The following is a 288,358-nucleotide window of genomic DNA, read 5'->3' on the forward strand; positions in this document are numbered from 1 at the left end:
ATATATTATAATTATTTCCACATTGAATAACAAATCAACTGTTGCTTTAATCGTAATACAAAAATTGAAGTGGAACACATGATGACATCACCAGACACATGACATCATAGACACCCCAGAGCACTACATGACCTCACAAGAGTCATTACATCACAATTAGTCACCTATAGTTACCGGATGTGTAAAGTTCTAAAACTGAAGCAGGTCGTTTCACTTGACAGCTTGAGCAGGACACGTCCAGGTATGTACTCGCTCCCCATTCATGGGCCTCATTCACACATAGTGTAGACACTGCACCATTCAATGGGTTGTCTCATCACAGACGGCCCCTTTAATAAGGAAGCTCCTGCCGCAATCATCTGGTCAGCACAGGTCCGGCTCCCGAGACCCCCAGAAACAGCTGATTTTGCTGGGTGAAGCCAGACATTTCCCCTGCAGCAGCCGAGCACTTTATGCATAGACGTCCCAAATCTGCCAGATCCTGATCCCCAGTTTGTTAGCGGCTCATCACTGATAGAAGGGGTCCCGAAACTGCAGGACTATAGGACAGGAGTTGTACTGATAGGACTACTACACCTATTATGAGATTAGGAAAAGCAGCAGAGTCTGATCTGACATGATTGTAATGTGGCTCAGCTGCAGCACCAGACACAGTCTCGCCACAAGACTGCTGATGTTTTTAAAGTAAAAAGTAGACCCCTTTCTCTAATATCACAGAACCCCTTCATTGCACCAAATTTTTTTTTTTTTTTTGCAGTGCTTGTCAGGGCATTTTTTGTACCTAGGTGTATTTCTATGGGAAAATGTGCAGTAACGTATGTAAACTGCTAAAAATGCCATGTGTGAACCCAGCCTTTTAGGGTATGTTCACACACAGTGACCAAAAACTTCTGAAAATACGGAGCTGTTTTCAGGCCAAAACTGCTCCTGATTTTCAGAAGTTTTTGTAGCAATTCGCGTTTTTCGTGACGTATTTTACGGCCGTTATTGGAGCTGTTTTTCAATGGAGTGGGTATGTTCACACACACTGTTTTCAGACGTGATTCGGGCGTTTTACGCCTCGAATTATGCCTGAAAAAACGTCTCCATTACGCCTACAAACATCTGCCTATTGCTTTCAATGGGTTTTACGGTGTTCTGTTCCCACGAGGTGTTATTTTACGCGTCGCTGTCAAAATACGGTGCGTAAAAAGACGCCCGTGAAAAACAAGTGTATGTCACTTCTTGGGACGTTTTCGGAGCCGTTTTTCATGGACTCCATTTAAAAACAGCTCCAATAACGTCCGTAAAATACGAATTGCTACAAAAACCTCTGAAAATTAGGAGCTGTTTTCGCGGGATAGGTCATCAGTATATCATCCATGGTGGTCCAAAACTCCGGACCCTGCATAGGTTAGCTGTTACGGCTGCCACCGGCGCTGGAAGTTATGCAGTGGTCTGTAACGGAAGCATATGACGGCTCCAGTCACAGTATAGCGGCCGTTCTGCAGTACTGCAACTCTGTTACTAGTCAAGTGTATAGGAGCAGTGCTGCAGTAACCCAGCATGGCCACTATACAGTGACGGAAGCCGCCATATGCTTCCGGCACCGACCACTGCATAACTTCCAGCGCCCGGAGCCAGACGGAACAGCTGATCGGTACGGGCTCCAGGTGTCAGACCCCCACCGATCATATACTGATGACCTATCCTGTGGAAAGGTCATCAGTATGAAAAACCACCCCCTGACCAGACAACCCCTTTGATGACACACGGAGCTGTTAAGTGCCTTATGCACACGCAAAACGCCGCGTTTTTTGCGTGCGCAAAAACGCACACGCTCGTGTAAATCCGCCCTAATAGACATAGGTCCTGAGCAAAGAACTTCCTTCTAAATGTGCATTCAAATGTGGCGTGAAAATACGCCACAAAATCCACAACAGTAAATCCGCAGCAAATTCAGCAGCGGAATTACTGATTTTGTGCTGTATTTTTGAGCAGAATTTCATATAGAATTGAAGTCTATGCTGAAATTCCCCATCCAAAATCCGCAACATATGCAGAAAATGATGCAGAAAATATTTCCGCAACAGAAATATTCTGCACAGAAAGTTAAAATGTATGTATGTGTTACATAGGAATACATGGTGTCAATTCCCACAGCTGATATTTCCGCAACAAAAATGATGCCACGTGTGACTGCACCGTTATAGGGCAAAAGGATAAGGAATTATCCTGATGGTACAACCTTTATAACATGAGGCTCTATTAGGGCAGCTTTGCCTATATTGTGGAATCAAGATATTCTGTAACATAAATTATTTGTAAAATTCCCTCATTTTTTGTTGTCAGATGTTTTTGGTCCTTTTTCGATATAAAAAAAATAGCTCTTAAAATTAGTATCATGACTTATCGCAATATATTGTCTAGTATATCACAATAAATGTCTTAATGTCTCTTATTGTGTTGATTTCCATCCCTAGGACTGATTTCAGAAATTTTGCAGATGCAGGTTGTTTGAAGAAGCTGTCACAGCAAGAGTCCATCTGGTCTAGGCTATGTTCACACCACAGTTTTTGTTTCTATTTAACATATACACCGGAAAAAGCTCCCGACGTATCCATTTAACGGGTGCCTGTGACGTATGCCATACAGTGGCATCCGTCACCAGTAGGCTAACATGTTAAAATAGCGTATACGTTTAATGTGTACATTTTGTACTGCAGTCACTGGCCAGACGCTGAGCAATAGGACTCTCTTTTGGCCTCTGTCTGACAATATAGTCCTATAAACATGTTTAGCCTATATGTCGGGAATTTTCCTGACTAAGCTTAAATAAAAACGTGATGTGAACAGGGGGACAAGGCCCTGTTCACATCACATTTTTTGGCCTAGGTTTAGTGTATATACCAGGATAAGCTCCCAATGTCCACGTTAGTCGTAGCCTGTGACGGATGCACCCATAGACTATTATGGCATTTGTTTAATATTTACGTCATGAAAAGTTCATGACGTATATGTTTAACTGATGTCTGTGACGTATGCCATACAGTGGCGTACATCACCCACAGAATACCATGTTAAAAACCGTATACTGTGGGAATATTAACACTCTTTTGACCTCTGTTGGGCTAATGGAGCCCTACAGACACATTTTATGTCGAGAGCTTTCCTGGCATACATGCTAAACAAATGGAATAAACGTGATGTCAATGGGGCCTAACACCATTAGATTGTGAGCTCTTAGGAGCAGAGTATTTTTTATTATATGAGATTGTAAGATCTAGAGAGCAGAATATTTATTACATTAGAGTGTAAGCTCTTAGGAGCAGGTTGTATGTGTCGCTTCTCTTGATAGTTGGCTCTCCTAATCTTAAGGGGTCCTCCAGGAGAAAAATCCCCAGCCAGAGCATTGCCGACATGACTGGCCTAAGTAGAGTCATGTGTTTTTAAACCTTTTAACTTTTATTCCCCCCTTTTCCTGGCCCCCAATAACGACACTTGACAACCGAGGTTGGATATGAAATGGCCACAGCAGCCCTTTATTTATTTACGTTATTTTAAATGCAATTTAATCCGAAACATTCGGATAACTCCTTTAGGAATTCGACCGGAGAATTCCTCCTCTAATTCACATGACCCAACATGGGTCAAAATCAGAAATAATAATCAACATTTTAATACTTTAACAGAGCAGGGGAAGTCCTTGAAGCCATTTTAAACCGGATTTCCTTTAAATTAGCCATCTGCAAACCACCACCAACTCTTCACCTCCAGCCGTAAACCAGCTCGGAGGCACCGCTCACCTCTGCAGATGGCTCCAACCACCAGAAGACCACTTCAAAGGGATAACACCCTATGAAGTCTTCAAATGATATAACTATTTGGGGGACGCATACCCCCGATGCGACCCACCCACCATTTTGTACTGACCAACCTCAAGGACTCCCCCCGCCACAGCGAAATAGGCCTTGACTACCTTAAGCCTGTGAGTTCCTCCATACCACAACCGCCCTCTCAATTCCTTCTGCTAAGGCCAAGCTCCACAGATCAATTCCAACCTCGGTCAAATGTTCCCCATCACCACGCCAATAATTTCCAACCCCAGACTCCAGATCCTTGTGTCGAACACAAATGCCCCCGTTCTTGACAACGAATCGTGACACCGCCCGGTTCACCTTAATGCGGGCCTTATTGACCCTTTCCACCGACCTTGCCAAGCGCCAAAACTTCCCCGGAACTATGTCCGACCAAACAATCACCAAGGACGTATAAGACGCCCAGGGACACAACAAATCGTGCTTTATATCCCGTACTAGCTCACGAAAGGGGCGTACTCCTAGATCGTTCCGCCCAAAATGCAACACCAAAACCTCCGGGACTCTATCCAGACGAGCATATGTTTGAAACTCGACCAGTACCCGGCTCCATAACATACCTCGAAATCCCAACCAATGTAAAACCGAATCTCGCCGCGGAATGCGAAGCTGGCGGCCATCCGGGCGCACTTCTGCCCGCAGTGCCCCCCAGTGTTCAAAAGAATGTCCTAACAGCCAGACTAAACATAGGCGATGATCTGAAATGAAAGGACAACAAACTCAAAGAAAGGCCATCAGAAACAACGTACAACTCATAACAAATGAGAGCGAACGGAAGTCCTAAACCTATTGGACTCCCAGCGGCCAATGCGACGCACACCCTCGTCATCCAACCCCCAACGCCCAGCTTCTGTAGCCGCACCAATCCTGAACGAGTGAGACGAGTAACACCCGTCCCCCCACACCAACTACAGCCAAGCATTTTCTGAATACTGCATCAAATTGATACCTAGACAGAAACGCGCCATTCTCATGGCGGAGCAATGGCGCCTCAGGCACCTCGCCACGTGGCTTGAACGCAACCATGCAAGCGACCGGACACATTGTCGACCCAGGGAGAGCAAGCAACACTAACCGCTTACCACGGCCCAACTGATCAGTCTTGGACCAACAACTCGAGTCAATCCCCGTAAAGACCCACGTCCGCCTGTCGCAAACCCACAGCCCTCACCTTACTAGGAGAGACCAACTCCCCAATTCGGAGTGCTCCAAAAAACGCGAGGGAAAACGCCAACCGAAACAAATCTACCTCATAAGGTGAATTACAAACAGCCCCCAGCGATGCATCCAGCGAACCAAGGAGGGCAAAAGACACGGGTCGCCTCTGATCTGCTTCAGCCCTGCCTCTACGCAAACCTTTCAACGCTTGCCTTACTAGAAAATGCTTGGATACATCCTGGAAACCCCTGTAATTTGAAACCGAACGCCAAACCAGCAACGAAACAATTCACCTTAGCCAGAGAAAACCCCGCCTCCCACGCATCACCCAACCAGTACAACAATGCTACCAACCTGTCTTGTTCCGTGCAGACATTGCCCAATACGCTTACCCAATCCTCCCATTGCTGCCAACAAGCCGAATAAGCGTTCCAAGTCGCCCTAGCCAGCGACCGTTCAATTAACCTGTCCACGGGACCGAAACCAGCTCCCAGAGATGCTCCGGGCAAGCCAAGCCGAACGCATCCGTTCCCGGTGCCAATTGACGAAAGCGATCCCACTGCGAGCGAGAAAAAGCATCAGCAATACAGTTGGACACCCCTGGCACATGCATCGCCACTACCCACGCTTTTAACGACAAGCACACCAACACTAGGTGACGCAACAACTGAACCACAGGTGGAGACGATGCTGATAAGTTGTTAATCGCTAACACCACCCCCATGTTATCGCAGTGGAAACTAACCTTTTTATCCCTGAGCCTGTCCCCCCAAATGGTCGCCGCAACCACGATGGGAAACAGCTCGAGCAGGGCCAGATTCTGCGTAAGCCCACTTACCACCCAGCTGTTCGCCCAGTTCCCCGCACACCATTGACCCCCCCCGCATACGCGCCAAAACCACAAGACCCCGCCGCGTCAGTAAACAACTCCAACTCACTCATTTCTTGCACCGGGGACATCCACAACGATTTACCATTATATTTCCCGAGGAACTCATCCCATACCTGCAGATCTGCCCTGTGTTCCAGCCCAAGCCTCACAAAATGATGGGATGCCCGGATACCCGCCGTCGCTGCCGCCAATCGCCTACTAAAAATTCTACCCATTGGCATAATCCTACAGGCAAAATTCAACTTCCCCAGCAGCGACTGGAGCTCGCGCAAAGTGATCTTCTTCAATCGGCAGGCCCGCCTCACCTCATGCCGCAAGGGTAGTAATTTATCCTCAGGCAGCCTGCACTCCATAGCAACCGAATCAATTACGATCCCTAAAAAACAGATGGTAGAGACTGGGCCCTCAGTTTTACCTGGCGCCAAAGGAATTCCAAAATCCGACGCAACCTTCTGCAAGCAATACAATAGGTTACCACAAACAGGGGAACCGCTAAGGCAGACACACAAAAAGTCATCCAGATAATGTATCAATGAGTCCACCCCCACTACACCCTTCGTCACCCATTCCATGAAGCTACTAAAAGCCTCAAAGTATGCGCACGAAAGAGAACACCCCATTGGAAGACACCTATCGACATAAAACCCACCGTTCCAGAAGCAGCCCAACAGCCGTTGGCTCTCTGGATGTACCGGCAGCAAACGAAAAGCCGCCTCAATGTCTGTCTTCGCCAAAAACAACGCCCCGGGTCCCGCCCCACGCACCAACACCACCGCTTTATCAAATGACGTGTAAACCACCGAGCATAAATCGTGATCTATCCCATCATTTACCGACGATCCCCTGGGAAAGGACAAATGGTGAATCAAACGGAATTTATGGGGCTCCCGCTTCGGCACAATTCCCAAGGGGGATACAACTAAATTTACAATAGGCGGCTCGACAAAAGGACCGGCCATGCGCCCCAGCGAAACTTCTTTCAAAAGTTTTTCCGAAACAACCGCCGAGTGCAAATAAGCCGACTTAAGGTTACGCCGTGTAACCGGAACCTCATACGGAGGAGGGGGAATAACAAAACCAAACGAAAACCCCTCAAAAATTAACTTGGCTGCAACCCTATCCGGATATTCAATTAGATACGGTGCCATTCTTTCCATCCTCACCGGCGACCGCCCCTTGGCCAACGGAGGAGGACTGAGGACCTGACCGCTTCCCTTTCCGCATACATTTTGCAGCCCCATGAGAGGAGCCGTTACACTCCGAACAGACATGTTTAAATTTGCATGAGGCCCCGAACTTACACTGGCCATCATTGAACTGCCAGCAGAACCCAAGTTTTGAACCGGAACCCTGTCTGGACTGACCCGACTGACCTCCTTGGCCAACGCTCCCGGGAAAGGACTGCTTAACCGGGGCCGTAACCCGCAACCACAGCGCAATATCTTTTTGATCCCACCGAATCGCCGGCCGTACCGCTTTTCGCTGGCGAAATTGCTCATCATACCGCAACCACGCCTGCCCCCCGTATGCCCTATAGGCCTCCCCGATGGCATCGAAATAACAGAACGTCGAGCAATTTTCCGGCGCCTTTTCTCCGATCACTCTCGCCAAAATAGCAAAAGCTTGCGACCAGTTAACGAACGTCTGCGGAATAAGCCTATACCGCCGGCATTCTTCTTCTTCTTTTTTACTCTCATCCCGCTTGCCTTTATCCAAGTTGAACTTTGCAAGCGGCAGAAGAGAAAAAATTTCCATGTATTCATCCTTTCAAATCCGGTCCCTAACCTCCTGCTTCAGGTGAGCCCCTAACGGACTCTCAAAACAGACATAAACCTCGCCCCGAGCACGATCATCCAGCCTAACTCTATCCCAATTCTTCTGCGCCTCAGTTTGAACCGACACTGCTACCGCTTCTTTTGACACCCCCGAAACATTACTACCCACAGACCGCGGCAATACATCACGATGACCTTCCCATACCACCGCCGGGGACACTGCTGGAACTACAGGAGCCGCTGCCCTATCTAAGCGCCCGACTAACTCGCGCAAGCAACCCACCAAATCCGATAAGCCATCGCGCCCGACAACGCCACTATCGACAGCCGCAACCTCCACGCTCGCTGCCCCACCCTCAAAACCCGACATGAAAATTGCTGGATACGGTAACGTAGGAGTTACACACTCACCGGGCTGCCCATGTGCTGTATTCCCGCCAGCCGGAAAATCCTGACCGCGCTGCGTCTCATCCAGCTCTCCATCTTCTAGATCCTCTCTCGCTGCCGACTGGTCCTCACACCGACATCTCCGACATGGGGACCCCAATATGCTGACCGAGGGGCCGGCCACCTGCCGCCCGACCGTAGGGACCCAAACCTCCGACCGGACTTGTTGCCTCGACGTTGTCGTTGATCTTGGCGTCCTCCCCGATGATCTCAAGGAAGCCTGCCCCCTGGCCGGCACATCACCATGCGGGGCGGCCGTGGACTGCACCCAGCATACTGCGGCTGAAGGCGGGGGTGTGATAGGGAGCCCGGCCTGCGATTCCCTGTTAACCGCCGAGCCCCGTCGCGGCTGGGGATTCCTGCCAAGACGCAGGTCCTGGGAGGAGGCGTCCGTCCCAGCAACCTGGCCTGCAGCGTCCTTAGAAGGGCTCCCCCTGCGACGCCAGGCCCGCGGGGCCATGTCTGGGCTCAGACGCTCTGGTGGACGGGACCGCCGGGAGCGGCGGGGTGACAGGGCCTGAGCCACCGCTCCCGACGACGCCCTCTGCTTTATCGGAGCAGGGGCTGCAGGGATTATCTGTCCCCCCACTGCAATATCGCTAATGCCTGTGAGGAGGGAGGGGGAAGGGAGCGCCTCTGTGCCGGCTGCAGACACAGAGCGCGACGGGCCTGCCTGAGGTATCCGGGCTAGCGCTGCAACTGTCTCTTCCAGCCAGCCCGGATCGTGGAACACAGCTGCAGCCTGCAGCTGCTCGAGCAACGCGGCCGGGGAAGACATCTTACTACGGGCAGAAAGAGGTAAGTGCGCAGCTAAGTTCTCTACCTGTTATTCCCCCTGCTGCTTCCGGCTCAATGCCGAAAACAGCGGTAGGAACAGATACCTCCCCCATGTCCCCTCTCCGTCTCCTCCTTTCCCTCCACTAACATCTCCTTTCCTATTGGCTCCCTCTTCCTCCTATGGCAGTCATGGAGGCTTTCCCTTAAGCCCTCCGCGCTGCCGTCCAGCCTTGTCTCATATATATGGAAAGTGACATCAGGAGCTCCTCCAGAAGCGGGAGCGGAATCCCCGGCCAGACCGTTGCCGAAGCTCTGCATGGGGATTTTGGCATCTCAAAGTTCCTAACGTCACTGTCCATATATTTGGACGGTGACGTCAGAGGCTCCTCCAGGAGCGGAATTCCCGTCTAAAGCGTTGCCAACGCTCTAGCCAGAATTCCGACATGGGAAAAAGTGGTTTTATTATATTTTGACTTTAATCTTTTTCTTAGATTTTTTTTTCATAAGCTTTAACTGCTTTACATATTTATTTTTTTGTCCCACTTGGGGGCTTCACTTTGCGATCTTTTGATTAAAGATATAATGCTTTGGTATACTTAGTGTACAAAAGCATTATTGCCTGCCTGTAAAACTGACAGGCAATCTATTAGGACATGGCTCTGGCATGGCCTATTAGGCAGTTGCTGAAGGCAGACCTTAAGGCCTTTCACAGGCCCCGGCTGCCATGGAAACCCATTGGCGCCCAGCGGTCGCGTTGCGAGGGTGCCGATGGGGTGATAGCTCCCTCCTGAAAGGGGTGTCACTCCTGAAAGATCTCCCTTTGTCAAACACATTAGATGCCGCGGTCACATTAGATGCCGCAATCGGAGTGATCTACTTTTCCGGCAGATGCGGCAGAAGTCTGGCTACTGCCTCTGATCAGTGGTTGTACCCATGAGATCAGAGTGATGGATATATCCGTCACGATGCGGGAACTAGCACCTGCTTGTAAAGGAAATATACGGCTCTCGTGGTTAAGGGGTTAAACTGTCCAGAACGTGACGTCAGAGGCTCCTACAGGAGCGGGAATCCCCAGCGAAGCGTTACCAACGCTCTGGCTGGGGATTCTGATATCTCAAAGCTCCGAACGTTGGGGTAAGTTCACGCGGTTAAGAAAATACGGCTGAAAATACGGAGCTGTCTTAAGGGAAAACAGCTCCTGACTTTCAGTTGTTTTTTAATCAAACTAGCGTCTTTCGTGGCATTATATATGGCCGTTTTTAGAGCTGTTTTTCTATTGAGTCAATGAAAATCGAAAAAACTGCTCAAGAAGTGACATGCACATCTTTTTATGAGGCTTTTTTTTGCGCGGCTGTTTTTAAAAACGGCTGCGTAAAAAACGCCCCGTGGGAACAGAATGCCGTTTTTCCCATTGAAATCAATGGATAGATGTTTGGAGGCGTTCAGCCCCCTGCATTTTTTAACCGTTTTTCGGGGTGTTTACGGCCCGAAAAAACGATCGAAAATAGGTCGTGTGAACATACCCTTACTGGCCATGTATGAACAGTCGCGTCAGGGGCTTCTCCAGGAGGCCAAAAGAAGATACCCTTTTGTCCTCAGCTGGGCTAATAGTGCCCTATGGACACGTTTAGCGCATACGTCGAGAGTTCTCCTGGAGTACATGCTAAATGTAGGGCAAAAACGTGACGTCAATTGGGCCGAAAATGATTTGATTGTAAGCTCTTAGGAGCATAGTGTCTGTTATATTAGACTGTAAGCTCTGAGGAGCAGGGTATTGATTGTTACATTAGATTGTAAGCTCTTAAGAGCAGAGTATTGTTAGATTAGATTGTAAGCTCTTAGGAGCAGAGTGTTATATTAGATTGTAAGCTCTTATGGCTAGTTCACACAGAGTATTTTGGCGCTGCTTTTGACGTGGGAATTGCGTCGGAAAAAGCGCCAAGAATCGCCCGAAATCGCCTTCTATTGATTTCAATGGAAGGCGGAGGCGTTTTTTTTCCGCGAGCAGTAAAAAACGCTCGCAAGAAGAAGAGGTGACATGCCCTTTCTTTAGGCGTTTCCGTCTCTGACCTCCCATCAACATCAATGGGAGGCAAAGATCGCGTATAATGTGGCAGATTTTTCCTAAGGCACTCAGCGGGCGAAAAACGCAGCGAAAAAGACGGCAAATATTCTACCAGCAGGTCAAAATCTTCCTCAAAATTCCTGAAGGGGTTTTGAGGCAGATTTTTCTGCCTGTAAAAAACTCTGTGTGAACAGGGCCTTAGCAGCAGAGTGTTGTTATATTAGATTGTAAGCTCTTAGGAGCAGAATGTTATATTAGATTGTAAGCTCTTAGGAGCAGAGTGTTATATTAGATTGTAAGCTCTTAGGAGCAGAGTGTTATATTAGATTGTAAGCTCTTAGGAGCAGAGTGTTATATTAGAGTGTAAGCCCTTAGGAGCAGTGTGTTATATTAGATTGTAAGCTCTTAGGAGCAGAGTGTTATATTAGATTGTAAGCTTTTAGGAGCAGAATGTTATATTCGATTGTAAGCTCTTAGGAGCAGAGTGTTAGGCCCTGTTCACACAGATTTTTTTGACGAGTTTTTTGACGCCGAAACCGCGCCGCAAAACTCCTTAAAAACCGCCCAAATTGCCTCCCAATGATTTCAATGGGAGTTGGATGAGTTTTTTTACCGCGTGTAAAAAAACGCGTCGTGGTAAAAGAAGCGTCATGACCCATCTTGAGGTGGTTTCCGCCTCCAAAACCCCATTTCAATGAGTCAGAAAGAGGAGAAAAACGCCTCGACGAGTGTTTTGACGAGTTTTTGTCAAGCCACTTTGCAAAAACCGTCTGGAGCAGTTTTTGCAGGAGGAATTTTTTTCCTGCAAAAAACTCAGTGTGAACACAGCCTTATATTAGATTGTAAGCTCTTAGGAGCAGAGGGTTATATTAGACTGTAAGCTCTTAGGAGCAGAGTGTTATATTAGATTGTAAACTCTTAGGAGCAGAGTGTTATATTAGATTGTAAGCTCTTAGGAACAGAGTGTTATAATAGAGTGCAAGCTCTTAGGAGCAGAGTGTTATTTTAGATTGTAAGTTCTTAGGAGCAGAGTGTTATATTAGATTGTAAGCTCTTAGGAGCAGAGTGTTATATTAGATTGTAAGTTCTTAGGGCATGTTCAGACGTGGCAGAATTCTGCAGACACTGTCCGCATCAATGCCGCACATAATCTGCGTTGCAGATTCCGTTGCGCCTTTGCCTAAAAAGTGAAGTAAATTGCTGCGTATTCGTCCTTGCGTATTCAGGTGAAGAGTACATCCTGCTCTCTTTTAAAACATTCCATCCCAGTCTGGCTATAGACCTCGAAACACATAGGTCCAGCCAGAATGATGAAACATCGTTCGTGAAAGCAATCCGCAACGCAACACACATAACATCTGCGGATTTCATTGCATAATTTTGCAACTCCATTGAAGTCAATGGAGAAATTCCGCCACAAGTACGCATCAAGTCCGCAACAGCCAGTGTATGCTGCGGACACCAAATTCCGCACAGCAGCCTATGGTCCGCAGCGTCTGCACGAAGATAACTAAAAAGATGTGGAAACCTATGGACATACTGTCCGCAGCGGAATTCCATAGCAATTCCGCCACGTGTGAACATGCCCTTAGGAGCAGAGTATTGTTATATTAGAGTGTAAGCTCTTGGGAACAGAGTATTGTTATATTAGAGTGCAAGCGCTTAGGAGCAGAGCATTGTTATATTAGAGTGTAAGCTCTTAGGAGATTAATATTGTTATATTAGAGTGTAAGCTCTTAGCAGCAGAGTATTGTTATATTAGAGTGTAAACTCTTAGGAGATGAATATTGTTATATTAGAGTGTAAGCTCTTAGGAGCAGAGTGTTATATTAGACTGTAAGCTCTTAGGAGCAGAGTATTGTTATATTAGAGTGTAAGCTCTTAGGAGATGAATATTGTTATATTAGAGTGTAAGCTCTTAGCAGCAGAGTATTGTTATATTAGAGTGTAAGCTCTTAGGAGATGAATATTGTTATATTAGAGTGTAAGCTCTTAGGAGCATGTTGCGTCGCTTTCTCTCGGTTGTCGGCTCTCCTGAGCTTATAATTCTATTACGATTTTCAGCAATATTCAGCAGCATAGATTTGATCCAGGGTGATATCCGATCGCCACTTGTGGGGTCAGGAAGGAATTTTTCTCCCCCCTGAGGTATAACTCTCCGGGGGGTTTCTTCGCCTTCCTCTGGATCTCCGGGTCCAGTGGCTCTCAGCTCAGTACAATGGTGGACTAGTGATAATAACCGCAGCAAGTTCTGTGGTCCCCACCGTGCTGACCTGAGAGTCACTGTGATCCATTATGTAATGGTATAAAGTGTCAGCAATATTTACATGACACTGCTGCTAATTTTAATTAAAATAAAATAAAAATTTAAAAAAATGTTGGAGTTTGTTTTTTGTCTGGAACACAGTATTTTCTCTGCACACAGTAACCATGATGAGTATGATCACCGCCACTCCGTACTCAATGTAAAACCATAACATTACTTCACCGGTAGTTCACACCACGCTCATTTGCCTATGTTTGACATATACGCCGGAAGAAGCTCCCAACATATTCGTTAAAATTAGGCTGTGACGGACGCGCTAACCGCGGCATCCAACCCTAAAGACTATAATGGTACATCCTAAACTGAGACATTATGACCTGGAGTCATCAGAGTTCATAACATATCCGTTAAACTAATACCATTATGGTCTATGGGTGACGGATGTAACTATCAGGCACTATCAGATACTGCCACCCATAGACTAATATGGAATCCGTTTTACGTATACATCATGAAAATGTATTTAGAAGCCTGTGTTGTATACGTTAAACGTATGTTTGTGACGTGTGCCATACAGTGGCATAGGCCACCCCTAGGCTCTCTTGTAAAAAAAAAAACATATACTGCATACTATAAGATTTTTTGGGATACCTGGGATGGAATAGAGAAGTCTTCCATGCTATATAATACCAAAAGAAAAAATATATAACGTATACCAGCCTGATGGAGGCCAAAATGTACGTCTTTACAGTGTACGTCTTTGTCCATCCTGCGGAATACACGGCCCAGGTAAAGTTCTGTAGGAGCAACGTTTGAGCCTCAGAGCTTTAGAATATGTTAAAGTCAAAGTCTCAGGATCCAGAGAGAGTATACAATAGATGATCTGTCTGTTAAAGAACACATATGGGCCGGGGGGTTATTAATACAGAAATTTCATATGCCAGTCTTAATACACAGTTCACTGGAGTACGATGCGACACATTTATCAAGAGACGAACGCTTCTTAGGAAAAAGTGTTGCACCATTCATGTGGCGGTCTACCGCAATCACCGTCGCACTGCCCCACATTTTCCCCCCCGTTTGGATATAAATGAAAAAAAATGACTCACCTCAAGGCTTCGCTCCTCCCCCCAGATCTCCTCAGGCTTCCTCATACAGGCCGCAGCGCATACAAGGATTTGAAGCCAGGCAGTGTCAGAACGAGGCTATGACTCTACCGGGGGTCAGAACCATGTACGCAGCGCGGCCTAATGTAAGAGCCTGAGGAGATCAGGGGGTGGGGTCAGATTAATCAGATGAATTTATTTGATCTGATTATAGGGGGCAGTACAGGACCTTCCTCTACCCTGTTATGCTCTTGGCCATGAAATTAAATCTGCGCCAGTTACGAGCTGGTGTAGATTTCTACTATAATTTACGTCAGAAAACTGGTGTCGAAAAGTTGATCAATTCACTCCATTTGCTATAAAAGTCCAGATCCAACAGGTATAAATACATAAAAAGTTTTATCGGCCCCTGAACAAATGGATGCAGCTGCTTCAGGACCAGTAATTCTAAGGGACTCCATATGCCGACTTCTAATAAAACATCACTCCACCCATTTATATGTCATAATGTTAACTCCCGTTCTAAATATCACTTCTACACATACTACCTCAAAGAAGACGGGTGAATAAGAACAACGGAATACAGTAGACTTCAGGTCCACAGGTATTATGGGGGTGTTCCCGGTATGTAGTGTTTAGTACCTACCAAAAGTGGTCAGGCGAAGGACAACCGCTAAGCCGGCAACGGGGTCACGGGCACCCAAGTCTCATTGAGGCACGTGAGATGTGAAGGCTAGCCCGTCTGTTGTGATAACACAGAAGAACTACAGTAGCACAAATTCCTGAAATAGTTACTACTGGCTATGATAGAAAGGTGTCAGTACACACGGAACATCACAGCTTGCTGTATATAGGGCTGCGTAGTTTCAGACTGGTCAGTGCCCATGATGACCCCTGTCCATTACCGAGGGCGTCTACAACAGACACCAGAACTGGACCTGGGTCTGATGAATCACGTTTTCTTCTAAATCATGTGGATGGCCATATGAGTAAGAGATGGCACCAGGATGCATTATGGGAAGAAAACAAGCCGGCGGTGGCAGTGTGATACTCTAGGCAATCCTTGAGTCCTGCCATTCATATGATTGTTACTTTGACATGTACCACCTACCTAAATATTGCTGCAGACCAAGTACACCCCTTCATTCAGTGGCTTAACTATAGGGGTCGCAGCGGTCGCAATTGCGACCGGGCCCTGAAGCCGGGGCGGCCTATGGCCCCCCACCACATCTATAAAAAGTTACTATAGTAATTGGGGCCTATATAATAAATAATTAAATTAATAATCTTTATTTATATAGCGCCAACATATTACCCAGCACTTTACAATTTAGAGGGAACATGAAACAAACAATATCAGACATCACATAGTGACAAAGTTAATTTACAATTCAAACCAGAGGAGTGAGGACCCTGCTCGCAAGAGCTTACAATCTATGAGGAAATAAGGAAGACACAAAGTGTAACAGTGTTTGTTCTGTACAATGGTTCAGCCATTTTTATACACATGGGGTGGTACACATAAAGCTGCATGAGCCGGTCACCAGCCAGTATCTGTGTATGACGGACATGAAGAGAAGGAGTGTGAGGGAATCTAATTTTATTGACTAATCTAAAAGGGGGGCCATGGAAAGGAGTCAGATTAGGGGATGTTATAGGCCTGTCTACAAAGATGTGTTTTGAGGGCACGTTTTAAAATATGGATATAGGGAATTAATCTGATTGTCCGGGGTAGCACATTCCAGAGGACGGGTGCAGCACGAGATGAATCTTGGAGATGGGAGTGGGAGGTTCGGATTATGGAGGATGTTAATCTGAGGTTGTTGGCAGAACGTAGAGCGTGAGTAGGGTGGTAGACAGAGATGAGGGAGGAGATGTAAGGAGGTGCAGCACTGGGGAGAGCTTTGTGGGTGAGAGTAATAAGTTTGTATTTTATTCTGAAGGGAATGGGCAACCAGTGCAGTGACTGGCAGAGGGTAGAGGCGTTGGTGTAGCGGTTGGTCAGATAGATAAGCCTGGCTGCTGCATTGAGGATAGATTGGAGAGGGGAGAGATTAGTGAGGGGAAGACCGACTAGTAATGAGTTACCGTAATCAAGACGAGAGTGAATCAGAGCAACAATGAGAGTTTTGGCTGTTTCCTCAGTAAGAAAAGGGCGGATACTGGAGATGTTTTTAAGGTGAAAATGACAGGAGCGTGAAAGTGATTGAATGTGAGGAGTAAAGGTAAGATCTGCGTCAAAAATAACCCCAAGACAGCGGGCGTGCTGCCCAGGAGTTATGGTAGTGCCACACACTGAGATGGAGACATCAGGTTTAGGGAGGTTAGTAGATGGTGGGAACTCAAGGTGCTCAGTTTTAGAAAGATTCAGTTTCAGATAGAGAGAGGACATGATGTTAGAGACAGCGGACAGACAATCACTGGTGTTTTGTATTAGAGCAGGGGCGATGTCATGGGAAGAGGCATATAATTGGGTGTCATCAGCGTAGAGATGGTATTGGAAGCCAAATCTGCTGATCGTTTGTCCAATAGGGGCTGTGTAGAGAGAAAAGAGGAGCGGACCTAGGACTGATCCCTGAGGAACCCCGATAGCAAGGGAAAGAGGAGAAGAAGTGGAACCAGCAAATTACACACTGAACGAGCGGTCAGAGAGATAGGAGGAAAACCAAGAGAGAGCAGCGTCCTTGAGGCCAATAGAGTGGTGTATGTTAAGTAGGAGTTGGTGGTCTACAGTGTCAAAGGCTGCAGAGAGATCCAGAAGAATCAGGAGAGAGTATTTACCGTCCGATTTAGCCGCCAAGTGATCGTGTGAGACTTCAGTAAGGGCAGTTTCTGTGGATTGCAGAGTGCGGAAACCAGATTGGATCACTAGGGCAGGTAGTAGGACGAGAAGAAGACAGGAGTCTGGAGACGTCTTCTTTTATTGGGTCAAATGTTGAAAGTGAAGAAGAGGGAGTGCGGGAGGGAAGGGGATCGATGTTACTAGGGGACTGGGAGATAATATCATGGCGGATGTTGTCAATTTTAACTTTAAAATAAGTGGCCAGGTCTTCAGCACTGAGATCTGTGATTGGTGTTTGCACTTTAGGACTAAGGAGGGAGTGAAAAGTATGAAAGAGACGTTTTGGATTATTAGATAGCGTGGAGATGAGAGAGGTGAAATAGACTTGTTTGGGCGCGGTGAAGGGCAGAGTTGTAAGTTTTGAGCATAAATTTGAAATGGAGGAAATCTGCATCCAAATGCGATTTTCTCCACAGTCGTTCAGCACATCTCAAGCACCGCTGAAGAATGCGGGATTGAGGCGTGTTCCAGGGTTGTCGTCGTCTTTGTCGGGTGGTTCGGAGTTTAGGGGGGGCTGCTTCTTCCAATGCATTTTTGAGAGTGTTATTGTAATGTTTGGGAGCCAGATTGGGACAGGAGAGGAAAGAGATAGGGGACAATGAGGACTGTAGACTGTCTATGAGTTTCTGAGTGTTAATGGCATGTAGATTTCTGTATGTCTGATATGTAGGCATGACCTGAGGAGGCAGAGAATATTTGATAGTAAAGGAGAGAAGGTTGTGGTCAGAGAGCGGGAGAGGAGCATTAATAAAGTCGGAAACTGAGCAGAGACGGAAGAAAACCAGGTCAAGTGAATGGCCGTCTTCATGTGTAGGAGAGTTAGTAAGTTGTGACAGACCTAGGGAGGAGGTTAAGGATAGAAACTGAGAGGCAGATGAGGAGATTGGGTTATCAATGGGGATGTTGAAGTCACCCATGATGAGAGTTGGTGTTTCAGAGGATAGAAATTGTGGAAGCCAGGCAGCAAAATGATCCAGAAATTGGCGAGGTGAGCCCAGGGGGCAGTAGACAACTACCACTCTGAGGGAAAAGGGGTGAAAGAGTCTGAAGGTGTGGACTTCAAAGGAGGGAAATGTGAGCGAGGGTACCAGGGGCATGACCTGAAAAGTGCAGTGTGGGGAAAGAAGTATACCTACTCCTCCACCCTGCCTGTTCTCAGGTCTGGGGGCATGACAGGGAGCTTTGAACAGAAAGACCTCATTTTTAGTCAGAGTTACACTTTAGGAAATGGTGAATTATAGCAACCAATAAAATACTTGCTTTAAATCGGTTGTCTAGTTTGGACAGACCCTTTTTCATACTGTAGGTCCCCAGGTGACGATTCTGCTGTTTGGACCATTATGGCCGCACATGTGCCAGTCATAACCTAAAATACATGCTGCACACACGCCACTCAAAGCTAGGACTTTGTCTTACAACAGGCTTCATCGGGTGAGGGCATGGTATACATCGTTTTGCATGTAGCACTATTTTTCAGACAGATGCTTCGATGCCAAAAACAATGGGCCTTCCCACCCTGGTAATGCTAGCCTGCATTGTTTTTTCAATTTATAAAAAAAAAATACCAGGGCTATACAGAGCGCAAATACCAGGGCCGTACAGAGAGCAAATAACAGGGTCATGCATAGCACAAATAACAGGGTCATGCAGAGAGCAAATAACAGAGCAATGCAGAGAGCAAATAACAGCGTCATACATAGTACAAATAACAGGGTCATACATAGGACAAATAACAGGGTCATACAGAGAGCAAATACCAGGGCCGTACAGAGAGCAAGTTACAGGTTCATACAGAAACCAAATACTAGGGCCGTATAGAGAGCAAATAACAGGGTCATGCATAGCACAAATAACAGGGTCATGCAGAGAGCAAATAACAGGGTCATACAGAGAGCAAATAACAGGGTCATATAGAGAACAAATAACATGGTCATACATAGGACAAATAACAGGGTCATACAGAGAGCAAATAACACGGTCATACATAGCACAAATAACAGAGTTAGGGTATGTTCACACGCACTAATTACGGACGTAATTCGGGCGTTTTTGCCCCGAATTACGTCCGAAAATAGCGCCTCAATAGCGTTGACAAACATCTGCCCATTGAAAGCAATGGGCAGACGTTTGTCTGTTCACACGAGGCGTAATTTACGCGCCGCTGTCAAATGACGGCGCGTAAATAGACGCCCGCATCAAAGAAGTGACCTGTCACTTCTTTGGCCGTAATTGGAGCCGTTATTCATTGACTCCAATGAATAGCAGCGCCAATTACGTCCGTAATGGACGCGGCGTTCAAGCGCCTGCACATGCCGTTACGGCTGAAATTACGGGGATGTTTTTAGGCTGAAACATCCCCGTCATTTCAGCCGTTACGGACGCCCTCGTGTGAACATACCCTCATACAGAGAGCAAATAACAGGGTCATACATAGCACAAATAACAGGGTCATACAGAGAGCAAATACCAGGGTCATACATAGCGGAAATAACAGAGTCATACAGAGAGCAAATAACAGGGTCATACATAGCAGAAATAACACGGTCATACAGAGAGCAAATAACAGAGTCATACAGAGGGCAAATACCAGGGTCATGCAGAGAGCAAATAACAGGGTCATACAGAGCGCAAATAACATGGTCATGCAGAGAGCAAATAACAGGGTCATACAGAGAGCACATAACAGGGTCATACAGAGCGCAAATAACATGGTCATGCAGAGAGCAAATAACAGGGTCATACAGAGAGCAAATAACAGGGTCATATAGAGAACAAATAACATGGTCATACATAGGACAAATAACAGGGTCATACAGAGAGCAAATAACACGGTCATACATAGCACAAATAACAGAGTCATACAGAGAGCAAATAACAGGGTCATACATAGCACAAATAACAGGGTCATACAGGGAAGCATGGTAAAATGACATACCAAGAGAATGAGAGGGTAATTAGAGAATACAGGTACTTAGGGCAAGTAGGTAATTAGCAAGGGCATTAAGAATGGGGTATAAGCAGAGGTATGCAGGCAGCAAGACATCCACATACTGAAACAGGTGCCAAGGTCATACATTGATACAGAGAGCAAATTACAGGGTCATACAGAGAGCAAATAACAGAGTCATTCATAGCGGAAATACCAGGGTCGAACACAGCGGAAATAACAGAGTCATACAGAGGGCAAATACCAGGGTCATACAGAGAGCAGATAACAGGGTCATACAGAGAGCACATAACAGGGTCATACAGAGCGCAAATAACAGGATCACACATAGCACAAATACCAGGATCATACAGAGAGCAAATAACAGGGTCATACAGAGAGCAAATACCAGGGTCATACATAGCGGAAATAACAGAGTCATACAGAGAGCAAATAACAGGGTCATACATAGCAGAAATAACAGGGTCATAAAGAGAGCAAATAACAGGGTCATACAGAGCGTAATTAACAGGGTCATACATAGCGCAAATAACAGAGTCCTACAGAGAGCAAATAACAGGGTCATACAGAGCGCAAATAACAGGGTTATACAGAGCAAATAACAGGGTCATACAGGGAAGCATGGGAAAATAACATAACAAGCGAATGAGGGTGTAATTAGAGAATACAGGTACTTAGGGCAAGTAGGTAACTGGCAAGGGCATTAAGAATGGGGCATACGCAGAGGTATGCAGACAGCAAGACATCCACATACTGAAACAGGTCCAAGGTCATACATTGATACAGAGAGCAAATAACAAGGTCATACAGAGAGCGATAACAGAGTCTTACAGAGAGCGAATACCAGGATCATACATAGCGGAAATACCAGGGTCATACATAGCGGAAATAACAGGGTCATAAAGAGAGCAAATAACAGGGTCATACATAGCAGAAATAACAGGGTCATAAAGAGAGCAAATAACAGGGTCATACAGAGAGCAAATAACAGGGTCATACAGAGCGCAAATAACAGGACCATACAGAGAGAAAAACACAGGGTCATACAGAGAGCAAATAACAGGACCATACAGAGAGCAAAACACAGGGTCATACAGAGAGCAAATAACAGGGTCCTACAGATTGCAAATTCTGGGGCCATACAGACATACAAAGATCGAGCGGAAGAAAAGGTTGGACCATATACATGTTTGACCGAAGCATGGGAAAATAACATAACAAGAGAATGAGAGGGTAATTAGAGAATACAGGTACTTAGGGCAAGTAGGTAACTGGCAAGGGCATTAAGAATAGGGCATAAGAAGAGGTATGCAGGCATCAAGACATCCACATACTGAAACAGGTGCCAAGGTCATACATTGATACAAAAAGCAAATAACAGGATCATACAGAGAGCAAATAACAGAGTCATACAGAGAGCAAATGTCAGGATCATACATAGCGGAAATACCAGGGTCATGCATAGCGGAAATAACAGGATCATACACAGAGCAAATAACAGGGTCATACATAGCGGAAATAACAGGGTCATACAGAGAGCAAATAACAGGGTCATGCAGAGTGCAGATAACAGGGTCATACAAAGCGCAAATAACAGGGTCATACAGAGAGCAAATAACAGGATCATACAAAGAGCAAATAACAGGGTCATAGAGAGGGCAAATACCAGGGTCATACAGAGAGAAAATAACAGGGTCATACAGAGAGCAAATAACAGGGTCATACAGAGTGCAAATAACAGGGTCATACGGAGCGCAAATAACAGGGTCATACAGAGAGCAAATACCAGGGTCATACATAGAGCAAATAACAGGACCATAAAGAGAGCAAATAACAGGACCATAAAGAGAGCAAATAACAGGGTCATATAGAGTGCAAATAACAGGGTCATACAGAGAGCAAATAACAGGGTCATACCAAGAGCAAATAACAGGGTCATACCAAGAGCAAATAACAGGGTCATACAGAGAGCAAATAACAGGGTCATACAGAGAGCAAATAACAGGGTCATACAGAGAGCAAATAACAGGGTCATACAGAGCGCAAATAACAGGGTCATACAGAGAGCAAATAACAGGGTCATACAGAGAGAAAATACCAGGGTCATACAGCACCCAAATAACAGGGTCATACAGAGAGCAAAAAAAAGGGTCATACAGAGAGCAAATAACAGGGTCATACAGAGAGCAAATAACAGGGTCATACAAAGAGCAAATAACGGTCATACAGAGAGCAAATAACAGGGTCATACAGAAAGCAAATAACAGGACCATACAGAGAGCAAAACACAGGGTCATACAGAGAGCAAATAACAGGACCATACAGAGAGCAAAACACAGGGTCATACAGAGAGCAAATAACAGGACCATACAGAGAGCAAAACACAGGGTCATGCAGAGAGCAAATAACAGGTTCATACAGATTGCAAATTCTGGGGCCATACAGACATACAAAGCTCAAGCAGAAGAGAAAGTTGGACCACGTAGATATTTGACCGAAGCATGGGAAAATAACAAAACAAGAGAATGAGAGGGTAATTAGAGAATACAGGTACTTAGGGCAAGTAGGTAACTGACAAAGGCATTAAGAATTGGGCATAAGCAGAAGTATGCAGGCAACAAGACGTCCACATACTGAAACAGGTGCCAAGGTCGTAGATTAAAAGTCCCATAGCTAAACTCAGAATGAGCCTCTTTCCCACTAAGAGCTCCAACAAATGTACAAATGTTCTTATGAAAGCTCTGATTTTCTCTCTAGGGGGATCTGACCACATATGGATCTATACTGTTAGTATTAAACACAATGGGAGCTGTATACATATGTATGCAGTCAGCTCCCCCTAGTGGTGCTGCACAATTATATTATGTTACTTAATGGCTGTGTTAAAAAGGCTCTGTCACCAGATTATAAATGCCCTATCTCCTACATAATCTGGTTGGCGCTGTAATGTTGATAACAACAGTGTTTTTTATTTTGAAAAATGATACATTTTGAGCAAGTTATGCACAATTTTAGATTTATTCTAATTAGTTTCTTAATAGACAACTGGGTGTATATTTGCTATTTTACCAACTGGGCGTTGTAAAGAGAAGTGTATGACGCTGACCAATCAGCGTCATACACTTCTCTCTATTCATTCTTAGCAGTACTCGCAAAACTTACTGGGAGTTAATGCAAAAATTGTGTGGGATTTGGTGCATCCACTTTTAGACCAGGAATACCACCTCTACCTGGATAATTTTTATACCAGCGTCCCACTCTTCGGGTGCCTCGCTTCCAGAAGTCCTGCAGCATGCGGCACTGCTAGAAGAAATCTGAGAGTCCTCCCTAAGACTCTGCTTGGGCAAACACTCAGAAGGGGTGAGAGCAGGCAATATATTGTGTGTCAAATATAAGGACAAGAGAGATGTCCTTGTATTGACAACAATACATGGCCACACCAGTACCAATGTACCTGTACGAGGTACCAGTACAGATGTGAAGGATCATTAGCATGCATAATGCTTGAAAAAACATTATTACCTTGCATAAGCTACATATCAGTATATTTCACAAAGAACCTGAATCTATGCAACAAGATGGAGCTTGCATCAGGGACAACGCCCATAGAAGACACCACCCTGGAATGCAAGAGGAGTGTGTAGATGAACGTCACAACTGAATAGAACCAATGGGGCTTAAGCACGTCCCACATTTCTACGGAGAAGATTTGTAACTTTGTGTAATAAAGTTCAGTTGCATTTCCTACTTCACTGTACCAACACTACTCTGTCTGGTGTATTTCTTCTACGCATGCACTCAGTTTAAAATTTACAGAGGTGGTTATTCGGTGTGGAATAACAGGGAAAGGAACTGTAATGTCAGGATAGGGAGACAGACAGGTGTGCCCTAATCTACCCGCCACTCAGTCCCTGCCTACATGCACAGCCCGTCCTAGGCGACGGCGTACAACTGGGCGACGGTCCCTACGCTCAATATGTGCATGACAGACAAACAAGACAAGGGAACACAAAAGTAAGGAATGTGGGGCAGTTGTCCACGGCAACACCGTGAGCAACAGAGTAGTGGACGAGCCGAGTCAAACCAGGACAGTACGTGGTAACAAATGCACAGCAGGAGAATAGTCAGTCAAGCCAGGGTCAATATGAAGCAGAGGTCAATGGTAAAAGCAGGAACAGCAGAGCCAGGAAACAAAAGAATCACAGGCAAAGGACAAGCAGCAAATGAAGGTATAAGTGGACCATGGGCGGGAGCTAGAACCGTCTGGCCAGGCTGCGATAGGCTCTCCCACTCCTCAGCCTACCAGCCTGAGTGGTAGCAGATCGAGTCACTCTAGCAGACCTAGGAGCAGATGTAGGCTGATTAACCATGGGCGTCGACACAGAAGCTGTGTCAGGCAAATCCTTCACAGTACCCCCCCTTTTATGAGGGGCCACTGGACCCTTCCTAGGTGGACCTGGCTTGTTGGGGAACTGAAGATGGAACTTCCTGAGCAATAACCCGGCGTGAACATCCCGGGCGTGTACCCAAGTTCGCTCCCCAGGCCCGTATCCTCTCCAATGGACCAGGTACTGGAGGGAGCCTTGGACAATCCTGCTGTCCACAATCTTGGCCACCTCGAATTCTACCCCTTCAGGGGTAAGAACATGGACCGGAGGTTTCCTTGAGATAGCCAAGGACAGGGAGCAGCGTTTCAGGAGGGAGGCATGGAACACGTTGTGTATGTGAAAAGACGGGGGTAACTCCAGCCGGAAGGAGACAGGGTTAATGACCTCAATGACCTTGTATGGCCCTATATTCCGGGGAGCAAATATCCTAGTCGACGTCGTACAACTGGGTGACGGTCAATATGTGCACGACAGACAAACAAGACAAGGGAGCACAAAAGCAAGGAATGTGGAGCAGTTGCCCACGGCAACACCGTGAGCAACAGAGTAGTGCACGAGCCGAGTCAAACCAGGAGTGTACGTGGTAACAAATGCAGAGCAGGAGAATATTCAGTCAAACCAGGGTCAATATGAAGCAGAGGTCAATGGTAAAAGCAGGAACAGCAGAGCCAGGAAACAAAAGAATCACAGGCAAAGGACAAGCAGCAAATGAAGGTATAAGTGGACCAAGGACGGGAGCTAGAACCGTCTGGCCAGGCTGCGATAGGCTCTCCCCCTCCTCAGCCTACCAGCCTGAGTGGTAGCAGATCGAGTCACTCTAGCAGACCTAGGAGCAGATGCAGGCTGATTAACCACGGGCGTCGACACAGAAGCTGTGTCAGGCAAATCCTTCACAGGATCCCTGACAGTTGGCGCCCAACGTGGGGCTACACTCGAGGGGATCTCGGAATCTGGACAACCGACGACCACAGGGTGATGTAGACAACCCGGGGCTGCCCACTAAAGGAGACTGATCACCTCCGCAATAACATGGTAAGTCAGTTGATTTTATAGATCTTCGTCTTATCTGTGTTAGTGGACGGTCTTGTGGGAGTCTGTAGAACCCTGGTCGACTGGCTGGATTAACTCAGGTGACATGAGAGACATCCCCGCTGTGTGGTCACGAACCCGTAAGAAATTAGTCGCGCCCGACTAACCATCCTCTGGGTAATTAGGGACTAGATAGAAAATATAACAGGGGCACGTGGGCACACGGGGTGTGTAGAACCATGTGCTTTTCTGTTTATAAACATACAAACGGAGTGTCATAATGATGGCGGCTGCGCGAAAATCACGCAGCCGCGCACCATATGATCATGACACACGGAGCTGTTAAGTGCCTTTTGCGCACGCAAAACACCGCGTTCGTTTTTTGCGTGCGCAAAACGCAAACGCTCGTGTGAATCCGGCCTAAATGTCATTTTTGAAAATGTATGAGGCTTTAAAAATAAATGGTTGCAAGGTATCTAAAAGAACATGCTGTTTTGCCAGGAGAAAGTCACTTTTGTTTTAGGCTATTGTGTATTAAAAGGGGTCAAACTAGTGCCCTCAGACAGAGTGTCCGACCTTATTAAGTTGAGATATGTCGTTTTGAACCCTGCTACATTACTTTAGCAGAGTCCAAAAAGGAGGGAGTAGTGAGGGGACTGATCAGGTACAATTTTATTTTGTTTGGAATTAATGAATTTGGTTTGAGGAGATCTACAAAATGTGTATGAGAGTAACCTAAATGTTGAGGTTTTTCTGTGCAGATATTTCCAGAACAGTAAATATGGCACTGGGTATGCTGTGCTGTAGTCTCCACCCAATATGAGATATTGTGTAAGAGACCATGAGTCTTTACAGATTTAGTTGGGAAGGAGGTGAAAATTATCTGAACATTGAACATTGTTAATTTTATGCCAGATTTTTATGAAAAATAATTTTTTGTTGTGGTACTAATTTGTGGTATTAATCAAGTATTTATAAGACCTGATTGGGGTGGAATTCTCAAGTGTTTTGGATTATCAGATGAGTGTGGAGAAGTGTATAACATTTGTTTTTATTTTTGAGAATGAAGATGCCACCCCTTTGAAATGTTCTATCTATGTGGGACATGGGTTTTTAATGTAAATTTGTAATGTAGAAATACTTCATCATATACAGTATGTACAAGACAGGATACGAGGCACCAGGTAAATTATCCAGAAACCACTCTCACCTTCTTGTTTATCTCAAGGAGCAGAGCTGGAGGTGCTCGCTGAGGGTTGTAACCTGGCAAAAGGTAAGAGGGCCGACATTTACACTGACTCTAGGTACGCCTTTGGCATCGCCCACGAATATGGGCCCATTGGTAGTAGGAACTTTATTGGATCATCGGGTAAGCCAATTGAGAGCGTAAGAGATGACAGACCTGGCAAATAGAGTATGTGCAGCCAGGTATCAGTAAATTGGCTTGTCCCTGGATTCAATAATGCCACCACTAGGTTTGTAGCAGCCGGCATGGTATGCGCACGGCATGACATAAGTAAAACAGAAAAGGTAGCTATGAAAAGTGCAGCCCGGCTAGATTACCCGTCCCAGCGACTGCAGAACATACAGCTACCCGAGGTAGAAGTGTATGACAATGTGCTCGTGTGTGTAGACCTGTTCTCAGGGTGGCCTGAAGCCCGGCCTGTATCTTCCCCACTGCAGACGTTGTGTGTAGTGACAGGGGAACAGTGCTTATCCCAAGTATTGAACTGGTGTTTGTACAATGATAAGATGTCAGCAGTTCTCCAGATGTTATTCCAAAGTTAGTTTGTTTAATAATGGTATTCAAGAAGTGTGGTGGGAATATTAAATACTGAGGTTACGTTTTATGTAAAGTTCTGGATCAGCCTTAGCATTGGACTATTGGAGGCATGTGTCAGTATTATGTTTGTGTAAATTATAACTTCTCAGTGCAAGTAGATTCCCATTTGAAAATATTTTTGTTGTGAAAGGAAAATTTTAGAGCAGAGAATTCTGGGCAGTATATATATATATATATATATAAAGAAGAAGAATCAGTTTGTATGTATCAGTTCTACTTACTGCCCAGTGTGAACGTTTAACATAAATATGTCATTGTTAATGTTTTTCTTCAATTAAATTATCTGATTAAGATCAACTGCTGATTATGCGATGAAAAGATTGTTCTCCACAGGAAGAGTCCAACTGGGAGCGAAAGGCGTGGAAGCCAGATTCTAACAGAATGTGGACGGATAAAGGAAGGTAAACCGGTATCATCCAAGACACTCTTGATGGCACTTGTATTGATGGTGTATGACCTCACATATGCCCCAAGATTGCAAGGATCGATGTGGTAAGATCTAATTGGTATGTCCCAGGCTTCACAGCTAATGCTGGTAAATTCTGTTAGAGCTGTTTGATTTGCCTACAGAACAGTCCTGGCAGACCGATGCCAACCTTATCATACCCGCCTCCCACAAAGAGAAGAATACTCGAGAGGCCTTCCCAGGTAAAACAAACCAGAGTAGGAAAAAATTGGTTCGCGACATTTGTTAGATAAACATGTGGAATCTGTGTATATTTCTGTGAGTAGGCGCTGTTCCAGGCAATCAGCTGAGATCAAGGTACAAATCCTGCTGAAAAGTGTAACACCAAGTGCAAATACAATGTACCCAGTAACTACACATTTTCTAGGTGCCCTGTCCAGTGGAACAGAGAAGTTTTTCTTATATAAAGGTGTGTGTTTGATTTAGTTTAAGGGCCTGACATTGTTATTGTATGTACTTAGAACAACTTTTATATTACGTAGATGATATCACCAGATTAGCATTTATTTTAATAATTGATAAGGGTTGGGGGTCCACAGCAAGTGCCAGTAAACATAAACTAAAAGACTTTAACATGATGAACTCCATCACTGAGATGCGGCAGGCGCAGCCTGAGCCAGTACAACGCGTTTGTCATGAACTGACGGCAGTGTCACAATTCTAAGCAGCCGTGCAGACAAGTAACTTGCCAGAGGAAGAGGACAGATGCGGAGGGTTTGTGGTAGTCACAATAAAACTCCACTACTCCGTCTACGTGGGATCTCATCCCAGGCTCACAGCATGAGGTTCTATGTACAGCCCGGTGACGTATACTAAAAGAGACGGTGTCTGACAGATCAGAAGGACATCAGCAAAGATGACATCAGCAAAGATCAAAGTAAAGACCAAAGACCTGAGTGAATCCGTCAGCAGTATTCAAGTGTTTTAATAAGTAAGTGACCAGGAGGAGGGTAATAATAAATCCCCCACTGGACACCACCGTACAGTCTGACTCCACAATTGTGTGGGTTACCCTGAGGGCGACAGTCAGTGAAGAGCAGAAGACAGAGGAAGAAGAGGACGATGATGTACAGGACTTGCAATGAACTGATGGGACCCAAAACCTGAGGGTGATAGCATGAGATTGGTGATAGCATTATATTATTAATTGAGGCCCTATTATTTATATTGTCTGAGGTTTATAATTATAATGTGTGTAAATATGCCACGGTACTGCAAATTACAATCTGAGGAGTTTTATGTGGAGGTGTGAGGTGAAGGTCACTGGTTGTTGTCACTCATATGTAAGAAGTACATGGCAGCAATGAGAGCCCTTAGGTTATGTTACCTGGGTGTCTTTAGGTTTGAGGAAGATGCTGCCCATTACCTGTTATATCTGCAGGGGTAAAAGTCCCATTAGGACAGTAAGTGACAGTGCAACAATTATGACCAATACAAGTGCCGTGGAGGAGAAGTTTGGATTATTGCCAATATTAGTAGGTTTAACAGTAAAGAATGCGAGGGGCCTTAGAAGCCAGATTCGAGGGTCCATACCACTTCCTCCTGATCTCGCCCACTGCAGTAAAGCCGGAAGGAAGGCCAACATGGATCCACGCCTCGCACTGCAAGAGGGTCTCTTCCAAAGAATGACTATCACCATATACATCCTTATCCTTTTTTGTGTTATTGCACAGAGTACTGAGGGGGGACATGTAGCAATCACCCAGGCTGATGGGGTGACTACCTTTTGGTATAATTCTTCTAATACACATGTAGCTACATACCAGTTTGAATTTGAGTCTCTTATCTCAATTATTACCGTTAATAAAAATGTAGACTGGATTAATTATATATATTACAACCAGCAGCAGTTTGTAAATTATACCCAAGATGCTTTACAAGGGTTAGCCGACCAACTAGGGCCCACCTCAACTATGACATTCCAGAATAGAGTGGCTCTTGATATGGTATTGGCTGAAAAAGGTGGGGTATGCAGAATGATAGGGACAACCTGTTGTACGTATATCCCGACAACACCGGGCCCAAAGGAAAAGTAACGATGGCCATACATAAGTTGGAGAGTTTATCTCAAGAGTTGAAAAGGAACTCAGGTATTACCGACCCATTGGACCTGTATTTTTCATGGATGACTGGATGGCAGAAAATATTAGCACAAATAGGAGTAGTGATAGTGGTCTTTTTAATACTATTCTCTGTCCTTGTGTGCTGTCTTCTCCCTTGTATCAGGAAAATTATGACGAAAGCTGTAGAACAGACTGTGCCCACTATGTTTGCACAAATAGATGAGGTGACACCGGAAGTCCTTTTAAAGACAACCATTCTGTATCCTGAGCAGAATAGGGAAAGTTAGGACCACTCAGAAACCTTGGAAGTCCAGGTACAAAGGGGGGTTACTCATAAGGAGTAGCTCGACTCAAGCTGGTGAAGAAATCCAGAACCCCTACCCGCCTGTTTCGAGTGGTCATTAGTAGGTTGCTAGGCAAGAACATTAGCATGTATATTGCTTGTAAAAACATTATTACCTTACATAAGCTACTTATCAGTATATTTCACAAAGAACCTGAATCTATGCAACAAGATGGTTCCTGCATCAGGGACAACGCCCATAGAAGACACCGCCCTGGAATGCAAGAGGAGTGTGCAGATGAATGTCACAACTGAATAGAACCAATGGGGCTTAAGCACGTCCCACATTTCTACGGAGAAGATTTGTAACTTTGTGTAATAAAGTTCAGTTGCATTTCCTACTTCACTGAGAGAGGATCTATACCAACACTACTCTGTCTGGTGTATTTCTTCTACGCGTGCACTCAGTTTCAAATTTACAGAGGTGGTTAATCGGTGTGCAATAACAGGGAAAGGAACCCTGACACAGAGACCCCCAAACCAGACTGCATCCTCGACTATAATATGTACATGGGAGGGGTGGACTTGTCAGATCAAGTCCTGAAGACCTACAGCGCCATGCGGTGTGGTATAAGAAGCTGGCCGGGCACCTCATACAGATGGCATTGTACAATGCGTACGTGCTACATCGATGTACAGACCAGACGGGAACTTTCCCGGAATTTCAAGAGGTGGTTATCAAGAACCTAATCTTTAGGGACCAAGAAGGGGGACACCCAGTACTTCTGGAAGCGAGGCCACACACATCGTACCAGGGCAACACTTTCCAGGAGAAGTTCCCCAAACTGGCAAGAAGAAGTCTGCTATAAGAGGGGGATAAGGAAGGACACAATATACCAATGTGACACGTGTCCCAAAAAACCAGGGCTCTGTATGATAGAGTGTTTTAAAATTTATCATACATCCCTTAGATTTTTAATCTACCCTGACGCACTCCGCACAGCTTATCCCCCTCATCTTTCCCTTCAGAGCCCTGCTGTGTGCCCAGGCAGCTGATAACAGCCACATGTAGGGTATTGCCGTACCCAGGAGAACCCACATTACAGTTTATGGGGTGTATATCTCCGGTGGCACATGCTGGGCACAATATATTGGACACTGAAATGGCATATATGTATAGAAAATTGCAAATCTCACTCTGCACCATCTGCAGCGCATTACCTTTTACACAATACTTGTGGGATCAAAATGCTCACTACACCTCTAGATGAATGCCTTAAGGGGTGTAGATTTTAAAATGGGGTCACTTCTTGGGGGTTTCAACTGTACTGGTACCTCAGGGGCTTCTGCATACATGCACCAGAAAAGCTCCAGTAGGCCAAATGGTGGTCCTTCCCTTTTAAGTCCTGCCGTGTGCCCAGGCAGCAGATAACAGCCACATGTAGGGTAGTGCCATAGTGCCGTACCCAGGAGAACCCACATTACAATTTATAGGGTGTATATCTCCGGTGGTGCATGCTGGGCACAATATATTGGACGCTGAAATGGCATACATATATAGAAAATTGCAAATCTCACACTGCACCATCTGCTGCGCATTACCTTTTAGACAATACCTGTGGGATCAAAATGCTCACTACACCTCTAGATGAATGCCTTAAGGGGTGTTTGTGGGGTCACTTCTGGTGGGTTTCCATTGCTTTGATACCTCTGGGGCTCTGCAAATGCGACATGGCACCCGAAAACCAATCCAGCAAAATCTGGACTCCGCCATGAAGGACTCTCCGGTGGGGAAGGCACCGGGCCCGGATGGTCTCCCCATTCAGTACTACAAGGTCTGCTCTGACATCCTCGCGCCTCATTTCCTACAGGCCTATAACTCCCTCACAGACGGATGATCTCTCCCTCAGGATGCCCTACGGGCATACATTACGGTAAGGAAGGAAAGGACCCCACCAGCTGCCCAAACTACCGCCCCATTTCACTGCTTAAAGTGGATCTCAAGCTGTTCGCAAAGATCTTGGCTCATAGGCTTACCCCTCTTCTCCACAGTGTGATCCACTATGACCAGGTGGGCTTCATGCCCCTTAGGGAAGCTAGGGATAACACCGCTAGGGCAATTAATCTGATTCATCACGCGACTGCCTCGTCTCTGCCCACGCTGCTGCTGTCCACGGACGCGGAGAAGGCCTTTGACAGGGTGGATTGGGACTTCATGTCGGCCACTTTGCGGCACATCGGGCTGGGTTCCCACATGATGCAATGGATCTCGAGCCACTACTCATCTCCTTCTGCCAGGGTTAAGGTTAACGGTACCTTATCTTCCCCGCTCTATATCTCTAACGGCACGCGGCAGGGATGCCCCCTGTCTCCCTTGATTTTTATTTTATGCCTGGAGCCCTTCCTCTGTCGGGTTCGTTCTAACCCAGACATAGCGGGTGTATCAGTGGGTGGAAGATCCCATAAAGTGGCTGCGTATGCGGACGACCTTCTGTTCTTCCTCACTGTGCCCAGGATCTCCTTGCCCAACCTCATGGCGGAGATGAGTAGATACTCAAAACTGTCAAATTTAAAAATTAACTACCAGAAGTCTAAGGCTCTCATCATATCGCTGCCGCAGTCCCTAGAGGATGACCTGTCGGGGTCGTTCTCCTTTAAGTGGGCCAGAAACTCGCTTCAATACTTGGGGGTCCAACTCTCCAGGGATCTCTCTCGCCTTTATGCAATTAACTATCCTCCCCTCCTTCAACGTATAAAGAGCGATTTGGATTCCAGGACGAAGGGTACCTTCACGTGGTACGGCAGATGTGCAATCTTCAAAATGAACATTCTCCCACGGATACTGTACTTCTTCCAAGCCCTACCGATCCACATTCCCCGCACTTTCTTCCGAGCCTTGTTGTCCTTACTCCACCACTTCATTTGGGTGGGGAAACAGGCCCGTGTAGCCTGCTCGACGATTTTTCGCTCAAAGAGTGAAGGGGGCGTGGGGTTCCCTGGTTTCAACGCCTACCACCAGGCCTCGCATCTGGCGCGTATCCTGGATTGGTTGCGCCACACGGAGGTCAAACAATGGGTGTCGATGGAACAGTCCTCTATGGCGGTCCCCCTGCAGGCCCTGCCTTGGCTGGGCAGGGATACCCCTCTGCCAGCAAGGACACATCCGACGATAGGGCCCTCACTGGCAGTTGCGTCGAAGGTCTTTCCTCGGACAGAGATCTCCCCTTCCCCGTCCCCCTTGTTTCCAGTCTTGGGTAACCCAGCACTCCCTCCAGGGTGGGAGGGGGGTCCATTTAGGAGCTGGTTGCAGGCAGGCAGGGGCTCCCGCCTCCCACTACCTGCACGGGGAGTCATGGATGACTGGCCCGCAACTGATGTCTTTGACCGACCCCCTCACTCCCTGGCAGGTCACTCAGCTGAGACACTTCCTGGTGTCATTGCCTAACCCTGCGGAACATGCGCGGGTCAAAACTCAGTTTGAACTCCTCTGCATGGGCACGGGCTCGATGCGTCACACACTATCCAGACTATACTCCCTACTGGTCTACCCTCTCCACACCCACATATTTGCTACGATGGGAAAGGGACTTGGGAATCACACTCTCGGCGGAAGAACTAGATAGGGTATACACGATGGCACATAAATCGTCCATGGCCAGCAGGTATCAGGAAGCGGGATTTAAAATTTTAACGCGCTGGTATAGAGTGCCTTCCAGATTACATGCCATGATCCTGGCGGTCTCCCCGCTGTGTTGTAGATGTGGTGACCAGGTGGGAACGATACTTACATGTCTTCTGGGAGTGCCCGAGGCTGACTGCCTTTTGGTCAGAAGTGTGACATATTCACGGAATTTCCACTCCCATGCCCACCGGCCTTCTTCTTGCTCCATCTGTGCGAGGTCCCGTTGTTCTCATATTGTTGCTCGGTGGTCCACCATCTGGTAAATGCTGCCAGGGCCTGCATACCTGCACTGTGGAGACAATCTTGTGCGCCATCGCTCAGCATGTGGTTCGATAAGATACAGGAGATCATGAGGATGGAGGATCTCACGGCATCCATGAGAGGTGCTCACGCCAATTTCATCAAGACTTGGTATCATTGGGTCAGGTTTCAATCATCTCTAGTATTCAGGAACATCGTGGCATCTTGATTTGTACTTTATGTATGACATATAACATCAGAACTCGTTCCTTCCTATCCCTTTTCTGTCGTTCCTCTTTTCTCCTTTCCTTTTTCACACTTCCCTCTAAGAGATGCTTCACAGTAGGCCTCTGTGCATGTCTGCAGGTTCAGGATGCAAGGGGTTAACCCCAATTATTGTATGACAATACTCAGTTTGTACGTCTACCATGCAGGATGACCGCACATACCGGCCTGCGTGCCGAAGTTTTATATGGTCGCATATTCTTTTGGCATTAACATGTTATATTTGTTTGTAAAATTGATAAATAAAAGAATTTATTTAAAAAAAATCTGGACTCCAAAGAACACACAGCGCTCCTTTCCTTCTGAGCCCTCCCATGGGCCCAAACGGCAGTTTATCACCACAAATGGGGTATTGCTGCACTCAGGAAAAATTGGGCAACAAAACGGGGTATTTTATTTCTTGTGAAAATAAGACATTTTGAACCAAACCTACATATTTTTGGAAAATATTACATTTTTTTAAATTCACAGCCCAATTCAAATAAGTGAAAAAACTGTGGCGTCTAAATGGTCACAACACCTATAAATGAATTCCTTGAGGGGTGTAGTTTCCAAAATGGGGTCACTTCTGGTTGGTTTCCATTGCTTTGATAACTCTGGGGCTCTGCAAATGCGACATGGCACCTGAAAACCAATCCAGCAAAATTTGGACTCCAAAGAACACATAGCGCTCCTTTCCTTCTGAGCCCTCCCATGGGCCTAAACTGCAGTTTATCACCACAAATGGGGTATTGCCGTACTCAGAACAAATTGGGCAACAAAATGGGGTATTTAATTTCTTGTGAAAATAAGACATTTTCATCAAAAATGACCTTATTGGAAAAAATTTCATTTTTTAAATTTCACAGACCAATTCAAATACGTGCTGTGAAAAAACTGAGTGGTCAAAATGGTAACAACAACCATACATGAATTCCTTGAGGGGTGTAGTTTTGGGGTTTTTCTACTATTTTGGCACCTCAACACCTCTTCAAACCTGGCATGCTGCCTAAAATATATTCTAATATAAAAGAGGCCCCAAAATGCACTAGGTGCTTCTTTGTTTCTGGGGCTTGTGTTTTAGTCCACGAGCGCACTAGAGCCACATGTGGGACGTTTCTAAAAACTGCAGAATTTGGACAAGACATATTTAGTAGTGTTTCTCTGGTATAACCTTCTGTGTTACAGAAAAAGAATGGAATATAATTGAAATTCAGCAAGAAAAATTACATTTGCATATTTCACCTTCGCTTTGCTTTAATTCCTGTGAAATGCCTAAAGGGTTAAAAAAAAACTTTCTAAATGCTGTTTTGAATCGTTTGAGGGGTCTAGTTTTTAAAATGGGGTGTTTTATGGGCCCCTCAAAGCCACTTCAGAACTGAACAGGTACCTTAAAAAAAAGGCTTTTGAAATTTTCTTATATATATAATATTTCTCATATTAAATATGAGAAATTGCTGTTTATGTTCTAAGCCGTGTAACGTCCAAGAAAAATAAAAGAATGTTCAAAAAATGATGCCAATCTAAAGTAGACATATGGGAAATGTGAACTAGTAACTATTTTGGGTGGTATAACCATCTGTTTTACAAGCAGATGCATTTAAATTCAGAAAAATGCTATTTTTATCAAAATTTCCCCTAAATTTTGCAGTTTTTCACAAATTAACACTGAATATATCGAACAAATTTTACCACTAACATAAAGCCCAATGTCTCACGAGAAAACAATCTCAGAATCGCTTGGATAAGTTTAAGCATTCCGACGTTATTACCACATAAAGTGAAATATGTCAGATTTCAAATATGGGCTCTGAGCCTTAAGGCCAAAACAAGGCTGCGTCCTTAAGGGGTTACAGGAAAGGTGCCATGAATTATTATTTTTTATTCATTTATGTGTTTTTATTTAATCAAATATTATATTTACTTTATTGTTTCACATTAAAAAAAAAATTTCATTAACACTTTTTTACACTACTGGGGGCTGCCATGTTTTATTTAATCTGTGTATGTGTCTCTTCACAACACATACACAGATTAAATATGGCAGGTACAGGGCTTAGGACATAACGAACGGGAGCGGTTCGTTACATCCTGTGCTTCTGCCGTCTCGCCCTGTACTGCGCATGCGCAGTTCAGAGCGACCCAGCATAGAAGCTGGATGATAAGGGGAAAGCCGGCGCCATTTTCATGAAGACCAGCCGCACTAAGTGGTAAGGTGTGTATGTGTGTGCGCGCATGCATGCGGGCAGGGTTTGTGTGTGTGTGTGTGTGTGTGTGTGTGTAGGGGGGGTTTGTGTGTGTGGGGGGGGGTCTGCGTGTGGCGCTGTTGCATGTTTGGGGGGTTTGTGTTTGTGGGGGGGGAGCGCTCGACTGAGCAGCGGTGCTCGCTGCTACTCCTTCAAAACAACTGATAGCCGGCTATGAAGGATCAGCGGCCCACGAGTACCGCTGATGCTTCATAGCCACTTATCAGCTGTTTTGAAGGATCAGCGGCGAGTGCCGCTGCTCCATCGTTTCTTGCTCCTACTGTGAATCGCCCTCTAGTGGTGGTTTACAGTATTACATCCTTGTCCTACACTTAGGGTATGTGCACACGTAGTGACCAAAAACGTCTGAAAATCCATAGCTGTTTTCAAGGGAAAACAGACCCTGCTTTTCAGACGTTTTTTGACCAACTCGCATTTTTCGCGGCGTTTTTTGCGCCGTTTTCGCGGCGTTTTTTACGTCCGTTTTTGGAGCTGTTTTCATTGGAGTCTATGAGAAAACAGCTCCAAAAACGTCCAAAGAAGTGTCCTGCACTTCTTTTGACGAGGCTGTATTTTTACGCGTCGTCGTTTGACAGCTGTCAAACGACGACGCGTAAATAACAGGTCGTCTGCACAGTACGTCGGCAAACCCATTCAAATGAATGGGCAGATGTTTGCCGACGTATTGCAGCCCTATTTTCAGACGTAAAACGAGGCATAATACGCCTCGTTTACGTCTGAAAATAGGTCGTGTGAACCCAGCCTTAGGCCCCATGCACACGACAGCAAAAAACCTCCGTTTAGTTGCGGTCCGCAAAAACGGAGCCATTCACTTTCATTGAACACTGACACCTTTCCGTAGCACTACGGAAGGGTGTCAGTGCCGTGGAAATGTTCCGGGAATTATGGAACATGTCCGTTCTTTCGCATTTTGCGGGCTGTGCTCCCATACTTTGTATGGGAGCACGGCCCGAAAATGCGGCTGTCAGTCAGCGGCCGGCCGTGCCGGCAATCGCGGGCCGTGATTGCGGGCACAGTCGTGTGCATGGGGCCTTAAATAGTAGAGGCATTCATAGTAGGAGCAAGGAACGACAGAGCAGCAGTGCTCGCCGCTGTTCATTCAAAACAGCTGTTTGGCGGCTATAAAGGATCAGCGGCACACACGCGCCACTTATCCTTCATAGCCTCTTATCAGCTGTTTTGAAAGATCAGCGGCGAGCACCGCTGCTCCGTCGTTCCTTGCTCCTATTATGAATGCCTCTACTATTTAAGTGATTGAATAAGAGAGGCATTCTGAGAGGCATCTGCAGCATATCCTGTGTGTGGGAACATACCCTAAGGCTATGTTCCGACAGAATACGCTGCAGATTTTCTGCAATAGAAAATCTGCAGCAGAATCTCTAGAAAAATGCTGGTAAATCTGTCTAAGAAATCCGCACCAAATAGTGTGCTTTTCCAGCTCATATTGCTGCGGAGCGCTGCGTTTTTTACGCATAATTTTTACTTGCGGATTTAGTGTTAAAGGGCCAGTTCACACGTTGCGTAAATACTGCGGATTTTCCGCAACGGAATAGCTTGCGGAAAATCTGCAGCAAATACAGTAGCAGCAAAGCGGATGAGATAAAACAAATCTCACCCACATGCTGCGTAAATACTGAGTGGAAAAACATCTCAGAAATTCACCTGCGGTGCAGAGTTTTATTGCGCAGCATGTCAATTGTATTTACATAAACGCTGCTTATTTGTTGCAGGATTTCCCCATTGAATTCAATGGGGATGTAAATCCTGCATCAAATAGCAGTTGTTCCGTTTTTTGTAGCGGGTTCGCAGCGATCCCACCGCAAAAAAACGCATCTCAGAAAACAAAAAAATATATTAAACTTACCTAGGAGTCTGTTTCATCCTCCTGGGATGACGCTTCATCCTATGTGACCGCCGCTGCAGCCAATCACAGGCTGGGATGAGACTTCCGGCCTGCTAAGTGCTGCAGTTTTTTGCAGTGGACATTCCGGGTGAAAAACTCCACAGCAGTTTTTTTCACCCGGAATTCCCTGCGGCGTACAGGGAGGTTACGCTACATGCTATTATCCGTCTGAACTCAGCCAAACATTGGTTATAGCAAAGTCTATGCGCACCTGCGGATTTCCAGCGGTTTTTACTGTGTTTCCGCTGCGTAAATGCTGTAAAATCCGCAACAACATAAATCTGTTGCAGAATTTCTGCACCCCATCGAAGTCTAGGGGCCAAACACGCAGCATTTCCGCACAGAACGCGCAGCATAAATTGACATGCTGCGGAATTTAAAAACTCACCGCAGAACACTTTCCGCACGACTTTTGTGCGTTTTTTTTCCGCAGCGTGGGCAGGAGATTTTCTAGATCTCATTCACTTTGCTGCTACAGTAAATGCTGCACAGAATTCTGTTGCGGAAATTCCGCAGCATTTATGCTACGTGGGAACCCGGCCTAATAATGTTTTTTTTATTCAAATAAAAACTCCCCCGCACAACCCTTGTTAACAATTCAAACGGTCGAGCAGAAGCTGCAAAATAAAAAAATAAAGTTAGTAATACAAAAAATAAAAATCTTCTCACCTACAGCGACTTCTGTCTTCTCCCTGCACCGCAATAGAAACTAGACGGCAATGAAAAATAATTCCCTTGGGGCATGTTCACACGCTGCTCAAAAAAACAACAACTTGTAAAATACACCAGCGTTTCTTCTGAAGGGCCTTTGCAGGCTTTTTTACGTGTTTTTTGCAAGCTTTTTGGCACATAATTAGGACTCCCACTGACTATGGGAACATTTGGAGCATTTTGCGCACCAAAGAATCGACCCGACGCCTTTTTTATGCAACGCTCGTGTAAAAAAGCGCGTTGTCTGTATTAATAGCGCGCTTTACCATTGATGTAAATGGGAAGCTTAATCCAGCGTTTTTTGGTGCATAAAATGCGCCAAATACCGCATAGAATACACACCGTGTGAACCGGTCAACTGATAAGTCATTCACCACAGGGGCTTCCCTCTTGACTGCCATCATTCTCAGCCTTTAAGGCTATATTCACACGACAGTGAAAAAAAATGTCCATTAAAAACTGATCAAGTTTTTCATGGCCATTTTGTATCAGTGCGTCTCTAAATTTTCACCCATTTCTAGTCCGTCTGTCCGTTTTTAATGGCCGTGTGACATCCGTTTTGCATCAGTTTTTCATGTGCGTTAAAAAAACTGATGAATTTCATTGGCCAGGCTTTTTTGTCCCAACCCCCTGAAAACACCCAAATAGGGTCACATGTTCACCTAGACACTATTTACAGCCTCCCGGTAGATGATGCCACATACCTTCCTGCATATGATGCCACACACCTTCCTGTATAGGATGCCACACACCTCCCTGTAGATGATGCCACACCCCCCCCCCCCTGTATATGATGCCACACACCTCACTGTAGATGATGCCACACACCTCCCTGTAGATGATGCCATACACCTCACTGTAGATGATGCCATACACCCCCCTGTATATGATGCCACACACCTCACTGTAGATGATGCCACACCCCCCCCCCCTGTATATGATGCCACACACCTTCCTGTATAGGATGCCACACACCTCCCTGTATAGGATGCCACACACCCCCCTGTAGATGATGCCACACACCTCCCTGTATAGGATGCCACACACCCCCTGTAGATGATGCCACACACCTCCCTGTAGATGATGCCACACACCCCCCTGTATATGATGCCACACACCTTCCTGTATAGGATGCCACACACCTCCCTGTAGATGATGCCACACACCTCCCTGTATAGGATGCCACACACCCCCCTGTAGATGATGCCACACACCTCCCTGTATAGGATGCCACACACCCCCTGTAGATGATGCCACACACCTCCCTGTAGATGATGCCACACACCCCCCTGTATATGATGCCACACACCTTCCTGTATAGGATGCCACACACCTCACTGTAGATGATGCCACACACCTCCCTGTATAGGATGCCACACACCCCCCTGTAGATGATGCCACACACCTCCCTGTATAGGATGCCACACACCTCCCTGTAGATGATGCCACACACCCCCCTGTATATGATGCCACACACTTCCCTGTATAGGATGCCACACACCCCCTGTAGATGATGCCACACACCTCCCTGTATATGATGCCACACACATTCATGTATAGGATGCCACACACCTCCCTGTAGATGATGCCACACACGTCCCTGAAGATGATGCCACACACCTCCCTGTAGATGATGCCACACACCTCCCTGTAGATGATGCCACCCACCTCCCTGTAGATGATGCCACACCAGCCTCCCTGTAGATGATGCAACACACCTTCCTGTAGATGATGCCACACGCCTCCCTGTAGATGATGCCACACCTGCCTCCCTGTAGATGATGCCACACCAGCCTCCCTGTAGATGATGCCACACAACTCCCTGTATATGATGCCACACCTGCCTCCCTGTAGATGATGCCACATGCCTCCCTGTATATGATGCCACACCTGCCTCCCTGTAGATGATGCCACATGCCTCCCTGTTGATGATGCCACACCAGCCTCCCTGTAGATCATGCCACACCAGACTCCCTGTAGATGATGCCACACCAGCCTCCCTGTAGATCATGCCACACCAGCCTCCCTGTAGATGATGCCACACCAGCCTCCTTTCTTACTGTTTCTTGGAGTTCCGTGCTCCAGTCACTAGGGGACATTGTGTCATGTTGTGGGGCTGCGTCCAGGGCCTGTGCGCCGCATACAGCCTAGCCATGTCCTTGCAGGCAGCCTAGCCATCATAATGAAGCACACCAGACTGGGTAAAAGGGCAGAATATTGATAAGTTATTTTATTGGGGGTAGTAAGTGGCCCACTACCCTTATTGCCCAGTGGCCCAGGCGATTCTTAGTCCATCCTTGGGCTTACTCTCTTATGTGCGAACCTTGGATCACTCTAAAACAGTGATCCCCAACCTGTTGCTCTACAGGTGTTGCAGAACTACAACTCCCAACATACCCTGGCAGCCTGCGGCCATTATGGCTTTCTGGTAGTTGTAGTTTCGCAACACCTGGAAAGCCACAGGTTGGAGTTCACTGCTCTAAAAGGAGCTTATGTAAAACTTGCACATATCACAACCATCCCTCTCTCTCTCGCATACATTAAATATCTGAATGAACATTTTCTGGATTATTATATTATAAAGTTTTTTTTAGTAATTTCTGACTACTCAACCATTACTGTAGCTCTGCTGCCCCCTGCAGTCAAACCGAAGGTAGTACACATGCCTGCTCCTGACGATGGCTTCGTCAGCATAGCAGTACGCATGCGTGCCAAGGAAACCCGCACATGCGCACTAAAACCTTTATGTAGTGTGACTACAATCCCCAGCATGCAGTTCACGGAACCGGAAACCGTATCGATTTGAAAACTGGACAGTTGACACCAAATGTCGCCGGGAAGGTCTTAACGTCTGGACTGGATCGTGGCCGGGAGCGGCACCCGCGGGCAGACAGTGTGGTGAGAACTGAGGGGGTGCCAGACATGTGATCTTGCATGGAGGGACACACTGATATCGCTGGGCCACAGTTGGTTATATAATAAGAGGTAGGCCTCGTTGCTCCTACACCCGGCACCCAGCATGGTGGCTCTAGTATACGATATATGCATACATACAGGGCGTTGTTTATACCGCTGTATTGAGGCCTCTGTTTTCTAGAATCTGGGTGACATCCCAACTACGGCTCTTGAAAGGGTTGTCACTCAGCTTTCCGAGGTTTCTGAACGGTGGTTGTGTCACGATACATCCCCCTGCTGCCCCTGTATCTCCGTCTCTAGGCCTATTTGCAAATCAGGAGTCTGAGAAAGCTGAGTGACAGCCCCTGTAAGAGCGGCCATAGCTTATATACCGGCTGTCACCCAGCTTTTCCAAATCTAACAGTGACAGGAGGTAGTGGGGGCTTCAGATGGAACTTAGTTTTGTCATCAACCCTCCAAAATAGGGGGCGGGGGGGCCTGGGTGTTTTCAAATCTAATTGCATCGGTTTACATAACGGTCACTCTCCATAGAAGACTATGGAAATTGGGTAACATCGGTCCGTTCAAAACGGCAGCTTGACTGACGGAAGAGGGTCCTGCCATTCGTGTATTACCGTGCGACTCCATCGTCGTATTCCTATATAAGTGGATGTGGGCGGTCACGTCTCGCTGCACGGTACAGGGGGAAATCGCACGGGACGGAAATGCTGCAGATTTTTCTTCTGGACTTGAAAAGACGCGGCACAATATACAGTATCAGGCGGGCGGAGGAGACTGTAACAAATCCACAGCACCCGAGGTTTTGTTGCAGATTTTGCAGATCGTACCCCACCGAAACAACAATATAGAAACGGAGGGGGATAAAAAGAAACGTGGAGTGCTTCTTTAACCCCTTCCCTCCTTGGCTACTTTTGACCATCCTGACCGCCTCATTTTTCAAATCTGACATGTTTCAATTTATGTGGTAATCACTTCGGAATGCTGAGGGTATGTTCACACGCACTAATTACGGACGTAATTCGGGTGTTTTTGCCCCGAATTACGTCCGAAAATAGCGCCTCAATAGCGTTGACAAACCTCTGCCCATTGAAAGCAATGGGCTGACGTTTGTCTGTTCACACGAGGCGTATATTTACGCGCCGCTGTCAAATGACGGCGCGTAAATAGACGCCCGCGTCAAAGAAGTGACCTGTCACTTCTTTGGCCGTAATTGGAGCCGTTATTCATTGACTCCAATGAATAGCAGCGCCAATTACGTCCGTAATTGACGCGGCGTTCAAGCGCCTGCACATGCCGTTACGGCTGAAATTACGGGGATGTTTTCAGGCGGAAACATCCCCGTAATTTCAGCCGTTACGGACGCCCTCGTGTGAACATACCCTTAAACCTACCCAAGCGATTCTGAGACTGTTTTCTTGTGACACATTGTACTTTATGTTACTGGCAAAATTTGCTCGATACATTCAGTATTTGTGAAAAACACAAATTTAGTGAAATTGCAATATTAGTATCTTTCTAAATGTAAGTGTATCTGCTTGTAAGACAGGCCGTTATACCACACAAAATAGTTGCTACCGTATTTTTCGGACTAGAAGACGCGTCCAGGTTTTGGACAACAGAAAATAGGAAAAAATGTCATAATTTACTTCTTTTACAAAGAAAAAACTATTGGTTAAAAAAAAATTGTTCAGTTTCACCACATTCTGAGAGCCATAACTTATATTTTTCCATCGTTTGACCGGTGTGAGGGCTTAGTTTTTGCGGGACGAGCTGTAGTTTTTATTCACACCAAGGGGCTGTCACAGTGTATATTGCTTGAGTCCTGAGCAGAGCATCAGCTATTGCTTTGCCTCGGGACACCAGCACTGCTCCCGATGTCACTGTCCATATATGGTCAGTGACTCTTCCTATCGCTGGCGTTCCCAAGCAGAGCTTCAGTGATGGGGAAACCCCTGGATTGACCAAATATGGACGTCGGGAGCAGGGCTGGAGTCCCGAGCAAAGCGCTAGCTGATGCTCTGCTCAGGACTCAAGCAATAGGCAATGTGACAGCCCCTTGAGGTCATGTTGACGAACAGCAAATAAAGCAAGAGCTCAGTCACGTGGAGCCGTGTCGGAGCGTCATCATTATTAGAAAAGCGCCAGCACTTCCATGAACAATTCACCGGGTTTGAACTGCACCATTTAGTACAGAATTTTAAATTTAAAGAGTCTCTGTCACCAGATTATAAGTGCCATATCTCCTACATAATCTGATCGGCGCTGGAATGTAGATAACAGTGGTTTTTATTTTGAAAAACGATCATTTTTGAGCAAGTTATGAACCATTTTAGATTTATGCTAATTATTTTCTTAACCCCTTCCCGCCGCAGCCCTTTTTCAGATTTTTGTTTTCGCCTCTCCACATTCCAGAAGCCATAGCGTCTTTATTTTTCCGTCGATATAGTACTATGAGGGCTTGATTTTTGCGGGACGCGTTGTAGTTTTTCGTAGCACCATTTATTTTGCCGTATAATGTACTAGGAAACGGGAAAACAATTATTTGTGGGGTAGGAAATGAAAAAAACAGCGATTCCTCCATGGTTTTTCACCCACGGTTTTTACGGAGTTCACTGTTCAATTAAAACAACATGTTAACTTTATTCTGCGGGTCAATACGATTACGGCGATACCAAATATATATCGTTTTTTCTATATTTTACTACTTTTACAGGTAAAAACCTAAGTGTAAAAAAGAAAATTTATTTTGTGTCGCCAAATTCCGAGACCCATAACTTTTTTTATTTTTCCGTCGATTAAGTAATATGAGGGCTTATGTTTTGCGGGATAAGCTGTAGTTTTTAATAATACCATTTTTGTGTAAATGCGATGGTTTGATCGCTTTTTATTTCATTTTTTGTGGGAGATTAGGTGACCAAAAAATAGACATTCTGGCGTTTACAACTTTATTTTTTTTTACGGCGTTCACCGTGCGGGTTAAATAATGATATATTGTAATAGTTCAGACTTTTATGGACGCGGCGATACCAATTATGTTTATTTATTTATTTAATATGCTCTAGGGGGAAAAGGGGGGTTTTTTGAACTTTTAATTTTTTTTTTACACAAAAAAATACTTTATTTAACTCATTTTTACTTTTTTTATTAGTCCCTAATAACCAGCGATTGTTAGATACTAATGTATTGCAGTATATCGTGATTCTGACAGTCATATATTAAGCCCAGAGGCAGGGCTTAATAGGTGTACAAAGATGGCGGACCTGGGCGCGTTCATTAAGCCCCCAGGCAGCCATAGCAACCATCGCCCTCCCCCCCCCCCCCCCCGCGATTGCGTTGCGGGGGGCGCGATGAGCTGTTATAGGGGGTCGCCCTCTTTCTGAGGATTTAAATGCTGCGGACGGTATTGACCGCGCCATTTAACTAGTTAAACTAGCGGGATCGAGCGCGATGCCGCTAGTTACTCTGAAGTGTCGGCTGTAACATACAGCCGACACCGGCATCGTATGGAACGAGCTCACTGCGTGAGCCCGCTCCATACTTCCCCTACCCGACTTTGGCGTATGGATACGTCAAATGTCGGGAAGGGGTTAATGCCCAACTGGGCGTTTTTTAACTTTTGACCAAGTGGGAGTTGTGGAGAGAAGTGTATGACGCTGATCAATCGGAGACCAATCAGCGTCATACACTTCTCTCCATTCATGTCCATCTGTACTTGCAGCACAGCATGATCTTGCAAGATCATGATATGCTGTCACGTACTCCCACAGTAACTTTACTGAAGTGTCTTAAGAGTGAATAGACATCACCTCCAGCCAGGACGCCATGTCTATTCACACTCCCGACACTTAGGGCTTATTCAGACTAATGTGATATACGTCCGTGCAACGTGCGTGATTCTCACGCGCCTCGCACGGACCTATGTTAGTCTATGGGGCCGTTCAGACAGTCCGTGATTTTCACGCATCGTGAGTCCGCTGCGTAAAGCTCACGACCGGTCCTATATTTGTGCGATGTTCGTGCATCACGCACCCATTAAAGTCAATGGGTGCGTGAAAATCACGCGCAGCACAAAGAAGCACTTCCGTGTGCCGCGCGTGATTCACGCAACAGCAGTAAAAAGTATGAATGAAAACAGAAAAGCAACACGTTTTTTTCTGTTTACAAACATACAGAGTGTCATAATGATGGCGGCTGCGCGAAAATCACGCAGCTGCGCATCATACGTGGCTGACACACGGAGCTGTTAAGTACCTTTTGCGCGTGCAAAACGCACACGCTTGTGTAAATCCGGCCTCAGGTAAAGTTTCTGTGGGACTTACTCACAGCACAGCGTGATCTCGCGATGTGTTGTGTAAGTACAGATGGAGAGAAGTGTATGACACTGATTGGTCAGCGTCATACACTCCTCTGTACAACGCCCACTTGGTCTAAAGTAAAAACACGCCCAGTTGGGCATTAAGCAACTCATTAGCATAAATCGAAAATTGTTCATAACTTGGTAAAAAAATGACAGTTTTTCAAAATAAAATCCACTGTTATCTACATTACAGCGCCGATCACATTATGTAGGAGAGAGGGCACTTATAATCTGGTGACAGAGCCTCTTAAAAGTATATTAGTAAGTTCGTTTCACATAAATATATTATTGCAATGGAGTTTTTAGTCCCCAGATAACCCCTTTTAAGTCCTACCAGAGGAGCCTGTAAAAATCACAATATATTGCAATAAATTAGTATTGCAGTGTATCGTGCAAGCGATCCATTGATCGCTGGTTCAAGTCCCATATGGGGGAATAATAAAAATAAGTTGAACACTTATTAAAAAAACAAAAACTTTTTTATTTACATGTATAAAACTAAAAGTTCAAAAAACCTGCTTTTCTCACTCTTCTCCCCACCGCCCCCCCCCCAAAAAGCATCACTCCAGCAGGTGGAAGGGGGCACTGCGCTTGCTCCCTTCCCCTGCTTGTTGCAGAAGCGCCCGAGCCCGGCGACTCAGCAGTCGCCTCTCCACCCGGGCGCTTCTTCACTCAGTTCCGTCGCAACCGCTGTAGCAGCCATAGCGGCTGCTAGCGGGGCATGAGGGCGGTGGCGCCGCTAGCTGCGGCTGCTACAGCGGTAGCGACGCCACTATAGCAGAGCAGGGAGTATCTCCCTCTCTGCTATCAACTAGCGCCACTGTAGCTCCCTGTATGAGCGGAATCCCCGTGTGGCCGGCGGATTCCGCTCTTGGAGCGCTCCGCTTGATGTCTCTGTCCATATATCAGGTTTCCGTGTCTAAATCAGTGCCAAAAAACCCTGTGTGAACTGGGCCTATTGCTTTATTAGTATTATTATTGTGAGGCTCGGGATCCAGACATTGTTCAACAAGACCTTTTTAAACCTGTAAAAATAAAAAAACGTTATTATTAAATCCCCCCCCCCCCCCATGGTCCAGAGTATTGACTAGGCTGCAGTTTCTCAGGTCATCGTTCAATGGCGGCTGCTGCAGCGGGTGATAGAGAGACCACCACAGAGTCCTGGGCAGCATTACTGTGTATTTAAGCAGTTATGGGTTTTTTTTCAATACTGTTTTTCGCCATCAACGTTTTTATTTTGTATAATTGTAAATAATATAAAAATAAAATATATATCACCACGTTTGTAAAAACCCAAACAAAAAAGTTAAAACCGCATGGGGACCGTTGTTTTTTTTTTTTTTTCTTTTACAAGAAGCCCACGTACGGTTAGGCCTCATTCACACGGCAGGGTTTCCCGGCCGGGTGCCGGCCGTTCATAAATCGTCCGGCACCCGGCTGCATTAGGAATAATAGACCCCTAATGGGGCTATTCACATGACCGATTTTTTGACGGCCGGGAAATCCGGCCGTCAAAAAATAGGACATGCTCTATCTTCGCCCGGCTCCCATAGAAGTCTATGGGGCCGGGTATTACACGGCCATCACCGGAATGTGTTCCGAGTGATGGCCGGGTTTCCCGGCGCTTGCACTCTATCTCCTCCTCCTCACAGCGCAGAGTGCATGTGAGGAGGAGGAGTTGATGCCATTCTGACGAATGGCATCGCTGTACACTGTGTGGCAGGGCCGGGGTGTACAGCAGGTGGAGGGAGCGCTGCGCTGGCTCCCGTCCCCTGCTTGTTTTCCTGGCCCGGCGACCATATACTGCGCAATTCCATACTAAAAAAAAAAAAATGTATACCTGCCCAACAGAGGCTAAAAGTACACCCTTTCAGCCTCCGCTAATGGAGTTCTATAGTCAAGTTTAGCATGTACACAGGGAAAAAACGTGATGTGAATGGGGCCTAAGATGTAATGTGGCTGTGACGACGTCCACTGAAAACCTGCTCCATTGCACCATGGTATTTGTAGGTTGGACAGGTGAGCACATGGTGCCAGCAGCGACGGTGCTGCTGGTGGAGTTATATCATGTTCCTCTGCCCCTCTGTTGGGTCCTTCCTGTCACCCACACACTGGCACACACATGAGCAAACAATGCAGCACATCTACAATGAGTGTCTTATCTGTGCCACCTGCCAGGGACCGCAGCCTGCATGCTGAGTATGTGTTTCCCATAGCAACCGACCACCAGCTGTCCGTTTTCCTGTGCAGGTTACTAAAGTAGAATCTGGTTACTATTGGCGACTGCTCCCCTTTTTGTGATAGGTTTATAATCTAATATATACATGTTCTCGGGAAGCCGGCTACGGGGTTATATTCTCATGATTTCTCTGGATGGTCTCCTGGCTACTAGAGTCTATGGTCAGATAGCGGCAAATGACATAAAGTGCGGTGGGAAGCCAGGAGAACGGGGCCCCCGAGGGAGATCATCATACAGTGGTTTCCCTAGTTGGGAATTGAATGTCGGCCGGCGGAGTAGTGAGTAGTAGTATTAACCCCTGTTGTACCGTGACCTCCTCAGGGCTTTGTTGTACTGCTGAGTGTAGGGTGTAGCAGGGACCTGGCGCTTGCATTGTGCGTTATACATGACTGGGCTAGAGCTCTACAGAGAGAGTTGACATGATGCATCAGTAAGGGAGTAACACCGTGGGAATGATTCTGCAGCCTACCAGTGCATGCTGGGAGTTGTAGTTTTCAAACAACTGGGGGCCACCACCCTAAACAGAAGCTGATTCGATGCTATATGCATAGAAAAGTACTTATCGTTTTCATGCGTGTCTTGGTAACTGGTTGGATCCCATCATCCTCACAGGTGAGAGAACTCCCCAGCGGTGCAGCGCTCAGTCGACCTCTAGATTTCTATGATAGAAGTTGGTTTGGACGTAGTGAGTAATACATAGTGATACAATTAAAGGAGTTGTCTGGTTGGATAACGCCTTTTCGTATGAAAGGTCCCCACCAAATGTGATGACCGGGAGTGCGGCTGCGCAGAGCTCCCGTGTCCAGTCAGTGGGCCATCTATGTAATGCATTGCTGAGATGTGTCCTCACGCCGTCCTATTTTAAGGTTTATCTATATACAATTCCTGTGTAGAGTCGGAACAGCAAAGTATCACGCAGCATGCCCTAGTCATTGCCGTTTGATCTACGTGTGGTTAGTAGAATGGTGGGTGTTGCACCCATACTATGGCTGTGTGAAAGGGGGGTCATTTTTTTTAAAATCTGGCATCCTTTTTAAAATCCCTTTAATTTGATAGTCCAGCACCTGACTCTGGCACAGAACCACAAGATTATCTGTAATCTTGCAAGACCAGAGGCAGAAGTCTGGAGAGTCCTGATTTTAAAACCGGATAAGAGCAGGTTGTATGCTAGCGTTTTATTCTGAGCTTTTTTTTCCTAGAGGTTTAACAGGCATTCCCAGAATGGACGATTATCACCTATCCATGGGATGTGATAAGTGTCTGATCACTGGGGGCCCCACCGATCACTAGAACATGGGGCCGGAGGCGCTTTCCTCCTCACCGCACCATCGGAGGACTTTGAATGGAGCGGCTATCTCCGTCACCCCATAGATTTTGGAGCGGCATGCAGTGAGCTGGAACTGTAGATCGGTGATGAATGTTTCTTAGTGGGAAAAACCCTTTTTAAGTTTTACATGATTTTAATGACCGTCTGATATTACATAGTCCAGCCCCTGTCTAATCCTGTTAATGGCAAATTAAAATAATTTTACTGTGATTTCATTCTTCAGGGGATGACTACAGTGTCACAGCCTTGCGTATTCAATGCAATACATTTTGTTTTCTTTTATAATGGGAGCATATTGGCGATGTACGCCTGTACAGTGGCAAGCGTCACAGCCTTGCGTTGTATTAGAGGAACCGATACCTCAGACACTAGGCAAAAAGTGTGAAGATTGCCTTCTGTCGGAGGTATATGTTCCCTCAATACAACGCAAGGCTGTGACGTTTGCCACTGTACAGGCGTACATCGCCAATATGCTCCCATTGTTAAAAGGGAAAAAAACGTACAGTGCACGGAATAAAGATCCATGTTCATAAAGTTAGACCAGGAGATAAGTGAAGGTAAAGGGGCAGGGGTACAAGTTATAACTTTTTCCCTCTAGTGATCTAAATTAAGGCAGCGATAAACCTATAAGGCACAAGCAAATCTGCCCTAAAAGGGAAACCTTTCCATCCTGATCCCAAGTGGCGATCACACTGGATCGACATTCATATAAGGATTCTATACACTTACCTAGGCATTGACGTTATCTAAGCCTTTTTTGCAGCCTTCTACTGTCCCTGCTGTGACGGCTCCTGCGGTCGGCTATTCCATAGATTCACAGTAAAGAAGGCTTGTCGCCCCCTGCCAATTGAACCTTTTTTTTTTTTCTCCTGACGGTGGGAGTGCCCACTTGTCTTTTGAGGGGTTTTACATGGAACAGGTTTTCACCATAATTTTTTTTTGTACGGACCATTCATATATTTATATAAGTTAATCATGTCCCCCCATTAGTCGTCTCTTTTCAAGGCTAAATAGGTTTAATTATTTTAATCTTTCCTCATAACGTAGATTCTCCTCCTTTCTATGAACTGGAGCCCAGAACTGAACTGCATATTCTAGATGAGGCCTCACTAATGCTTTGTAAAGTGGTAATATTACATCCCTGTCCCGCGAGTTCATGCCTCTTTTAATACACGACAATATCCTGCTGGCCGTTGAAGCAGCTGATTGACATTGCAATCTGTTATTTAGTTTATGATCTACAAGTACACCCAGATCCTTCTCAACAAGTGACTCCCCCAGTGTAGCTCCCCCTAGGACATATGATGCATGCAGGTTGTTGGTACCCAGATGCATAACTTTACATTTATCTACATTAAACCTCATTTGCCAAGTGGACGCCCAAACACCCAGTTTGTTTAAATCCGCTTGCAATTCACGAACATCTTCCATAGACTGAACAATGCTACATAGCTTGGTGTCATCTGCAAAACTAGAAATAGTGCTATTAATCCCATCCTCTATATCATTAATAAATAAGTTGAATAATAGTGGTCCCAGCGCTGAACCCTGGGGTACACCACTTATTACCGGGGACCATTCAGAGTAGGAATCATTGACCCCAACTCTCTGGATACGGTCCTTGAGCCAATTCTCAATCCAATTACAAACGATACTTTCTAAACCTATAGTCCTTAATTTACCCATTAGGCGTCTATGGGGGACAGTGTCAAATGCCTTTGCAAAGTCCAAAAACACTAAATCCACAGCGGCCCCTCTGTCTAGGCTTCTGCTCACCTCTCATATAAACACTATCCACAGCGGCCCCTCTGTCTAGACTTCTGCTCACCTCTTCATAAAAACAGATCAGGTTGGTTTGACAACTTCTGTCCTTAGTATTATAAGTGACAGCCAGCACGGATTTACTTTTTTCTGTCTTAAGAGCACCTCAAACAGTCTTCCTCCGATAGATATTAGGCTTACTTGTCTAGATTTACCCGGGAAAGAACGAGAGCCCTTGTTGAGAATAGGCACCACATTTGCCCCGCGCCAGTCCGTTGGCTCTATACCAGTCACTAGAGAATTTCTAAATCTTATCGATGGTATTCGCCAGGAACGTAATTATAAAGCGAAGTGTGAACAGCGCCTTATAGTGCTTGTGGTGACCGGTACACTTTTATTGGGATGGATAGAGGTGTATGAGGTCTCCTGCTGTATGCTATAGCTATATGGCACATATTCCTCAGAGGTTTGTAGTGTGTATGATGCGGAGGTGATAGATGTAGACTGATCCTTCATACCGACGAGGTGACTGAATAATTCCATGTTTCTGGCTTATTTTAGCAGGTCCGTGTGAGTACGTCTGATTTTCTGGTCTCTTGAAAAGGTTAGTTCTCGGATTTATAGCCTGTGCTTCGTTTTCTCATGTCCCAGCCAAAGCGACAATCTGCTTGAGTTTTATTGAAAGTTCATGTCTGATATACAGCATAGTTCTCGGTGTCTAAGTATTCTCCAATGTGTAACGTCAAGACAGTACAGAACGACTACTTTCTTCCCATGAAACGACGGACTCTACAATGGAACCAATTATAAGTCGATGGGGGCTGGCGGTATCCGTTATATGACGGATCTAAATTTGCATTGTGGCTTCTGTTATTAACGGCTGATACAGCATAGTTGTAAACAGGGGCTTGTTAGGGCACCTATAGACTTTGATTGGCCCTACTGTACCCTCCTTATGCCTCTGATTTCTTACGGAGGGATTTGGAGTGTTTTTTATGTTGCATTTCAGGTTTCATATTATGGAGATACTATTGTGCTTCTAGTGGAATACAGACCCTCGCCATAAGGCGGCGCACACAGTGGCGTATTACGGACATGTAATGACTTTGTCACTACGCACATGATAGCCGATAGTTGCGAAAAAAACCATTTACCATTTTAGTGGATGATGGAAATATAACACATAAGGGCGGGGGATGGAGATCAAGAGGGAATTGGTTTCAGAAGTTTGTAGCAATCCACCAGAGTGGTTCTGGATGTGCAAAGAATAATGAAGCACCTGATGTCAATCTGTTCTATACTGGAATACAGCAGGAAGGACGTTTTGCATCCCTTAAGGTGTATTTACATTTTAAAATTAAAAAAAATCCCCTATTTACATAAAATTGCAAAAATTGTGGCAAAAAAATCTCAACGGAAACGACTCCTGTAAATAGACCCTTAGGCCAGTTTCAAGCGGCCATAATGCAGCCTTATTTTAGCGTCCGTATTACGGCTGCCATGTCAAACTCCCACGGTTCTACTGAACCTAACTTAGGCCCCATTTACATTAAGTTTATGCCCTACGTTTAGCGTCTACGTAGGGAAAGCTCCGGACGTACATGTTAAACGTGTCTAAACGGAGACCGAAAGGACACTCTTCAGGCTGGTACGTCAGTATACTTAATGCTTAGCCTGGGGATTCCGGCCCTGGGGAAGCTCCTGACGTCACTGTCCATATATATATATATAGACCATGACGTCAGGTGTTTCCCCAGGGCTAGAATCCCCTGGCCAAGCGCTTCCTGATGCTCTGCCCAGGGACTACAGCCCTGTGAGAGCTCCCAGAGGTATACGTTTAACGCATACCTGTGATGGATGCCATAGAGTGGCATCCGTCACACAAGCTACCATGTTAAATAATACATATACTGCACGGTATAGGTTTTTTTTTGGGGGGGGGGGGGGTTTCACTAGGATCTGCCACCAATGTCTGTGAAGGGCCAACGATTTTAAGGAGTCCACTGACTTTGCCTATCTTTTGACCACCCCCCTCCTTGTTTTGTTTTCCCTTACCTCATTTCTTAATCTTTCATAGGAGGCCCTAGCCCCACACTCTTCTCATGTACCATGGCTAGGATCCCACTCTGAAGTACCCCATACAACATATTGCATCATTTCATAGTGCTTCCTCCAACCTTTTTATGAGCTTTATATTTTCTCTAACGATTTTGGTTGAATGTCATTGATCTATTCCCATCATTCTCACCGATGCCAAGACTCCCAAAACACACGTGCCAGCCCTCCCACCCAGATGTTGACCATTTCGGCCGACCATCGTTTTGAAATTTGACCTAATGACCCGTTCCAGATTGGCGATCTGAAAATCCGAAATGAAAATGTGATCTGTCATGTTGGACAAAATAAATGTGTGTGGCATGATCCGTCTATTATGGGCGATCATTAACCACTTTGCGCAAGCGCATTTCAATAATACTTCTCTTTTCGTTATGTGCTTAAACTGCCCGTTTCGTCAGGCATGTTGCTGGTGACATCGTCCGTAAGAACCATCTGACTGACTATTTATCATCCGCATTTCGGCCGATCATCTTGCCTGTATGGCAAACACGCCGCACGGTCTACCTTGTTAAAAAAATATCTGGTAGTTTAGATGTGTCTGGGAGCCGGTTATTTTGCGTTTAGATGGGTGATGGCTGCATTTTGTGTTTTTTAAAGTAACCCCCGTCCTTTGTTTCTTTTTAGGTGTTGAAGATCGACCTTTTGTAAGAACTTGGATTTTTAACTATACTTGTCACTCAGACTCTCTGAGAAGCCCTGCACTCTAAGGAGCTGTCCTATTCTTTCTGCACTCTCTATGGTGTCTCTATCACTTTTTTGTGTGTAACTTGCTATCCACGGCACACCATGAACTCTGTAAGTATTAGAAGTTGGTGTCAGAATATTATGTGGGGGAAAAAAACAAATATAATAAAAAAAAAAAAACACTGAGTGGTAACGACGAAGCCCTTGTCTCCCTTACTAAAAACTGCTTCCCTCTTCAGATGGAGGCACTGTTCTATTGCCGCAGCATTATGGAGATACCCCCAGTCCTTCTAGTTGGTGCTGCTTTCCCTGGGACCTTGTGTGAACAATGTACCCTTAAATATCAGGACTGTTAAAGTGGTCGACTCATGGGGGGGGGAAATGTAGTATTGCATGCGGACCATGTAATAAATCGAAGAGTCTGAACAAGAGGCGTTCTTAGGGGCTTTACACTCGGGACCTCCCTCTACGACACCCATATACCTTGGACATATGGATAGGGGTTGTCGTGGAGGTCAGGTGAACCAGTTCAAACCAAAAAAAAAAATATGTTTTCCCTACCCACTACAATGGTCTTGATGATTGGGGTAAATGGGAACATGAGTTGACTGGGCCCTGTGATCGTGTGGACTATCTAGTGGAAATGTCTTGCTGCTTTCATTTTTCTTTTTTTTCTTTTTTTTTTCTCGTTTTAGGGTCAGAGAAAACGTAAGGGAACAGAGGCGGGAAAGTCCCGGTCATCTCAGAGAAGGAGGAGAGGTGCAAGTACGACCAGCGCAATGGCGGCAGTGATTGAACCTATTGAAGTTGAAGAAAGCGGTACGTGCATCTTGCATTTCTTACATTGGCGCTTGAAGGACATCATTGGGGGATGCGGCATGTCATTCGTTGTCACCATAATATTAATATAATTGTGTAAAGGTCTTTTTTAACAAACCCCCAGTAAAGCTGTTAAACCTGCTGGAAAGTGTAACTTCTATATTGTGGCCCCAGATTTAAAGAGGTTCTCCAAATGTAGTATTCGTAAAACTTCAGCCTTCCACTTTTGACCTGAGTGATTGGAGACAGACTGGTTGCTAGGTGAGGCGCTTGCTGACAATGCTCCATGTAAAAGGCTGCTGTTACTATGCAGTGTACCCGTCCCTAACAACCAGTCTTTGTCAAATGACCTGAGAAATCCTAATAATTTAATGTTTTAAAGACTATGCCACAACCCGGGATCTTTACACAAGGTCATATTTATATTTTTGGACAGGAGAGGAAGTTGTTGATCTGACGTGTGAATCGCTAGAGCCAGTGGTTGTCGACTTAACGCACAATGACTCGGTGGTTGTAAGTGCTCCCTTACTCACAAATATTCTATAAGGCTTGGGCTATCTGGCGATTAACGCATTGTTCGGTTTGCAGTAGATCGCTCTACGTTATTACAGGTTATCAATGCCGGGGTTAACCTATGGGGGCGCATGGAAGAGCTTGTACACGTATGTTTTCATGCGCCATCATAGGGTAGCAATAGCGGCGTCGCTGGCCACTCTCGCAGTGCAATCTATTGCGATCAAGCAGTGTAATATCGCTGTGGAGTTCAGGCCTTACAGTTCCAAACACCTTTTTCTAATATGATAAGGAAAACTTCCTCCAAAAACTGAATAGATAACACCTCAAGTTGTACCTCCCGAGGGCTCCCAACTACAACGGTCAGCAGTGGTGTCTTCTCTGGCAGCTATACTCGTCTGTTGGTAGTGGCGGTCAAATATCAGTTTTTTTGTGTGGAGATTTCTTTTAATTGTGGTGAAAATAACGGTTTAATAAGATCATATAAAAAGTAGTCTTTTTTTATTTATTTTTTTTTATTTTTTTTGTATTTTTTTCAATATAACCATTTTCTTTTCCTTCTTTTTTTTTTTTTTTTTTTTTTTTCCCTCCAATTTATTTCGTGAACATCTTACCAGATTGTTGAAGGTGAGTTGGTTTCTTGTTTCTCTTAACATAATAGATTAATATCATAAAAGGGGACCCCTATTCTGGAGGTAGCTGCTGGGATTCGCATCGATCACACATTTATGGCATATTCTGTGGAGTTGAGAATAACCCTCAAAAGGGGTTGTATAGGATTAGAATGAACATGGCTGATTTCCTCCAGAAACAGCACCACACCTGTCCATGGGGTGTCTGGTATTGCAGCTCAACTCAATAGAAGCGAATAGGGCTGAGCTGCAGTACCGTAAACAACCTGTGGGCAGATGTGGCACTGGTCTTTCAAGAAAGCAGCCATGTTTTTCCCAACTTGTACAATTCCATTAATGCAGATTGCATGTTATAAGATGTGACCTTAAAGGGAGATAGTGGAATACATTGGTATGTTTCTTTACGGCGAGCAGTGGATATATCTGTCACGAGTGGGTGCTAGTTCCGATCCCAAGGGTTAATGCGTTATTCCCAACTTAGATCTTTTTTGTCATATCCACACGATATGCCATATGTCTGACAGGTGCGGGTCTCAGATCTAGGATCCGCACCTATATCGAGAACATGGATCATGTGACCCCCTGTCCCGCCTCTTCTACCGATTCTAGGAGGGGAATAAGTGGATAGGCCACCATACATGCGCACAACTTTTTTTGTTTTATGAGATTAAGTCTGGATTCACACGAGCATGTTACGTCCGTAATGGACGGAACGTATTTCGGCCGCAAGTCCCGGACCGAACACAGTACAGGGAGCCGGGCTCCTAGCATCATAGTTATGTACGACGCTAGGAGTCCCTGCCTCTCCGTGGAACTACTGTCCCGTACTGAAAACATGATTACAGTACGGGACAGTTGTCCTGCAGCGAGGCAGGGACTCCTAGCGTCGTACATAACTATGATACTAGGAGCCCGGCTCCCTGCACTGTGTTCGGTCCGGGACTTGCGGCCGAAATACATTCCGTAACCTAACAGAAACAGCCGAGCAGCAAACCATAAATGTCTGACATGGCAATCCTTTTTAACCCATTAGATGCAACAGTCAATAGCGACTGTGGATTCAAATTTGTCTGACAGAGGGAGGGGGCTGATGGGTTACCATGTCAGCCAGGGGCCTAACAAAGTAACCCAGATCTGCCTACTAGGTCCTGCTAGAGGCTTGGCCTAATTGCCCGTCCGTAATGCACTGACCGGCAATAATGCTTTCGAATACTCCCTCAAAACAAAACTCCTTTCATCTTTAAAAAATGTTCTCGCTCATTTCTTTGGGGGACACGGACCATGGATATATGCTGTTGCCACTGAGGTGTGACACTAATAATAAGTGTTGGCCCACTCGACTGTAAATACTCTTCGTACAGGGACTGAGCTAATTCAGACCTAACTTCGCGTCTGTAGGGGGCAGACACCACCTCTTTTACAGCAGGCTGTCTTTGCTCTTTTTTTTTTTTTTTTTTTGTTTTTTTTTTTTGTTAGTTGAGATTTTTGTATTTTTCCTTTTTAGCTGGGAAACCGGTGCCACTCTATCCCTTCTGCTACTCCTTCTAATGGCAAATGCACAGTGTCGACATCACTGCGCCGTTGTACCCCTGCCAATTAAGACAAAGCGCAAGCTCCTCTGTCACCCACCAGCTTGAGGTTTATCTCTCCTTACCGCTCCCCACCAGTAGCCCAGCTTGTCAGGGGGTGGCACACGGAGAGGGTGTGTTTGCTCGTTCCCTACGTTTAGGAGCGGTGCGTCGTTCCTTGGTATGACATGGCCTCTTTTTGCCCACGGTAGTCTCCTCCCTCCACATTAACGAGGATCGCGTTTTGTCGTCCTGCCTGCCCCGGTGCATCCCAAGGAATGCCTTCTTCACAACTTGGATGTTGTCCGTGCCGTGCGGGTCTACTTATCCCTCACTTCCTCCTTCCGCAGATCTGACTCCCTGTTAGTTGTTTTGGAAGCCTTCGGCCGACTCTAATTCTACTATCGTTTGCTAGGTTTGGTTGACTATTCGCAAGGCCTACCGAATCAAGAGGGAACCCCCATTTCCAATTTACAACCATATCGCTAGGGTGGTTGGTGCTTTCTAGGCTGTGGCCCATCAGGCATCTGCTCTCCAAGTGTGCAAAACCGCTACCAGGCCTTCTCTGTTCACATTTACCACGTTTTACAGGATGCATATTGTCGCTTCAGTGGATGCTTCACTTGATTGCAGGGTTTTGCCGGCGTCTGGAGTAGATGACTACATCCTAATTTTACTTTTGCGTTGTTTTTTTTTTTTCTTCTGTCCCTGCCCCTGTGGACTGCTTTAAGACGTCCCTCTGTTTGTCCCACAAAATGAAGTGAACGTGAAAAGAGGATTTTTTTTTTTAATACTCCCCATCAAATCCTTTTCTAGACCAATGGGGGAAACTGCTCCCACCCATTTGTTCCTTACATTTGATAGGTGGAATTCGTTGAATGGGTTTCTTCTCCCTGATTCTGATTTATTAGCTCATTACCTTGTGTTCTGCTTCTCCTGCTGCTTATGTACAGACTAAGTTAGCGCAGTGTCTGTGGGCAGGGTATATCTTGTAGGAGGGTCAACCTATTTGAATTCTTAATGTCAAGCCTCCTAGTGGCAACGGGATATACCCACGGTCTGTGTCCTCCAATGGACTGGACAAGAAAAGGATTTTATGGTCCGTATTCAAAAAATCCCCTTATTAGGTACCTCTGTAACAACCCGTGGAAAAAATTATTTCTACTGCACAGCGCAAAAACAAAAGTGGAAGATTTGCTGTGTTCCATTTTCCCCCCAAAAAAACTTTCAAAAATGTCAATAAATGATATGTACCCAAAAACTGTACCAATAAAAATGACAACACATCCCGCAAAAAGCAGTGCGATATGACAGCTTATCTATGGAAAAATAAGTTTTGCCTTTCCGAATGTAGCGACATAAAAACATGTTTTATTGTCCAAAAGTACCAAGACATTAAATTAAATATACGTAGTTGGTATCGCTTAGTACCTGAAGAATTAAGTTAAACCGTGGGGAAAAAACTTGCAATCTACAATGTCCAATTGGGCTGGTGCTTGGCTGTCTAATGACAGTCGGGCGTCTGCTCTAACGATAGCGATCAAAGTTTACTTAGATTGCAACCGTTTAAACCCCTTAGATGCCGCAGTCAATAGCGACCGCAGAATCCAAGTGGTTTACAGAGGGACGGGTTTCCCTCTGGTACCCATCGGCAGCCCAATAAAAATGCGGTTGCGGGCCTCTGAAGGGTTGCCACAACGGCCGGGGGCCTAACAAAGGCCCCCCAGACCTGCCATGGCTATGTACCTATTAGGCCATGTCCGTTTTTCACTGACTGGCAATAATAATTTGGTATACTTAGAATACCAAATCATTTATATCAGTGATTAGATGATCACAAAGTGAAGTCCCCCAGTGGGACAAAAAGAATTCATAAATGTGAAATAAAAATGTATTCAAAAGAGGTGATTTAGTTTAAAAAGCAAAACAAAAAACATATTTTCTATAAAAAGCGTCTTTGTTTTATAAAGGTGTAAAATAAAAATATACAAATTTGGTATCACCGCGATCAGCAAGGTAAACTTGACCATTGAAATCAATGGTAATGCGAACTTAAAGTGTAGCTAAATGTTCGACACACTTCTGACATGTCAGAAGCTTGTATTGGTGGGGGTCTGAGCACGGAGACCCCCCCACCAATCGCTTGAACGAAGCGGCTGAAGTGCTCGTGTGAGGTGATTAGCTGCTTTGTTTCTGTTCGGCTTTTTCCGGAAAGCCGATGTATCGGAGTACGGGCTCAATAGAAAGTCTATGAGCCCGTACTCCGATACATCGGCTGTCCAGAAAAAGCCGAACAGACACGAAGCAGCTGAGCGTTCACACGAGCACTTCAGCTGCTTCGTTCTAGCGATTGGTGGGGGGTCCCAGTGCTTGGACCCCCACTAATCCAAACTTCTGACATGTCACTATGACATGTCAGAAGTTTGTCGAACATTGAGCTACACTTTAAAGCTTTGGTTTTCGTTGATGGGTTCCTTTGACGGAACCCTGACGCTGATGTGTCCTAAGTCACTGCAGAAATTAAAAGTTCTACAACTTTCTAATATACTTTATATCAATTTCTCATTTTCAAGATATTGGTTTGCTGCCTGTGAATGTGAACTGTTTTTGGTTACATTGACAGGCTACAAACCTGTACATGCCTAATTCTGTATCCAGTCTAGACCATGCTCTGCCCGCTACACATCCTGGACTACTGACTGCAACATTGTAGCAAATTACCAGAGAGACTTGTGCAGCTGTTGCTGATGTATTGAGCTCACAGAGCATTGCCCCCACTGGATACAATTTCACTTCTCCGCTGACAGCAGGACCAGCTATGTAGAGTTGCAGCTTTTGAATGTAAACTGTGTCCTCATTCACTGACCGCAAACCAATATCTTGAAAATAAGGAATTGAGAGGCAAAGTATATTAGAAAGTTTAGCTTTTTTCATTTAAACGGATTTAATTCTCATAAAACAGAAAAAAAAAGCCCTTTAAAGAGAACCTTTCACCTGCCCATACACTGCCCGTAGCTGATTGGACAGTGTCAGAGCGAAGAGCTCACACCCCCTTGGCATTTAGTTAGATAGGAACGGCCCATTGGCAGTTCAGGGGCTTATTTACATATCGGGTACCAAATATAACGGCACCGATATGTAAATAATGGAGGAAGATAGGAAAAAAAAATTAAAGTGAGACGGTGTTTGTGCAGCTTTGCCTATTACATGCTGCCCTCAGCTGCACATGTATGGGCAGGCGAAAGGTTCTCTTTAATTAGTTTTCCATTCTAAATTAATGTAGCCACTGTGCTCCACCGACTATACGGGCTCCCCCCCCCAGGAAAAAAACGATACCATTAATGAACATGAGATTTTTATTTTCTAGAACACCAAACTCGTAGGAGGAGGAACGCCACCCGCACAACTACCCAGACAGCCAGTTGTATATTAAGCAGTGATGATGAGGATGCAAGAGACAATGACCTATCTGCAAACAGAAGATCCAGGGACCCACCTCCTCCAGAGCATAACAACTCAAGGTAGAATCTGCTGGTGTAGCTTCCTAGATGCCATACATTATGACACAATGCTCCACTGCACAAGTATAGCCTGAATCTCCGCTGCCTCAATGCAAAATCACCCCCCCCCCCCCCATCTAATATGTGCTACTGTTCACAATGATGTCACACTGTAGGATCTACATACATCGTATCAGTCAGGCGCTTATTTGTATAGTAAGTTATCTCTGTCTATAGTTACTACATTATCGTTCAATCCTTCTCTCATGACACCCCTCAATTGCCCAATGACGGTACATCTGTCCTCTTAGGTAGTAGTGGGGACTGTGGTCTCAGGGTGCGATTATTACTATATTGCCTGAACGTTTTGTCGCTGAAAGAAATTCTGAATTTTGTCTAAAAAAAGCGTTGAGCCCCATTTTACATCTGAGTTGAGTAACTTAGTAAATATACTACATAACTTCTCTTGTACTGATTTTGTGTTCCAGCCCATATTGCAGTCCAGAGCTGTATTCACAATTCTGGTCGTCGTTGGAAACAGTCAGCAAGCTAGTCCCCAGACACAGCACTAACAAAATATCTGAGCTTCTATAATGCAGGGAGACCATTTTTCCTTTTCCAAATGACTACGCTGTCTGGTGCAAATGCAAATCATGCAAGCAAGACATTGAATCGGCAAGGAATGCTTGGAGATTTCAGCTCTGAAGCCTGCATACGCCGGCTCTGGACTACAATACAGGCTGTAATTCAGGGTATTTCGAGTTGCTCAACGTGTGTAGATTTATTCTTCATGTGAACTGTAACCCTGTACTAAGGTGGATTTACTCTAAAAGCAATTTTATACAATAACCCAAACCTCATAAAGCTGCTCTCCGTTCTGAATCGGAGGGGGGGTTCTGAGCAGGTGACCCCCCCCCCCCCACTATGACAGCCTATTAGGGTATATGAATATGTTGGCAAGGTTATTGGCCTGAGCCCCATATTGTGTCCTGGCACACTAGAACAGGGAATGCATCATTGTATGCTTTTTCCTGGCCAATGATGGGCACTTCAGATCATCATGACCAACATGTACGGCTAGATCTTGTAAGGCGGTAGCGGAGACCTCCTATAGGACAACAAAAGAGGGGAATGAGTATGGTCCACTAGCAAAGTGACGTGCGTCTTTAGCGCTCTCCTAGAGCTGGTGGATCGTTTCATGAAACTAATGAAAGTTTTACAAAGCGGAGCAGCAAAGGAGAAGTCTTGGATACAGGAGTGGGATGCGGTGACCATGGATGAAGACAGCCGTCTTTACTTAGCGGTGCGGAGTGCACGGTTAGTTGGAGGAATGTTCTATTTTACATCTACCGCCATCTTAAGGTGCCCACACACATTAGATGAACATCGATCGATGCTTGTTGGATTTCAACATGACCAAATCCTTTGTTCTCACAAAGATGTCTAGCAGCGGCTTATTCCCCTCTCCCCATGGAGTACACATGCACGTTCAGGTGAGCCTGGCGTTGATGTGTATGGGGGGGCTCAGTAGGCATAGCTGTCGGCCGACCACTATCTATGGTGCATGACCACCTTTATACTATGTGAAATACATAATTACATCCATTGAGTGAATCCTTTGTCACTTGTCTCTACAGAACGTCTGGCAGTGTCAGTTGTCCAATTTGCATGGACGGCTACTCAGAGGTGAGTGTTAATATTCACATAATGCCCGTAAAATCCGAACATTCAGGCGCGCCTGCAGTTATTGCTAATGTTCTCCTTCCTGTGACACACAAGTTCAGGAAGATGATGGGACATTCAGGGTTTTGTGTGGTGTTTTTTTGCCTGGGTCCTCACATTGGGAGAGCTGGTGGTGAAAGAAAATCATAGGTGACGCCGCTGACTATAGGTAGATCTAAAAAATCTCATGAGCGGGTGGACTGATTTCTACACCTGGGCCTTCATGTTTTCAAGCCTCCGTCCCTGTGAGGTAGATTTGTTGGCACAGTCTTGGCTTTTAGAGCTAGAACTATCTTTAAAGCGCCATTTTCACCACCTTTTTCAAATTTCAAAAAAAAAAAAAAAATTATTATTATTTTTTTTTTTTAATTGCTGCAATGCATTTGTAAGTGGTGTCGATTAAAAAATCTCCTACAGTTTGTATCTACAGCTCCAATGCCGCTGTTTCTTCATGATAAGACTACAAACAAATCCTGTGTCGTCTGATCTTTCAGTCATTATTGTTTTTTGTTCCATCTGTTTCCGATGTCTTGCTTACGTACATAGTAGGTTATCAAGAAGCAGGGGCCATGACTGCAGAATCGGACTAGACAGAGTTTGTTTGTAGTCTGTAACCATGGAGACACATAGATCTACACAGGTACTGTAGGCTTAAATATTTTGTCTTTTAAATTGTATTTTTTTTATTATTATTTTTTAATTGTATTAGAGCAGTAATAAATAATAGTTGTGAAGGTGGATATGGCCTTCAAATTAGGGTGTCTGTAAGTTGGCCAATATGCAAAATAGTTCTATTCCCGAAGGAAGAAAACGGTGGCTACCCTGTAAATGTCCCGACGCATTTAAAGAGTAAAACCGAGCCAAACCAGAGACTCCTCTGTAGACCGCGTTATTTTGGAGTTGTTCTTCCTCATCCGTGTAGATTAGAGTTCTGGTTGGCTGTGGGAGATCTCGTCTGTCCTGCCTCTCAGAAGGTTCTGGATCTCTGCAAGAACAATCTGTACCTTCTGGGAGGACGTATAATATGCCCATAAAGGGTTAAACCAGCAGGCATTACGAGAGCCCACTGTACCCTAGAAAGTGACACTGTGCTGTCAGTCGGCGGCTCCCCTCTCAGCATTGTTGGGTGAAGGGGCTCTGTACTTCCGCTGGTTATACACTTTGTAGGCATCTAATTTGAAGTCTCCATTATCTAATGAACGCGGCACTTTGAAAATGATTTATACGTCAAGTATTTATTTCTTTTCTGACAAACTATTCTCCATATTCTCTTTTCACCAGAATAGGCCCTTGTAAACTACGCACTTTGTAGATGTACAGGGGTTGCGCTGCTTATGAGTCACTGCACAATTAAAATTTGGCTGATTCCAGTGCAAGGTTTTATAGCAGGTGACATTTGTATCCACTTAAAGGGTTTTGGGGTTTTTTTCCCCCGAAAAAAGCTCCAAGCTTGTACATGGGTTGTCTGGTATTGCAGCTCCGCTCCATTCAAATTAATGCTGCGATAACGGACACAGCCTAAGGCCTTATTCAGACTAATGTAAATTCTGTCAGTGTGCTATCCGTTGAAATATCTGATGTGCATCATCAGTGGGGCTATTCACACACGTGTGATTTTTCGTGCAGCGCGTGTCCATTGTGTGAAACTCCCTGCATATCCTATATTAGTCGTTTTTTTGCAGACCACATCGACCATTGAACTCGATGGGTGCGTGAAAAACACGGACCGTACACGGACGACATCTGTGTGCTGTCTGTTTCACGCACATGTTGCTAAAGAAATGAGAAAAAAACCGGGAACGCTGACATATATGGTAAGCACACTGATGACACACAGAACTGAAAAACCTGAAACACGCTCCGTTGGACGCAAAATAGACACTCGTCCGAGTAAGGTCTAAGGAGGAGAGTGCGCTTTTTCTAGGGAAAAAAACGAATAGGACACATGAAAACTTCTATTGATTCTACTGCACTGAATCCTTTTGGTTTGTTAATGTTCTCCACTTAACATCTGCTCGTTCCCTTTCTCATAGATCACACAGAGCGGACGTCTCATTGTTTCTACCAAATGCGGTCACATATTTTGCAGCCAGTGCCTCCGAGATGCCCTTAAAAATGTCACGTCGTGTCCAACCTGCAGGAAAAAACTGACTCCAAAGCAGTATCACCCAATCTACATCTGATCGGGGGTCAGGGCTTTTCTTCCTTCATGCACTACCTTCTCCGGCTTTCTTTCGGACATTCTGAGGTCCTCTCAGTAAAGCTGGTGAATATGACAGAGTACTTTGAACTTGTGCGCTATTTTTTAGGAGTGTTGGATTAATCACCATTGTGGGTACAGTGACTCTGCTTTCACGCCAGAGAGTAAATGTGGGTGTTGTATGAAGTAACTATGCAGTGTCCTCCTATTAACTGAGGGTATTTTTAGTCCATGCTCCGACAAACAAAATGAATGGGCAAGAATTTTTGGTTTTATTTACAAAGATTGTGAGGATTTGTGGAATGCACCCGTTCACACAGGACTGCTGCGCTGCTTGTGGAGTCTCTATAGTCTTGGTAAACCTTGGACGGACCAGTCTGCTCTGTGTATGAGGGGTAGCTGCTTGACTATGTGCAATAAAATTTTCATACACTTTCAGCCATAGCAAAGAAGTCTTTGCTAGCAGAGACCTATTCCTTCCCGGATACTTGCTGCCTTGAGAGAGTGACTTTCACATGAAGCGTCACAAAGTAATAGCCATAATCTGCTTTTTGCAAAAAATCAAAAAAGAAACTAAAAGGGGCGAAAAAATTGCCTGTTTTTTAGATAGCTCTGAGAGCGTCGTCTTCTTTACATGGTGATCATCGGTAAGTTCTGTTGTGATTTTTTCACAATGGTAATTCATGTAAAAGTTCTACGTTATACTTTTTTATGACATTTTGTTAATTTACATAGTTATAAAAGGGAGTCCTCAAAACAGCTGAAAGCGCTCTATAGAGAAGGGGGGGGTTGTGTCGGTCATACAAGTGGCATGACGGAGAAATCAACATTTAATGGCGCCGTGGTTACAAGTGCCACGGAAGCGACCAGTTCATGTATAAGTGCTCCAGACTTTCCTCGCTGCTCTAGCGTCCAATCAGGAGACGTCTGGAGTCCTCCCTCAGAGCGGAGGGGCTGGTGAGCATTCAGTCAAGAGAACTTGGAGTACTTGAACATCAAGGGGCCAAGTTGTGACAGGTGTCAGTGGCTGGTATTGATACACTGCTCTGCCCCTTATATATAGCGCCATTAGCAGTTTTGAGGGCTAAAAACTGCAGATTCCCTTTAAGTATTTATCTTGTTTCGTGCCAACTTTTAGGTTTGTGGAAACATTTGGCAAATAAAGATTAAATTGGAGAACAAAAGTGTCCCTTCTGAGTGTTTCATTAAAGTAAATGTGTCCTCAGTAATGACATTATTTAAATATTTTTCTTTTATTATAAACTTTTTTTTTTTCTGTTACTATCCATATAAAAAAAATCCTCAGTGTTCCAGTTCTCACACTGGCCACTGGAGTAAATATAAATGCCATTTCTCATTTTCTGCAGCTCTCTTGTCAGATGGCTCTGCCCCAGTCTACACAGCAAAGTGTAGACTAGGTTAGTCTCATAACATTTTCGTTATAGGTAATGACAGCTCGATTGTACTGCTGAAGGCTTAGATAAGGCTATGTATGCAGCTCCCGTACCACTCTTTGGGGAAGGGCCTGTACTCCATCTCCTCCTTGAGACTTTATTAAGCCGTCCATACACATGCGACAACTGTCGGACAATAGCTAGTTCTCCCGACTCCACCCTAATTATTGACCCCGACGCGTGCATCTTTTTATTTCAGTGGGGCTTAAGGAATAAGCTGCTGCCTAACACCTCTGGCAGCTGCTTCTCTTTCAGGAGCGAAGGGTCAGGCACATTGAACTTAAACTCAAAGCCCAGGCGGCGCCGCCAGGGAGGTGTCCACTGTATTTGAGCTGCCACTAGCTCTGCCTATTCCTGTTAGCTCCGCCCACTCCACAGATTGGCAGATGTTTCCCTATTCCTGTGCATAGGGAGGTAACTGTCAATCAGTGGAGAATGGGCAGAGCTAGTGGCAGCTCATGAATACGTTGGATTCCTCTCTGGCGGCTCTGAATGTAAGTTCTTATAAAAGGGGTTCACGTTCACACAAGTGACAGACTGCTGAAACTAGCGTGTTTGTCACGAGATTATGCTGCCCTCAGTCAGTGCAGCGTAATGTGGATTCCAGGTTCCCTTTAAATTTGAGATATTACCTTTTTTAGGCCTTAAAAGTGTTTTTTTTTAATAACCTGAAATAAATACTTAAAAAAAAATGTATGACAAATCATTGGTGGGGGTTCGAGCAATTTGTTTACGTGCCCAATAAAAAGTCTGAGCCTGTATACCAACTGCTCGGCTTTCTGAGAAAAGCCTATCAGAAACGAAGCGGCTCATCCGAGCGCTTTTGCCGCTTCATTTTGGGGTGAGGTTCTCGGTGCTCAGACCCCCACCAATCAAAACTTCTGAGACACCGCTATATGTCAGAAGTTTTTTTGAAAGTTTAGTTACACTTTAAACGGCTAAATATTTAGCTGTTTAGAGAATATATAGGGTAATAACTTAACTAACAATTCCCGGATATAATTTTATCTGTCATTGCTGCTTTTCTTTCCCATATTGCCCTCAGATGCTAGAATTAAAATAGGGCCTTTTTTTTTTTTTTTTTTTTTTTTTTTGGGTATTAGAGAAAAATAATAAGACATATATAAATATTTAGAATTCCAGTAAAAAACATTTAGAAGTGTACTAGCCTCCCAAACTATTTTTTTTTAAACACATTTCGTGCTATTAAGGGCCAATCAGATAAGTATACACCGATCAGCCATAACATTAAAAACCACCTGCTAATATTGTGTAAATCCCCCTGTCCCGCTAAAACATTTATTTTATTTTTATTTTTTTTAATCACATTTTTATTATTACAGATTGTTTAACAATGAGAACTTCCCATCCCTGATCGAATCCCCCGCTCACAAACAAAAGTCCTACAATGGATGGTAGCAATCCGCCACTCGTAGATTTCCTCTTGTGGAGTCGTCCAAAGAAGAATCAATAGCAAGAAAATAAATGTGTCGTCGTTCCCCCCCTCCCCCCCCATACAAGCGATAAACAGAATTAGCAAACGCCCCGGATGTACATCTGGATAAGTATCAAAGAGCCAACAACTAACGAGTCTCCACCCTCCTCACATCGGGAAAGTGTTAATCTGTGGGGACCTATCAACTAGCAGAATCGCTGGTGCCAGATATGGGGCATCCAACCAAGGGGACCATAGGTCTTCAAATTTGGCAGGGGTACCCCTATTTCCATATAAATATTTTTCCAGTCTTGGCATGGTGTTAACTCTTGTTTTAAATTCAGAACGTGTGGGCGGTTCTGTATCTTTCCAATGGGATGCGATCAGTTTTCCAGCCTGATACAGAAGGCGCATTACCGCTAGTCGCTGGCTCTGTCATAGGTAATTTTACAGTATAGCCCAAAATACAGATCCAAATCCATAACACATTTATAAATTTGATTAATGAAGTTCACCATATCCCTCCAAAACCTATTCAACCTAGTGCAACTCCTCATCACATGTATCAGGTCTGCATTCAGCTCACTACATCTATGACCTGTCTGGCCTATAACCCATGTTATAAAGCAACAATGGGGTTCTGTCTACCCTATGCAAGAAGTATAATTGTGAAAGTCTGTAAATTGCACTCAAGGATGTCTTAGGAACCTGTTCCATGACCCCTCGCCATACCTCCTCCTCTATAGGACCCACATCTCTGTTTTAAGGGAAGCGGATGACCTTTATGTGCGACCTCAAGGAGACTATTTGTAGAATAATGAAATAACACCCTTAGTACTCCCAGGCTGAGCCACCAGATCAACAAGTGAGGGTTGCGGAGCTTGAGTCAAAGTAGACAGCCTATTCTGTAAGTCCCATGCATGTCGCAGGTGAAGATACTGATAGAAAGCAGATTGGGGTAAGACAAATTCTAATTGTAGGTCTTCAAATGTCCTGAATATATTAGCGTTCGCTAGCTGCGTACGAGTAATGACCCCTCTGTCCCTCCACCCATCAAAACCTTCTAGTTTGTCAAACACCTTAAAATGCAAATTATGCCAGATAGGAGAATATTTAAACCCTATCAGCTTAGCCCAGATTTTATGTATAAGTAGCAGAGTGGGTATGGATCGTCCCTGCTCTCCATGGCGACCAGCTTCAAGGGCCTGCAGAAGAAATTGTTCCCCCATAATATAGCTAGTTAATCTGCCAGTTGTGTCGTTGGTGCTATCCGTCCCCCATCCCCTAATTGACCTGTGCTGATAGGAAGTACATCCGTGGATTCGGCACTGCCAATCCCCATCCTCTTTGGGTTGCTGTAACGTCTCCAATCGTATCCTTGGTTCTCCCTTCTACCGCAAAGGAATTGCATATCAACCCTTTAGCCTTAAAGAGATTGTCACCACATTATAAGTGCCCTGTCTCCTACATAAGGAGATCGGCGCTGTAATGTAGGTGACAGTAATGCTATTTTTACTACGTTATTAGCGATTTTAGATTTATGCTAATTAGTTTCTTAATGCCCAACTGGGCGTGTTTATTCTTTTGACCAAGTGGGCGTTGTACAGAGGAGTGTATGACGCTGACCAATCAGCATCATGCACTTCCCTCCATTCATTTAGTCAGCGCATAGGGACACTGCGTTGTTTGCTATGTGCTGTCTTATACTGACACATTAACGTTACTGAAGTGTTTAGACAGTGAATAGACATTCCTTCCAGCAAGGACGGCATGTCTATGCACAATCCCGACACTTCGCTAACCTTTCTGTGGTACTTAGAGCAGAGTAAGCGTAATCTCGCGAGATCACGCTGTAAATGACCGGTTACAGGGAGATTATGCTTTGCTCTGCTGTACGTACCACAGAAATGTTAGCGAAGTGTCGGGATTGTGAATAGACATCCCGTCCTGGCTGGAAACATTTCAGTAACGTTAATATGTCAGTATAAGACATCACATAGTGAATAAGGCAGGGTCACTATGCGCTGATTACATGAATGGAGAGAAGTGCATGAAGCTGATTGGTCACTGATTGGTCAGCGTCATACACTCCTCTGTACAACGCCCACTTGGTCTAAAGTAAAAACACGCCCAGTTGGGCATTAAGAAACTAGCATAAAGCTAATAACGTTGTAGAATTGTGTTTCTAAATAAAAAAAAGCACTGCTGTCACTTACATTATAGCGCCCATCTCCTTATGTAGGAGACGGGGCCTCTTTAAGTTTAGCCTTGGGAGAATCATACAGAAGCTGAACCCATTTAATAAAAGTGTCTCCAAAGCCAAGACCTTTCAGGATGGCCCAGAGATACTTCCATTCACTTCAGGTCCTAGCCGCGTCAAGCGACGCCACTGCCTTAGCACCGGCAACCGATTGTGTCATCTGAAGACTTAAAAACAGTCTCCTGTGGTTAACCGCTGTGGACATGTTGGGCATAAAGCCCGCCTAGTCCTGATGTACCACTTTAGTAACTATCTGAGGTCGCCAAAACATTTTATGATCCTTTGAGGCATGGACTCCACAAGTTCTCTGAAGGTTGCTGTGGTATCTGGCTCCAAGACCTTACCAGCAGATCCATTAGGTTCTGTATGTTGTGAGGATCCGACTTTCCTGCTCATCCCACAGATACTCGATCGGCTTTCAAATTTTCCGTATATCAATCCAAGTAAAGACATTGAACGCTTTGTCATGTTCTTCAAACCATTCCTGAACGTTTTTGCAGTGTGGCAAGGCGCTTTATCCTACTGAAAGAGGCCACTGCCATCAGGCCTCATTCACACAACTGTGTTTGGCATATGTCGGCTGAGTTTCCCAGACTGAACACTGTTCATGGAACCAGAGTTCCTAGCAGCATAGGAAGTCTGCCTCCCCGCGGTAATCCTCTCCTGTACTGTAATCATGTTTTCAGTACGGGAAGGTAGAGTCCCGCAGGGATTGCCAGCATCATAGATAACTATGATGCCAGGAACTCTGGCTCCCTGAAGTGTTGTCGGTCCGGGTAATGTGACCAAAATAAGGTCTGTGTATGACGGGCCAAACACGATCGTGTGCATGAAGCTTAAAGGGGTATTCCGGAACTAAAAAATTACATTTATTTAAATAAAACAATGAAAAAGATATAACTTTCCAATGTACTTACGTTTCATCAGATGGCTGTAGCGTCGTATATCCTCCTCCGTCGCCGTCCCCTTAGCAATGCAAAATCTGCACTTCCTGTGCAGACCCGTCCATTTGGTCTTCTGCCTTGCTTCCGGTTTCCGGCTTTCACACTGTACGGTTACGTCAAAAATGACGTAACCGTACCACGTGCTTCTTTATTGAATTAGAGCATGCGTGGTGAACACACTCCACCGCGCATGCTCTGTGAAATTATGTGGCTGCGTCTTCAGCGGCCGTGTATATTACACTGCGCATGCGCAAGGTTGAAGGTGTGTAGCGGTGTGTATACGAAGTTGCAGGAATAACGGCCGTTTCGGCCGTCTTCCCGACAGGTGCAGGAGCTGTGACAGCTGCTGTCTCGTACAGCAGCTGCCGCAGCTCCTACAGCGGGGACCGATCGCTGTGTCCCCGCTGTCTAACCCCTTAAAAGCCGCGTTCTATAGAGATCGCGGGTTTTTAGGGGTTAAGTTACCATCGCCGGCCTGCTACACGATAGCGGCCGGCGATGGTTACTATGGCAACCGGACACCAAACAAAGGCGTCCGGCTATGCCATCGACGGAAGCCTAGTGGGTCCTGACAAAGTCAGGACCCACTATGCTTGCTGTCAGTGAATAGCTGACAGTTCTAATACACTGCACTACGGATGTAGTGCAGTGTATTAGAATAGCGATCAGGGCCTCCTGCCCTCAAGTCCCCTAGTGGGACAAAGTAATAAAGTTAAAAAAAAAAGTTAAAAAAGATGTGTAAAAATAAGAAATTAAAAGTTAAAAAAATCCCCCTTTTTTTCCCTTATCAGTCCTTTTTTATTAATAAAAATATATAAATAAACGATACATAATTGGTATCGCCGCGTCCGTAACGGCCTGAACTACAAAATTATTTCGTTATTTATCCCGCGCGGTGAACGCCGTAAAAGAAAATAATAATATACCGTACCAAAATCACAATTGTTTGGTCACTTCACCTCCCAAAAAATGTATTAAAAATAGATCAAAAAGTTGCATTTACCGAAAAATGGTCCTGATCGAAACTACAGTTCGTTACGCAAAAAATAAGTCCTCGCACGGCTTTATTGATGGAAAAATTATAAAGTTCTGGCTCTTAGAATAAGGTAACAAAAAGTGAATGATTTTTTACAAAACGTATTTTATTGTGCAAACGCCATAAGACATAAAAAAACTATAAACATCTGGTGTCACCGTAAGGCCGAGTTTACACGAGCGTGTGCGTTTTGTGCAAGCAAAAAGCGCGGCGTTTTGCGTGCGCAAAAAGCACTTAACAGCTCCGTGTGTCAGCCCTTTATGATGCGCGGCTGCCTGGTTTTCGCGCTGCCGCCATCATTATGACACTCCGTTTGGATGTTTGTAAACAGAAAAGAACGTGGTGCTTTTCTGTTTTCATTCATCCTTTACAGTGCTGTTGCGTGAATCACGCGCGTCCCACGGAATTGCTTCCGTGCGACATGCGTGGTTTTCACACACCCATTGACTTCAATGGGTGCGTGATGCGCGAACAGCGCACAAATATATGACGTCGTGCGTTTCACGCAGCGGACATACGCTGCGTGAAAATCACGTACCTGTCTGCACGGCCCCATAGAGTAACATAGGTCCCTGCGACGCGCGTTACAAAAACGTATAATACGCTCGTGTAAATGAGCCCTAATCGTATCGCCCCATAGAATAAAGTGAATATGTCATTTATAGCGCACGGTGAACGCTGTAACAAAAATAGAATTAAAAAACAATAGAATTGCTGTTTTTTAGTCACCACGCCACTTAAAAATAGAATAAAAACTGATCAAAAAGCTGCATGCACCCCAAGAAAACTACAATGTATTCCTCAAGTGGTCTAGTTTCCAAAATGGGATCACCTTTTGGGGGTTTCCACTATTTTGGTACCACAAGACCTATTCAAACCGGACATGGTGCCTAATAAAAAGGCGGCCTCAAAATCCACTAGGTGCTCCTTTGCTTCTGAGGCCTTTGCTTCTGAGGCCGGTGCTTCAGTCCATTACCGCCCGAGGGCCACATGTGGGATATTTCTACTGCAGAATCTGGACAATAAGTATTGAGTTGCGTTTCTCTGGTAAAACATTTTGTGCATAAACTTTCTAAATGCTGTTGTGAATACTTTGAGGGGTCTAGTTTCTAAAATGTCGTGTTTCATAGGGGTGTCTAATATATAGGCCCCTCAAAGCCACTTCAGAACTGAACTGGAAGCCCAAAAAAAATAATTAGGCAATACTTCGCTTCTATACGAACTAGTTAGCGATTCACAGTGTGATGAAGTAAGGGGAAGCAGCGCTTATACGAGCGGTGCACCCCCTTCAAACAGCCGATGACTTTTCAGTTCACAGGTAGCAGAGTTACATGATGGGGAATTTGTTTTCCTGTTGTTTAACTCTGCTACCTGTCAATGGAAAAATCAGCTGCCAGAGTGAAAAATGTTTCCACACAGAGGAGTACCGCAAAGAAACACCTGGGAATCAGACATGATGGACTAACATTTTTCCCTGTGGTGGATGACTTTTCAGTTGACAGGTAGCAGAGTTACATGAAGGGGAATTATTTTTCATCGATGGCTAGTTAGGAGCGCTGCTTCCCTTTAGTTTTTTCTTGCTCACTGTGAATCTCCGACACAGGATGCAGCGGCGATCCACAGGTATTGCTCCTTTTATCCCAATTCACATGTTAGAATTCAATTTTTTTTATTTTATATATATATATATATATATATATATTACAGTATTTAAAACTAAGACTGTATAAACAGTTAATATACATTTAGAAAACTTCTAATTATAAAGACCAAACTTTACGTATCATCATATAGAGTCAGTGTTGTTTAAAAACGCAGATATCCAGTGATTTCAGCTTGTGCTAGCAGTAATAGAATGAGAGCACCAAAATGAAGACTGAGATTGCAGAAGTTAGTAGAGCTGGGTGTAGTAGGCGGAGCAAGTGCACTGCTGCATGCACATTGCATGCTGGGACTAGAGCAGTGCATGCAGGGAGGAGAAACACAGGAAGAGAAGAGGAATGAACTTACTGAGCAAAACAAACCTCTCAAGGTAAACAATAGGGAGTAATGTTACTAAAACCATTTATTATCAAGAAAAAGCTAGACAGAGTGCACTAATATATTAATAGAGGAACATTGCATTGATTTAAAAAAAAAAATAAAGTATTGGAAAACCCCTTTAATGGAATACAGTTCCCATGTAGGGTTGTATTTGGTCTGCAGCAATGTTTAGGTAGGTGGTCAGTGTCATCCTAACATCCAGATGAATGCCAAGACCCAAAGTTTCCCAGCAGAACGTTGCCCAGAGCGTCATAGTGCCGCCGCCGGGTTGTCTTCTCCCCATAGTGCATCCTGCTCCCATCCTTCCCAAGGTAAGCAACGCACATGCACCGGCCGTCCACATGATGTAAAAGAAAACGTGTTTCATCAGACCAGGCCACCTTCTTCCATTGCTCCATGGTCCAGTTCTGATGCTCTCGTGCCCATTGTAGGCACTTTCAGTGGTGGACAGGGGTCAGCATGGATACTGACCTGTCTGTGGCTACGCAGCCCCAACTGCAGCAAGTTGCAATGCTCTGCATGTTTTGACACCTTTCTATGACAGCCAGCAGTAATTCTTTCATCAATTTGTTCTATAGTAACTCATTTGTGGGATCGGACCAGATGGTTAGCCTTCACTCCCCACGGGTATCGGTAAGGGTTGGGCGCCCATGATCACTGGTTTACCGTTTGTCCTTCCTTGGACCGCTTTTTGGTAGGTACTAACAACTGCATGCCAGGAACACCCCACAAGATCACACAGTTTGGCCCTGGTCACAGTGGCTCAGATCTTTAAACTTTCCCATTTGTCCTTCTTCCAACTCATCAACTTCTAGAACTGACTGTTCACTTGCTGCCTAATATATCCTACCCCTTGTCATATTCATTGTTATTCACTTCACCTGTCAGTGGTTTTAATGTTATGGCTGAATAGTGTATATTCCTCTTAAGTGAACTTCCGTTTATAGCCACGGCAGAAGCCGGCGTTCTCACTGTACGGTTTATGCAATATTGGCGACCAAGGTCTTGGAGGACCGAGACGTCCAATGTGGGAAGAAATATTGCCATTGCCTTCTAAATTTTATTTGTATTACTTTTATGAGGGCCATGGTTTTGTATATTTTCTAAGGGATTGAAATATCCTTCCCACAAGCAGCACTACACGATGCTTGGAGTGCTGATCCTACTGACTTTTTATATCTCCCTCGATTCATAAGGATAGAAGATGATTGCTTTCAATTAATAATTGCAAGTGGAAATGAGCAACGCCGGAGATGATGGAAGGGGCAAATACTTTTTTCATTTGTCCTCCTTTATGATGGTTCTGCTTATGTGAATCCACATGATGTCATCTACTGAAGTATTATCGGCTTTTATGTTGTCTATTTTGTTTGCCTTTTATTGTAGCATATAATATATGGGCACTCTATTGTAAAAGCTACATCCACCATTGCAACCAAATATTGTCCCAATGTAGATAAAATCAGGCAACTTTTCAATAGGTCTTGATTAAACATTTCTTACCATTTTGTGTCTACAACTGCTACGCAAACCTATGTGTATCCAGGGCGACAGACTACAAACAAATTCTGTGTAGTCTGATCTTGCAGTCATACTCAATCTGTTTCCTACTTTTTGTTTCTGGGGGGGGGAGGGGCATGGGCAAGGAAATGGAAATTATAAATTGGCAGAGCAGGAACTGTTCCTGATCACACCCTTTTTTTTTTTTTTTTTTTTTTTTTTTAGTTTAACATGTACGTCGAAAAACTTCCCGACGTACGTGTTAACTGCATCCATTGTCAGAGAGAGGCCAAAAGAGTGTCCTTTCACCCTGTCTGGCCGGTATACATCTATATACTGCAGAAAAAATGGTTTTTTTTGGAATCACAAAATATTTAGCAATGCTATTTCTTCCCCCAGAGTCAAGTGAAAAAAAGTCTAATTTAAATTTTTTTTTTTTTTTTTAACATGGTAGCCTTTGGTTTACAGATGCTACTGTATGGAATCCGTTAAAAGGATACATTATGAGCTTTTCATAAAGTATGCTTTAAAAAATGCCATTATAGCCTATGGCTGACCGATGTGTTAAATGGATGCCTAAGGACTCTTGTACATGACCGGGTGTCCCACCCGTGATCCGTGGAAAGATTGGGCATGTTCTATCTTTCCACGGATCAGAGATTCACCCACTGAAGTGAAAGGGTTCGAGAAAACAACCAGGTGTCACTCGGATGCTGTGAAAAAAAGTCCCAAGTGACACTTGTCGTGTGCAAGAGCCCTAGGAGCGGCATTCGTCACCCATAAGCTATAATGGTATCCGTTAAATGTATCTATAATAGCCTGTGGGTGACGGATTCTGCTGTTATGTATCTGTTACAGCTTATGTTTAATGTACATGTCGGGCGCTTTTCCCACCGGACACGTCACACTTAGGCCAAAAATGTGATGTGTACAAAACCTTAGGGGAAAGTGTGAGCTAACCAATTTCTAATGTCCATGTTTGATCAACAACTGGGTCAAAAATGGAGACATTTGATCTGTCGGTGTCATCTGCCAATACACTTTTCATTAATAATAAATTATTTACCTCATTGACCCACTCAGTCATGGAATCACCATGGACTTCAATGCAGGGAGATTACTGTCCTAGTCGCCAAGAAGAAAGATCTAAGAATTCTACTCGTAGCAGAAGAGCGAGACCCACGTATGACCGAAAGGAAAGCCATTACTGATATCTCCGACCGTTACCGGACCTGTTTTAAAAAGTCTCCCTGAACAAGTGTAAGACGTGAGGCTTGGGCTTTACCTCAGATCTGCATCATCTGCACGGTTCAGTCAAAAATGAGTTTTGGAGCAGTGCAGAACTTCTGTACCGTCTGGTGTGGACCTCGTCATTGTGATGGTTTCTAACTAACCATGAATGGCAGTGTTACTTATAACTTATGTCTGACAATGCCAGGCTGCCCGTATGTATGCCAATGCAGGAGTAGTAGATCCCTCAGTGGACCCAGGCTCTGACAGGAAAACTGGTCACAAAAAGTCCAGCAGAAGACCAACTCCTCTGAAGCCACCCATGGACCACATCACTTGCTGCTGTGGTTATATTTCGGGATCGTTAACAACTAACATATCAGTTGATAAGGTCTGCAGATACAATGAAGCCGTCTACATAGATATGCACCACTTCTGTATTACTGGATGATGACCCCCCCCCCCCCCCAAATACTTTCCTTTAGTCAACCCAAGATACCTGGTCCCACACTAAATCAATGTCATATCATTTATTTTTGTTCAATAGTGATGGCGGAATTTCACACCAGATGCAGTTATAAGTCCAGTGTATTCATGAGGCGAGCGCTCCCCCCCGCCATCCTCATAATGATTGATGGCTGGCTGCTGTGTAGCTGCATGAACGGCAGCCTGTCAATCACTGCAGGGAGGGCCAGGGAGAGAGCTCTTACCATGAATACACCAGACTAATACCTAGGAGTCCAGTGTATTCTTTAATCTCCCCTATTAGCCAAAAGGCACAATATTTTTAATCTAAATATGTTAAAAAAAAACAAAAAACATTTGGCTGATTTCTTAATTTATCTCTGGTGGTAAGAGCTTTGTTTTTGTTTTTTGTCTGATACAGAGCTCCAAATCCTTTGAATAGACATGCATTTTAAAAAAAAAAAAATCCTGACTGCCTGCATCTACCACTACAGGGAGCTTACTGGATACTGGTATACATTTAACTCAATTAAATGACCGTATACAGTAAGCTCCCTCTAGTGGTGACTACAGATAAGATGCTGTTTATCTTTTAAATTAATGTCTATGATGGAGATTTGGAGCTCTGTTTCAGGAAAAACATAGCTTAGCCTGATATAAAGATGTATTAACCCCTTAGTGACCAGCCCATTTTAGGCCTTAATGACCAAGCTATTTTATTCGTTTTTCTATAGTCGCATTCAAAGAGCTATAACGTTTTTATTTTTTCGTCTACATAGCTGTATGAGGACTTGTTTTTTGCGGGATTAGTTGAGCTTTTTAATAGCACCATTTTTGGGTACATATAATTTTTATATTAACTTTTATTAACCCTTTTGGGGGGGATTATAAAAAAAAAACTGAAATTCTGCCATTGTTCTATGCGTTTTTAAATTGACGCCGTTCACTGTGCGACGTAAATAACATGTTACCTTTATTCTATGGGTCGGTACGATTACGGCGATACCACATATGTGGAGGTTTTTTTTATGTTTTACGACTTTTGCACAATAAAAACACTTTTGAACTAAAATTATTTGCTTTTGCATCGTCGCTTTCCAAGAGCCGTAATTTTTTTATTTTTCCATCAATGTAGTGATTATTGGGCTTGTTTTCTGCGGGACAAGACGTAGTTTTGATTGGTACTGTTTTGGGGTGCATGGGACTTATTGATTCATTTTTATTATGACTTTTTTGGGGGGCAATGGAAAAAAAATGCAATTTCGCCATGGTTTTTTGCGTTTTTTTTTTACGGTGTTCACTTTGCGGTTTAAATTACATATTAACTTTATTAATGGAGTCATTACGGTCGCGGCGATACCACATATGTGTACTTTTTTTTTTTTTACACTTTTACTAAATAAAACCACTTTTTATGGAAAAAAATGGTTTTATTTATTTTTTTACTGTACTTTACTGTAAACTTCGATCGCCGGCGTTGGAGCAGGAGCTCAGCTGTCATCAGACAGCAGATCCCCGGCTCCAGCCTGCACGGGAGACCCGTGCAGGACTTAGACTAGGCTGACGTGAAAAGGCGTCAGCCTAGCCTAAAGCCCATTAGTGACCGACGTGAAAAGGCGTATTAGTGGTCACTAAGGGGTTAAGAAATTAATGAGCACAGAATTGTTTACCTAAACACAATGTGATGATAAAAGGGGGAGATTCAATTTAAGGCTATGTTCACACTGAGTTTTTTTGCTGCGTTTTCGCCCGCGGCCATTGAGCGCCGCGGGCAAAAAACGCGGCGGAATACGCTTTCTCTGCCTCCCATTGATGTCGATGGGAGGTCACAGACGTAAACGCCCGAAGATAGGGCATGTCGCTTCTTTTTCCCGCGAGACGGTTTTTCCGCTTGCGAGAAAAAAACGCCTCCGCCTTCCATTGAAATCAATGGGAGGCATTTTCGTCCGTTTTTTGGCATGGTTTCCGCGTTTAAAAAAAAAACCTCAGGTTTCTAAACGCACCAAAGTCCAGATGATTTTGACCTATCACTGGTCTATCCAGTTGATTTAGACTGTATTTTGCCATCTAGTGGTAACATGTAGAATGGCAGGTCCAACTGAACTAACCAAATGTAATGGTGTGGACAAAATCACAAAGCCCTCTTTTCTACGTAAAACCAAAAATTTGGCGTCAACATCCGGTGTAATCATAACTGTACGCAGTCCATAGCAGCATAAAGCTTCTGCTAGATTTTTCTTATGTTAGTCCATTGAATTCCATAAAAGCAAAGATGTCTTTCTTTGCATGTCTTCTATGTACTATAATTCTCTGCATTATGAAAAAAGAACCCAAAGGATTGTCCTTAACTTTTCTTTCTATCTATCTCCTTGATGTACATGAATGTTGAAAGGATCTGAACCTGTTCAGAATTGAGGGCATAGGAGTACAGTAAGATATTGATATGACAAGAGCAAATGGAACCCCATGCGGTCAGACTTACAGGTTATTCGCTAGGTACTTAGATATGATGATATATGTAGATTCATTGATATCCCATAATACCTTGCACAGGTTAATGTTATCCTAACCATGCTTATACAGAGGATTTGAAGCTCTATATCAGAAAAACAGTCCACTGCACTCAATAAAGATATATTAAGAAATGAATCGGCACAGATATTTTAACCTATTTAGAAGAAAGAAAAAATGCTGTACAAGAGTGGGAAATCTCTTTAAGGCACGGGGGCACTCTACTCTACTCTATAAAGTGTCACAATTCCTTTTTTCTAGCAACTGGAGGATGGGTGTCACACCTCATTGAACCCGACAAATCCTATATTCTGATATTTCTCCATGTCAGCAGATAGATAAAGGGGAACACATACTTTGATTATAGGTGTTCATTTAATTGGAGACAATATTTCTCTGTGTAAACTCGGCATAACATAAGTGGATGAGGGGAGGAAATTAAATCGAATCCGCTGTTTGTTATGGATGGACATGAAGGCTCGGTGACAATGGACTGATTCACGGAGGGTGATGTAATAATGGCCAGCTTGTAAATAAATAAACAGTCTCATACTGCGCACATGTCCAGACTCTGCTGACTCATATGTATTATGAAAACTTGGGTCACTTGGGAATTGTGTATTACAGGGAAAGTAGCAATGAATGCACTTACTGGTGTGCAGAAGTCAATTACATAAAACTCACTGCATTTTCCTTGTAACAACAACTCAGGGAAGGTCCTCATCTCAGATTCTTACCTACAGAGCATCAGCAATATTCCCTGACCTTCCTCTTGTCATGAATGCCCTTTGTTACTGTCACGATCTGTGGGTATGTGGACCCACTGGGCCGTACCGCCATAGCGGGATAGCAGTTGGCCACACAGTGTACCAAATAAAGTTTATAGTCCGAGTAAGGGTACCTGTGGTAGTTCAGACAGTAGCGATGGTGAGGCTCGGATGGGACCTTGGCAGCAGACACCAGGCGTGGTATAACACAGCAGACGTGATCGTTGGCACAACACGACTCCGCCTCTCTAAGTTACAGGAACAAGGTAGCACGGGATACAGGATATAGGTAGCAGGAACGGGAACACTGGGAACTGGAAAACACTAAGGGACCATTTGCAAGACTAACACAGGTAAAGACAACAACGCTCAGGCAATGAGTGAAGGGGCAGGGCCCTTCTTATAGTCCAGGTTGATTAGACAATTCTAAACATGTGTTCGCGCTGGCCCTTTAAGGCTGGGACTGAGCTTGCACACGCACCCTAGTGGTCACTGCAGGCCAGGACCGCCGTATGTGCTGGCATCTTTGAGAGGGAAGGCGTCGGCAGGATGAGAGGAGTCTGCGGCCCTGGATGTTACAGTAGCCCCCCTCTTACGCCCCCTCTTCTTGGGGCCAGAGTGGGAGAGAAACTTCTTCACGAGGGTAGGAGCATTGAGGTTCTCCTCTGGCTCCCAGGACCTCTCTTGTGGACCAAACCCCTTCCAATCCACCAAATAAAAAGTTTTCCTCCCACTTTTTTGGTGTCCAAGATCTCCTTAACCTCGAATGAATCTAATAAAATGCTGGGGGCAACTGCAAGATAAGGTATCTTGGTGTAGCGGTTCTGGACCACAGGCTTCAGGAGGGAGACATGAAAGGAGTTGGGGATCTTGAGGGTGGGAGGCAGCCGAAACTTGTAGGAGACAGGGTTGATCTGCTGTAGGATCTCGAGTCCGAGGAACCTGGGCGCAAACTTGTATGATGACACCCTCCGTCGGATATTCCTAGAGGACAGCCAGACATTGGTAGCCGGAAGAAACTGAGGAGGCTCTCTTCTCCTTGTGTCTGCATTTATTTTTATGAGGTCGACCGCCAGCAGAATAGAGGATTAGGTTTGCTGCCAGATCTGCAGGAAGTCCTTGAATGCAGAGTCAGCTGCAGTCACCTGGGACGCAGCTGACACCGGGAGAGGAATTTGTGGGTGTTGGCCATAAACAATGAAGAACGGTGTGGCAGCAGTGGACTCGCTTGTGTGGTTGTTAAGGGAGAACTCGGCCCAAGGAATAAGCTGCCCCCAGTCCTCATGCTTCCTGGAGATGAAGTGTCGTAGATAGTTCTCCATGATTTGATTGAACCTCTGGACTTGATCATTGGACTGGGGATGGTAGGCTGAGGAAAAGTCCAACCTCACATCAAGGAGTTTACAGAGGGCTCTCCAGAACTTTGAGGTAAACTGAACCCCCCAATCAGACACGATATATGCAGAGGTAAACCATGCAGGCGGAAGATGTGTTGGATGAAGAGGTTGGCCAGTCGAGAAGCAGAAGTTAGGCCAGTCGGCAGAACAAAGTGAGTGATTATTTTTAATTGGTCCACCACCACCCAGACCGTACTGCATTCAGCAGAGGGAGGCAGATCTGTGACAAAGTCCATTGCTATATGCTGCCAGGGAGCATTGGGCCCCGGCATCGGTTGGAACAGGCCTGCAGGATTGGAGTGCGCAACCTCGTTAACCGTGCACACCGTGCAGGACTAGGCAAAGTCCATGGTGTCTTTGGGCAGCAAGGGCCATCAACATTGACGGGCAATCAAGTTTTGGCTTTTACGGGCACCCGCGTGACCTGCCTGTTTGGAACGGTGTCCCCAGCGAAGAATTATTCTTCTGTCCGCCAGGCGTAAAAAAAAGTCTGCCCTGGAGGGATGTCTCTAACTTGCAGGGGGTTGACAGAGACAATGCAGGACAGATTAATGATGCTTTGTGGAGACTCCATGGCGTCCCCAGTCTCGAACGACCTGGACAAGGCATCGGCACTCACATTTTTGTCGGCAGGACAATAGTGGAGCTCAAACTGGAACCAGGCAAAGAACAGAAACCACCTGGCTTGACGGGGATTCAGCCATTGGGCCGACTGGAGATAGGTGAGGTTCTTGTGGTCGGCAAATATCAGAATAGAGTGTGCTGCACCCTCCAGTAGATGTCTCCACTCCTCCAGAGCCAACTTGATGGCCAGTAGCTCCAGATCCCCAATCGAGTAGTTGCTCTCTGCGGAAGAGAAAAGTTTAGAATAATAGCCACATACCACTGCCTTGCCTTTGGGACCTCTCTGGAACAGAAGTGCACCTGCACAACGGAGGAGGCGTCCACCTCCAATGAAAACTTTCGCGACACATTAGGATGATGGAGGGTTGAGGCTGACGTGAAGGCACTCTTCAGTCTATTAAACGCAGATTCTACCTCTGGAGTCCACACGTTGGCGTTCATGCCCTTTTTGGTGAGGGTAGAGATGGGTGCAGTCAGTGAAGAGAAGTTTGGGTTGAACTTCCGGTAGAAGTTGGCGAATCCCAGAAAGAGCTGTATGGACCTTAAGCCTTGAGGGTGTGGCCATTCCAGGACGGACTTTACCTTCTCAGGATCCATCTTGAGGCCTTGATCCAAGATGATGTAGCCCAGGAAGGGTAGAGAATTTCTCTAAAACACGCACTTCTCCAGCTTGGCATATAAGCGATTCTCCCTTAATCGCAGCAGAACTTGACGGACGTGTCTCTGATGAGTCGTCGGGTCAGGAGAAAAGATCAAGATGTCATCGACGTAGACCATGACACAGACATAGAGGAGCTCTCAGAAGATGTCATTGACCAACACTTGGAAGACCGCAGGAGTGTTACACAGGCCGAAGGGCATTACCAGGTATTCATAGTGCCCATCTCGGGTGTTGAATGCTGTTTTCCATTCGTCACACTGGTGAATCTGGATTAAGTTGTAAGCCCCCCGTAGGTCTAGCTTGGAAAAAATCTTGGCTTCTCGTATGCAGTCAAACAGTTCAGAGATTAGTGGCAATGGATATCTGTTCTTGACCGTGATCTGATTGAGACCCTGATATTCGATGCAAGGTCGAAGAGATCCCTCTTTCTTTTTGACAAAGAAGAACCCGGCCCCGACCGGGGAGGACTTTTGTATAAAACCCTCTCCAAATTCTCTTGGATATAAGCGGACATAGACTGGGTCTCCGGCAAGGAGAGAGGGTATACCCGTCCACGAGGAGGGGACGCAACAGGAACCAGTGGGCCAAGTCAGACGCCGGAAGTGGGGGCAGCGTCTAAGCCTCCTTCTTGCTGAAGACATCTGCAAACTGTGAATAGTGAGGGGGTAATCCTGCCAACGACCAAGGCAGAGGAGGTTGGGCCAGGTGGATCTGTCCCAGACAGTGGTTAAGACACTTGGGACCCCACTGGAGAACCTCCCCAGAATTCCAGTCCAGGACTGGGGCATGTAGTCGAAGCCAAGGCAGACCCAGCAGCACAGCGTTGACGGCCCTGGGCAAGACGAGGAAAGAAATTTGTTCTGAGTGACCAGCTCCAACTTGGAACCTCAGCGGTTTGGTCTTAGATACGACTAGATCGGGCAGAGGCAGACGGTTCACTGAGGCAACAGCCAAAGACGTCTCCAGGGGAACTGTGGGCAACTGGAGGAGATCCACTAGGTCCCTCTGGATAAAATTGGCTGCGGATCCAGAGTCCAGATAGGCAGAGACCCGGTGGGTCTTCCTGCCGGACTCTATGGTCACGGGGATAGACAGTTTTGAGGAGAGTTTTTTATCCAGCGCTGCATCGCCTAGGGTTGTCTCCCCAACCAATCCTAGGCATTCGAGTTTCTTTGGCTTTTGAGGGCACAGACACACAGCATGGCCACCGAGGCCGCAATACAGACAAAGTCCCGAAGTGCATCTGGGTTGTTTCTCCTGGACGGATAACTTAAGCTGGTCCACCTGCATAGGCTCCTCAGGTGGGCCAACTGGCCAGGGCAACAGGGATTGCTGGAAAGTGGGGGCCAGCCTAGGGAGTCCTCTCTCCCGACGAACCTCTTGAGATCGTTCACAGAGCCTCATGTCAACCCGGGTGGCAAGCAAGATGACGTCATCCAGGGTAGATGGCAGATCACGAGCGGCAAGTTCATCCTTTAGCTCGGACGACAGTCCCTGTCAGAATATAGCCACCAAGGCCTCATTGTTGCATAACAGCTCTCCCACCAGGGTGCGGAAGTGAATGGCGTACTCGCCCACGGAAGTGTCTCCCTGGCGAAGGTTCAGCAGGGAGGCAGCTGCTGACTAAAACCATCCAGGCTCCTCAAATACTTTGCGAAATGTCCGTAGGAACCCCTGGAAGTCACGGGTCTCTGGTCCCTGAGGCTCCCAGATGGGATTTGCCCATGCTAGGGCTTTGCCAGTAAGGAGAGAGATTATGAAAGCGACCCCTGCGCCGTCAGTAGAAAACGTTTTGGCCTACAGGCTGAAGTGGATCTGGCACTGGTTCAGAAATCCCCTGCAGGTCCTCGCATCTCCATCATAGTGATGAGATAGTGACAGAGAAAATTGGGGGTCAGCACTGCCAGGAGGTGTAATAGGAGGAACAGCAGAGGCAATAGGAGCAGGTGCCGGGGGAACTGCAGCTTGCGTATCCAGCCAATGTGCAATAATGTTCAACGCCTGTAGGAGTTGGTCCTGTCGAGACCGGAGGTCTAGCATATATCCGCCCGCATCACTTGTGACGTCGTCAGCGGGGTCCATGGCCTGAGCGTACTGTCACAATCTGTGGGTATGTGGACTCACCGGGCCGTACTGCTGTAGCGGGATAGCAGCTGGCCACACAGTGTACCAAGTAAAGTCTATAGTCCGAGTAAGGGTACCTGTGGTAGTTCAGACAGTAGCGATGGTTAGGCTCGGATGGGACCTTGGCAGCAAACACCAGGCGTGGTGTAACACAGCAGACGTTATCGGCGGCACAACACGACTCCAACTCTCTAAGGTACAGGAACAAGGCAGCACAGGATACAGGTAGCAGGAACGGGAACACTGGGAAATGGAAAACAATAAGGGACCATTTGCAAGACTAACACGGGTAAACAACAACGCTCAGGCAATGCGTGAAGGGGCAGGGCCCTTCTTATAGTCCAGGGTGATTAGACAATGCTAAACATGTGTGCGTGCTGGCCCACACAGAGCCCTGACCTCAACAAAGAAGAGAGACGATGAAAGTGACCCCTGCGCCGTCAGTAGAAAACGCTCTGGCCTACAGGCTGAAGTGGATCTGGCACTGGTTCAGAAATCCCCTGCAGGTCCTCGCATCTCCATCATAGCGATGAGATAATGGCAGAGAAAATTGGGGGTCAGCACTGCCAGGAGGTGTAGTGAGGAACAGCAGAGGCAATAGGAGCAGGTACCGGGGGAACTGCAGCTTGCGTATCCAGCCGATGTGCAATAATGTTCAACGCCTGTAAGAGTTGGTCCTGTCGAGACCGGAGGTCTAGCATATCCGCCCACATCACTTGTGACGTCGTCAGCGGGGTCCATGGCCTGAGCGTACTGTCATGATCTGTGGGTATGTGGACTCACCGGGCCGTACCGCCGTAGCGGTATAGCAGCTGGCCACACAGTGTACCAAGTAAAGTCTATAGTCCGAGTAAGGGTACCTGTGGTAGTTCAGACAGTAGCGATGGTTAGGCTCGGATGGGACCTTGGCAGCAGACACCAGCAGATGTGATCGGTGGCACAACATGACTCCAACTCTCTAAGGTACAGGAACAAGGCAGCACAGGATACAGTATACAGGTAGCAGGAACGGGAACACTCCTCACCATCCATTCTCTCATCCATCATCAGTGTCTGATCTCACAAATGCTTTTCTGGATGAATGAGAAAAAATTCCCATAGACACACTCTAAAATCTTGTAGAAAACCTTCCCAGAAGTTTTTGAAATGTAATTTTTCTTTTTTTTTTTATAGTCATGTTGTGCCATCGGTCACGCCTCCTGTGTTACACCACGCCTGGCGTCTGCTGCCAAGGTCCCATCTGAGCCTAGCCGTTACTAATGTCTGAGCTGCCACAGGTACCCTTGTGCTTGGACTATATAGACATTGACTTGGTACAGTTTGGCCTGCTTGTATCCCGCTACGGCGGTACGGCCCATTGGGTCCACATACCGATGGATTGTGATAGTTGTCATGTACATAAATCATGAATATGCATTGATTTTTTTAACTGTTTTGTAAACTAAAGTATGTGAAGAAACAGCCGGACACATCAAGAAGTGATTGGGGGAGGCAGACATGACCAGGGTTGCAGGGGAGAAGGAATGAGGTGAAAAGTTCAAATGGAGGAGGGGGAGGAAGGTGGAGGAGAAGGGGGCGAGGTTAACAGAGGGCATATAGGAAGGGTGAGGGACAGGTTCGCGCCATTCACGCCCCAGGAAAACAGTTTAGACCTTGTACTGACCTGAGGCGTGATGCAGGCCCTGATGGAGCAAGTGCGGCAGGCTGTGGCGAAACGGGGCATGGCCTGGCTTGAGGAGGAGCTCGGGAGGACGGGTCCGGCGGCATCGGTGCCGGAGTTGTCGGCAGGGCTGGAGGAGGCAGCGGGTACAAGTGCGGCCGGGACGCAGGCAGCGCCAGAGGTGATGACATCCCCCCTCCGGCGGTCGCGGCGGGTGCGGCCGCCAGAGCGCCTTAGCCCGGACGATTTGCCTAGGGCTCGACGCAGGCTTGGGAGCCCCTCGAGGGACGCTCCGGGCCGGGTTTCCGCTTCCACCGCTAGGGGGCGGAGGTCCCGGTCCGGGAGGAATCCCGGTCGCCGGTCGGGCCCTCCGGAGAGTGGAGGGCAGGGTCCCAGGTCAGAGGGACAGCCTCCCGTCTCCAGGTCAGCACCACGTGGATTTGCGGCGGGCCGATCTGGCGATGCACCAGTCGGGCGGCCCGCCTGTCAGCAGGATGATGTCCCCGGACGGTCACGCAGGCCACAATCGGTGGTGCTGCAGAGACGGAGGGAGGGGGCAGCGGTGGAGGGAGAGCGGAGGCCGGAACTGCCCCTGACGTCATGCGATACTTATGAGGTCCAGGACGGTGCATACGGCTGCATAGCCTGCGGCGCAGCTTCAGGCCCCAGATGTCCGGAGGCGGGTGAAAATGGAGGTGTGCCGATGGAGGAAGGTCGTCGTGGAGGTCCCGTCGCCCCGGCTGATGGGAAATCAGCGCCCATGCAGTCTGGTGAGTCAATATCACCATTACATACATTTCCAGCGATATTTAGATCCCCAGGGATTGGGGAGGGTTCCCAAGGGGAGGCAGTTAGGAATGTTGAAAAAACTGGGTTGTTGTCTACTGTTAGAGGGGGGGAGATGTTCAGGAATTGCTTGTCTGTGTAAAGGCGTTGCTAGCGCGTTGTGAGGGGGGTAGGTTGCCTGCTGCATCCCCGGTTGCGGCGTGGGTCCCGACAGCGGGGGGGGGGCGGCGAATCGGTGCAACCCCCGAGGACTGTAAGGATAAGGATGTGGATAGGGTGAGGTTAGCTGATAAAGCTAAAGGCGAAGTGTACATTTGTTTTGAGGGGTTGTTGGGGTCACATTTGAAGACCGAAGTGAAAGAAAAAATTTGGAGGGATGAGTACGTAGAAATCTTCTCGCTTCTGCCTCTGGAAAAATTTAATTTAGACAAGGGTAAAAGGTTGGAAAGTAAAAAGGAGGAGGAGGAGAAGCGTCGATATCGTTTAATCCCGCAGACGTTTGTGAATTGGTTACAGGCGTTTGCCATTCTGGCCAGTGTTATAGGGGAAAAGGCGCCGGAAAATTGTTCCGCCCTTTTCGGGTACATGGATGCGATAGGTGAGGCGCATCGGTCGTATGGGGGTCAGACTTGGCTGCGGTATGACGAACAGTTTCGTCAGAGAAAAGCGGTTCGTCCCAACATTAGATGGGATAATAAAGACATTGGGCTTTGGTTAAACGTAATGGCCCCGGCTAAGTTCGGGCAGTCCTTTCAAGGGGGGGGGGGGCTGGGGTTGCCGGCCCCTCAGGACAATCGGGGGGAGGGACAGGAGGAAGGGCGGGCTTGTGCTGGCAGTTTAACGACGGTCAATGCAAGTTTGGGGCGGGATGTAAGTTTAAGCACTCTTGCTCCTCTTGCGCTGGGACTTCGCACGGGTCCGCCAAGTGTTTCAAAAAAGGAAAAGGAAAAGGGGGAAGTGGTGGGGGTCATGGGGCTGACTCCGGTGAGGTGGGAAGAGATGGAGCCGTACCTAAATAGGTTCCCGGATAGGGAGAAAGGCGAGTTATTGTTGCGTGGTTTTCAGTTTGGTTTTGTGATCCCTTCCCCGGTTCATGCGGTCCCCCTTTCCCTACGGAATTTAAAGTCGGCAATGGAGTATCCGGAGGTAGTGTCAGACAAGTTGCGTAAAGAGGTGGGGTTAGGGCGCATGGCGGGGCCGTTCCCGTTTCAGCCCGTTCAGGACATGGTTGTGTCACCGTTAGGGGTTGTTCCAAAAAAGGAGCCAAATAAATTCCGGCTTATCCATCATTTGTCGCATCCGCGGGGGTTGTCTGTAAATGATGGCATTGCTCCTGAGCTATGCTCGGTGGTATATACGTCGTTTGACGCAGCAGTTGAGTGGGTGCGACGGTACGGGGCGGGGGCCCTTATGGCAAAGACCGATGTGGAATCGGCTTTCCGGCTTCTCCCGGTTCATACGGACAGCCAGCGGCTGTTAGGGTGTTACTGGGAGGGGGCTTATTATATGGATCGGTGTCTCCCGATGGGTTGTTCGGTGTCTTGCGTGTACTTCGAGGCGTTCAGTTCATTCCTAGAGTGGGTAATCCGTGAAGTGGCAGGGTTAGAGTCGGTCATACATTATCTAGATGACTTCCTGTGTGTGGGCCCAGCGGGTTCGGAGGTGTGCGCTAATTTGCTGGGGGCAATACAGTGGGTGGCTCAGCGGTTTGGGGTTCCGTTATCCCCGGAGAAGATTGTTGGTCCCAGTACTTGTATAGTTTTTCTTGGCATGACCCTGGATTCGGTGGCGATGGAGTGTCGACTTCCTAGGGACAAGCTGGATGCGCTGCGATTGGAAGTGAGCAGGACGGGTCGGCTTCATAAGATTCAGCTGCGGGATTTGCAGTCGTTGTTAGGAAAACTTAATTTTGCTTGTCGGATAATGCCCATGGGCAGAGTTTTTTGCAGGAGGCTGGCGTCAGCAACGGCGGGGGTTAGAGCCCCACACCATTTTGTGCGGTTGACACGGGAGCATCGGGATGACTTGGCAGTATGGAGTGAGTTTTTGAATTTGTATAATGGGAAATCGTTACTGATATTGCCGGTGGTGGATAATGTGCAATGGGAATTGTTTACGGATGCTGCAGTGTGGGTTTCGGTATTTATTGTAAAGGGCAGTGGTGCGTGGGGCAGTGGCCGGAGGAATGGGTGTCTTTGGGACTGGTTCGTAATCTTGTACTTCTGGAACTCTTCCGGATTGTGGTGGCGGTGGAGATTTGGGCGGAGCGTTTTCGTAATAGCAAGGTGCGGTTCCACTGTGATAATATGGGGGTGGTGTTGGCAATCAATAATGTAACGGCTTCTTACCCCCAGGTGGTGAGGTTGTTACGGCGTCTGGTGTTGCGTTGTTTGTCACTCAATGCGTGGATTGTTGCGGTTCACGTTCCGGGGGTACAGAATGACATCGCAGATTCTCTCTCTCGCCTACAGTGGGAGCGGTTTCGTCTGTTGGCACCGGAGGCGGATCTGGAAGGGGTCGCGTTCCCGGGATGGCTTTGGGACGTGGTTTGCGAGCAGCAGGAGGTTTGATCAAGTCCTCTCTAGTGCCTGGTACATGGTTGGCGTACGACGCGGCGTGGAGGGACTGGGTGTCGTGGTTAACAGGTTCGCCCGAAGTCGGGTCGGTGGAGGAAGAGGTGGTAGCTTTGCTGGGGTTTTTGGGATGGGTATCAGTGGAAGGCTGGTCGGTGTCTAAAGTGAATCGTTTCGTGTCAGCTTTGGCCTTTGGTTTTAAACTAAGGGGGTTGGGGGACGTGACTAAGGATTTCTTGATTGTCCAGGCGTTGAAGGGGTTTTGAAAAAAGGGGGTGGGGCGGCCGGACGGCCGTCGCCCGGTTTCTTTCGCGCTTTTAGAGCAGTTAGGTGAAGTATTGGGGAGGGTGTGTTTCTCGGGCTATGAGGTAGCATTGTTTCAGTTGGCCTTTTCATGGGCGTTTTTTGGAGCTTTAAAAGTGGGTGAGTTAATTTCCCCTAGCAAGAAGAGAGCGGCTGGTTTGCAAGCGGAAGATGTAACAGGAGGGGGGGAGAGAGTGGAATTCTGGGTAAGGCGGTCAAAATCGGATCAAAGTGGAAAAGGTAAACGGGTGGTTCTGGGGGCTGTGGCGAGGGCGGGGATGTGCCCGGTAAGATGCTACGAGCAATACGCCGCGCTACGAGGGTGTAGTGGGGGGCCGCTGTTATGTCATAAGGATGGTGCCTTCTTGTCAAGATGCCAGTTTACAGCTGTCTTCCGTAGATGTTTGGAGGTGTTGGGTTTGGATAAGGGTATTTATTCACCACACTCCTTTCGTATTGGGGCAGCCACGGAGGCTGCGTCATGGGGTTTGGGGCCTGATGTGGTGAAGCGCATAGGTCGTTGGGATTCTGGGAGGTATAAGTCCTACGTGCGTCTCCACTTTATGTGATTTGTTTTTCTCGTCTCAGCATGCGGTTTTCGGTTGGTGTCATCGTTGTTATTCTTCTATTTCAGATGGTTCACCTGCACTGGTGTGGATTCTTGGGCACTCATATGTGCACTGGGGGGCGTTAAGGGCTGATGTGCGGCCAGATGGGCGGCAACTGGGGTTCCAAAGGTCGTCGGTGGCTGGGCACGCGCGGCATGGTGTGGAGTCGAGTCTTGCCGTATTTCCATCGGTATGCGCAGTTGGATCGGGTTCCTGATTTGTTGGTCCTTCATGTGGGGGGGAACGACTTAGGTACTCGTCCGTTTAGAGAACTAATTCGGGATGTTAAGTATGACCTTCTCCGGCTTTGGTCCTGTTTTCCGAAGGTGAAGGTGATTTGGTCGGAAATTGTGCCGAGGAGTGTATGGCGAAATGCGCGTTCGGTAGAGCGCGTAAACAAGGCCCGGGTGAAAGTTAATCGGGCGGTTTCCAGCTTTGTGGTGAAAAACGGTGGTTTTTTTGTGCGGCACTACGATTTCGAGGATGGCCAAGGGAAGTATTGGCTAGGTGATGGAGTGCATCTGAATGCGGTGGGCATTGACCTTTGGGCTTTGCGGATTCAGGAAGGAATCGAGCGCGCAATGATGGATGGTGGGGGCTTGCATACTTAAAGGTGGTCTAAGTATGCTCGTGTGGCGGATTGGGGGGTCCTTGGAGTTGGTGGTAATTTGGAGTGGGGGATTCATCAGAGGTATAGTCCCTAACAATTACATAATTGCTCATGGAGATGGGCGTATTTTGGACTCCTGCTGGGTGGTGTCCCGGGGAGTGGTTTTACATACTTGGCAAGCCAACTGGGGAGCAGAAAGGTGCCTCTGAGCCTGTAGGGAGACGGCTGGGGGTAAGTAGCTATACAGAGGGCAGTTAGGCGCCAAAGTTTTGAGGGGGAGGAAGGTGGAGGAGAAGGGGGCGAGGTTAACCGAGGGCATATAGGAAGGGTGAGGGACAGGTTCGCGCCATTCACGCCCCAGGAAAACAGTTTAGACCTTGTCCCGCCCGCACTCCCTTAAGGACATGTGTTATGTTTTGTTTAGCGATGTGGTGTTTTTTCTTTTACAGGAGTCGGCTGGTGGTGACTGGTAGGAGCGGAGTCACGGTGGCTTTGTTGGCGGATTGGGGGGTCCTTGGAGTTGGTGGTAATTTGGAGTGGGGGATTCATCAGAGGTATGGTCCGTAACAAATACATAATTGCTCATGGAGATGGGCGTATTTTGGACCCCTGCTGGGTGGTGTCCCGGGGAGTGGTTTTACATACTTGGCAAGCCAACTGCGGAGCAGAAAGGTGCCTCTGAGCCTGTAGGGAGACGGCTGGGGGTAAGTAGCTATACAGGGGGCAGTTAGGCGCCAAAGTTTTGGAGCTCCAAGGACTTCCCCTTTCCTAGTAATGTTATTTATAAAGTTATGTTTTATGTTCATGTAAATTTGTTAATAAAATTGCTGCTGTGGCCGAAATTTTCCAACCCACTGTCTCGTATGTCTCACTGGGGATGGGAGAGTGACATGGGAGGAGGGAAAAAGGCCTGGAAGCAAGAAAGGGGGTGGACAGTATGAAGGGAAGGTTAAGCAAAAGGGTTCGAAATGGGGCGAGCTCTGTAATCCCATCGTCATGTCACTGAACACTGATTATAAAACTTCTGAAAATCAGGAGCTGTTTTCCCTTGAAAACAGCTCCATATTTTGAGACGTTTTGACTCATGTGAACATAACCTTATACTAGATTACATTACTATAACAACACTACATTACTATAATACAAAATTACATTACTATAACAATACTACATTACTATAATACTAAATTACATTACTATAACAATACTATATTACTATAATAATACCATTCCGTTTATACTTACCGGAAATTTGCGAGATACTCCACGTGTATTTTAACAATCCAGTTTAGGTGTCGCTAAATGCAGTCCGGCGGCTCAGTTGGCAGCGTTAGGCAGGCACAAGAATGTCAAGATTGGGCAGTCCCTTAGATAGTGCTACAGTGCCCTCTGTAGATAGTGCCACAGTGCCCTCTGTAGATAGTGCCACAGTGTCCTCTGTAGATTTTGGAGCGCAGATTTTTCTGGATTGGTTTTCAGTGCCATGTAGCATTTTCAATGCCCTGGAGGGACCAAAACAGTGGAAACCCCCCAAAAGTGACCCCATTTTGGAAAATACACCCCTCAAGGATATTTTTCTAGGGGTAAAGTTAGCATTTTGATCCCACAGGTTTTTTTGCTGAATTTAGTGGAATTAGACTGTGAAAACTGCTGTTTGGACCCACGGCAGAGCTCAGATAGGAAGGAGCACTGTTTGGCTTTTGGAGCTCAAATTTAGCTGGAATAGTTTTCGGGTGTTATGTCGCATTCATGAAGCACCTGAGGTACCAAAACAGTGGAAAAACCCCAAAACTGACCCCATTTGGGAAACTACACCACTTAAGGAGAATTTATTAGAATTAGGCCGTGAAAATGAATATCAACATTTTTGCACCCCAACATTTGTACTGCGATTTCGAGTACGGCAATACCCCACGTGGTCATAAATATTTTTTCAGTAGAAATTAATTAACCCTTTCAGCACTGATCGATTTTTTGCTTTTTCATGTTAGTTTTTCCCTCCCTGCTTACCAAGAGCCATAGTGTGTTTTTTCTTTTTCAGGCAGTAGAGTGGTGTGAGAGCTTATTATTTGCGGGAGGAGTTGTACTCTCTATCGACTCCATTTAAGGTACCATTTATTGTACTGGGAAACTGAAAATAAAATTCTTTGCAAGCTGAAATTGGAAAAAGCTGCCTCCGGCTGGTCCTCTTAGGCTTCCGTGCATGGCGGACCTGGAAGCCGTTGTATGGCCTCCGGTTTTGCCATAACAACCAATGGCAGCACCGGTCCCCAGGAAAGTTTGTTGTAGCAACAAACTTTCAAGTTTGTTGCTACAACAAACTTTCCCTGCGATCACATGATCGGGACCTGTACTAATCAGGTCCCGATCATGTCTCCGGGACCAAAGGCCGGTGTTAACAGCGCAATCCGGGTGTCAGCGCTAATCTGAGACACTCGATCGCGCTGTTAACACCCACCGCAAATTCATGCCGGCGTTGCACAGAGCCCAGAAAGCGCCGACGTGAGTTTACAGTGGGTGGTCGGGAAGCGGTTAAAACCGGGTGAGGAACAGCCAAACTCTGCTACAAACGTTGAGGTTGTGGAAGACAGTTTCATGTCACAGGGAAAGAAGCACAGGGAAAGGGACAATGTTGAGGACGCAGTCGTCGTCCAAGGAAACTTAGTGCAGCAGATGAAAGACACATCATGCTTACTTCCCTTTCAAATCGGAAGATGTCCAGCAGTGCCATCAGCTCAGAACTGGCATTAACCAGTGCGACCCAGGTACACACATACTACACTACTGTTCGGAGGAGTTTGACCAGAAGTGGACTTCATGGAAGAATTGTGTCCAAAAAAGCCATACCTTCAACGTGGAAACAAGGCCGAGCAACTCAACTATGCACGAAAGCATAGGAACGGGTGCAGAAAAGGCAGGTAGGGATTTTAGGAGCACAAAAATGGCAGACCTGGGAGTCTTCAGTAGGCTCCCAGGCTGCCATGACAACCATTAGCAAATCGCTATCGCGTTGTGGGGGTGGTGATGGGCTTACAGAGAGGGCCGTCCCCTTTTTTCTAACTTAGATGCCACGGTCGCATTGTGTTTCCTATTCCATATTTGTAATTTTGTTTTATATATATATATATATATATATATATATATATATATATATATATATATATATATATATATATATATATGGAAAATGCAACAAAGCATCAATAATATAAGAAAATAATTCAGAAACTGGAAATGTTGGAAATATTTGATTTTAACACAATATCCTTTACCTAAGTGGAACTCACAGAGGTCTCAAAAAGCTGAGATCTATATTGCTGTTTGAAGGGCTGTTTTAGTGATCTATTTGCATGCAGGGCTTACATGCCATCACTGGGGTCCTAGCTCATGGATTCCCCCTGACATTATGTGCCAGAAGGTAACTATAGTTGCATTTCCCCTTTAAAAATGTACCTTCTACAGAAAGTAAATAGTAAATGCAGTACTAAATATCTGATAATTTCTTCCAAAGGTCAACTGTGATTCTCAAGGGGGAAAATTAGTACAATCATAACTCATTCTCTCTGCAACATTTACTCAACTAGGTGGAGGCAGGGTAAGTTGACCACCTACGGCATTATATAACAAAACTCATGGGGGACTCGCAATGACATCCCCCGTCTTGGCTCAATAATGAGTAGAATGAGCTGCACTTTACTTCCACTTTAGTCATGGCTGGTGCTATTACGTGGAGGTGTTATCTGTGAACTGTATGGCACTATTACTTAGGCAGTTTATGGAGTGATTATATGACAGCTGTATGGCACCCTTTTTTGGGCAGTATCAGGTAGGAGTATTTGGAGAACTGATTGGCAATACTATTAGGGCACAAAAAAGTAGAATTAGCCTTACCGGTAAAATGGTTTCTACGAATCCTCCATGACAGCACCACAGGAGTTGCCTGTTGGTCCTAATAGGGATAGGAAAACATGACAGATGTTAAAAGACCCTCCCCACCCCGCCTTCACCAGTGTTTTAGAAGTAAATGCTCGATCACCTATATGATGTTCAAGAAGATGAATTTACCAGTGAATAGGGGGAAACACAGTGCTGTCATGGAGGATTCTTGGAAATCGTATTACCGGTAAGACTAATTTTACTTGTTTGTGCCCTAATAGTATTGCCATGCATTTCCCCAAATACTACCTGATACTGCCCAAAAACTGTGCCATACAGCTGTCATATAATCATTCCATAAACTGCCTAAGTAATAGTGCCATACATATTAATCAGTAGAGTAAGTTCTTAAAGAGGCTCTGTCACCACATTATAAGTGGCCTATCTTGTACATGATGTGATCGGCGCTGTAATGTAGATTACAGCAGTTTTTATTTAGAAAAACAATCATTTTTGACGGAGTTATGACCTATTTTAGCTTTATGCTAATGAGTTTCTTAATGGACAACTGGGCGTGTTTTACTTTTTGACCAAGTGGGCTTTGGAGACAAGTGTATGACACTGACCAATCAGCGTCATACACTTCTCCCCATGCATTTACACAGCACATAGCGATATAGCTATATCGCTATGTGCAGCCACATAAACGCACTATAACGTTACTCAAGTGTCCTAACAGTGAAAATACATTACCTCCAGCCAGGACGTTATGTCTATTCAGAATCCTGACACTTCCGTAGCGTTTGTTTGAGATTTACAGCAAGGCAAGCATAATCTCGCAAGATTACGATGTAACCTGTCATTTAAAACGAGATTACGTTTGCCTTGCTATAAATCTCACACAGATGCTACAGAAGTGTCAGGATTCTGAATAGACATCACGTCCTGGCTGGAGGTAATGTATATTCACTGTCAGGAGACTTCAGTAACGTTAATATGTGTGTTTATGTGGCTGCACATAGTGATCTAGTAAGAACGCTATCTGCTAAATAAAATGAATGGGGAGAAGTGTATGACGCTGATTAGTCACTGATTGGTCAGCGTCATACACTTCTCTTTACAACGCCCACTTGGTTAAAAAGTAAAACACGCCCAGTTGTCCATTAAGAAACTCATTAGCATAAAGCTAAAATAGGTCATAACTCTGAAAAATTATCGTTTTTCCTAAATAAAAAACACTGCTGTAATCTACATTACAGCGCCGATCACATCATGTACAATATAGGCCACTTATAATGTGGTGACAGAGACTCTTTAAGTGTGGTGGTACTGCCTTTCCCTGGATCTTATAGGTCTCACAAATGGCGTTTTTAATCCATCTTGAAATGGTATTTCTAGATACTTTTTTGCCTTTACTCCTTGAAATTGAACAAATAGATTTTTCTCCTTTCGCCACGGTTCCGTGACTTTTATGTATTCTTTTCATGTCTAGTATATGGAATCTCTCTCCTTGTCTGGACTTTGGATTCTGACAAAAGGAAGGTAGTATAATATCCTGGGACCTATGGAAGATGTATACGACCTTTGGCAAAAAAAGATGGATCTAATTTGAAGACTGCTCTATCATCTAGAACTCTTAAATATGGTTCTCGTTTTTGTATAGATAAGGCCTGGAGCTCACTTACTCGTCTTGCTGAAGTAATTGATATTAGGAACATGGTTTTCCAGTATAGCATTTTGATGTTTGATTCTAGTAATGGCTCAAATAGAGAATTAGTAAAACCTTCCAGAACTGTATTTAAATCCCATGGTGGAAGCAAGTTAGAAATCTTAGGTTGTAATCTAGATGCTGCTTTCATGAATCTTTTTATCCAGTTGTTCAGCCAAATTTTTTATCAGAAATTGTACTTAAAGCTGACACCTGAACTTTCAAAGTACTTGGCCTCAGTCCCTTTACGAGGCCTGCCTGAAGAAAATCTAAAATATTACGTTTCATTGGGTCTGGAATCTGTTCTCCACTCCGGGAGACGAAGGTCTTAATTACTTCCTCTGATAAGCCTTTGTTTAGTAGGATGGACTTTTCAGGATCCAGGCTGCTAGTTGAAGGTTTAACACATCCTGATGGAAGATTGGACCCTAATACAGGAGGTCCTGTGATCTGGGAAGGATCACTGGTTCCTCTATGGAAAGATCTTTTAAAAGGCCAAACCAACTTATTTTTGGCCAGAGAGGTGCTATCAAAATTATCCTCGTCTTCCCGGATAAAGCTTTCTGCAATACCCTCGGGAGAAGAGGGATTGGAGGAAAGGCATAAGCTAGTCTAAAAAAAATCCAGACCTGAGACAACACATCTACTGCAAGAGCATTGTCCGGTGGATTTAGTGAGAAGAAGTTTTTTACTTCTTGTTCTGACGTATCTCAAACAAGTCCATGTCTGGTATTCCCCACTGGAAGATTATCGACTGAAAGACACCTTTGTATAGACACAACTCTCCCGGATTCAAATCCTTCCTGCTCAGAAAATCTGCCTGACTGTTTTCTGAACCTTTCAGATTTGTTGCCGACAGGGACCAGAACGAACCTTCCATCCACTAAAAGATCTGTGTATACAGAAGTTGAAGTGAAGCATGTGTTGAGTTCCACTGATTTTTCAGATGAGCTACTGTCATCATGTTGTCTGACAGTACTAGGACATGTTTTCCATGTAGTAAATGTCCTGCTTGTTGTAGGGTCTCCCATATTGCTCTTAGTTCTCAGAGATTTGACGAGCAGGTTTTTATATTTTGCGGCCATCTTCCCTGAAAGGTATATCTCAGCACCTGGGTGTCTCAGCCCCTTGCACTGGCATCTTTAGTGACAACTATCTTGGGTGATTGGTGCCATTCTACCCTTTTTTTTAATATTCCTTAGGTTTTGCCACCAGTACAGGGAACTCTTGGTCTAAATTGACAGACATCCTTGATTCCATATCCTTTTGTCCCAGCGTGGAAGAATTAGTCTCTGCAGTTCTAAGTGAGCCTGTGTAACCACTTGCAGGTATGATTACCCACTGGGCCAATCTGCCATAACGGAGCAGCTGCTGATCAACAGAGTCTGTGAAATGTCAGTAAAGATAAAGTACCTGGAACGTCAGAAGTGGGTATATGTCAAACAGTAAGGGGGAAGCAGGCCTGTGCAGAATAATGAAGTTCAGCTACAACACCAGACTGGAGTACTGCAATCGTCTCGGACACTGTACTTGGCTAAGACACCGGACTCAGATGGTGAAGTCATCTCGGACACTGGATTGGCATGGGCAGCGGACACAGATGGTGAAGTCGTTTTGGACACTGGACTTAGGCACTAGAACTTGACACAGATACTGGATATGGGAAATGGGATACAGCTATGGAACCATTTGCAAAACAAATGTAGGGAAGACACAACAATGTTTAGGCAAGGAAGGGATGCACACACCCTACGGGCATCAGCCGAAGAGGAGTGCAGTGTGTGCCAACGTCTCGGAGGGAGGAGACGCCGGCAAATCTTCAGGGGTCTGCAGTCATGGCTACCTAAGTGGAAGATGCTAGCGGTCAGCGACCGCAGCCATAACAACCTGGCTCCATGGAACTGCTGGAATACACGCTGCCATGGATCTTAGTAAAGACATCAACTGTCTTATTGCACAGGTGCTATTTCTCCTCTGGAAGTGCCTACATCTCTGTATAATGTCTTGTCTTTTTTGTGGTGGTGGAAAAGACAATTGTTTCTGAGAATTCATAAGGATTCCTAGGAAGATTTTTTATTGTGAAGGAGTAAGGTCTGATTTTTCCCATTTTACGATCCATCCTAGACTTTGTAGTATTTGACATGTTATATTGAGGTACTCTAATAGAGTAACTGTAGAAACTGCTATGATTAGAAAATCGTCTAGATATGGTACGATGTCTATTCCACTTTGGTGTAGGAATGCTACAGTTAGGAAAGGTCCGTCTCTTTAGGATTGTCATGACTACTAGCTTAGCTTCGGGGTGGCTCTGGTTTGAGTTGCAGAGCCAATCTAATTTCTCTATCTTCTTCCTATCAGATTCGAGGGTAGAGTATTTAAGTCTGGTTAGTTCTTTCATTGTTGCTTGTGAATTTCTTTGTGTATACAAGTATCTGATCAAGCTCTCGGCTGGTTTTGACCACTGCAACTCCTGGTATTCTTCTGCTTTCTTATTTAGACTTACAATCTCTCCTGGTAATGTACTCTGTTTGCTGTTTACCCTCTGTCTGTGTGGTTATCTGTTCTGGTATTGCCTGCATTGCACCTCCTGTTCAACACTGTATTCTGTTAATGCAACCTGGGTTCTATACAGCCAAGTCCAACCTGCCTTGCAGTGGGCCCTGGTGAAAACCATAGAGTAGCCTTAGACTCTGCTGATCAGAGTAGTGACAGACTTGTGGTAGCAGATTGCCGGCACGCTTTATCCAGACAGTCTCTAGCTGCCTTTGGGGAATCGCGTACAGAGCAATTCCATAACTTGCACTCGGGGGAATTGCTTAACTAGCGATTCTGTTATAGCTACTACCTCTGCCATAAGTTTTGAAAAGTTTTGCGTTTTGAAATCCCAAATGGAAGTACTCTGAATGGGAAGTGTAGGAGATTCTGATTTATATTGATAGCGAATCTCAGAAATTTCTGGAAATCTGTATGGATCGAAACACGATAATATGTGTCCTTTAGGTAAATTGTGTCCATGACTGAGTTTTTTGGAATAAGGGGAGTAGTCGAACTAATAGATCCATTTTGAACTGTCTGTAACTTATAAACTTGTTCAGAGGTTTTAAGTTTATGATGGTCCGATATGTTGCGTCCGGTTTTGTGACAAGAAAAAGACTTGAATAATGTCCCCTCATTTCTTCTTGTTTGGAAACTGGAGTAATTACGTTCATGTGAAGAAGTTTTAAGACTCCTTCCACTAGTTTCTTCTGAAGATTTGTTGATGATTGTTTTGGAATGACGAATTTTGTAGGAGGGTAAGAAGAAATTATATTCTGTATCCCGTCTGGATTGTGTTCAACACCCAAGATTGGTATTTATTTTTCGTCAATCCTGGAGAAATTCAGAGATTCTGCCTCCTACAGTATTGGCGTCATTGCTTATCCTGAAAACCTCTCCCCAGATTAAAGATGTCTGTCATGAACAAATATACAGTAAACAGTGAGGTCCCTGTTCTTCCCAAACCGCTGTCCCTACCTACTTGTACGACCCAACCTAAACAATGGCGCACAACTGGGTGGCGTTCCCTATTCTGGTACAAGTGAAACTGACAAACGGATAAGACAGAGACAGTACGAAATAACAAAGGGTCACCTGGGAAGTACAAGGAGGGAGAGGCAGGGCAATTGCGCCGCGGACAAGTCCGGGCGCAAAAGGCGGAGTCAGGCAGGCAGGGTCAAACCGGGAGAGTGCGGAAAAAGCAAAAATCAGAAGGCAAAGAAAAGTCAGGAGTCCAGCCGAGATCAGGTCACAAGAAGTCAAAATGCAAGTCGCTCAGGAGAGTCTGATTGGCCTGACGCTCCTGAGCTCCTATTGGCTGCAGACTGCCTCAGTCTGCCAGGCCGGGCGACGCCCGAGCGAGTAACTCTCGATGTCCTGGAGACAGAGGGAGCCGCAGGCAGAGAGTACGTGACAATGTCCTTGCCTTTTCCTCCTTTCGTGTAGCTCCATCTCCCGGTCTTTCCTTTACCTCTGAAATTCTCCTGGTTTATAGGGGGACGAAAGGTTTCCCTTTCTTTAAAGAGTCTGCCCTCAGGGAGATAATTTTTCTTGTCTGAGGTTTTTTTCAAGTATTTTTTCTAAGGCTGGTCCAAATACATAATTCCTTCAAATGGAATGCCGCATCATTTTGATTTGGAGACATTATCTCTCCATTATCTATCTATCCATTATCTATGCATAAGGCTCATCTAGCAGAATTGGTGAGGGCTCACGATTTTGCTGCCACCCTAACCAACTCAGCTGAAGGATCCGCCATGAAGGCCGTCGCCATTTTCAGTAGAGGAATAGAAGCTAAGATCTGATCCCTTGGTGTTCTTTAATTTAAATGGTCTTCCAGCTGGTCAAGCCATATACACATGGATCTAGCGACACAGATGGTGGAAATATTTGTTTTCAGTAGGGCTGGCGATGTTTCCCATGAACGTTTGAGCAGGCTTTTAGCCTTCCTATCCATGGGGTCTTTTAGTTGTGATGAATCTTCAAAAGGTAGAATGGTTTCTTTGTGACCTTAGCTAACTGTGCATCATTTTTAGGGACCTCTTCCCAATCCTGAACGTCTTCAGCACTAAAGGGAAAACGTTTTCTAATTTCATCTGGGATAGGCAATTTCTTCTCTGGTTCCTCGAATTAATATTTTATATGATTGAACATTCTCATGTATTGGGAATACCACCTTCTTTTTTGTTCTGAGATTGGCAAACATTTGATCCTGTATGGATCTCTGTTCTCTGACGTCCTCAATATTCATGGAATTCCTAATGGCTCTTAAAAGAGTCTCCGTGTGTTCAGAGGAAAAATAATATTTCCTTTCATCTTCGGATGGAGTAGTGAAAGTGGCAACTTCGCTACGATCCTCTGAGTCTGAATTCTGGTAGTGATCAGATTCGTTATCTGAGGATACCATATATTTTAATTTCTTCGTTTTTTTCGCTATGGGTGCCGGGGATAGATCAGATATAGAAGTCTGGATCTCCTCCCCTACCATCTGTCTTAATTCCTGAACTAAGGATGGTCTTTTATCCTCCAGTATTTTGGAAGTACATGTCTGGCATAAATGTTTTTGTATGTAGCAGATCATTTTTTAGAACAAATGGCGCATTTGAGTCCCTGTCGTTTCTGTGAGGGGTCCTTGTCTGCCTAATAAAATAAGGCAGAGGAAGGTATATAAATATATGTGCACAGAATATTATCCCCAGACATAATACTCGCTGGGCTGGGAGTAGCACTGGGCTCTGATAACTCAGAGCGTGAGGTCATGTCAGTCTCAGGCATACTGAATACCAAGAACAGCAAACAGGAAAAGAACCAAAATTATTCATTACCTTTATATTACCTCAGATACGGGGCGACCATTTGAATTCGCCGCCGAGAAGCGCTACTTCCGGTTTCAGTGCCGGATGAGCATGAGTCCCGGTGTCCTACGTAACATCTACTGGAAGTGGGGCACACATGGACCTGGGTAGGGAGAACTCCTGGAAGAGACCGAGCCCGCGCTCTATAGAGGACTGCCGGCTTCACTCCTTCAGGCGCAGGAGGAGGGTCAGCTGAGGACTTGCCTGGGGAATGGGTCCTCCGGCAGATATGCTAGGAGGAAGGATACTGTCGATCGACCTTCTGCCCTAATAGTGGTAAGAAGGCCTCAGCCCCCTCACCTCTCTCATGATAGTCCCCATGTAGGAACAGGAAAACACCGGTGAAGGCAGGGTGGGGAGGGGCTTTTAACCTCTCTCGTGTTTTCCTGTCCCTATTAGGAACAATAGTCAACTCCTGTGGTGCTGTCATGGAGGTGAAGGGAGAAAAATACGTGTATCAGCAGGGCTCTGTGGTTGCATCTTCATGCTCACAATTAATAGGTTAGGGTATGTGCACACGACCTATTTTCATACGTAAGTCAGGCATTTTATGGCTCCAATACGTCTGCAAACATCTGCCCATTGCTTGCAATGGGTCTTACAATGTTCTGTTCAGACGAGGTGTAATTTTACGCGTCGCTGTCAAAAGACGGCGCGTAAAATTACACCCGCGTCAAAGAAGTGCAGGACACTTCTTGGAACGTTTTTGGAGCCGTTTTTCATTGACTCCAATGAAGAACAGCTCCAATTACGTCCGTAAAAGACGCTGCGAAAAACGCGAGTCCATGCAAAAACTTCTGAAATTCAGGAGCTGTTTTCGCCTGAAAACAGCTCCATAATTTCAGAAGTATACTTTATGCGCTTGTTTTAACAGGGAAATATTGCTGTTTGTGTAGCCAACATAAGTGCTGGTTGCATATTGATCCAAGCCACACTTATGTGCCCATGACATCTAACCATCCCCCAGATACTTAAGTTTGTGATTTCCAACTTATGCACTGAAGTTGTTGCAAAACGACAACACCCAGCATGTTCTGATAGCCTACAGCTGTAAGAGCATACTAGGAGTAGTAGTTTGTCAAAAGCTAGTGAGTCACAGATTGGAAACCGCTGCTCTTAAAAATAAGAAACATAAATATAAATCAATTAGAACTTTACACACACACACACACACACACATTTTATATATATATATATATATATATATATATATATATATAAACACATTGCAGTAAGTGCCAAATATTTATCAATGTTGAGCTACAGGAATTTGCTGAATATTTAAATATGGTAAATATTCCACCAATGTCGTACAGAACCTTATATATTGCTTCCAAATTATTATTGAAAAACTATGGAGCAGATGGCGGGGAACCTCCACGCATCTCGTATTTATCTATTACTTTTCATTAAGTGTTAGTACTGCCGGGAAGTTGTTGGATCAATAGCTTCGACTCTCTCCAGCTCAGCTAGAACACACAGCTTATGGAAATAGTTTATTTCTATCAAAAAGTGATTAGATGAAGTGCAAAATTCAGAAAATAGAGACAAAAAGATCATTATTAAAGAAACAAAGGGATAAATTGTGAAGGGCAAAAAATAAAGGTCATGAACCCTTAATAAAAAATGTGTAAAAAATAATATATATATATAAGATTATGTATATATACATGCAACAGTACAAATAAGTAGATCCTGGAGGAATCAAAACATACCGATACAACGAATAGGGGAAAGATATGCTGGGAGAGGAGTAGTAATCGGGGAAAAAAGGGACCCCACAGTTATTGCCATTCGCATGTCGGCTCCTGTTCGCCTTATCGGGACAAACCCCTCAAATCCAGCAGATCTTTTCCTCAGCATGCATATGGAGTTTTCTAAAGTTCTATACACTGGCATTGTACTGTACTTGTGCTGCAGACTTTAGTGGCGGTTCTATGAACCAAAAACTCACAGCAAATCTGCCACATGTGAAAATCGCATAAGGCCTCATGCACTTTATCACACACCTCCTAAATATGGTGGCCATAGTCTGCCGTTTCGATTGCTTGCCACTAATTTTACCCGGAAACACTCAGAGGATTTTTTCTCACAGAATCCAAGCAAATCTGCTAGGGACTGTGTTTGCCGCCGTGCAGTCTGTGCTCACAGCATTGCCCCACCTCATGCTTCTGGCTGCCTGGGAAAAATGCTCGATGCCACACATGCAGGAAGCATCCCTGGCCTGGTGAGAGAAGGGCACAGAGCTGTGCGAATGAAGGCGGGTGTCACGTAGGGTTCGTGGACCCACTGGGCCGTACCGCCTTGGCGATATGGCAGGTGGCCAACAGGGCGCATGTAAAGGATCTGCCAGGCACTACGTCTGTGGATACTCCCAGGATTAATCAGTCGACATCTGAGGCCAGACCTCTTAGACTGACACTGGCTCCCACCAATCAGGGTGGCAGGCTCAGGAGTGGGAGAGCCTATCGCGGCCTGGTCAGTCGGAGTTAGCTCCGCCCCCTGTCCATTTATACCTGCCGTTTTCTCTTCCTCATTGCTTGTTATTCTTCTTGGATTCCTGGGCCCACTGCTGCCTTGCTCCAGCCTGCTTCTGCCGTGCTTCTGCCTTGCTTCAGTTCCCGCTTATCCTGCTTCGCTCTGCCCCTGGCTTGCTTCCTGCTCCGTGCTCTGCGTTTGTATACTCCACTACATCCTGATCCTGACTGGCTCGTTCACCACTCCGTTTCCTCACGGTGTTCCGTGGGCTACCGCCCCTTCCCTTGCTTGTTCCCTGTTTGTATCCCCTTGCACTTAGTCAGCGTAGGGACCGCCGCCAAGTTGTACCCCGTCGCCTAGGGCAGGTCGTTGCAAGTAGGCAGGGACAGGGCGGTGGGTAGATTAGGGCTCACTTGTTCCCTTCACCTCCTTCCTGCCATAACAGTGCAGGTCAGAGTCTATAGTTCATATAGGGTACCTGTGGCAGCTCGGACAGTAGCAAGGCAGGCTCGGCTGGGACTAGGCAGGTAGACGTCAGGCGTGGAGAAGCAGGACAGGCTTGGTATACAGCACAGCATGGCACTAGATCAGGATACAGGTTACAGGATACAGGAACGGTGAACACTGGGAGCAGAAAACACTAGGGGACCATTTGCAAGACAAACTTGGAATATGACAACAACGCTCAGGCGTGGGAGGATGTGGCTGGGACCTTCTTATAGCCCGGGGTGCTCTGGGATCAATTATCTCAATCTCCAACATGCGTGCACTCTGGCTTCTTAAAGGACGAGTGTTGCGAAAAAAAAATTTTTTATATCAATTTGCTTTTAGTGTTTTATTTAAAAAAAATATATTTATTTGTGTCTTTGTGTTTTCTTTTTTTTTCTTTTTTCACTTTTTCTTGTCCATGGGGGCTGCCATTTTTTTTTCCATCTCTGTATGTGTCGATTAACGACACATACAGACATGGGATACGGCACATACAGTCCCATAGTGAATGCGAACGGGGCCCGTTCCATCCACTATGCTGTACGCCGTCTGTGCGGGAACGGCGCATGCGCCGCTCCCACACAGTCCAAATTGAAGGTCTTCGGCCGAGCGACGTCCGGCGCCATTTTCTTGTGGACCGGAAGCCGCGGCCGGACAGTAAGATTACTACTTCCGGTCGCGGCTTCCGGACTTGTGCACTTAGAGCGGAGGTAGCAGACGGAGCGGACGGACCGGAGGGAGCGGCGGCGGCAGGAGCAGGTAAGTTAGGTCTGTGTATGTACGTGTTTTACTGTGTGTTTACTACTGTATGTTAACCTACTACACTGTGTGTTAGCTCAAAAAATGGCGACACACAGTGTAGGAGGTTTGACCGTTCAATCCCCTCCTTTCTCCTGGCACTAGCCAGGATAAAGGAGGGGGGATTCTGTGAGTTCACTAGAGCGAGTGAGTATTCTCAAATTTTGCAGCATAAAGCAATGTGGTTGCTTTACCACATGCCAATGCTGCAATTTTGGGAATTGCTCCATCTAATCTCATTTATAATATTTCCTGACTCGTGAAAAAATTAGAACAATGTTTAATCACTTATGCACTAACTGTTTAACTGTTTAGCGACACATTCCCTTTAAGTCTGGACCACGGACGTTACAGCGGGCAAGTGTCCTGGGGTGGGTCCCCATTCGAAAGTTTGGTATGGGGCCCTGCACATTCTAGTTATGCCCCTGCTTTAAGGCACAAATGTTTTGTCGCCGTATAATAATCTGCATGGCACCATACTACAGTGTTATTCTCACTTAGAAGCAAAGCTTTCCAGAAGTTAATAGCTCGGTAATATGGTGCCTGATGGAGCCTGGCACAATTTTTTTCTGTCAGATTACATAAGAAATTGGAGGCATATGGGGGTACAGTATGGGCTCCATATAATTCTATATAATTCTATGTTTGGCCTTACTACTGCTCCGTACAACTTTGAGGTTGTACTAAGCCATAATACTGTCATGATCTAGGGGTACGTAGACCCACTAGGCCAGTCCGCCATAGCGGAGTGGCAGCTGGCCAAACAACAGTCTATGCAAAAGTCCTTTAGCACGAGAGTACCTGGATGAGTCCTGACAGTAGCAGAGGCTTAGGGGTAGAACTTGACTTGGCAGATGACAGCAGACGTGGTTGATGACAGCAGACGTGCCTGATGACAGCAGATGTGGCAGATGATACACGCGACTCCAACTAAAGGCTTAGGTAAAGGAGACAATACAGCAACAGGATATAAGATACGGGAACACTGGGAACAGGTTACAACTAAGGGACCATTTGTAGTACGAACATGGGTAGACTATAACGCTCAGGCAAGGAATGAAAGGGCAGAGCCCTTTTTATAGTCCAGGGTGATCTGGGGATTGGTTAGGGCATTTTTAGTGAGTGCTTGCTGGCTCTTTAAGGCCGGGGACACGCGCAAACCCTAAAAGACAGTCCAGGGCAGGACGGCTGCCTGAGTTGGCGTCTCCTAGGAGGGAGACGCTGGCAAGCGGCCAGGAGTCTGCGGTCACGTGCCTGCGACTGAGGTGAGCAGCGGCTGTCTGCGACTGAAACTGTAACAGTACCCCCCTTATGCCCCCTCTTCTTGGGTCCAGAGCGTAAGAGGAATTTTTTAATGAGGGTAGGAGCATTTCGATTCTCTTCTGGCTCCCAGGATCTCTCTTCAGGACCAAAACCTTTCCAGTAACTAAATAGAAAGTCCTTCCTCCTACTCTCTTGTAGTCCAGGATCCCTCACCTCGAAAACATCAGAAGAACCGCTGGGAGCAACTGCAGGAACTAAGAACTTTACTATAGCGGTTGAGAACCACAGGTTTAAGGAGGGACACGTGGAATGAGTTTGGAATCCTTAGAGTAGGAGGCAACCGAAGTTTATAGGATACAGGGTTACCCCCTCAAAAAACAAGGGGGCACTCCCTCCGTCTGGAGAAAAAAAGGTTCAACCTGCAGAGGCGACAAGCCTTCTTTACTGTGAGAACTGTGAATCTATGGAATAGTCTACCGCAGGAGCTGGTCACAGCAGGGACAGTAGATGGCTTTAAAAAAGGCTTAGATAATTTCCTAGAACAAAAAAATGTTAGCTCCTATGTGTAGAAATTTTTACCTTCCATTTTCCCATCCCTTGGTTGAACTTGATGGACATGTGTCTTTTTTTCCGCTGTACCAACTATGTCATCTGTTGCAGAAATTCGAAAGGACCGAGAAACCTGGGAGAGAATTTGTAAGAGGGCATCTTGAGACAAATGTTTCTCGAGGATAGCCAGACTTTAACTCCAGGAGAGAAGTGAGGAGGAACTGTTCTTTTCTTATCGGCATGCTTTTTCATGCGGTCCACTGCCTGGAGGATCGCAGACTTAGTTTGCTGCCAGATGTGAATAAAAGTCAGAAAATGAAGTTTTTCGTGCTGGTACTTGAGTCATGGCTGGCACAGGAAGAGGAACTCGAGGATGCTGGCTGTTTACAATGTAGAAAGGAGACGAGGCAGTAGACTCACTTGTGTGATTGTTGTAAGAGAATTCCGCCCAAGGCAGAAGTTGTAGCCAATTGTCATGTTGGGCGGAAATTAAACAATGAAGGTAATTCTGATTGGTCCTCTCCACTTGACCATTGGACTGTGGGTGATAGGCAGAAGAGAAGTCCAGCTTTACGTCTAGCAGGTTGCACAGGGCTCTGCAGAACTTGGATGTAAACTGTACACTCCGATCCAGGACAATATGCAAAGGAAGTCCATGCAGACAGAAGATGTGTAGAATAACCAGATTTGTGATGCAAGGAGAAGATGGGAGGCCAGTCAACGGAATAAAATGTGCCATTTTAGAGAAACGATCCACTACTACCCAGATTGTAGTACATCCAGCTGAGGGAGAAAGGTCTGTAATAAAGTCCAAAGCGATATGTTGCCAAGGGGCATCAGGGACAGGCAGCGGTAGTAGCAGACCAGCAGGTTTGAAGCGGGTAGACTTGTTCGAGGCACAGTTAGTACATGAGGAGACATAGTCCGCAACATCTCTAGGCAGAGTGGGCCACCAATAGTAACTAGCTATCAAGTCATGTGTCTTACAGACACTAGAATACCCAGCCAATTTAGAGTTGTGTCTCCAGCGGAGAATTCTCTTCCTGTTTGCATGACGAACAAAAGTTTTTCCAGGAGGAATGTCCCTAATTTGCAGAGGGTTTGCTGCAATAATCCTAGAAAGATCTATGATATATTGAGGAGTTTCCTCAGAGTCATTGGTTTCAAATGAGCGGGACAGAGCATCAGCCTTCACATTCTTGTCTGCAGGATGGAAGTGACGCAAGAATTTAAATCGGGCGAAGAACAGCGACCATCTGTCGTGAGATTCTTGTGATCAGTATAGATAATAGGATGGATAGCACCCTCGAGCAAGTGTCTCCACTCCTCTAAGGCCAACTTAACGGCCAGCAACTCCCGATCCCCGATGGAATAGTTGCGTTCTGCCGGAGAGAATAATTTTGAAAAGAAGCCACAAGCCAGCATCTTGCCTTTAGAGTTCTTTTGTCATAGTAGTGCTCCAGCACCAACGGAAGACGCGTCCACCTCCAGAAAGAACTGCTGAGAAGCATCAGGGTGATGGAGAACGGAGGCTGAGGTAAGAGCGCTCTTGAGGTTAATAAACGCTGATTCTGCCTCCAGAGGCCAAACTTTGGCGTTCACCCCCTTCTTGGTGAGGGCCAAGATTGGGGCAGTCAGAGACGAGAAGTTCGGGATAAATTGCCGGTAGAAGTTTGCGAATCCCAGAAATTGTTGTATGGATCGAAGACCCTGTGGACGTGGCCACTCTATGATGGATTTCACCTTCTCTGGGTCCATCTTGAGTCCACGGTCAGATACGATGTAGCCCAGGAAGGGCAGAGAGTCCCTCCTGAACACACACTTATCGAGTTTAGCATATAGGCGATAACCTTTACCGTGACATAAGTTGGCGAACATCCTTCCGATGCGTCATCAAGTCAGGTGAGTAGATCAGGATGTCGTCCAGATAGACCACCACACAGACATACAGCAGGTCCCGGAAGATGTCAATTACAAACTCCTGGAAAACAGCTGGAGCATTACATAGTCCAAAGGACATCCCGAGATATTCGTAGTGGCCGTCCCGGGTGTTAAATGCCGTTTTTCACTCGTCACCTTTGTGCACACGGATCAAGTTATAAGCTCCGTGTAGATCCAGCTTTGTGAACACCTTGGCCCCAAGAATTCTATCGAAAAGTTCTGAGATCAGCGACAGGGGGTACTTATTCTTGACCGTGATTTGGTTCAGACCCCGGTAGTCGATACATGGATGAAGAGATCCATCCTTCTTCTTCACGAAGAAGAATCCGGCTCCGGCCGGGGAGCAAGACTTACATATGTACCCTCTCAAGGTTCTCCTTCATGTAGGCAGTCATGGCTAGGGTCTCTGGCAGGGAGAGAGGATAAACTTGCCCATGAGGTGGTGAGGCATCAGGAAGTAACTCAACAGGGCAATCGTAGATGCGATGAAGAGGAAGAGTCTCTGCCTCCTTCTTGCTGAAGACGTCTGCAAAACTAGCATAATGCAGAGGCGTAGCTAGGTTCTCCCCCACCCTGGGCAAAGATTCAGTTTGAACCCCCCCCGCCCACTTTCCCGAAATCACCTTCCCCCTCGCCAGGTTTGCTTTCTCAACCAATCAATAACATGTAATTTTTTTGTCATCTTTTTTTATGTAACTCGAGCATAAAACCATTTGTACATTTTATAAGCGATATAGTTATAGAAAAAAGTTAACATAGCAATAAATTAAAAGAAAATAAATAAAGATGTCAGTGCCGGACTAAACAGATTGTATAACAGGCTAATGAGAATATATATGGTGAAATAATGAACTGTCTCCTCTTGTAGATAGTGCCATACACTGCCCTTATAGATAGTGCCACACCTCCCCTTGTAGATAGTGCCACACCTCCCCTTGTAGATAGTGCCACACCTCTCCGTGTAATAATGCCATACTCCCCCCTTGTAGATAGTGCCACACACACCCCTTGTAGATAGTGCTATACACCCCCTTTGTAGATAGTGCCACATACAGCCCCTTATAAATAGCACCATACACACCCCTGTAGATAGTGCCACGAAGCCCCACCTGTAGATAATGCCACACTCACCTCCTTGTAGATAGTGCCACACCCACCCTCCTCTAAATAGCGCTACACCCCCTTCCCTGTACATAGCGCCATTGGGGCTTCAGATAGATAGATAGATAGATACAGACATACACAGATAGATAGACAGAATACACACATATATACACTTACCTTTTGTAGGTAGCTGGACTTTTCACATACAGTCTGGTCCAGTAGTTGGAGCCTCTTCATAGGTCAGAAGTGATGGTAGCCCGGAGTTCATTAGTCAGGAGGAGGAGGAGGGGAAGAGAGCCTGCAGATACAGTGCTGCCCCGAGAGGAGGTCAGGAAAAGTGCACACCAGGCTCTGTTAGCTTCTAGCTTAGCTCCGATATGACAGGAGGGGAGCCTGATGTAAACTTCCCTGACCTGCTTTCAGCCTGTACTGTAGCGTCTCTGCAGACTTCCTCCCCCTCCCCCCTGCTTGTCCCCGACTGCTGACAGCAGCTGGAGCAGAGAAGGGACATGCAGGGTGAAGTGCGTGATGAACGCTGATCTAATAATTACAGCGTCTGTGTGGTGGCCTCTCGTTTGCTGCTCAACCTGCCACATGGTATGTGCGGCCCTGTGCGCCCGACCCGGCACCCTCCTACCTTCTCTGTTAGTTGCGCCCGGGGCACATGCCCCGCCTGCCCCCCCTAGCTACGCCCCTGCACAATGTGAGGGTAGATCAGAGAGTGACTGAGGCAGTGGAGGCAAAACAGGACGAACCTGTAGCAGGCAGTGGTGAAGGCATTTGGACCCCCATTGGAGGACTTCTCCGGAACTTCAGTTGAGAACCGGAGCGTGTAGACAAAGCCAAGGCAGGCCCAGCAGAATAGCTTTAGGCAGGATGAGGAAGGTGAACTGTTCTGAGTGAACAACTCCGATTTGTAGTGTCAGTGGTTTAGTGACGGAAACCATAGGATCGGGCAATGGTAGTCGATTCACAGAGGCAACAGCCAGAAGTTTCTCTAGGGGAACTGTGGGTAGATGTGGGTGATCCACTAGCTCCTGCTGAATAAAATTTGCAGCTGCTCCGGAATCCAGATAGGCAGCGGAGGAGTGTAACATCTCTCCAGAGATGATGGTCACAGGAATAGATAACATGGGAGAGGCTTTGGCGTTTGGCGTTGTCCCACCTAGGGTTATCTCTCCAACCTAATTTAGGTGCTGGAGTTTCCAGGCTTTTGTGGAAATTGGCGCACAAAATGGCCTTTGAGGCCACAATACAGACACAGACCTAAAAAGCATCTACGCTGTTTCTCCTGCTCAGACAACTTGATTCTGTCTACCTGCATACAGGGGAGAGCAATAGGGGTCTCTGGAACAAATTGTGCCATCCTGTGGAAACGTCTTTCCCGCCGAACCTCCTTAGCACGTTCCTGGATCCTCATGTCGACCCTGGTAGCCAACAGGATAAGAGCATCCAGGGTGGAAGCGGGCTGCTAGCTAGTCTTTGATGTGCGTGGACAGTCCCTGCCAAAAGATCGCCACCAAAGCCTCATTGTTCCATGCCAACTCTGCTGCCAGTGTACGGAAGGAGATAGCATACTCTCCTACCAAGGACCCTCCTTGCTTGAGAGTTAGAACGGCTGCTGCAGAGGATGTTCGACCGGGCTCCTCGAACACAGTACGAAAAGTCTCTAAGAATAATGCTAGGTCCGAGAATTCCAGTTCCTCTCGTTCCAAGATGGGGTTCGTCCATGCCAGGGCCTTGCCAGCAAGAAGGGAAATAATGAATTCTACCTTGTCCTCATCAGAGGGGAAGAGATGAACACGCAGTCTACATTGGTTAATGAAACATCTACAGGCTCTAGGATCACCGTCATAGCGAGGTTGTAGTGGTAGCGAAACTGTGCATCCGGAACAGACAGGAGAAGTAACGGGCAGTGGAACGGCAACAGCAGCATCCAGAGGAGGAGCAGGAGGCTGATCCAGACGGATGATGATAGAATTTACTGCCACTAGGAGTTGATCCTGGTGTGCACGCAGGTCACGCATATCCGTTTGCATCACCTGAAACGCCGTCTTAGCTTGGCCAGCGGGTTCCATGGCCTGAGTGTACTGTCACGATCTAGGGGCATGTGGACCCACTAGGCCGCTCCGCCTTAGAGGAGTGGCAACTGGCCAAACAACAGACCATACAGTCTATGCAAAAGTCCTTCAGCACGAGATTACCTGTATGAGTCCAGACAGTAGCAGAGGCTTAGGCACGGGTAGAACTTGATGTGGCAGATGACAGCAGACGTGGCCGCTGGCAGCAGACATTGCAGATGATACACACGACTCCAACTAAAGGCTTAGGTACAGGAGACAATACAGCAACAGGTTACAGGATACGGGAACACTAGGAGCAGGATTCAACTAATGGACCATTTGCAATACAAACATGGGTAGACAACAACAATATTCAGACAAGGAATGAAAGGGCGGAGCCCTTTTTATAGTCCAAGGTGATCTGGGGAATGGATAGGGAATTTTTAGTAAGAGCGCGTGCTGGCCCTTTAAGGCCAGGGAAGAGTGCGCGCACCCTAACAGACAGTCCGGCAGGACGGCCGCACGAGCTGGGGTCTCCTAGGAGGGAGACGCTGGAAAGGATTCTGCGGTTGCGGACCTCTGACGGAAGTGAGTGGCAGCGTTCCGCGACCCCAGCTATAATAAATACACTTATGTGCATGAGACAAACATGTAGACATAAAGACCCTGTGGACGTGGCCACTCTATGATGGATTTCACATTCTCTGGGTCCATCTTGAGTCCACGGTCAGATACGATGTAGCCCAGGAAGGGCAGAGTCCCTCCTGAACACACACTTCTCGAGTTTAGCATATAGGCGATGCCCCCTTTACCGTGACAGAACTTGGCGAATATCCTTCCGATGCGTCATCAAATCAGGTGAGTAGATCAGGATGTCGTGCAGATAGACCACCACACAGACATATAGCAGGTCCCGGAAGATGTCAATTACAAACTCCTGGAAAACAGCTGGAGCATTACATACTCCATGGAGAAACATGGAGACATAAAGTTCCAGTAAAGAATAATGGAAAGCTTTGCAGTAGGATCAAGAGTAGGGATCTCTGGGAGGGTAAGTAAGGATTTTTTCCCCTATTAAGGCAAACTGGACCACACATTAAAATAATTTTTTATCTTATTCTGGATCAACAAGGATTTGATTTTCCTCTTTTTCTGGGTGAACTTGACGGACGTGTGTATTTTTTTTTGCATACTATAAAGAAAATCATTCTTAGTAATAAACAATACTCGCTAGTCAGTAAGGAGATAGCAGTGATCTGCGGAGGTGTCTACACAGAGGGGCCAGCGTGAGATAATGGTTCCCAATAGAGCAATTTACCTAAATCTTCTCATTACGGGATTTAGAAGCAGTGACTTGCAGATATCACTGGCGCTCGCAGAGTTAATGGGATAATTACTGCACCTGCAGCTAAACCGTTATAATACGCCCTAAAGGAATTGTCCGGACCTCCACTGGGATTTGCTGCAGATGTTTAGAATCAGAAAATACATGAAGGCTCAGCACATCCTGCTGGTGGGATAGAAGGCCGACTTCATGACTATTGTTCATGTCCCCCCCAAAAAAATTACTTGTGTCTTCCTTTAGTTGTTACGCAAAGGCCATATTCTCTTGTATGGAGTTGTAGTAGAGCTCCCATAGAAGTGCATGGGGTCATTGCTGTTCCTCTGTATGTCTCTGATGTCAAACAGAGTTTTTTTTAACTCAAATTCAAAATCACCAGCATTCCCTTAATCACAGCCGTGAGAATATACCGCATGGATTTGTGGGAATATGATGTCGGCAGCGCTGGGCACAATGGGAGCTGTCAGGCAGGATGCACGCGTGACTTCGGAGGTAAGAGTCCCCTATTTGCATAAAATAATAACAATAATTTTTTTTAATTATAGTAGGACAATGTGGGGCTAACACTTTATCAATTACAAACAGGGGGCTCTCCTGGTCAAAGAGGTCCCATTTATTTATTTTTAGTGTTTTTCTTTTTTTTTACGATACACATAAAAAAAAAACACCTAAATATTCCAGTTTTCACCCTGGCCACTGGAGGAGACACAATAGAATGACACTTTCTGTTATCTGCAGCTCACTTGTCAGCTTTGCTGTATAGATGGGGACAGAATAAGCAGAGTTATCTCATTATCATTAGAGAGCAGCTGTATTGTAATGCTGGAGGCCTAGATAAGGCAGGAAAGCGACACTATACACATAGATACGACTCTGTATGCAGCTCCGCTGTCACCTCCTGGTTTCTGGGGGAGGGCTGTACTCCATTATTTCCTGGAGGTTGTATGACATTTCTCTGTCAATTAGCTCTCATTATTTTCAGCTGCCATAAAGCGCACACACCGTGCTGCACTATGTATACAGACAATACAGGAAGGTAGGGTGTGTCTCCAATATGTCCACCCCCAGGAAACGCATTAATTCTCTTTTTTACAGACTTGGGCCCTTTTTGAACTGTAGTGTAAGTTTAACATATGTGCCCGGAAAGCTCCAGGCGCATACTTTAAATGGAACCATAGTCCCCATTCACCCAAGGGCCGGTTTCCGCCACATTTTTCTGTTGTATGGAATAGCGCAGCAGACTGCGCCATTCCATAAAGAGGCCACAGAGGCGTTTTTCTGGGAGTTACGTCAAACCGTGACCACCACATCTAATTAATGAATCTAAAATCAAATACATAAGACATTCCCTTTAAGGCCAGCACTTCAGTGACAAATCGTCTATGATTATTGCACTAAGGGTATGTTCACACGGCCTATTTTCGGCCGTTTTTCGGGCCGTAAACGGGCAAAAAACGGCCGCGTAAAGAGACGGCCACGAAAAAGAAGTGCATGTCACTTCTTCATCCGTTTTTGGAGCCGTTTTTCCATAGACTCTATAGAAAAACAGCTTAAAAAACTCTGTGGAAAACGCGAGTGGCTTAAAGGGGCTCTGTCACCAGATTTTGCAACCCCTATCTGCTTTTGCAGCAGATAGGCGCTGCAATGTAGATTACAGTAACGTTTTTATTTTTAAAAAACGAGCATTTTTGGCCAAGTTATGACCATTTTTGTAGTTATGCAAATGAGGCTTGCAAAAGTCCAAGTGGGTGTGTTTAAAAGTAAAAGTCCAACTGGGCGTGTATTATGTGCGTACATCGGGGCGTTTTTAATACTTTTACTAGCTGGGCGTTCTGATGAGAAGTATGATCCACTTCTCTTCAGAACGCCCAGCTTCTGCCAGATCACGCTGTGACGTCACTCACAGGTCCTGCATCGTGTCAGACGAGCGAGGACACATCGGCACCAGAGGCTTCAGATGATTCTGCAGCAGCATCGGCGTTAGCAGGTAAGTCGATGTAGCTACTTACCTGCAAACGCTGATGCAGAATCAACTGTAGCCTCTGGTGCCGATGTGTCCTCGCTCGTCTGACACGATGCAGGACCTGTGAGTGATGTCACAGCGTGATCTCTCGAGAACACGCTGTGTGTCTGCACTGCCAGAAGCTGGGCGTTCTGAAGAGAAGTGGATGATACTTCTCATCAGAACGCCCAGCTAGTAAAAGTAGTAAACACGCCCCGATGTACGCACATAATACACGCCCACTTGTACTTTTACTTTAAACACGCCCAGTTGGACTTTTGCAAGCCTCATTTGCATAAATACAAAAATGGTCATAACTTGGCCAAAAATGCTCGTTTTTTTAAAATAAAAACGTTACTGTAATCTACATTGCAGCGCCGATCTGCTGCAATAGCAGATAGGGGCTGCAAAATCTGGTGACAGAGCCTCTTTAAAAAACTTCCGAAAATCAGGAGCTGTTTTCCATTGAAAACAGCTCCGTATTTTCAGACGTTTTTGAGTTTGCGTGTGAACATACCCTAATGGGACGGCGTTAATTGCAGTTAGGCATAGAACCTAATGTATCCCTATGAGGTCGCATAAAATCATGCGTGCATGTGCAATCAAATTATGTTATGTTTTTTATGATAATGGAAGTTCCTGTGCAATGATACTTTAAAAACATTTTTTTATAAGTCTTACAAAATATAAAATTGCAACATAAAAGAACGTAAAAGAAAAGGAGATTTTTCTATTGAAATGTGATTTTCCCTTATCTACACTGTATGAAAATAAGAAGGGATAATTCCCTGCCTGGTGCCATTTATTTATGAAAAACATTAAAATTAAAAAATCACTCTTTTATTATTACTCCTTGTCCTTTTTTATTTAGATAACTGACACATCCCCACAGCTTGTGAACTACAACTCCCGGCATGCCTCATTAACTTCCCCCTCACCATTTCTCGCAGTCTCCTCCAGCTGTAGTCCAGGCGCACTGCATTTCGGGATCGGTAGTTCAGCCAGGCGAATACTGCGGCTTTTCTACCTTACAGAGTTCAAGCCAATCATACCCTGAAGGTGGCAGCAGTGAGTCCTCAGACCAGCAGCACGTTGACGTAGGATTACGTGATGACGTCTGTGCGTAAGACGGGAATAGCTTTCCTCCTTGTAGTCCGCCATATTGGAGTCTAGCTTGGCTCCGCTGTGGTCGGTTATTTTCTTTCTCTGCTGCCCTGTGTTCTATCGTTGCGGATAAATCCGCGCCCGGGCCCCGTTCCTGTCGGTATAGCTCCGGTGTGCGGCTCTCGGTAGAGTCAGACGGTATAATAGCTCAGACATGAGCCCGGCCGACGCCAAGAGAGGGGCGAAGCGGAGGAAGAACAAGCGGGGCGGAGGCAGCAGCAGTAGCGGCAGCAGTAGCAGCAGTGCGGCCGGGGACGTGAAGGCGGCGGCACTGCGGGGACAGCACAGTGCGGCAGCCGGAGGGAGCAGCGGAGGAGCGGGCAGCGCAGCAGGAGCAGGCCTCATCTCCAGCTCCTCCACCCCGCCCGGGACAGAGGTGAGCTGCCAGCCTGCAGTGCCGGGCTCCTGGATACCCTGCTGCTCTGGATGGCACAGGGGTTTCATGTCACGTGGGGGGCTGCTGCCAGGAAGAGTTGCAGTAGTCCCACCACAATGATGACAAGTGTTCTGTGGGCAGCCTCCTCTCTGCACTGACATGTGTGCCATGCAGCCAGTGTTTACCCTGCTGTCACAACCTGGGGCAAAGCTCTATGGCTCTACAGCTAATGTGCCACCTTCTGCCCGGTGTCAGGTTATATGTTTATTGTTTTATGACTTGCATGGTTTACATAGGGCCAGGACCTGTCCTCAGTGGTATGTGCCATTGTGTGATGTGACTGGCATTGACTGGTACAATGTATCTGCCTAGACGAGCGCAACTTTTAAGTTTACAACGATAATGCGTTGTTTTATTTTTCTGGGTGACACCGTTGTCATGGTAACTGCTGCTGTTTATGCCATGTAGTAGTTATGAGATGGCACCATTGGCATCTTTTATGATTTTTGTTTTGTGGTAATGGTCTAGACCAGTGGTGTTCAATCTGGAACTCTTCAGCTTTTGTAATACTACAACTTCCAGCATGCCCTGACGGTGTGCATCAATCAGGGAATGCTGGGACTTGTAGTTTTGCAACATCTGGAGACCACTGTGCTAGATTGGAATCTGGCTTTGGTTATGGAACGACAAGTCCCAGCTATAATACGACACATGTATGTGTTTATAACTCGTATGTACCCTGCGATTAGAAACAGCGCCACCTTTGTTCCTGGGTCGTGTCTGGTATTGCCGCTCCCTCTTTAAATCAATGCTGCAAAATCAGCCAAAGCCCATGGACAAGAGTGGCGCTGTTTTTTTTTGTTTTTTTTTATATTGGAGTTACGGAAACGGCACAGCTGGGACCTGCATTTATCAGACGTTTATGGCATATCCTGTGGATATGCCATAAATGTCTAAGGTGGGAATATCCCTTGAAGGTTACACCGCAATGCTGGGGGCTGGGACGTTTCCTGACCCAAAATACTGCATGATTGAGGTGACGCACGGTCATCTGCTTGGAAGATGACTGTAATATAGTAAAGCAAGATGGCACCTATCGTAAATACAGTATCACTGGTCCGATTAGGTCTGTGCAGGTTTCCATTCACTAACACTAAACGGAGATCTTGAAAATAGTGAGACGCGAAAGCACAAAGTATAGAAAAAGTTCATTCTACAATAATTAACCTTTATTTATGTCATTGGACAAGCCCTTTAAGGCTACAGCAACATGGCTGCCGTATCCTTGCGTGAGTAGTGCTGTCGGGTGCAGCGCTGTCATGGAGATCTTGTAAAGATCCAAATCCTCAAATACGTTGTCTTTTTCCTGGTTTGATTACTTGTGGTTTGACATGTAGGGACGCCAATTGATTTGGATGTACGCTGCACCGAGCAGTATTCAGAAGAGGACCTGTCAGTAGGATCTCTCAGTAGTGCAGCCCCAGGCCTTAGGCCTGAAACTTCACGCTTTTTTATTTTTTTCTATTAATCCAGTACATCTAAAATAAAAAATAAGCAATTTATGCACTAGACAGCTTCTACGCAGACTTGTCTCCATGGTTACAGACTACAAACAAACCCAGTGTGGTCTGGAACTGCAGGCATGCTTCTCCCTCCCTCCGACCCCTGTACTTGCTAACCTAGAGTGAGATTTTATGTGCATTTTGGTGCGGATTCCTTGCTGAAATTAACTTAAAATCCGTTAACAATCTGCATCCCATGCTTATAAATATGGTTTCCACAGCCCCGTTCACACGCTACAGAAAGCTTCCGCGCGGATAAAAAGAATTCTGCGGGAATAAATAGCATGCTACTTATTCCCGTGTATTCCACGCAGGCTGCTTTCAGACAAGCGTAATACGGGTGCTTTTTTGCCACTGTATTACAGACGCGCCACGTGAGCCTCCCGTCGTTTATGAGAAACGGAGTCAGCGCATCATAGAAGCGTATGGTGCCTTAAAGGCTATGTAAACCTTTGATGGGCATTGTTTGTTTTTTTATATATAAACAGGTCAGTCAGTGTGTTTGGTGTAATTTGTTAGTTTTTTATTAAAAAGTTGTTTTGCTTTTCTAGATACAGCCGCTATGTATTCTGTATACAGAATACATAGCGGCTGTATCTAGCGCTAAATCCTGTTCCTGTCAGGTCAGCGGGACTGACGGGTCCAGTGACAGCGGGTCCTGCCTGTCTCTGACACGCTGGATACACCTGTAATTTATCACATCTAAGTTCATAACTTAGATGTGACGGGTAACAACTCGATCCTGTGATAGAGACCTGAAGGACCCGCTGTCACCGAAACAGTTGGGTCTGCGGGACTGACCGGCTCGGGTCAAAACGAAAGATACAGCTGCTCTGTATAGAGAAAACTGAGCAGCTGTATCAAAAAAAAGTTACTTTAATTTTTAATAAAGACTAATTAAAAAGTTACACCAAACACACAGACCTGTTAATGGAAAAAAAAAGAGAAAATGCCCCTAAAAGCTTTACGTAGCCTTTTACTCCCAGTTCTCATGAACCACAAAAGGTCTGTGTGCTGCATCTGTAATACAGGCGCTAGAAAAGCACTTCTATTGTGCTGGTCTTAGTGACTATGTACACCTTTTTGAAAACAATGTAAATATTTTTTTTTATAAAAATGTGTATCTGGTGCAATTTTGTAATTACATCTTATTAAAAAATATTTTTACTTTTTGAGATACAGCTGATTAGTATCCTGTATATAGATCAGCTGTATCGTGCGCTGAGGCCTGAATCCGTCAGGTCCGCGGCACTGACATGTTGTGACAGCGGGTCCTATGTGTCTGACACGCGGGATCCACTTGTTAATCGATCACATCTAAGTTTTGGGCTTAGGTGTGATCGATGGACCCGCTGTCACTGTACCCGTTCGTGCCGCTGATCTGACGGATTTAGGTTTCAGCACAAGATACAGCTGCTCTATAGACAGGATACAAAGCAGCTGTATCGCAATAAGTAAAAAGTTTTGTTTTCAAAGGTGCACATAGCCTTTAATACGGCCAAAAGCTGGCGGGTTACACATTGAATGGGGCTAACACTTGTGCAGATCTGCGGCACATCAAACTGCTCATCCGTTGTAGAAATCTGAGTTGGGACTCATGCACACGACCGTAGCCATGTGCACGGCCGTAATTTTCGGGTCAGACAGCCGCGGACTGTCACCCGCGGGCCGCCCGGAAATCGCGGCCCGTTCACATGGCCACGTGCATTAATCTCTATGAACCTGGACCGCAGAACACGGCCGTAATAAGACATGCCCGTTCTTTCTGCGGTCCAGGCTCCTGGGCCATGCACGAACCGTGTAAGCCATGGTCGTGTGCATGGGCCCATAGGAATGAATGGGGCCGCAATTCTCCCGTGGATTTTCGGCGGAAATGTGGCAGCAATAACACGTTCGTGTGCATGGGGCCTAAGCTGTATTCCTGTATTAAATATGTCAGATTTGGCATAGCAAATACAAAGGTTTGCTTGTGATCTGTAACCATGGAGACACACAGTTCTGCATAGGAGATGTAGACCCAAAACTGAAGGAAACCTTCCTTCAAGAGTATTTACAAACTTGATATTCGTTGTTGCGTTGGAGCATTAAAAAAAAAAATCATTGTTCTGGTATGTTCACACTGCTTATTTTTGTCCATTTTCCTGGCCGAAAAATCGGAAGCAGTACGCCTCCAAACATCTGCCCATGGATTTCAATGGTAAATACGGCGTTCTGTTCCGACGGGGCATTTTTTTACGTGGCCATTTTGAAAAACAATGCGTAAAAAAACGCCCTAAAAAAGAAGTTCAGGTCACTTGAGCCGTTTTTGGAGCAGTTTTTCATTCTCTATAGAAAAACAGCTCCAAATACGGCCGTAAAAAAACGCTGCAAAAATCGCAAGTGGCTTAAAAAAGTCTGAAAATCAGGAGCTGTTTTCCCTTGAAAACAGCTCCCTATTTTTAGACGTTGTTGAGTTTGTGTGCGCACATACCCTAAGGCTATGTTCACACGGAGTATTTTGGGGGAGGAATATCTGCCTCAAAATTCAGTTTGGAACTTTGAGGCAGATATTCCTCTCCCTGCACGCCGATTTTCGCGGCAATTATCGCGCCGTTTTTCGCCCGCGGCCATTGAGCGCCGCGGGCATAAAACAGCGAGATATACGCTTTCTCCTGCCTCCCATTGAAGTCAATGGGAGGTCGGAGGCGGAAGCGCCCGAAGATAGGGCATGTCGCTTCTTTTTCCCGCGAGGCAGTTTTACTGCTCGCGGGAAAAAGACGCCGACGCCTCCCATTGAAATCAATGGGAGGCGTTCTCGGGCCGTTTCTGCCGAGTTTTGCGACGCGGTTTCCGCGTCAAAAAACTCGGCAAAATACCCCGTGTGAACATAGCCTTACTGTTGTGGTCGCTGCTGCCAATGCAGGTTATTCTTGCAGGTCATGTGCTGATTTTTAGCCAATTACAGTGCTTATTTATATTATGATGGGCTAAGTGCTCCACATGACAATACGTATGCTGTGAGCGGAACTTGCATTGATGGCGGTTACGATTTTGTGGCCCGGAGCTCAATACATTGGTGTATGAAATAAAGAGGAGCTGCTGCTGGCATTATCCGTCCCCTATGACTGATACTCTCTGAGGGGTCACGTGTTTTCTGATCAGTCTTTTGGGTAGCTTGTTACCCTGTACTATGTATTTGTGTCAGCGCTGTGCATTCATAGGGCTGGGTGCTCTGGGTACAGGTATTTCAGGTCCTCCTGTCACTCATTTACCTCTTTCTGTTCATGCTGTCACTAGATGGTTACGCACTGGTGTAGGGGAGATGATCTGTGTCACTTGTATGTAGTAATCTGTGTGGTCCACTGCTGCCACGTGTCTTGACTGGATACTATTGGTCCCTCGGTAACGGTGTTAATCGTAACGTTGGCCTACGTTTATTTATTTGATGGCGCATCGTATCCATATACCAGCAGTGTCTGTTAGTGAAAATACAATTTAGCACTTGTTATCAGATCTACTAGGGAATCACTTAAGGATATATCAGATGGAACAGTTAGGCTGGGTTCCCACGTAGCGTAAACACTACGGAATTCCTTCAACCGAATTCTTGTGCGGATGTTCCGCAGCATTTACAGTAGCAGCAAAGTGGAGGGGATTTAGAAACTCTCATGCCGACGCTGCAGCGGAAAAAAATGCAGCGGAAACGTTCATAAATTCACCTGCCGTTCGGAACGTAAAGAGGCTCTGTTACCACATAAGTGCCCTGTCTCCTACATAAGGAGATGGGCGATATAATGTAGGTGACAGCAGTGCTTTTTATTTCGAAAAATGATCTATTTTTACCACTTTATGAGCGATTTTTAGCTTTATGCTAATGTATTTCTTAATGCCCAAGTGGGCGTATTTTACTTTAGACCAAGTGGGCGTTGTACAGAAGAGTGTATGACGCTGACCAATCAGTGTCATACACTCTTCTCTATTAATTTACACAGCACATAGCGATATAGTTATATCGCTATGTGCAGCTACATATACACACTATAACGTTACTGTAGTGTCCTGATAATGAATATACATCACTACCAGCCTGGACGTGATATGTATTCAGAATCCTGACACTTCTGAATCTTTTCTGAGATTCCAGCAAGGCAAGCGTAATCTCGTTTGAAATGACAGGTTACATCGTAATCTCACGAGATTACGTTTGCCTTGCTGTAAATCTCACAAAGACGCTACAGACATGTCAGGATTTTGAATACACATGACGTCCAGGCTGGTAGTGATGTATATTCATTGTCAGGACACTGCAGTAATGTTAGTGTTTGTGTATGTGGCTGCACATAACAATATAACTATATCGCTAGTGCTGTGTAAATGAATGGAGAGGAGTGTATGACACTGATTGGTCACTGATTGGTCAGCGTCATACACTCCTCTGTACAACGCCCACTTGGTCTAAAGTAAAATACGCCCACTTGGGCATTAAACTCATTAGCATAAATCTAAAAATCGCTCATAAAGTGGTTTAAAATAGATAGTTTTTCTAAATAAAAAGCATTACTGTCACCTACATTATAGCGCCGATCTCGTTAAATAGGAGATAGGGCACTTATAATGTGGTGACAGCCTCCTTAAATCCACAGCATGTCAATTCATGCTGCGTTTTCGTTGATTTTTCTGTTGTGGGTTTTCCCCTATTGCATTCAATGGGAATGCAAAACCCGCAACAGAAAGCCAAGAGTTGTGACTTCGGCTGAATCGCAGTGATTCCGCCGCAAAAATTGCAACTCAGGAAAAAAATAAAACCCTTACCCAGAGCGCCCTCCTTCCTGCAGTCCATCCCATGTGACTGCTGCATCGTCATCTTGGGAGACCGAACTACGCGCAGAAAGGAGGGAGGGGTTAAATATGGTCATTCTTTTTTTATTTTTTTAACTCACTGCTGCTTTCCGCAGTCTAAATTCAGTTTGAAAAACAGTACCACAATGTGGTGCGGTTTATCGGGCGGAAGTTGCTGCCGGTTCCAGGTCGGATACACTGCACAGTTTTTACGCAGCGTATCTGACCCGTGGGAACCCGGCCTTTATGACCTCAAAACAGCAGAAAAACATTTTTCCCTGCGATTTCATGGTAATCGCAGTGATAAACCACTATTTGACCGCACGGTCTGAATCAACCATTCGTAGCAGTCTGCTAATGCAGAGATATTGGAATCCCCCACCGGCTAAAGCAACTTGGAAAATCACTTTGATTTTAAGATCTTCTACCGTTTTGTGTATACAGCTCCTTTACACATCTATGTATCTCCACAATTACCTCTGTGTTGTCCCATCCTGCAGTCATACGTAACTCAAACCAAACATAACACACCAGTAAATCTGAGCCATGTTTCCCAATATTTTCAATAATATCTTTGTTATATCTGTTTCTCAAAAAATCTGGGTGACAACCAATATGGCCACTATTACAACTCCTATGGGTGCTGTCACCCAGCCTTCCCAGGCACCTGAATGATACACCTGCTCCATTACAGTAACGCTGCTCTACTAGGTATATTTGGCATCCAGGTCTTTAGGAGAGCTGGGTGATAGACCCTCTAAGAACTAATAGTTGGCACCCAGCTGTTATCACTAAAATTGTTAACATTGATAGATGAGATTTTCGGAATGTAATGAGACACAAATTGCTTGCATTTGCCACCAACATGAGATCAGTGGTGGCCTGACCACTGCTGATCACTAGAACAAAGTAACAGAAGTGCTAGGAAGGTGCAGTGTTTGCTCTGCTTTTTCCGGGTACTGCCACTTTGCTCCAGCGATCGGTAGGGTTAGAGTAGTCATACCGCCACCGATCGCCATATCCTAGCAATATGCCACCAATGTTTATGCTGAGACAACCCCTTTAAAGGCTATCCTTTGAAAGGGTTTTTTTTAATGTCAATTCGTGTGTGTTTTCTACGTAATTTTTAATAAAAACTAATTATCTTTACTTTTTGAGATACATTTGTGTCATGCATGCATGGGATATATTGCTGTGTCATGGGGCCCCATCTCCAAGCAACCCATTGCACTTTGTTTACTGCCGCCGGCCCCTGATGGGGTCTGCGCTGACAGGTTGCTCATTTCCCGTGCTCGGCTAAGATTTCAGCAATTACTGTTTGCTCATTACTGTGAAGTGTTGCCTGTATGGAAAATGATGTGGGTAACATATGCGTATAGGAGAGGTGTTGGCTCTGTTCAAAACACAGAACGTTTGGCGTATGCGCTGGGAGAAAACTCTCGGCATATACACCAAATGTATCCATTCATCCCACAGAGGCCAAAGGAGTGTCCTTTTGACTTCCGTCGGGCTGGTATATGTCGGTTTACTTTATTTTTTTATAGAAGAGCATAGTCTATTCTGCTTTCTATTTTTATGCAGCGGCATCCCGCAGGAAAACTTGTACCGTAGGGGCGACGTATGCCACTGTATTCCTATAAAGTGGCATATGTTGGAGGTATACTTCGGATGGAAGGTGCACATGTGAATCTAGCCTGTATTATGTGTGTATGGATAAATGTGTCCTCCGTGCACTCGGCTGCTGGCTATGTCATATCCAGGTAAATAAAGCCGGTGTTTTTATGTGGTGATGTGATTGCTCAGCTGTTCGGCAGCTGTCAGATCTGACCAATCGGACCGGCATATCAGAAGACGCTTAGTTTTTATTTAAGGACTGGAAGAATGAGTTACGGATTAAGTGTAGCATTACGGGAGGACTTTCCATCTGTGGCAGGTCGTTGTCCGCTGCTTATTTTTGTATTTTTTTTTTTTGTGGGTTTTGTTTTACGTAGAATTTGTTGTCCTTGTCACTCATCTTGTTAGTCAGCAGGGAATCGGAGGCTGCAGTTACGTTCAATCTTTTGTTTTTAAGCAAATTCGCTTTTCAAAACTTTTTACATATTGTCTCATTTGCGTAAACAATTGTCGTTCTTTGCGCACCTGTCAGCGTGTTATGGGTGAGCGCTGGACGGATGCTGTGTAATTTTTTGCAACTATTTTTATTGCTCCAATGAATCTTAAAGAAACCATGAAACATTTCTGCAAACAGTCTTGATTAAAATATCCTATCGCTTTTGTGTATGCAGCTCCCATGCAGACCTATTTGTTCACATGGTTACAGACTACAAACATACCCTGTGTGAAGTCTGATCCTGTAGTCATGTGTTAATCCCTCTGCCCCATTCTTGATAATCTACATTTGAAAGATTAGAAAAGTAGGGATCAGGAGGTATGACGGCAGGATCTCACTATACAGGGTTTGATTGTTTGTTTCCATGGAGACTGTAGGCATAAACGGTAGGATATTTATAACTATCCCACCCAATGAAGTAATAGTACTGATTCGTTGTCATGTGACATCTCCAAATAAAAAACTGAAATGAAAAAATATACCAATTAAAACATACAAACACATCAATCTATTTCAAACACACATCAAGGTACCATATAAACCACCCAATCCAAGAAAAAACAGCCCTTTAACAAGATCAATACTCACTCGCAAGTCCTTACAATCATAACACAGGACCGGACTACTACTTCCGGCTTGCGTTCCAACATACCACAACGATGATACGCACAGAACAATCAGCTGACCACACTGACTCAGTACATAACCTGACAGCGCACGCTATTCAAAATCATTACAGCCAAGTTTAAGGACGCGGCAGTCGTCCGAAACGCGTAGGCCCCGAGGACATTACCTACACTTCTTACCTACCCAGGACTATCCACAACTGGACTTCCTTTTAACAATATGCCATTAAACTTGGAACAGAAAATCCATTTTAAACATTGACTCAGCGCTGGATCCTACTCCTTCCCTTGTTTTTGCTAATCTACCGTGTGCCGACACGAGAATCCGAGCGCTATCCACAACACACCGGAGTGTGTCAGGTGAGCCGGAGGTTTCCTCCCCTGGTTCTAAGTAATAGTACGTCTCGGGGAGCCGACCTCCCGCTGTAAAGGTTGGGGTCACCGATTACTCTGATCCCAGCAGTTGAACCCCCATATACCACGGTTAGTAGAGACCACACCGTCTAAGGCCCCATACACATGACCGAAAAAAATCTCTAATTACGGACCATAATACGGTCCGCCATTATGGACCCGTCCGGTTCTATTGGCCACGGACACATTGACCGTATCGCTACGGATAGGTGTCCATGCCGTAGAACCGTTCCGGTATTTATGGAGCATGTCCTACTTCGTTTTTTACGGACCGTGCTCCCATGGGAGCACGGCCCACAAATGCGGCCGTCCGTACCCGCAATCGCGGGCCGTGATTATGGGCACGGCCGTGTGCATGAGGCCTAAGTGGTTAGACACCGAGAGGGAGCTCCTTTTGTTACGCCATCAGCGCCTCCCGCTATGTGACTGAAAACGAATGTTTTTTTTAAATGTAACCCGTTAGTGACCGGCCCATCGGGTTTCTACGTCTGTCACTAACGGGCCTTATCTCGATGCCATAGACTTTTTACGTCGCGGCATCGGAATAAGTAAAGGCAGCTGAGGGCTCGGAGCGTCCCTGCTCTGCCGGGTGAGATCGATATTCGTATCGATCTCGCCCGTTTAACCCATCAGATGCGGTGCTCAATAGCGAGCACCGCATCTGAGTGGTTTTGGAGAGAGGGAGGGAGCTCCCTCTCTCTCCCACCGACACCCGGCGATACGATCGCCGAGTGTCTGTGTCTCCAATGGCAGCCGGGGGTCTAATAAAGGCCCCCAGGTCCGCCTGGAGTGAATGCCTGCTAGATCATGCCGCAGGCATGACCTAGCAGATGCCTGTCCGTGTTAAACGGACAGGCAGTAATACACTGCAATACAAAAGTATTGCAGTGTATTATAAATGCGATCGCAGAATCGCATAGTGAAGTCCCCTAGTGGGACTAGTAAAAAAGTGAAAAAAAAGTTTAATAAAGTTAATTTAAAAAAAAATTTGAAGAAAAAGGAAAAACCCAGCTTTTCCCCTTACAAAATGCTTTACTAATAAAAAAACAAAATAAAGTTAAAAAGTTACACATATTTGGTATCGCCGCGTCCGTAACGACCCCGACTATAAATCTATTACATTATTTAACCCGCACGGTGAACGCCGTAAAAAACTATGGAAAAATTGCTGTTTTCTGTGAATCCTGACTTTAAAAAAATGTGATAAAAAGTGATCAAAAAGTCGCATCTACTCCAAAATGGTACCAATAAAAACTACAAGTCTTCCCGCAAAAAAAAAATCCCTCATACAACCGCATCGGCGAAAAAATAAAACCGTTACGGCTCTTCAAATATGGAGACACAAAACAAATAATTTTGAAAAAAAAGTGTTTTTACTGTGTAAAAGTAGTAAAACATACAAAAACTATAGAAATTTGGTATCGTTGCAATCGTAACAACCCGCTGAATAAAGTTATTGTGTTATTTATATCACACGGTAAACGGCGTAGATTTAAGATGTGAAAAAGAGTGGCGAAATTTCAGGTTTTTTTCTATTTCCCCCCCCCCCCCCCAAATAAAAGTTAGGCGGGATTCACACGACCGGGTCGTTCCCGAGCCCGAGTGTCGGCCGGTAAAATCGGCCATTTTGCCCGGCCGGTTTGCATAAAGTTATGCATCCGTGCCGGGCCGGGCAGATCCGGACAGTGACATCAGCGGCAGCTCCTGAAGGGGAATCCCCATGTGTTCGGGGATTCCGCTTCAGGAGTTTCCCCTGATGTCACTGCCCAGATATGGACAGAGACATCAAGCGCTCTGTCCAGGAGCGGAATCCCCGAAAACACGGGGATTCCGCTCCTTCAAGGAGCTAAAGTGCGGCTAGCACATAGCAGAGCGGGGAGATACCTCCCTGCTCTGCTATAGTGGCGTCGCTACAGTAGTAGCAGCCGCAGCAGCAGCAGCTGCTGCTACTACTACTAGCGGCGCCATCGAAGGTGTCGCCGAGCCAGGGTGCTTTTAACAAGCAAGGGAAGGGAGCCAGCGCAGCGCTCCCTTCCACCTGCTGTACACCCCGGCCCTGCAACACAGTGTACAGCGATGCCATTCGTCAGAATGGCATCAACTCCTCCTCCTCACATGCACTCTGCGCTGTGAGGAGGAGGAGATAGAGCGCAAGCGCCGGGAAACCCGGCCATCACTCGGAACACATTCCGGTGATGGCTGTGTAATACCCGGCCCCATAGACTTGTATGGGAGCCGGGCGGCCGGGTGCCCGGGCAAAGATAGAGCATGTCCTATTTTTTGACGGCCGGATTTTCCGGCCGTCAAAAAATCGGTCGTGTGAATAGCCCCATTAGGGGTCTATCATTCCTAATGCAGCCGGGTGCCGGCCGATTTATGAACGGCCGGCACCCGGCCGGGAAACCCTGCCGTGTGAATGAGGCCTTAATCAATAAATAATATGTACCTCAAAATGGTGCTATTAAAAAATACAACTTGTCCCACAAAAAACAAGACCTTATACAGCTATGTCGGCGCAAAAATAAAAAGGTTATAGCTCTTGGAATGCGACGATGGAAAAACGTAAAAAATGGCTTGGTCATTAAGGTTTAAAATAGGCTGGTCATTAAGGGGTTAATCAATGAGTTATGTGTTTGACAAAATGGTGCTATTGAAAATATAATAATAATTTTGCAAAAAAAACCAATACGATTTATGTCGATGGTACAATAAAAAGGTTATGGCTCTCGAATGTGTCAATACAAAACATTTTTTTTTCTATGAAAAATGCTTTGTGTTCAAAAATAGTAAAATATATATATGGAAAAAAAAAGGAAGCTCCTGATGTCACTATCCATATATGAACGGTGACTTTAGATGCTTCCCTAGCTCCTGAGTCCCCGGGCAGGGTGCTTCCTAATGCTTGAGTAACTAGCTCTCTGTCGCTGGAGCTTCCCAGCATATACGTTTAACGCATAATAGTCACTGATGCCATACAATGGAATCCATCACCCCTAGACTCCCATTTAAAAAAAAACACCTTTTTGCAGGATCCCGCAGGATGGAGTAGTGTAGGCTGATATATACCAGCCTGATAGACCAAAAGGACACACTTTTAGCGTCCTGTCGGGCTCATGGAACCCCATGGACACCTTTATTGTGCACATAGGGAGCTTTCCCAACATACTCTTTAAACGTAGGGCATAAATGTTGGATTCCTAGAAGGCAAAGTCAGCACGAAGTGTGTGTGTAAATTTAGCGGTTGCATCAGGAGATTTTTCCCGGTATGTACACTGAACGTGGTCTGAACAAAGCCATATAAGGGTGCAGTCACGTGTGGCGTAAAAATCCACCACAAAATCCACAACAGTAGTTCTGTGGAAAATGCTGCAGCACAACTACTATTTGGGCGATTTTGTGGTGTAATTACTGAATATTTAAGTTGCAGATTTCGATGCAGAATTTCACACGGCATTGAAGTCTATCATTAAAGGGTAACAAAGTTCAACAAACTTCTGGTCTGTCATAGTGACGTGTCAGAAGTTTTGATCGGTGGAGGTTGGAGCACTGACACTCCCACCCATTGCTAAAACGAAGCGGCAGAAGCGCTCAGGTGAGCACTGGGTCACTTCGTTTCTGTTTTGGCTTTTTCCAGAAATCAATGTAGCGGTGTACGGGCTCAGTAGAAAGTCTATGGGCCCGTACACTGCTATATATCAGCTTTCCGGAAAAAAAACAAACGTCATCACTCCCACTTCTGCCGCTCCGTTTTAGCGATTGGTGCGGGTCTCAGTGCTCGGACCCCCACTGATCAAAACTTCTGACATGTCACTATGACATGTCAGAAGTTTGTACGCTTAGTTTCCCTTTAAATTCTGCAACACCTAATGAAAGCGATGCGAAAAGCACAGATTTTTGAACCATGCATTTGTTGCGGATTTTGTTTCCATCTATAGGAATACACAATGCAAATTTCTGCTGAGGATTTGCAACCAATTTTTTATTCCAATGCATAAAATATATATTTGGTAAGTTAGTAAGAAATAGGGGACAGGTGCGTGGCAGTTTGACGGCAAAATCAGACTATACAGAGTTTTTGTCTATAGCTATGGAGATACATAGGTTTGCATGGGAGCTGTAGATATACAATACTTGTTGTTGTAGAATACTTTAGTTCAGTTGAGGGCTCTGAGATATCTCAGCTACTCCCCTAATAAAGGGGTTCTCATACAGGACGGGTATGGCTGAATGATAGTTTATACTATAAGGCCGGGTACCCACGTAGCGTAAACGCTGCGGAATTTCCACAACTGAATTCTGTGCGGAACTTCCGCAGCATTTACAGCAGCAGCAAAGTGGATGAGATTTAGAAAATCTCATGCCGACGCTGCGGAAAAAACCTGCAGCGTAAACATTAATAACTTGACCTGCGGTGCGGAATTTAATTCCGCAGCATGTCAATTTATGCTGCGTTTATGTTCATTTTTTCCGTTGCAGGTTTTCTCCATTGAATTCAATGGGGATGCAATACTGGCAACAAAGCCAAGCGTTGCGGCTTTTGCGGCGTAATCACAGAGTTTACGCTGCAAAAATCGCAACACCGGAAGTAAATAAAAGTAATACTTACCCAGAACGCCCTCCTTCCTGCAATCCAGCCTCCTGGGACGACGTTGCGTCCCATGTGACTGCTGCAGTCGTTTACAGGCTGCAGCGTCACATGGCCTGAAACATCACCCAGGGACACTGGAGCGGACGTCAGTGGAGCGAGGGGATAAGTATGAACGGTGCGATTTTTCGGACAGAACGCGTGTTTTTTACGCAGCGTATCCGTCCCGTAGGAACCCAGCCTAAATGTCTGATGCCAGAAACTGGGAGCTCCACAACTGGAAATCCAAGGTGCCATTCCCTCCGCCATTCCCAGCAAGAAAAGTTGTCCCACATGCACGGTCACTCTCTATTCAGCCTTATTCGAACAAGCGGGTGGCAATTTTTCACGTCCGATTCGCACCCGTTTTCACGCATCCCTCATAGACTTTAGGGCGTCTTATTTTTTTTTCACGGGTCCTTCACTTGGTCCGTTAAAACAGCCCCATAGAAATATATGCGGCCAAGTGACAGCCGTTAAAAAAAACAAAACAAACAAACAAAAAAACGACCGTCACACAAACTATTTATACGTTCGTCTGAATTAGTCAAGTCTCTGGGAGATACTGAAACGGGCGAGTAATCCGGACCCCTTATTGCTGGAGCGGAAATCCACCTCCATAAATAAATGAGAGAATCTGTCTTTCACCTTACAGTCTTATGATATTGGCCCTAAGGCTTCAGGATTTCTCAATGCCTCATACAGCGTCCAGAAGTTTACAGGGGTAGCTTCAGGTTTTCTCATGAAAGTGTCACGTAAACAAGACTACATTCAGCAGAGCCTCGGGATGCGAGAACTACTCCGCTTTACAGGTCCTGCTCCTACACTGGCGTTAGTGGGAATTCACCTTTCCTAAACAATCCTTTATCTTTTCCTTGTCTTTTAAGCCGCGGCCTGAATATAGTAACTGATGCCTCGGGACATTAGCGACCCGGCCGATACTGGTCCGGCAGTGTCACTCGCAATTCTAGTGAATGTTGGGTGGCGCTTATTGAGGTCACCAGCACATACGACTGCAATGGATCTGCAGAGAATGCGCTGCAAAATCTGTTGGCATAAGTTACATGCAGGGCAATGGGTGGCATCTGCTGAATTTGCCTATAGGCATTGCTGCAGATTATTATATCCGCGGCGTGCCCTACCATCTGCTACATGTGAATGGGGGTTTCTAAACCTCCATTCACGGTCATTGAACTGTTTAATTGTCCGAGAGGTTCATATGAAGTAGATTTTGTCCTAGATGCAAATTTAGCAAAAACTCAGGCATATGCTGCAGAAAAAAAATGCAGAAAATTTGTGCGGATAGTTTTTACTGCGTTTCCACTGAATAAACAAAGTCCGGTAAATCCTAAAGGGATTTATATACTTTGCTATAAACAATGTTTAACACGAAGTCCGCAGGTAAAACCGCTGCAGAAAATATGCAGCACATCCTGTGTGTGGGAACATCACCTTAGAAGGGGTTCCCACTGGACGGATACGCTGTGTAAAAACACACCGCGTATTTGACCTGGAAGCGACCGTTTTTTTGGCTGGGATTTCTGCTGCGGTAAGCAGCATGGAAATAATAATAAGCTTCCATACTTACCTGGGCTGTTGTCATGGTGATGCGTCCCTCCATGGCTGTCCGGACCAGCCTCCCTGAATGACGATAGAGCCCATGTGACCGCTGCAGCCTGTCATTGGCTGTAGCGATCACATGGCATGTAACGTCATCCCAGAGGGCCGGACTGGAGGAAGAAGCAGAGATCTCTGGGTATGAATTAATTTCTTTTTTCTGAGTTGCGATTTTTTGCGGCAGAATTGCTGCAGTTCTGCAGCAAAAGTCGCAACACTTGACTTTCTGTTGCAGGTTTTGCATCCTCATTGAATTCAATGAGGCAAACCTGTAACAGAAAAGCAACGAAAACACCGTAAATTGACATGCTGCGGATTTAAATTCCGCACCGCAGGTCAATTAACATTTTTGGTGCGTTTTTTTTATTTTCCCTTTTTTTTTTCTTTTTTTTTTGCAGACGCGGCAGATTTTGGCCTGCACTTGCTTGCCGCAGTCTAAGCAGCGTTCTTCGCTGTGTTTTTTGTCCGTGTCCATTAAGTGCCGTGGGCAAAAAACACTGCGAAAAACATTTTCCCTGCCCCCCTCATTGAATTGGAGGTCAGATGCGGAACCACGGCAAGAAAGAAATTGGCGTTTCACTTTCCCTCAAGAGGCTAAAAGCTGCCGCGGAAAAAAGATCTACTTTGCCTGGGAGGCGGTTTTGGCTGTTTTTTTTTGTTTGTTTTTTTACAAGGATTCCGAAGTTGCTTTTGCATCAAAATTAGTGCCAAAAAACTGTTAACTGGCCCTTAGGCCTTGTTTACACTGTGCAGATTCTAAACAGAAGAAATATATAAAGGAAGGTATTATAGGTCTGCTCATGTGGATCCAATTCTGGTTTTGGCCTAAAAAAGCAGGCAAAATCTGCAGCCTTAATGTGACATTTTCCGGCCTTCTGCACAGGTAGCGGAAATATTGCGTACGTACCGCAGCGTATTATAGTAGCCGCACAGTGGATGAGACTTGATCAAATCTCATCCACACGCTGCAGAAAAAAATCCACAGAAAACACACGCGGAAATTGACTGCAGTGCAGATTCCCAATCTGCAGCATGTTAATAAGGGCCTAAAGGAAGCACTCCAGACAATACCCTGTTGTATCTAGTGCGGGGCTCTCTGGTTTACCATGTGTCGTGCGCCGCCTCCTCAGGCCTTGCATTAGTAATTAGGCTTTGTTCACATCTGCGTTTTGCTCCGACAAAGGAGCTGAACAAGGAAATAACGGAACCGCCGGTTGCCAATGGAGACCATTGACTTTAATGGGTTCGGTCGACTTTCCGTGCGACTGAGGCCCCCTTAACTTTTCGCTTTTTGATTGTTTTTCTAACAGCTGGGGGATGGCCACTAAATGGCTTTTAGGCAGTGTTTTAATTGCGTCTCAGATTTCTTGTATTAAACAAGCTGAGAATGTGATACTCTGTATTCTTTTTCAATGTTGGTCACTGATTGGTCAGCGTCATACACTTCTCTTTACAACACTCACATGGTAAAAAGTAAAAACACGCCCAGTTGTCCATTGAGAAACACATTTTCATAAATCTAAAATTGCTCACTTGCTCAAAAATGATCATTTTTCAAAATAAAATCCACTGTTCTCTACATTACAGCGCCAATCAGATTATGTAGGAGAGAGGGCACTAATAATGTGGTGACAGAGACTCTTTAACAGGGATGCATCGGTGTCTGCAGGAGCTGTAGACACACAAATTGGAAATTTATCTTCGAGACGATTTGCAAACTTGTTTCATGCATTGGAGCCATGCAAAAAAGTTATGAAGGTGACCCTAAACTTAAAGATTTACCCAAAATGTGATGAGTGTTTGAGTATTTCCCTTTATGAATAACTTCTCATATTCCCAAAAAGGTATTCATATATATGTGTCCTGGGAAACTTACTGTTTTTCCTGTTTCTTATGTTTACTATTGTGCCATTTACCAGGAAATATAGAGTTTATTGTATTTCCATCACAATGTGGCACAAAGCTAAGCTGACGTGCGCGTTTTTGCAAATAAACAGCCGTTTTACCTGCAAAACCCGCAAGGACATTACAATCATTTGAAAATTGTGCTGATTTGCAATGTATGTCCGTACACTTAGTACCATACACAATGATTACCGCTAATGCTTCTCAATATTAAAGCGGTTTACACCGTCTGGACAGCCCCTTCTTCTAAACGCAAACCCACTGGAACTAGTTCATTACTGGATCCAGCAGCGGAAATTTCCGAGGTCGCCTGCTGCCGGAAAAAGCTATTACACGATCATTCTACAGTGGTGGACGCGCTCTCTGCGCTAGCGGAATAGTGGCTGCCCTCGCTATAACTTCCATATGCCCTATTTGGACGTTGGCATCTATAAAGAAAAATAAATCAATAAAAAAAAGTAAGCTACGTTTCTGGTTTGATTGAAAATCTCTTTCCGGTATCTGCATGCTGCATACATAAAACGGAAGGAGAATTAGAAAAATGTCATGCTGATGCATTTATTAGGTAGCAAGAAGTGGAGGAAAGATGGGACTGTGACTGCAGGATGTTACTATATCGGGTTGTATTTAGTGACCATGGAGAAACAGTTCTGCCTAGTAGCTGTAGACACAAACTACCTAGATAAGGCTTTGTTCACATCTGCATCAGGGTTTCCGTTCTGACGTTCCGTCTGAGCTTGCCGTCCGAACGGGACCCTGACTGAATGAAACGGAAACCATATGCATCACCATTGATTTCAATGGGGACGGATCCGGTGCAAATGGTTTCCGTTTGTCTCAGTTGTGCAAGGGTTCCGTCGTTTTGACGGAATAAATACCGTAGTCTACTGCGCTATTCATTCCATCAAAACGACGGAACCCTTACACAGCGGTGAAAAACGGAAGCCACGTGCACCGGATCCATCCCCATTAAAATCAATGGGGATGCAAACAGAAACCTGTGGCTTCCGTTTGTTTGTCAGGGTCCCGCTCTGACGGGAATATCCGAACGGAACCCTGATGCAGATATGAACGAACACTTTTTTTGCTAAGTTGCTTCACGCTTTTTTAATTATAAATGTATTGTTTCTTTTGATGCTTCTTATAGTGCCACCATATTCTGCCGTGCTGTACAAAGTTTGTCAGCATTGTAGCAAAAAAAACATAAAACTGTTGCTAAGGTGTACATAGCCCTTAAATTTGCTTTATGGCAAAATCTATATTAATTTAAAATGCAGCTGTTCATTTGTAGCGGCTTTTTTTATTGTTTTCTAGCTTTCTTTTTTTTTTTTTTAAGAATCTTTTGTTGCGTTTCTGACTTGTATTTAATGTCACTCTGCGCATCTACCCCAAACTCCTGATATGACCCGTGTTGCAGAAAGTGCAGTGTGAGTTTTATAATAGGATGGGCGATATAATTCGATACATTTCATCTTTTGGATGTATAAAAATGCATCCAGTACCTTAGGATTATTATTTCGCCCCCCCCCCCCCAATGTATGTAGCAGTGCCGTAAGCCCCCTCTTCTCTACTTCACCACAGTTTTAAGTTCTTACGGCTACAACTCGGATATTCGGATGTCAAGACTTAGGCTTGACTCAGCAGAATGACATTTCATGCCATTATGAACAATACAATGTAGGTAACACTGAGAACGAGGGAACAAGTCAGTTTAAGCAGCCAGGCAAGCAATAAGAACGAAGACGCCATTCGAAGACCACCCAAAAAGTTGTGTTAGCACCGGAGTTCAGTCCAGGGAAGATGTATTACTAGTCCAGTTTTGTTGTTTTTTAGCCAAACACAGAATTGGTGACACAAGGAGGGAGATGCATCAGTCATTTCTTTAGCGTGCACTCATAAGTGGCATGTCTGTCTATGGGAAATATATTCCGCAACTCACAGATTTCTATAGTTCTTGCCCTGCGGAAAAGTTTTCCCACAGCCGTAGGTGTATGTTTACGATGTGGAAATACAAAGCAGGTACACCACGTGTGACTGTACCCTTATACCTTTTTATTTCTTTTGTATTCACTTCTGGCTTTTGCTCAAGAAGTAGCGGCATGAAAACTGTGTGATCTGCCTCTCTCTAGGCTTTTAGGCTGGGGCGACATCCAGACTCGCTTCAAAAATATCACTCTTCGTAGGATTGTATGAAGTTGATTGAAAACCTCTTTAAAATCATCCCAAGCGATTTGATTGCGTGTTTTTTTTTTTGTTTTTTTTTCTCTCAAAACTGGTAAAAGTCAAAATCTTGTCCATAAATCACGGCATACGGGTGTTTCGGCCGCGTGCAGATGCTGCTCCGTGTTCTCAAACTTGCACCTTATTCACACACTGCAGGTTTGCTCAGTATTTTGCATCAGTATTTAGAAGCCGAAACTAGGTGTGGAACCTACGCAGAGAAAAGTATTAGATTTAGGCTATGTTAACACTGAGTTTTTTGATGCGAAAACCGCGCCGCAAAACGTCAAAAATGGCCCTAAAATGCCTCCCATTGATTTCAATGGGAGGCGGGGGCGGTTTTCTCTCGCGAGCAGTAAAACCGCCTCACGGGAGAAAGAAGCGACATGCCCTATCTTTGGGCGTTTACGCCTCTGACCTCCCATTGACTTCAATGGGAGGCAGAGAAAGCGTATTTTGCAGCGTTTTATGTGCGCGGCGCTCAATGGCCGCGGGCGAAAAACGACGTGCAGGGAGAGGAAACTCTGCCTCAAACTTCCAAAAGGAGTTTTGAGGCAGATATTCCGCCTGCAAAAAACTCTGTGTGAACATAGCCTTATACGTCTCTTTGTATCTTCTCCTGATTTTGTCTTCAATAAAGTGATGCAAAATATTGATTAAAAGGGTTATACCATAAAGAACATTTATCACCTATCCACAGGATCGGTGATGAAGGTCTGATCGCTGGTGGCCCCACGGCTAGGATCTTTAGAACGGGGGTCCCGAGCCCCTCGTTCCTTCTCGCTGTACAGCTGCAGTGAGGAAGAGTTTGAATGGAGTGTTGGTCCCGCGTGTTCCCTACTGGTGTTTTCTGTTTATAATGTGGGGGCATGTGTAAGCTGGGCAGAGTACATGAGGGGCATAGTCAGGTGGTATAATAATGGGGTAAAATAATCCATAGATATTTTGCTGTGAAGCAATCCTTTCTGCACAGGCCGGTGTCGCACTGATAAATGTCCTTTCTTATTCCCCTTTTGGTCCACCCTCCGCACCTTTGCAGTTTAGGGAATTTCGCTGGGAAAGTGTTGTCCTGGTATAACACGGGCACCCTTGCTGCCAGCAGATATGTTTGGGCCCTACCGTTCCTTGTTCCCTAATTTTAGGGCCTCGATAAAGTGCCTCTTGAAACAGAAGGAATGTTCCCCTTGGGCCGACACAGCTGCATATTTTTCCTTTCCTGGCTTATTGGAGCCTTCACTAATATATATATTTTTTTGATAGACCTAGTGGTATGAGGGCTGTTATTTTTGCGGGACGAGCTGTAGTAATTATTTGGTACCATTTTGGGGTACATGGGACTTTTTGATCACTTCTTAACCATCTGGGTACCAACAACCTGCATGCATCATATGTCCTAGGGGGAGCTACACTGGGGGAGTCACTTGTTGAGAAGGATCTGGGTGTACTTGTAAATCATAAACTCAATAACAGCATGCAGTGTCAATCAGCTGCTTCAAAGGCCAGCAGGATATTGTCGTGTATTAAAAGAGGCATGGACTCGCGGGACAGGGATGTAATATTACCACTTTACAAAGCATTAGTGCGGCCTCATCTAGAATATGCAGTCCAGTTCTGGGCTCCAGTTCATAGAAAGGATGCCCTGGAGTTGGAATAAATACAAAGAGCAACGAAGCTAATAAGGGGCATGGAGAATTTAAGTTATGAGGAAAGATTAAAAGAATTAAACCTATTTAGTCTTGAAAAGAGACGACTAAGGGGGGACATGATTAACTTATATAAATATATTAATGGCGCATACAAAAAATATGGTAAAATCCTGTTCCATGGAAAACCCCCTCAAAAAACAAGGGGGCGCTCCCTCCGTCAGGAGAAAAAAAGGTTCAACCTGCAGAGGCGACAAGCCTTCTTTACTGTGAGAACTGTGAATCTATGGAATAGTCACCGCAGGAGCCGTCACAGCAGGGACAGGAGATGGCTTTATCAAAGGGTTAGATAATTTCCTAGAACAAAAAAATATTAGCTCCTATGTCAATGTAAGTCATGACCCCTATAACCTCAGTTTTATTGCCCCGGCTTATCTTAATGATATATCACTTCATGTACTAATTGTCTTTGTGTAACATCTAAATGTTGTGCTTTTTTTCTAAGTCATTCATTTGTAAACTGCCTGAAGAAGGAGCCTCTGCGCTCTGAAAGCCGCATATAGAACTTTTATGGTTAGCCAATAAAGGTATCATACCTATTATACTTTTGTCTTTTTTGACACAAAAGTATTTAACATTTCATATGTCAATGTATAGAAAATTTTTCCTTCCCTTTTCCCATCCCTTCGTTGAACTTGATGGACATGTGTCTTTTTTCAGCCGTACTAACTATGTAACTATGTGTAACTATGTAACCTACTTTTTGGGAGGCAAGGTGACCAAAAAACTGCATTACTGGCATAGTTTTTTAGTTTTTTATTTTTTTCTATACAGCGGTCCCCACACGTTATAAATTACATGTTACCTTTATTCTGTGGGTCAGTCAGATTCCGGTGATACCAAATTTATAGCACTTTTTTTTATGTTTTACAACTTTTTGCACACTAAAATTACTATTGTAAAAAGAATGTATTTTTTTCTGTTGCCAGGTTGTGAGAACCATAGTTTTCATTTTTTTCGTCGACACAGCTGTATGAGGGTTTGTTTTTTGCAAGACGACCTACAGTTTTTATAGGTACCATTTTTGGATACGTGCGACTTTTTGATCACTTTTTATTCCAATATTTGTAGGGCAAAGTGACCAAAAAACAGAAACTCTGGTATAGTTTTTTAACTTTTTTTTTTTTTTTTTTTACGCCGTTCACCGCGTGTAATAACAGAATATTTTTATAGTTCAGGCCGTTATGGTCGCGGCGATACCAAATATGCATGGTTTATTTATTTCTAAAGATAAAGGACTTGATAAGGGAAAAGGGTGATTGTATTTTATTACTTGAAACTTTTATTATGTTTTTAAAACTTTTTTTTTCTACACTGTTATACTTTTTTATTTTTATTTTTTTTTAAGTCCCACTAGGGGCTTGAAGGTTCAACTGTCTGTTTTTTTTTCTAATACATTTCACTACCTGTGCAGTGCAATGGATTAAACCTGTCAGTCATTCACTGACAGCAAGCCGATTAGGCTTTGCCTCTCGGCGGGGCCTAATCGTCTTCCGTAATGGCAGAACGGGAGGCCATTGTTAGGCCTCTTTTTGCCATGGCGGCAGTCGGCAGCCCTGATTGCATGGCAGGGCTGCTGATCTACTAGCAACCTCTAAGATGCCGCGATCGCTGCATCTAAGGGGTTAATGGCAGGGATCAGAGCTGACATCCACCGCTGATGACACCGGCTCCTGAGCATCCGGCGATGATGGTACCGACTCGGCTTCTGAGCCGGTGCAATGCATTTGTCGTATGGCTACAGCAAAAGGCAGGAAACACTGGCTTTCCATGACATACCCATACAACATTTGTTGGGAAGGGGTTAAAGGTGTCCTTTTGTAAACGATGGACATAGGGGGTAATCTATTGACTTCTAGAAAAATAAGCATAAGGCCTATTTTTAGCGTCCCTAATATGAACCCAAGGCCCAGACCCCCCCCCAGTGGTTAAAGTAAAATCAACTCCAATCACCATATGGTCTTCCAGCCAGAATATGGACGCTAAAATGCGGCCTTGTTACGTCCATCACAATGAGACGTCTGTAATACGGCTGCAAGACATGGACCCCCTCCCTTATTAACCGAACTTGGAGCTACGTAGGAGAGCTGCGGCTGCTTTAATCTGACTTAAATATTAGCGCCACGTTTTTTGGTGATCGTATTTTCGGTTCTTTGCTTGCGTGTCTGGACCACCATGGTCACCATAACTGTCTGATCTTCACATACTTGTTGCTAATGCTTCTGATACTGGAGTTGGTAGAGGTCATTGTCATACAAGTTAAATATTACATAGCCGTGAATAAGAACAGCTACAATGTAGAAAATGTGTAATAGTAGAAAACCAAGAGTACGGGAACATGTATTACATTATATAAATGGATGTACTTTATTCTCGACTGCTGGGCTAATTTTTTGGTACTTTTTCTGGCCCGTAGAGTGACTAGTCCACGGTGTATGTAGAGTGACTAGTCCACGGTGTATGTAGAGGGACTAGTCCACGGTGTATGTAGAGGGACTAGTCCACGGTGTATGTAGAGGGACTAGTCCACGGTGTATGTAGAGGGACTAGTCCACGGTGTATGTAGAGGGACTAGTCCACGGTGTATGTAGAGGGACTAGTCCACGGTGTATGTAGAGGGACTAGTCCACGGTGTATGTAGAGGGACTAGTCCACGGTGTATGTAGAGGGACTAGTCCACGGTGTATGTAGAGGGACTAGTCCACGGTGTATGTAGAGGGACTAGTCCACGGTGTATGTAGAGGGACTAGTCCACGGTGTATGTAGAGGGACTAGTCCACGGTGTATGTAGAGGGGCTAGTCCACGGTGTATGTAGAGGGACTAGTCCACGGTGTATGTAGAGGGACTAGTCCACGGTGTATGTAGAGGGACTAGTCCACGGTGTATGTAGAGGGACTAGTCCACGGTGTATGTAGAGGGACTAGTCCACGGTGTATGTAGAGGGACTAGTCCACGGTGTATGTAGAGGGACTAGTCCACGGTGTATGTAGAGTGACTAGTCCACGGTGTATGTAGAGTGACTAGTCCACGGTGTATGTGGAGTATCAGGGATGTTCGGAGTTGTACCCAGGGACATGTCGTTGGGTTCATGTATCACTGATCTATGGATGTCGTGTTCCGCAATGAATCTCACACTTTGAAAGTAACAGAAGTGACAAGTGATTCAGCGTTTCTCCATGTAAAACAAGGATTTTGCGCGGTGCCTCCTCCATTGAGCTGCGCTCTGCATGTGACAGTCGTGAAGCGTCCTTATCTTTACCGGCTCCCTGTAAATATGCAGCAGGATTGTGTACTGGGAAAGGCAGGAGGGACTGCGGGGAGGACGATATGTCTGCTCATTTACATGACAATGCGTGGCCAGCCTTGTCGTCATTGTCATAGGAAAGGATGCCGCCGCCGTCCTGACGAGGTTCATTCTACATGGAAATGGTTAGGAGTCGGTTCAATGTGAAGTATATTTTGTGGGTCTTATTTGGAGATCTTGTAAGAGGCATGAAGTGTAGGAGAAAGAGCCGCTATAGTGTTACATGGATGTATTTGCAGGCACATTTTAAAATGTCATTCCCCTTTAAATAAAGCCTACAGTCTAGTTTAGTGGTCTCCAGCTATTGTGAAACTACAGTTCCCAGCATGCCTGAACAGCTGAGGAGCCACTGGTTGGAACCAAGAAGTTCCTCCACATCTTCCACGAGCACCTCAATTATCCCTATGCCGCTTGCTTTATAATCGATATTCAGTATAAGGATCCTTGAGGTTCGGCACCTATTGGAGTAAGTAGTCTGCCCTTTGCAAGACTCCTTATCTTGAGCACAGAATTCCAACTAGCGGATCAGACGTTGAGCGCTGCAGATCAGCCGAGAGCACCGACAAGGAGGCAGAAGATGCTGAGGAACTACTCGCCAGGCAAAGGAGGATGAAGGGGCCTTGTGGCTGCAGGTTATACAGCCCCAGGGTTCCTGACTTTCATGTGCTTTTCAGCTTTCCCATGGTTTTCTGTTCGCACGTTCTTCCTGTGACCTGTTTTCTAGCAAGCTGAAGCACCTATTGATCATGTCTATAAAGCAATCTTATGTTTTTGCAGCAGGAACTCTATAGTTAAGATTAGTTGGTGTGATAGTTTTCTGCACACAGTAAAGATGTGTGCACAGAGCCTATATGACTGCACACGGATGAGCTTAGGCCTCATGGACACGACCGTATTGACTTTGCGGTACACAAGACCTTCAGACCGCTATGGCCCGTCGGACCGCAAAAAACTTGTTGTGCATCATTGTGTCATCTGGATTCACTGATCCCCCAACAATTCACCAGAATTGAGTTCTTGGAATCTGGATTTGCACAGATTAGTTTAAAGAGGCTGTCACCAGATTTTGCAAGCCCTATCTGCTATTGCAGCAGATCGGCGCTGCAATGTAGATTACAGTAACGTTTTTATTTTTTTAAATGAGCATTTTTGGCCAAGTTATGACCATTTTTGTATTTATGCAAATGAGGCTTGCAAAAGTACAAGTGGTCGTGTTGAAAAGTAAAATTACAACTGGGCGTGTATTATGTGCGTACATCGGGGCGTTTTTACTTCTTTTACTAGCTGGGTGTTCTGACGAGAAGCATCATCCACTTCTCTTCGTTACCACCCAGCTTCTGGCAGTGCAGACACAGCGTGTTCTCGAGAGATCACGCTGTGTCGTCACTCACAGGTCCTGCATCGTGTCAGACGAGCGAGGACACATCGGCACAAAAACGTTACTCTTATCTCCATTGCAGCGCCGATCTGCTGCAATAGCAGATAGGGGTTGCAAAATCTGGTGACAGAGCCTCTTTAAGGGCTCATGCACACGACCGCAGTGGTGTGCACGGCCTGTGATATGCGGCTCGGACGGCCGCAGAGTCCTCTGCGGGCTGGTCGCAAATTGCGGACCGTGTGGTCGTGTGCATTCATTTCAATGAGCGTGGACCGCAAAATACGGCCGTAATAAGACACGTCCCGGGCAATGCACGGACTGTGGAAACCACGGTCGTGTGCATGGGCCCATAGAAATGAACAGGGCCCCAATTCACCCGCAGATTTGCAGGTCGATTGCGGCCGCAAAAACACATTCGTGTGCATGGGGCCTAAATCGCGGTCATGTGCATGGGGCCATAGAAATTTAATGGGTCCGCATGAGGTGATGCGGATAAATTGCGTTCGCAAAAATAGTAGTGTGCGTGAGGCCTTAGGCTTTGTACTACAGTGTCTTAGGGATTCTGTGTGCCGTACCAAGCCCTCTCCCCTATAAGCAAGCGTAAAAGGGAAGAATAAGTCTTGCTTGGTAATACACAATTCAGAGGAACAAGGTAGGATATATTTATTTTGGATTCCGCATTGGTCTGGCGGAAAAAAAAACAATAAGCTTCCAATAAAATCAGAGGCACATGGAGGTATAGTAGGGCCCCATAGACTTTCATGCGTGCATATTTCTACTCCAAACAATCTGGAGGATGCCACAGGCAAATCCGTACCGGATCGTTCAGATTTACTTGCGGTTTTGCCGCTGCAGAACAGCAAAAAAAACAATAAAAAATAAATTAAAATCTGTATATTCCCTTTCCCAACTTTTGTTGCTCCCCTGGTAATGCCAGCCTGGTCCTCCTCTGCTCTCTGTATTCTGGCTTGCAGTGATGTGCTGACATGTGACCACTGCAGCCTGTGATTGGCTGCAGCAGTCACGTGTGTAGAGCGTCTACAGCATCGCTGGGGGCTAAACCTACCTAAAATCTGCATAGAAAGTTAAGAATCTATCTCAACTTTGCATTGCAGCCTTTCTTGTAGTCCATTCACAATTCTGGTGGTTGTTATTGGAAACAGTCAACAAAATTGTCAGACACGCCCCGAACAGCTTAACTGAGGCAGTGAAAGTTTTTCCTACGTCAGATCGTTCAGTGCCTTGTCTAAATTAGGGGTGTCACGGTAGCAAAATTTGGACTTCGATTCCGATACTTCGTGTAGTATTGCGATACTCGATACCAAAACGATACTTTGCCAACAATTAATAATGAAAAAAAAGTTCTTCCATTTTTCTGATGTGAGGCACGTGGTGTGATGAATTTTGAACCTCCACGTGCCTCACATTAATAGTAATTAACCCCATCATGTTCCTCAGTCATAATGGACAACATTGGGTTAATGTGAGGGATACATGATTGGTTAATTACTATTAATGTGAGGCACAGGGAGGTTCAAAATTCATAACACCTCGTGCCTCACATTAACAAGTGAAAGAAAACCGTTTTTATTTTATAACCGCCTAAACATCATAAATGACGCTATCCATTTGTAATTACGGTCGCGACGATACCGAATGTGTCTAGTTTATGTGTTGAGATTGGTTTATTGTAAAAAAAAATGTTTTATTTTTAAATTTAACATTACCTTATTATTTTTTATTTCTAAGCTTTAATGTACTGGCATGTATCTATATTAGCTTGTGTAATAGCTACTGATAGTACACAGGTAGTTGTTAGGACATACTGAAGTATGCCCTAACAGGAAATATGGGCAGACAGCCCTGTGGTCTTTCAATGATAATAAGTGTGCGTGCGCGCGGTCAGCATGAGGTGATGCGGCCGGCGCTGCACTAATTAGCGGCGGATCAGGCACTGAAGACAGAACACAAAGGTGTTTTGCCATGCGCCCGCCATGTTCTGTATTCAGTATTGCGCTCGTTAGTGTAGCGCTGGTCGCATCACGTCACACTGAACGCGCGCACTTGTCAGGACTCGGGAGCGGGGCAGTGGCTGTATTACACAGCCGCAGCCCTGCTCTAACTACGTTTATGTATTACTATACTTAGCTGTGCGGCCGCACAGCTTAGTATCGAAATACATGAAACAACGGTATCAAACCGTTTGAGGGTGCACGGTATCGAAACCGTATCGAAGTTTCAATGCATCGTGCAACCCTAGTCTAATTATTCTACTTCCCGGAATGCAAATGACTGGTACAATCTCTGTGTGGACATTAAATCCTAAACCGACCCTCGGGTCTCAGGACAAAATTATAAATGTGATGGGGGATATCAAGTAATATTACCTAGTGCCCTCCAGTTGTGCCCCTCTCCTGTGGGTCTGCCGTTTTAAGGTAACACTGTGTTGGCTCAAAATGGCTGAGTCTGACACCCCCTCTGTTCACGGATTGGACATAACTTCACATGTGAGCAGCTCTGACCAATCCGAGAACAGTAGGAGTGCCTCAGAATCGTAGTCTAAGGCCGGGTTCCCACGTAGCGTAAATTCTGCAGAAATTTCACAATGGAGTTCTGTGCAGAAATTCCGCAGCGTTTAAAGTAGATGAGATTTAGAAAATCGCATGTCCACACTGCGGGGGAAAAAAACCTGCAGCGAAAAACGTTGTTAAATTGACCTGCGGTCTGGATTTTATGCTGCATTTTCGTGGCTTTTCTGTTGCGAGTTTTTCCCATTGAATTTAATGGGGATGTAAAATCTGCAACAAATAGCCAAGTGTTGTGACTTTTGCAGTGGAATTGCTGCGACTCCACCGCAAAAATCGCAACTGAGAAAATAAGTGTTTCTTTTCTTTCCGCCAAAAACACTGGTTTCTTGAATGGAATATGCTGCTACTTCTAGGTCTGATACGCTACAAAGTTTTATCTGACCCATGGGAACAAGACCTAAGAAGCGCTGCAGCCAAATTAAGACCGCACAGAGGGCACCCTAAAACGGCAGATCCAAGGTGGGAGGGTAGAACTGGAGGGCACCAGGTATTATTTATTATTACTCCATATATACCGCCATATTTAAAATGTCCCGGTACCGCAGGATAGCTAATAAAACATACGATCACTGGGGGCCTTAGCACTAAGACCCCCATTATCACTCGAATGGGGTTTCGATCCCTGAGGAGGAGTTTGAATGGAGCTGCATTCACGTATGGGCCCTGCTACTCCATTCAATGTCTATGGGGACAAAAGTGAACATCTACCCATCAACATGTCCTAATCGTGTATATGTCAAGGGGTTGTCATAACCATATCACCTATTCATGACAACTTGTATAATCTGTGCGCTGCCAAATTCATGGTGACCTCGTCGGTACCCAGTTAATTCAATCCAGGGTGTTCCTATTTGTAGTAAACCTCCCATGGCGTGTAAAGAAACCCTGAACAGTAGCGTCATGGGAGCGCTCCCCTCAGGGGGGTCATGATGTTGTAGTAACTCGCTGTTACTACAACACACAGGTTTTCAACTTCTACTTCAAAGATCAATGGAATAAACTGATGAGACTTTTTACTGAGTAAGGCCTCGTGCACACGACCGTAAAAACACCCGTTATTGCGGGTCGTAATTACGACCCGCAATAACGGGCCCATAGACTTCTGTTAGTCACGGGTACCTTCCCGTTTTCTCACGGGAAGGTGCCCGTGCCGTTAAAAAAAAAAATAGAACATGTTCTATTTTTTCATTTTACGGGCCGTGCTGCTATACTTGATAATGGGAGCACGGCTCGCAAAAGCGGCCGGCTGCCCGTGGCTGGCCGTGCCCGCCCGTGCTCGTAATTACGAGTCGTAATTACGAGCACGGTCGTGTGCATGAGGCCTTACAGGGTGATGTGTCATGTACCAATGATGGAAGTCAGATAATGTTGAGGCTCTGTTCACACTAGTGTTATGGCTTCCATTTAGGCTATGCTCCCACAGGTGGGATATGCTGCGGAAAAGTTTGCAGTCCTATTTGACTTGGACCCCGCAGGAAAATCCATCCGAATCGTTGCACCAAATGGTGTGTAGATACTTGTCCAGACGGACCACTTTTGAAAAAGGCAGACAGGAAAAAAAAACAAAGTGATACCCTCCTTCCATGGCAACGCGTCTGTGCCACCCCAGTCGGTCTTTGTACAGCCTGCCTTCTGTGATAACGTTTTATCTCATGTGACTTCTACAGCCTGTGATGAAACATTATTACAGGAGGCCGCCTGCGCAGTGACCAGCTGGAGAAGCAGAGATGCGTTGCCTTGGGAGCCACATGAAAGGTGAGTATAGTTTTGGTTTTTTTTCTTTTGTAAGTCCTACTGTTCAAATGTCCATCCACAGGTATTAGAGGGCCTGTGCCGAGAAAACGTTCCCCATGCCACCTCCACCAGCCTGAACTGTTCACATCGGACAGGAAGAGATCATCGATGCTGCCTGCTCCAAATTCTGACCCTCCCCTCAGCATGGTGATCCAGAAATCAGGATTCATCTGACCGGGCCGTTTTTCCACTGCTCAGAGAAACCATGTTTATGCTTTTTCCCACTGGAGTCTTTGCTTTCTGTTTCCCTTAGGCCCCATGGACACGAACGTAAAAACGCCCGTAATTACGGGCCCATCGACTTCTATTGGCCACAGGTACCTCCCCATATGCTTACGGGAAGGTGCGTTTGCCGTTAAATATAGAACATGTCCTATTTCAGGCCGTAATTACGGCACGGGCAGCCCATAGAAGTCTATGGGGCTCCCGTAATTACGGGTGACTACGCGTGTGCACCCGTAATTATGGGATCGTTGCTAGGTGACGTCAGGGGATAGCCACTGTCCAGGGTGCTGAAAGAGTTAAACAATCGGCAGTAACTCTTTCAGCACCCTGGACAGTGCGTTCCGAGCACAATATACATCAACCTGTAAAAAAAATAGAAGTTCATACTTACCCAGAACTCCCTGCTTCTTCCTCCAGTCCGACCTCCCGGGATGATGTCACAGCCCATGTGACCGCTGCAGCGGTCACATGGACTGCCGCGTCATCCAGGGAGGTCGGACTGGATGTCAACAGAGGGACGCGTCACCAAGATAACGGCCGGGTAAGTATGAATTTCTTTTACTTTTACTGCGGAAAGGACTGTCCCTGGCTAGTCTAGCACCGATGACTATGCCTCTTTCTAGTCGCTCAGATCTCTCGATTTCCAATTCTAATGTGGGTTCACACTAAAACTGATCTACGGGAAAGTTGCTCACTAGGTTTCATGCTGCGTCCGGGGTCACTAATCTCCATACAGGGAAGCTCCAGTCGTGAAAAGGCCGGTGTCTGTAATATTGGCCATCCAGTGTACATTGGGGGAAATGAATTAACCGCATCACGTCAGGTAGGCATTAAAGTCGCCAATTATGGGCTGTCATATTTGTGCAACTCTTTGCTGTTTTCCACTGCTCATGGCAATTTCTAATCAGAAGGGGCCTATTTACTATAATTGACTCCAGAAACTGGTGTTATTCCTAGTAGACCTCTATGGTAGTAGCTGTTTCTAGATTTCACTTTCTGGCGTGTGGACAGCACAGGATTTTTTTTTCCTTTTTTTTTTTTTACAATACACACAGATATAAAACACAGTGGAGGGAAAACCTCCATACACTAAAGGAAGACCACAAAAAAGGTGCGCATCACATCCCAGTACAAAGGACATTCTGTATCCGCAGCATTAATGAGCCTAAAAAGAGCACCGCGTAAGGATGAGAAAAAGAAACAAACAAACCGCTCAGACTCCTATACAACAGAAGGTACAATGAGGACTAATGAACGCAATCGGGGGAAGTGAGGCACATTACCCTGGACGGGAAGAGAGAGAATAGAAAAAGTACAGAGAAGGGAAAGGGGAATGGAAGGGAAGAAGACATGGGGAGCCTGGACTCCAGTTCTAGATTATCATAAGTGAAAACACAGAAGAGCAAAAGCTGCAATACACATAGTGGGGGCATAGTCAGACTAGCAAACTCCCAGGAAACCGCGAGGAACATCTCCTCCTAACAAGACACGTAGGAGAAAAGGGGGGGGGGGGGGGGTTATCGTTACTGCACAAGATTTTATTTTTTTTAAGAGGCACCAGACCATACCAATGGCCATTCTTAGGAAATTTGCCCCATTGTGCTTAAAATTGGGGTTGCCACCCTTTCAGGCCTTGCAGTGTGGAAGCCGCAGGGGTATTACTTTGGGTTATATTACGTGCATTAGTGAACTGTTAGGGTATGTTCACACAGCCTATTTTTGGCTGTTCTTCCGTCCGTAAACGGCTGGAAAATCGGAAGCGGAACGCCCCCGAACATCTGCCCATTGATTTCAATGGGAAAACCGCATTCTGTTCCGACGGAGCGTTTTTTGCTGCGTTTTTTACGCGTAAAAAAAACGGCTGTGAAAAAGGTGCAGGTCACTTCTTGGGACGTTTTTGGAGTCGTTTTTCATTGACCCTAGTGAAAAAAGCTCCAAAAACGGCCGTAAAAAAAGCGAGTGGCTTCAAAAGCGTCTGAAAACAGCTCCGTATTTTCAGACGTTTTTGAGTTTGTGTGTGAACATACCCTTATGGCTGTGGTTAAACAGAAATCTTAAAGGGGTTTTCCGAGGAGAGAAAATTGACGGGCTTATCCTCAGGATAGGCCATCATTATCTGATCGGTGAGTGTCCGACTTTCAGAACCACCGCCAATGAGCTGTTTTGAAGGGGGCGTGGTTTTCGTTCAAGTGATGATTCCCTTTCATCGCTCACGCTGATCAATACTCGTAGCGGGGGTTCACGGTCTTAAAGACTTCTCCTATTCAAGTGTACGGGAGAAGGCTGTAATACTGCGAACCTCTGCTAGAATTGTGCCGGCGTTAGACAGTATTGAGCGATAAAGGGGAAGCAGCGTGACCTAGCACCACGGCCCCTTCACAACCGCTGATCGGCAGTGGTTCTGAGAGCCCGGATCCACACCGATCAGATGATAGCCTATCCTCAGGACAGACCTCCAGTTTTCTCTGTGGAAGACCGCTTTCACGTCTTGGACGCCTGGCCGCCACCTCGGCTGTTGTACACACCTAGTCAGCTGGTCTCCAGTCTTCTTCTTCCGGCGGGCTCTTCCTGCTTCTTATAATTTTGTTGTCTAAATTTAGACTATCACAGCCTGGTAACAGAATTATTATTTGACGTGAGCGGATGATTTCATGAAGATCAGCTTGGTATTCGTGTCTGGCGGTGCTGTGGGTGCCGGCATGATTCTATCCTCGTCATTAGTCTGCTACACTTGATCTACAATTGTATCATCCTAGCATAGGTCTCAGCTGTATCCTGTGTCTGTAGCCGTGAGGGTGTTGTGTTCAGACCTTGTGGTTAAAACGGCATCGAAAAATCACATCCCAAAACTGCGTTTTGTTTTCCATGAATTTGTGCGAACTAGAACAGCATAGAAAAACGCATCAAGTCGCAGTATGAACGTATGCGGTTTTTCGGTGCAGTTTAAATTTAAGCAGAGTAACACTTTTAGGATCAGGATGCCCTATCAAAGCTTAGCCATTGGCTGGATGAGGAGACTAATGCAAAATACGCAGGTGGGAAAGTGGCCGCCTGCTCTGTTCACATCTGCGCCACTCCCATTTATAACGGAAACCACGAAGCAGGGCCCCATCTGTCGCATGACCGGTACCAGTGCTGCCCAATGGATACCATTGACTTACAATGGGGCAAGTTGGGGTGTTAGTTGTTTTGACAGGAAAAACTGCGCTATTTTTCGCAGCAAATTTTGTTAGAATCAGCGACCGAGCCTCATACGCAGATGTGGACATAACCCTTAACCGAAGACATTTATAGCACAATAAACCCGACTTTTTTTGGGTAGGGCAACAGTGTGACTTCTGCTCATGGCCTCGCACGTGGTCGTTTCTGTAGAACTATTTTACATGTTTGTGGCGGTTGTGGTCAAACAGATGGTGTGAAATGGCCACAAAGACGGCTCCATATGATGTCGTGAGGAGATTATGGCAAGGACGTGTCCCCACAATGCCCTGCTGTACATACACACTTGGTTTAGATGTGTAGATATTAAATATTGCCCATTCATGGTTTGTTTGAGCACAATGCTAGAAATACTGAGTGGGTACTATAGTGGGTTCATGTCCATTGCCATGCATGTGGTCACGTTGTGCTGCTCCAGTTGCATGAGCCACGTCAGGCTGGTACCACACAGATCAACTTGTCCAGCCCTGGCGTAACCTGTTCTAAATTTTCTCTTTTTAATAATTTTAATAAAAATATGACTTTTGTTTTTCCAGATGGCATTAAACGGTACCCCTTTCACAGATGGACCACTCAGTTCCGATTTCACAGGCGTCCCACAGGTAAGGGGCTGTATGTGAAATATTGTCTTATATTGGAGTAGACCTATAAAGATGGTAGAATCAGGGGGGCAGCCCCCTCCAATTGGCCATCACCCCCCCCCCCGCTACATGATCGGTCGGGTGCCGATGCTTGTCATGTCACCTTTGTACTCCCCTTAATTCCTGCTTCAGGGCTTCAAAGGTCACGGTCAGTATCACAATATACTGCAATACATTGGTATAGCAGTATATCATGCAAGCGATCGCTGGTTCATGAACCCTAGGAAGACTAATAAAGAAAAAACATTTTTTTTTGTTTATGTTCCAAAAAAAAAAATATTTTTAAGCTAAACCCCCCCCCCCCTTTTACCATTTTTTCCCCCACCCCAAAAAAAATAAGTTTGCTTAACTGGTTTCACCCTGTCCGTAGAAGTCTGAACTATCACAATATAGTGTCTAACCTGCTCTGTGAATGCCCTTAAAAGTGTGTGTGTGTGTGTGTGTATATGCTTATATATATATATATTATAGCGACCTCACACTATGAACACAGATGTCACCTAAACCGCTAAATATAAATAAATATGCATTACTGCTAAATCTATTTATAATAGGGAGGTTCTTAGCGCACATTTTGTTCAAAAAGTGTTTGTCCACCTGCCACGACAAGGCGACCTTTGTAAGGTGGGAACTTACTCTGCTCATACATCTAGAACTTGGACTAAGCCTACATATATATCTGGGGATGGTAGGAACCAGCATTAAACTAATTTAAAATCACCCAGGGCAGAATGGGAGGAGTGCAAGATCAAAAAATGGCGTCCCAGGCGTTCTTGCACCTGCATACACGTTTTGTTTCAATTTGTTGGAATTTGTTGAAACTTTTGTCTGTATGATATAGATATATCGCGCGAATTGCTGTTTTTTTTGGTCACCTTTGCGCTACAAAATAATAGATTAAAAAGGGGCATGTACCCCGAAATGGAAAAATAAAATTATGGCTCTAAGAACGTGGCGACATATATATATTTATTTTATGTTATTTTTTTTGTTTCAGCAAATAGTCTTTTTTGTTTTTTTTCTAAAAGTGGTAAAGCATAAAAAAACAAAGCATATATAAATTTAGTATCGCTGTAATTGAATCAACCTGTAGGCCTGACAGACGCCTTATAATCGAAATCTCCATAAAGTGGCATAATCGCTGTTTTTTTTGTTGTTTTTTTTTGCCTATTTCACCCCACAAAAAATAATTTTTCAGCTCTCCCGTACATTATGCAGTACAATAAATGGTGCCATGAAAAGCTACAACTTGTCCCGCAAAAAACAAGCCCTCATATGGCTAGGTAGACGAAAAAGTAAAGTTACAGCTTATGGAAGGCGGGGAGGAAAAACAAAGATTGTCTGTATCCTTAAAGGGAATGTGTCGCTAGAAATTATTATTTATTTTTTTAGTTAAACAGTTAGTGTATACATGATTAGACATTGTTTTATTTTTTTTTATTTTTTCACGAGTCAGGAAATATTATAAATTAGATTCTAATTTATAACATTTCCCTGTGCTGGTCACTAGAGGGAGCAATTCCCAACCACTTTGCTTTATGCTGCAAAATTTGAGAAGACACACTCGCTCTAGCGTCCTCAAACAATCCCCCCTCCCTTATCCTGGCTAGTGGCAGGAGAAAGGAGGGGGTTAAATGTTGAAACCTCCTACACTGTGTGCCGCCATTTTTTTGAGCGAATACACAGTGTAGTAGGCTTACATACAGTGTTAATCACACACTAAAACACGAACATACACAAACATAACTTACCTGCTCCTGCCGCCGCCAATCCCTCCGGTCCGTCCGCACGCTGTTGAACACATGTCCGGAAGCCGCGACCGGAAGTAGTCATCTTACACAAGAAAATGGCTCCCGTTCGCATTCTCTATGGGGATGTATGTGCCGTATTCTATCTCTGTATGTGTCGTTAATCGACACATACAGAGATGAAAAAAAAAAAATGGCAGCCCCCATAGTGGAGAAAAAGTTAGAGAAAAAAAAAAGTAAAACGCAAACACACAAATAAATAATTATTTTTTTAAATAAAACACTAAAAGCAAATTGATATAATTTTTTTTTTTTTCGCGACACCCTTCCTTTAAAGAGGTTCTGTCACCAGATTATCAAATCCCTATCTCCTATTGCATGTGATCGGCGCTGCAATGTAGAGAACAGCAGTTTTTTTTTTAGTTTTTTTTGAAAAACGATCATTTTTGCCCAAGTTATGAATATATTTATGCAAATGAGCTTTTCAATGGACAACTGGGCGTGTTTTCTCGATTTACCAACTGGGTGTTGTGAATAGAAGTGTATGACGCTGACAAATCCGCATCATACACTTCTCATCATTCCCACCCAGCTTTTTTCACTGCAGACACACACAGCGTGACGTCACCCACAGGTCCTCCAACCGTGGCGTTGGACAGAGAAGATACATGGGCTGCAGCCGTCCGAGAAGGTAATATGCTCGTCTCTAGGGAGTTTGCTATGCTTACCTGACACGGTGATGCTGCTGCAAATTCAACTGTACCCTCTGACGCCTGGAGCTGATGTGTCTTCTCTCTTCCGACGCGTGTGTCTGCAGTGAAAGAAGCTGGGTGGGAACGATGAGAAGTGTATGACGCTGATTGGCAGTACCCATTCAAATCTGAGAGCTGCCCACAAAGCTGTGGACTGCTCCAAAATGAGGGGGCATGGCATAGTCCGTGTGGGTACAGAAGTGAATTTGCAGACCATACCAAGGGCACAAATAACCCAGAATGGGCTTCAGCATGAAATAGTCGTGTGAGTGGCTGTATTCAAGCTATGGCCCTGCAGTTATTTATGGGCTTTCTCTAGTGTTGTGACCTTTTCCATATGTATAATTCATAGGAGTGCCAGTCCGGACCGCTGGGCACACCTCTGTACAATCACACCGTCTATTCATAGTAAACTTGTTAAAATAATGAATTCACTCCTGTGTACTGTACCAACCTTGGACTAATGATTGGAGGCAATTGGGGATTCTTGTCCTCTGGTCATCTGTCCTCTAAAGGATTTTGTAGGTCTGAACATTGATGGCCCATACTTGGCATAAGTCTGGTACCATTACTGCACCGCCTGCTCCCGCACTTTACATATGCACCCAGCCCCATACAAGTGAATAAACTTACCAGACAAAGCCAGAATTACCAGACAAAGCTGCACACACAGGCGTGGCCCCTTCGTCCTAATCATTGTGGAGGTCCCGGGGGGCCAGACCCTCATTAACATTGATGTCAAGTATTTTGGCTTTTAATCACGTTTGTTAAATATCGTAGCACACAGGGACGCCTGTACTTGGAAAGCAAAACCTGTGCTCATCTCCCCGTTGTGACTGATCAGGATGTGCTGCCTTTTCCCCCATACCACGGCAATGAAAGATCCGTGATTCATGAGGCTTCTATGTGACATGCGCTGCACAGAAACACATTTTCCAGAGGTTACTGAGTTTACCGGCATCGTGCCGCAGCCTGGCGCATGTAGATCTCCTGTACATGCAGCGCTGCACATCCTCTAGTATTTATACAGCGTGCACCTACAATGGATCAGCCGGCTGCACACCGTCCAGGGAACGCTGCAAGGTCACATCTAGCCTGTACACACCAAGCTGAACACTAGTTATTCTCAGCCAACGTGGTTACTCAGGAGTTATGCCAAAGGCTATCCTCCACTTCTGTGTCTCTTATCCGCAGGAAATCTGCAAGTTTATTTATGCAGATTTCCCACTGCAAGTAACGGTGATGTCTAAACACATTCCGGTTGAAGGTAACGGGACTATCCTGGGAGCCGTCCTCGTCCTCTTCCATCTTCCCATTGCTCTGCTGCATATGTGTTGTCCTATGATGTAGCATTGGGAACGGAGCGATCAAGAGTGCGTCTATGTAATACATGGATGGCTTGAGTCCAGCAGAACGGAGGATGGAGCAGATCCTCATTCCTGCTGATGGAGGGATATCCCGAGCTGGGGGGGTCTCCCCTTTATGACATCCATATACCCCAATAGGAGGCAATCCCTTTAATGATTGATCATGAATATACATTGCAATATTGTGACATATTTTACGTGCTTGGCCACCATTGGCCAGCTTTGTGTATGACCCTGGTACAAGCTTATACTAAGCAGTGCATACAATGGGGGATATAGCTGGGACCGCACAGCAGCCTCAGGCCGTGCAGCTTTACTCACAGGGAAAAAGATCACAATGGAAACTGAGTATTGTGACCCTCTCATAGGAGTTCATTGAGATGCACAATATACATAGTGATATAGCCGCCATATTAGTTTGGTGTAGCATTTACCGGAACTTAATTGTCTCATAGAAAGCAGTAGGGAAGACACCAGAGCTCTGCACACAGTTTAGGTCTTGGAACTGGATACCAGACAGTGATGGTTGTTTTATGTGTGTTTGGAATATATTCGATGTTGGATGCTTGCTTCTAAGATCTATTATTAATTTCTATTTTTTTTTTGCCAGGCACCGTTTACATTTGGCCTAGGTCAAAGGGCGCCTTACACCACCGGAGAACATTGCCTCCTCTGTAGAAGCGAACGAAAAGACCTTACACTCTCGGAGTGCGGCACAAAAAATTCAAGCAAACTAGCACTTTCCACATCTCCAAAAACCAATGCCAAGATGCACCTTCCCTTGTGGGTATGCTCAGACTGCCGGCGGACGGTAGAAAGTGAGGATATCCACCCCACACAAGACCAATCATTAGTGGTAAGGCTGCTGCCACAACTTGTCTGCCTACACAAAGCTTTCCAGTTGCACCAGTTCAGGGGTTGGCAACCTTCGGCACTCCAGCTATTGTAAAACTGCAACTACCCGCATGCCCTGACAGCCAAATGCTTTATGATTCCAGTCAAAGGCCGTCATAGAATGCTGGGAATTGTAGTTTCACAGCAGCTGGAGTGCTGAAGCTTGCTGACCGCTGCACTAGTTAGTGATGTACCCTAGTCAAACCCGCACTATTCCATGAATGGCAGTCTCACCCCGTTTGGCAGTAAAGTGGCTCAGTGATGCCTTGCAGCACACAGGCCCTGGGTTTATATCTGAGCAATGGCAACATCTGCATGGAGTTTGAATGTTCTCCCCATTTTCGTATGGGTTTCTTTTGAGTTAGGGCTGGACAATTATGACCCCAATCAAAATAATAATGAATTGAACATGTAACCTCGATTGCGATTATTGAACGATTATTTAGGCCACACCTTTTTACACACCACGCCCCCTATTTGCATGCTATGCCATTGAATTAATGTTTATCCCCTGAGCCTGCTGTATACTACTGTATATAATATATCCCCTGACCCTGCACCTACACAGTATATTGCACCATAGTGCTCCTCACACAGTATATTGTCCCCATAGCTGCGCCCACGCAGTATAATGCCCCCATAGCTGGCTGCCACCACCCAGTATAATGCCCACACAGTATAATGCCCCCATAGCTGGCTGCGCCCACGCAGTATAATGCCCCCATAGCTGGCTGCCACCACACAGTATAATGCCCCCATAGCTGGCTGCCACCACACAGTATAATGCCCCCATAGCTGGCTGCCACCACACAGTATAATGCCCCCATAGCTGGCTGCCATCATGCAGTATAATGCCCCCATAGCTGGCTGCCACCACGCAGTATAATGCCCCCATAGCTGGCTGCCACCACGCAGTATATAATGCCCCCATAGCTGGCTGCCACCACACAGTATAATGCCCCCATAGCTGGCTGCCACCACACAGTATATAATGCCCCCATAGCGGTCTGCCACCACAAAGTATATAATGCCCCCATAACTGGCCCTCCACACAGTATATAATGCCCCCCCAAAACTGTCTCTCCACACAGTATATAATGCCCCCCCAAAACTGGCTCTCCACACAGTATATAATGCCCCCCAAAACTGGCCCTCCACACAGTATATAATGCCCCCCCAAAACTGGCTCTCCACACAGTATATAATGCCCCCCCAAAACCGGCCCTCTACACAGTATAAATCCTCCATAGCTGCCCCCATGCTGAGAGGAACATATTTAGTTTAGAACGGTACATCTGTAAAAAAAAAAAACTCTAAATGAGATTAATGTGCCGCCACGCAGGGAGACTCCGCATACATATATTCTAGTATATTGTGAGAGCTTGTATAGAAATATCAAGGTAAACAAGAATACATCATCTGGCTATTCACGTTAGATTTGTCGGCTGAACCTGCTGGTTTGGTGGCAAGCTGGCCGGCCATCTAATGTGTGTGGCGGTGTCCCGACTCTCCCTCGATGGCAGGTGTCCCGACTCTCCCTCGATGGCAGGTGTCTGGGTAGAGAAGGATCGGTCTGTTAAATTTCAACATGCCCGAACCTTTTGTTTGTTAGTAGATAAGCCACTGCCTGACCAATCTCTGAGATTTTCCCTGGTTTAGGGAGACTAACCATTGTTGTGTATGACATTTCCGGGGGGAAAACACCCCATTTCTGCTGTTTATATTATAAACGCTAGCTAAATATGGTGCCAGTGTGCATGACTTTTTTTTATTTTCTTATAATTACTGTTTGAGGCTTTCTGGCCCAGCGGCCTTACCAACTTTTAAGGCTTTTATTGCGGTGAATACCTCCGTACTAGTGAAGGGGCAGGAGAGAGCGGTGAGGTCTGATGGGAACAGGGAAGACAAATTGAAGGATCCTAAAAATGTAGTAATTTCAGTATGTAATGGGTAGTATATGTCCGAAGAATCGTAAAGATACTAGAGATCGTGGTAGTATTGTTCAATGATTTTTGGGGTAAGTAATCTGGTTGTGATTTTTATCAAGCAGCTAAGGCTTCGTTCACATCTGCGCTAGGGTCCCTTTCCGTCTGAACGGGACCCTGACACAAACGGAAACCATGTGTTCCGTCGTTTTGACAGAGTCCATACCATAGTCGATTACGCTATTCATTCCGTCAAAATGACGGAACCCTTGCACAACTGAGACAAACGGAAACCATTCGCATGGGATCAGTCACCGTTGAATGGTGATGGAAACGGAAACCTTGTCGGTCCAGGTCCCATTCCGATGGAAATCTCAGACGGAATTGTATTGGACTAATCTCCTAAATCTAAAGTGAGTGAAGGGGTGAGTTTCCAACTTGGAGATTTTGAGGCGTGATGCATCTTGGATACTAATTCCTCTCATATATGCCTTATGGGTATTCCATATGGTTAAATAATTATCTGAGGTGGGGAAATTAACCTCCAAGTACACTGAGCCCACTCCATATTAAGTGGGTGCTTGCTGTGTGTTACACCTGACACTTCACTATAACGGACAGAATATTAAGAGCCCGCCTGTTTAGACGCCGCGGTCAATAGCGACCGTGGCCTCTAAGGCATTAGAGAGAGGTGATGCCCCCCTCGGACAACCCAACGCCCGCCCCCTGCACAATGTGATCACGGAGTGCCGATGGTTGTCATGGCAGCCTGGGGGCCGAATGAAGGCCCCCAGGTCTTTCATCTTTCTGCTCCTTGCCATAGGCAGGACTTAATTAGAGACGGTAAAAACCACGATATAATGCAATACGTTAGCATTGCAGTATATTCTGCTAGCGATCCAAAGCTCCATAGTTAAAGTCCCCTAGGAGGTCTAACAAGACAAGTAAAAACGGGTAAATTGTGAAAAATTGTTCAATTGTAGGAAAGCCGAAAATGAAAAAACAAAAAGAATGGCAGCAGCAAGGGGTTAAGGAGTGATTCCACGTGTTCTTTAGTGGTAGGGTGATTCACAATGAGATCACTTAGTTTCCATGAGGCAAAGGGAGGCAGGGATGTGTGATCGGAGAATGGAAATAGGGGCATGGTCAGACCATGTAATCGTGCTAAAGGTTGGGAAGGAATAGTTGAGTGGGAAAGGTGACCAAGACTTGTCTTACTCACTAAAAATATATTTATTCTAGAGTAGACCCCATTATGTGAAGAGAAAAAGGTGAAATCTTGCTCGTTGCCATGTTGACTGCGCCACGCACTGTATAATTCTTCTGAATTCAACGTCTGGTGAAAGGCAGAACAAGGTCTATGGGCATTTGAAGTATCTATAGCGGGATTCAGAACTTCAATGATGATCAGAAGACCTTTTGCTACTTTTTGAATTTTGTGCAAGGTACGAAATTGGTGGTAGTTTGGAAGACATTTACCAGAATGTACCATACGTTATTTAATTTGCGTGCCAACATAACGAAACGGCCCTAAGTGTCTAATATCCTTTTGTGTTGGGAGAACATTAGTGTTTTTAATAGTGATAAGGAGCCCCATCTTCTTAGTAGTGGCAGAAGCACAAATAACATGGAGGATATTGGGATAGGCGCATTTGGGTGGGTTCTTCGTTGACCAGTATGTTTCTTCTACAAACATAACGTCACACTTTAGAGCAAGAGCCTCCTTCCAGAATAATCTACACTTATGACTATTAAACCCTCTGACATTCAGGGAGGATAAAGTGACTGGCATGATGGTATAGTTAGAAGATGCATATAATATACTTGCCAATGCTGTAAAGACCAATTGAGAGGAGCAGAATAATATTGAGGTCCAGGTAGATGGGGAAGATAAGTCACATTAACTACTGGAACCAAAACCAGAAAAAAGAAACCCCAATATTCATGGTATCTTCTATGCGTCGGGGAGAAAGACCCACGACGCAAAAACCTCATACAGGTAGCAGCTTGGTAGTTGAGGCATCGTTGAAACGTATCATGCTACGGATTGCCCTTGCTCCATTCCCCATTCAGGATGTAAATGTTGAGTAGAACGGGTAGGGGCCTGAGAAACTTTCTGATTCCATTGACACTAGAATGAGAGCCCTACTGGGGGTGACAAAATCTGTGTATTGCCGTTTTTACGCCTAATCAATTTGACAGGGAATCCCACTTCATACTTAATATGGTGTTCCCGGAGACTGGTGGTGACCGGCTGGAATTGCTTATGAAGTTGTAATGTTGTCGCGGATAAGTCCAGATACAAGGAGATGTGGGAATAAGGACTTGGAAGTCTTCCTCGTTTGAGGGCTTTCTTGAACAATGTGGTCTTGGATGTGATGGAAGTTTAACCTGATCAGTACCTCCCTTGGTGCCTTGTTTGGGGCAGCGGAGCTTGTGGGATCCTGTTGGCTCTATGCAAGGTCAAGTCCAGTGGCTGGAGAATCGGGACCAGAGTTTTAAACCAGATCTACAGTTAATTTGAGAATTCATATGCCGTAACGTCCTCCGGGGTACCCCTTATATTTGTTATTGCGTCTGGACCGGTCTTCTTTCTCTACTAGTCTCTCCTTAAGCCACTTGACCTCACCTTCATGCTCCGTATGAATGTTCATGAGCTTATGTGCCTTAGATTTAATCACTCATTCTGCACTCAATCTGGCCAGTGCAGTTACCCACTTTAGCCTGAATATGGATGACTATCCCCAATGCTCCTGAAATGCCTTTAATGACTCTGGTGTCTAATGGGGCATCATCTGGGATCTCTGATCATGTGAGCTGCTAATGTGTAGTGTTTGTGGGAGATCTTGGGCATCATGCACACGACTGTTTACGTTTTGTGGATCGCAAAACACGGATCCTAGTTGCTTTCGTGTGCTGTCTGGTATATTTGTGAACCTATACCCTAGAATGGAGAAAAAAGGTCACAAACCAATAAATATGGACTTGTCTATTATTTGCTCAACTGTTCCTCAAAATAAAAAAAACAGTGTGCATTGCCCCATAGAAATTAATAGTTGTGTGCTGTCAGCAAAAAAAACCTCCAGAAAACAAATAAGACACTGAAGAAAGCAACGGTCGTGTGCATGAGCCCTTACGAAGCCGCCATACCAGTCAGCGGCCAAGCTCTGACCCACGATCATCAACTATTTTAAGGAAAAAGTGTAGGAATGTTGCACTCACAATTAACTTCTATGGGGATTGGAACTGTAGTGGATACAAAGTTTTAGCAAAAGTTGCCCCTCCTGCAGTATTTAGCAGAAACTGTTCTAGATACATTGAGTTGTGCGCTGTACTCTGGGGTGTACCACCAAATGACAAAAGTAGTCCGGTAGCTCGGCATCAGGTTTTTGTTTTTGGCTGTACTAAAAAATTTCTGTTTGTTTGTAACCCGATTCTGTTTCTTGTTTTTGTTTTTTACCTTTTTTAGAGTCAAGACTTCCTTTTGCACATGCCACCGGGCAACAGCGGTTCAAAACAGGAATCTATTGGAGGAGGACGAATGTTGGTTGGCGCTCAGACTATTGCCCCCACCGTGGCCCTTAATAACACTGCACCTCCTGAATGCAATTGTGAAGCATGCAATGAGCGTAGGTAAGGCACTTGTTTGCTGTGGAGGATCATCGTGGTACCACAAACAAAATTCCTTTATTCCAGCAACCAGATTTGAAAATAGACACATTAAAAATAGTCTTAAATTTTATCTTGCTAGGGTCCAGGTTAAATTCTTGTTAGAGGAGCAATCGGTGTGTGACTTGTGGAGGACTAGATGCTCGCAGCCTTCCTACACTTTCTACACAATCATTCAATATCTAAAAAAGGTTCTCTCCTCAAGACAACCCCCTGTCCATCAGACCTATGAGGCCATGTAAATGTCAGAGTTGGGACCTAACCACTGCAGACTGCGGCTCTCGTTCTGGCGGAGCATGCTCATCCATGTAATACATGGACGGCCGTTCATTTGATTCCTTCTCCTGCATGGGAAATGTATGACTGGCTGCAACTTTAAAGGGAGTTTTTAAACTCAGACCTTAAGTGATCTGCTGCCCACTGGATGGGCTTGAATATATAAAAAAAAAAAGATAGTTGTAATTAGACAACAGTAAATATTTTAAAGGAAACCACTTCATTACTAAAGGTAGACCCATTACTGTTCGGTTGATCTCACGTACGGCACCGGAAACCCACAGGGATCAACTGTTGCCACCGGGGCAAGCTGAGAATGGCCACATGTCTCCCCCTGCAGTGACTGGTTCAGTGGATGTGTGGTAATACAGGACACTCAATTAAATGAATGGGTGGCCATATAATGCATGACCAAACTGACGAGAGCCACGATCTACACCAGCTCTTCACTATAGCCAAAAGTTCTCGAGCATGGAGGTCCCCTCTATGATGTTGATTTGCTCTAATAGGGCATATGGAAAGAGATTGGGATAATCCCTTTTAATCCGATATCAGACTGGATTAAAGGAATCTTATGTTTAGCAAAGATTCAAGCTTTTGCTGTCTTCCTTAAAGGAAAAACTCCCCTGGTCCTTCCCCTGAATTGTTACTTAAAGAGGCTCTGTCACCACATTATAAGTGCCCTGTCTCCTATATAAGGAGATCGGCGCTGTAATGTAGGTGACAGCAGTGCTTTTTATTTAAAAAAACGATCTATTTTCACAACGTTAGGAGCGATTTTTGTGAGATTCCGGCAAGTGAAACGAAATCTCGCGAGATTACGGAGCTAAACGAGATTTCGTTTCACTTCCCGGATTCTCACAAAAAAGAGTCAGAAGTGTCAGGATTCTGAGTACACATGACGTCCAGGCTGGATTTCATGTGTATTCATTATCAGGACACTGTAGTAATGTTAGGACTTGTGTATGTGGCTGCACATAGTGATATAACTATATCGCTAGTGCAGTGTAAATGAATGGAGAGGAGTGCATGATGCCGATTGGTCAGCATCATACACTCCTCTGTACAACGCCCACTTGGTCGAAAGTAAAAATACCCCCACTTGGGCATTAAGAAAGCTCATTAGCATAAACCAAAATCGCTCCTAACGTTGTGAAAAAAGATCGTTTTTTTTAAATAAAAAGCATTACGGTCACCTACATTACAGCGCCGATCTCCTTATGTAGGAGATAGGACACATAGGCCTCATTCACACGGCAGGGTTTCCCGGCCGGGTGCCGGCCGTTCATAAATCGGCCGGCACCCGGCTGCTTAAGGAATAATAGACCCCTAATGGGGCTATTCACACGACCGATTTTTTGACGGCCGGGAAAACCGCCCGTCAAAAAATAGGACATTCTCTATTTTCGCCCGGGTACCTGGCCGCCCGGCTCCCATAGAAGTCTATGGGGCCGGGTAATACCCGGCCATCACCGGGATGTGTCCCGAGTGACGGCCGGGTTTTCCGGCTCTTGCGCTCTATCTCCTCCTCCTCACAGTGCATGTGAGGAGGCGGAGTTGATGCCATTCTGACGGTGTGGCAAGGCCGGGGTGTACAGCAGGTGGAAGGGAGCGCTGCGCTGGCTCCCTTCTCCTGCTTGTTTTAAAAGCGCCCTGGCCCGGCGACACCTTTGATGGCGCCGCTAGCAGCTGCAGCAGCTGCTGCTGCTGCTACTACTGTAGCGACGCCACTATAGCAGAGCGGGGAGGTATCTCCCCGCTCTGCTATGTGCTAGCCGCACTTTAGCTCCTTGAAGGAGCGGATTCCCCGTGTGTTCGGGGATTCCGCTCCTGGACAGAGCGCTTGATGTCTCTGTCCATATCTGGGCAGTGACATCAGGGGAAACTCCTGAAGCGGAATCCCCGAACACATGGGGATTCCCCTTCAGGAGTTACCGCTGATGTCACTGTCCGGATCTGCCCGGCCCGGCACGGATGCATAACTTTATGCAAACCGGCCGGGCAGAATGGCCGATTTTACCGGCCGGCACTCGGGCTCGGACGCGACCCGGTCGTGTGAATCCCGCCTTATAATGTGGTGACCGAGCCTCTTTAAAGGCTATGTAAACCTACAGTAGGATGAACTTAGATGTGATCGATATTAGGGTTATATTTAGCGTTCGAGGGATACAGGAGCCAATTTCAGCCGGGCAAGGGGGAACAACTCACTGATAGATTTGGTTTACAGCGGCGCTAGGCAGCTTCTATGAACAGTGGATACATAGAAGCTGCAGCACAAAAACAAAATTGCATTTTTGTCAATTCGAAAAATGTATATAAACGCAAAACATACATTTCATAACAAAAAAAAAAGGCTACAAAACTTTATAGAGCCTTTAATTTGATAATATATTTATATTGTGGAATGGCTGGTCATGCAGTTTCCAAGGTGGAACTTTCATTTTAAGGCATTCCAAGGAAATAGAGGGATAAATTTTCTAATACTGAAGTTTGCAGCTTTGCTTCAGTTGACTGTAGGAAGCTTTTAATATGTGAGTGCTAGCTTTCTTCTAGCTGGAAGACACTAATATTGATGTGTTGTGTGAGTATGCTAACCGCACTACTTCTTAGCACTTTCTAATCCTTATACTTACCCATGAGAGGTGGGCACTCTTAGACCTACTAGAGTGAAGGGAACACCCTACTGCGAGTGCCATTGAAGGCTTCTCTGTGGTAGCTTCAAGGACATAATGCCTGTAAGAGCACCAGGGGGGTCTATATTCCTTCCAACGATTCGTCAGGATACCAGTTTATCAAACCTCCACCCATGCAAAATGCTGAGACTTCTCTATAAAGGGGTACCGTAATGCCTCTAGTAGGCAGGACAGTTAGCTTGTTTCTGTGCCATGTGAGGTCATTAAAGGGGTTGTCCAGTTTAGAAAACCTGTTTTCTATTAAGGAATTCTGAGTTATTAGAGGGGGTGGGGTCCAATGTTCAGGATTCTCATCTATTGGCCAGAGTGAATATCCGTTACAAAGCGCGTCTCTCGCTTTGGAGGACATGTCCTGTCCTGCATTAGACAGACAACATATCGATATGAATGGACACTATGTAATTCTTAGTCTCCCCTGCGGTGGCGCTGTAGGAAAATTGAACACTTACTGACAGGTTCCTCCACAGATCACAGCTGATCACCCATCAGGGAGACTTTTTGTGATCAGCTTATTGTCTTGGCATCCATCTAACAAGGATTTTCACAAGTGGAGAACCCTTTAAGGCCCTGTTGACATCACATTTTTTTGTTCAGAGTGAATGTTCGGAAAGCTCCTGATGTACATGCTAAATGTGTCCATTGTTGGACGGATGCCAAAAGAGTGACCTTTTGGCCGCCTCCTGGCGGAGACCAGTAAAAAAAGTCAACCCGCGGGGACTAGTACAAAAAAAAAGTGGACTTTTTCTCGACATTCAAGTCTACGTGTGACATAGGGCATCCATCAAATGGATACATCATGAGCCCTTCAATAGCTTTTAATGATGTATACATTAAATAGATGCCATTATAGCCTATAGGTGACAGATGCGTTATTTGGATGTCGAACAGTGGCATATGTCACCCATGGGTTATAAAGGGATACAGTGAATGGATAAGTTACGAGAGTTCATGATGTATACGTTAAATTACCTTATTGTCAATGGATGTCACTGTTCAACATACATCACGGCCGATGTTTAACATATACTTCAGAAGCTTTTCCCAGTGAATAAGTCGGCGGTGGTCGCGAGAAAACCTTTGTTTCCCTATGGAAGTAAAAGTCGTGGGCGACTTGCGGCATACTAAGCTTTCTGACCATGTCAGAATTCGTGATTATTGCATGTTTCCGAAATAGGAAAAACCCTGAGGTTGCATGACGTTTATTGTTTTACCGTCGTGTCGCTACAGGTCGCTGTAAAGCCTTAGCTATGTTTATCCCGCAATTTTGTGTCTATCTTGACTGATAGACACTTGTCATCCCATCCGAGGGTTTACACTCTGGTCACACTGGTACATACTTTGCAAGATTGCCACATAAAAGATTTCTTTTTCACTTTAATTTTAGGGAAATTTCAGCAGAGACTGAACGGGAATCCCAACAGCTACAAAATTACTGGTCAGACGTACGGTACATGATTCGTTGCATATACCGTCAAGCTGGAACGCCATTGGCGGATGACCAGGATCAGTCACTGGTGCCAGAGAAGGATGGAATGAAAGAGTTGGTAGATAGGTAAACGCATAAGATGGATGATCATGAGCAATAAGCCTGCAGTTTGTCAGATGTACTTTAATCCTGTAGCCTAATGTTTGGTGTAGAATTCCTTGACGATTATCATATTTTTGGATTAGGATTAATGCCTCACCTTTCTTTTGCCTAACCTTGCTTGCCTTGGTGTTTTCTACAAACAAAAGAGAAAAAAGCTTAAATGGTTTTCCCCACTTTCATTTACCTTCTGACCAGGCACTCTGTCCTGCGCTGTATGCAAATTAAGTGTCCGCTGGGCGTTTCTTCAGTAGGAAAGTGTCCAGCAATCTCTGCTGCATTGTCTGGCAGTTGTTTGGGTGTGCAGGTAGATAATAAAGTGTGGAAAGTCCTTTTAAAGAGGCTCTGTCACCAGATTACAAGTGCCCTCTCTCCTACATAATCTGATTGGCGCTATAATGTAGAGAACAGTGGTTTTATTTTGATAAACGGTCATTTTTGAGCAAGTTATGAGCAATTTTAGACTTATGCTAATTAGTTTCTTAATAGACAACTGTGCCTTTTTTAACTTTTTACCAACTGGGCGTTGTAAAGAGAAGTGTATGAGGCTGACCAATCATTGACCAATCAGCATCCTAGACTTCTCATGGTTCCAGCCCAGCTGGTTTCACTCGCGAGATCACACTGTGCTGTCATTCACAGCGAGATCACGCTGTGTGTGCAATGAAACCAGCTGACCTGGAATGATGACAAGTATATGACGCTGATTGGTCAGCGTCATACACTCCTCTGTACAACACCCAGTTGGTAAAAAGTAAAAAAATGCCCAGTTGTCGATTAAGATACTAATTAGCATAAATCTAAAATTGTTCGGAACTTGCTAAGAATTGATCGTTTTTCAAAATAAAAACCACTGTTCTCTACAGCGCCGATCAGTCTATGTAGGAGATGGGGCATTTATAATCTGGTGACAGCGTCTGCTTTAGATGTGTACTAACATGATATTCACATAGAACTCCCAACGAATCTATCAAGCATTAAAGGGGTTTTCCCACGTGCACATGTATCCCCTATCCATATAGGATGGGGGATACATTTGTGATCGCAGTGGGGACCCCGAGCGAACAGAAGAATGGGGATCCAAGAGTCCCCTGAAGTGCTCCACGAGAATGGAGCCCTGGTGCGCAAGCCTGACAAGCGCTTCACTACTTTTTATAGAGCTGCTAGAGATAGTCGTCCCGGAAGTCCGTAGAAATGACCGGAGCGCTGGCCGAGCAATGCGCACCAACGCTCCTTTCTCATGAAGCACTTCGGGGGAATTTCGGTCCTCCGTTCTCCTCATTGCTGGGGGTTCCAGCGGTTGGACCACCAGCGATAATACATATATCCCCTTATCCTGTGGATAGGGAATACATGTGTCTTGTGGGAAAGCACCTTTAATAAAGGAGTACAAAGCCTTCATAGATGGAGTATTCCTTTAATTTATTACTACTGCTATTTATACAATTAACTTGTGGTGTCTAACTTTTTTTGTTTTTTTTTTTTGTAGCGAAAAAAATATGAACGGCTTTTCTTTAAATGGTATTGCTGCTTTTGGGATTTTCTGGGATTGATGGCCTTTCGAAAGCATTACTGGCCCCATCACACTCTAGATCCCTACTGATCTGAACAAAGGGGCTGAGGCTACAGCTGTACCTGGCACTGCAGAGTAGCCCATTCCATTAAAATGGACTGAGCTGCAGTACAAGTGACAGCCTTGAGTCCTGGGGTTAGATCCCCACCGATCAAATGTTGATGGCCTGTCTTTTTATGAATTACCTATTAACCTTCATTTATGCTTATTCCTGTCTTTTTGATATATATAGGTTATGTGAAAGGGACCCATACCAGTTGTATCAACGATTAGAGCAGCAAGCGCGAGAGTACGTCCTGGAGATGAAAGTCCGCTTGCTCAAGCACTTGTCATTGGGTTTTAAGGTGACCCCAAGCAAACCTCCTCAAGCTCACCAATTCATCTCCCTCCTCCTAGAAGAATACAGTGCCCTCTGTCAGGCGGCATGCACAATTGGCACCTTCCTCATCACTTTGGTAGGAACATAATGAGTCTCCATATTGTATTCCCTGATAAGTGTGCTTTTGGTGGCAGGCAATGTCTTTCGCGTGTCTTTCGCGTGTTGAATTTGCAGCTTTGCTGTTTTTATATCTTCTGTACTATAGGAAAATGAACATTTAAAGAAATTCCAGGTGACGTGGGAACTTCACAATAAACATCTCTTTGAAAACTTGGTATTTTCAGAACCATTACTCCAAAACAGCTTGCCAGCATTGGTTTCACAGATAAGGTAATGCGTCTTCAGCGCTCAAAAATATTACTACGGAAATTACTTTTTCTTGATCTTAGTAGTTGAGGTCAATTGAGTTCTTTGGTGCTGATTTTAAAGCGGAAACAGGTTTGGAATACGTGCCAAAAAATGTCGCGAATCACTGATTTAGATGGGAGTCAGAGGCGTTTTTATTTCCTGGGCAGCTTTCGGACGCTCACGGAGTTAAGAAAAGCGACATGCGCTGTCTTTGAGCGGTATCTGCCTCTGACCTCCCGTTGAAATCAAATGTTCGTCCGTTTTATATGCAAATGTTCCAGGTCAGGCCGAGCTACCAATGGGAGGCAGAAAAAAACCTGCGGCGCTCTTTTCTGAGCATTTTTTTAACAGCTTTTGTTTGCCCTACAATTAGATTTAACATCCGCGGGTCGATAAACACGGGGGATAAGGCATTAAAACAGCGCTTCCAGTTCCAAATCTGCCTAAAAAAATTCCTGAAGGAATTCTGCGGCAAATTCTTTCTGCGCGCAAAAAAACTCAGTGTCAACTAGGCCTTCGTGAATAGGTACGGCTTGAAGCAGCAGAGTAATGCCGTTTAAAACCGAGTAGTTCATAGTTGTCTACTTTCGACGCCTTCTTTCCATGCGTCCTATTTGGGCACATGGACGGCGATCCCTTCCCCAGAGCTATCTCTGCGAAGACTGATCTGTGGCTAATAAAGAGCGTTGGTAGCTCGGCCTGACCTGGAACATTTGCGTATAAAACGGACGACCGTAGCTGAAGCTGTGTATTCACTTGGCAACAGATCTACATATTGAGGAATTATTCTGCGATGTCTCTTTAAAATATACCCTTTGTTTTAAAGGGGGTTCTCCACTTTGGACAATCACTTTTTTCCTTTGAGGGTTTCCTGTGAATAATCTGATCTCTCGTGCCGGTAATCCTGGCGAACGGCAGTAATCCAAACAAGTTTTTCATTTCTCTGTAGTTCAAAGTTCACCGTTTCCATTGAAATCATTGGCCAATTGAGGCGCGCAGTACAGGTGGAAGTAACCTCTATCTAATTATTAGTTGGCACAATACAGGCTGGCACATGACAGAAGCCCAAGCACATGAGATTTTTGAACGAATGCTGCCTCCTTGATCAGTGATGGCTCATAAATGGATCCAATGTTATATAATGGCAATGCTGTATATGCAGTTTCCTTATATACAATTGTAGGTTCAGCAGAGGTTTGCTGGGTTGTATCCACAGTACTGTTAAGCAGCAGTTCTCATGTGATCTAAATAAAGGACTTATTACGACATCGCTTACCCACAATCTTGGACGCATGTTTTGTGCCCGCAGGCTCGGAACAACCTCACACGACTCGTACAGCGAGGACATGTATAGTACCTTACTACAAAGGTACCTTCAGCTGGAACAAGAGATGGGTCAGATTGCCGAAGAGTGGCTAGAGTGTCAAAAAAGAATTGACAACTATGTAGATGAACAGGTAAACAATAGCTCCACCTATGGGACACTGACAAATGTCATGCGTGTTGAAATGTTGTGCTTTTCATTGACATTCATAGTTTCTGCTGTGTCTACATGTATGTACAGATGGAGAGGATACAAAGTAGTTGGCATGTGTTTTGGTAATGCAACTGGAGGTGGCGGTGGGACTTAGACCACTTTCACACTTGCGGATTTTAGTTGGTATTTTGCGTCTGTATTTGTAAGCCAAAAATGGATTAGGATCAAAACACTGCATAGGTGCAAATCTTTCCATTACACTTAAAGAGAACCCTTCACCTGCCCATACACGTGCATCTGAGTGCAGCAGGTTATAGGCAGGGCTGCACAAACACTCTCACGTAAAGAAAATCTTCTAACTTCCTCCGTTATTTACATATTGGTGCTGTTCTATTTGGCGCCCGATCTGTAAATAAGCCCTTGAACTGTCAATGGGGAGTTTCTATCTAACTAAATGGCAAGGGGGCATTACACTCTTTGAGCTGACACTGTACAATCCGCTACGGACAGTGTCAGGTCGGCTTGTGCTGTGTTCCCTCCTGCGAGAACGAACACACACACACACACACACACACACACACACACACACACACACACCCTGGTGATTTTGCAGAGAGCGTGCGTGCGCGGCCTCACGCATGCGCGCGCGCACACACACACTCTCTGCAGAACCACCAGTCTGTGTGTGTTCTTGCGGGAGGGAACACAGCGCAAGCCAACCTGACACTGTCTGTAGCTGATTGGACAGCGTCACAGCCATAGTAACACGCCCCCTTGCCATTACACACCCCATTGACCGTTCAGGGGCTTCTTTGCATATCGGGTGCCAAATATAACTGCACCGATGTGTAAATAACGGAGGAAGTTAGCATTTTTTCTTTACGCGAGTCAGTGTTTGTGCAGCCCTGCCTTTAACATGCTGCACGTGTATGGGCAGGTGAAAGGTTCTCTTTAATCTGTATTTAAAGGGGTATTCCCATCTTGGACACTTATGGCATATCCACAGGGTTTGTCATAAATGTATGATAAATGGTACCCACACCTATTGCTAGAACAGGGCCTCCTGACCCCTGCCCTACTTTCTGCTGCTCGAAACCGGAAACCTCAGAGCCCTTTTTGATGTACTGTTTCTGATACTCGCAAAGATGTGAATGGATCTTACGGAAACAGCGTAGCACAGTGATCTACGCTGTTTCTGGAACTTGTGAGGTACGCTATTTCCCGTTACATTTTTTTGGGAGTACCAGAAACAGCGCAGCAAATAGCACTCGGCTGTCTCTGGAAACCCGCCGCCTTGTAAGTCAGCGGTCTGGCGTTCAGCGGCAAAAGAATAGGACAAGTCAGGACCTGGAGCCGGCACCTATTAGATATTTATGGCGTGTCCTATGGATATGCCATAAATGTTAGAGATGCGAGTACCCCTTTAAGTTCTATTCCTCATTTTGGCTGCCAATTACTGAAACAAAATACTGGTCAAAATATGCAAGTGTGAATGAGGTCAGAGTTGTTATTTACATAATAGCCAATTAAAGGGGATCAGTCACAGGGGTATCTTTCGGTTATTGCTCTCGCCTCTGGTTTAGGCTTTGTTCACACCTGCCTCGCAAGTCCCAGCGGATCCACCACAGCGTTATGGCTTCCATTATAAAAGGAAGCCACAACGCAGTTGTTAACATAGCCTTAGAAAGTTGAACCCCCAGACTAAGCCCAGATATTTATATATTTTTTTAATTCAAATGCTTGTCAGTGTTGTAAACCGTAGTCATGCTGCTGTTTGCACACCTTAAATGGGTTGTCTAAAGTCAGAAATACATGGCTGCTTTTATCCAGAAACAGCGCCACTCTTGTCCATTGGCTTTGTATGGTACTGCAGCTCAGCACCATACAAGTGAAAAAGCCATGCCTTTCTAGTCTCCTACCACACGTTGATGTAAGCTGCATGTATCCAAAACTGGTATTGATGACCGGTGGTGACACGAGCTCCATAGTCACAGGATTACATTTAGTCTTTTAAAGTAGAAATTATTTACGTTTTGTATACCTGCTTATATGGCTCTTACCGTTCCTGGGCTCTGTTGAAAAATCATTTTAATCGTGTATATATCATATATAGGTGCGAAGTATAGACCTTCTTTTTTTTTTTTGGTCATAGATTACGATCTAGCATCATTCCATTATTGTGCACATAGCGATAGGTCATCTAGGCGTCCGAACTTGGTTCCCACCTATAGTTCTGATGGTATCCGGGCTTATTCCCCATGGTCAAGTCACACACTACTGCCTTTTTTATTTTTGCGCTAGGTACACATTTGTAATGGAACATAATTAAGAGGAAGCTAACAATTCTGGATAATCTATTCTTTGAACTCTCTATTGTGCCGTTCCTCTGTTCCCCCTGGAAATATAGATAAAATGTATATTACCGTTCACTTTATCAAGTGTACTTCCCTACACAGTCTGACACAACTATGATTGAGCAGTGTCAGACCAGAGGTAAAGTAGCGCCCAGTTGTCAATTTATTTATACATTTCCAGGGGGAAAGACAGAGGAACAGCACAATGCACTGTTCTAAGGAAAACGTTCAACAAACTTCTGACATATCATAGTGACATGTCAGAAGTTTGGATTAGTGGGCGTCCGAGCACTGGGACCCCCCACCAATCGCTAAAATGAAGCTGCAGAAGTGCTCGTGTGAGCGCTCAGCCACTTTGTTTCTGTTCGGCTTTTTCCGGAAAGCCGAGGTATCGGAGTACGGGCTCATAGACTTTGTATTGAGTCCGTACTCCGATACGTTGATTTCCCAGAAAAAGCCGAACAGACACGAGGCGGCTGAGCGCTCACACGAGAGCTTCGGCTTCTTTGTTTTAGCGATTGGTTTGGGTCTCCGTGCTCGGACCCCCACCAATCAAAACTTCTGACATGTCACTATGACATGTCAGAAGTTTGAACGTTTAGTTACCCTTTAAACAGGAGAGTTGACGTCCGTAGAACGAAATTTCATGTTTTGACTTTCGCTGCACAGAATAATGATCTGGTTGTTGGCCGGTTTCTGTGACCTGGATTTTGGGGAACCTAATTTTAAAATAATGAACAGATTATCAAATAAATAACCATGATCTGAATTAATGCCCTATTTCCGTGTTGCATTTTGCCGCTGCTTGGCGCCTTAGTCGGCGACTATTCCTTCAGAGCTCAGGCCCTCTTGGTGGGTAGCGAGATTTTACAGAAAGCATGTTTATTTTGGTTTAAACTTCATTTTAGATGGCTTTGCAGTCCAAACACAGGATGCTAAAAGAAGATTGGGAATACTATAAACAAAGGATGTTTATTGAAGAACAAGTAAGGCTGCGACCATCGCTTTCACTATGCTTCGGATTGGACTTTCATGAAGTAAAATCCTCTTTTGGGGGGAATATTTGAGAATGATCTCTGTTATGCCAATTTCTTTCCACTGCTGCGTTATCTGCTTGATTTGCTAGGGTGGTTATGTCCAGCATTGGCCATGTTTCTGTACTCCTTAAGGCCTTATTCACACACGCGTGTCCGATTTGCATCCGCAAAGAACGGACCCTTTTCCATGCATATGTTTCCGTGGGTCATCCGTTTTTCTTTTCGGTGTTTCTTCTCTGTAAGCATTTTCTGGTTTCATTTTTTTTTTCTGCATTTCTATAGCGACTAATCTGTCAAAGTTGCACAGCACACGGATGTCATCCACGTGCTATCTTTTTTTTTTTTTTTTTTTTCACGCATCCTTAAAGAGGCTCTGTCACCAGATTCTCAAATCCCTATCTCCTATTGCATGTGATCGGCGCTGCAATGTAGAGAACAGTAAAGTTGTTTTTTTAAAAAACTTTCATTTTTGGCCAAGTTATGAGCTATATTTATGCAAATGAGCCTTTCTAATGGACAACTGGGCTTGTTTTTATTCGTATGTCCAACTGGGCGTGTCTTGTGTTTTTAACTGGGCGTGTTTACTTGTTTTACTAACTGGGCGTTGTGAATAGAAGTGTATGATGCTGACGAATCAGTGACCAATCCGCATCATGCACTCCTCTCCATTCATTTACTAGAACGATGTGCAGCCACATACACAAGTGTCCTGATAATGAATACACATGACCTCCAGCCTGGACGGGATGTGTACTCAGAATCCTGACACTTCTGAATCTTTTCTCAACGCCCAATTAGTAAAACAAGTAAACACGCCCAGTTAAAAACACAATACACGCCCAGTTGGACATACGAATAAAAACACGCCCAGTTGTCCATTTCAAAGCTCATTTGCATATATATAAAATAGCTCATAACTTGGCCAAAAATTAACGTTTTTAAAAAAAAAACAACACGTTACTGTTCTCTACATTGCAGCGCCGACCACATGTAATATGAGATAGGGATTTGATAATCTGGTGACAGAGCCTCTTTAAACTTAATGGGCGAGTCTGGTCTGCAAAATCGGAACAGAATTGTACATGCAGTGAGTTTCTCGAAATGGACTCACGTTTTTTATATTTATATATCTCTATTGGGATGTGTGAATAGCCCCATTGAATTGCATGGGTCACTGTGCTATCCGTTGTTAAAATGGGCAGTACACTGACTAGAGACACGTTTGTGTGAATAAAGCCTTAAAGGGTAACTAAACTTTTGACATGTCAGAAGTTTTCATTGGTGGAGGTCTGAGCACTGACCGTTCGCTAAAATGACGCGGCAGAAGCTCTTGGGTGAGCGCTGTGCCGCTTAGTTTCTGATTAGCTCTTCTCGGCTTTCCTCGGAGTGGTGTTACGGGCTCAATAGAAAGTCTCAGCCCAAACAGCTCTCGCTCGGCTTTCCGAGAAAAGCCGATCAGAAACTAAGCGGTACAGCGCTCAACCGATCACTACTGCACCTTCACTTTAGTGATTGGTGGGGGTCTCCATGCTTGGACCCCCACCGATCAAAACTTATGTCCTGTCAAAGTTTTTCAAAAGTTTAGCTAGACTTGAATGAAATTTATGTTGCGAAAATAGAACAGGGAAAATGTAATGATCTGCTGGTGAAACCTGCTGCCTGCCATGTTAGTTTAGCGGTCAGGTTCAGCGGCCATCACTGCTGTATTATGTAGTATGTGACTTTCTCAGGGAAGTAACGCTCCAGTTTTAACCCTTTTGCTGCCGTGGTCATTTTTCAAACATTTCTAACCTAAAAACACATTTTAACCCTGATACCCATATGTTTAATAAAAATAGACACCGGACATATAGTAAAAATGCCACCCTGGATCGTTGTAATTTTGCATCAAAGCACCACGTTGTGTACAAAATACGTAAAAATGTCCTATTTGTAGCTGAAAGTCTGACCCCAGTAGGGCCCGAAACACGCACTTCCTAAAAATCAAGATGTGCAGGCTATACGTGTTACTTATGTCTACATGCACTTCTCTTCCCATCAGCAGAACTGAAGAGACAAGAAATTTTCATAATCCAGATCCCAGTGTCGCTGCAGAATTTAGGCCTTATTCTCACGAACGTGTCCGTTTTGCGCGTGCAAAAAACTCGTTTTGCTCGCGCAAAAGTTCCGTGCACCATCTGTATAGGGTGCGTGGCTGCGTGATTTTCGCGCAGCCGGCATCATGACACTGTTTTGATGTTACGACACCGTAACGAAGGAGGGGCGTTTATGTTACCCTTCACTTCTTTACCAACTGTGTGCTTCCGTGTGCCTCCGTGTGCCGTGCGCGATTTGCACGCACCCATTGACTTCAATGGGTGCGTGCTGCGCGAAACATGGGCAAGTATAGAACATGTCGGGAGTTTTACGCAACGCGTACACGCTGCGTGAAAATCACGACCTGTCAGAACGGCCCCATTCACTTACATAAGTCCGTGCGACGCGCGGGATTTCCACACGCGTAGCACGGACGTAATACGCGTTCGTCTGAATAAGGCCTTAGTTTGTCCGTTAACATCGGACATTATCTGCATTTGTCGGAGTTCCAAATTATCTCTCTCTCTCTCCTCCCTCCCTCTCTCTCTCCTCCCTCCCTCTCTCTCTCCTCCCTCCCTCTCTCTCTCCTCCCTCCCTCTCTCTCTCCTCCCTCCCTCTCTCTCTCCTCCCTCCCTCTCTCTCTCCTCCCTCTCTCTCTCTCCTCCCTCTCTCTCTCTCTCCTCCCTCTCTCTCTCTCTCCTCCCTCCCTCTCTCTCTCCTCTCTCTCTCTCTCCTCCCTCTCTCTCTCCTCCCTCTCTCTCTCCTCCCTCTCTCTCTCCTCCCTCTCTCTCTCCTCCCTCTCTCTCTCCTCCCTCTCTCTCTCTCCTCCCTCTCTCTCTCTCCTCCCTCTCTCTCTCTCCTCCCTCTCTCTCTCTCCTCCCTCTCTCTCTCTCCTCCCTCTCTCTCCTCCCTCTCTCTCTCCTCCCTCTCTCTTCCCTCCCTCCCTCTCTCCTCCCTCCCTCTCGCTCTCCTCCCTCCCTCTCTCTCTCCTCCCTCTCTCTCTCCTCCCTCCCTCTCTCTCTCCTCCCTCTCTTCCCTCCCTCCCTCTCTCGCTCTCTCTCCTCCCTCCCTCTCTCGCTCTCTCTCCTCCCTCCCTCTCTCGCTCTCTCTCCTCCCTCCCTCTCTCGCTCTCTCTCCTCCCTCCCTCTCTCGCTCTCTCTCCTCCCTCCCTCTCTCGCTCTCTCTCCTCCCTCCCTCTCTCGCTCTCTCTCCTCCCTCCCTCTCTCGCTCTCTCTCCTCCCTCCCTCTCTCGCTCTCTCTCCTCCCTCCCTCTCTCGCTCTCTCTCTCCTCCCCCTCCTCCCCCTCTCTCCTCCCCCTCCTCCCCCTCTCTCCTCCCCCTCCTCCCCCTCTCTCCTCCCCCTCCTCCCCCTCTCTCCTCCCCCTCCTCCCCCTCTCTCCTCCCCCTCCTCCCCCTCTCTCCTCCTCCCTCTCTCCCTCTCTCCTCCTCCCTCTCTCCCTCTCCTTCTCTCCTTCTCTCCCTCTCTCCCTCTCCTCCTCCCTCTCTCACTCTCCTCCTCCCTCTCTCCCTCTCCTCCTCCCTCTCTCCCTCTCCTCCTCCCTCTCTCCCTCTCCTCCTCCCTCTCTCCCTCTCCTCCTCCCTCCCTCCCTCCCCTCTCTCGCTCTCCTCCTCCCTCCCTCCCTCTCTCGCTCTCCTCCCGACGCAGTTCAAAACCGTGTCTGCCATGGGGGGCAGATTCATCTTTATTTGTAAGGGAATGAGAGTAGGCTTTACTCTGATACTTGCTCATACATATTATCCACATATGGTAAAACACAGAGTCTCAAACTCGTCTTCATATGTATCGTTGGCCAAATGGAATAGAAACGTTATCGCGTTTTGTCACGTCACCCTTTTGTAATAGCTGAATGCCCATACTCCTATGTAGCCTGTTTTACAGTATTTCTGTAAGAAATTTTGGTTCACACATATAAAGATATTAAAATATCTCTGCCAATTCCCTTCTTTTGAACATAAATTGGCTTAGCCATGTATTTGAATGCACAATCCACAGCTACGTTCTGATCAGCTCCCCTGAATCAGGGCACCATGTGCCATTCACTGTTGGATGGGCACTCCGTATACATGTCTAGCAAGAGGTGGTTTTACAGAGTTACATACTGTACACACCTGACGATTTAGGGAATTCACGAATTTGACAAATGGTCTGATAAGGAGCAGGGGTGAGATTAGATAAGTAGCTGCTCATATTCTCACCTCTGTAGTAGAAAAAAATACCCCCCTTAAAGGAAAGGTGTCATGATGTTGTTTTTATTTTTTTTTTTATACATTTTGTTTTTTATATATTCAAATATAACTAGTTTATTTTGTCCCCTAAATTTTTTATTTATACTTTTTTTTTTTTTCTCTCAAGGGGCTGCCATGTTTTTATTCTATTCTTCACAACACATACAGGGCAATAAGAGATATGAACGGGAGCCGTTCCGATCTCCTAAGCTTGTGTCATCTAAATGTGAACTGTGCATGGCCTGTGTAATGCAGAGTTCACACCGTTAAAACATAGAAGCTTGTTACTGGAGGGAAAGCCGGCGCCATTTTTCTGAGGAATGGAAGCCGCTGCCGGACAGTAAGATGACTACTTCCGGCCACAGCCTCTGGCAATACAATACAGAGCTTTTCTCCTCTCCTCGATCACGGTGCAGTCGCTCAGAAAATGGCGGTGCACAGTGTAGGCGGTCTGATGACCTTCATCCCCTGCCCAGCACTAGCCAGATGAAGGGAGGGGTGTTGTGTGAGGACACTAGGGGAGAGTGTGTCCTTCACAAATTTGCAGCAGAAGTCAATGAGGCTACTTTGCCTGAGTGACCTTGCTGCAATTGTGGGATCTGATCCCTCTAGTGGCCAGCACATGGAAATTCTAAATTATAATAGAATTTTAGAATATTTTTGACCTGTGGAAAATAAATATGTAAACCATTTTGTAAATGACAGAAATATCAATCAATAATAATAAAAATAAAAAAAAATTTAAGTGACACATTCCCTTTTAAATGTGACAATTTGAGAACACACATCCTCTGTGATTGGTATAGGAGGTGATAACCTAAAGAAAAGTTCTTGGATCCCCCTGGGGTATTGGAGGCTCCGCAAGGGGAGAGATGATAGTAGCAGGCTGTGATCGATCTTCCTGACGTCACTTGCAGTTTCCTTATAGAGACCCAAAACCAGAAAGTAAAACTTCATCCTGGACCTCAAACGACTGCTGCGCCCCAAATGTTACTCCCAGATCTATGATCCTGGTAGAATTTGTAAGCGAAGATCTACGCTTTAGTCCTTTAATATTCTAGTCGTGGCAAGCGTTTAATGTCATGACGTGTTACTTACGCCCTCAGCTGTGAAAGGGTTAAAGTTCTGTTCTAGGATTTTATGTGACAAAATGAAAGTGGGGGTGAAGTAGATCTCTTATGATGATTATGGTAATTTTGTGCAGGTCTGACTGGATGCGGGCTTTTATAACGCATTGACGTGTCCCGCCAGTAAGCGGGTCCTTTGTGTGTTTTTATATTCTCCGGCCCCCATAGCATTATGCTCGGTATAGAGTAAAACCCCATTCCCCCCAGGGGACAGTAACACTTTTTATTTGTTTAGTAAATGATGCCCTGTGCGCAATGCAAATACAATATACAGCCAGGGATGGTGCTGACAGGTAGTCTTTAACTGTTAAGAACCGAATGTCCGCCAATGAATATCTTTGTTTTAATCCTATTTTTATGGAAAAACACAGAGTTTATCATTTCATAAAGGGGTTGTCCTGGGACATTTTACAAAAAGAGGCTGCAGGCAGCGGATGTGCTAGAATAACCGAATAAGTAATACTCGCCTGGTAAATCTGCCGCTGCTATGGTGGTCTCCACCAGTCTGTTTACTTTTACAGGAAGTGATGACTTCCCGTTTCATCCATGTGACCGCTACAGCCGATCACTGGCCTCCGCGATGACATGCCATTCTTGCTAGCATCACTGCTGTGGCCAGTAATTGGCTGCAGCGGTCACATGGATGGAACAGGATGTCCTCTCCTTGTAAAAGTTAAAAAGCTCTGGTCACCTTTCCTGACATCCATTTTAGTAAATAATTGTATTACTCATAAAATTATAAATTCTGAAGCATCGTTTTTTTTTTTTTTAAAACTCTTATGTTGTGTCGTTCCTCTGTAATTCCTTCTAGAAATTTATGAAAAATTTACAACAAGGTGTTACCAGTAGGTGGGTCCTTACTTAGTCTGATACTGTCCAATCAGTGCTGACAGTGGGACCGTGTAGGGACACCCCCATTTGATAAGGGAAATTGTTAGGGATGGAGTATTGTTATTTCATGGGGAATATAAGAATTCACAAAAAAAAAAAAGAGACCTGTCGAGAGAGATCACATCTTCGTCAACAGACAGGCAGAGTAGGATTTGGCAGGTGAGTATTACTTATTTTGTTATTTTAGCATATCCCCTGCCTGCAGCCGTCTCTTTTTAAATGTCCCTGAACCCCTTTTATAGACTGTTTCGCTGACCCTAATCCTCTCTATAGACCTAGAACAAAATCTGAAAATCTGGCTTCCCTCAGCCACCACTAGAGGGCGCCTACTGCATACTCTTATATACATTGAACTAAATAACCCAGTGTGGTTATCTCCCTCTAGCTGCAGCTGGGATCTATAGGGGATTTGCATAAAGAGATGCAACCATTGTAGAGCTATAGTAATAAATGACCACAGAATGTAGGGCATAAAAATCCCCGATGACAAGTGGACATTTTACTTTTTTTTTTTTTGTTTGAAATTGTTATTTTTTGTAATTAGACAAATTACAAGTCAGACTGCTTCAGTAGCCAATTTGCGGTTTTTCTCCAGAATTGGCTTTCACAGCCCTCAGTAGGAAACGCATGCAGATTACCAGGGATATTGTAGATGTTGCTACTGGGATTTGTCCGGCCCCTGCTCAATTACTGCTACATATTAAGCCTATTAGTGCTTGTGTGTATGAATGCATGGGAGGAATTTGGGTCAGGAACCTATAGTTGTGTGCATATATTTCTGTATAGCGCTATATTAACTGGGGCACCTCGGGTGTGTGTGTGTGTGTGTTTTCACCTGTGCACATATCATGGTCATGTCCATAAACCACTCCGAATAGTGAATCTTATTGCTTGCCCATATTACTGTTCTCTTGTCCCTTAATGTGTTTTAAAGGGTAATTTAACTTTTAAAGAAACTTTTGACATGTCACAAGTTGTGATTGGTGGGGGTCTGACCACTGAGACTCCCACCGATCGCTAAAACAAAGTGGCAGAAGCGCTCGCGTGAGCATTGTGGTGCTTCATTTCTGATCAGCTTTCCTCAGAGCCGTGTACGGACTCAATAGAAAGTCTAAGTGCGTATATCGATCACTCGCCTATCCCGGGGGAGCAGATCAGAAACGAAGCAGCACATCCCCCACCGATCAAAACTTCTGAAATGTCACTAGGAAACCACAAAACTTTTGTAAAGTCTAGTTACACTTTAATTTCTGTCATTCCAATGACTCGGGCCATCCCCAGACCCTGTTCTCTAATTCTTTACTATTTCATCTAGATTTGTGTTCTATATAAATGTTTTATTTCTCCTTCAGTTGAACAATAAGAAGGCGTTAACTGGAGAAAACAACTTTGCAGACAAAATGAGACACATGTTGTCAACGCGGATGTGCATGTCCGACTGTCCGAACTGTAACTACAGGAGGAGGTGAGAATATTGCTGTACAGCTTCATCGTTGCTTTACTATAATGAATTTCACGCTTGGTTTACCCACAAAAAAAATCTATCACCTATCCACTGGATCGGTGATAAATATTATATCGCTGTGGGGTGCGACCACTAGGTGCCCCACCGATCTCTAGAAGGGGGACCCGGTTTCCCCCTCAGCCGTTTGACCGTGGCTATGCAGTGTTTGAATGGAGCGGCTGTCGCACGCGCCCTTCCGCTTCATTGAAAGTCTATGGTTTTGATGGAAAAATAGATGAGATCCTTAATTGTGAAATCCACAGGACCCGAAGTGAAACTAAAACTTGGCTGTTGCAAGACTGTCAACGGGCTGCGGCGGCAACGTCAGGGCAGTGTGAGCTGGACGTTGCTAGTGGCGCCAGCTCTACGCGTTTTACCTACTCCCTTCTGGGACTCCAGCTTGCAGTGCACGAGTTCAATGCCGCTGGTTGAATTGTTTTTAGTATTGAACTAAAATGCAGGCCCATTATCGACAGGTTGGTCTATCTGAAGTTGACTGTGTCTACCCATCGATGTGTATGAGGGCTTCCAGGCTGTCCATGAATGGCAGCTGAGGGGCGAGGAACAAGGATTCAGTGTGTTCTATTGGGATACAAGCTGCTGTCAGAAGCGCCTGGTAGCAGCTTGTCTCTCTCTTCTCTTTGAAATAATCTTTGTGTATTGTTGTCCGGGAGACGGCTATCTTGTGTGTGTATATGAAATGTAGAAAAAGCGAAACCAAGAAGCGCTCATAAGGTGGGATCTGTATATAAAGGGTAAAAAAAAAACAGTGGCGGTGGTCAATGCGCTCACCTTGTGCACTAACGGAGCAACACGTATAACCACATATAAAATCAATCCGTTAGGCCCCATGCATATGGCCGTGCTCGTAATCATGGTCCACGATTACAGGCATGGCTGACCGATGCCGGCCACGGACAGCCACCCGCCTTTTCGGCCCGTGCTCCCATACATAGTATGGAAGCAAGGTCCGTAAAAAGCAAAATATAGGACATGTCCTATCTTTGCGGAGACTTTCTACGGCCCGTACACCTTCCCGTAAATATACGGGGAAGGTGTCTGTGGTCAATAGAGATTAATGGCTCCGTAATTGCGGATCGTAATTACGGTCCGCATTTACGGATGAATTCTTCGGGCGTGTGCATGGGGCTTTAGGAGTAAAGATTCTTTTTTTTTTTTTTGCCTTTTTAGCTGTTATACTGTTTTTTTCACCGTCCGCATAGCAACAAGGCGAGAGCACTGACCACCGCCATTTACCTTTTCCCCCTTTTATACACTAATACACTCGGCGCACTCCCTGGTCTTGTTTTTTCTATGTTTCATTTACTATGTTGGATCTGTTGGCTTACACGATGAGGACAGGCTTGAGTAGCACCTACGTTTGGTACATATCAATACTTCAAAATACGCATCGACACTGTTGTCTGGATTACGTAACCATCCTAGGTGAGCGTATATTATGTTGGGTGTAGGATCTCGGTGATTTTCATAAGCTGGATACTTGCCCTCATGAGATGCCCCCTGTTTGTGTTTGTTTTCTATTATCCTATTGGCATGGCCGGCTTTACTCTATATGTTGCCTCCTTCTCCCCCACTTTTTTTTCCGTGCTGGGGTTCAGTGATAGGTTTGCTTGTCCTGGGGATGATGCTGTGTAGTATTAGAATGTGCGGTGCTCGATGAGATCTTGGCATTTGTTCCCAGCGCAGCAACGGACTACACTCCTCCTTAGCGGTCATTTTAGGAAATTCATGTTTAGAAGTGAAATCCTACAATTGTTCTCGTCATACAGATTGTTAGAAAGCTAGCAGAACGTAAATATTCTGCTAGAAGACGACTTGTGAAACCCTTTGCCTGCTGGTAATTTGTATGCACGCTTTTGCAGCTTCTAATTATGGAGCGTGTAGTGTCGCTGTTTTGATTATCGCCTTCTCCAAAAGGATAATTTTTTTTTTTTTCTCCGACTGACTACTCCGTTGGGTTTGTGCTCTGTTCTCAGGTGCACCTGCGACGACTGCAGCCTCTCTCACATCCTCACGTGTGGTATCATGGATACGCCGATTACAGATGATATCCACTTAAACCCATTACCACTACAAGTAGGCGCCACTCCAGGTTATCTGTCAGAAATCCACCCGCCCAGCATGTCGTCCGCCAGTTCAGGTTCCGGTCCCAGTTCTCCCATCACTATCCAGCAGCATCCCAGGCTGATCCTTGCAGACAATGGCTCTGCAGCCACATTGTAAGTTCTTCTCTTGTGCGCCTGTCTGTTACATGTTGTTGTTTTTTTTAATTTTCCATTCATGAGCCATGGATTTTGCTCTTTTTTTAACCATCTACAGTTTTATTTTTCTCAATTACTTTACTACTTTTTTATTTTTTGCAAATCCGGGTGGATTTACATGCGGCAGGTTTTGTTGCAGAAATTTCCGCGACTGAAACTCCTTTCTATTCATCTGAATGGGGTTTTTTCTTCAGCGAGCGCATGGATTTCTGCAAGTTTCGTTCAGATGAATGGACTGATTTGCAGTGGCAGAAAGTTATGCGACAAAATTTGCCGCGGGTGAAGCCAACCTAATTGGTATTATGATTCATCATCACAAGGTGACTTGAATGTGACCGCCATCTCGTTTCTTTACAAATTAAAGTGTGTGTTCGCCTTAAGAGATCCTGTACTAATAGGCAAGTGTGTGTATACAGATAGATGTAGATATAATATATATTTTTTTAACTTCTTGTATGTTTGTGTTTTATTGGAATTTCAGAAATAATGCAGGAAAGCGGCAATGTTTTTAAACTCCCCATGTGTCCATCAGCGAGCACCGGCTAAACAAGTGAACCTGTTGCTGCCAAAGTTTGTGTAGCTTAAGGCCTCATGTACGCCTCTGTATTCCGGCTCCGTACGTCTTCCGAGTATGGCGTTCTATGCATTTGATTTAGTACGGCGACATTATGTGGCGGCACACTCCCGAGTTCAGGGCCGCATGGACCACTTTTGCCCCTGTAGGTGTGCATGAGGCCTAAAGTATGCTGATCTGATAGGATGAGGGCTCTCTGATCGGGCCCTCTGTTATACTAGCTAGTCACATCCACATAGGCTACAGAGGTCAATTGAAGTCAGTCATTGCTTTTCACTTTGGTCCCCCCCCCTGGATAAAACTGATTCTGAGCTTCCTGCAGCAAATCTCAGCCAATTGGCTTGGCTCTGACAAACTGATAGTGTGGTATCCATGCCAGGAAATCCATTTAAAGAGAGGTTATAGAGAAAGTGTGCCCCCGATGCAAAAATCAGGATCCCGTGTTGGGTGAACAGGGGTATTCATCTTGCGTAGAGGATACATTGTCTTGCGGCGCCCTGAAAGGGAGTTTAGGAGGCCACTCTGTAGGTACTTCAGCGCCGATACCGATATATTGCAATAGAACTTTTTCTCTTTCACCTCTTACAATGTCTACTTCAGTATAGTTACCGACATAAATTGTCTAAAATCGGCCCAAAAAAATTAAAACGTGTTCATTAATAAGCCACGTATGAAATCTAGGAATGTTCTTGATCTATCGGTTAGTGGCAGAAAGATTCCGCTTATGGGAAGATGCTGACTGGCTAGACATGAACTAACTGGATGTTCTTCGTTTACAGTGGTAGTGATGATGAAGATGGCACCGCCTTATCTGCAAAATTTGCTGATATTTACCCCCTTAACAATTACGATGATCCGGATGTTGTGGCCAATATGAATGGGATTCACAACGAGCTCAATGGTGGTGGTGAAAACATGGCGTTGAAAGATGAGGTATAACACGGGGGTCGCTTAGTATCTCTTGTGGCTCTGGTCTATAATAGAAGAAATACTCACGGTCTCTGCTTTACAGTCTCCTTCGGTGAGCAGCACAAGCAGCAGTTCCTCAGAGGCGGACGGTGAAAGCGGCGGGGAGCAGCCGGATATGTCGAAAGACGACGTTCATGTTAGGAAGAGGTCACCTAGGAAGGATGGCGTAAAGATGGACAGCCCCCCTCCCTCATACCTCAGCCCACAGGTGATGCCGCTTCTCATTCTTTGCTCATTAGTTGAGCCCATGTTTTGTTTATTGGGTCATAAACCGTTGAATTAGGGGGCACCATTGTGGATGACCTGATGCATCACATTGAAGGAGTTTTCCAGTTTTCGTTCTACAACTTTCTTATATACGGTATGTTTTCATTCATTACCTTATTTTCAAAATCTATTTGATGATGAGATGAGAAATTGGAGCAATAAGTAAATTAGAAAGTTGCTGGAAAACCTGGTTGTCCAGTCAGAATAAATTGATGGCCTATCCTCAGGATAGGCCATCAATATCTGATCGGTCCGAGTACAGGAACCCCGGCCCATCAGCTGTTTCGAAGGGGCCGCAGCGCTGGTACGATTGCTGCTTCCCTTTCCTTACAGTCACTGCCTGTACTGTGAATTACTGACACACTTGCAGTGTTGGTGCACAGTATTACAGTCTTCTATTCACTTTAATTGGAGCAGTAAAGGAAATGAAGATGGAGCTGCTCGTACGAGCTATGTGGCCCGCTCAAAACAGCTCATCGGCGGGGGTGATGGGAGTCGAGCCCCGACTGATCAGATTTTGACTGAGGCTAGGCCATCAATTTCTTCGGACTGGACACCACCAGGAACTGAAATGAGTAGTAAAATGATGAGCCCTCATGGGTTTGTCTAGTTACTTCGCAAAGAAAGTCGCCCTCTGATGACCAAACTGGATCTTTAAACTCTTAGGCCTCATTCACACAAGCGTGAATCACGTCAATGTGCTGTGCGTTGAAACAATTTCAATGGGGCCATTCACACATGCATGATTTTTCACACCGCGTGAGTCCGCCGTGTGATACTTACTGCATGTCCTATATTGGTGCGTGATCACGCACATACGCGCCTATTGAAGTCAATGGGTGCATGAAAACCACGCACCGCACACGCGTGTAAGGTGCGTGATTTGCGCATCAATTCAATTAAAAATAGAAAAAAAATGTGCTTTGCGAGTGCGACCTTTTCCACTCGCATTAATCTGATACGCTGGTGTGAATGAGGCCTTGTGGATGTCTATTTGGCACTCATAAGTGGATGTTTCCTTCATTTGTGGGAGGGGTTGGGGGGGGGGCAGGACAATAACGTGGACTTTGTCGGTTTTTCTAAAAGAAAAATAATTACAATATTTTATAACATTTCTTGTAGGTGGAACCCATACCAAATACTTGTGAATGTCATGTGTGTAAACAGGAAGCTTCTGGCCTTTCTCCATCTGCACTGGTAGCCGGACGTCTCCCAACAGGACATCAGTTTGTTAATCCTGACAAGCCTGCACACCCAGCACTTCACCTCTACCCCCATATTCATGGACATTTACCCTTACATACAATTCCTCACCTGCCCAGACCTCTAATCCATCCCACACTCTACGCTTCTCCGTTTGCACACAATAAGGTAAATTCTGTGCTACTAAAGCTTGTAAGCATTCATTCACGCTGGGCCTGGATACAGATCTCTGGTCTAGATACATGGCTTTTCATGGACTAACCGTGCGTTGCTCATACACTTTATTCCTACACACGTAGGTCTAATAATGTTTATGTAGCACCCACCTATTCCTTAATGAGCTACAGTTGGGAATCAGTAAATATACAAAATGACTAATAAAGAATATAAGTAAATATCATCTGGGTAAGCTAAAAGAGCCAATTTTGTTTTAGGCCCATTTCATTTGGCCTTATAGGGAATGTGTCGCTAGAAATATTTTTTTTATTTTTTTTAGTTAAACAGTGTATAAGTGATTAAACATTGTTCTAATTTTTTCACGAGTCAGGAAATATTATAAATTAGATTCTAATTTATAACATTTCCCAGTGCTGGTCACTAGATGGAGCAATTCCCAAATGTGGTAAAGCAACCTCATTGCTTTATGCTGCAAAATTTGAGAATACACACTCGCTCTAGTGAGCTCACAGAATCCCCCCTCCCTTATCCTGGCTAGTGCCGGGAGAAACGAGGGGATTGAACGGTCAAACCTCCTACACTGTGTGTCGCCATTTTTTGAGCTAACACACTGTGTAGTAGGTTAACATACAGTAGTAATCGCACAGTAAAACACGAACAAAGACAGACATAACTTTCCTGCTCCTGCCGCCGCCGCTTCCTCCGGTCCGTCTGCTCCCTCCGCTCCTAGTGCTTGCATTAGAACACATGTCCGGAAGCCACGACCGGAAGTAGTCCTCTTACTGTCCGGCCGCGGCTTCCGGTCCACAAGAAAATGGCCGTCGCTCGGCCGAAGACCTTCCATTTGGACTCTGTGGGAGCGGTGTATGTGCCGTTCCCACACAGACGGCGTACAGCATAGTGAATGCAACGGGTCCCGTTCGCATTCTCTATGGGGATGTATGTGCCGTATTCCATGTCTGTATGTGTCGTTAATCGACACATACAGAGATGAAAAAAAAATGGCAGCCCCCATAGACAAGAAAAAGTGCAAAAATAAAAAAAAGTAAAATAAAACATTTTTTAATAAAACACTAAAAGCAAATTGATAGAATTTTTTTTTTTTTCGCGACACCCTTTCTTTAAAGAGGCTCTGTCACCACGTTATAAGTGTCCTGTCTCCTACATAAGGAGATCGGCGATATAATGTAGGTGACAGTAATCCTTTTTATTTAAAAAAAACGATCTATTTTTACCACTTTAGTAGCGATTTTAGATTTATGCTAATGAGTTGCTTAATGCCCAAGTGGACATGAAGTACACAGATTGTGAATAGACATCCCGTTGAATGTCTATTCACTGTTTAAACACTTCAGTATTGTTAATGTGTTAGTATAAGACAGCACATAAGGATCTAGCAGGATCTCTATGCGCTGAGTAAATGAATGGAGAGGAGTGCATGACGCTGATTGGTCACTGATTGGTCAGCGTCATACACTCCTCTGTACAACGCCCGCTTGGTCTAAAGTAAAAACACGCCCACTTGGGCATTAAGCAACTCATTAGCATAAATTGAAAATCGCTAATAAAGTGGTGAAAATAGAGCGTTTTTTTTTTTTTTTAAATAAAAAGCACTGCTGTCACCTACATTACAGCGCCGATCTCCTTATGTGGGAGACAGGGCACTTATAATGTGGTGACAGAGCCTCTTTAATATAGCCGTATTTTAGGGTCTGTATTTCGGCTGCTTCACCAGGACCTAGTGCAGTTCTCTAGAACTGAACTTTGATCGCTATATGGCCGCCTGAAATGGTACACCGCATCAGTGTCGCTCCTCAAACGTGGCATGTGTCCGATATGTTGGCATTTTAAGTAATCAAATTAACAATTGCAGGCTACTAATACGGCTATGCAGTTGAATCCATATTTAAAGAGGTTTTCTGTTTTTATCTAAACAAAGCTTAGTCATTATATAACGAAACTTATTTAACTTGATATAATATTGTATTTCATATCCTCACCAACTTAAGGATCTCTGCTTGCTGTCAGTTTACATTCAAATTCTGATTTATTGTCCAAATGACACCGACTCGCTGCTCCGTACATGAGAGCTATGACATACCTGAAGGGGTATTCCCGCTGTAGACCTTTATGATGTATCCACTGGATATGCAATAAATATCTGATAGATACGGGTCTTAGCTCTGGGACCCACACACCTCCAGAACGTTGATCATCCTATCTGCCTGGTTAGGCGGCTGCTGCATCCAGGCAGAGATGGAAAGGAGAGGTAAATCGGGTTTGACTTTCTCGTAACTCCCAAAGAAATCAATGAAGAAAGCGGCACAACTGAGCAGCCATTGATTCTCTGCCTGAACTCTGTGGTGAGGCTTTTTGGGTATCCCCCGTTCTGGAGGTAAGTGTGGGTCCCAGAGCTTCGATCCTCATCTATCAGAGATTTATGGCATATCCACGTGATATGCCAAAAATGTCAAAGGTAGGAATTACCCTTTGACAAGCCGTGTTGATTAGAAATGTTCATGACAGGTTTGCAGTTTCACAATGTAGTAATTTTTCCATTCACTGACAGCAATCCTAGGCTTTTCAAATGTCTGCAAAGTAGCCTGAAGCCATAGAAAAAACACACATTCCCATATTTCTCCCTGTCCTAAACGATTCCTTTTGTGTTAACCCGTCTTGTGATGAGTGATCGTCTATAGAGATGATTCATCACAAGTGCATGCCGGCCAATCATTGGCTGCCACATTCAATGCATAATGAGATTGGCTGCCATGGTTTTGAGGTGTTATCCTTATGAATGACCCGTCATCGCATACGAGACTTCTCTAACCCATTTACTGCTGACATATAAACACTATATATAATGTAACCTCTCTGACTCTTAACTTTTTTTTTTTTTTCGTTTTGTTTAGGCCTTGCCACCAACCACCGTACATAATCACACAAATAAGCACCAAGTATTCAATGCCTCTCTACAAGATCACATATATCCAACCTGTTTTGGCAATTCTCCCGAGTGGAGCAGGTCAAAATTTATAAGTCTATGGGGTTCAGAAATGATGAACGATAAAAACTGGAATACGTCGTCTTTTTTACCTGACCCCTTGGCTGGTAAGTTACCATTGGGGCTCTTTATGTTGACCTTTGTAGGCTTTCAATTGAGTGTGGGGTTTACTGCAAAATGGCTTGACATGGTGTTAAAAGGTGAAGAAATATTTTTTATTTTAATCTAAATCGGTTCAAAATTCTGCGCAGATTAATTTTTTTATCATCTTTTATAGCGATTAGAGATCCATTTTTCAGGTATAGAGCTCCAAATTTTTGTGATTGACTTAGTCAAATAGGTTTTTCTGCTATGGTATTTGATGGCCTGTATCGCTAGAATCACTTACTGAACATGGAGATCCAGCTCCCAGGGCCCCCACTGCGAATAGTGGCTAAGCACTGCGGCTCATTCACAAATTTTACCTGCACAGCAAAGCTGTTGGCCACCCGCTGTGCAGGGAGCTACAACACAGCCCTATTCACTTGAATGGAGCGATGTTTCAGTTCCCTGAACAGGTTGTAGAAGGGAACACTGGTATTTGCCGAAGGGACCTCGGTCCCTTCGTTCTTGGGGTTGTACATTGTAAGATGCGAATAACCCTTTAAAGTTTTTTTATATACTGATGACCTATCCACAGAATAGCTCATCAGTATATGATCGGTAGGCGTCCGACTTCCAAACCCCACACCGATCAGCTATTCCGACTGCCTCCGGGCACTGGGAGTTATGCAGTAGTCGGTGCGGTAAGCAGATGGCTGCGTGCTCTGTAAAGTGGCCGTACCGCAGCTCTGCACCTATTCACTTGAATAGGAGCAGAGCTGCAGCACGGCCGCAGTAGTGTGACCGGAGCCATCTGCTTACCGCACCGAACACTGCCCGGTGGCAGCCGGAACATCTGATCGGTGTGGGTGTTGGACCACCACCGATCATATGCTGATAACCTATCCACAGGATAGGTCATCCGTATGAAAACACCTGGAGGGTGTCAGTTTACCAGCTGTTCTATTATGAGTTTTCCTCTCTTTGGTAAAATGTATTTTCTCTATATTTAACCCCTTCCCGACATTTGTCGTAAGTATACGTCATGGAAAGCCAGTGCTTCCCGCAAAATGTCGTATACTTACGACAAATGTTTGGCACCGGCTCAGAAGCTTCGATCCCCGCCGTTAACCCCTTAAGTGCAGCGCTCAAACGCGATCGCTTCACTTAAGGTGTTTGCAGCTCATCGGAACCCCAGCAATGAAATTGCCGGGGTTCCGGTGGCTGCAATGCCTGCCTAGCACCGAAGCCGGTCAAGATCCGCCCGGCGGCGGAGCCCGATCGGCTTCCGTAGCTTTCGGCAAGATGGTGCCGGGTCAGGAGCTGATCCGGCGTCATCAGCGGTTGAAGTCAGCTGTATGTTACAGCTGACATCCACCTGTAACGGCAGGAACCGGAGCTAGCTCCGATTCCTGCCATTAACCCCTTCGATGCAGCAATCGAAAGCGATTGCTGCATCGTAGCGGTTACTAGCAGATCGCCAGCCCTGACAGGCAATCAGCACTGGCGACTGCTGCTATGGCAACAGGAGACACAATGGTCTCCTGCTCTGCAATTACGGGAGCCGATTTAGGCCCTGCCAGGAGGCGAAGCCTAATCGGCTTGCTGTCAGTGAATGACAGACAGATCTAATACATTGCACTACATAGGTAGTGCAATGTATTAAAAAAAAAATAATCTGACAGTTGGACCTTCAAGTCCCCTAGTGGGACTTGAGAAAAAGTGTAAAAAAAAGTGAAAAAAATAAAAGTTTGAAGTAATAAAATAAAACACAATCCCCCTTTTACTCTTATCAAGTCCTTTATTATTGAAAAATAATAATAAACCATATGTATTTAGGATCGACCTGAGGTATCAAAATATTATATTATTTATTGCACGCGGTGAGCAGCGTAACGAAAAACCGTAAAAAACTTTACCAGAGTTTGTTTTTTGGTCACTTTGCCCTACAAATATTGGAATAAAAAGTGATCAAAAAGTCGCACGTATCCCAAAATGGTACCTATAAAAACTATAGCTCGTCCCGCAAAAAACAAGCCCTCATACAGCTCCGTCGAAAAAAAAATTATGGTTCTCACAACTTGGCGACAGAAAAAATACATTCTTTTTACAAAAGTAATTTTATTGTGCAAAAAGTTGTAAAACATAAAAAAGTGCTATAAATTAGGTATCGCCGGAATCGTACTGACCCGCAGAATAAAGTTAACATGTAATTTATAACGCATGGTGAACGCTGTATAAAAAAAAAAACGAAAAAAGCTGTGCCAGAATTGCGTTTTTTTGTTTACCTGGCATCCCAAAAAATTGGATAAAAGGTGATCAAAAAGTCGCTTGTACCCCAAAATGGTACCAATAATAACTACAGCTCGTCCCACAACAAACCAGCCCTCATACCGCTACGTCTATGAAAAATAAAATTAGTTAAGGCTCCAATAAGTCAGGAAATAAAAAAATATGCAGTTGTGCCCGAGGGGAACGTTTCTTCTTTTTCAAGAGGCGATTTATCAAGGACCTAAAATTAGGGAACCAGGAAGGGGAGAGCCCAAACATATCCGCTGGAAGCGAGGGTGCCCGTATTATACCAGGACAACACATCCCAGCAAAATTCCCCAAACTGCAAAGGTGCGGAGTGCGGATCAAAAGGGGGATAAGAAAGGACGCCATTTATCAGTGCGACACCGGCCTGTGCAGAAAGGATTGCTTCACAGCGTAACACACATCTATGGATCATTTTTTATTTTTTTTTACCCCATTATTATACCACCTGACTATGCCCCTTATATACTCCGCCCCGCTTACATGTACTCCCACATTATAAACGGAAACACCAGTAATACTCAAACAAATCTACTGCCAAGCAAAATCCGCTCTCCAAAAGCCAAATGGCGCTCCCTCCGCTCTGAACCCTACAGCGTCCCCAACCAGCAGTTTCCTTCCACATATATGGCATCGTCATACCCGGGAGAACCCTTAACAATTTTTGGGGTGTGTGTCTCCAGCGTCATAAGCTTGGCATGACATATTTGCCACTGAAATGTCACATCTAAGGAAAAATGTAAATTTTTAATTTGCACCATCCGCAGTGCAATCATTTATGGAAAAAACCTGTGGGGTGAAAATGCTCACTACACCCCTTAAAAAATGCCTTGAGGGGTGCAGTTTCCATAATGGGGGTCACTTATCAGGGGTTTCTTTTTATTATTTCACATCTGAGCCTCTGCAGTTGTGAACCAACACTTTGTAAATCGACAAATTAGGCCTCAATTTGACATGGTACGCTTTCACTCCTGAGCCTTGTCGACTGTCCAGGCAAAAGATTAGTGCCCCATGTAGGGTGATTCTAAAACCAGGAAACCCAGCGTCCTAATTAGAGAGCTGTCTTGTTATGGTGGCACAAGCTGGGCACCACATATTGGCATATCCATGGAAAAAAATCACATTTTCACTCTGCAACATCGAGTTCACGCTAATTTATACAAAACACCTTAAAATGCTTACTACACCCCTAGGTAAATCCATTGAGGTGCATACTTTCCAAAATTGGGTCACTTCTGGGGGGTTTTCACAGTTTTAGGCCCAGAGGCGCCCAGAAACCAATCCAGCAACATCTGCACTCCAAATGGCGGTCCTTCCCTTCTGAGCCCTGCCGTGTGCCCAAACAGCAGTTTATGACCACATATGGGGTATTGCCGTACTCGGGAGAAATTGCTTTACAAATGTTGGGTTCTTTTTTTTCCTTTTTGTTGAGAAAATGAAAAAATTTGCGCTAAAGAAAAAGGATTGTTTTTATTTTCACTGCCCAATTCTAATAAATTCTATGAAACATCTGTGGGGTCAAAATGCTCACTACACCCCTAGATGAATTCCTCAAGAGGTGTAGTTTCCTAAATGGAGTCCCTTTTTGGGCGTTTTCATTGTTTTGTCCCCTCAGGGGCTTTGTAAATGTGACATGGACTCCGCAAACCATTCCTGCTAAATGTGATCTCCAAGAGCCAAATAGCGCTCTTTCATTTCTAAGCCCTGCCGTGTGTCCAAACAGCCGTTTATGACCACATGTGGGGTATTGTTTTACTCGGGAGAAATTGCTTTACAAATTTTACGGTGCTTTTTCTCCTTCAGTCTTTGTGGAAATGAGAAACAATTAGCTAAACCTACATTTTCTTTGAAAAAATGTAGATTTTCATTTTCACGGCCTACTTCCAATAATTTCTGTAAAAAACCTGTGCGGTCAAAATGCTCACTACACCCCTAGATAATTTCCTTGAGGTGTCTAGTTTCCCAGATGGGGTCACTTTTGGGGGATTTTGACTGTAACAAAAATAAGGCCCCAAAATCCACTAGGTGTTCCTTTGCTTCTGAGGCCGGTGCGTCAGTCCAGTAGCACGCTACGGCCACATGTGGGATATTTCCTAAAACTGCAGAACCCGGGCAGTAAATATTGAGTTGCGTTTCTCTGGTAAAACCTTCTGTGTTATAAAAAAAATTGTATTAAAAATTTATTTCTGCAAAAAAAATATGAAATTTGTAAATTTCACCTCTACTTTGCTTTAATTCCTGTGAAATGTGTAAAGGGTTGAGACATTTTCTAAATGCTGTTTTGAATACTTTGAGGGGTGAAGTTTTTAAAATGGGGTGACTTTTTGGGGGTTTCTAATATATAAGGCCCTCAAAACCACTTCACAACTGAACTGGCCCCTGTAAAAATAGCCTTTTGAAATTTTCTTGAAAATGTGAGAAATTGCTGCTAAAGTTCTAAGCCTTGTGAGGTCATAGAAAAATAAAAGGATGTTCAAAAAACGATGCCAACATAAAGTAGACATATGGGGGATGTTAATTAGCAAAAATTTTGTGTGGTATAACTGCCTGTCTTACAAGCAGATGCATTTTAATTTTTGGTGTTTTTCACAATTAAATACTGAACATGTCGAGCAAATTTTGCCAGTAACTTAAAGTGCAATGTGTCACGAGAAAACAATCTCAGAATCACTTGGATAGGCAAAAGCATTCCGGAGTTATTACCACATAAAGTGACACATGTCAGATTTGAAAAATGAGGCTCGGTCAGGAAGGTCAAGTGGCTAAAGAGGGAAGGGGTTAAACAGGATTTATTTTTTGAAAATTTTGTCCTAAAGGGTAGACCGCCCTGTCCCTGGAAAACCCACTTAATGATAACTTTTTGGAGACTTGCATTCCCCACTAGGCGGTGCATACTGTAAATACATTGAACTCCATTATAAAACAGTATGTAGTAGTAGTAGACATTTACTTTATATGTATGTCCTAAGATGTGATGTTTTTCCCTTAGCAGATCGTAATCGCTGCAAATAATGCCTAAATACTGGACATATTACCTTGATCTGTGTGTAGATGATCTCTAATATTTGTTAAGATAAGACCCGGGCTACACCTAGGCTTTTTGTAGCGGCACTGATTGATTTTTAACTGTCGAGTGACCGCTGCAGTCCGCAAGATTTTATACAACTTAATGTATTCATGTGGACTGCAAAGTAGCTCAATAGTTAAAATCGGTAGCACTACAAAAAGTTTAGGTGTAGTCGTGGCCTGAGGCCCCTCGCAGCGGCATTGATTTAGCTAAAATGCGTCAGCACAGTTTTTGGCGCGGTTGTGAAGTTGCTCGCTAATAGCCATGCGTTGTAGCTTAAAAATGCTATGATGAGGCCTGAATCTTTGCCTTAATATGGGTTAATTAGTTTTCACTGGATATTTAGAGTTCTGCGATTATTTATTTTATTTTTTTTTATTGATTTTTTTTTTTTAAATTAACTTCTTACATATGATACCTGATCAGGGTCTTAACGCTGGCATCAAACATCGCCCTTTTTTAATATGCTGCTCCGTCCCACTACTTGCAATTATATAGATAGATAGACCGATGGATACACAAAGATGTGTATGTATGTATAATTTTTTTTTATTTTTTTTAACACCACTTTTTAGGAGGGGACATATTAGGACCAGCTCTCCCAGAAATTAGACCCGAAACACTTCCTACCACATCCAGCAATGAGTCGACAACGGTACCGGATGTTAAAGAGAAGAAAAACACTGCCAAAAAGAAATGTCTTTATAATTTCCAGGATGCCTTTATAGAAGCAAATAAGGTTGTCATGGCGACCTCATCAGCAACTTCGTCCGTTTCCTGCACAGCCACCACAGTACAGTCTAGCAGCAACCAGTTCAAAGTGTCATCCAAGAGGCCTTCTTCTATAGGTGAGGCCTTCTATAGGTTTTGTAGTATTCTGAATGCCCGCTACCGAGGCGGTAAAAGCTTGCTGCGGAGTTATGTAACCGATACTGCGCTATATCACTTACATAGCGTCCGGGCCCACTAATACAGTACAACATGGCAATGCCTCATCTATCATATAAAGCATTATCGCCGCTCCCTGTTGCTCAGAGCTTGACCATAAATTACGGAACTGTGTAACACTGCATCTGTTACGTGGACAATCCACCCCACAAGGTTCGCAGTCTGCTCCGAGGCAAAAGACATTTGCAACCTTCAACCTCTGTAGCAGGATTTCAATGAACATCTTAAAGTTCAATGTCCGCCCCTTAATATTGGTCAATAATTCTGTGCGGATTTCTTATATCTTTATGGCGGTTGGAACTTTTTTCGCTGAAGCGGTTGAATCCTCTGCATAGCCATATAGTGGAATGACAAAATTCTGTCTCTATCAAGTCACCACTAGAGGGAGCTTACTGTATACACTGCGATGAGCTCAAAACTAAAACCGTATCTTTAAGCTATATGGCGTGAGTTATACCGGGTAGACATTTAGGCCACATTTCTATGGAGACTGGTTCAACAATGACTGTTCAGTTTATTGATGCTTTGTTGAATGCAAAAACTTACCTAGTCCAGCATGTTTATTACATTACATACATCTGATACAGTGGATTTGTTTGGAAGAAGGACATTGTTTTAATGTTCTTGCACTTTCTTGTTTGTTTCAGGTGATGTATTTCACAACATAAAAGAAGAACATAGGCACCCGTCTACGCCAGTTGCACCAAGAAACAGTCCGACAAGCTTAGCGGCTCTTCCCCCCCTGTCTCCTGCTACACACTCATCAGCCTCCACTCCGCACCATCCAAATATTAGTCCTCAGCCCTTCCCCAAAACAGCTGCCACCGCTCCTGGCTTCGTGGATCCGCACTTAGGTTTCTGTCCTTCCACTGCTGCTCCTCCGTCTGCTACAGATGGTACACTTAGCGCACCTCCCAGTGTCTGCAGGTAAAGAAATGCACATCCTTTTAGCCATAAGTTTACATGTACTGGTAGTATTAAAAGAGAATTCAGAATACTATAAAATCTTTGATGCAAAAATAAGTGTGCCATTGCAATTTTTAGGTAAAACGGCTACGTAAAGTTTTTCCCTGTTTTTTGTTTGGTAACATTATGACATTGTGTGCCGATTTTTATTAATTTTTTTTTTTTATTTTTATTTCTTAATTTATCTTTATAGTAATAGGCACCCCATTTTTCTGATCTAAATCTCCAAATCCCCTACATAGACATACGATTTTGTCACCACCAGGGGGAGTTAGGGAGCTTACTCTATTATTGAGTTCATTGTATAAAAAGTATAGGGCTCCAGATTGTAACCAAAATTTAGGTGCTGAACCTATGTCATTTATATATCACCTCCTATATCTTAAAGGACAGTATTATAGTAGTTATATTCTTGTATATAGGGGGCAGTATTATAGTAGTTATATTCTTGTAGATAGGGGGCAGTATTATAGTAGTTATATTCTTGTAGATAGGGGGCAGTATTATAGTAGTTATATTCTTGTATATAGGGGCAGTATTATAGTAGTTATATTCTTATATATAGGGGGCAGTATTATAGTAGTTATATTCTTGTATATAGGGGCAGTATTATAGTAGTTATATTGTATATAGGGGCAGTATTATAGTAGTTATATTCTTGTATATAGGGGCAGTATTATAGTAGTTATATTCTTGTATATAGGAGGCAGTATTATAGTAGTTATATTCTTGTATTTAGGGGGAAGTATTATAGTCGTTATATTATATAGGGGCAGTATTATAGTAGTTATATTCTTGTATATAGGGGCAGTATTATAGTAGTTATATTGTATATAGGGGCAGTATTATAGTAGTTATATTCTTGTATATAGGGGCAGTATTATAGTAGTTATATTCTTGTATATAGGAGGCAGTATTATAGTAGTTATATTCTTGTATTTAGGGGGAAGTATTATAGTCGTTATATTATATAGGGGCAGTATTATAGTAGTTATATTCTTGTATATAGGGGCAGTATTATAGTAGTTATATTCTTGTATATAGCGGCAGTATTATAGTAGTTATATTCTTGTATATAGGGGCAGTATTATAGTAGTTATATTCTTGTATATAGGGGGCAGTATTATAGTAGTTATATTCTTGTATATAGGGGCAGTATTATAGTAGTTATATTCTTGTATATAGGGGCAGTATTACAGTAGTTATATTCTTGTATATAGGGGGCAGTATTATAGTAGTTATATTCTTGTATATAGGGGCAGTATTATAGTAGTTATATTCTTGTATATAGGGGCAGTATTATAGTAGTTATATTCTTGTATATAGCGGCAGTATTATAGTAGTTATATTCTTGTATATAGGAGGCAGTATTATAGTAGTTATATTCTTGTATATAGGAGGCAGTATTATAGTAGTTATATTCTTGTATATAGGAGGCAGTATTCTAGTAGTTATATTCTTGTATATAGGAGGCAGTATTATAGTAGTTATAGTCTTGTATATAGGGGCAGTATTATAGTAGTTATATTCTTGTATATAGGGGCAGTATTATACTAGTTATATTCTTGTATATAGCGGGCAGTATTATAGTAGTTATATTCTTGTATATAGGGGCAGTATTATAGTAGTTATATTCTTGTATATAGGGGCAGTATTATAGTAGTTATATTCTTGTATATAGGGGCAGTATTATAGTAGTTATATTCCTGTATATAGGAGCAGTATTATAGTAGTTATATTCCTGTATATAGGAGCAGTATTATAGTAGTTATATTCTTGTATATAGGGGCAGTATTATAGTAGTTATATTCTTGTATATAGGGGCAGTATTATAGTAGTTATATTCCTGTATATAGGAGCAGTATTATACTAGTTATATTCTTGTATTTAGGGGGCAGTATTATAGTAGTTATATTCTTGTATATAGCGAGCAGTATTATAGTAGTTATATTCTTGTATATAGGGGCAGTATTATACTAGTTATATTCTTGTATATAGCGGGCAGTATTATAGTAGTTATATTCTTGTATATAGGGGCAGTATTATAGTAGTTATATTCTTGTATATAGGGGCAGTATTATAGTAGTTATATTCTTGTATATAGGGGTAGTATTATAGTAGTTATATTCTTGTATATAGGGGCAGTATTATAGTAGTTATATTCTTGTATATAGGAGGCAGTATTATAGTAGTTATATTCCTGTATATAGGAGCAGTATTATAGTAGTTATATTCTTGTATATAGGGGCAGTATTATAGTAGTTATATTCTTGTATATAGGGGCAGTATTATAGTAGTTATATTCCTGTGTATATAGGAGCAGTATTATAGTAGTTCTATTCTTGTATATAGGTGGCAGTATTATAGTAGTTATATTCTTGTATATAGGGGCAGTATTATAGTAGTTATATTCTTGTATATAGGGGCAGTATTATAGTAGTTATATTCCTGTATATAGGAGCAGTATTATACTAGTTATATTCTTGTATTTAGGGGGCAGTATTATAGTAGTTATATTCTTGTATATAGCGGGCAGTATTATAGTAGTTATATTCTTGTATATAGGAGGCAGTATTATAGTAGTTATATTCTTGTATATAGCGGGCAGTATTATAGTAGTTATATTCTTGTATATAGGAGCAGTATTATAGTAGTTATATTCTTGTATATAGGGGCAGTATTATAGTAGTTATATTCTTGTATATAGCGGGCAGTATTATAGTAGTTATATTCTTGTATATAGGAGGCAGTATTATAGTAGATATATTCTTGTATATAGGGGGCAGTATTATAGTAGTTATATTCTTGTATATAGCGGGCAGTATTATAGTAGTTATATTCTTGTATATAGGGGCAGTATTATACTAGTTATATTCTTGTATATAGCGGGCAGTATTATAGTAGTTATATTCTTGTATATAGGGGCAGTATTATAGTAGTTATATTCTTGTATATAGGAGGCAGTATTATAGTAGTTATATTCTTGTATATAGGGGCAGTATTATAGTAGTTATATTCCTGTATATAGGAGCAGTATTATACTAGTTATATTCTTGTATTTAGGGGGCAGTATTATAGTAGTTATATTCTTGTATATAGCGGGCAGTATTATAGTAGTTATATTCTTGTATATAGGAGGCAGTATTATAGTAGTTATATTCTTGTATATAGCGGGCAGTATTATAGTAGTTATATTCTTGTATATAGGGGCAGTATTATACTAGTTATATTCTTGTATATAGCGGGCAGTATTATAGCAGTTATATTCTTGTGTATATAGAGGGCAGTATTATAGTAGTTATATTCTTGTATATAGGAGGCAGTATTATAGTAGTTATATTCTTGTATATAGGAGGCAGTCTTCTGCTTCTATTCAAGAACAATTTATGGAAAGTTTGCCGTTTAAGCGGAGCCCCTTCTGTGTTCACATGAGACACGTACGCGTAGTATTAAACTTGCATAGAAGGTATTTACGGTCCGTTTGCTTTTGCTGGAATATATTAGGTAGTACTTGAATCTGTAAGTTTTCGATCTCTCTATAATACATGCCACTGAATAAATGGTTTGCGGACTTTAACCAAGAGTGACTTGTGTTCCAGTGATCCCGACTGTGAGGGTCATCAGTGTGAAAACAATGCCGCGTACGATCACCAGCAGTACGATGGAGAGGAGAGTCAGGACGAGGACAGCTGCTCAGAACACAGCTCCAGCACCTCAACATCCACCAATCAGAAAGAGGGCAAATACTGCGACTGCTGCTACTGCGAGTTCTTCGGACATGGAGGGGTGAGCTTCTTTACGCTTTATTAAAAAGCTTGCCCCATAGACCGCAATATATGACCGGATGCAAATTTCTTACATGCTCTCTGTGGGCCTACTAGTAAGAACAGACTTTGGTAGGTGAGGATGAACAGTCGTTTCCCTGACGGAGCAGCTTTTCCCTGATTATAGTTATTGGGAGACCTGAAATCGGAACCAGTGAATGTGTTAATTGGGTATCGCTGTGACAATCGATTCTCTGAATAGGATATATTATGAGCCATGCATATGAACTTATATGTAAAATTTGTTTTATTGTTTCGTTGTTTTTTTTTTCTTCTGTGCTTGCATGTTTAGTTATTTTTGTTTTAAGATCAAGCATACAAGAATATTATGGTTTCAGCAAATAAAATTCGGAAAATTAAGTTATACAATTTTTTAATAAACGTTCAGTATCCATTTCATTCATTAGTAACCTTCATTTACTTAGTGGATAAAAATCTGTCCTGATCATGTGGACGCACAGCTGCATGGCTCGTTACATTACAGTTATCAGAGCTGTCTACTAACGAGCTGAGCACTTGTGTAATCATCACATGACCGTGACTGGAAGTAAACCAGGAATGTTCCATGTTGAATGACAGCAAGCAGAGCTCTTGGAAAACCATCAGTAATTGATGCAGAAAGTATATGGGAAACGTGTCTAACTTTTTAGGTTTATTTGTTGACACTATAACATCCATAGTTTTATGAAGATGTCACCAGTTCTTGGTTCTGACTGGTTCATGATAGTGTTTAGTGGTCTGACTGTTTTATTTAACCCAATTTGCTTTATACTTAAGCCTCCATCAGCACCAACCAGTAGGAACTACACAGAAATGAGGGAGAAACTCCGTTTGCGGCTAACTAAGAGGAAAGAAGAACAGCCCAAAAAGCCGGATCAGGTCCCGGAAAAGGAAACTGGTGTGGTTGATCATCGGAAGGTGGAAGACCTAGTACAATTCATCAACAGCTCCGAACCCAAACCTGTCAGCAGCTCACGGGCAGCCAAACGCGCGAGGCACAAGCAAAGAAAGGTGAGCTGTACATTACACGCGGTGTTACCCTATAGATACATACAGGCAGTTTGTTTCCATACATAGGGCAACACAAGTGCATGCTGTCTTTGCCACGTTTGTATATTACTCGTGCTAGCCTTGTGAAGAAAGTACTAGTACTTGTGCCCTCCACGATGGAACTGGGCACCATAGTGGCAGCCAAATTCTTCCACGTGGAGGTCAGTCTCTTCCACATCAAGATTCATACAATGGGTCCGCTACTAATATAATGCTACATATTTTATTTTTTGGGATTATAAATATATATCTTTTTTTTTATTTTTATTCATTGTAATATAATTACCTATGTGCTACCCCCGTAGGACTATGAGGCGAGCCCATCTATGAATATTATTGTTAGCCATGTTCTTGGCTCAGAGGAGAACATACAGGGAGCCTGCACCAGCACGGCTGAGGAACAGACTGACAAAGCAGACGCTGAACCGGACCGAGAACGACTGGAAAAGCAGCAGGTTAGCATCGTGGCCAGCAGTGTCTGGGAGCATCCTTAGGTGCAAGCTGCCAAATCGTAACACAGGTTACAGTATCCATCAATGCTGTGCTCCCAGTCCGAATGTTCACGCCAGCCCTACATATTGGCTATCTTTTTGCAGCACTGTTTTGTGACGCGTACTCACGAGCCGCCATTGCAGGGCCACCATGTTGTCCCCAGCAACACATCTCGATGAATTAAGGTGATTCCTTGTATTTGTGTTCTAACCAGAATTAGATGTTGGTTGCAGAAGAATTATGAGGCCATATTGAGAAATCTGGGAGTGGATCTTAGGAAAACTCATATAATTACTCTCTTATTCCTACTCTCTTGGAACCAGTTTTGCATCAAAACTGGACTGTGTGAAAATATCCTGACAAATTCTATTCAAACTTAATTTTCTTGTCCGTTTACAGTGTGTTTGCCATACAGTTGCATATGTCTCCCATAGACCACTATTCCGGCAAACAAAAAAGGTGTAACGACATATATTCCAGCTATGTAGATGCCAAAATCCTATAGACAAGTTCATCTCGTGCACGGGAAGCATCCCTTGGTGCATAAGCCGAATGACGACTGCAAACATGGCGGGAAAATGGCCTTAGTTACATATAGTTTTATTCTGCATAAAAGGTTGTGTAGCTTTGTAAGTCTCTTGCGTTATTTACCTTGTAGTTTCCTGAGTTACATCATGCCGAACTCCTTCTCAATTCCGCGGGTTCTCTCCGCATTCGCTATTCCCTTTACTCCATGCATTGTTGTGAGGCAGGAAAAGATCAGCCCTTCCAGCATGCAGTACAGTATAAGATTGCATTACAGGAGCTCAGCTAAGCTTTTATGGGGTGCCTGAGAGTTCAGTGCATCTATGGGGCATAATACAAGCTGTAACTCCAGACCAGTGCAAGATCAGGAATGAAATATTATTGTGCGTTTCGTTATGTAAACTGTATAATGGTCTTTAACGGGGTTGTCTGAGAGTTGCACAAATTAACCTGGTAGCAGGATGTTCTAAAACAAAAAAAATATATATATTTTTAACTCCCCTGCCGCTTCAGCGTGTTGGGGGATTTTACAGGTAAGTATTTCTATAAGAAAAAATAATAATAATTTTCTATCTCTCGGACAACACCTTTCATTTTTTTTGACAGCTACCTCCATACTGGTTCAGGAGATTGATCTGATCTCCTCGGGCATAGATGGTGTGTGGGGCTATAAAATCAGATGGTTTATGACTAGTTTGTAACCAGATCAAGGTTCTTTTTAGAGCAGTGATGCGTACAATTATCCATGCGTGACGTCATGGACATCACCTTTACTCATTGTAAATTGAACTTATCGTGAGCCAGTGTTTACATCTGTCATCTGCCATCACTACAAGTGGTCATATCACACCAATCATCTGTGTGACTAAGGTCATTGCCTACAGTAAAGAAACGGTTATTAACGGCACAGATATAAACCATATTAAATCTTATGTATCCATTTCCTCTGTTATAATCGAAATTTAATGGTGAGGTTTTATAAGTTAGTGTAATATGTATAAGATCTGTACGTTTTGGTATAACTTGCTCCAACCGAAATCTTAATAGTCTCTTCCTGTGTATTTGTTTTAATACAGCTAGAAGAAAAGGCACGACAAGAAGCTGAAGCCAGTGAACGGGAAGACTGTCAACTAATAGAAGAGCAGAGGCAACGAGAGGACGAGGAGAGGCTAAAACAGGAATTTCACCGTCACCAGGAGTGTCAGGCATTTAAGAAAAAGAAAAAAGATCGATCTCATAGGGACAGTCACAAGGCAGAACGACACACACACAACTCTTTCTCCTGTAAGGAAGTTACCACAGAGGTACTGCCCAATGGGATCTTCGAACAGGAAACCATATCCGTTCCACTACCCAGAAGGCATTGTCACAAAAGAGAGCCAAGTCCGTTATTCGAGGCTGTGAACGATCTTCCTAATCACACACATGGCAGAGACTTGAAGCCCTACACCGCCCGAGAGGTGAAGGCAAAACAGCAAGAGCAGCTCTCCCTCCTCCTTGATTTGGTCCAACAGAAAGAAAACCATGTCAAGCAAAAGCCAAAATTGCAGCTAGCAAAACTCAGCCCGGAACAGGTTAAAAAATCAGAGGCGCCCAAAATGGCCGAACTCCAACCAAAACCGAAGAACCAAAGCGAATCCAAAGTCAGAGCGGTGGAAGTCACGCCTTTGGTTGAGCAGAAGAAGGAAGAGAAAAAGGCTGGTAACGGTAACAACAAAAAACAGCTAAATTATGTAAAAGAGGAAAGGCCAGCAGCACCTTGTGAAGCCGCCATCATTGTGGAGCAGCAAAACAGCAAGCCGCTGATCACCGCTGATTCTCCTCAGCCGAAGGGGAAAAGCAAGAGGAATAAGAAGAAGAAAGGAGAAAAAGTGAATAATTCCATTGGTAAGGAGTCTATTTGACGGGTTTTTGTTGTCTGCAATGGTCCTACAAGTTAATGTCCACATGTGTTTTGCTTTCTGGCGGGATTATTAAAGGCGTTGTCCAGTTTCAGGACTGTTTTTTTTTTTTTTATACTGATGACCTATTCACAGGATAGGTCATCAGTACATAATCAGTGGGGGTCCAACACTTGGACCCTGCACGGATCAGCACTTCCAGCTGCCGGAAGCCGAGGACTCCATATACTGTAAGGCGGCAATACTGCGGTTCTGCAGGGTTGAGAGTTTTCTGCTTCCGGCACGACCCCTGCATGGCTATCCGCAGTTGGTCGGGTGTCGTACCCCACCGATCCTATACTGATAACTTATCCACAGGATAGGTCAACAGTATAAAAAAAAAAAAGCAGCCCCCAACATGCACAACCCCTTTAACCTCCTCCCCCTTTTCTACATGTTGATGACCTTTACCAGCATGGAGAAGGTTCAAGCAGTTGTATACACTGTAGATATACAGATTTCCTAGGTACAGGGTTTCTTAAAAGTGGCACATTCTAAGGGGGTCTCTGGTTAGTTATGCAATTCATGTACAATAGGGGCGATCTGTTTTTGTCATATGGAGTTTACCTTACCAGATCCATGCTCTGTGCTACCATGTAAGAAAAAGAACTTTGAAAACCGCGTGCTCTATATGCAAATGACCTCTAAAGAGTCATAGTGGCCAGACCCCCCCCCCCCCCCCCCAGCAGTGACTCAAATCGCTATAAGATAGGACAGTGCAGGATTAGGAAGCGGATTCTAGCGTCTAAAAACCTCCCAAATACTACAGTTCTATTTCATATTAAATCCCTCATTTGCTAATAGCTATTTTTTAACCTGGGATGTTGATCTTACCTGCAATGTATCCTCACGGCTGTTTTTGACTGACTTCGTATAAGCCTTTGAATTAAAATGTCACTTCTGTATTCATTTCCAGATGATGTTTTTCTTCCAAAGGACATTGATCTTGACAGTGTTGAAATGGATGAGACTGAACGAGAAGTGGAATATTTTAAAAGGTGAAGAACTTGTATTACTGGTCTGTGGGATGCTTCATTCATTGGATTCATTTTGTTTGGAGAGAGCAGATCTTGAGGACCGAGCTTCTTTGTACTTTAGGCAAAAATTTGGTGTATGTGTAATTGAAAAAGAATAATCATTCTGCACAGTACTTGCACGTATGACTCCTGCTCATATTTGGTTTCTGAGGTTTCTTCAGTTAACAGCACCTGAAGGGAACCCAACAAGCACGAGAGAGAATAAAAACTCTATACGAGGACCTCTATTAAAATAAAGCCAGCCTGACAATCCGCTACCACCAGGGGATGCGGGCACTGCAGGGTAATTGTAGCATTACATGGCAGCCATGCAAATGAATAGCCGACCATGTAATGCATGAATGGACTGGTTCTACCAAATGTAGAGCTGCTTAGCGGCTAAAAAGTGGCACAAAGTGTGGTTGTCACTCACCTATATTCTAAGTGAATGGAGAACTGGCTAGTAGTTAAGCTACCCATCCTATATGCTGGGCAGTCACTAGAATGATTAGCCCCCTAGCGCTCTTCGGATGAGACTGTAATGTACGTTAACAGTCCCATTGGATGCTACGGCAGCCCTGTAAGCACTTTACAGTCCCATTTAATCCCATGGTAGAGCCATCCATATTCGATCTGAGATGCAGACTTTTTTTCTTTTCTAAATCCAAAGGGGGCACCTTGGTTCTAGTCACCAGCTGGGCTCGCAGATCACTGTCCCCCACAAATGCAATCTTTAGACATCTCTGTGACTTGTCAGACTTTTTTTTTTTTAAGGCTGATGCTTATTTACATTACTCCATTGTTAAAGGTTTTTTCCAGGGTTAAACGTTGACTCCTATCCTAATGATAAATTGTGGAAAAACCCTTAATTTTCCCAAATCTTCGCAGTAGGGGCATATCTAGACCTATTTGGACAGCAATTGCCTTTAGAAAGCAGCAAGTTGATGAGCTCTTTTCCTCCAATGTATTTAATGAGTCGGGTCTTAACCCTTTTTTCAGTGCGAAGCAGAATTTATTTGCAGGTGAATCTACTGTTTTTACTACTTTTGGAAAGTTTAGTGAACTTCCGAGTTGAGTTCATGTATTGTGCTTTGTGTTCTTACAGGTTCTGCTTAGACTCTGCTCGGCAGACGAGACAGCGGATGTCAATCAACTGGTCCAACTTCAGCCTAAAGAAGACTACCTATGCTGCACACTGACTGTGGAAATGTTTAAAGGGGGAGGGGGTCACCCTGCAGGAACCGATGCCACTGGTTTATGCCCTGCTGTTCTGATCGCTTAATCAGGCCCCGAGCCAGTGCTGCCTTGCCTTGTCCCCAGTGCTGTGCGGATCTGCACTGAACCCCCTCAGCCCTGACGATTCTTGCTGATCTGAAAACAAATATGCCACTTTCTACCTGAATTTGTTAGCTTGTGTGCTTGTAGTCTGTGAGTGAGATTTTGGTTGTAGCAAGCTGCTCTCTTCTAAATTGCCTTGGCGTCAGACTTGAGACTGGTTCCTTGGGTTGAGTTGAGGCACAGCTAGTTCCGTCATCCACGATGGCTCACGTCACCTCTGCAGTACGCTACGTTTTGTTACACAGACTACTGGCGAAAAAGGAATGGACTTCATACTGCTCATGTAATCGTCACCGCTCCGAAATCATGGGAGAAATTCTCGTTTAACGGACAAGCGTTTCTTAGCTCACATACAATCTACTGTCGAAAAGAAGTGTACAAGATATACTTATTGTGTTTTTTTAATCCCCCCCCCCCCCCCCCCTCTTCCCTTCCAAACTTGTAGCCGGCTTGTGTAAGAATACTTGCAGAATGAGGATAACAGGAGAAGAAAAAACAAAAAGGAAAAAAAAAAGATACTCACACTATCGAATCTGTTATAGAGTGTATAATTGTATTAACACTGACGCCCAAGTGGCTACTTTTTTAACATATTGTTAAGTAATATTAAAATCATGTCTTTCTTTTTGAAAGATGGAATACATTAGTATGGCAGAAGAATCATCTGTTCCTGCGTCTTTCATTTCAGTCAAATTTAATTAACAACTGCTATATTTTACGGGGAGTTATCTGGACGGACCGAGTTGGTGGCACAGGGAGATATCTGGTTGGACAGGGTTGATGGCACAGGGAGCTATATAAATGGACCAGGTTGGAGGCCAGAGAGCTATCTGGATAAACGGGGTTGATGGCACAGGGGACTATATGGAAGGAACATGTTGGCAGCAAGGGAGCTATCTGGATGTGTGGGGTTGGTGGCACAGGGAGCTATCTGGATGGACGGGGTTGATGGCACAGGGGACTATATGGATGGAACATGTTTGCAGCAAGGGAGCTATCTGGATGGATGGGGTTGGTGGCACAGGGAGCTATCTGGATGGATGGGGTTGGTGGCACAGGGAGCTATCTGGATGGACGGGGTTGATGGCACGGGACTATATGGATGGAACATGTTGGCAGCAAGGGAGCTATCTGGATGGGGTTGGTGGCACAGTGAGCTATCCTGATGGATGGGGTTGGTGGCACAGGGAGCTATCTGGATGGGGTTGATGGCACAGGGGACTATATAGATGGAATATGTTGGCAGCAAGGGAGCTATCTGGATGGACGGGGTTGATGGCACAGGGGACTATATGGATGGAACATGTTGGCAGCAAGGGAGCTATCTGGATGTATGGGGTTGGTGGCACAGGGAGCTATCTGGATGGATGGGGTTGATGGCACAGTGGACTATATGGATGGAACATGTTGGCAGCAAGGGAGCTATCTGGATGGGTGGGGTTGGTGGCAGAAGGAGCTATCTGGATGGGTGGGGTTGGTGGCACAGGGAGCTATCTGCATGGACAGGGTTGATGGCACAGGGAGCTATATGAATGGACCAGGTTGGAGGCCAGGGAGCTATCTGGATGTGTGGGGTTGGTGGCACAGGGAGCTATCTGGATGGATGGGGTTGGTGGCACCGGGAGCTATTTGGACAGGGCAGTTATTGGCACAGTGAGTTATCTGGACATGACAGGATTTATGGCTAGGATGAACTGTATCTGTAGTCAGTATTTAAAATGGAAAAGGGACATTTCGGTTTCAGCTTATTTTTTGTAAAATGAAAAGTTGTGCAGCTTTGTCATAATCCTAGGGGGGAATTTATCAATCCTTTTTACACCAGATTTATGGTGTACAAAAGTGGTAAGGGCTTTTTTATGCCACAGCGGCCCAACAAATTTATTACAATTTACACTAGAAAATTACTGTCAATCTACACCAGTTGGGCATGGCAAGGTAGAGAGGCCTGTGCCCTATGAAATGCCAGTCTTAATAAATTCCCCCTAAAGTGTTTTTTTATTCATGATGTTTGTAGTCAATGAGTGGTGATATATACCGTTCAGCCATAACCACAAAACCATTGACCGTCAACGTTATTCAGATCACCCATCATTACAATGACATATCCCACCCCTAAGACAGATATTAGGCAGCAAGTGAACAGTTCTTGAAGTGGATTTGTTGGCAGCAGGAAAAAATGGGCAAGTGTAAGGATCTGAGCTACACTGACGGGTCAAATTGTGATGTCCAGACAACTGACTCAAAGCATCTCCAAAATGTCAGATCTTGTGGGGTGTTCCCGGTATACAGTGGTTACATGGTTAGTACGGTTAAAAGACAAATCTCCATCTAGTTCGACCTATAACTGGGACAAAAGGAAGGATATGGGTAAACTTTAGAACTTCGTTTTATCCTTTTGATCTAGAGGAAGGTAGAAAAACCAGCTATGAACCAATCTGCCTGTAAAAGTTAGGGAGTGCCCCCTTGTCTATTAAGGGGATTTTACGTGGAACAGGTTTTCAGCATATTTTTTGTACAGGCCATTCATATATCTATAGAAGTTCTTCACGTCACCGGTAAGTCATCTATTTTCAAGACTAAAAATTTAATTATTTTAGTCTTTCCTCATTAGTTATATTCTCTATGCCCTTTATTAGTTTTGCATAAAGGTGGTTGGCGTGCTCTTGCCGGCCCTCGTCCATCACCGAATGCGCCTGTAATGGGCACATGTACGTCAGAACTGGACCATGGAGCAAAGGAAGAATGCGGGCTGGTTGGTTGATCACATTTTTCTTTTCGATCATGTGGATGTCCGGGTGCGTCGTTTACCTTGGAATGGGGCACCAGGATGCCCTATGGGAAGAGGGCGAGGCAGTGTGATACTCTGGGCAATGTTCTGCTGGGAAATACCTTCAACAAAAATGCTGGATGTGAATTCAGCCCTTCGTGTAAAACTAGTAAATGAAAAAAGTATACATATATTGCAGCGATGCCTTTATAACAACCCATCTAATAAAGTCAAGATGTCATTTATACCACTCCGTGAGTTAAAAATAAAAAAATGTAATAAAATCCCCAAATAGCATGAATTACTATTATTACCCATTAACTCCACAAAAAAAAAAAAATGAATAAAAGTTATATGTTCCTCAAAAAGCTGCCATTTAAAAATATAACTCGGCCCACAAAACAAGAAGCGCTCATACAGCTACATTGATGGAAAAATAAAATAGTTGTGGCTCTAGGAATGTGGGAACGAGAGAACGAAGATATAAAAGAAAGCTGCTTCCTTAAAAGTGGTTTTCCATTGTGGACGTTTGAGGATATTCCATAACTCTTATAAATGCGGGTCCCACCCCTAAGACCTGCACCGATCTCTCGAAGGGGGTCTCCTGAGTCTGTCCTATCCCCTAGTGCTGTCGCTGTTCTCCGGCCACTTTGTTATGAGGTGGCCCGGTTTTCCGGAAGCAGCCAAGATTGTTTTGCTACACTTTTTCCAGAACTCCCATAGAAGTGAATGGAAATAGCATAACTCAGCGAGGAAACCCGGAGGTACGAAAACCAAATAGCTCGCCGTGCTGCGCTGGATCAGAGATGACTCTATTATCAGCTGTTCATGATCAGAAATTTTGAGGTCAGATTTTTTCTGTCTGAAAAAAAATCAGTGTGGACTAGGCCTAAACCCTCAGATGCAGTTGTCAGTAGCGACCACAGCATCTAAGTGGTTAGACATGGGGAGCTCCATCTGTCCTCTTATCTGCATCCGCGCAATGTGATTGTGAGGTGCCGATGGGTTGTCGCAGGCGGGCACCTAAAGAAAACCCCAGGTCTGCCATGTGCATGCCTATCAGGCAGATTCTAACAGACTACCCTCAGTTTTACATAAACAGGCATACTACACTGCAATACATTAGACCAGCGATCAAACGACCTACTGGGACTAAAAGAAAATCTAGAAATAATATGTAATTCTCAGAACCCCAAAAATGTTTTTAACTTACAAAATGCTTTTTTAAAAAAAAAAAAAAGTACACAATTGGTACATACGCAACAACCCATAATATAAGACCAACGTGTTGCGTATCCTAGGCCGTGAACCATGTTTCTTTTTCAGTTTTTTTTTCAACCCCTTTCCCAAAAAAAAGTCATCCGTACCCAAAAATGACACCAATGAAAACTACAGCTCATCCTGCAAAACGAAAAAAAAAAAAAAAAAAAAACCTCATTAGGCTCTGTCTATGGAAAAAATTTTTTTTAAGACTCTCAAAATGTGGCGTCAAAGACAAGTTAATTTTTTGTTTTTAAATAAAGTGGTTTTATTATGCAAAAGTAGAATCTGTGTAATCTTAATGTCCTGTAGAATAAAGTTACAACAAGCCGCTCACACTGCGCAGGGGATGCCGCAAATACCGAACACAAAAAACAATGGCTAAATTTCTATATCCCCCCCCCCAAAAAAAGTTAACATTTTTATAAACTCTAAAATGGTGCAACTCCTCCTGCAAAAATAACAAGACCTCATGCGACTACGTTCACAGAAAAATTGAAGGCATGGCTCTTGGAACGCAGTAATGAGAAATTGAAAAAAAAAAATACTGTTTCCTCAAGGCCAAAAATAGCTGCGCCCCTAAGAGGTAAAAAGCTCTTAAAATGTCCTTTAGCATCATATTAGAATAGTATGTTCTGGAAGTGAAGTGTAGAGGAATGTATAATATGACGGCGGGTTTGAGCCAGTTGTAACTCACAATAACCTAAGTTTCTTACCACAAGGTGGCAGTATAATCTTATTAGAATATCTAATTGTCCCTGGACTACGATAACACATGACGGCAGTGTAACAGACCTGACTACCTCAGGAAATCCCAAATTACAAAATTGAGGTTATTGGTTTGCGTGAAAGAATGGGACCAATTAATGGTGGGCAATCGGGACAAACGTATGCATGGCAGCTTTCTACCTTGTCCAACCAAAGACACCGCTGTGTTTTTAGGTTGTTGCTCTGGGCAGCACCGCAGTTTTATTACTTGAAATTATGAATTGTAGAGTTCATAATAAGAAGGTGACACTTCGAGGATGTGAAGGATAACTAAACCATTTTGCTACTTGAAGTGGTAAAATACAAACATTTCTACAAATTCCTAATTTCAACCACTATTATTTTTTATTCAATATATTTTCTTGTACTACAGTCAGCAGTGTAACTTGAACCTCCTGGATACAGATGTAAATTCTAAATGTGGCGCCCTCCAATTATCACATGCATTTCAGGGAGCTGCACTATTTCCACTGTATTGCACGTTATTTGCATCGTTTTTGGTTTTTTTAAGCAGTGCTGGTGTCCTTATGTGCCAGAGAGACCATCAGCCCGATTGAGTGGCCAGGACCCAGATGCCACTGCACCTCCTATAGTTATGCTGCTGATTCCAGTACTTTCAAGAGGCCATTCAATATGTTTTCATATAGTAATAATTTTCATTCTAGATAAAGAGCAGAGGCTTCATTAGGACAGAGCGGTGATCTGTGACTACAGTTTAGCTTCAGTGCCTGCAGGGAGTCTGAGGTAGTCTGAGACACACCCCCTGCCTCATTACTGGCTCAGGCTACTTCTCTGTCCCTCCCCCTTCAGCTCTGCCTTTTCAGATTGGCTGCTGTGTATCAACACTGGCCTATCACATGCTCACCAGGAAGTCAGTGCATGCAGAGCTGATTTTTATTACAATCAAGGATCTAATAATTATAAAATACTTATTACTAAACCATCAGTGAGAAAAAAATAAATCAGGTAATTGCTGCAGCGAGGGAGATGAGCTTGGAGAGTTTCTTAAAATAGTTAGTTTAAATTTTAGATCTTTATGGTATATTTGAAGAACTCGGTTCCCCCGTCCCACCATGAATAGAGAGAAAAAACGGCTATTTTGCATGGTTGATTTGCATCCGTGCGGGACCCGATTTCACAGATCCCTCATAGACTTGAGTCTATTGAGGGATCCATGAGAATAGGCAAAAAAAATATGTTTTTCATGGGCCGTTCACACATTCCGTTCAAAAAACAATAGTATTTATTAAAATACTAACGGGTTGATTTTAACGCAGCCGTGTGACGGCCATTAAAAAAACGGCTATCACACGGCCGATTATTCAGTTAGTGTAAATAAGCCCTAAGTAAAGGACTACTTTTATTTTATTTTTGTACTGCAGATGTTAAAAGCGGAAAATGTTTTGATAATTCACAGAAGGTGAAGTAGACGGGGTATTTCCCTGAGCCACACAGGATCTCATGTTGTTAACACCAGCTTATTCCAAGTCACTTTTATTTCGTCTTAAAATCTAAATGCTGTTTGATCTTTTGAGGTTTTTATGTATAACATATTCAATTATCTCCATGCAGATCCCTGTGCCATTCCATATTAAAGCTATTCCTGGAACCGCACAATGAATTCCTTAAAGGGGTTTTGTGGGACTAAAACATTTATAGCCTATCCTTAAGCTGCAGTACCAGACACAGCCACACGTACATTGAAGCCGCCATGCTGCAGAGAACGCCCTGGTCCCTACATTCTGATGGTCACGAGGGTCAAACACCGATCGATCAAACATTGATGGCCTATGCTAAGGGATCTTCATATCAGTTCTACACTAAGGGCATGTGTGGGCACATGTAGTGCGTAAATACAAGTCAAGCTGAAGATGGGAGATGGGTATATGGTACTCACAAATGTTAACCTCGGGTAGGGGGTGTACTACAATGAGCGCCGGGGTCATGGAGTTTGGTAATTGTCTGACATCATACGCAGCTGATTGGGTCTCTAATAAATGAAATAAGAAATGTCAACATATAATGTATACTATGCATTATAGGGGTATACCCGTCTTAGACATTATAGATATGCCATACATAATAGGTGGGGGTAACATCTATTCAGGGAATACGTGTTTAGTCACCCCCCCATTTGCCTAAACAGTCTGACAATGTCTATTCAGGGCTTTCACACCCCATTGACAAAGGGGAATGATAATATCCTGTTAATGTATTCAATTTAGTCATATATTTACATTCATATATTTCCAGGCGGAATAACAGAGCAACAGCACAAAGCTGTAGGAAAGGAGGTACATTAGAGGCCTTATATACCTTTGTGGCAGCCATATTACAGCGGTGCGGCCATACCCTGTTTTTTCACAGAATCATGGCCAAAATTGCGGAATAAATGAACCACACTGTGTGAATAGACCGGAAAAACATTGTCTAGGGTTAGAAGAACATGGCTACTTTATTTCGGAAGCAACGCCTCACCTGTTCACGGATTGTGTCTGGTATTGCAACTCTGCAATTAATGGGACTGAGTTGCAATACCACACAAAACCTGTGGACAGGTGTGGCACTGTTTTTGGAAAAAAAAAAGCCTGTTTTTCTAATCCTGGATAACCTCTTTAATCTAAACTCGTCTTGGAATAATTTAATCTGAATCCAACGATTTCAGCTGGATCAGTCAACAGTCATTTTGGGGAGGGGCGCAGCCCTGGCAAAAGAAAAACCATCTTTTGTTCATCTGAGATAAAAGATCTGATAGGCCTTTTCATATTTCTAGGGGATATAAGTATTGTGTATGGCCGACTCATAAGTCTAACATGGAAGATGAGCTGCTAGTGACGATCACACAACTACATGGAAATGGTTTTGAAGAGTTAGGGTATGTGAACACACACTAATTACGTCCGTAATTGACGGACATATTTCGGCCGCAAGTCCCGGACCGAACACAGTGCAGGGAGCCGGGCTCCTAGCATCATACTTATGTACGATGCTAGGAGTCCCTGCCTTGCTGCAGGACAACTGTCCCGTACTGTAAACATGTTTACAGTACGGGACAGTTGTCCTGCAGCGAGGCAGGGACTTCTAGCATCGTACATAAGTATGATGCTAGGAGCCCGGCTCCTTGCACTGTGTTCGGTCCGGGACTTGCGGCCGAAATACGTCCGTCAATTACGGGCGTAATTAGTGTGTGTGCACATACCCTTACGGATATATGTAAGTAGTGATAATGGGGGCAAGGATTATCCTGGACTACTTGTCTATAATTGCACTACTGGACACTACGGTCAAGATGATTTTAATTCAAAACAAAAAAAAGCACAAAAAAACCTACATAAAATAGTATAAAGAAAATGTAAAAAACAAACAAAAAATAAATCAAATTGTTGATTTTTGTGTGTGATCAGACTGAAAGGGGCTGATAACAGGGAACAGCAGCACAGTAGATTAAAATTGACTTTTTAATAAAACTTTCCCTATTACTGGGTTTTGGGTTAATGCTCTTTACTGATCATTGTGTGACTTTGCAGTACCATGGATGTTGTTTGCTTTACTATGTGACACATCCGGTTGATCTCGGATCTAGTACTTACTATATGACAATGCCGGATCATTGTGTAACAGACGCTATCTTTATTGAGATTAGTTTATTGAACCTGTCTTGAGCAATGCGACACGATGTCCATGTCTTATTTTACAACATCTAAGATTCCCTGCTGTTTGTGCAGCCTGTATATATTATCACGCTATAATATACACGTTACTATTCTATCATAGACATGAGTGGCATATGGCATAGTGTATAATACTGCATTGTTAACATAGATCACTTGGTAAAGGAGTACCCCCAATGATGAGCTTGTCACACTGTGGTGAACGTGTGGAGAGAGCCACTGGATCTATGTACACAGCGCCACTCTGACTCCCGCCGTTACATTTTAACAGGATCGGTCCTCTCTCCCGATACGTCTGTTGAAGTAAATACTTGCATTCCCTAGTAAATCCTATCCTGTCATCCCGATTCTTAAAACTAGATAGATTGAACAAGTTGACCTAAAGACATTGCAGGCCCCATGCCTTAAAGGGAATGTAGAATCAGGAAATGATTTAAATTTAATTGTAATTAAAAAGTTTTAATTATAAACAGATTTTGTTACCTTTTTGGTGCAGTGTTTCTTTTTTGATACTATCCATATAAAAAAAAAATATCTTGAATTATTCTAGTTTTTTCACTGACCCCTAGAGCAGTCACAATAGGCTGACACTTGTCAGCTTTGCTGTGTAGACTTGGACAGGGTCAGCAGAATCATCTCATTATTAGTGCTGATGATTTAATGACGGCTCTATTGTACTGATGAGGCAGGATAGCAACACTACATAGAGAGATAATTAATAGTCCATAAAATGTTTCTGCCAATCAACTCACATTTATTGGGGGGGGGGGGGGAAGTGTGTGTGTGTGTGTGCATTTAATATGGCCGCACCCAGGGAAGTTTTCAAAAATGAATAGCTTCAACATCTAAAAAATAAAAAAAAGGCTAAACAAATTATTTCTTAACTGCAGACTTTTATCTAATTAATAAAACTAAAATGAAATATATGAGACATTCACTTAACCCCTTAACGACCACCCACCATCCACCATCCACCATCTTTTGCCGTCGCTGTAGAAGAGGCTGATGAGTGCTCATCCTCTAAGCAGGAGCTCCTGATCCTAAAGCAGCCTGCTGAATGCTGCTGGGTTCGGAAAACATTCCAACTCCAGCTGTTTAACACATTGATCGCCGCGGTCCGTAAGTGCGGCAAGAAACCCGGTCACTGTAAACCTGGTGATGTGATCAAAGACCAGGAAATCCCTCTGCAGTGCTAGAAAGGACCCCAGAGCTGTCTTTTTAGTTTGCCTGCTGTTAGGGCACACTATGTGCTGCCCTAACAGCAGCCTGTGTCAATGTGACACAGTGTAATGTATTAGCATACAGGAGTATGGGTATACATTATAAGTAAAAAAATAGAGTTGTAAATAAAGTTATCCCTTAATGGGATGGAAAAAAAAAATAACAAAAAAATAAATAAATTAAAAAAAGTCTCAAAAAAAGTGATTATTTTGCAAAAAATATATTTTATTGCCCCTATATTAAATAAAAACAAAAAAACCTACACATATTAGGTATCTAACGACTGTAATAACCTGAAGAATTAATCTAACAGCTTATTTAGCGTGAAACGTGAACGGGATAAAAAAGAAACAAGAAAAACTATGCAGAGAATAGCTTTTTCCAATGCTCACGCCGTAAAAATAATTTTTGTTCTACCCCCAAACTGCAAAAAAAAGAATACAATTTCTCCCACATAAAATAAGGCCTCATGCGGCCACGTCAATGTAAAAATAAAAAAATTATGGCTGCTGAAAAGCAGAGAGGTAAAAACGGAAACATTTAGCTGGTCATGAACCCCTTCCCACTCCTTGACGTACTATTCTGTCATGCTAAGCACATCGTTCGCACTCCATGACGGAATAGTATGTCACGGGAGGATCGGCCATTTCGTCTGTCCTCCCGGCACATACAGGAGCTGTGACAGCTGCTGTCTTGTACAGTATTTGCCGCTGCTCCTTCAGCGGGGACCGATCGCGGTGTCCCCGCTGATTAACCCCTTAGAAGCCGCGTTCAATAGCGATTGCGGCTTAGGGGTTAAACCACCATACACATATAGCTACACGATAGCGGGCGGTGATGGTTGCGATGGCAACCGGAGGCCTAACAATGGCCTCCGGCTATGCCATCTACGGAAGCCTAGTGGGTCCTGATAGGAAACTTCCCAAAAAACAGAATAGAAAGAGATAAAAAAGTTGCATGTACCTAAACATGGTTCTGATCAAAACTACAGTTCATTACGCAAACAAGTCCTCGCACGGCTTTCTTGAAGGAAAAATAAAAAAGTTATGGCTCTTAGAATAAGGCAACACAAAAAGTAAATGATTTTTTCCAAAAAGTATTTTATTGTGCAAACGCCATAAGACATAAAAAAAACTATAAACATCTGGTATCGCAGTAATCGTATCGCCCCGCAGAATAAAGTGAATATGTCATTTATAGCGCACGGTGAACGCTGTAAAAAAAATAGAATAAAAAACAATAGTAGAATTGCTGTTTTTTAGTCACTATGCCTCTTAAAAAATATAATAAAAACGGATCAAAAAGTCGCATGCATGACATGAAAACTACAATGAATACCTCAAGGGGTCTAGTTTATAAAATTAGGTCACTTTTAAGGGGTTTCCGCTGTACTGGTACCTCAGAAACTCTGCAAATGTGACCAGGCGCCCAGAAACCAATCCAGCAAAATCTACACGTCAAATAGCGCTCCTGCCTTTCTGAGCCCTGCCGTTTTGTCCAACCAGCAGTTTATGACCACATGTTGGGTATTGCCGTAATCGGGACAAATTGCTTTACAAATGCTAGGGTGCTTTTTCTTCTTCTTTATTCTATTTCAAAATTATTATTTTTTTACCTTTTATCAGAAAAATTAGATTTTCAATCGGACAGCCTAATTCCACAAAATGCAGCAAAAAAACCTGTGGCGTCTAAATGCCCACCATACCCCTCGATAAGTTCCTTGAGGGGTGTAGTTTGCCAAGTAGGGTCACTTTGGGGGGTTTCCACTGTTTTGGCACCACAAGACTTCTTCAAACCGGACATGGTGCCTAATAAAAAGGAGGCCTCAAAATCCTCTAGGTGCTCCTTTGCTTCTGAGGCCGGTGCTTCAGGGTCATTAGGACACTAGGGCCACATGTGGGATATTTCTAAAAACTGCAGAATCTGGGCAATATATATTGAGTTGTGTTTCTCTGGTAAAACCTTCTGTTTTACAGAAAAAACTGGAATAAATATGATTTTCTGACAAAAAAGAAATTTGTAAATTTCACCTCTACTTTGATTTAAATTCCTGTGAAACACCTAAAGGGTTAATAAACTTTCTAAATGCTGTTTTGAATACTTTGATGGGTCTATTTTCTAAAATGGGCTATTTTATGGGGGTTTCTAATATATAGGCCCCTCAAAGCCACTTCAGAACTGAACTTGAACCTAAAAAAAAAAAACAAGAGGCTTTTGAAATTTTATTCAAAATATGATAAATTGCTGCTTATGTTATAAGCCGTGTAACCTTGTAACGAATTAAAACCCTCGAATCATTGTCACCTTAGCGCTAATTTTTTTTTTATAAAAAGTGATCAAAAAATCATATGTACCAAAAAACGTTACCAATAAAAACTACAGCTCGTCCCGTCTCTCACACCGCTCAGTCAACGGAAAAACCAAAAAGTTCTGGCACTTAGAATGTGGTGAAACAGAACAAGTTTTTTTGTTAACAAATAGTTTTTTCTTTGTAAAAGTAGTAAAATATAAAAAAAACAATATAAATTTGGTATCACCGTAATTGTATTGAGACGCAGAATAAAGCTAAGTTGTAATTTTTACCGCACGGTGAAAGCCGTAAAAACAAAACCCCCAAAATTTTTTTTGATTTTTTTACAATTCCACCCCACAAATATTTTTTTTCCTTTTCCCAGTACATTATATGGTACTTTAAATGGTGGCAATAGAAGCTACAGCTCCTCTCGCAAAAAAAAAAAAAGCCCTCACACCACTCTATTGACTGAAAAATAAAAACGTTATGGCTCTTGGAAGGCGGGGAGTGAAAAACAAAAACGTAAAAACTAAAAATGTCTGGGTCGGTAAAGGGTTAAGGAGTTAAGACCTTTTCAGGCCCGGTCATTAAGGGGTTTATCTCTGAGAATCAAAGATCATGTCATAATGCTCTGGCAATATGGAGAAAAAGGTTTTTCTGGTGCAGCACTACAGAATATCACTACCATACAACATACCTCCCAACTCGGAAAAGAGAGAAATTTTTAAGCCACGCCCCCAACCACGCCCAATATCCGGCATAAACACATCAAATCACGGCCAGATCCTTCTGCAAATAACGCGCGCACATTCTCACTGCGGATCTCTACACTGTCTGGATATCACAGATATTATGGATCCGATTATGTCGTCTTTATGTTACTTTCCTATCTTGGGTATAACATTTGCTCATCACGGCGGCAGCAGCTGCAGGACAAACCAAAAGGCTGAGAACAATTAAAGTCAAGAGGGAAACCCTGTGGTGGATGACTTTTCAATTGACAGGTAGCAGAGTTACATGATGGGGATTTTTTTTTTTCCAGTTGTGTAACTCTGCTACAGGTCAATGGAAAAAATCATCTGCCAGAGGGAAAAATGTTTCCCCATGGCGGAGTACCACAAAGAAACACCTGGGAATCAGACATGATGGGGAAACATTTTTCCCTGTGGTGGATGACTTTTCAGCTGACAGGTAGCAGAGTTACATGAGGGGGAATTATTTTTCATTGATGTCCAGTTTCTATTGCAGCGAAGACAGAAGTCGCTGGAGGTGAGAAGTTATTTTATTCTTCATATTACTAACTTTATTTTTTTGTTTTTCATGTTCCCCTGGACTGTTTGGACTACCTCGTAGATTCGTTGGACTACTGCGATGATCTATGTTTTTTTTAAATAAAATTGTAAAAGAGGATTGTGTGGGGGAGTTCTTATTTAAATAAAAAATATTTTCTTATGTCTCTGTGTTTTTTTTAATACATTATTAGCGCCTTGGTAATGACAGTTGTCTGACCGCATCCAGTAAAAAGGCTGCAACTAACCCCCATTATTACCCCGCCACCCACCGCCACCAGAGGTGTCGGGAAGAAACGGGTACGATACAGTACCCGACTATGTGTAGTGACGGGCGGGCACTGAGGCGGCCGCAGGCTGGTATTATTAGGTTGAGAGAGGCCAGAAACAGTGGCCCTTCTCATCTTGGTAATGCTAGGCTGCTGCTGCTGTGTTGTATCTGCCTGGTTATAAAAATGGGGGGGACGCCATGTAGTTTTCTTCATTTTTTTAAATTTATTTTTAAAACAAAGTTTTTCATAACCATTTTTCATAACCAGCCAGATCCAACATAGCGGCAGCAGCCTAGTATTACAAGGGTGGGAAGGGCCACGGTTTTTGGCCCTTTCTAGACTCATAATGCCAGCCTGCGGCCGCCAGAGTGCCCCCCCATCTCTACAGATGGTCAGGTACTGGGTCATACCCGGCTCTTCCCCGCACCCCTTGTGGCGGTGGGTACCGGGGTAATAATGGGGTTTAGTTGCAGCCTTTTTGCCTGCTATCACCAAGCCCCACCTTAGTAATGGACGCGGTCAGACAACTGTCATTACCAAGGCACTAATAAAGTATTAAAAAAAACACAGAGACATAAGAAAATATTTTTTTATTGAAATAAGAACTCCCTCACACAATGCTCTTTCCCCATTTTATTTAAAAAAAACGTAGATCATAGCAGTAGTCCAACGAATCTACGACCTAGTCCAAACAGTCCAGCGGAACCGGCAAAACAAAAAGATAAAGTTAGTAATATTTGCAAGGGGGGGGGCTGTGTGTATATAGCGCCAGACACAGCCCCCCTGTAGATAGCGCCAGACACAGCCCCAGTAGATAGCGCCACACACAACCCCCTATAGAAAGCGCCACACACAACCCCCCGTAGATAGCGCCACACACAGCCCCCCGTAGATAGCGCCACACACACCTCCTGCAGAAAGCTCCACACATAACCCCCCTGTAGATAGCTTCACATACAGCCTCCCTGTAGATAGTTTCACACACGGCCCCCCTGTAGATAGCGCCACACATGGCCCCCCTGTAGATAGCTCCACACATGGCCCCCTGTAGATAGCTCCACACACAGCCCCCTGTAGATAGCTCCACACACAGCCCCCTGTAGATAGCTACACACACAGCCCCCTGTAGATAGAGCCACACACAGCCCCCCTGTAGATAGCTTTACATACAGCCTCCCTGTAGATAGTTTCACACACGGCCCCCCTGTAGATAGCGCCACACATGGCCCCCCTGTAGATAGCTCCACACATGGCCCCCTGTAGATAGCTCCACACACAGCCCCCTGTAGATAGCTCCACACACAGCCCCCTGTAGATAGCTACACACACAGCCCCCTGTAGATAGAGCCACACACAGCCCCCCTGTAGATATCGCCACACAGCCCCCTGTAGATACCTCCACACACACACCCCCTGTAGATAACTCCACGCACGGCCCACCTGTATATAGCTCCACACACGGCCCCCTGTAGATAGCACCACGCGCGGCCCCTGTAGATAGCGCCACGCGTGGCCCCCTGTAGATAGCGCCACGCGCGGCCCCCTGTAGATAGCGCCACGCGCGCCCCCTGTAGATAGCGCAACGCACGGCCCCCCTGTAGATAGCGGCACGTGCGGCCCCCTGTAGATAGTGCCACGCGCGGCACCCCCTGTAGATAGCGCCAGACACAGCCCCCCTGTAGATAGCGCCAGACACAGCCCCAGTAGATAGCGCCACACACAACCCCCTATAGAAAGCGCCACACACAACCCCCCGTAGATAGCGCCACACACAGCCCCCCGTAGATAGCGCCACACACACCTCCTGCAGAAAGCTCCACACATAACCCCCCTGTAGATAGCTTCACATACAGCCTCCCTGTAGATAGTTTCACACACGGCCCCCCTGTAGATAGCGCCACACATGGCCCCCCTGTAGATAGCTCCACACATGGCCCCCTGTAGATAGCTCCACACACAGCCCCCTGTAGATAGCTACACACACAGCCCCCTGTAGATAGAGCCACACACAGCCCCCCTGTAGATATCGCCACACAGCCCCCTGTAGATACCTCCACACACACACCCCCTGTAGATAACTCCACGCACGGCCCACCTGTATATAGCTCCACACACGGCCCCCTGTAGATAGCACCACGCGCGGCCCCTGTAGATAGCGCCACGCGTGGCCCCCTGTAGATAGCGCCACGCGCGGCCCCCCTGTAGATAGCGCCACGCGCGCCCCCCTGTAGATAGCGCAACGCACGGCCCCCCTGTAGATAGCGGCACGTGCGGCCCCCTGTAGATAGTGCCACGCGCGGCACCCCCTGTAGATAGCGCCACGCGCGGCCCCCCTGTAGATAGTGCCACGCGCGGCCCCCTGTAGATAGCGCCACACCCCTTGTAGATAGTGCAACACGCGGCCCACCTTTAGATAGTTCCACGTACGGCCCCCCCTGTAGATAGCTCCACACACGACCCGCCTGTAGATAGCTCCACACGGTCCCCCTGTAGATAGCTCCACACGGCCCCCCTGTAGATAGCTCCACACACGACCCCCCTGTAGATAGCTCCACACGGCCCCCCTGTAGATAGCTCCACACGGCCCCCCTGTAGATAGCTCCACACACGGCCCCCCTGTAGATAGCGCCACACACGGCCCCCTTGTAGATAGCGTCACACACAGCCCCCTTGTAGATAGCTCCACACACAGCCCCCTGTAGATAGCTCCGCACACAGCCCCCTGTAGATAGCTCCGCACACAGCCCCCTGTAGATAGCTCCATGCACAGCCCCCTGTAGATAGCTCCATGCACAGCCCCCCTGTAGATAGCGCTACGCACAGACCACTCTTGTACATAGCACCACACACAGCCCCCCTCTTGTACATAGCGCCACACAACCCCCTCCACCCTTGTACATTGCGCCACACAACCCCCCTCCCCTTGTACATAGTGCCACACAACCCCCCTTCTCCCTTGTACATAGTGCCACACAACCCCCCTCCCCCTTGTACATAGTGCCACACAACCCCTCTCCCCCTTGTACATAGTGCCACACAACCCCACTCCCCCCTTGTACATAGTGCCACACAACCCCCCTCCCCCTTGTACATAGTGTCACACAACCCCCCTCCCCTTGTACATATTGCCACACAACCCCACTCACCCCTTGTACATAGTGCCACACAACCCCCCTCCCCCTTATACAGTGCCACACAACCCCCCTCCCCCTTATGCTTTGTGCCACAATGCCGCCAGAGCGTAGAGCGGTAGAGGTAGCCTACTGCTACCACTCTCTGCTCTGCCTTCACGTCCCTCACCGTTACATAGTTACATATAGTTACATAGTTAGTACGGCTGAAAAAAGACACATGTCCATCAAGTTCAACCAAGGGACGGGAAAAGGGAAGGAAAAATTTCTACACATAGGAGCTAATACTTTTTTGTTCTAGGAAATTATCTAACCCTTTTTTGAAGCCATCTACTGTCCCTGCTGTGACGGCTCCTGCGGTAGGCTATTCCATAGATTCACAGTTCTCACGGTAAAGAAGGCTTGTCGCCTCTGCAGGTTGAACCTTTTTTTCTCCAGACGGAGGGAGTGCCCCCTTGTTTTTTGAGGGGGTTTTACAAGGAACAGGATTTCACCATATTTTTTGTATGTGCCATTAATATATTTATATAAGTTAATCATGTCCCCCCTTAGTCGTCTTTTTTCAAGGCTAAATAGGTTTAATTCTTTTAATCTTTCCTCATAACTTAAATTCTCCATGCCCCTTATTAGCTTCGTTGCTCTTCTTTGTATTTTTTCCAACTCCAGGGCATCCTTTCTATGAACTGGAGCCCAGAACTGAACTGCATATTCTAGAAGGCAGGAGGTCGTGCAGCAGCGTTCTGACTAGTGTCGATGCCGGCCCGGGAGTGGATCAGTCCAGTCACCTGACCAGTCACCTGACCGGTGAGGAAATCGACACCAGTCAGAATGCTGCCGCAAGACCTCCTGCCTCCTGACACTGACCGCTAATCGCTGCTGCAGTCGTCCGGCATGCAGGGCGTCTGTCAGCAGTGATCAGCTGTTTTGATACAGCTGCAGCGCCCAGCGGGACATTTTTCTGACCACCCGGGACAGCGGTGAGAAACCGGGACTGTCCCGCCGGATCCAGGACGGTTGGGAGCTATGCATAAAATATAAAAATGTGTTCAAAAGAGTCATAAAAAAGCACAAGACATAATTAGCAGAAAATAACAAGAGTTCTTTTTTTAGTACATAATAAAATAAGATCCTATTTAAAGTAACACTATAGAGTGACTTTAGCTGCCATCTTGACATTGTGCAGACACTATTTGCACTGTTTGATGATAAGCATGTAATATAATATAATGCATTTTTTTTTTAGCCTCTTCTCGTCTACAGGAAGAATTTATTTAATTTTGTGAAAGGAAAGATCATTAAACTCTTCAAGTATGCCGTCGCCCCATTCTTGTAAGTGGGTGTGGAGTGGAATTCCCACTGTCTTGACTTTGGTTTACATAACCCTGAAATGAGCTGTTACAGTATGCACGGCTTATTATGAATAAGACAAGAGGGAATGAAAAGACACAATTGATATCCCAGCATGAAATGAGCCTGCTCTACTTACTGTGAAAGTCATCATGTAAGAATGTACAAAGATTTTATTCCTTGAAAATGATTTTAATTTGCATAGAAATGTTTATAATGTATAAAATATTTTAGATGATCAATACTTGTCTATTGAGAAATTCCGGATTATCAGATATTCTGGATTATCGGACAGTCATAGCAAAGTATCTAGAAGAATTTTCAGGATAAAGCCTAAAATAAAGTGTTAAAGGGTTATTCTCCCATCACAGAAAGTTACGGCATATCGCTAGGATTGCCACTGTTCCTAACATTAAAGGGACCCCATTCACTACTTTAGCGCTGTGGTCCTGTCACTGTATTTGCCTGCACAGCGGATGGCCGGGAGCGAGGCATTGCAGCGAAGAACTGAGAAGTGCATGCAGCGCTAGATTAGCACTGCTGGTCCTTCATTCTTAGGATCAGTGGGGATTGCGCCAGCTGGATAGCCACTGATCACATAGTGATGTCATATCCTAGCTTTATGCCATCACTTTTAGAAATAGGAATAACCCTTCAAACACAAAATCTTATGCACAAGGCACAGCTATAAGTATGAGGCATGTGGTCTGAGACATCATACGGTAGCGGACATGAGCATGGAAGTTGTTACCTGGTTTTTCCTGCTCAGTACTTGTGAAATTCTACATTATATTGCAATTCTGTGTTGTAAACAGATGGCGGGTAATCAGACATTCTAGATTATCAGATGCCGTATTAGCGAAATTTCTCTGCATATACATATAAAACATATTGGGGAAAATCTATTAACATGTCACAGCTAGAAAACTGTACAGGAGTTGCACACTGAAATTGCTCTGACATATAAAGCCACAAGTTTTACATGACTCTACCAATCGCTGGTGTCTGGGAAAGTGGAGCATTTAACCCATGGGAACCAATTGGTTTGCTGCTGTTATTTTCCAGAGCGCCTCGGAAAAATCAGAACTGGAATCTCCTCCCTGTTGTCTGTTTCACTGGAACTTGACAAATCGTCTGAGTTGGTGTTGTGAAGCATTTTGGAGTCTACCAGGTATATTATATTGGTATAGGGGAGCTCTGCTTTTCTCACTTTTCTAACCACTAGGGGGAGCTAACTGCATATTGATTTTTACAGTGTGTATAGAACCCAATGGGGGCAGTATAAACATGTATGCAGTGAGCTCCCCCTAGTGGTGACTGCAGGTAGACAGTAGAACAGTGTAAGTGGTATATGGCAGGGATTAGCATCTATGGTGGGTACACCACTGCCCCCAGCTACCATATAAATGGTATTTAAACAAACTTATTTGTATACATTTCTGGAGGCCATTGCCTATTTGCATCCCTGTCCTAATCATCTATTTATTTTGTTCAATTTGGAATCCAAACATGAACCTAGTGGACCATGACCAAAATAAGTTGAACTGGACCAAATGGGAGTGACAGGTAAAATAATCCAGTTTAGAAGCATTGTCTAATGAGAATATGAAGTAGTGCTAAATTCTATCTAATGAGAGGCTCAGGCTGCTGCTTTCAGCCTACTCCATGCTTTATACTGCATATTTTCTTGTTCATATTTGATGCTATGCAAAAATACAAGCTCACCAAGAAGTCAATGTATAGTGACCATATTGTTTTTCGGTTCAAAATTCTTTGCTGATTAATTTCATAACATCTGTACAGGGGTGGGAGTTCTATTTTCCTCCATTTCCTTTTACGCCAAATCCCGTTTTCTTTCACCAGCCAAAGTTACATGATAAAAATATGGCTGCCTACATCTGTCACTAGGGGGAGTTTACTTCATATGCATTTATCATTGAGTTCAATGTTAGCTGTATGCAGCAAGCTCCCTCTAGTGGTAGCTCCAGGCAGCCACAGTCTTATAATTTACAGTACCTCTATAGCTGCGTGAAGAAAAGGAGAGAAATTGGAGCTCCAACCCTTATAAAGATATATTATAATAATTAATTAGCCCAGAATTTTGGACCTTAAAGCAACATGATCAAAGGCTGATATTCATTCACTTTTCTAATGTGGATGCATCCCTACCAGTAATCAATGCTGGATGTGAGTTCTCTGTGTCCAGGATGCTGTTGCCTTCACTCTCTTTCATGTATCAGCACAGCTTCATTCCTGTACTGCTTTCCTCTATTACTGCACACGAGGGATCTCTTCTCCCTTGTGCTGACAGACACTGATAATGAGTAGTGTGTGATCCTCCCTCCCCTAGTCACAGAGTCTACCTTGTGTGTTACAAAGCCTGTGTGATCTACCTCCCCCTCTTCAGACTGCTGTGTTTGTGATTTCTCCCCTATCTTCACTCTGATACAGACAGCCTTTGTGATCTGCCCTCCCTGAACACTTGGATGCTTTCCCCCATCACCACTCTCTGATCGGCTTTGTACAACCTCTTCCTGCGACTATCTCTAAAACTGAGAGCAGGAGGGGGAGAGCAGAGAAAGCAAACCCAGCCAGGAGCAATGTGCTGTCGAATTCATGTCAGAATCGGCAGGACAACCAAGTAAGGGCTCATGCATCCTTCAGTGAAATTCTTCTGTGTGCTATCTATTTTTTTTAATGGATAGCACACTGACCATTCATTTTTATAGGGCCATTCACACATCTGTACTTTTTGTGGAGCCATGTGTGTGTTCTGTAAATGATAGAACAGGTCCTATTCCTGTCTGTTTTTGCGGATTAGTCTCAACCATTCTATTAAATGGTCCGTAAAAAAAATTCAACCGCACACGGAAGCCATCCATGGGCGGTCTGTGTTTTGCGGATCCGTGTTTGGTGGATCTGTATTTTGCAGCTGTATAAAAGCTCACAGATGTGTGCATGTGCCCTTAAGGAGTCACAGAGACTCTACAGTAGCATAATGATATTTAGAAAGTTGCTTCATTTTGCATTTTGAAAGCAACAATAAATTTGATATAAATCACATATTGCCAAATAAGGAAATGCTTAGAATATTTTGAAAAAGCTGTTTAGAATTTTTTTAAATAAAAAAAGAAATCAGATAAAGTTCATTAGGGAAGTGCGTTCTAGATAGAGGGAAGTCGGAGAGCGAGAGGTCATCCTGTTCTCCAGTGATTGCCTTAAATCTGATAATCAGACCTGCAAATAGGTTTTAAGAAACTGCACTGCACTGATGAAATTACAATAAAACCGAGAGTAACATTAGCAAAGTAGACAATACAAGAACTCTGTACAGAGGCCACAGAAACTGAGGACATTTATTTATATAATGAAACTTTGATTAAAAAAAGGAGATATGTAAAATAAATATATATATATATATATATATATATATATATATATATATATATATATACACACAATATATTAAGACGCTAAAGTTTAAAAATCTATTCACATTTATCATGATATACATATATAATATATATAGAGAAAAATGTAAAAAAAACTTGTCCCAGGAGGCATCTATGTTGTCTCTCCCTCTTTAGCCCGCCACCTAAAAAAATGCTTACAGCACCTTACAATGACGCTGATTGGCAGGGCGAAATGACTTGCCCTGCCAATCAGCGCCTTTCAACGAGGCTAGCGGCGCTGATTGGTGACGCTTATGTCGTTCAGCCCCAGCAGACCTGCTCAGAAGAGAGCCACCGGACAGTGCGGGAACGGGATCATGTATGTATGTAAAGTGTTTTATTTTTTCTAATAAAACTGTGAGTGGCATTATCTACAGGGGGGCTCTATCTGCAGGGGTGTCTTTATATGGGGATGTGGAGCACTATACACAGGGGGAGCTATATGTAGGGCACTATCTACAGGGGTGGGCTATGTGTGGGACACTATATACAGGGGTGGGGTATATGTGGAGCACTATTTTTATGGGGAGCTATTTGTAGGGCATGGTCTACAGGGGTGGGCTATATGTGGGACACTATCTACGGGGGGCTATATGTTTGATAAAAATGTGGGGATGTGGAGCACTATATATAGGGGGAGCTATATGTAGGGCACTGTCTACAGGGCGGCTATATGTGGGACACTATATATAGGGGGAGCTATATGTGAGGCACTATCCACAGAGGTTGGCTATATGTGGAGCACTATCTATAGGGGGAGCTATATGTAGGGCAGCACGGTGGCTCAGTGGTAAGCACTATTGACTTGCAGCTTTGGAGTCCGTATGTGGGCACTATCTACAGGGGGCTGTATGTGGGGCACTATCTTCAGGGGCTTCTATGTAGGGCACTATCTACAGAGGCTATATGGGGGTCACTATCTACAGGGGCATGGTGTGTGTGTGTGCGTGTGTGTATGTGTGTGTGTGTGTGTGTGTGTGTGTGTGTGTGTGTGTGTGTGTGTGTGTGTGACACAGTGTATAGTACTATTATAATCAGGGACACAGTGTATGGCGCTATTATAATTAGAGGTGCAGTGTATGGTGCTATTATATTTAGGGAGACAGTGTATGGTGCTATTATAATCAAGGACACAGTGTATGGTGCTATTATAATTAGAGGTGCAGTGTATGGTGCTATTATACTTAGGGGTGTTGAAAATCTTATCTTCGTTTACAGGTGCAGAAGTGTTTTAAAAGTGAGAAGTTGAAGACATCTGAGTGGAAAACTGCAGAAATGGGTTGTGGCTGGGAGAAGTCATCATAGAGGTCTGGACCGGATGGAGAAGAAAAGAGAAAAAGAACTAGAATCTGAGATGTCACCGGTGAGTCACTTAATGTAAATGTTTATTCTGCCTCTAATCAGTAATGTATAATCTGCAGCGAGATGATGGGTGGTTTGATTATATGATTTTTTTTTTGTGAAACTGCATCTCCCAGCATATGCTTACCATTGTTCGGGTCATACTGGGAGCTGTAGTTTTACGCTGTACAAACCTATACGGCAGGGGTTGCACTAAATTGAGCTGTATGTGTTCTGGTGCTGTATATATCTACTGAGTTTCATGTTGGATTCGTGGACCTACTGGGCCGTACCATCTTGGCGGTAAGGCAGCTGGCCAACAGGACGCAGGTCAAAGTCTATAGTTCGTATAGGGTACCCGTGGCAGCTCAGACAGTAGCAAGGAAGGCTAGGCAGGAACTTGGCAGCGGTGGACGTCATATGTGGAGAAGCAGGACAGGCATGGAATACAGCACAGCACGGCTACAGCTAAGCACGGCACTAGATCAGGATACAGGTTACAGGAGCAGGAAACATTGGAAGCAGGAAACACTAAGGGACCATTTGCAAGACAGACTAGGAATACAACAACAAAGCTCAGTCATAGAACTAGGGGGCTGGACCAGAGTATTCATGGGTCAAAGTTCAGGAACGAGGTCCGGTGCGTGCGCTGTCCCTTTAAGAGCGGGCACGAGCGTGCCCGCGAACCCTACGGGATCCGGCAGTGGTGAGTAGACACGAGCACTGGCTTCTCCTGAGGAGGAGGCTGGGGCCAACGCTTGCCGAATCGTGGCTGCGTCTGTCAGGGGGAGAACGGAGCTGACAGCCCGCAGCCATGGACATGAAACTGAGCTTGGTTCTGGGGCTGTATATATGTACTGAGCTTGGTTCTGATGCTGTGTATATGTGCTGAGCTTGGGTCTGGTGCTGTATATATTTATTGAGCTTTGTTCTGGTGCTGTATATATTTATTGAGCTTTGTTCTTGTGCTGTATTTATGTACTGAGGTTTGTTCTGGTGCTGTATTTATGTACTGAACTTTGTTCTGGTGCTGTATATATGTGCTGACCTTTGTTCTGGTGCTGTATTTATGTACTGAGCTAGGTTTTGGTACTGTATATATGTCAGAGCTTGGTTCTAGTGCTGTATTTATGTACTTGGGTTAGTTCTGGTGCTGTATATATGTATTGAGCTTGGCTCGCGTGCCGTATATATGTATGAGCTTGGTTCTGGAGCTGTAACTATAAAGGATATATTTATAATAACAAAATTGCAAAGCAGATATAATTGTTTTCAATTTATTGTATATTTAATGAGAACCTGTCTGGTAGTTTTAACCCCTTGATTTGCCACCATGCAGTAATACATGACCTGAAACTATTTCTAAATGTATGTTTTTTTCAGATGCAGCAAAATCTATAATATCAACTTCTATAACGACGCACACTATATGATAATTACTCATTATAGGGTCATGGGGCGGTACACATTGTCCTGCCTCCAAACCCACCTTTCCATGTTTGATTTACATCCTCCTGGCTGATACAACTTTCTCAGATGTGTCATTGCCTTGTACTACTTGAGCACGCACCGTGCAGCGAGGTGTACTCTGCCCGGCTACATTGCTGCACCGCGCATGCCAGGGGAGTACAAGGCATCGGCGCATCCGCAAGAGTTTGAGGAGGCTGGTAGTGATGTAGAAGAGTCAGGGGGATGTCAATCAAAATCTGGGGGGCGCCATTTAAATTTTTGTCTCAGGCAGCAGAAAAGCTAGAATAGGCCACGTTAGGCCTGCAGCTTATAAGGTGCTGGAAAGACTCCCTGCGCAGGCCGTCGTGATGACGTCACTGCATCACGCTGGTCTGTGCATGTGTCCCAACCAGAGCCTGTGCAGCGCTCCGTCCATCACAAGTCTGTTTTTTTTGGGGGGGGGGGGGGGGTTGTGTGGCACTATATACAAGAGGGGGAGCAGGGAGGCACTATATTCAAGGGGGGGAGCAGGGTGGCACTATATACAAGGGGGGGAGCAGGGTGGCACTATATACAAGGGGAGCAGGGTGGCACTTTATACAAGGGGGGAGCAGGGTGGCATCATATACATGGGTGTAGCAGGGTGGAACTATATACAAGGGGGAGCAGGGTGGCACTATATGCACAAGGTGGGGGAGCAGGGTGGCACTACATACTAGGGGGGCTGTGTGGCACTATATACAAGGGGGGGCTGTGTGGCACTATACAGGGGGGTGCTGTGTGGCAGTATACACAGTGGAGAGCTGTGGGGCACTATATACAAGGGGCTGTGTGGCACTGCTAAGGGGGGCTGTGTGGCACTATCTACTAGGGGGCTGTATGGCACTATTTACAAGGGGAGAGCTGTGATGCTATCTACATGGGGCTGCATGTGGCACAATCTACAGGGGGCTGTGTGTGGCGCAATCTACAGGGGTCTGTGTGTGGCACTATCTACTAAAGGGGGGCTTTGTGGCACTATATACTAAGGGGGGCTGTGTGGCACTATATACAAGGGAGGGGGCTGTGTGGCACTATATACAGGGGGAGCTGTATGGCGCTATATACAGGGTGGGCTTTATGGCGATATCTACAGGGGTGGCTGTATGGCACTATCTACAAGGAGGAGGTGGGGGCGCTATCTACAAGTGGGGTGTGACACTGTCTACAGGGGGCTGTATAGCACTGTCTACAGGGGGGGCTGTATGGCTCAATCTACAGAGGGCACTATCTATAAGGGAGGCTGCGTGTGGCTATACCACAGTTTGCTATGGGGCCCAGTCTTTTCTAGCTACGCCCATGCGTGTGCATGGCTCCTCTCTCTAATTGAATTGCATTGTGAGCAAACAAGAGGGTCGAGAATTTGCACATGGAAAATGAATGGAGGGGTAATTAAACAACATCAATTGGCCCCTCTCTCTTCAGGGGCAAATTCCAGCACCATAATGGAGGCCCATCTTAATCTGTTGAATAGGATTCCCCTCTCTTCTATATTTGTCACTGCTGTTTTGTTAAAGGTTTCTGTAAAACACACTATCTGGAAGCCATAAACGTGTCGGCCAAGATGGCAATAGATGGGAAGATTTGCCCCCTATCCAACTAGTGCCCCGATTTTTTCCACTATAATCCTGTCTTTAAGTTTTTAACGCACTGCACCGTAAATGACGTTACCGTAAACCGCCGTACTATTTCAGCTGGTGCCCATTTAACACCTTAGATGCAGCAGTCACTTTGTCAGCCCAACTATCCCCTGCAATGTGGTCGCTGGGTGCCGATGGATTGCTATGGCAGCCAGGGGCCTAACAATGACACCCAGGTCTGCCATCTTAGTATACCTATTAGGCAGTGCCAGAGTTAGGGTGTGTTACCACGTCCATAATAGCCTGAACTATATAATCATCATGTAATTTGTCCCATACGGGGAACACCATTAAAAAAAAGCCTGAAAAGCAATGCCAGAATTGAAGTATTTTGTTTATCCTGTATCCCAGAAAACGTTCTAAAAAGTTATCAAAAAGAAGTTCGTCCCACAAAAAAAACAAGCCTTTACACAGCTCCGTAGTCCGAAAAATAAAAATGTTATGTGTTTCAGAATATGGCGACACAAATACAAACAATTTTTTATTGTAAAAAGTAGTTAAAGTGTAGCTAAACATTTGACAAACTTCTGACATGTCATAGTGACATGTCAGAAGTTTGGATTGGTGGGGGTCCGAGCTCTGAGACCCCCCACCAATCGCTAGAATGAAGCAACTGAAGCGCTTGTGTCAGCGCTTAGCCGCTTCGTGTCTGTTCGCCTATTTCTATGACTCGATAGAAAGTCTATGAGCCTGTACACCGGAAAAAGCCAAACAGACACGAAGTTGCTGAACACTCACACAAGCGCTTCAGCTGCTTCAGTCTAGCGATTGGTGGGAGTCTCAGTGCTCGGACCCCCACCAATCCAAACTTCTGACATGTCAGAAGTTTGTCAAACGTTTAGCTACTCTTTAAACATAAAAAAATATATAAATTTGGTATCGATCTAATTTTACTGACCTGTAAAATAATGTGATCATATCATTTATACCACACGATGAGTGCCATTTACAGAAAAAAAACTTGTCCTGCAAAATAACATACCCTCATACAGCTATGTCAACAAAATAATATAAAAATGGTGGCTCTTAAAGTGCAATGATGGGAAAAAAAAAAGCGGCATCCTTAGGAGGTTAAAGGAACAGTTCTGTGCTACAAATGAATTGATTGTCCATCTAAAAATTCATACTCCGTGTCGACTGATGCTTGTTAGGGTATGTGCACACGTAAACTGGATTTACGTCTGAAATTACAGAGCTGTTTTCAGAAGAAAACAGCTCCGTAATTTCAGATGTAATTGCTCGTCCTCGCATTTTGCGAGGCGTCATTGACGGCCGTAATTTAGAGCTGTTCTTCATTGAATTCAATGAAAAACGGCTCAAATTACGTCCAAAGAAGTGTCCTGCACTTCTTTGACGAGGCAGTCATTTTACGTGTCGTCGTTTGACAGCTGTCAAACGACGAGGCGTAAATTACAGGTCGTCGGCACAGTACGTCGGCAAACCCATTCAAATGAATGGGCAGATGTTTGCCGACGTATTGGAGCCGTATTTTCAGGCGTACATCGAGGCATAATACGCCTCGTTTACGCCTGAAAATAGGTCGTGTGAACCCAGCCTTATACTTGACATTTGTGTGGTAATTTTTCCACATTGAATTCCACTGGGGAAAAACCGTGATCACCACGGTAGAAGGATTGTAGTTTTCCATAGAAGTTGTAGGAACATTTCCAAGTACTGTTTCTTTAATTAAGTTAAAGATGATTGTGGCAATATCAGAAATAGCAGCATAATGGCATTTTTTTCTATGTAGTTGCGGTTCTGAATTTGGCTTTACACCAGTTTTAAAATTTCAGCAACTCAACGAATCGGATTAAAACTTTACATAGGGTGATTGTTTTAATTCGCATGGAAATTTGTCTAACATTTAGGACCACAATCAGATAAATTTGCGTGATTTTACATGATCAGTTACCAGGCAATACATTACTCGCTATGTAAAAGGGTGTATACATATACCCAGAAAATACTTTGCTTACTATCTTAAAGGCTATGGAAACCTTTGAAAGGCAATCTTTTTTAATTAAAAGGTTATTCAGTGTGATTAGTTCAACTTTCTAATTCATTTTTATTAAAAATTATTTTTACTTTTTAAGATACAGCTGCTTTGTATTCTCTATGAACTTAGATGTGATAGATTACAATTGAATGCTGAGTCCCAGAGACAGGCAATACCCGCTGACACTGAACCCGTCAGTCCCGCTGACCTGATGGGAACAGGATTTAGCGAAAGATACAGCTAGTCTGCATAGAAAATACAGAGCAGCTGTATCTCAAAAAGTAAAAAGAATTTTAAATAAAAATGATTTAAAAAGTTGCACCAATCACACTGAATAATCTTTTTATTTAAAAAAATAAATAATTGCCTTTCAAAGGTTTACATAGCCTTTAACCCCTTAACGACCGCCCACCGTCTTTTGACGTCAGGCTGTGCAGGTACTCAGTCTACAACTACGCCTTTTGGCGTCGCTGTAGTAGAGGGGGTTTAGCGGCACCCTGGTGAAGTCTGCACTAAAAACCGGCTGTAAGTAACAGGTCCGGTTCTTAGTGCAGCCATCAGGACCTGCCGATTTCGTCAGTGGCGTAACTACCGCGGTAGCAGCAGTAGCGGCTGCTACGGGGCCCGGGGCTTGAGGGGGCCCGGTGGCGCCGCTAGCAGCCGTTATGGCTACTACAGCGGTAGCGTCGCTACTGTGGGGCCCGCGACGCCGAGCCTTACACAGGCCATCTCATGCCTGTAGGTGTCGCTAGCACCGGAGGGGGCCCCAGTGCTAGCGGCAGCCAAATACATGAATGGCCGGGCATGTTCAGTGCCTGACCATCCAGTGCCTTACAATGACACTGATTGGCTAGCGGCGCGATGACATCATCGCGCCGCTTCCATGCTTGGAAGGTGCTGATTGGCGGGGCAAGTCATTCTGCCCCGCCAATCAGCGTCATTGGAGGACGCTCGTTCAACTCCTGCAGACATGCTCAGAAGAGAGCATGTCTGCATCGCCAGTGAACAGCGTGGGAACCGGAGAATGTGAGTATGTCAAGTTTTTGTTTTTTTTCCCCTCATAAAAATGTGAATGGCATTATCTATGGGGGGGGGGGGGTCATCTTTATGTGGGCTATTATATATAGGGGGTCTATATGTGGGGCAGTAGCTACAGGGGGGGTCTATATGTGGGGGTGTGGGCCATTATATACAGGGGGCTCTATATGTGGGCCATTATATACAGGGGGGTCTATATGTGGGGGTGTGGGCCACTATATACAGGGGGCTCTATATGTGGGCCATTATATACAGGGGGCTCTATATGTGGGCCACTATATACAGGGGGGGTCCATATGTGGGCCACTATATACAGGGGGGTCTATATGTGGGCCACTATATACAGGGGGGTCTATATGTGGGACACTATATACAGGGGTGGGTTACCTGTGGGGCACTAGCAACAGGGTGGCTATATGTAGTGCACAGTCTACAGGGGTGGGCTATATGTGGGACACTATATACAGGGGGAGCTATATGTGAGACACTATATACAGAGGTGGGCTATACGTGGAGCACTAACTATAGGGGAAGCTATATGTAGGGCAGCACGGTGGCTCAGTGGTTAGCACTATTGCCTTGCAGCTCTGGAGTCCATATGTGGGCACTATCTACAGGGGCTTCTATGTAGGTCACTATCTACAGGGGACATGTGTGTTTGTGACAGTTATATTTAGATGTGTTGAGAATTTTAACTTTGTTTATAGGTGCAGAAATGTTTTAAAAGTGAGAAGCTGAAGACATCTAAACGGAAAACTGCAGAAATGGGTCATGGCCGGGAGAAATCCATCATAGAGGTCTGGACCGGAGGGAGAAGAAAAGAACTAGAATCTGAGACGTCACCGGTGAGTCACTTAATGTAAATGTTTATTCTGCCTCTAATCAGTATTGTAGTCACTGTATGATCTGCAGCGAGATGATGGTGATAGGATTTTTTTTGTGAAACCGCATCTCCCAGCATATCCTTACCATTGTTCCGGCCATGCTGGGAGCTGTAGTTTTACGCCGTACAAACTTATACGCAGTGGCGTAACTACCGCTATAGCAGCCGTAGTGACTTCTACAGGGCCTGCAGCATGAGGGGGCCCGTGCCACCCGCCGGCACGGCCCCCTCCCATGGCCGCAGGCTCCGCTAGCAGCCGCTATGGCTGCTACAGCGCGACGCCACTGAAGGGGTTGTTCCTACATAAGACATGTATCCCCTATCCACAGGATAGGGGATACATGTGTGATCGCTGGCAGCGATGAGGAGAACGGGGGACCGAAAGTCCCCCCTAAGTTCTCCATGACAAACCTCGGACTTCCGGGGTCTGTGTCGGCAGCTCCGTAGAAATGAATGGAGCGCCGGTCGCGCTTGTGCGCATGCGTGACCAGCGCTCCTTTCATTTTTATTGAACTGCGCAGACGCCGGAAGTCCGAGGTTAGTCATGGAGAACTTCGGGGGACTTTCGGTCCCCCGTTCTCCTTATCGCTGCCAGTGATCACACATGTATCCCCTATCCTGTGGATAGGGGATGCATGTCTTTTGTAGGACAAACTATAGGACGTTTTTTTTTGGGGGGGGGGGGCTATATAGCGTTATCTACAGGGGGGGCTGTATGGCGTTATCTACAGGGGGGCTGTATGGCGTTATCTACAGGGGGGCTGTATGGCGTTATCTACAGAGGGAGTCTGTATGGCGTTATCTACAGGGGGGCTGTATGGCGTTATCTGCAGGGGCTGTGTGGCATCTACAGGGGGGCTGTATGGCGTTATCTGCAGGGGCTGTGTATGGTGCTATCTATAGGGGGGCGCTGTGTGGTGGAATCTATAGGGAGGCACTATCTACAAGGGGGGGGGGGGTTGTGTGATACCCAGCAGAGGGGGGGCCCCAGTCAAAAGTTTGCTATGGGGCCCAGTCTTTCCTAGTTACGCCCCTGGATTTCGTCGTAACATCATGTGACCGCCAATCACAGCGGTCACATGCTGTTACTGTGTACAGAGCTGTCGGGAGTTGCTACCAGCTCTGTTCTTAGAGCAGTGATCAGGAGCCAATAGTATTGGTTCCTGATCTTTTGTGTTCACTATGAGATCCAATCATAGTGATCACTACTGTAAAATAAAAGTAAAAACATGTATCTGTTTCTCCTCACACTGTTCTAGCTGTGGAGAGAAACAGATACAAGTGTCAGTGTCCCCACACAAAATCACTTGTTCCTCACACACAGTTTAAAAAAAAAACAACTATTTTTTCAGTATTTTATAGTATATAGTATATACATATATATATAAATATAAGTATATTTACTGTATATACTAAGTATCGTACTATAAACAACTTTCTTTTTAGGGTACGCTGTTAGACGGCTTGTACGCTGTTAGACGGCGTAGGGTGCTGTTCTGGGCTTGGGTTTACGGTTTGTGTTAAGCGTAGGGTTTAGGTTTAGGTTTGAAAAAAAAAACGTAAAAAAAAAAATTAAAAAACTTTTAATTCCTTTAGTGTTCTTAGTTGATAAAAAAATTTCAACCGCTAGTTACATTTATTATTTGCGGTTTAGACTGTATTATCATTATGGCTGCCAGAAGATACAGCGTTGAGGAAGCCTATCAGATGCTATGCTCAGATACGGATTCTGCATCTGAAGTTGAGCTTTTACTTGAAAGCGACAGCGAAAGTGTCGCTTCAAGGGATTCTATGGATATGAGACCCAGCACCAGTGATATGGGAGACGGTGCAGTTGCCACAACGTCCGTTCAAAGTGCAGCCCCTGAAATTGCACAACCTCACCAAACCGATTTAGTGTGGGAACCCACAAGTTTATTTTCTCCCACCATAAATGACTTTATTGCTACTCCTGGCATAAGTCCCAATGTCAGTAATTTTTCACCACTAAATTATTTTAATATTTTTATTACGGATCAAGTTTTGGAACATTTTGTGCAGGAAACAAATTTGTATGCCAGGCAGTACATTGCAAATAAGCCTTCGTCACCTCATGCCAGGTTGTGGAATCCCACAAATGCAATGGAAATAAAAAAAATTCTTGGCCTCACCCTTAACATGGGAATTATAAAAAAAACCCTCTATTAGGTCATATTGGGCATCAAGCCCTATACATGCCACCCCCATTTTTTCTGCCATTATGTCACGCAGCAGGTACGAAATACTTATGCGATTTCTCCACTTTAGTGACAACCTACAGGCACCCCTTTCCAGCGACAGAAGCCGTGACCGGCTGTATAAATGAAGGCCTTTGCTAAATTTTCTTAATTCCTCCTTTTTAGGAGCATATACCCCTGAACAAAATTTAGCAGTGGATGAATCGCTAATGAATTTCAAAGGGCGTCTCTCATTCCGCCAATTCATACCCTCAAAAAGTGCAAAATACGGGGTAAAGATCTACAAGTTATGTGAAAGCACTACTGGCTACACATGTGCATTTAAGATCTACGAGGGTAAAGACAGTGAATTTAATCCACCAGGGTGCCCTCCAAATATTGGTACCACTGGTAAGATTGTGTGGGATTTAATTGGCCCTTTCCTACACAAGGGGTATCATGTATACACTGACAGTTTTTATACCAGTGTGCCATTGTTTAGCGCCCTTCATTGTGCCAACACAGAAGCCTGTGGCACAATACGCAGGAATCGCAAAGGTTTCCCACGTCAACTTGTGGATAAAAAACTACGAAAGGGGGAGTCATGCACTTTTCAAATTGAGAAGATGCTGGCTTTAAAATTTCGTGACCGCAAGGACGTCTACATGATCAGCACTATCCATACAAGTGCAACAGAAACTGTTAGAGAACGTGGGGCCTCTGCAGATAGACAAAAGCCTGTGTGTGTCGGCTATAACAAATTCATGGGTGGGGTAGATTTGTGCGACCAGATGTTACAACCTTATCTGGTTAAAAGGAAAACCAGAACATGGTATAAGAAAGTGGCAATATACCTCATCCAGGTTGCAATGCACAATGCATTTGTCCTGTACAAAAAAATCAGCGGGCAGGGCTACATTCTTTGAATTTCAGGAGAAAGTGATTGAAGATCTCCTATTTCAATCTGCAGACCAGAGAGTAGTCCATGAGTCAGAGGATGTACGCCGACTTGTTGGAAAAATTTTTTTACACCCCATCCCTTCAACACCTAACCAAAAATACCCCAAAAAACGGTGTCGGGTCTGCAGCAAACAAGGACAGCGAAGTGAGTCAAGATATTATTGTTCCGCTTGTCCTTCCAACCCTGGTCTATGCATAAGTCCCTGTTTTGAAATCTATCATACCGTCGCACATTACAAATTTTCTTTTGTGAGCTATAAAAGTTAAAATGCAGGATTTATTTAGGATTTTATTTTTCTGTACACCTCTTTTTTTTTTTTTTTTTTTTTTAGGGAAGCAGCTTCGCTGTATATTTAGGAGATGCCAAAATGTAGGGTTCTTTTAGAGATTTCTTTTTTTTATCACTTTTTTGGAAGGGAGGGAAATATACTTTTCTAGATTGAGTCATTTTGGGATATAACCCAGTTATATAAAGTGGAATAAGGCCCTGAAATTCATTCAAGGTAAAATTGTGCCCTGAAAGCTTTTTATTTATTTTTCCGTTATGACTATGTCCTGCCATAAATAGCTGTTACTGACTGGGGATACGGCATAATTTTTTCTTTTTATTCTGAGGATTTCTAATAAGCGAGCTGTTCCTTATCAATACACTATGGGCTTTATTACAGTTTTGTTCGGGTTTTTGGTGGACCTCTTACACCCGACAATACTTCTAGAAATAGCAACATTAATTTGGGGAGTAGTGGTCCTTTACTGTATCTATACAAACGGTGTGGGACACTGCCCCTTTATATATTCTACAGGTGATTGGTTGTTTTGTGCACATGGCGGTTCCTACCTTGCCGGGCAGGGGCTTGTTATGGTGTACCGCGTCACTTGGCACATTCGTCCCTTATATAGGGATTGATGGAGCTAAAGAGATGTTGTATGACCAGTCACTTTGAATAATAAAGTCATTACAACCCTACAAATTTTCTTTCATCCTGTGAACATGCTCTAGTTTTCCACATAGCTGGATACATTCTTCCTCCTTTTTTTTTGGATATATTGTCTTTTTCCGCCAACAGTTTAATAAATTTTCCCACTCTAACTTACTATATATCAGAGCGGGTTGATATACATAATGTCTATGGACTGACATGATTTCAGGACAGCTGCTTTCTTAGCACGACATAGTCATAGGGTGTAGAAACTGTTAGGGACATCTATTTCTCAATCTAGAAAAGTAGAATCCTCCCATTTTCAAGCAAAATGTGTGTCCTGAAAGCCTCCGGGTGCTCCCTTCCTTTTGGGTCCTGCCGTGTGTCCAGGAAACACATTAGGGCCACAATGGGGATATTTTTGAACACAGGTGAAACAGGGTGATACATTTTCTGGTGCATTTCCTTATTCTCATGTCCTCTGTACAAGAAATCTGACCTTAAAATGACACATTTGTGAAAAAAAGTGAAATAAAATTTTCTTTCCACCTGCTTTGCATTAATTCCTGCAAAAACTGTGGGGTCAAAATACTTAGTACACACCTAGATGAATACCTTAAGGGGTCTAGTTTTCAAAATGGGGTCATTTATGGGGAGTTTCTATCTTTTTGGCAGCTCAGTGCCTCTATAAATGTGTAATGGGACCTGAAACATTTTAAAGCAAAATGTGTGTCCTGAAAGTCTCCGGGTGCTCCCTCCCTTTCGGGCCCTGCTGTGTGTCCAGGCAACGCAATAGGGTCACAATGGGGGCATTTTTGAAAACAGGAGAAACAGGGTGATAGATTTTGGGGTGTGTTTCTTCATTCTCATGGTTGCTTTACAAAGAAATCGGTCTTCAAAGTGATACCTTTATATAAAAAGTTTTTTTTTTTTAATTTCACCTGCTATGCATTAAATTTAGCAAAAAACTGTGGGGTCACAATACTCACTACACCCCTAGATAAATACCTTAAGGTGTCTAGTTTTCTAAATGGGGTCGTTTATGGGGAGTTTCTATCGTTCTGGTAGTTCAAAACCTCTCCAAATGTACAGTGGGGCCTAAAACATTTTCAAGCAAAATATGGGACCTGAAAGCCTCCGGGTGCTCCCTTCATTTCAGTCCCTGCCGTGTGTCCAGGCAACACATTAGGGTCACAATGGGGGCATTTTTGAAAACAGGAGAAACAGGGTGATAGATTTTGTGGTGTGTTTCTTCATTCTCATGCTCGCTTTACAAAGAAATTGGTCTTCAAAGTGATACTTTTATATAAAAAGTGTTTTGTTTTTTTATTTCACCTGCTATGCATTAAATTTAGCAAAAAACTGTGGAGTCAAAACACTCATTACACCCCTAGATAAATACCTTAAGGTGTCTAGTTTTCTAAATGGGGTCGTTTATGGGGAGTTTCTATCGTTCTGGTAGTTCAAAACCTCTCCAAATGTACAGTGGGGCCTAAAACATTTTCACCAAAATATGAGACCTGAAAGCCTCCGGGTGCTCCCTTCATTTCAATCCCTGCCGTGTGTCCAGGCAACGCATTAGGGTCACAATGGGGGCATTTTTGAAAACAGGAGAAACAGGGTGATAGATTTTGGGTTGTGTTTCTTCATTCTCCTGGTCGCTTTACAAAGAAATCGGTCTTCAAAGTGATACTTTTATGAAAAAAGTGAAATTATATTTTTTTACGCCTGCTTTGCATGAATTCTTACAAAAAAACTGTGGGCTCAAAATACTTACAACACCCCTTAATAAATACCTTAAGGGGTGTAGTTTTCAAAATGGTGTCACTTGTGGGGGTTTCCACCATTCTGACACCTATGAGCCTCTGAAAACCTGGCTTGGTGCAGGAAAACAAAATGTACTTCAAAATTTCTAAAATTTCTAAACATTTTTCAAAAGTGCTGCCAAAAGTAAAGAGATGGAAATATATATTTAATAAAAAAAATTGTACAGTATGTATGTACATATGTGACATATTGCAGTTAAAAATAGGGAAAAATTATAATTTTTACAAAATTTCTTCAATTTTTCTATTTTTTAATTAATTTCTGCAAATCGTATCAGTCTACTTTTACCACTAAAATAAAGTACAACATGTGACGAAAAAACAATGTCAGAATTACTTGGATATTAAAAACTTTCGCAGACATACCAGATTTAACAAATCTGGCTTGGTCATTAAGGTCTTTTTAGGCCCGGTCATTAAGGGGTTAAAGAGATCCCTTTAAATTAGGGTATTTGTAAAATATCCTTGTTAATAAAATCCTGTGGGTAACTTGTTCCCATGGGCATGTCAAGCTCTCTTGGTGCCCAAAGCATATCTGCCAAAATGGCTTCCCTCCTCACCCCCTCCTATTGTATTTGCCACAGTGACAGTGGCGTAACTACCGCTCTAGCAGCCATAGCGGCTGCTACGGTGCCCGCAGCATGAGGGGGCCCGTGCCGCCAGCCGACATGCCCCACTTCATGCCAGGAGGCTCCGCTAGCAGCCGCTATGGCTTCTACAGCGGCAGCGACGACACATTCAATAGTGACTGCATCCTTTGGATGCAGATACTATTGAACACTATAACAGAGCAGGGAGGTATCTCCCTGCTCTGCTATAGGCTATTGTAACAGTGGCGTTGCTCAAGGTGGTTGCAATTTTTCCAATTGCGACTGGGCCCCTAAACCTGCGGGGCCCGCAGGACCCCCTTAGCCACACAGCGCTCACCGCGTTGGTCCCACTTCTTGAATGCTGGAGCAAGGAGCTGACAGCTTCGTGCCCCAGCATTTACTCTGCCGTGAGCGGCTCAGCGCAGGCAGGTGCGATGTAGTGAATCACAGCACAGTGCAGAGGAGGAGAAGGATCCTCCACCCATCGTGGGAGCGGGGATAGGTAAGTAATAATGTTATTGTTTTTCTATTAGGCACTATGGGGCATTACACTGGGTAGGGGAGGGGGGCTGATATGGTGGCAGTTATAGGAGCATTTTACTATATGAGGGTCATTATACTGTATGGGCTGCATTATACTGTGGGGGCAGCATGGGGGGCATTATATTGTGGGGACAGCTATGGGGGCCTTATACTGTATGGGGGCATTATACTGTGGGGACAGCTTTGGGGGGGATTTATACTGTATGGGGGCATTATACTGTGGGGACAGCTATGGATGGCATTATACTGTGGGGGCAGCTATGGGGGGCATTATATTGTGGGTGCAGCTATGGGGGCATTATACTGTGTGGGGGCAGCTATGGGGGGCATTATACTGTGGGGGCAGCTATGGGGGGCATTATACATACTAGGGGGCAACTATGAGGGGCATTATACATACTGTGGGAGCAGCTATGTGGGGCATTATACATACTGTGGGAGCAGCTATGTGGGGCATTATACATACTGTGGGAGCAGCTATGTGGGGCATTATACATACTGTGGGGGTAGCTATGGGGAGCATTATACTGTGTGGAGGCAGCTATGGAGAGCATTATACTGTGTGTTGGCAGCTATGCAGGGCATTTCTACTGTGTGGGTTCAGCTATGGGGCATTATGCAGTATGGGGGAATTTGTTTGGGCATTATACTGCAAGGGGTCATCTGTGTGGGCATTATACTGTATGGGGCATTTGTGTGGGCATTATACTGTATGGTGGCAGCTATGGGGGCATTATAATATGGGCTGAAACAGGTGTGTATGAGCGGGGATTGGGTGGGATTAGAGGCGTGGCTTAAAAGGAAGAAAAATTGACGCTGCGCGCCCCATCAATTGTCCCTCTTTATGATACTTGATAGTATAGTCTACAGGGAGGGCTGTATAGCACTGTATGGGGAGTCTGTATAGCACTGTCTACAGGGGAGCTGTATAGCACTGTCTACAGGGGGGCTGTATAGCACTGTCTACAGGGGAGCTGTATAGCACTGTCTACAGGGGAGCTGTATAGCACTGTCTACAGGGGGGCTGTATAGCACTGTCTACAGGGAGGCTGTATATCACTGTATGGGGAGGCTGTATAGCAGTCTACAGGTGGCCTGTATAGCACTGTCTACAGGGGGGTGGTTGTATAGCACTATATACAGGGGGCTGTATAGCACTGTCTACAGGGGGGGTTGTATAGCACTATCTACAGGGGGGGGCTGTATAGCACTGTCTAAAGGAGGGTGCTGTATGGCACTATTTACAGGGGGGCACTATCTACAAGGCCAGGCCTGTGTGGCACCTAGGGGAGGAAGGCCCTGTCAAAAGTTTGCTATGGGGCCCAGTGTTTCCTAATTACGCTCCTGCACAGTGATGTCGCATGACGGAAACCGCTGTTAGTTTTGGGTGTGCGGCAGATCCAACACTTTCCGTATTCTCGTTGTTATGGTTTGAACAAAATAAGGTGTGTTTTTCTAGTATCTCTAGTACCGCTTATTTCAGGGGAAACAGGTAAAAACCCATCCTGTCTGATCCTTGTTTCCTTCGATGTCTCCACATAGTCATCTGATCGTTGGTCATAGAAATCAGGGGGAACCATCTGCAGAAGCTTAAGTGTTCATAAAGGGTTCGTCTTCTTCTGCTATGTCCAACATTTCAACCATTTTGCATTAAAATCTCCTTTCAAGGAGATCACTGACCTTATATAGGGAGCAGATACCTGAGTGTTTGAGAACCTGAGAAATAACTCACCATGGCAGAGGGGAAATGTGTAGCTCCTGGACCCCGAAGCAAAATCTGTAACATGGCCCTCAATCATCAAGTGTTATTATGTAACTGGGGTCTTCCTATGTAATAGAGGGGCCAATGGACCCCATCAGGCACCAGGGCACGAGTACAACTGCAACCCCTGCACCATGGATGTCCAATGCCTGTCATTTTCTTCTGGCGCAGACATCTGCTCCACATGTAGGCCAATTACTTTTTTTCCGTAAGCATTTCCTTCCCAAACGTTGTCTGTCCTTGTATTGAAAATAGGATGGAGCAGTGCTGGAAAACCTAATGCATATTATATACAATTGCGGTTATAGTTTACTAGGAGTGCCAAGCGGATGAACCAGGACCAAATCCCAGCATGGAGCCCTCTTTATGTAAAAATAAAAGATGCCTAATAAAAAATAACAAAAATTAGGACCTTCTCATCAACCAACATGTTCATGGTCTTCAAATATCAACTGCATAGAGTAAAACCTCTCCATCATAATTTCCAGTTCTTTGTCTACAATTTAACAGAATTGTGTGTAGCAAGTAAACACGCTCGTGGTGAACAGGCTGCTGACCTATGAAAGGGGAGTTCTGGCATTGAGTAACATGAGTACTCCTGTGGGTGCTTCCATATCTTTCGGTAGTTCATTCAATAGTCAGAGTGGGAGTTTTACTCCTTTGTCTGAAGTTGTTGCTATTATTGTTATTTAGAGAACTTGTTGAACTTAATGAAGGTCACTGTGTGGAACCAATGAAGTCGTAATTGCAGCAATTCTATGGAAAGTTAATATGTTCAAGGGGCTTGGTGTGGTTTATAAATATTTCACAATTATGTTACTGAGAATTTTCTGACTATGAACTCAAAAATCAATTAAAGTGAAGTTCTGATTTATATATTAGGAAATAGAATCATGTGCAATTGTAATTTATACCCATTACCTGCACTGCTTACTTAGTGAGTAGGAGTCTTAGGGTGCATTGTATTTCCGCAGCCTTTTTTTTAAACTGTATGCCGATAGGAAAAATATTCCGCAACTCAGACAGATTTCTCTAGTTCTTGCGTTGCTGATTTTTTTTCCCATAGACATAAATTGTAGAGTTTTCTGCAGTGTACGTCAAGCAAGTACAGTACGTCAAGCGTAACTGCACCCTAATAGAACAGGGCAGTAGAAAAAAGTGAACCAAAATCCAGCGCTGGGTGAAAGTAAAAAGGAACTCCTGTTCCAATTTTATAGGTATAACAATAAAAATAACTAAATAGGATAGTTCTGCAATGTGGAGAGTACAGGGATGAGTGATGGGTAAAGGATCAAAGTTTTCCTTGTTGGAATGTGCCTACGCGTTTCTGACACGTCTCGTGTCCTTATTCAACAGGGCAGTGGTGGGAAAATCAAATATACAACCACTTATGTACATAGTCATAACTTGAAGTTCCTGGGCCCCAATGCAAAATCTGTAAGAGGGCCCCTCACCTACCATCATAATACTGGTGTCTTATAGTCCCCTCATAGAATCTAAAACTACAATGTGTGCCGACCAGTAATGGTATCAAAGTTCTTATGCCATACAAGAGATAAGAATAGCCCAATGCAAATCATAAGCACTGCGTAAAGGTGCTGTAATGGCAGGAAGGAGGTGAAGGGAAAGTGAGCCCTAATCTACCCACCGCCCTGTCCCTGCCTACTTGCAACGACCCGCCCTAGGCGACGGGGTACAACTGGGCGGCGGTCCCTACGCTGTCTAGGTGCACGGGAAAACAAACAGGGAACACGCAAGGGAAGGGGCAGTAGCCCACGGAACGCCGCGAGGAAACGGAGCGGTGAATGAGTAGTCAGGACCAGGATAAGGTGGAGTATACCCAAGTGAGCACGGAGGAGGAAGCAAGCCGGAGGCAAAGCAAAGCAGGTTAAGCAGAACAGCAGCAAGGCAGAAGCACGGCAGAAGCAGGCTGGAGCAAGCAGCAGTGGGGCCAGGAATCCAAAAGAATTACAAGCACTGAGGAGGAGAACACAGCAGGTAATAAAGGACAGGGGGCGGAGCTAACTCCGACTGACCAGCCCGCGATAGGCTCTGGATTGATTAATCCCAGGAGTATACCTAGATGTAGTACCTGGCAGATCCCTAACAGTACTCCCCCTTTTATGAGGGGCCACCGGACCCTTACTAAGAGGACCCGGTTTAGTAGGGAAGAGAAGGTGGAACCTCCTGATCAATACCCCAGCGTGAACATCACGGGCAGGTACCCAAGTCCTCTCCTCCGGCCCGTACCCTCTCCAATGGACCAGGTACTGGAGGGAGCCCTGGACCATCCTACTGTCCATAATCTTGGCCACCTCGAATTCCACCCCCTCAGGGGTGAGAACGGGAACAGGAAGTTTCCTCGAGGGGGACCAGGACGGGGAGCAGCGTTTAAGGAGGGAGGCATGGAAGACGTCATGTATGCGAAAGGATGGGGGCAGCTCCAGACGGAAGGATACAGGGTTGAGGACTTCAATGATCTTATAAGGCCCAATAAATCGGGGAGCAAACTTCCTGGACGGGACCTTAAGGCGCAAGTTCCTGGACGACAACCAGACCAAATCCCCGACGACAAACCGGGGGTTAGCAGAACGTCTACTATCCGCCTGAATCTTTTGTGCGCTCTGGGACGCCTCTAGGTTCTTCTGAACCTGGGCCCAGACAGTGCGCAGTTCCCGATGAACATCCTCTACCTCAGGATTATTGGAACAACCAGGGGAAACGGAGGAGAACCTTGGGTTAAACCCGAAATTACAGAAAAACGGGGAGACCCCTGACGAGTTACTGACCCAGTTATTCAGGGAAAATTCAGCAAGGGGAAGGAATGAGACCCAATCGAATTGACAGTCAGAGATGAAACACCTTAAATATTGTTCCAGGGACTGGTTAGTCCTCTCCGTTTGGCCATTAGTTTCGGGATGGAAGGCGGAGGAGAAGGACAGATCAATCTCCAACTTTTTACAAAAGGCTCTCCAAAATAAGGAAACAAATTGTACCCCTCTGTCAGAAACGATATTGACTGGGGCCCCATGGAGACGCAGGATGTGTTTCACAAACAAAGAAGCTAACGTCTTGGCGTTAGGTAGCTTCTTAAGGGGCACAAAGTGGCACATCTTGCTGAAGCGGTCTACTACCACCCACACCACCGACTTGCCCTGAGATGGAGGCAAATCGGTGATAAAATCCATGGAGATATGGGTCCAAGGTCTCTGGGGAATGGGCAAGGAACGTAGTAGGCCCGCAGGTCAGGACCTAGGGGTTTTGGACCTAGCGCAAACCTCACAAGCGGCGACGTAAGCCCTAACGTCTTTAGGCAACCCAGGCCACCAATAGTTTCTGGTAATGAGGTGTTTGGTGCCCAAGATGCCAGGATGACCAGATAGAGCGGAGTCATGGTTTTCCCTGAGTACCCTTAGCCGGTATTGCAGGGGAACAAACAGTTTGTCCCCAGGGACATTCCCGGGAGCTGCACCCTGATCAGCCGCGATATCAGAAGCTAAATCAGAATCCGTGACAGAAATGATTATACCAGGGGGTAAAATACAAGCAGGATTTTTTTCGGAAGGAGGATTGGCCATGAAACTACGTAACAGGGCATCAGCCTTAATATTCTTGGACCCAGCCCTATAGGTAACCAAGAAATTAAATCTGGTAAAGAATAGTGCCCACCGAGCTTGTCTAGGATTAAGCCTCCGGGCCGATTCTAGGAAAACCAGATTCTTGTGATCCGTAAGGACCGTTACCTGGTGTCTGGCCCCCTCCAGGAAGTGCCGCCACTCTTCAAAAGCCCATTTAATGGCTAGAAGTTCGCGGTTGCCAATATCATAGTTACTCTCCGTGGGCGAAAACTTCCTAGAGAAGTAAGCACAGGGGCGGAGATGGGTGAGGGAGCTGGTACCCTGGGACAAGACGGCCCCCACTCCCACCTCGGATGCGTCAACCTCCACAATAAATGGCTCCTCTTGGTTGGGCTGAATCAGCACGGGGGCCGAGATAAAGCACTTCTTGCGGGTCTCAAAGGCCTGGACGGCCTCGGGGGGCCAATGGAGGACATCAGCACCCTTGCGAGTAAGGTCCGTAAGAGGCTTAGCGACGACCGAGAAGTTGGCAATAAATCTCCTGTAATAGTTGGCGAACCCTAAAAAACACTGTAACGCCTTAAGGGAGGCAGGTTGGACCCATTCCGCCACAGCCTGAACCTTGGCAGGGTCCATGCGGAATTCATGAGGAGTGAGGATTTGCCCTAAAAATGGTATCTCCTGTACCCCAAAGACACATTTTTCAGTCTTAGCAAACAGATTATTCTCCCGAAGGACGTGGAGCACCTTCCTGACATGCTCCACGTGGGAGGACCAGTCCTTGGAAAACACCAGTATGTCATCAAGGTACACAACAAGAAAATTACCCAGGTAATCTCTCAGGATTTCATTAATAAAATTCTGGAAGACAGCAGGGGCATTACACAACCCAAAGGGCATGACCAGGTATTCGAAATGACCCTCGGGTGTGTTGAACGCAGTTTTCCACTCATCCCCCTCTTTGATGCGGATAAGGTTATATGCCCCCCGTAGATCGAACTTAGAAAACCATTGGGCTCCCTGAACCTGATTAAAAAGATCCGGAATCAAAGGAAGTGGGTACTGGTTCCTTACGGTGACCTTATTCAGGTTACGATAATCAATGCACGGCCTAAGACCACCATCCTTCTTCCCCACAAAGAAGAAGCACCTACAGGAGAAGTCGAGGGGCGAATGAAACCCTTGGCCAGGCATTCTTGGATATACACCCTCATAGCTTCACGTTCAGGACATGAAAGATTAAATATCCTACCCTTAGGAAGCTTGGCACCAGGCACCAAATCGATGGCGCAATCGTAATCTCTATGGGGGGGCAACACCTCGGAGGTCTCCTTAGAAAACACATCGGCGAAGTCCTGAACAAACTCAGGAAGCGTGTTTACCTCCTCCCGGGGAGAAATAGAGTTAACAGAAAGACATGACATAAGACATTCATTACCCCATTTGGTGAGATCCCCAGTATTCCAATCAAACGTGGGATTATGCAACTGCAACCAGGGAAGACCTAATACCAGATCAGACGATAATCCCTGCATCACCAGTACAGAGCACTGCTCCAAATGCATGGAGCCAACCAGGAGTTCAAAAACAGGAGTATGCTGAGTAAAATAACCATTAGCAAGGGGAGTTGAGTCGATACCTACTACAGGGATAGGATAAGGTAAATCAATAAAAGGCATTTTTAGAGACGTAGCAAATTCCACAGACATGATATTAGCAGATGAGCCAGAATCCACGAAGGCACTGCCAGTGGCAGACCGGCCAGCAAACGAGACCTGAAAAGGAAGCAAAATTTTATTGCGTTTCACATTAACGGGAAATACCTGTGCGCCCAAGTGACCTCCCCGATGATCACTTAGGCGCGGAAGTTTTCCGGCTTTTTATTCTTGCGCCTGGGACAGGTGTTCAGAAGATGCTTGTCGTCCCCACAGTAGAAGCAGAGACCCTTCATTCTGCGAAACTCCCTACGTTGTCGAGGGGACATGGAGGCCCCGAGTTGCATAGGTACCTCCGAGTCCTCCGTGGAGCGGTGAGGAGACGGGACCTCGGGGGGGATCGCAGAAAAATCAGAGGGGAGCACATTGAAGCGTTCAAGCTGATGTTCCCTGAGACGTCGGTCAAGTCGTACTGCTAGGGCCATAACCTGGTCAAGGGAGTCAGAAGAGGGGTAGCTAACCAGCAGATCCTTCAGGGCGTCAGATAATCCTAACCTAAACTGGCACCTTAGGGCCGGATCGTTCCACCGAGAAGCTACGCACCACTTTCTAAAATCAGAACAGTACTCCTCAACCGGTCTCCTACCCTGACGTAAGGTCACCAGCTGACTCTCGGCTAAAGCAGTCCTGTCAGTCTCGTCGTAAATGAGTCCGAGGGCAGAGAAAAAGCGATCAACAGAGGAAAGTTCAGGGGCGTCAGGAGCCAAGGAGAAGGCCCACTCTTGGGGCCCTTCCTGGAGTCGGGATATGATGATACCCACCCGCTGGTTCTCGGAACCTGAGGAGTGGGGTTTAAGGCGGAAATACAGTCTGCAACTCTCCCGGAAGGAGAGAAACGTCTTACGGTCCCCTGAGAACCGGTCAGGTAACTTGAGGTCGGGTTCTAGAGGTGAGGTGAGGGGAACTACTACGGCAGCGTCACCCTGGTTGACCCTCTGGGCCAGGGCCTGGACCTGTAGGGAGAGGCCCTGCATCTGCTGGGTCAGGGTCTCAAGGGGGTCCATGATAGCGTCAGCGTAGGGGAAATGGTAGACTAGGTAAGGGGCTTGTAATTATGTAATGGCAGGAAGGAGGTGAAGGGAAAGTGAGCCCTAATCTACCCACCGCCCTGTCCCTGCCTACTTGCAACGACCCGCCCTAGGCGACGGGGTACAACTGGGCGGCGGTCCCTACGCTGTCTAGGTGCACGGGAAAACAAACAGGGAACACGCAAGGGAAGGGGCAGTAGCCCACGGAACGCCGCGAGGAAACGGAGCGGTGAATGAGTAGTCAGGACCAGGATAAGGTGGAGTATACCCAAGTGAGCACGGAGGAGGAAGCAAGCCGGAGGCAAAGCAAAGCAGGTTAAGCAGAACAGCAGCAAGGCAGAAGCACGGCAGAAGCAGGCTGGAGCAAGCAGCAGTGGGGCCAGGAATCCAAAAGAATTACAAGCACTGAGGAGGAGAACACAGCAGGTAATAAAGGACAGGGGGCGGAGCTAACTCCGACTGACCAGGCCGTGATAGGCTCTCCCACTCCTGAGCCTGCCACCCTGGTTGGTGGGAGAGGGTGTCAGTCGAACAGGTCTGGCCTCAGGTGTGGATTGATTAATCCCAGGAGTATACCTAGACGTAGTACCTGGCAGATCCCTAACAGGTGCTAGCTGTAGTGAATAGTATAGATCAGTTATCGCTAAGTAAAGGTACTAACTATGGTCAATAATAAAGGTCAGCTGTTAACATTGCTCTAAAATAGGATTAATATAGCCCCCCCAACATGTTTTGGTGCAGATGCAGCATCCTCAGGGATTTTGGGGCATGAAGACGCTGCATCTGCTGAGGACATACTCGTCCTGCTGACCGCACGGGCATAACAAGTGTGATCAGGAGCAGGGCAACAGCTGTAATACACAACAACAGCCCCAATCTATCTGTGTAGATCAAAGGAACCTATAAACTCGGTTGTTAGCCCTTTGAATGTCACAATCAGTGCTGATCGCAGCATTCAAAGGGAAAGATCAAGGGTGGGACCTCCACTTCACAGGGAATCAGTAAAGGATATGCTAGACACAGCTTCTGTGTCGACGCCCGTGGTTAATCAGTCTGCATCTGTTCCTAGGTCTGATAGAGTGACTCGATCTGCTACCACTCAGGCTGGTAGGCTGAGGAGTGGGAGAACCTATCGCAGCCTGGCCAGACGGAGCTAGCTCCCGCCCTCGGTCTATTTATACCTTAATTTCCTGCTAGTCTTTGCCTGTGATTCTGTCTGGTTTCCTGGCTCTGCTGTTCCTGCTAGTACTATTGACCTTTGCTTCAAATTGACCCTGGCTTTACTGACTACTCTCCTGCTCTGCGTTTGGTACCTCGTACACTCCTGGTTTGACTCGGCTCGTTCACTACTCTTGTTGCTCACGGTGTTGCCGTGGGCAATTGTCCCATTTCCCTTAGCTTCTGTGTACCCTTGTCTGTTTGTCTGTCGTTCACTTATTGAGCATAGGGACCGTCGCCCAGTTGTACGCCGTCGCCTAGGAGGGGCCGTGCAAGTAGGCAGGGACTGAGTGGCGGGTAGATTAGGGCTCCCCTGTCTGTCTCCCTACCCCGACATTACAGAATCCCTGTGACAAGATCGGTACCCATACATTATATGGATAGACAGCCCAGGGTCTACTGAACGACCCTAGGGCTTTCTGACCACATTTACTGTTGTTAAAGGGAAGTTGTCATGATTTAAATTTATTTTTATTATATTGCTTTTAATAAAATATAAACAAAAATTGTATTTATTAGTGTTGTCACATTCAAATTTTTATTGTGTTCAAACTTTTACATCTCTACAGAGATGGAATACGGCACATACAACCCCATAGAAAATGCCAACGGGAGCATGCGCAGAGTGAAATCCGGCGCCATTTTCATGTGGACCGGAAGCCGCTGCCGGACAGTAAGATGACGACTTCCGGCTGTGGCTTCCGGCCATATGTTCAGGCGCAAAGAATAGGAGCGTAGATCAGCGTAGGTGGTGGTGGCGGCAGGTAATTTATGTTCGTGTATGTGATGTGTGTATTATGTTTGTGTATGTGATGTGTGTATTATGTTCGTGTGATACTGTCTGCTGAGCCCTGTATCTAATCGGCCTACACTGTGCAGTTGCTCAGAAAATGGCGGCACATAGTGTAGGAGGTTTGAAGATTCAAACCCTTCCTTCTCCTGGCACTAGCCAGAAGAAGGGAGGGGGGATTGTGTGAGAACACTAGAGGAGAGTGTGTCCACCCCAAATTTGCAGCATAAATCAATGAGGTTACTTTACCACAGTGACCATGCGGCAATTTTGGGAACTGCTCCCTCTAGTGCCCAGCACATGGAAATGTTATAAATTAGAATCTAATTATGACTTGTGAAAAAATTAAAAAAATTAAAACAATGTGTAATCACTCAAATACTAATTATTTAAAAATTAATAATTTCTAGCGACACATTCCCTTTAAAGCATACTTAGGCTAGTGTACTATCAGAACTGGCATATAGATACACTATAAGGACAATAGTTTTGGAACACCTACACATTACACCTACAGGATCTTTGGATCTTTTATGACATCCCATCCTACATCCACAGGCATTAATATGGAGTTGGTCCCTCCTTTGCAGCTAAAACATCTTCCACTCTTCTGGGAATGTTTTCTACAGGATTTTGGAGTGTGTCTCTGGGAATTTTTGCCCATTAATCCAGAAGAGCATTTGTGAGGTCGAACACTGATGTTGGATGAGAGGGCCTGGTTTGTAATATCCGTTCTAGTTCATCCCAAAGGTGTTGGATGGGGTTGAGATCAGGACTCTGTGCGGCCAGTCAAATCCTTCCACCCCAAAGTCCAACCATGTCTTTATAGACCTTGTGCACTGGGGCACAATCATGCTGGAACAGAAAAGGACCGAACCCCAAACTGTTACCACAAAGTTGGAAGCAACAATTGTCTAAAATGTCTTGGTATGCTGAAGCATTAAGATATCCCTTCACTGGTACGAAGGGGCCGACCCCTGAAAAATAACCCCATAGCATTATCAAACGTAGGTAGGTAACGTTCTACTGGCATTCACCAAACCCAGACTTGTCCATTAGATAGAGAAGGTGATTCATCACTTCACAGAACACGTTTCTACTGCTCCAGAGTCCAGTGGCGGCGGCTATACACCACTCCATGTGACGCTTGGCATTGTGCTTGGTGATCTAAGGCTGGCATGCAGCTGCCCGGCCCTCATGCCATGAAGCTCCCGTGGGTACCGTTTTTGTGCAGATCTTAATGGCAGAGGAGGTTTGTACTTTGCATTTACTGTATCAGCAAAGCATTGGTGACTTTTATCCACTATGCGCCTCAGCACTCGGCGCCCCCACTCTGTAGCTTTACGTGGTCTGCACTTCGTGGCTGAGTTGCTGTGGTTTCTAAACGCTTCCATTTTACAATAATACCACTGACAGTTGATCGTAGAAAATCTGGGAGGGAAGACATTTCAGGCACTGACTTGTTACAACGGTGGCGTCCTATTACAGGACCGCGCTGGATACAGTGATCTCTTTACAACGACCCATTCTATCACAAATGTTTGTAAAGTTGACTGCATGGTGAGGTGCTGGATTTTATTCACCTGTGGCAATGGGACTGAATGAAACACCTGAATTCAATGATGAAGAGGTGTGTCCCAATACTTTTAGCACCGTTCCAACCATAACAACCTGCACAATAAATTTATAGCAACATTTATGATGAACGGTGTATGCTGTAAAATAAAAAAATGGAATACTTTAGCAGAGCTGTTTTTTTCAGCATTTTTGGCCCAAAAAAATTCTATATAAATTAAATGCTAATGTATATGTACCAAAAAACAGGCACCTGCATAAAGTACAACTCAGCCCCCCCCCCCCAAAAAGCCTCATACATTTACGTCAAACTAAAAATAAAAACATTATGAGAGAAAAAAGAATCTAAAAATTGTTCTAGTTCTCAAGGCCAAAATTGGCCCGGCCTTTGAGGGAATTAACCCATAATTTCTCAGGATGGAGTACTGATTTCACATTTGGAAAAAGCTTTCTCCTGTACTCATTGTCACCCCGTGACAGAAGGAAATGTCACATCTGCTTGGAGCACATTTCTGCCTTAGAAAGTGGTTGTCATATTTTATACTTGCTCTGGCCTGACCACCTCAGTAGGATCTTTTTATTCTGCCAGCACTACTTGCTATAATACTGCCCCCTATAGACAAGAGTTTAGACTTGAGCATATTTATAACTTTGTGGAGTTTCCCTTTAAGCACTTTATTGGTGTTTATTTATGGTGTATATCCAACGTGCTGCTGACCTCACTGAGTACAATCTAGTATAGGAAGTACAGTGCCTGCAAGTGACGTATATGAGCAGCAGAAGGGGAGTATCCACGGTCTCTATGGTAATACAATTTATTCAGGAAACTCCCTCTTCGTACGCAGGCCCGAGTTCATGCGTCAGGAAGCTTAACGGTTTGTAAACACTTCACATAACAGGATGCATTGCAGTTCATGTTTGTTCAGAATGGAAGCCCCAAAGCTCTATCTGCAATGCACTCCTCGCTCCATGTGTATCCAAGCTGATGCTTGAAAGATTCGGACTGTTAAAAAAAAGAAAAAGATAAATGCAGGCATGGAATTTACAATTGCATCACAGCATTAGGCCGGGTTCCCACGTAGCGTAAATGCTGCGGAACCCCTGCAAGGGAATTGTGTGCGGAAATTCCACAGCGTTTACAGTAGCAGCAAAGTGGATGAGATTTAGTAAATCTCATGCCCACGCTGCGGAGAAAAAAAACGCAGCGTAAACGTTAAGAACTTGACCTGCAGTGCGGAATTTAATTCCGCAGCATTTATGCTGCATTTTTGTTGATTTTCCCTTGCAGGTTTTCCCAATTGAATTCAATGGGGATGCAAAACCCGCAGCAGAAAGCCAAGTATTGCGACTTTTGCAGCGTAATCGCAGCGGTTATTCGCAATGCCGTGAGAAATAAAAAAATCATACTTACCCAGAACGCCCTCCTTCTTCGTGCAGTCTGGCCTCCTGGGATGACTTTGTATCCCATGTGACCGCTGCAGCCAATCACAGGCAGCAGCATCACTTGGCCTGAAACGTCATCCTGGGAGGCCGGAGCGGATGTCAGAGGAGGGGGTAAGTATGTGCGCTTAATTACGCAGCAGAATTTCCGTCCGAAAAATTATGCGATTTTTAGGACGGAAAGTTCCGCGGGTTCCAGGTCGGATATGCTGCGTGGTTTTTACCCAGTATAATAAAACTCAAGATCAGGCCAAAATAAGTAGCGTGGGGTAAGTATTGAAGGGGTTTTCCCACAAAACACGTGTATCCCTTATCTACTGGATAAGGGATACATGTGTGATCACTGGGGGTCCAACCACTGGTACCCCCAGTGATGGGGAGAACGGGGGACCGAAAGTTTCCCGAATCGCTCCATGCTCAACCAGCGCTCCATTAATTTCTATGGGACTTCCAGGAACGTTTTCTCCGGCAGCTCCATAGATGTGAATAAAGCGGTGGTCGAGCATGTGTGTCGCCGAAAATATTCTCATGGAGCACTTCGGAGGACTTTCGATCCCCTGTTCTCCACATCGCTAGGGGTCCCAGCGGTTAGACCCCCAGCAATCACATATGTATCCCCTATCCCGTGGATAGGGGTTACAGTGAAGGAAATAAGTATTTGATCCCTTGCTGATTTTGTAAGTTTGCCCACTGTCAAAGACATGAACAGTCTAGAATTTTTAGGCTAGGTTAATTTTACCAGTGAGAGATAGATTATATAAAAAAACAAAGCAGAAAATCACATTGTCAAAATTATATATATTTATTTGCATTGTGCACAGAGAAATAAGTATTTGATCCCCTACCAACCATTAAGAGTTCAGCCTCCTCCAGACCAGTTACACGCTCCAAATCAACTCGGTGCCTGCATTAAAGACAGCTGTCTTAAATGGTCACCTGTATAAAAGACTCCTGTCCACAGACTCAATTAATCAGTCTGACTCTAACCTCTACAACATGGGCAAGACCAAAGAGCTTTCTAAGGATGTCAGGGACAAGATCATAGACCTGCACAAGGCTGGAATGGGCTACAAAACCATAAGTAAGACGCTGGGTGAGAAGGAGACAACTGTTGGTGCAATAGTAAGAAAATGGAAGACATATAAAATGACTGTCAATCGACATCGATCTGGGGCTCCATGCAAAATCTCACCTCGTGGGGTATCCTTGATCCTGAGGAAGGTGAGAACTCAGCCGAAAACTACACGGGGGGAACTTGTTAATGATCTCAAGGCAGCTGGGACCACAGTCACCAAGAAAACCATTGGTAACACATTACGCCGTAATGGATTAAAATCCTGCAGTGCCCGCAAGGTCCCCCTGCTCAAGAAGGCACATGTACAGGCCCGTCTGAAGTTTGCAAATGAACATCTGGATGATTCTGAGAGTGATTGGGAGAAGGTGCTGTGGTCAGATGAGACTAAAATTGAGCTCTTTGGCATTAACTCAACTCGCCGTGTTTGGAGGAAGAGAAATGCTGCCTATGACCCAAAGAACACCGTCCCCACTGTCAAGCATGGAGGTGGAAACATTATGTTTTGGGGGTGTTTCTCTGCTAAGGGTACAGGACTACTTCACCGCATCAATGTGAGAATGGATGGAGCCATGTACCGTCAAATCCTGAGTGACAACCTCCTTCCCTCCACCAGGACATTAAAAATGGCTCGTGGCTGGGTCTTCCAGCACAACAATGACCCGAAACATACAGCCAAGGCAATAAAGGAGTGGCTCAAAAAGAAGCACATTAAGGTCATGAAGTGGCCTAGCCAGTCTCATGACCTTAATCCCATCGAAAACTTATGGAGGGAGCTGAAGATCCGAGTTGCCAAGCGACAGCCTCGAAATCGTAATGATTTACAGATGATCTGCAAAGAGGAGTGGGCCAAAATTCCATCTAACATGTGTGCAAACCTCATCATCAACTACTAAAAACGTCTGACTGCTGTGCTTGCCAACAAGGGTTTTGCCACCAAGTATTAAGTCTTGTTTGCCAAAGGGATCAAATACTTATTTCTCTGTGCACAATGCAAATAAATATATATAATTTTGACTATGTGATTCTCTGTTTTTTTATTTTTATATAATCTATCTCTCACTGGTAAAAATAACCTAGCCTAAAAATTCTAGACTGTTCATGTCTTGACAGTGGGCAAACTTACAAAATCAGCAAGGGATCAAATACTTATTTCCTTCACTGTATATGTGTTTGTGGGAAAACCCCTTTAAGCACATAAATATGATCGCATTTACTGTAGAGCAGTTGTGACTTTTCTTCCACCACTTTCTGGAGTTCCTGCATTATGCATAACTCAACAGAGACTCACAATAGGTACAGGAGGATACCCACCCAGGGTAAAGGAAATCTGAAATCTGTGCTCCAACCTGATGATGGGGTTTATGATGGTCCTCAGAATAACTACTACACTATGAATATTTCTACCAAACATGACAGGTTCTAATGGCGAGAACTAAGATTCATAGGAATGTTTTACAGAAGTTTAAATGGTCACTAACCTTTCAACAAACTAACTTAATAGTACAAGCGAATATAAGAAGCTTTGTAATATATCTTATTAGAGAAAATGCCTCTTTTTCCACTTATCGGGCATTGCCCCCCTTCCAACTGCCTCCTGCACTGATCATTCACTTTCAATTCTTGAGAGACCAGACAGATTATCAGCTCACCGAAGGATCAAATTACAGCTGCCAATAGAAGTCTATGGAAAGGGGATGGGGAGGAGGGAGCAGAATGAGATAAAGGCAGAGAGACACACAGAGACGCTGCAGCACCTGTGCTGGATTCACAGATACACTGCTTATTACTTCTGTATAATGTTCTCCATGCTGCTGCTGCTTCTGAAGTTGTGCTACAAAGAAATTGGGGATCAGGATGTTCTCTTCTTTCTGTGTGCTGTGTATGGGAGACATAATAGCGGAGAATTAGAGAGAGAGCCTGCAGAAGGAAAACTGCTAAAAAATGCAGAATACAAATCATGTAATGGCCAGAAATAGTGTTATTCCTCATGTACGCACATATGACAGATTATTATGAAAATTTAGGAATGCTATAAGTAGATGTGTAGCCAAGAACTAGTTTTAATTTTGCAAAGAGTAATTCTTGATAGAGCCAGCTGCTATCAGCATCAGTCACGTGATTACGGGGGAGTACCTGGGTAGTACCGCATCCTGTCATTTCTGCACAGCAATAACATGAGCACTCACACACTATGATGGACAAACAGATGTAGAGAAGAGAATGTTGGAATATTCAGTGTCTCTCTCGTTAGGCTATAACAAGAATCAAAAAAAAATTAGTTTTTTTTAGGTGTATCTATGGAGCAGCAATAGGTTACTCAATTTTTCATTATATTACGGGGTATATGAACTTACCAGTAACCACCAAACTGGCCTCATTTTTGTACCCCAGAAAGAAGGGGCATAGGTGTAGTGCCAACTGTACAAATTATCCAGCTCAGCTCCCGTCCCTGATGGAGTCATACTCTCTTATGCACTTATTGTCTTTGGTCAATTTCAAAGGGGGACATCTAACCATAACACCTGTTGGGAATGAGAAAGAAGGCCAGGGGACCATGCAAATCCCATGCATGTTTGGTCATGACTGTTTTTTAACTGTTGCATCCCCAGTTGTGTTTAGATGCCGTCCCAGTCTTTTGTAGATATTCATGTCTTATTAGCCTTCTTGTTTCCAGGGACGTCTTAGAACTGGTACTGCCCTTGGTGCTGTGTGTGACTATAGCCCAGGCTATCGCCCTTCACCCCAAACCCTCTAAACACTCGATACTGACACACTTTCTCTTTGGGCAGTTATTCTTCTTTATCTGCTGACCATTGTAGCAGGCATAGCAAGGGGGACCATGATCATTTAGAAGTGAGGCTTAGTTAGGGGGGTTGTCCACTTTTAATTCTTTCTATTAATTTATTTATAGAATAGGAAATCATACAGATTTCTAAATGGTATTAAGAAACAGAGTGCTCAGGAGAAGAATTGAAGATTTTTCAAGAAAATTAGGAAAAGACCCAGGGAAGTCCAAAATAACCATATGCTTTTCAAATCCTGAATTTGTTTGCTGCAGTTGGTTATCATGGTGGGTGAGGCCTCATTCTGTTTTGCTATAAAGCCCCATGGTTACTTGTTACACCCTAGAAGCACAGATTGTCCACCAAACGCTTTCGATAATTATCTCTTGCACCAGTAATCTAAGTGGTAATTGTTTCCAGATGGTGTCTTTGCACTGGGACTCTGGAGCCTGAGGGCGCCCAAAAGGTCCATCTACACCAAATAAAGAGAACAGTACTATAGGATATACTATCTTCAAGACCTTTTTATTGTGTTGAAATGTTCACACAGAAATCTGGCATAGAAAACAGGTCCATCTTCCTCCTTTTTGTGTAGCATACAGCTGGTGGGTTGGGGCTTAACTGTAGGGATGGGCTTAGGCTGTCTGGTCACCTTCTGCTGGCTCAGCAGTGCTAGAATATTTATGTAGTAGCATGCTGCCTCCCAGTCAGAGACAAAGTCCTGCCATCTTACACAAACTTATTTCGGACATATATAACCTGCACAATGCAAGTAACTTAGCGCAGCTTCTCGAACCAAGTTGTTACACAGCTGCTATATGGTCTGTGCAATGATCAGCGATCCATGCAAAGTCACATCCCCCTTTTTCAATGAGAAAAACTCAAATTTCACAAATTCCCATCATAGACAGTTATGGCATATCCACAGATTATGCCATGAATGTCTGGTATGTGCAGCTCCCACCTCTGGGACACACACCTATCTCCAGAACAGGGTGTCCAAACCCATTTGGTAGGGCGGCTGCCGAATCCAGGTATAGAATGGATGAGGAGGTAGTCACACATGTATACGTCTCTCTCTGCTCATTACTATGGGAGTTACGGAAACAGCCAAGTAAGGCCAGGGCTACACCTAGACTTTTTGTAGTGCTACTGATCAATTTTAACTATTGAGCTACAGCTGCAGTTCATTGAGTTGAATGCAATCTTATGGACTGCAGCTGTTACTCAAGAGTTAAAATCAATCAATAGTGTGCTTTCTCCACCCCACTCCCTCCACCTATCGGTTTTGGAGGTTCTGTAGATAGGTGTGGGTCCTATATCTTGGACTGGCACCTATCTCCAGATTGAATGAAGAGGTGGCAAATTGCTGAGTAAGCTTGCTCCCTCCACTCTACTTTCTCCACTCAAGCGTGACGCTTGAGTGGAGAAAGTAGAGTGGAGGGAGCAAGCTTACTCAGCATTTTCCGTAACTCCCTTAGAACTGAATAAAGAGAGCCATGAACATACAGGACCACCTCCTCATTCATTCTACACCTCGATGCGGCTGCTATCTCACCAGACGGGTCTGGGTCTCCCCGTTCTGGACATAGGTGCGGGTTCCCGAGGTGTGAGTATGTGAGTATGCCATAAATGTCTATGATGGGAATAACCCTTTAAAGGGGTTGTCCCACGATTAAATATTCTTGATTAATATACATCTCTTTGCTTAGGCCATTTTACATGGGCCAATGATTGGGTAAAAGAGTGCTTGTTAGAGTGCAGTGATCAAACGACAAACACTCATTTGTCAATGAACAGATCTCTAACTATCGTATTACCGATCGTTCATCTACATACAGTGAAGGAAATAAGTATTTGATCCCTTGCTGATTTTGTAAGTTTGCCCACTGTCAAAGACATGAACAGTCTAGAATTTTTAGGCTAGGTTAATTTTACCAGTGAGAGATAGATTATATAAAAAAACAAAACAGAAAATCACATTGTCAAAATTATATATATTTATTTGCATTGTGCACAGAGAAATAAGTATTTGATCCCTTACCAACCATTAAGAGTTCAGCCTCCTCCAGACCAGTTACACGCTCCAAATCAACTTGGTGCCTGCATTAAAGACTGCATTAAAGCTGTCTTACATGGTCACCTGTATAAAAGACTCCTGTCCACAGACTTAATTCATCAGTCTGACTCTAACCTCTACAACATGGGCAAGACCAAAGAGCTTTCTAAGGATGTCAGGGACAAGATCATAGACCTGCACAATGCTGGAATGGGCTACAAAACCATAAGTAAGACGCTGGGTGAGAAGGAGACAACTGTTGGTGCAATAGTAAGAAAATAGAAGACATGCAAAATGACTGTCAATCGACATCGATCTGGGGTTCCATGCAAAATCTCACCTCGTGGGGTATCCTTGATCCTGAGGAAGGTGAGAGCTCAGCCGAAAACTACACGGGGGGAACTTGTTAATGATCTCAAGGCAGCTGGGACCACAGTCACCAAGAAAACCATTGGTAACACATTACGCCGTAATGGATTAAAATCCTGCAGTGCCCGCAAGGTCCCCCTGCTCAAGAAGGCACATGTACAGGCCCGTCTGAAGTTTGCAAATGAACATCTGGATGATTCTGAGAGTGATTGGGAGAAGGTGCTGTGGTCAGATGAGACTAAAATTGAGCTCTTTGGCATTAACTCAACTTGCCGTGTTTGGAGGAAGAGAAATGCTGCCTATGACCCAAAGAACACCATCCCCACTGTCAAGCATGAAGGTGGAAACATTATGTTTTGGGGGTGTTTCTCTGCTAAGGGCACAGGACTACTTCACCGCATCATTCGGAGAATGGATGGAGCCATGTACCGTCAAATCCTGAGTGACAACCTACTTCCCTCCACCAGGACATTAAAAATGGCTCGTGGCTGGGTCTTCCAGCACGACAATGACCCGAAACATACAGCCAAGGCAACAAAAGAGTGGCTCAAAAAGAAGCACATTAAGGTCATGGGGTGGCCTAGCCAGTCTCCAGACATTAATCCCATCGAAAACTTATGGAGGGAGCTGAAGATCCGAGTTGCCAAGCGACAGCCTCGAAATCTTAATGATTTACAGATGATCTGCAAAGAGGAGTGGGCCAAAATTCCATCTAACGTGTGCAAACCTCATCATCAACTACAAAAAACATCTGGCTGCTGTGCTTGCCAACAAGGGTTTTGCCACCAAGTATTAAGTCTTGTTTGCCAAAGGGATCAAATACTTATTTCTCTGTGCACAATGCAAATAAATATATATAATTTTGACTATGTGATTTTCTGTTTTTTTTTTATTTTATATAATCTATCTCTCACTGGTAAAATTAACCTAACCTAAAAATTCTAGACTGTTCATGACTTTGACAGTGGGCAAACTTACAATATCAGCAAGGGATCAAATACTTATTTCCTTCACTGTATACTTCCGATCATTGCTCCGTTTCCACGGAGCAAATGAGCACTGATCGCCATGCTGTATTGTCGATCGGCGCTCGTTTACTGGACACAAAGTCTGTAAAAGGGCTGTTCCGGAGGACTCGAGCAATCCATGGATTACTAAAATGTAATACTATATTTCCACTGCAGCAGGCATAATGTCTGGCTGGTGGCGGCTTCCCCCGTGCAAAATCATCTGTTTGCCCAGGGTGCCAAGAGACACCTGCAAACTGAAAGGTGTTGTCTCCTTAAGAGGACCTTCCAACTTAATACCTAACCAATATTCAGTGCATTTAGTGCACAAGGAAAATATTACAACACTATTCTAATACCACAATGTGACCACATCCTAATATAGCCAGCATCCTCAGGATAGAGCAAGGGGCTAACTTTTAAGAAGTTGACCTCCACCTTCAGAAAGTGAATGTTACGTTTAAATGTTGTTAAGATGTGAAGTCCCTGCTTATGTCAGAGATTTGACCTTTCCTCCACTGTCATTGAGATTTACTTATACATCTTAGTTTAAAAAGCTGACATTAAACTTTAAAGAAATCACATTTTACTGACATCATATTTTTTCTAACTCATCAAAAACTGGAAGAATGAAAACAAAATGTCACAAGGAATAACTTGCAACTTGTGATTGAGAAACGTAAAAGTCGCATGTAGCTTTGAGTCAGCTTGTAATATACAGACTGTATAACTCCACCCACCTTCCTCTTTATCTCACACTATATTAAAATTTGACCTACACAACTTACTACCCCAAATATCCTCAGCTCCCTGCTATTTTAGTATAAGACCTCACAGGATTTAGAAAACTTTTTAGAACTTTCTTTTGAAATGTCAGATGAAAATTTTCCTCTGTTAACCACTGGTTTTCTAATTATACAACCACTATACAGGGCTGTTCAACAGAGCCCGTCAGTGTCTACAATATATTCTGGGTAAAGGGTAAACTAGGTGAATGTCATGGTTAAAAAAAAATCCCATAGTCCCCAATGTCTGCATGGCAATCTGTCTTTTTTTTTTTAGACAAACATATATAATCATAACACACTAATATAATTGAGCATGATTTAAAGAGGTAGTAACCATAGTAATGAATGGGAAAAAAAAAACAACACATGAGAGAGATGGGCCCAGATTCCCAGATGGGCCCAAATTCCCAGATGTCTCCCCTCCTGCCCTTAGAATCCTTGTTGTGTTGTCAGTGAAGCCCGGGGATCAATACATGGAAAAAGGGAAGATGTTTAGGACGACCCTTATCCATATGCCATATAAGAGCGTCTGTACATCATAGATGATGGGACTAATTAGAGAGGAGAGCTACTGCAAAGGGTAACTCTCCGTCTAGTGGACATGGCGCAAGTGGTTGCCAATTGATTTAATTGGACGCCATGTAATACCACATTTCCCCTAATTGTATAAGTCTTGGCAGGTGCTCCCGGTGATAATAGCAGATTGCAGGCAAACCCACCAGCTAGACCCTTGGCAATCCGCTAGTTATCAGGGAACCTGCCTAGTTAAAAGGGTATGCTCTTATTGGACAAACCATCTAAATTATTTGGAGACCTAGGCGTCTCCGCCATTCACCCACCATACCTAAGAACGTTCTATCTATCTATCTATCTATCTATCTATCTATCTATCTATCTATCTATCTATCTATCTATCTATCTATCTATCTATCTATCTATCTATCTATCTATCTATCTATCTATCTATCTATCTATCTATCTATCTGTCTCTCTTTTTATCATATCTGTCTCTTTCATATCTATCTATATTCCTTTTAAATGTAATGATCAGTTAAATAGTTATTTACGACCTTGGGACTTCAAACTAAAGTTTAAAAGGGCCCCAAAATGTAAAACGGGGGAGGGCCCCTTTCAAAGGTTTGCTATGGATGTTTCTAGTTACGCTCCTGGCAGTGACAATTTATATTGGTAGTGTATACACTGCTCACCTCTGGGACCCCCTCCTCTCAGGAAAACGGGAATTCCCTCATGGTCATTCATCAAACCTATCAGGCTAAGAAGAGGATCAGGTGCATGAATGGTGTGCCTCTCTCATTTAAAGTCTAAGGAATTCGAAAGCTTGGCTTGCATGTAGACTGACTGAGGGGCTTGACTTGGCAAAGAAGGGGTGTTTGGAGTGAGCAACCTTGTTGGAAGCACACACAGTACAGGAAGAGAGAAAGTCCACAATATCTTTGGGGAGCGTGGGCCACCAGAAATGACGAGTTATCAGGTCTCGAGTCTTTTGCGAGCACCAGCGTGCCGAGCCAGTTTGGAGCTGTATCCCCAGCGGAGAATTCTTCTCCTGTCTGCCACCCGAACAAAAGTCCTCCCCGGAGGGATGTTTCTAACTTGTATAGAAAAAGATGTGGTTATAACTAAACCATACCTGAAAAACCCAAAAATGCAATGTAAATATAGCACGGTGCCATTTCTGATAAAGATTATTGCAAACAAGACAAAAAAAGAAAAGAAAAAAGATAGTCCAGAAATATAACTAGGCACTCTTGGGTTAAATTAGAAATTTATCAAAATACTTTATTTTAAACTCCAGATATTACCGGAAATATAAATATATACACAAAGATTTTAAAAAAATTCTCCTGGCCAGGAAAGGATAATATACAGATGGAACTTCTATACACAAGCCAAGTCCCCTAACGGATAAATAACATTCATTATATATATTTCTTTGATAGAATTTCAATAGAACCGCTGGCAGGGGCGTAACTAGGAAAGACTGGGCCCCATAGCAAACTTTTGACTGGGGCCCCCCCTCCCCCGGGTGTCACACAACCCCCCCCCTTGTAGATAGTGCCTTTTTTACAAACCCCCCTTTTGATAACGCCATACAGCCCCCCTGTAGATAACGCCATACAGCCCCCCTGTAGATAACGCCATACAGCCCCCCTGTAGATAACGCCATACAGCCCCCTTTGTAGATATCTACAGAGGGGGCTGTATGGCACTATCTACAGAGGGGGCTGTATGGCGTTATCTACGGGGGGGGCTGTATGGCGTTCCCTACGGGGGGGGGGTGTATGGCGTTCCCTACAGGGGGACTGTATGGCGTTCCCTACAGGGGGGACTGTATGGCGTTCCCTACAGGGGGGGACTGTATGGCGTTCCCTACAGGGGGGGACTGTATGGCGTTCCCTACAGGGGGGGACTGTATGGCGTTCCCTACAGGGGGGGACTGTATGGCGTTCCCTACAGGGGGGGACTGTATGGCGTTCCCTACAGGGGGGGACTGTATGGCGTTCCCTACAGGGGGGGACTGTATGGCGTTCCCTACAGGGGGGACTGTATGGCGTTCCCTACAGGGGGGGGCTGTATGGCGCTATCTACAGGGGGGGCTGTATGGCGTTATCTACAGGGGGACTGTATGGCGTTATCTACAGGGGGACTGTATGGCGCTATCTACAGGGGGACTGTATGGTGCTATCTACAGGGGGGCTGTATGGCGTTATCTACAGGGAGACTGTATGGCTTTATCTACGGGGGGCTGTATGGCGTTATCTACAGGGGGCTGTATGGCGCTATCTACAGAGGGGACTGTATGGCGCTATCTACAGGGGGGACTGTATGGCGCTGTCTACAAGGGGACTATATGGTGCTATCTACAGGGGGACTGTATGGCGTTATCTAGAGGGGGGGCTGTATGGCGCTATCTACAGGGGGGCTGTATGGCGCTATCTACAGGGGGGACTGTATGGCGCTATCTACAGGGGGACTGTATGGCGCTGTCTACAGGGAGACTGTATGGCGCTATCTACAGGGGGACTGTGTGGCATTATCTAGAGGGGGGACTGTATGGCGCTATCTACAGGGGGGCTGTATGGCGCTATCTACAGGGGGGCTGTATGGCGCTATCTACAGCGGGGCTCTATGGCGCTGTCTACAGGCGGGACTGTATGGCGCTGTCTACAGGGGGACTGTATGGCGCTATACACAAAGATTTAAAAAAAATTCTCCTGGCCAGGAAAGGATAATATACAGATGGAACTTCTATACACAAGCCAAGTCCCCTAACGGATAAATAACATTCATTATATATATATTTCTTTGATAGAATTTCAATAGAACCGCTGGCAGGGGCGTAACTAGGAAAGACTGGGCCCCATAGCAAACTTTTGACTGGGGCCCCCCTCCCCCGGGTGTCACACAACCCCCCCCTTGTAGATAGTGCCTTTTTTACAACCCCCCTTTTGATAACGCCATACAGCCCCCCTGTAGATAACGCCATACAGCCCCCCTGTAGATAACGCCATACAGCCCCCCTGTAGATAACGCCATACAGCCCCCTTTGTAGATATCTACAGAGGGGGCTGTATGGCACTATCTACAGAGGGGGCTGTATGGCGTTATCTACGGGGGGGCTGTATGGCGTTCCCTACGGGGGGGGGGTGTATGGCGTTCCCTACAGGGGGACTGTATGGCGTTCCCTACAGGGGGGACTGTATGGCGTTCCCTACAGGGGGGGACTGTATGGCGTTCCCTACAGGGGGGGACTGTATGGCGTTCCCTACAGGGGGGGACTGTATGGCGTTCCCTACAGGGGGGGACTGTATGGCGTTCCCTACAGGGGGGGACTGTATGGCGTTCCCTACAGGGGGGGACTGTATGGCGTTCCCTACAGGGGGGGACTGTATGGCGTTCCCTACAGGGGGGACTGTATGGCGTTCCCTACAGGGGGGGGCTGTATGGCGCTATCTACAGGGGGGGCTGTATGGCGTTATCTACAGGGGGACTGTATGGCGTTATCTACAGGGGGACTGTATGGCGCTATCTACAGGGGGACTGTATGGTGCTATCTACAGGGGGGCTGTATGGCGTTATCTACAGGGAGACTGTATGGCGTTATCTACGGGGGGCTGTATGGCGTTATCTACAGGGGGCTGTATGGCGCTATCTACAGAGGGGACTGTATGGCGCTATCTACAGGGGGGACTGTATGGCGCTGTCTACAAGGGGACTATATGGTGCTATCTACAGGGGGACTGTATGGTGTTATCTAGAGGGGGGGCTGTATGGCGCTATCTACAGGGGGGCTGTATGGCGCTATCTACAGGGGGGACTGTATGGCGCTATCTACAGGGGGGACTGTATGGCGCTGTCTACAGGGAGACTGTATGGCGCTATCTACAGGGGGACTGTGTGGCATTATCTAGAGGGGGGACTGTATGGCGCTATCTACAGGGGGGCTGTATGGCGCTATCTACAGGGGGGCTGTATGGCGCTATCTACAGCGGGGCTCTATGGCGCTGTCTACAGGGGGGACTGTATGGCGCTGTCTACAGGGGGACTGTATGGCGCTATACACAAAGATTTAAAAAAAATTCTCCTGGCCAGGAAAGGATAATATACAGATGGAACTTCTATACACAAGCCAAGTCCCCTAACGGATAAATAACATTCATTATATATATATTTCTTTGATAGAATTTCAATAGAACCGCTGGCAGGGGCGTAACTAGGAAAGACTGGGCCCCATAGCAAACTTTTGACTGGGGCCCCCCTCCCCCGGGTGTCACACAACCCCCCCCCATGTAGATAGTGCCTTTTTTACAACCCCCCTTTTGATAACGCCATACAGCCCCCCTGTAGATAACGCCATACAGCCCCCCTGTAGATAACGCCATACAGCCCCCCTGTAGATAACGCCATACAGCCCCCTTTGTAGATATCTACAGAGGGGGCTGTATGGCACTATCTACAGAGGGGGCTGTATGGCGTTATCTACGGGGGGGGGCTGTATGGCGTTCCCTACGGGGGGGGGGGGGTGTATGGCGTTCCCTACAGGGGGACTGTATGGCGTTCCCTACAGGGGGGGACTGTATGGCGTTCCCTACAGGGGGGGACTGTATGGCGTTCCCTACAGGGGGGGACTGTATGGCGTTCCCTACAGGGGGGGACTGTATGGCGTTCCCTACAGGGGGGGACTGTATGGCGTTCCCTACAGGGGGGGACTGTATGGGGTTCCCTACAGGTGGGGACTGTATGGCGTTCCCTACAGGGGGGGACTGTATGGCATTCCCTACAGTGGGTGACTGTATGGCGTTCCCTACAGGGGGGGACTGTATGGCGTTCCCTACAGGGGGGACTGTATGGCGTTCCCTACAGGGGGGGACTGTATGGCGTTCCCTACAGGGGGGACTGTATGGCGTTCCCTACAGGGGGGGACTGTATGGGGTTCCCTACAGGGGGGGACTGTATGGCGTTCCCTACAGGGGGGGACTGTATGGCGTTCCCTACAGGGGGGACTGTATGGCGTTCCCTACAGGGGGGGACTGTATGGCGTTCCCTACAGGGGGGGCTGTATGGCGTTCCCTACAGGGGGGGCTGTATGGCGTTCCCTACAGGGGGGGCTGTATGGCGCTATCTACAGGGGGGGCTGTATGGCGTTATCTACAGGGGGACTGTATGGCGTTATCTACAGGGGGACTGTATGGCGCTATCTACAGGGGGACTGTATGGCGCTATCTACAGGGGGGCTGTATGGCGTTATCTACAGGGGGCTGTATGGCGCTGTCTACAGGGGGACTGTATGGCGCTATCTACAGGGGGACTGTATGGCGTTATCTAGAGGGGGGCTGTATGACGCTATCTACAGGGGGGCTGTATGGTGCTATCTACAGGGGGGACTGTATGGCGCTATCTACAGGGGGGACTGTATGGCGCTGTCTACAGGGGGACTGTATGGCGCTATCTACAGGGGGACTGTATGGCATTATCTAGAGGGGGGACTGTATGGCGCTATCTACAGGGGGGCTGTATGGCGCTATCTACAGGGGGGCTGTATGGCGCTATCTACAGCGGGGCTCTATGGCGCTGTCTACAGGGGGACTGTATGGCGCTGTCTACAGGGGGACTGTATGGCGCTATCTACAGGGGGACTGTATGGCGTTATCTAGAGGGGGGACTGTATGGCGTTATCTACGGGGGGGCTGTATGGCGTTCCCTACAGAGGGGGCTGTATGGCGTTACCTACAGGGAGTCTGTATGGAACGCCATACAGCCCCCCCTGTAGGGAACGCCATATAGCCCCCCGTAGATAACGCCATACAGTCCCCCCTCTAGATAACGCCATACAGCCCCCCCCTGTAGGGAACGCCATACAGTGTCCCCCCCTGTAGGGAATGCCATACAGCGTCCCCCCCCTGTAGGGAACGCCATACAGCGTCCCCCCCTGTAGGGAACGCCATACAGCGTCCCCCCCTGTATGGAACGCCATACAGCGTCCCCCCTCCCAAAAAACTGCGACCTACAGTGTGATAAAGACTTTACAGACCTAATAAAAGACATGTATCACCTATCCACAGGATAGGGGATACATGTGTGATGGCTGGCATTGATAGGGAGAATGAGGGACTGAAAGTCCCCCAAGTTCTCCATGACTAACCTCTGACTTCCAGCGTCTGTGTCAGCAGCTCACTAAAAATGAAAGGAGCGCTGGTCACGCATGCGCACAAGCGTGACCGGCGCTCCATTCATTTTTCCGGAGCTGCCGACACAGACCCCGGAAGTCCGAGGTTTGTGATGGAGAACTTCAGGGGACTTTCAGTCCCCCGTTCTCCCTATCAATGCCAGCGATCACACATGTATCCCCTATCCTGTGGATATCCTGTGGAGAGGGGATACATGTCTTTTGTTTAATGGCAGAGCGGGGAGATACCTCCCTGCTCTGCCGTACTGTTCAGTGGCGTCCCGCTGTAGCAGCCATAGCGGCTGCTAGCGGAGCCTGCGGCCATGGTGGGGGCCCGTGCCGGCGGGCGACACGAGCCCCCTCATGCCGCGGGCCCCCTCATGCCGCGGGCCCCGTAGCAGCCGCTACTGCTGCTACGGCGGTAGTTACGCCACTGACCGCTGGGTTATGTTCACACTTGCGGTTTTCAACCATATATATTGTTTTATCCTGAGAGTGGCCAATGTTCCTATTTCAAATGGTTGGTAATGATTTTTTGAAAAGAATCTTTTTATATAATATACATCACAGGAAGATAGCCCTCATATGTTAAGGGAACAAATTTTGCAGCGTGTTTTTTTCTCCTCTCTTTCTATGATCAGATCCTTGATTTTGTAGGGATCTATAGCAGTTGGTAGTTTATTCATAGACCCTTGGGTCAATATGTAGCCCTCTCGGTCTTTAAATTTAGAAAAGGGCACTTTTATTGCTCATGCAGGTTTTTACCTCCAAGCATCCAGCGAGCACCAAGGAACCGTGCGTAGGGGCAGCCAGCCTGACACGTGGACCAGGTTAATACCCACTTGTATGGCTATGTACTTTGTTTAAAGCTTCCAAGCCTCCACCGTCACATCAAATGATGCTCTTCTTTTCAATATACCTAGGCACTCCACATTGCACTCCGGGGGACATGGGATCCGAAAGAGCAAGACCACACGCCAACAGCCAGGTAAGTTCCAAAATGTATGGTATCCCCTTCCACGTGATGTCTCCAACATTAGACAGGGATTTACAGGGCAGGGTTTAGACGTCACTACCTGCCCTGTTTGATTAGGTCAGCTGACGCGTTTCATCCCTGAACGGGATTTCCTCAGAGCTGTTTGACAAGTGCAACCAAATACGTTATATTTATAGTGTCCCGAAATTCACTTATTGGTTCCATAGTTGCAAATGTAATATTCCATGGAAGTGATCTAAACTGTTGTGAAGAATGTATGCAAATCTTTCATAAAATGCAATGATCAATTTTAACAGCAAATGAAAACACTTTATAAAATCAGACAGTTAATTCATATATCGATTAATTCATGTTTATAAAGCATTATATTAAATATTCTCATCGGAAGAGGACAATCAGTGGTCTGTCCCCCCGTAATTCGGTTAAGTTCCTAAAGTGCAATAGTTATGGACAAATATAAATCCTCCAACAGAACACTTATACTGCATGATTTTAGTTATCAATTTGTGTACTTATTTATACACAAATGGGATTAGCCGGAATTGTCGGCATTTAAATCTAATAGTAATATTATAGAGAAACATAATTCTTCCGACAAAACCCTTTTGTTAAACAATTTTAGTTATTATATTGTATTCTTAATTATACATAAATAAGATTAAATAGAGATTGTTAACATTTAAATGTAATGAATAACTCTTAAAGAAAATAGCAAATTAATTCCCTTATAAGTATTCTTTCAAAATAGAAGAAAGAATTAAATAAATTAAAATGTATTTAATTTATACAAATTTATGTATGTATGAAATTCATGAGCTGTTCCAGGGGAAGCAGGGAGAGAGGACCCTTGTCTATTGAGGCATCAGGACCCGAGTCCCCACCGACCCCGGAAATTGTCCCAAAAATTTCATTGATCAAAATAATAACAAAAGGGTCTCGTAAATATAATTTTACTAATTAATTTCATTGTTACTTTTTTATACAAGAGTTATGTATGGGAAGAGTTGTCAAGGTACTACAGGGGAGGCAGGGAGCGAGGTCTCATGCCAAGGAGGCAATAGATCCAGAGTCCCCACCACCCATGGAAAACCACATGACAACTTCTCCCAACATAGAGGACTACAGAGAATGGATATGACACTATTTATTCACCCAATGGATTAAATATTCCATATCGGGAGTAACATTATTCATTCTCATTTTGCGAAGAAACATTTCTTGATACATAGGAAATGGGATATTCCAAAGGATTGGCCGTGACAATGCAGGACGGATCTATGATACTTTGAGGGGACTCCACAGTGTCGTCCATTTCAAACAACCTGGACAGGGCATTGACCCTCACATTTCTGTCAGCAGGACAATAGTGGAGCAAAACTTGGAAACAGGTGAAGAACAGCGACCACCTGGCTTGACGGGAGTTTAACCGTTGAGCTGACTGGAAATAGGTGAGGTTCTTGTGGTCGGTGTATATCAGGATGGGGTGGGCTGCGCCCTCAAACAGATGTCTCCACTCCTCCAGAGCCAATTTGATGGCCAGTAGCTCCCGATCCCCAATAGAGTAGTTGCGCTCTGCAGGGGAAAAAAGTCTAGAGTAATAGCCACATACTACTGCCTTTCCTTTGGAGCTTCTCTGGAACAAAAGTGCATCTGCACCAACAGAAGAAGCATCCACCTCCAACCAGAACTGCCGAGACACGTCAGGGTGATGGAGGATCGAGGCTGAAGTGAAGGCATTCTTGAGGCTATTAAATGCAGATTCTGCCTCTGGAGTCCACACCTTGGCGTTCCTACCTTTTTTTGTAAGGGTAGTGATGGGAGCCGTCAGAGAGGAGAAGTTTGTAATAAACTGCCGGTAGAAGTTAGCGAATCCCAAAATACGATGTATGGCCCGCAGGCCCTGAGGATGTGGCCATACCAGGACGGATTTTACTTTCTCAGGATCCATCCTGAGACCCTGAGCCGAGATGATATAACCCAGGAAGGGCAAAGAATTTTTTTCAAAAGTACACTTCTCCAACTTGGCATATAGGTGATTCTCCCTTAATCGCATCAGGACTTGATGAACATGTCTCCGATGTGTCGTCGGATCTGGGGAGAAAATCAAAATGTCATCAAGATAAACTATAACGCATACATAGAGGAGGTCTCGGAACATATCATTGACAAATTCTTGGAAGACTGCGGGAGCGTTACACAGGCCGAAGGGCATCATCAGGTATTCATAGTGCCCGTCTCGAGTGTTAAATGCAGTCTACCACTCGTCACCTTAACGAATTCAGATTAGGTTGTAGGCCCCACGCAAGTTCGAGAAGATCTGGTCTCCTCGTATGCGATTAAATAACTCCAAGATCAGCGGCAACGGATATTTGTTTTTTACCGTGATCTGGTTTAGACCATGGTAGTCAATGCAGAAGAGATCCGCCTTTTTTCTTTACAAAGAAGAACCCGGCACCGGCCGGAGAGGAGGATTTTCTTATGAAACCCCTCTCCAGATTCTCTTTGATATAGGCAGACAGGGACTGAGTCTTTGGCAAGGAGAGGGGGTATACACGACCATCGGGAGGTGAAGCATTAGGAACCAGTTCAATCGGGCCGTCGTATGCCCAGTGTAGGGGAAGCATCTCAGCCTCCTTTTTGCCAAAGATGTACGCAAACTGTGCAAAATGAGTAGGTAGTCCTGTCAACGACTGAGACATAGGAGGCAGAACAGGACGAACCTGTAGAAGGCAGCGGTGGAGAAATTTGGAGCTCCATTGGAGAACCTCTCCGGAATTCCAGTCCAAGGCCGGAGCATGAAGCCGGAGCCAGGGCAGGCCCAGCAACACCGGAGTGATGGCTTTGGGCAAAATAAGAAAGGTAATCTGCTTGGTATGAAGCGCTCCCACTTAGAGCTTCAGTGGCTTGGTCTCAGACACTATGGGGTCGGGCAGAGGGAGGCCATTCACCTAGGCAACAACCAGGGGTGTCTCAAAGGGAACCATCGGCAACTGCAGCTGATCCACTAAGTCCTGATCTAAAACTGATCTTAGGGAATAGTGTGGCATGGAAATACATTATTTGGCAAAAAGTATGTGGACACCTGACCATCACATATTTACAAGCTTGTTGGATATCCTATTCTAAAACCATGGGCATTTCTATGGAGTTGGGCCCCCTTTTGCAGCTATAAACGTGTCCAATCTTCTGGCAAGGCTTTTCAAAAGATTTTGTAGCGCCTGTGGGATTTTGAGCACATTCTGCCAAAAAAACATTTGGGAGCTCAGACATTGATGTTGGATGAGAGGGTCTGGCTCACAATCAGCGTTCCAACTAATCCCAAAGGTGTTTGATGAGGTTGAGATCAGGGCTCTGTGCAGCCACTCGGGTTCTTCTACACCAAACTCCTCACACCATGTCTTTATGGATCTTGCTTTGTGCGCTGGGGCACACTCATGCTGGAACAGGAAACAGCCAAACCCCAAACTGTTACCACAAAGTTGGAAGCTGCAATTGTCCATAATGTCTTTGTATGCTGTAGCATTAACATTACTCTTCACTGGAAGTAGGGGCCATAGCCTGAAAAACCGTCCCAAACCATTACCCCTCCTCCACCAAATGTTACAATAGGCACTATGTATTCCGGTATGTAGCGTTCTCCTGGCATCCGCCAAACCCAGATTCTTCCATCAGACTGCCAGATAGATCACTATCAATATTAAAGATTTCTTACTAGTTTTCCCTCGGAAATGAATCGATTTCTCACTGCGTATTTTACCATAAGGAATATGTGGTTGTTACCATGTAACCGTGGTTTATAAACCACGATTACATGGTAACAACCACATATCCCTTATGGTAAAATACGCAGTGAGAAAAAGACTGCAGAGAGAGAAGCGTAATTCGTCATTACAGTAAACACGCTGCTCCGGAGGCCAGTTACGACGTGCTTTACAACACTCCATCCGACGCTTGGCATTGTGCACGGTGATCTTGGGCTTCTGTGCAACGACCATGGAAACCCATTTCATGAAACTCCGGACGCACAGTTCTGGTGCTGATGTAATTTTTAGAGGCAGTGGGGAACTCTGTAGTGGGTAGTGCAATAGAGGATAGGAATATTTTACACGCTGCGCAGTTTAGTACTCGGCGGCCCTACTCTGTGCCTTTGTGTGGTCTCCCACTTAATGGCTGAGATGTTTTAACTGCTAGGCAGGGCATCCTCTGACAGTGCCACATGTAAAGTCACTGAGCTCTTCAGTACCACCTATACTACTTCCAATGTTTGTCTATGGAGATCGCATGGCTGTGTGCTTGATTTTATGCACCTGTTTACAATGGATATAGCTGAAACACTGGAACTTAATAATCAGGGGGGTGTCCACATATTTTTGCTCATATAGTGCATTTATTGAGGTTTTTGACCATGGAAGATTAATATATACAAAGGAAGAACCCCTTAAATGTTATCTTTATTTAGTCCCTACTAATAGCCACTATTGTTGTAACTTAATTTACACACATTTTTGAGGTCTTAGTGCACAACTCTGTGTTTTGTATTTATTTAACATTTCTCAGATTTTCCTTTTGTTTTACTCTCTAGCCCACATTAAACTGCCCCTTTCACCCACAGCATATTAAACCACAAAAGGTTATGAGAGGAACTAAGTGATAGTGAGTGATGAAATTCTCACTATGATTTTATATATTTAGATCTTGATACTTTCTGGGGTATTCTGTAGGAGTATCTTATTAATGGATGAGCACTGAAGCAAAGATAAAAAGCTCAAAATAGAAAATATTAATTCTCAAAATGTATCCATAATTTAAAAGGGTTGTCCGAGAATTAAAAAAATTAGTAGATGCAGGAAATTAAAAAAAAAAAAAGTTAAAATGTAAATTCCCCTGCCGCTGCAGCACAGATGCTCCAGTGGTTTGCTGATCTTTGTTTATTTTCCTTGAGCAATAACATGCCATGTGACCGCTGGAGCCAATCACTTGCCTCACATGTCACGTGCCGTACATGCTAGCATCACAGCTAGCAGGTGATTGGCTATAGCAGTCACATGAATGCACACCGCATCATTGCTCAAGGAAAATAAAAACAAAGACCACCAGGGACCACCGGAGCATTGCCGTTGGCACAGCAACAGATTTAGCAGGTGAGTATTGTTTGTTTTTCTATTTTATAGCATTTTCTGCATCTTCTTTAATTTCTTAAACTCTCTTGTAATAGGGGAAAAAATTCTCGGGCTGTATTGTAATAGGGGAAGAACGAAAAAAAAATTTTTTTTTTAACTTAATATTTTTATTTTTTTATAAATTACAAAAACTTTATTTAACTTTTTTTATTAGTCCCCCTAGGGGACTTGAACCAGCAATTGTTTGATCACTTGCATGATATATCACCATACTAATGTATTGCAGTATATAGGGATACTGACAGACTCCTATGAAGCTACATAGGAATACAAAGTTGGCAAACGTAGGGCCCTTTATTAAGCCTCTAGGCTATCATCTCAACCTTCTGCCCCCTGACGATCGCATCGCAGGAGGGGGAGGGGGGCGATGCGACGTCACAGGGGGCCACCCCACTGTTTCTAACAGCTCTGACGACATGGCATCTAAGGGTTTAACTAGCAGGATCCAGTTACATACAGGTCTGTTACATAGAGCCGACACACTCGTTATATGGAGCGGGGTCAGGTCATGAGCCCGCTCCATACTCCTTCACCCGATGTCAAAAAGAGGTTAAACTGATTTAGCATTTTGGATTCTTTAGGCCTTCGCCCCATGTGGACGTTTGAGTGGCAGGCGGGCACAATAATGTCACTGGGTCAGCCTACGTCCTTGTGTAGAGACCTTCTGGGCACTGTATGATGCTACGGCGGCACTTCTTGACTTGTATCTTGCTATGGGGCACTTTTGGCCTTTGTATGGGGGTAAGGGAAAGACACGGAATCAGAATTCTCTGTGCATGCATCATTTACATGGAGAGGCAAGGAGGCAGTACTATCTGTGCCTAGATCGTTTACAGGAAGAGACTTTTTATTTAATCCTTTGGTTTGTGGTACCGCAAAATTAATTAACTTTCTAGCTTTTTTGCTTTATAAGGCCTTGTTTTTTGCAGGCAGAAAAAAATCTGCCTCATAATTCCTTCAGGAATTTTGAGGCAAATTTTGACCTGCCTGCGCTTTCTTCCACAGCGTTTTTTAGTGCGTTTAATGTGACCCTATTGAAATACACCTTCGTCCGTGTGACAGGCCTTGTTTTAACAGATGTCACGCGGACGAATGCTAAGGTCGTCTGAATTCGGCCTTATTTTAAGTTACAATTGGCAATTTTTTTTGTGTAAACAACAGAAGCAGGAAAAGTTATAAAATCCCTTTACCAATAGTAATGTCAGCTACTAGATGCTCCTATGGTTGTAAACAACTGATCTGGTGTTTTTCCTTTTTTTTCTGGGACTTTTGCTGCTGCCACCCTTGAACAGGGCTAGTTAGATGTATGAGAGAGAAGGAAGTTGTTGATCTAAATTCTTTTGTTGCAGGTTTATTTAGTTTGTTCTCCAAGGCCATATTATTTGGGATAATGGGTGCAGAAGATATAATCTTCTCCACATCTTCTGCACGTCTTTCAGACAGTTATGGAATATCCTGTGGATATGCCATAAATGACCAAGATGGGAAATCCCCTTTAAAATCAATCAGTAGTGCTACATAAATTCTCTGTGTAGCCTAATTGACTAATTGACCTTAGTGTGTAAGGATATGTTCACACAGCTTAGCAAAATAGTCTGAAAATACGGAGCTGTTTTCAGGCGAAAACAGCTTCTGATTTTCAGACGTTTTTGTAGCAATTCGCGTTTTACGCGGCGTACTTTACGGACGTTATTGGAGCAGTTTTTCAATGGAGTCAATGAAAAACGGCTCCAAAAACATCCCAAGAAGTGTTCTGCACTTCTTTTGACGTGCCGTCGTTTTACGCGCCAAATTTTGACAGCGACGCGTAAAATAAAGGCTCGTGGGAACAGAACATCATAAATCCCATTGCAAGCAATGGGCAGATGTTTGTAGGCGTAATGGAGCCGTTTTTTCAGGCGTAATTCGAGGCGTAAATCACCCGAATTACGCCTGAAAACACTGCGTGTGAAAATACCCTCACCATTACCCCTTGTCAATTGAATGTGTCCCGATACTGTCAGCGATGATTGGACACGGTCATAGGGTGTAGGGACACATCCTATTGACAATGGGAATGGTAACACCCAGTTGTGAATTTATTATTACATAGGAATGGCACAATAGAGAGTCCTAAGAAATTGTTATTTCATGGGGAGTCCAAGTATTGTCAGGAAAGATGTCAGGAACGATGACTGATCCTCCTTATTTGTTGTGTATTCTGCCTGTGGCTGCGTCTGATCAGTGCTGTATTCTTTTGTATGGTTTGTAGCTTGATAAGTGTAGACCTGATATCTGAGCACTATATGTGTAAGACAAGTTGTTCAGAAAACGGTCATCTGAAATCTCTAATGCATGGCCAGCATAAGTTGCTTGGTCTGTCATAGCAGATATTTTGGTTCATGCCTTGATTAAAATATGTGATCCGACATTTTTTCAGTGGCGAGAAATGTAATGGGTATTAGGTCTTGGCGTTAGATACGAATCAATGTTATTAAAAATAAGAATTTAAATTTTATTTTTGTAAACACAGTTAACCATGCTGAAAAATGTTTGGAAATTTTTTCTATGACTTCCGAACTGCAAAGACGTAATTAAGGGCTCCTAGTAGAAAAAAACCCTAAAGTCCACTTCTTGTAGAGGGTCTACAGAGAAGGGTTCAGACAGTATCCAGATGAAGCCGGGGAGCCGGACTTGCCAATGATAACTATTTTATTATAAGGTTTTTAAGTGTTTAGGCAAAGTTGTAGATAACGGTATAAACAAGTGAACATGGATAAGGTAATGGGGGGGGGGGGGTTGGGTGTGAATGTCCATCTTGGATAGTCTGCTGAGCAATAGAAAATATTGGAGTACAAGGGTGACATATCAAGAAACGTAGTCATTTAGGTAGTTAGGCTCCTTGAAAATACTAAGTTTGGGGGGGTAAATCGTGACTTTGGAAAACATAGGGGTTATGTAGGAGGTGGGAGTGCTGATGGACAGGTTATATGGACAGTAGGGTGTCCATGGAATAAGATAACCTAGTAGGTTTACCCGCAGTCCTATGGGAAACCACAAATAAAACATCATCCTATGACAAGTTGAAAGTTGAAAGTCTCTTCAAGATTGACAAACTCGGCTTTCCTACATCATTATTTGCTGAGAGAAATACATAGGTGTCCTGATAGAAAGCCCACTACATGCGTAGTTGTATTGAACATGTTAGGTGTTGAATATGCCTGTAACCCCCATAGTTTGACAGTCAATTGCAATTAAGAAATTACCCTCAAATGGGTTGTAGAAAATTAGAAAAACAGAAACAGTGCCACTCTTGTCTATGAGCTGTGTCTGGTATTGCAGCATTCACTTGAAACGGGCTGAGCTGCAATACCAGACATATCCTATGGACAAGAGTGGCGCTGTTTCTGGAAGAAAGCAGCCTTTATTAATCACTAATTTAATAGCCACCATTTTTTTTTCTCTCTAACAGAGATACTACAGTATAATTGGAGGTGGAAAATACAATGTTTCTCAAGAGCATATGAGTTTCTATAAAAATCCACTGGCTTTAAGAGTATTTACACATTACCTAGTGACTAACAATAGAATCATTTGTTGCTTGAGGTGAAGTAGAAAGCCTTTGCCAAGAGCGTCTTCTGTACAGGTAACGTGAGTTCACGGTAGGTCAAGAAGAAAGCCTTTATAAATGACTTATGCAATCATGACCTCTAAGCAGGTGAAACTAGTTCATGGTGATATTGGCATGTAGTCTTCATTCCAGAGCATTCACGTCAATGCTATGAGTGTCTTGCTTGTCACAGTTTCTGCTGCGCTGTCTCCCGGTGATGTCATGGCTGCAATTAACTCATCACATGATAATGTCTAGGTGCCTGGAGGAATTCATTTATTTACTGGAATTAACTATAGGCTTCATACATGACCTGATTATTCAAGTACCCTATAAATCAGTGGCCTCCACACGATGGCTCTCCGACTGTCGCCAAGCTACAACTCTCAGCATTCCCTGGGAGCTGCAGGCTGACGCATGAGTTGTGAGGCGGCCCTGGTTACAGATTTTAACTGTATGAAGAAATAAATAAAAAATACACGGCACACATGGTGCATCATCCCAAGGTTTTGGATGTGTGATATCAGGGAAAGGGAATTGTGCTCACCTGATAGCGTTGTGCTGGGAGCACAACGTCCTTGATAGGTCCGGTCTTGAAACGCGCAGCTTTCACATTTTATTGTTTAAAAAAAAAAACACAACAATAAACAGACAACAGATTTACCTTGTAGTTGTCCTGAGTTTACGGATCAACACCAGTGAGCATTCACCGGCGTCACTTGCCGGGCACGCATCACTGGGTAGGAACAGCGTCGATAAGTGGGATCCTTCTTTGTTTCTTGGTTACAGATTTTGGCTCAGAAGCTTCAACCAGGGGTGGTTTTAGGATGTGGCAAACTGGGCAGTTGCCTTGGAGCCCCATGTCCAGGGGGCTCCAAAGGACTGGAACTCCAGGAGCAACCTGAGTGTGGAGCATATAAACCTTTTCTGCCCTTGACCGTGGACTTTACCATTAACTCATTCAGGGATAGTATGTTTTTTTTTTTTTTGCCACTGAATGAAAGTATTGTGTGGGCATTGTATTGCAGTATTGTGGTATAAACATTTGGGTAAAAAATGCATATGTATCTGTGTATATACATATATATATTGAAATGACGGGAGCAACTAAAACTGGCGAGTGGGGGACTTACTTTACATGTTGCCCAGGGTCCTGTTTTTTATAAAACCGCCCCTGGTTATGGATATGTTCCCAGATAGAACCCACACCATTAGGGTATGTTCACACAGGACGGATACACTGCGTAAAAGCAGACAGCGTATCCGCCCTGTTCACCGCAGGGAATTACGGACGAAAAACCGCACCACATTGTGGTGCAGTTTTTCGGCCAGAATGTCCGCTATGAAATAATTGTGCGTAAAAAAAGAAATGTCATACTTACCCGTAGCCATGGCGGCGCGTCCCTCTGCCGTCCTGCAGCCTGGCCTCCTGGGATGACATTTCTTCCCATGGGACAACTGCAGCTTGTGATTAGCTACATCGGTCACATGGAATGAAATGTCATCCCGGGAGGCCGACCTGGATGAAGAAGCACAGAATTCTGGGTAAGTATAAGATTATTTTTTTCTGAGTTGCGATTTTTGCCGGCGGAATTGCAGCTTTTCAGCCATAAAAATCGCAACATCTGCTACTTGTTGCGGGTTTCACCTCCTCATTGAATACAATGGGGAAAACCCATAACAAAAGTGCAGCAATTATGCAAATACAATTGAGATGCTGCGGATTAAAAAAAACGCACCGCATGTCAATTTCTGACCGTATTTTCCGGGGTCATTTAACTTTGCGGTTCAGCTGGGCAGCTACACACCAGGAGGCTTCCCCCTTCCTTTGCCAGTGTAAATAATGCTAGCGTCCCCCCCCCCTCCCATTTGGTGCTGAAAAATGTTGCTAGCCAATAGTGTGATGGTCTCTACCCCCTCCCTCACATCATAGCATATTTATAATGCAGCTCTCACCCGTTCTGCCTGTTCCTGAAAGATCCTGGAAGCGAGTAGTCCCACCCTTCCCTTCCTTGTATGGATCTTTGGTTCACTATTAACACCTTGAAGTCCAAGCCATTTTTTTATTTTGGTTTTTCACTCCCCGCCTTCTATGAGCAATAACTTTTTTATTTTTCCATCAATGGATTTGTGTGAGGGCATATTTTTTGTGGGAGGAGTTGTCATTTCTACTGGCTCTTTTCAAAGTACCATATAATGTACTGGGAAACGGAAAAAAAAATATTTGTGGGGTGGAATTGTAAAATAACTGTGATTCCTTCATTTTCTTTTGGGTTTAGTTTTTACGTCTTTCACCATGCGTCAAAAACAATAATTCACTTTATTCTGCCGGAAAATTAGATTACAGTGATACCAAATTTATATAGTTTTCTTAATGTTTTACTCCTTTTACAAAGAAAAAACTATTTTTTAGAAAAAAAAAATGATTTGTATCACCATATTCTGTAAGCCATTACTTTTTTATTTCTTCGTCGATTGAGCGGTATGAGCAGTGGGGGATTATCATTAGGGCAGTTCGGGTGGCCGGCCAAGGCCCAAGGCTCCAGGGGGGCCCATGGCCGTCCGAACCGCACATGATCGCACGGGCCCCCTCATGCCCGGTGGCATAGCTAGCACCGGAGGGGGCCCCGGTGCTAGCGGTAGCCACATTCATTTGTATCTGAGTCCTCAGGACTTAGATACAAATGAATACTATAGGCTGCAGTCGGTCACGTTCAGCTTGCAGCCTATAAGGCGCTGGGAAGACTCCCTGCGCAGGCCGGCGTAATGAGGTACTGCATCACGCCGGTCTGCGCATGCGTCTAGTCCGGAGGATTCACAAGCGTCCAGCTGGAGCGGCCGTCACGGGGTAAGGTAAGTAAACTGTATATATTTTTTTAGGTGGGGACTATCGCTTTGTATATATTCAAGGAGGGGGGGATTGCTCCTTTACACTATATACAAGGGGAGTGCTGGGTGGCTCTATATACAAGGGGGAGGGTAACGCTGTGTGGGCCTGTATACAAAGTGGGGGAGTGCTCTGTGTCACTATATACAAGGGGGGGGGTGCAATGTGGCCCTATATGCAAGGGGGAGCGCTGTGTGGCCCTATATACAAAGGGGTAGTGCTGTGTGACACTATACACAAAGGGGGGAGCGCTGTGGGACACTATATACAAGGGGGGGGGGAGCGCTGTGTGACAATATGTACAAAGGGGGAGGGCTGTGTAGCACTATATACAAGGGGGGCTGTGTAGCGCTATCCACAGCAGTATGTGTGTGGCGCTCTTTATAGGGGGCTTTTTGGCGCTATTTACAAGAGGGGGAGGGCTGTGTGGCACTCTCTACAGGGGGGGGGCTGTATGGCACTATCTATAGGGGGCTGTGTGTAACGCTCTCTACGGGGGGATGTGTGATATATAGAGGGGGCTGTGTGTGGCGCTATATATGGGGGTGTGTAATATCTACAGGGGCTGTGTGTAACGCTCTCTACGGGGGTGTGTAATAGCTACAGGGGCTGTGTGTGGCACTATGTACAGGGGGCTGTGTGTGGCACTATGTACAGGGGGCTGTGTGTATGTGGTGTTTTACAGTGTATGGTATTATTATATTCAGGCGCACAGTGTTTAGTGCTATTATATTTAGGGGCACAGTATGTTGCACCATGATAACTTTATTTTCGTTTATAGGTGTGGAAATGTTGGAAAAGTGAGGAGCCGAAGACATCTGAGTGGCAAATTCTGTAGAAATTAGTCATGGCCGGGAGAAGTCGTCATGAGCTCTGGACCGAATGGAGAAGAAAAGAGGAAAAAAGCTACTAGAATCTGAGACATCGTCACCTGTGAGTCACTATATTTGTAGAGAATCTGTCACCTCTCCTGACATGTTTATTATAGGAAATCCTTGTATTTCACAAAAAGTCTTTCTGCAGTCCAGGATTGATAGACAATTCCCTTTATCAGGAGGACGTGTCCCTGCAC

The 288,358-nt window shown here is 44.9% G+C and overlaps 2 protein-coding genes across 9 annotated transcripts; both read left to right on the forward strand.

Moving 5' to 3' along the window:
• The first annotated feature begins 42,057 nt into the window (after positions 1-42,057).
• Positions 42,058-65,707, forward strand: RNF4 (ring finger protein 4). 6 transcript variants are annotated; one of them, XM_075857177.1, is made up of 9 exons: positions 42,058-42,256; positions 52,433-52,475; positions 54,614-54,784; positions 55,369-55,492; positions 55,929-56,005; positions 56,623-56,632; positions 61,573-61,726; positions 63,343-63,391; positions 65,461-65,707. In XM_075857177.1, the coding sequence occupies exons 3-9, from the start codon at positions 54,776-54,778 to the stop codon at positions 65,608-65,610; spliced, it is 573 nt and encodes a 190-aa protein (XP_075713292.1). In that variant the 5' UTR covers positions 42,058-42,256; positions 52,433-52,475; positions 54,614-54,775; the 3' UTR covers positions 65,611-65,707. The 6 variants fall into 6 exon arrangements, with proteins under 6 accessions (XP_075713292.1, XP_075713247.1, XP_075713256.1 ...); XM_075857132.1 differs by lacking the exons at positions 55,929-56,005; positions 56,623-56,632 and having other exon boundaries at positions 42,061-42,256; XM_075857151.1 differs by lacking the exons at positions 55,929-56,005; positions 56,623-56,632 and having other exon boundaries at positions 42,065-42,169.
• An 8,886-nt stretch (positions 65,708-74,593) lies between these two features.
• FAM193A (family with sequence similarity 193 member A) lies at positions 74,594-210,519 on the forward strand. 3 transcript variants are annotated; one of them, XM_075857209.1, is made up of 23 exons: positions 74,594-74,788; positions 153,806-153,871; positions 158,388-158,633; positions 164,066-164,229; positions 168,619-168,786; positions 170,625-170,847; positions 170,977-171,101; positions 172,429-172,576; positions 175,859-175,936; positions 183,680-183,792; positions 185,829-186,071; positions 187,467-187,620; positions 187,700-187,864; positions 189,046-189,294; positions 192,216-192,414; positions 198,347-198,619; positions 199,367-199,646; positions 203,285-203,471; positions 204,287-204,520; positions 204,865-205,014; positions 206,653-207,463; positions 208,433-208,514; positions 209,638-210,519. In XM_075857209.1, exons 1-23 carry the CDS (start codon positions 74,702-74,704, stop codon positions 209,729-209,731), a joined length of 4,539 nt encoding a protein of 1,512 aa, XP_075713324.1. In that variant the 5' UTR covers positions 74,594-74,701; the 3' UTR covers positions 209,732-210,519. The 3 variants fall into 3 exon arrangements, with proteins under 3 accessions (XP_075713324.1, XP_075713306.1, XP_075713314.1); XM_075857191.1 differs by lacking the exon at positions 74,594-74,788 and adding an exon at positions 118,744-119,161; XM_075857199.1 differs by lacking the exons at positions 74,594-74,788; positions 175,859-175,936 and adding an exon at positions 118,744-119,161.
• The last annotated feature ends 77,839 nt before the right edge of the window (positions 210,520-288,358 follow it).

Source organism: Rhinoderma darwinii, chromosome 1, assembly GCF_050947455.1.
Source record: "Rhinoderma darwinii isolate aRhiDar2 chromosome 1, aRhiDar2.hap1, whole genome shotgun sequence".
NCBI lineage: Eukaryota > Metazoa > Chordata > Amphibia > Anura > Rhinodermatidae > Rhinoderma > Rhinoderma darwinii.

Excerpts from the sequence above, each read along its gene's own strand:
- FAM193A (XM_075857191.1), top strand. The coding sequence starts at position 118,940 with ATGAGCCCGGCCGACGCCAAGAGAGGGGCGAAGCGGAGGAAGAACAAG. Across the intron at positions 183,793-185,828 it reads AACTGTAACTACAGGAGGAG|GTGCACCTGCGACGACTGCA; the intron begins GTGAGAATATTG and ends CTCTGTTCTCAG. Across the intron at positions 207,464-208,432 it reads AAAAGTGAATAATTCCATTG|ATGATGTTTTTCTTCCAAAG; the intron begins GTAAGGAGTCTA and ends ATTCATTTCCAG.
- RNF4 (XM_075857177.1), top strand. Across the intron at positions 55,493-55,928 it reads TATTGAAGTTGAAGAAAGCG|GAGAGGAAGTTGTTGATCTG; the intron begins GTACGTGCATCT and ends ATTTTTGGACAG. Across the intron at positions 63,392-65,460 it reads GCATGGACGGCTACTCAGAG|ATCACACAGAGCGGACGTCT; the intron begins GTGAGTGTTAAT and ends CCTTTCTCATAG.